The sequence below is a fragment of the Oncorhynchus mykiss genome, chromosome 10 (assembly GCF_013265735.2).
Source record: "Oncorhynchus mykiss isolate Arlee chromosome 10, USDA_OmykA_1.1, whole genome shotgun sequence".
In the NCBI taxonomy this organism is placed as follows: domain Eukaryota; kingdom Metazoa; phylum Chordata; class Actinopteri; order Salmoniformes; family Salmonidae; genus Oncorhynchus; species Oncorhynchus mykiss.
In genome coordinates this window covers 47167765-47456122 of record NC_048574.1, presented here as the reverse complement: position 1 = coordinate 47456122, position 288358 = coordinate 47167765, and the positions used below count along the sequence as shown (strand labels likewise).

The following is a 288358-nucleotide window of genomic DNA, read 5'->3' as shown; positions in this document are numbered from 1 at the left end:
CCCGGCCCGCCACAGGAGTCGCTGGTGCGCGATGAGACAAGGATATCCCTACCGACCAATCCCTCCCTAACCCGGACGACGCTAGGCCAATTGTGCTTCGCCCCACGGATCTCCCGGTCGTGGCCGGTTACTACAGAGCCTGGGCGCGAACCCAGGGACTCTGATGGCACAGCTGGTGCTGCAGTACAGCGCCCTTAACCACTGCGCCACCCGGGAGGCTGACCTCCTGGTTTTGACCCTTGCCTGTTTTCTGGACTCCGTACCCGCATGCCTGACCATTCTGCCTGCCTTGACCACGAGCCTGTCTGCCACTCTGTACCTCAAGGACTTTGATCTGGTTTTAACCTTCTTGCCTGTCCACAACCACTCTCTTTCCTACCCCTTTAGGCTGTATGAATAAATATCAAAGCCTCAAACCATCTGTCAGCATTTAGGTCTCGCCTTGTGCCCTTATTAGAAATGGCAATTGAAAAAAGGTCAAACGAAACAAAGTGCGGCTCGTTTGCAGTCTTTCCAGCTTTAGTTTGAAGTGGTTGTGTTAGCGGTGTTAGGTAGCTCCTCTGAACAACAGTGTCCTGACGAGAGAGCACATGTTCTATGCCAGGAGGAGTCACACCTCATTAGCTCATTGTTATGGACGTATCCAAATAAATGTCACTAGAAAAACAGCTTCACCGAAAATAAAATGTTTTTATTCTGGCTGCACTGTTTGACATGACTGTAAGTTAACCGCAGTTAGCTAGCTAGCGGGCAAGCAAGCAAGGGAAAAGAAAGTTGCCAGCCAGTATGGCTATGGAACATTTAGAACAAACGACTGGGTTGCGTCCATAGATACAGAACAAAAAGATTGAATGACAGGGTCGCGTCTCTGCCAACCGAATCGATAGAACGAATTTTGTGTCTCGTGGAAGGATTAAATAGTAGACGTAAATGAATCATAATGTTTTTTTAATGAAAATGTCAATCATTATTTCAATATGTTGGTAACCCGTGTATATAATTAAGTGATAATGCCCGAGAAGCCGGTGTTTGGATGATATATTGGCACGCTTTGCCAGCCTGAGACGGACACCCGTGCCAATATATCCTCCAAACACCGGCTTCTCGGGCATTATCACTTAATTATATACAGTGCCTTGCGAAAGTATTCGGCCCCCTTGAACTTTGCGACCTTTTGCCACATTTCAGGCTTCAAACATAAAGATATAAAACTGTATTTTTTTGTGAAGAATCAACAACAAGTGGGACACAATCATGAAGTGGAACGACATTTATTGGATATTTCAAACTTTTTTAACAAATCAAAAACTGAAAAATTGGGCGTGCAAAATTATTCAGCCCCCTTAAGTTAATACTTTGTAGCGCCACCTTTTGCTGTGATTACAGCTGTAAGTCGCTTGGGGTATGTCTCTATCAGTTTTGCACATCGAGAGCCTGACATTTTTTCCCATTCCTCCTTGCAAAACAGCTCGAGCTCAGTGAGGTTGGATGGAGAGCATTTGTGAACAGCAGTTTTCAGTTCTTTCCACAGATTCTCGATTGGATTCAGGACTGGACTTTGACTTGGCCATTCTAACACCTGGATATGTTTATTTTTGAACCATTCCATGGTAGAAAATTAACAGGCTCAAAGAGTCTCGCAAGCACAAGCCCACGTGCTAGTAATCTTTATATTCAAGTTTAGCAAAAATTATATATATGTATATATATATTTGCTAGCTAACAAGGTAGAACTGTTTAATTGTTATGAACACACTCTTCTGTCCATCTCCAACTGTTATAACAGCATGCTAGCCTGTCCACTTTGTTGAAATCAACTGGCCTTATTTCTCAGAATGAGAGTGAGTTGCCAATTCCTTATTTAATTGTGTATTATGCTCATTGCACATTTATAAAACACAGACTAGACAGCTAGTATAACAGTCTTTGCTAAATAGGGGGAGGGGCTTGGGGTGTGTGTATAAATTGGTGCACACAGCCTACAGCCATGGCACACAGCATAGAAGGCTCGAAGGAGACAAGACCAAAAAGACAATGTTGTTGTCTTTTTGCTGTGTGCCATGACTGCAGGCTGTGTGCACCCTTCTTCCTCTCGGACAAGCGGTTTCAACACGCCATTTGCATTTGAGGTTTGGTGCAACAGAATCGGTCATATGGACATCGAAACACATTTACACACGTCCCAAGTGACTTGGAAAGTATTCAGACCCCTTGATTTTTTTCAATTTACATTACAGCCTTATTCTAAAATGTATTACATTGTCTTTTCCCCCTCAATCTACACACAATACCCCAAAATGACAAAGCAAATACAGGTTCTCCCATATATCTCTCACTCTGTTAGAGTGACCATCGGGTTCTTGGTCACCTCCTAGGCCAAGGCCCTTCTCCCCCGATTGCTCAGTTTGGCTGGGCGGCCAGCTCTAGGAAGAGTCTTTGTGGTTCCAAAGTATTTCCATTTAAGAATCATGGAGGACACTGTTCTTGGGGACCTTCAAAGCTGCACAAATGTTTTGGTACCCTTCCCCAGATCTGTGCCTCGACACAATTCTGTCTCGGAGCTTTACGGACAATTCCTTCAACCTCATGGCTTGGTTTTTGCTCTGGCATGCACTGTCAACTGTGGGACCTTATATAGACAGGTGTGTGCCTTTCCAAATCATGTCCAATCAATTCAATTTACCACAGGTGAACTCCAAACAAGTTGTAGAAACATCTGAAGGATGATCAATGGAAACAGGAGGCTCCCGAGCTCAATTTGGATTCTCATAGCAAAGAGTCTGAATACTTATGTAAATAAGGTCTTTTTTTATACATTTTAGAATACGGCTGTAATGTAACAACATGTGGAAAAATTCAAGGGGTCTGAATACTTTCCGAATTCACTGTATATACACACTTGATTATTGTGATACAGGCATTTGGAATATCGCACAAAAACACACATTTTAATTAATCAAATTCATTCGCTATTTCACCCAGCCCTACCTCAGCGCGACAAACTGGCCAGCTGACAAGCCAAAGTCTTGGATATGAGGCCCAGGGCAAAATAATGCATTTAAACATTTTGTGTTATAGTTTGGGGCGTTTCCACATTAAAAAGCCCAATGAGCACTAACATAGTTCATAGGAGCAAATCAATTCATAGGAGTAAACCATAAACCAATTTGTTAAGTAATTCAAACGCGTCATTCTTTTACCAAATCAGTAACAGAATGACAACAAAAAAACTCCAACAGAATTACTGCATCTGAATTGGCGAGTGGGAAATCATAGTCACAAACCACCGTTGGGTCACCTGCTTACTGTCCCCCCTTCCACTGTCCTACTGTTATGTTCAGTTATTTATTTTCTTTATTTTTCTGTCGCTTGGTGGTGAAAACAGTCTGGACAACCCCTCTCCCCCTCTCTCCAGTTAAAGTCACCTCTCCCGTCTCTTACGACCCATGAGCCCCCTCTCTATCCATTTACTGTAACCAGCCCTCTCACCCACTGAACACCGACGGACACCGGACATAGAAAAGTAGTTGAACTTTGGTCAGTGTTGGAGCACAATTAGAGTACAGTATTATTTACTGTCTTGTACTGTACTTTACATTGCACTTCCGGTGCTGTACTGTGATGTCCAAACTTTTGATTGGCATCTTTGTAACGTCCAAAATCGGAGCCTCAGTGCCAGTCTGTTATCACCCATACACACGACGTATTCGCTCATCAGTCATCTCTAGATTAATACAGAAATGATCAATAGATGTTGTTAACCAAGATCTTGTTCACACAAGCCCATTTTTTATTTTTTTTTATCTGAAGAAGTGTCTGAGTGACAGTTAAAAAAATACTGAAAACCAACTTGACCCAATTTCAATTCATCTCATTAGCATAAAATAGGGATAAATCTAGTCCAACCGGAACAACTCTAACTGTGGGTATTACAGTTTTTCTCAATTGCTAAAACACTAAAAACCCATTGGCTGAGCAAAGTTCTCAGTTGCCTGGACTCATTTAGCTAATTATGCAGTCTGTTGTCAATACCTTAAACCATTTCACATGGTAAAACACTATTTGCAGATCTCACTTAGACTTTTCAGCAAAACTCTAAACACATTCTCAAAACACATTCTGCACTCTAATGCACATGTCATCCATACTGGTAAACAAAAGTGGCAACAATCAACTACAAATTGAGAAGACATGTCATTTGAACACAACCACTCAAAATGTATGTAACCTGTTTCAAATGATGCGACACAACCAATATAAGCCAGTTCAGAGAGCAAACAGGTTGTTGAAGGTGGGAAGGAGAAAGTCTGAGAATGGATACTGTAGTACAGTGCATTGTAGGCTGTATACTGTACAATGGGCAAATTGTATGGCCCTGAACATTGTGCTTCCCATTTATTAACAGTACTGACTGCTCAATCGATTTTGACTGGTTGCAGGTTCATATCAACAAAGAACAAGAATTACAGCATCACAGAGACAAAGGACACGTTTGTGAGATGTGTTTTCTATTTTTCGGTGTATTGTTTACTGACTGCTTGAGAGTGTATATCATTTTGATCACTTTGTTTATGATTTGAGAGCAGTGTTTGATTTTGAACACAGGTAAAACGGTTTTGAGGCGAATGTTTCATTTTGCAAGAGGAGTCAGAGGTTATGTAAATAGTCCTTGAAGATGAGGTTTTTGTGTTTAATGTTTTCAGGAAATGGAGCAAGGTTTCAGAAATTGTGTTTTAGCAATTGAGAAAAACTGTAATGACCACTGTCATCTGCTGTTCACATTCTAAACGGACACCACTATACGGCATCTGACAGTGAGAGAAGAGGAGAGAAGCAGAGGCCTGGGCAGAGACAGAGAGACAGAGAGAGAGATTGGCATCAGCTACAGTCCAGTCCATACATCAGCCAGCCTATTGCTTATTGGCAGGATGTGTCCTCTGTCATGGTGGGGGAGCCCCCAGGGTTGAACAGAGCAGTTCTTTCTCAATGGGAAAACAGTGTTGTACTAGAAACAATCATGTCTATGGTACGTTAGGACAAATGAATCAAGGATGTGTTGCACAGCCATGCATTTAAATGGAGACCGAAAGCTGGATTGCTGTAGGTTCTAACGACCTAAGTCACCTACTGTACAACTACATTCTTAGTCAATGAATGGTAAAACAGTGGCCATGCTTCATCCTTGCTTTGAGCGGACTTCATTTCATTGGTTCCCTTCAGTTCCGCTCCGAGATAAACCGTTGCAACACTTTTAAAGGCGCTGTATACAAATATGTTTGTTCATCAGCAGAAGACCCCATACAGCGTTGAGGCATGCAAAAAAAGACACGGTACATCTGGATCCACTGTGTACTGGTGACTCGAGCTAAGTGACCATGGAATACGTGCAGTACACCTCACTAGACAGTCCTACTGTAACTCAAATACATTTGCGTGTGCTCCAGATTCTGTTGGCTACAGTATGGGCTCTGGTTAAGCGTGAGCATTTACGTCAGTCCCAAGTCATTTCACAACATGCAGTATACCAGGGGTGAACTGTACAGTATACAGAATGACACCAGTCACTGTCACCCCCGTAAACTGTACAGTTCCCCCAAAAAAACTGTACAGCTCCCCCCCAAAAACGGTACACCCCCCCCCCCCCCCCGTAAACTGTTCTACTCCCCCCAGTAAACTGTTCAGCTCCCCCCTGTAAACTGTTCAGCTCCCAACCCCGTAAACTGTTCAGCTCATCCCTGTGTATTGTACATCTCCCCCCGTAAACTGTACAGCTCCCCCCCCGTAAACTGTTCAGCTCATCCCTGTGTATTGTACATCTCCCCCCGTAAACTGTACAGCTCCCCCCCGTAAACTGTTCAGCTCATCCCTGTGTATTGTACATCTCCCCCCGTAAACTGTACAGCTCCCCCCCCGTAAACTGTTCAGCTCATCCCTGTGTATTGTACATCTCCCCCCGTAAACTGTACAGCTCCCCCCCCGTAAACTGTTCAGCTCATCCCTGTGTATTGTACATCTCCCCCCGTAAACTGTTCAGCTCATCCCTGTGTATTGTACATCTCCCCCCGTAAACTGTACAGCTCCCCCCCCCCCGTAAACTGTTCAGCTCATCCCTGTGTATTGTACATCTTCCCCCGTAAACTGTACAGCTCATCCCTGTGTATTGTACATCTCCCCCCGTAAACTGTTCAGCTCCCCCCTGTAAACTGTTCAGCTCCCAACCCCGTAAACTGTTCAGCTCATCCCTGTGTATTGTACATCTCCCCCCGTAAACTGTACAGCTCCCCCACGTAAACTGTTCAGCTCATCCCTGTGTATTGTACATCTCCCCCCGTAAACTGTACAGCTCATCCCTGTGTATTGTACATCTCCCCCCGTAAACTGTACAGCTCATCCCTGTGTATTGTACATCTCCCCTCGTAAACTGTACAGCTCATCCCTGTGTATTGTACAGCTCCCCCCCGTAAACTGTTCAGCTCCCCCCCCCCGTAAACTGTTCAGCTCCCCCTCCGTAAACTGTACCACTCCCCCCCGTAAACTGTACAGCTCCCCCCCGTAAACTGTACAGCTCCCCCTCCGTAAACTGTACAGCTCCCCCCCGTAAACTGTACAGCTCCCCCTCCGTAAACTGTTCAGCTCCCCCCCGTAAACTGTTCAGCTCCCCCTCCGTAAACTGTTCAGCTCCCCCCCCCCCCCGTAAACTGTTCAGCTCCCCCTCCGTAAACTGTTCAGCTCCCCCCCGTAAACTGTTCAGCTCCCCCTCCGTAAACTGTTCAGCTCCCCCCCCCCCGTAAACTGTTCAGCTCCCCCTCCGTAAACTGTTCAGCTCACCCCCGTAAACTGTACAGCTCCCCCCTGTAAACTGTTCAGCTCCCCCCCATAAACTGTACAGCTCCCTCCTGTAAACTGTTCAGCTCCCCCCCGTAAACTGTACAGCTCCCCCCTGTAAACTGTTCAGCTCCCCCCCGTAAAACTGTTCAACTCCCCCCCCGTAAACTGTTCAGCTCCCCTCCGTAAACTGTTCAGCTTCCCCCCAAACTGTTCAGCTCATCCCTGTGTATTGTACAGCTCCCCCCTGTGTAGTTCACACTGTATAGGAATGACGAACATCTAATCCACCATCATAACTTTAAAAAAACAGACATGAAATCCAATTCCTCCATCACTAATGTTGATGAAGTGTCTAACCACACTGCAGCATACAGCAGTAGCCCATCCTCTTCAGTGAATGGAAGGACACCCCAGTGAGAGGCTGATGAGTCCATTATTCATGGTGTTCTGACTGGCCTTGCAGTAGCCCTAGATAACTGTGGCGAAGGGTTAGGAGTTCAATGGGACACTATTTCCTCTGGAGGAGTGTAAAGCCAATTTAAGGGACATTTCACGGTAAATGTATGCCAAACAAAAAAACATTGATTACAAAAGTTTAATTAGTCATACAACTATATGCACAATTTCCACAAACATTTTCCAAAAACAAGTGGAACAGTGCAACTTTGGTAATGGAATTATAAAAACGTGACCCATGGAATGTGTTGATATTAGGGGTCATTACTTCAACATTGTGTTCCGAAACATTTCCGATACTTGCTACGACCAGTAGATGTTTCCTAAGACACCTTTTGCCATTTGTTTACCCAGAAATCAACGTTTTTACTTACCTCATTTTGAAGATGGGGGGGGGGGGGGTGGAAAATGTTGGTGCTCGTGGGTCCTTTTTGATGGGAAATACCCCCTTCACTGAGTAGTCTTGTAATTGATCTGGAGTTGTATGTGTGTGTGTGAGAAGCCTGAAGTGTTCAGAGGGAGTTAAGTTAACTGGAGCGGTTTCAACAGATCGCTGATGCACTGCGGGGGGGGGGGGGGGGGGGGGGGGGGGGGGGGGGCACATTAGTAGGTCATGTTGTTACTGTAAGTCCTCTATACCACGCCACTGTGAGTTTGATTACAAAGACAATCCTTACTCCAAGTGATCTGTTTATCTTTCTAACAGGTGTCCCCTCATGGCAAACGCTTCTTCCATACTGCAGTGTGACATCAGGCAGAGTGAAGTACACTTCTGGAATGTGGCAACAACAAAAAAAATAACCCACTAATTCACATCCCACTGATTCCAAATCAAGTCCATTGTAAAAAAATACATAGTAGCTTCCTCTCTCTGCCTTCGTCGAGTCTCCGAATATGATTTAGCTTACCTTTCCCACTTGCCCTGTACAGTCCTTCATAACGATCACGTTGTCCATTCCACCCAGTGTCTGATAATAACCGTGTTGTGGTTGGGGAGGGTGAAGGGAATCATCAGCATGCGCTGTGGGAGGTTAGCTCCCATCCTGCTGGCTCATCTTGTCTGCCATATTGTGTTGGGGGCCCACAGGCAGCTCAGAGGGTTTGTGGGAACATGAACTCTCTGCCTTCCCCACTGAGACCAAATGGCTCTCTGCTGAGGGTGGCTCAGTGCCGCTGTGCATCACCACCCTCTGCAGCTCCACATGGGCCAGACACTCGTACTAGAACTAGAAGAGCTCCGTCTGCTTCCAAACGACAGACTCCACTGCTATGCTCTTTGATTCATGCACAGTGCATAGAATATTATGGTGTCTGATCTCCAGATGATGCTGCCCTCATTCAACATGGAAAAACATAATCAAAGATTCAAGCTGGGAATGGGTGTGGGCTAGACAAGGTTAACGCCAGTGGAGGCTGCCGAGGGAAGGTCGGCTCATAACACACGGCTGGAACTGAGCTAAGGCAATCAAAACACATGGAAATCATGCGTTTGATGCTGTTGATACCTTTCCAGAGGATTCCCCTCCCGTCATTACTCCTCCCCAATTAAGGTGCCACCAACCTCCTGTGGTTAACAGATCTGTGAGGCAAGTCATTACTGCCTTAAAACGTAATGTAGGCTAGGACTATCCATATGGTATGCCATTTTGGGTTTACTACCTTTTTATTTGTGCATTTTTATTGTTCAGAAATGTGGTGGGTACTCTCTTCGTTCGCCGGACTTTATCCTGCTAACTGTTCCAAATGTCCGAACTGAATTTGGTAAAAGGGCTTTTATGTCCTCTGCACCATCGTCTTGGAACGCCTTACAAGATACTTTTAAACTGGACGAACTTGTCCCGATTGGTGTTTTTAAATCACTGATGAAGGATTTTGAGACTGATTCCCTGACCTGTCAATGTTTTTAATTTGCCGTTTTTGATTTTGTTAAACTCTTGTGAATACTAATGGTTTTTACTAGATTACTTGTAGTTTTTCCATGTTGTTTGTCTGTCATTTTTGTCATGGCTCTTGAAAAAGAGATTTTAAATCTCAATGAGCCCTTCCTGGTTAAATAAAGGTTAAATAAAGGTCAAATAAAGGTTAAATAAAAGGTTAAATAAATAAAACGGGTGTCGTGTGGGCAGTTGTGGAACAGAGAAGAAGATTAGGCTTTGACTGATAACAAGCCTACTGCAGAGCCTGGCTGAAGGAAAGCTTTGGCTTTGCGTCTATTCAAGTTTTTAGCTTCGAATCAATAGCGGAGCGACAATACATGTCAAGTTACCAGCCTCTCGGCTAGAGACATTACTGTTCTCACAAAGGAAAATCACTCAGCCCTCTGACATGTATGTGCAACTGACACGTCCAGTGACAGCCACACACAATGCCTTTCACCGGGGACTGTGTTGCAATGTAGGACACAATAGCATAACACGAACAGTGCATCTTCACTTTGAAAACATGCAAACGTTAACCCGCCTTGGTGTTGGCCCCTGTGTTTAAAAGGATGTCGAGCGCCTTTAAGAAAAAGGAAAATAGCTCGCTGACCGTTGGAAAAAGTTGTAATGAAACAATCCATTTTTAAAATGACACCATACGGTAAATGATATGTTGAGGAATATTTTGAAAGTGATTATGGTAAATGATGGAAGGATCCGGGAGGAGAGATTGTCCCATCATTTCTCTCTACCCTGGAATGTCACCATCCATCAGCGGCAGAAAGTGATACTTCCTGGAAAAGCTCGACAGGCTATCCTTAGGCTGGCCATAGACCAGGGCCTTGATTTATGATCCTCACAACCCCATAAAACTCAAAGGCCCAAGGGAGAAAAAAAAAAAAAAAACCCATGTTGCCAATTATGGTTGCAAATGAATAAATCCCTGTATGGCCTTCACTTTCAATTGACACTCTTGTGTGGCCCTCATTGCTCATCTCCACACACAACCTTCTCACCTCGGGCTCTCCGACTTCTCTCCAACCTGCCAAGGGTGCCATCACACCCTGCCTACGCTTCTCCTGTTCATCATGTCCTCCAGATGGGCAGCTTTTCGTTTGTGGACAACGTCTCTGCTCTGCTACTCGATACCAATGAATTCCCGGGCAACCATTTCCAAAACACAAATACAGAGATGGGAGCCACAGAGCAGAATTGGCAGAATTGGTTAAAAAGAGGAGAACTAACACATCTATTGCCCATTTTCTCCTTCCATTTCCAATACAGTTTAATATGCACGGCACCGTATGTATGAATGAATGAATAACCACGCAGAACGGACACAGACTCAGTGAGAAGCTCTCGGTGGGTACACACAGTGGTGTGCTCATTCACTATGGGATTTTATGGTGCTTTGGGTGAGAGGACATTACCAGAGGAAGCGGAGTAGACAGAACTGTACTGTGTAAAGAGGAGAAGTGGGTGGTGTTGAGGACTCAGCCCTCCTCTCGCTGTCTGCTCAACCTTGGAATCGGCTAGCTGTTCTGGCATAATACTAGAAATAATGGCTTGTGATGTTGGAGTTGAATTGATACCAGCAATTCCTTTCAGTGTGAATAACAATCTGCACATTAAAACGTTAAGTATCGGTTTGAAATCTGCACGGCCCTAGGACCAAGCCGGGCCACTTTTAACAAAAACACCCGATGACAATCTTCTGACACCATATTCTGGAGGGGAACATCAGATAGTGTCTTTTGGCTGGAGTTGACATTATAGAAAGAGATGGCTTCTTTTGAAGGGGGAAAGTCAGGGCACCCAACAAACACTGAGGACAGTGAATAGGACTCGGAGGCCTACTTACCAGGTATTGGAGTCCTGGTTAAAGACAGTTCCTATAGACAAACCATTTGTCTACATGGCATATTTCTACAGACAATGTAGCTTTAATACCTCTTCACATATTTCGGACATTCCCCTCGAGAATATAGTTCCATGTTCTCTTTCCTTGTGGAGAAACAAGACATGCATACACTACCACCTGCAGAGGTGACAATGAATGTAATTCATCCATTGGATTCAAATTGCCAGTGAAGAATTCCATAGCCTCAATTGTGAAACGCCTCTGCGTGTTCATGCAAGCTTATCAAAGTAATGATCAATTCACGAGTAAGCCCACCGCCCACACGTTTTTACCTCACCCTGTCTTATATCAACCCCCCACTTAACATTGATACAGGCGGTAGCAAACGTAAAATCAAGTCTTAGACCATTTACAACCTTTCAAACAATAAATCACACACCCACAGAACACTCAAATCAACAGAATACTTCAAGATCAACTATCCAAACGGGGAAAAAAACATCTCAAAAGAAAATGTCTAAAAATCAGGGTAGCCGATAACTTTTTCTCCTATTCCTAACGAAATGCTTACTCATGTACTGCTGGCTTAGAGATAAATCCAGACCTTCCACCGCAATGGACTCACACTCCCTCCGTTTTTGCTCCCTCCCTGATGCGTCAACACTACAGCCTTGTATTTAACGGCAATACTTAAAAGTCATCTGGAACTATGGTGCACAGTCATCTGGAACTATGGTGCACAGGAACAGCACGGCCATACATGGGTAAGGAGAGACAAGAGGGTAGTGGTGATAAGAGATGATCTGTTCCTCTCTACTGCTGATGCTGCGAACTCTCTGCCATATGCGAGCCAGGAGAGATATGCATTGTTAAGGAGGTCTGCAGTCTGCTCTGCATGTGTTAAATGAGTGAACACTGGGCATGTCTGTTCAAAGCAATGGCCAGGACAAGACAGGAGATCCAGGTGCGAACAGCCAAAACAGCACTGGCCTTCTGAGTCGGTTAGCATCTCAATCACGTGACTCCAACTAATGCTCTCCAGCCTCTCCTGGCATTATCACACTCATACCATGACTGTTTTTTTTGCCTGCTACAATACAGCTCCTATTCAGTTTCCCAGGATACAATGTAACCTTCCTCTACTTCAATAAAGTCACTGTGTAAATACAGGATGTTCACAGTTCAGATCACAGTTACCACAAGCTACCAGATCATCTTCATACCTCTTGGGCTTGTAGGTGTAGGGCTGTTTACAAACTAGGGGTGACGTTTTGACAGAGAAAAAAAAACTGACCATAGCATTTCAAAATACTCATCACAGTACTTCATTCAAATGAGTTACACAGTAGGCCCTACTGCAAGCTTGTGATACCATTGCAGGTGTCGCAAGTTACACACACAAGAAGTGTTTTTGGTATCATTGACACATTTCTGAATTCTCAAAAATGAGGCCCTTGGTCCAACATGGTATCTGTGTAAACACGACAGGCACTGGGTGGTCTGACATAACGTGTCTCGGGAGAATATTGAAGTGTGAAGTTTAAATTTAGAAACTAGACTTGGCACTGCTTAACAAAAAAACACCAGATGCCAAATCTTAGAGGAGCCGGTAAACAGGTCCTGAAAACAGCCACATTGTTTACTTATGGTAAATGCATCTGTGAACGTCACGATTCAATTAAAACATCAAGAGAATTGGTTTGTTTTTCCACATGGGTACAATTTGTAAGGACGTTTAAAAAATGTTTTTAAAAAATGAAAAGGATTATGCTGCTATGAAATAATCTTTTTTTTCATCAAGTGCCACATAGATGTGCAATAAGATGTTTGTCGCTTAACTGTTTTGTGGCAGAAGATAAAGAAACCAGGGATTGCACATTAGTCTGTGTCCATGTCTAGTCATATTTAAAAAGTACACACACACACACACACACATTGTATGTGGACACCTCTTGAAATTAGTGGATTTGGCTATTTCAGCCACACCTGTGTAGAAAATTGAGCACACAGCAAATCTCCATTGAAAACATTGGCAGTAGAATTTTCACAAAATGTAATGTAATCCATAGAATGTGTAGGATAGCTGAGACTTGCCAAGGCTGCCTGCGTGTGACTTGTTATTCTAAATGTTTATACTGGTCAAACGGTGTGGTAGTCTTTTCAACATTTCACTGAGCAAAAGTATTAGGGAAATAAAAGCCTGTCTATAAAAAGCACCGGTTGTGTTCAGTGATTGAAGCAAATAAAACGCCTGGGCTATTAATTGTAGTTTTACGGTATACCATTTTTGATTTGGCTGATTTTTCAATCTAATATACTCTATGGGCTTATCAAAGTTCCAGAATGGGATCAAAATTCCGATCTGGTTCTTTGAATTTGATCTGTGAAAGCCTAACACTGTAAAGATCGTATTTCATAACTTTGCTAGTCCTGTTGGCAATAGATCAAGCTTTCAAATGATGCCCGCCTGACCCAGACTGCGATTTATAAAAATGGGCTGTATTTGGATTTTGTCAACGACAACAGTAATTGTGTGAAGGAGGGGATGCAGGGCTGTGTTCCACAGAAAACAACTACAAGAGTGATTTCTCTAGTACCTATACGGCACAGCTAGGAGAGCTCATATAATCCCATTGTGTGCACACTTTGGAGAGGTGTGGCGCCACCAGTTAGTGCGGAACTGGTGCGTTCATTCGCTCTTTAAAAGGATCCCTAAGTGTATTAAATATATGTGATAAATATGCCAACTTTGATCTATGCTTTTAGATACAAAATGGCAAATATGTCAACAATCCTACCCCCAAAAGACCATTCTAGTGATTACATTTTGAGAAAATCTCACTATTTTTTTTTTCCTGGTTTCATGAGGAATCACTCAGAATGTAATACAGGGAGAACCAAGATTACAATGACTCACCAAGTGGAATTAAACCACCGACAAACAAACCAGGCTAGGCATAACCAAGCCCAGTAGTTGGCCTTTTATGTGTAAGAAAGAAAACACTCTCATTCTACAGCTGTATTTGTCACCTCTACAATGGGCTGGCAGCTAGCCTAGCGGTTAAGAGCGTCGGGCCAGTAACCGAAAGGTCGCTGGTTCAAATCCCAAGGTGAAAAAAAAAAAATCTGCAGTTCTGCCCTTGAGCACGGCACTTAACCCCACAACAACATCTTCTCCCCGATTCTCAGTAACAATATCGTCAGTCTAGCCCTAAAACAAAATGGTCATTTTCAATGCAATGATATAGCCTTTTATTTTATTTCACCTTTATTTAACCAGGTAGGCTAGTTGAGAACAAGTTCTCATTTGCAACTGCGACCTGGCAAACCACCCTTAATGTGATTCATGTTCACACACACAGGCAAAGATAGGTCAAGCCCCTTTACAGAATAACTCAGAGAAACTTCAAATGTGTGAACAAACGTTTACAAAAAGAGTACTGTAGCACATCTTGCAGAATAACTCCGCTTTCTTACTCACACTGAAGCATAGTCATGAAGTAGTGCACATTGTGAGTGGTCGAGAAAATAATGACAATTACTGTCAAAACGCATATACTAATGCACAATCACCACACCAGAAAATAGCTATAATTTGCAGGTATCAGAGATCAATGCAGTAGTTCTCGCAGTGAAACTCAACCAAAATTGCACAGCTCTCAAAATGTCGACTTCAGCACCGAATTCAGGATATGCTAATTGCCCAACTACGTGAACAGGCATTCTGAAAAGGAATTGTTTGGAAATACATTCCGTGGTGTTTTTCACACAACAAGATTTTTTTTAATTTAATTGCAGAGATCTCCTTAGAAGCATCCTCCAACACGTCACACACAAAGAACATTATGAATGAGTGAAAAGTGTAATTTCATACTCTAAAACATGTAACAGAAAGCAGAACCGTGTCCAGCTCCTAGAAGCAGAATAAGTCAAATCAAAACAATGATTTTACTACTGTGTTTTTTTAATGACTCCGTCATTTTTTCATGCTCATTAAGTCACTATTGTGTTATACACTGAGCTCCAAAAGTATTGGGACAGTGAATTTTTGTTGATGTTGTCCATTTGCGACCAAGCTTGCACTTCCCGACTGATGTCTTGAGATTTCGCTTCAACATTACATTTTCCATCCTCATGATGCCATCTATTTTGTGAAGTCCACCAGTCCCTCCTACAGCAAATCACTCCCACAACATGATGCTGCCACCCATGTGCTTCACAATTGGGATGGTATTCTTCAGCTTGCAAGCCTCCCTCTTTTTCCTCCAAACATAACGATGGCCATTATGGCCAAACAGTTCTATTATTTTTGTTTCATCAGACCAGAGGACATTTCTCCAAAAAGTACGATCATTGTCCCCATGTGCAAACCGTAGTCTGGCTTTTTTTGGCGGTTTTGGAGCAGTGGCTTCTTCCATGCTGAGCAGCCTTTCAGTTTATGTCGATATAGGACTTGTTTTGCTGTGGATATAGATACTTTTGTACCGGTTTCTTCCAGAATTTTAACAAGGTCCTTTGCTGTTGTTCTGAGATTGATTTGCACTTTTTGCACCAAAGTACGTTCATCTCAAGGAGACAGAACGCGTCTCCTTCCTGAGCGGTATGATGGCTGCGTGGTCCCATGGTGTTTATACTTGTGCACTATTGTTTGTACAGATGAACGTGGTACCTTCAGGTGTTTGGAAATTGCTCCCAAGGATGAACCAGACTTGTGGAGGTTTACAATGTTTTCTGAGGTCTTGGCTGATTTCTTTTGATCTTCCCATGATGTCAAGCAGAGGCAATGAGTTTGAAGGTAGCCCTTGAAAAACATCCACAGGTACACCTCCAATTAACTCAAATGATGTCAATTAGCCTATCAGAAGCTTCTAAAGCCATTACATTGTTTTCTGGAATTTTACAAGCTGTTTAAAGGCACAGTCAACTTAGTGTATGTAAACTTCTGACCCACTGGAATTGTGATACAGTGAATTATAAGTGAAATAATATGTCTGTAAACAATTGTTGGAAAAATGACTTGTGTCATGCACAAAGTAGATGTCCTAACCGACTTGCCAAAACTATAGTTTGTTAACAAGAAATGTGTGGAGTGGTTGAAAAACGAGTTTTAATGACTCCAACATAAGTGTATGTAAACTTCCCACTTCAACTGTAAGTAAATTTAAACCAATACTTCTGGTCCCCTAAAATAGAGGGTGTAACGGGTGTCGTCTTCTGAAGAGGAGGAATCGGACCAAAGAGCAGACTTTTTATTAAACAGAACACTGAAAGAAAAATGACAAAGTGAATAAACGAAACCGAAACAGTACTGTTAGGTGCAAAACACTAAACAGAAAACAACTACCCACAAAAACCATGTGGGAAAAAGCCACCTGGTGGCACAAGTACATTTCCCAATCAGAGACAACGATAGACAGCTGTCCCTGATTGAGAACCATACCCGGCCAAAACAAAGAAATACAAAAACATAGAAAAAATAACATAGAATGCCCACCCAAATCACACCCTGACCAAACCAAAATAGAGACATAAAAAGCTCTAAGGTCAGGGCGTGACAGAGGGACTATGTACAAAAAGTGCTATCATTTCTAAACAGTTCACTCGATATGGATCAAAATAACCTCAAATTAAAGCTGACAGTCTGCACTTTGACCTCATAGTAATTGTATCATTTCAAATCCAGAGTGCTGGAGTACAGAGCCAAAACAACAACAAAACATGTGTCCCTGTCCCAATACTTTTGGAGCGCACTGTATTTTCACAAGCAAACATCTCTCCCTCACTATTCCTAATGAGAAGTTGGCCTGGGACAGTGTGGGATGTTATCAAGCCTCCAGACAAAGGGGGAGAGAACAGGCAGCAGGGGCAAATAACCCTCATCCCCTCACACATCCCCTCCTTAGAGCTCTGTACCAAAACAGCTGGGGTGAGCCTGGGGCTACGACATCTTAGCCAGGATCTGAGAGCCTTGCATGGGATCAATGAGCGTTGACATCGATGTGCTATGGAGGCTCTACATATAGGCAGGAAAACACTCGAGACAAGCTGCTATAGCAGAGGCAGCCTAAGGCGAGGGCACAAGCATTTTTTTGCAATGCGGCATAGGGATGGAATTCTCTGTGCGTATACTATACCAAATCAGCATGAGTCGCTCTCCCAGGAGGAAAGCCTGCAGAGACAGACAGTGTGAATTGAAATAAATGAGTGTGCTTCAGTGTTTACCAGCAAAAGCCCCGCTCACGAGTCAGTGGGTCATCCGAGTGTGACAGGTGTGGTGCCTGGGCCCAACACAGAGTGGTGTGATGGATGGACACCCAGACAGCTGCTAAACATCTCCAGATCTACACGTTGCCTGATGCGTCGCTCATTGACCGATTGCACCCACGTAAATCTCAGGTCGGGTCAATGTGACACGATAAGCAAGAGGCACTGGGAAAGAAACAGCAGATTGATCTTTTTTTTCCCTATCTTACCTTGTTTTTGTAATAGGTGAATCCTTTCTCTGCCTCCTTTTCCTTTAATCATGTCTTTCTCCTACAGACCCATTTTCCTCCTGCCTTCAGCCAGATAAGTAGGAGTCTTATTGAATAATGGCTGTGTTTGCCTTGGCTTTAATACATATGATCCCCAGTGTGACCGTCCCTAACAACAGAGTACTGATGGATACTTTAAATGTGCTTTACAGCAGTGGGCCAACATTGGTGCCTTTCTGTTAGGGTTGCCATTTGTTTCCATGGACTACCGGGTACCTGCATAATGTATTATCCTGACAGGCTGATATCCTGTTTTATATCTCTAAGGGCATGGACTACACTGGGCACATTTTGTTTAACAGCACAGTTGGAGTATTCTGCCCTCCTGTCGGTCACACAGTAACAGTGATGTATCAGCGGAAATACTGACAGTTGCAATGTAACTTTACACTTCCCAGTGTGGGAGCTTTGGGAGCTTCCCGAGATAGGACAGCTTTGCCCTCTAAGAACACACTGTAAGTTCACACAGTATCACTATTGTCTCGTCTTCCTCCGACTATTACGTTTCATTATCAGCCCATCACACAACTCACGGTGACGCACAATAACCATGTAATAAACAAACATGCGCGAGTTCACCACAACGCCTGGGCTAAATCCATGTACAAACTCACGCAGGAGTTTGCCATCTAAACTTCCTGGAAGAAGAAGCATCTTACAATGCTCACTGCATCGGCTTATGAATTTGTTACTGGTCGAGACAAACAGACTGACTCAATACAACAGGTGTTGTTTGTACCTAGCATATCTTTAATCTAATTTAAACATGGGCTACTCCCAGAGAGCCACACACTCTCATGTCCAATGTGTTGCCACATCCTGAGAAGCACTAGCTCTGACGACAATGAATCAGACCGGCCTCTCTCTATTCTCCAGCTCTCTCTTTCTCCCGCTCTCGCTATTCTCCCGCTGTCTCTATTCTCCCGCTCTCTCTATTCTCCAGCTCTCTTGCGCTCTCTATTCTCCAGCTCTCTCTATTCTCCAGCTCTCTCTATTCTCCAGCTCTCTCTATTCTCCAGCTCTCTCTATTCTCCAGCTCTCTCTATTCTCCAGCTCTCTTGCTCTCTCTATTCTCCAGCTCTCTCTATTCTCCAGCTCTCTCTATTCTCCAGCTCTCTCTATTCTCCAGCTCTCTTGCTCTCTCTATTCTCCAGCTCTCTCTATTCTCCAGCTCTCTTGCTCTCTCTATTCTCCAGCTCTCTCTATTCTCCAGCTCTCTCTATTCTCCAGCTCTCTCTATTCTCCAGCTCTCTCTATTCTCCAGCTCTCTTGCTCTCTCTATGCTCCAGCTCTCTCTATTCTCCAGCTATCTTGCTCTCTCTATTCTCCAGCTCTCTCTATTCTCCAGCTCTCTTGCTCTCTCTATTCTCCAGCTCTCTCTATTCTCCAACCTATGTTCCGCCTATGTGGCATCTTAGCAGCCCCTCAGGATTCGCAAGTACTGGCAGATATTTTGGGCTGTAATTTCCTGTTTCTAATAGGTACCAATCAGATACTCCGCATCGTTCACCTCCATTATAACGCAGCTTGTTTTGTTCAGTCATCTCCAATTTCCACTCCTGGATTGTAACATTATCCTTCTGGATACAAATACAATCGACCTTAAGTGGTTCCTCAAGAGAACAGCGCAGTGACCCACATGGGATTTTAACCAATAGTGTTTTGTTGGTGACAAGGCCCTCTGGACTCTACACTGCTCCCTTCAACATAACGCCTTGTATTTCCTTGTGCACTGGGGACAAAGGGGATTTAGCAACTCAGTCCAGTTAGTAAGCAAAGTTCAACAGAGACAAACTCCCAGAATGAAATAAATAAAGCAGGGGTCCCTGAAGGTGTAGAGAGAAACAAATATCTCAACAGTGACCTTTTTTCCTCTTCATCATCCAGGGAAGCGATCCCAGTTTGGCTGTATGTGCAGCTGGCTGAGTCACGCATCAGGCCTGATTAAAAGCAGCAGTGCTCTCCGGGCAAGCCCCATTTCTTTTGCAGGGCCAGGAGTGCAGCGGGCCAGGGCCACTATGCTCAGTCTGTGGACATGACCTTGGTGGGGCATGATGGCGCGAGAGACCCAAGCCAGGGCACCACAGTGTCTATAACCCCATCAACACACACAAACACAACACAAACCACACGCATGTCATCTCCAATTGGGCTCATTGTTATCTAGAGCCCTACACCTTGTCGCCCCCCCCTATTGCATATTGACTGGTAAGCTTTGAATGAAATAATTCTTGTCGAGAATCAAATCTACCTACAAACCAAATATTGCTGCATCACAGTTGATTTTCTAGAGCCGTCAGAAAATTCACATCAAGAATGTTGAAAACGGGTGTATATCGCATACCAGAGTAGTTTGAGAGATAACAATCATTTCTAAAACTCTCCTAAAATATTCCTTATACAAAAATCCCTCTATGGCAACAGTCCAACGCCCGGTTTTCCTTATTATACATACAGCAGAAACCATTACAGTCAGATGAAGGCTGGGATCAAATCAGCTCTACAGCATAACAGCTCTGGCATTATGAAGCATCCATGTTCCTTAAGACAACAGATGGTACAGTGTTCAATGAGGTAACACAGGTTGGTAAAGACATTTAGCAGCTTTCCACATACAACTGGTGCTTAAAGCTTTGTTCAAGAGCTGGGGCATTCATTCGCTGTCCACAAGTGCAGTGCTGAAATGAGATACCATAGCCACTGAGCAGAGCAGCCACCCCCCTTTCACAAGTGTTTAGATAGGGATGAATGTAAATAAGAAAGCAGAGTGTTTTGCTATTGCTTGGATTTGCTGTACGGCAACCGAATAAGAGACTAATGAAAATAAGCTTATTCTTTCCTCCTGCTCCTTAGACTAAACTCATTCCCATCAAGATGTGGATTGCCACTGGCCATCTAAGACAATTACAAGGTCATCTCTGTCACGTCTAGACTGTTCATTTGCACCCTTCTCCCGGCAATTAAAACACTTGCACTGGGCAAAAAGATATGTCATTAGTGGACTGTAAGGAAGAGAATGAACCTCGGGCAAAGAATCTGTCGTAAAATGTTCCTTCACAAATCCAACAGTTACACTGACCTCTACCAGAGCCACCTCCTCACATCGTCTATATGGCGTTTTATGATATGTCCAGATAATGGGATTGTTGTGTTGTTTGTAATACTCAAGCTGCCCTCCTGGCCAGGCCTCTCTCCTAAAAAGAGATACGATTATTTATAAATGGCTAAAGAAAGAATATCATTGTAGCGGGAATAAGAAGCTTCCTTTCTGTCCATCGGCATGAGTATCAGATAGTGAAAAAGAGGTAGCCTCTGTTTGAACTGGTCTGATGATCCGAGCTGCAGGCTACACTCGGCCACTAATCAGTTGGTCCATCAAGACGGATATCAAAAACACAAATCAAACAGAACATATCTGTAAGCTATTTAAACATAACATTTAAGGCCTCCCGAGTGGCGCATGGGTCTAAGGCTGTGCCACTAGAGATTCTGGGTTCGAGTCCAGGCTCTGTCGCAGCCGGACGCGACCGGGAGACCCACTGGGCGACGCACAATAGGCCCAGCGTCGTCCGGGTTAGGGGAGGGTTAATGGGCATTGTGTCAAGAACCAGTGCAGCTTGGTTGGGTTGTGTTTCGGAAGATGCACGGCTCTCGACCTTGGCCTCTCCCGAGTCCGTACAGGAGTTGCAGCAATGAGACAAGACTGACTACCAATTGGATACCACGAAATTGGGGGGAAAAAGGGCTAAAAAATAAATACATAACATTTAATCATTCTGCAAGTCTTATTGATCATCATAGAAGCTAGTCTGGCAGTGTCTGGAAGTTCCAAGTATTCAGAACCCTTGACTTTTTCCACATTTTGTTACATTACAGCCTTATCCTAAAATTGATTAAATACAAAATGTTCCTCATCAATCTACACACAATACCTAAAATTGACAAAGCAAAAACAGATTTTTAAAAAAGTTTGTTCATTAAATATCACATTTACACAAGTATTCAGACTATTTTCTCAGAACTTTGTTGAAGCACGTTTAGCAGCGATAACAGCCTCCAGTCTTCTTGGGTATGACGCTACAAGCTTGGCGCACCTGTATTTGGGGAGTTTCTCCCATTCTTCCATGCAGATCTTCTCAAGCTCGGTCAGGTTGGATGGAGAGTGTAGCTGCACAGCTATTTGCAGGTCTCTCCAGAGATGTTCGATCGGATTCAAGTCTGGGCCACTCAAGGACATTCAGAGACTTGTTCCGAAGCCACTCCTACGTTGTCTTGGCTGTATGCTTAGGGTCATTCTCCTGTTGGAAGGTCAACCTTCGCCCCAGTCTGAGGTCCTGAGAGCTCTGGAGCAGGTTTTCATTAAGGATCGCTCTATACTTTGCTCCGTTCATCGTTTCCTCAATCCTGAGTAGTTTACCAGTCCCTGCCGCTGAACAACATCCCAACAGCATGATTCTTCCACCACCATGCTTCACTGTTTCCTCCAGATGTGACACTTGGCATTCAGGCCAAAGACCTCAATCTTGGTTTCATCAGACCAGGGTATCTTGTTTCTCATGGTCTGTTGGTCTTTTGGTGCCTTTTGGCAAATTCCAATAGGCACTCATGTGCCTTTTACTGAGGAGTGGCTTCCGAGTGGCCACTCCACCATAAAACCCTGATTGGTGGAGTGCTGCAGAGATGGTTGTCCTTCTGGAAGGTTCTCTCATCCCCACAGAGGAACTCTGGAGCTCTGTTGGAGTGACCATTGGGTTCTTGGTCACCTCCTTGACCAAACCCCATCTCCTCCGATTGCTCCGTTTGGCTGGGCGGCCAGCTCTAGGAAGAGTCTTGGGGGTTCCAAACTTCTTCCATTTAAGAATGAAATGAAGACTAAGGAGATTATTGTGGACTACAGGAAAAGGAGGACCGAGCACACGCCATTCTCATTGACAGGGCTGTAGTGGAGCAGGTTGAGAGCTTCAAGTTCCTCGGTGTCCACATCAACAAACTAAAACGGTCCAAACACACCAAGACAGTCGTGAAGAGGGCACAACAAAGCCTATTCCCCCTCAGGAAACTAAAAAGATTTGGCATGGGTCCAGATATCCTTAAAAGGTTCTACAGCTGCAACATCGAGAGCATGGTTGCATCACTGCCTGGTATGGCAATTTTTTTATTTTCACCTTTATTTAACCAGGTAGGCAAGTTGATAACAAGTTCTCATTTACAATTGGGACCTGGCCAAGATAAAGCGAAGCAGTTCGACACATACAACGACAAAGAGTTACACATGGAGTAAAACAAACATACAGTCAATAATACAGTATAAACAAGTCTATATACGATGTGAGCAAATGAGGTGAGAGGTAAAGGCAAAAAAAGGCCATGGTGACAAAGTAAATACAATATAGCAAGTAAAACACTGGAATGGTAGATTTGCAGTGGAAGAATGTGCAAAGTAGAAATAAAAATAATGGGGTGCAAAGGAGCAAAATAAATAAATAAAATAAATAAATACAGTAGGGAAAGAGGTAGTTGTTTGGGCTAAATTATAGGTGGGCTATGTACAGGTGCAGTAATCTGTGAGCTGCTCTGACAGTTGGTGCTTAAAGGTAGTGAGGGAGATAAGTGTTTCCAGTTTCAGAGATTTTTGTAGTTCGTTCCAGTCATTGGCAGCAGAGAACTGGAAGGAGAGGCGGCCAAAGAAATAATTGGTTTTGGGGATGCCTAGAGAGATATACCTGCTGGAGCGTGTGCTACAGGTGGGAGATGCTATGGTGACCAGCGAGCTGAGATAAGGGGGGACTTCTACATCTACATCTTGTAGATGACATGGAGCCAGTGGGTTTGGCGACGAGTATGAAGCGAGGGACAGCCAACGAGAGCGTACAGGTCGCAATGGTGGGTAGTATATGGGGCTTTGGTGACAAAACGGATTGCACTGTGATAGACTGCATCTAATTTGTTGAGTAGGGTATTGGAGGCTATTTTGTAAATGACATTGCCGAAGTCGAGGATTGGTAGGATGGTCAATTTTACAAGGGTATGTTTGGCAGCATGAGTTAAGGATGCTTTGTTGCGAAATAGGAAGCCAATTCTAGATTTAACTTTGGATTGGAGATGTTTGATATGGGTCTGGAAGGAGAGTTTACAGTCTAACCTAATCTACCGTCTAATTGCTCGGCCTCTGACCGCAAGGCAGTACAAGGGTAGTGCGTATGGCCAAGTACATCACTGGGGCTAAGCTGCATGCCATCCAAGACCTCTACACCAGGCGGTGCGAGAGGAAGGCCCTAAAAATTATCAAAGACCCCAGCCACCCCAGTCATAGAATTTTCTCTCTACTACCACATGGCAAGCAGTACCGGAGTGCCAAGTCTAGGACAAAAAGGCTTCTTAACAGTTTTTACCCCCAAGCCATAAGACTCCTGAACAGGTAATCAAATGGCTACCCGGACTATTTGCATTGTGTGCCCCCCCAACCCCTCTTTTTACGCTGCTGCTACTCTCTGTTTATCATATATGTATAGTCATTTTAACTATACATTCATGTACATACTACCTCAATTGGCCCGACCAACCAGTGCTCCCGCACATTGGCTAACCGGGCTATCTGCATTGTGTCCCACCCACCACCCGCCAACCCCTCTTTTACATAAGTAGGTGCAACCTGTTTCCATGGATCATCCTTGAGATGTTTCTACAACCTGATTGGAGTCCACCTGTGGTAAATTCAATTGATTGGACATGATATGGAAAGGCACACACCTCTCTATACAGTTGACAGTGCATGTCAGAGCAAAAACCAAGCCATAAGGTCTAAGGAATTGTCCTTAGAGCTCCGAGACAGGATTGTGTCGAGGCACAGATCTGGGGAAGGGTACCCAAAAATGTCTGCAGCATTGAAGGTAATCAAATCAAAGTTTATTTGTCACGTGCGCTGAGTACAACAGGTGTAGTAGACCTTACAGTGAAATGCTTCCTAAATTGGCTCTAACCAATAGTGCAAAAAAAGGTATTAGGTGAACAATGGGTAGGCAAAGAAATAAAACAACAGTAAAAAGAGAGGCTATATACAGTAGCGAGGTTATAAAAGTAGCGAGGCTACATACAGACACCGGTTAGTCAGGCTGATTGAGGTAGTATGAACATGTAGATATGGTTAAAATGACTATGCATATATGATGAACAGAGAGTAGCAGTAGTGTAAATAAGGTATCTGTTTTTAGCTTTTAATACATGTGCAAAAATGTCTAAAAACCAGTTCTTGCTTTATATTATTTTATACTAATACAATTGCTCAGAGAAATTAATTTTGTTTAACAAGTATTAAATACATCAACAACAAAAAGTCAAAATGATTGGCACCCATTTAAAATATTCCAGCACTGATCTCTTGCAAGGATAATGGCATAGAGATGTTGTCTAAAATGTTTTTATGAGATTGTAGAACACATTGGGAGGGATCTTGGATTATTCCTCCATACAGAATCTTTCCAGATCCTTGTTCTCCTTCGTCTGCGCTTAGGGATTTCCCTCTTCAATTCAAAACATAGGTTTTCATTGGGGTTCAAGTCTGGAGACTGAGATGGCCATTGCAAAATGTTGATTTTGTGGTCAATTAAACATGTCTTTGTGGAATTTGATGTGTGCTTGGGGTTAATGTCTTGCTGGAAGATCCACTTGAAGCCAATGTTCAGCTTCCTGGCAGAGTCAACCAGGTTTTGGGCTAAAATGTCCTGGTACCCTCATACAGTTCATGACGCCGTTGACCTGAAAGTAACAGCAGTGAAAATCCACTTCTTTAAGCTGAAAGACGATGGCCAAAGCTCACCCATGATGTTGCACAACGATTTAAGTCAATAAGTCATCGTTTAAGTCAAAGTACGATATATTTGGCCTTGGAAGTGGGAAATCCGTGTCAATGCCATAAGTTTCCTCAAATGAGATGACTTGCAAATACTTTTCAGACTACGTTTCTTTTCAGGACTGGGTTTTATTTTAATGTTACCTCCCACCCACCAGCATGGCATTGCTTTTTGATCAAAAACACCCACAAAGATCTCCTTGATTCGCGACTGAGCTGAGCCAAACAGCCTTTCTACTTCAACTTGGGCGCCCAAGCCATGGAGCAAATTAAAATTGGATGTACAAAATTTTGCACGTGCACTTTTTTAACCAGACAATAATCATAATCCATTGGCTAATTTTCACTTTTTTTTTTTTTGCTGGTCTGTATTAAAAATATATAATGAACATTTTATAAATAATAATTTAATTATATGATTGCATTTCAACACTTCCTCCCCTGTCACGCCAAGATGAATGGTTTTGAACACTAAAGTTTTGCTTTGATTGGTGCGGCTAGAAAGCACTACTTCGCAACAAGTGTCTAGTCTATAATGAAAAGGCACCACAGAAAGAAAACGCAAGTTACTTGTTTATCTACTGCATTTTGTTGTGCCGTTGTTACATTTGTATTGGTGTTTCGTCCGCTCAGGGTGCTGTTGCATATCATTGAGCGGCATGCATCATGAGCTAAATCAATGTAGCCTTTCACTTCCTCTGTGGGAACCATGAGCATGGGCTGACTTGGCTTTGCTGTACCGCAGCCGAATAGCCTATCAGCAGCCTACCAAAGGTTACACCTTGTCCATTACAATGTAATATGTCTAACTCAGATCGTTCACTAATTATCCATATTCACTTTTTCTATGGCGGATTCGCAACCGCAATTTACGGTAGACGCCAAAACGTTGGAGATCACAACAGATGCCAAAGTTTAAAAAAATACCGGTTTCCCCTATCCATCTGTGGCACAGTTTTTTTTCAAAGTTAAAGAAACCATACAACTTTATGCACAAGGACTACTTTTAACAATTTCCAACACATTTACAGTGAAGACGCAGTTTGTGCTGTTGGCGCCATCATTCTTCAATTAAACGTGTCATTGGTTTTACAAGTCTCAGCGTCTCTGCCCTATGACAAATCCAGCTCCAGAAGCAGCCAGAACCAGCTGGCTAATCTTTTGAATACTGTGTAGTTAAAAAATTTGTTTTTTAAAGATAGCTAAATAAGGTTAGCAAGATAGCTAGCTAGATAAGGTTAGTATGCTAGTTAGCTACACTCACTCAAAGCTGTCAGTGCCCTATTCGTTGTTTCCCTCCACTCTGAGACCACAACTACGCTCACACTCCCAATTTGTGAATACGTTTCAAGAAGATGTATTAAGCCTGTGTCGAGCATTTTCGCTCTAGGACGGGAATCATGCCAAAATATGGGGTGTCAACTTCCTTCCTTCCTAACTTCCTGTGCCTTTAACAAGGGCCCCAGGACAAGTGGAAGCAAAATAGCCCCATAACATAAAAAAAAATCCACCACCATATCTTACAGTAGGTATGAGCTTATTTACTGTACGCATATGCATCCTTCTTTCAACACCAAACCCACCACTGGTGTGCATGGTCAAAGAGCCCTATTTTGGTGTCCTCTGACCACAGCACCGGTTCCAATTCAAGTGCCAAAGCCGTTTAGAAAACTCCAGGCGTTAACATTTATTGGTTGCTCTCAATAAAGGCTTTTTTTTCCTGGCAACCCTTCCAAAGAGGCTATTGGCATGGAGGTGGTGTTTAATTGTAGATTTGGCATCCAGACGATGTGACCAAGTTCTGTAATTCTTCAACTTTGGCCCTTTACATTTTTCTTTGCCTTCCGGAACCATCTTTCCTCACTGTGCGTAGGGACAACATACACTTGCGTCCAATACCAGGCAAGTTTACTCCTGTTCCAGTGGTTTTAAAACTGACTAAATGTTGCCGTAAGTGGTATGTTTTTGCAAAAAAAAATTTTACCCATTGCCGGATGAAGGTCAACAACATGTGTCTCTATTTGTGAGCTCTTTGCCTTTTCCCGTGGTGACGAATGACAAAGGGATTTTACATGCGTTACCTCATCTGTATACCCCAGTGAAACAGGAAGCCATGGAAATCCACAATACAAAAGTAAAAGCTTCATGCAGATTGAATATTTTGGATTGATTTATAAGAAGCTTTAAGGTGCCAATAATATGTGCACAATCTATTTATTTGAGTAATTGTATTAGTATAAAATAATATTTTTATTTTATTTTTTAGCATAAAATATAGCTCAGTATTTTATTTATGTTTTTTCTACCGTCATTTTCACTCGTCTTTATGAAGGGTGACAATAACTTCGGACCTGATTGTATGAGTGAGTGAGGCCCACTGTTGCTGTCAGTGTGTCTCTGCTGTGACCCACCCTGGATGAGTTTGTCCACTGGGGTGTGAGGTCCAGGTGTGATGATTCTACTTCATTAAAGTTGCAATGCAGCTGTTTTTATCTCAATATCAAATCATATCTCAGTAAACAATTAAGTACTTTACTGTGTTTGTTGCCTGCCCCGCCTCCCTCCCCTCCCTGAGTGCATGTTTTATTTTTTGCCCTAACACTACACAGCTGATTCAGATAATCAAAGCTTGATAATAAGTTGGTTAATTCAATCAGCTGTGTAGTGCTAGGGCAAAAACCAAAACGTGCACCCAGGGGAGGCTCCAGGCCCAAGTTTTGGAAAACCTGATCTAGGGCACCTCTACCGGCTGAAAGTAAGGTGTCGATGGTGTGTTACCCTCATCTGGCAAGGCGTTGGGATGGAGAGAAGATAAGATGCACCGCCAGAAGTCTGGAGTGACCTTGTTGTGTTTAAGTTCAGTTACCTTTCAGAGACCGGGAGATGCCCCCAGGTGGACTGCAACTATGGAGAGTGTGTGTAGCCAATGGCTGGATCAGTAGCTTATTTCATTCCAGAGGAAACAAACGTGACAAAATTACATAACTGTCATTAATGGAGGAGCTGTGCCTCATCTACAACACTGAGCACCACCTTGACAATAGTTACACTGAGCACCACCTTGACAATAGTTACACTGAGCACCACCTTGACAATAGTTACACTGAGCACCACCTTGACAATAGTTACACTGAGTACCACCTTGACAATAGTTGTCAAGTGTTAAACGACCCAATGCCTACGTCTACTTATAGGCTACGCTAGTAATAAAGTCTAATTCACACCATTTATCATTGCGTGATGTGAGCCAACAAACAAGCTATCCCTGCGGGAAATATTGCCAAGCCACTTGTACTACCCATGCAGTAATACGAATGTATCCTCTCCCCTATAGGATTTTGACTATCCTCTCCCCTCAATTGATGCTGCTGTAACCCAGACAATGCAGAAAGAAACCGAATGACTACGAGAAGCCCTCATTTATAGCATAAACATAACGCATTTCTTATTACTTGACGACAGTCGATGATTTTTGTCGATTGGAAAGCAGCAACATTATTATTGTAGGCTAGTGCAGACAATCACAGGTCTGATGATAGCGAGGTCCATAGCCTAGGCAACTGCAAAGCCATACCACGGGGGTCGGGGAGTCTAGGGGAACAACCTTTACTATAAACACCTGAACCAATATTTAAATGTTTCTTTATCGGAGGTCATTCCCCATGGAAATATTCAGTGGTCTTACCTGGCCATTATTCTGTACTCCAACACCCGATACACAGACAACGTGGTTTGTTAGAATTATCCCGGAGTTCGCGGCAGAATTCCAGAGGTTTTGAATATTTAAAATAGAGCATGTAGGTGAAACGCTGCAGACTTCTTCGTCTTCTGGAAAGACATGCAGTTATGAACCCCCGGAATCCCCGCATTAGACAATAGTTGTCTTCCTCCACCGCATTGAAGACAGCAGCAGAATCATCACTCCCCCCCGACTCAGCGGTGCTGATGGTTCGGTATTGGGTTGAGGGCGCGGTCAACGGCAGTTGACCAATCATGTGCACTCCCAATGAAATGTACATGTGCATTGCCATGGAGGACAATCACAAACGTATTGGGTTGAACCTGTAGGCCCATCTTTTCTCATTAACCCTGTCAAATACATAGCGACATAATTGAGACATTTTAGTGATGGTTTTCACCGAATTTGATTGATTGAATAGTCAATCCGAGGACAGGTGTAATGGTGGGAGGACCTTCTAAGCATTTCGGGTGTATAACTTAACAAGTGCTTTTAAAAAAAAAAATATGAGGCTATTATATACCCTATTTCACATACATAAATAGTCTGCTCTCATGTGTATAAACCCTGCACACATGATAACTGGCCTTGGACCTAATCCAAGCCCTTTATTTTCTCTCTCAGCTCCATAAAGCTGTTAATGCAGTGTGACAAGATCATACGGGTTTGGACATCTCCCTCAATAATAACCTTGCTTGCGTTATTAAAAAAAACGACCACAATATAAATAGGACTAGCCCTTGTGAGATGGCTTCAGTTTTCACAGGCCAGTAAATGCCTACAGGATGCCAGAGGTGGAGTTACTATGGTGACAAATCCTCAGCCTACCAAATTGGAAGTTGACAGGAGTGCCAGCAACACCTGAAGGTTACAAGTTTGCAAAATGAGTGGTTCAAATAAAAGACAGCACAAAAGTACTAAACATTATTTCTCAAACTGAATATCTACTAAAGTCCAACATAACAAAATGCTCTAAATTGGAATCTGTTTGAAAGACAAAATTATTGATAAGCTCTATCACAAAATATGAAGAAGAATGTTTTTAAGTCATGTTTGTTGCAATAGGAATAGATTTCAAAATTATAGGCGGTTCGAGCCCGGAATGCTGATTGGCTGACAGGTGTGGTATATTTAAGCAATGGTATATGGCCAATATACCACAGCTAAGGCCTGTTCTTACACACGACGTGACACAGAGTGCCCTGATACAGCCCTTAGCCATGGTATATTGGCAAGTGTAAAACAATGCCTACATCTGCTTATAGGCTACACTAGTAATTTATTTTACCTTTATTTAACTAGGCAAGTCAGTTAAGAACAAATTCTTATTTTTCAGTGGGTTAACTGCCTGTTCAGGGGCAGAACGACAGATTTGTACCTAGTCAGCTTGGGGATTTGAACTTACAACCTTCCGGTTACTAGTCCAACACTCTAACCACTAGACTACCCTGCCGCCCCGGTCTACCCGTGGTATACAGACCGATAAGCCATGGCTTTCAGCCAATCAGCATTCAGGACATGAACCACCCAGTTTATAAACAGACCATATACCATGGGTATGACAAAACATGTATTTTTACCGCTCTAATTACATTGGTAACCAGTTTATAATCTCAATAAGGCACCTCGGGGGTTTATGGTATATATCCAGGCACTCAGTGTTGCGCCTAAGAACAGCCCTTATCTGTGGTATATCGGCCATATACCACAACCCCTCGGACTTTAAGCAATAAGTATAAAATGTAGCCTAAATTTGTGCTGTTATCACATTTTACAGTGTGACGATCCCGGAGAGAATCGTCTCAGCTATGTATTGAAGTTCCTAGAAACCACTGCTCAGAGTAAATTAATTGCCTTCCCTCATGGGAGTATCACTTGGGAGTAACAGAGCGAGACAAATAACTCCTCAGCATATTGTATGTACACAGGTAGCAAAGTCCAAAGTAGTTGGGCATGATGCCATCTCTATTCTATGATATAAAACCATAGAAGATCTTTCTGCCTTTTAAAATTGTACCACAATACAATGTAATCAAACATGAACATGGTTGGCTAGCTGAGGAAAGAACCTCAATTTACCTTGTCATCAACAATCCACATTTTATACACAAACATAGGGCTACACTAAAACCAGGGAATGTGAAAGAACTACAAAATGCTAAATCCCAGTGGTAGCCTACGCTATGCAGTGTTGACACAAAACCTCCCCACCTAGAGGAGAAGCAACCTTCAGCAATCATGAGCCGTATACAAGCACATGCAGAGATATGCATCTACTGTACTCCAGGTTTACCTACTGTGAAAGCTCTGGGCAAATAATACTATAGCCAAGAGAATGAAGGATTAATTCATCAGAAAATAAATACACAAATCAGCACAACATGCAATGACTGAATCAAAGTATCATTAGCAAGTAAACATATAGTTAGTTACACAGTTACACAATCCTTCCTCAGGTTCAATAGCTCTAAAACGTGGGGAAAATGTGGACATTCAAGAAAGTCAGAGAATGTGCAATGTTCTTAGCGTGCATTGCGTATCCAAACAGGAGCAAAAACATTTCTATCACACAGATCGTCGGAGTGTCATTGCTGTCGGGTCCTCATTTAAGTTCAGCTTGGGCAGCATGGGAAACGTTTGTGATCTCGTCAATGTTGGTCTTCATTCTGATGTGAAAATTAACTAGTAAGTGGACCACAAAATTCATTCAGGAAATAGAGAACTGCAGTCTAAAAACAGGATGAGTTTAGATAGGAATTGTAGAGAGACTACTTCAAAACACTTGCAGATAGAGCATTTGATCAGGCACATTGCTCACACTAGGAGATGCTGACATACACAGTGTACAAAAACATTAGAGACAGGTCCTTTCCATGACAGACTGACTGGTGTAAGCTAAGGATCCCTTGATTGATGACACCTGTTAAATGCACTTCAAAAATCTGTGTAGATGAAGGGGAGGAGACGGGTTAAATAAGGATTTATCAGCCCCGAGACATGGAGTGTGTATGTGTGCCATTCAGAGGGTGAACGGGCAAGACAAAATATTCACGTGCCTTTGAACGAGATAAGGGAGTAGGTGCCCGGCGCACTGGTTTGAGTGGGTCAAGAACTGCAACGCTGCTGGGGTTTTTCCACACTCAAAAATGTTCCGTGTAGAATGGTCCGCTACCCAAACGACACGCAGCCACCTTGAAAAAAGTGTGGGAAGCATTGGAGACAAATGTCGGGCAGCATCCCTGTGGAGTACACACCCGACGAAGCGAGACTATACTGGGGGCAAAAGGGGTTACAACTCAATATTAGGAAGGTGTTCCTAATGTCTTCTACACTAGATTATTCCAACACATATACCCTGCATTATCCTAACCTTCTTACCTCAAAAAGGTGGACATCAAACACTTCATCCTCCAGAGAGTCGGGTGCTTCCTTTGCGAGAGAGAGATTTGTTGTGTTAAGCACACCAAAATCAGCCATATTGGAGAACCGCAGATATCAAAAGACTTTGCACGGAACAAAAATACATTTGTAAAAACTATGCAACTCAGCAAAAAAATAAAAGTCCCCTCACTGTCAACTGCATTTATTTTCAGCAAACTTAACATGTGTAAATATTTGTATGAAAACAAGATTCGACAACTGAGACAAAACTGAACAAATTCCACAGACATGTGACTAGCAGACATTGAATAATGTGTCCCTGAACAGGGGGGGGGGGGGGTCAAAAAGTAACAGTCATTATCTGGTGTGGCCACCAGCTGCATTAAGTACTGCAGTGCATCTCCTCATGGACTGCACCAGATTTGCCAGTTCTTGCTGTGAGATGTCGTCCCACTCTTCCACCAAGGCACCTGCAAGTTCCCAGACATTTCTGGGGGGGGGGGGGGGGATGGCCCTAGCCCTCACCCTCCGATCCAACAGGTCCCAGACGTGCTCAATGGGATTGAGATCCGGACTCCTCGCTGGCCATGGCAGAACACTGACATTCCTGTCTTGCAGGAAATCATGCACAGAACGAGCAGTATGGCTGGTGACATTGTCATGCTGAAGGGTCATGTCAGGATGAGCCTGCAGGAAGGGTACCACATGAAGGAGGAGGATGTCTTCCCTGTAACGCACAGCGTTGAGATTGCCTGCATTGACAACAAGCTCAGTCCGATGATGCTGTGACACACTGCCCCAGACCATGATGGAACCTCCACCTCGATCCCGCTCCAGAGTACAGGCCTCGGTGTAACACTCATTCCTTTGACGATAAACGCGAATCCGACCATCACCCCCGGTGAGACAAAACCGTGACTCGTCAGTGAAGAGCATTTTGCCAGTCCTGTCTGGTCCAGCGACGATGGGTTCATGCCCATAGGCGACGTGGTTGTCGGTGATGTCTGGTGAGGACCTGCTTTACAACAGGCCTACAAGCCCTCAAGTCCAGCCTCTCTCAGCCTATTGCGGACAGTCTGAGCACTGATGGAGGGATTGTGCTTTCCTGGTGTAACTCGGGCAGTTGTTGTTGCCATCCTGTAGCTGTCCCTCAGGTGTGATGTTCGGGTGTATTGATCCTGTGCAGGTGTTGTTACACGTGGTCTGCCACTGTGAGGACGCCTAAGACAGCGCTACAGGGAGACAGGACAGACGGCTGTCTGTCCTGTCTCCCTGTAGCGCTGTCTTAGGCGTCTCACAGTATGGACATTGCAATGTATTGCCCTGGCCACATCTGCAGTCCTCATGCCTCCTTGCAGCATGCCTAAGGCACGTTCACGCAGATGAGCAGGGACCCTGGGCATCTTTCTTTTGGTATTTTTCAGAGTCAGTAGAAAGGCCTCTTTAGTGTCCTAAGTTTCAATAACTGTGACCTTAAATGCCTACTGCCTGTAAGCTGTTAGTGTCTTAACGACCGTTCCACAGGTGCACGTTCATGAATGGTTTATGGTTCATTGAACAGGAATGGAAGCATTGTTTAAACCCTTTACAATGAAGATCTGTGAAGTTATTTGGATTTTTACAAATTATCTTTGAAGGACAGGGTCCTGAAAAAGGGACCTTTCTTTTTTTGCTGAGTTTATATACCGGTTTGTGAAAAGCCTCAAGTATTGCACTTTTAGCAGGACAACAAGAGGTCTACAGTAAAAAAATAAAAAAGGTAGAACTTTAGTCTTAATCGCCTAGTCACGTTTCAAATAGATTGGTCAGGAGCCAATATCTAATTTGTACCAGTTACGGATTTAAGATAATAGGATATGCACTAAATTGACAAAGTGCCATACCTAATTGCACTAAGCTGTAAAAAAGTATGGTCCATTTGCACCAAGACCAAGTTTGAGACATCCAGGTAAAGATTGAATGTAAAAGAAAAGAGGTGAATTGAGTGGTGTGCTTTTACCTCGGATGTAGAACGTGTCGGGGCTAAACCATATCAGGCACACTGAAGGATCGTGACCGGCACATTTGTTGGTTTGCAGCACTCAACAGCAAGGTGGCTGCAACAGTCTTTGTGACAGCTCACCCCACAGGGTAGAATGGAGAAGAGTGTGAGTGGTTACTGGGAGGTTAAATCTTTAGGATCATCTGAAAACAGATAGGATTGTTACTGGCATTGCTAATGTATTGCTCGATAGCTAGCATATCCTTGGCTTCTTATAGACAACCCCACCTCTTCACGGAGTATCTTAAATAAGACATCCATCTTATTTTAAGTACAAATAAATAAAACCTGCACTTCTTTTTGTTTGGGGAAAATGTTCTTACCACGACTGATGTGGTTGTCTCACCTCCCTATCTGAAGACGAATGCACTAACTAAGTTGCTTTAGATAATGACTAAACATGCCCCCCCAAAAAATATTGCTTTTGTGTTCAACTAAGCAATAGGTTTTGGAAATGTTTTGCTTGAGGTACAGTGCAAACACTGACTGTCTCACTGAGCAATAGTATCTGGTAAATAACCATCTCTGAAATATATACTGAACAAAAATATAAACGCAACATGTAAAGTGTCAGTCTCATGTTACATGAGCTGAATTATTTTTTTTAACCAGGTAAATGAACACATTCTCATTTACAGCAACGACCTGGGGAATAGTTACAGGGGAGAGGGGGATGAATGAGCCAATTGTAAGCTGGGGATGATTAAGTGACCGTGATGGTATGAGGGACAAATTGGGAATTTAGCCAGGACACCGGGGTTAACACCCATACTCTTACAATAAGTGCCATGGGATCTTTAATGACCTCAAAGAGTCAGGACACCCGTTTAACATCCCATCCGAAAGACAGCACCCTACACAGGGAAGTGTCCCCAATCACTGCCCTGGGGCATTGGGATATTTTTTTAGACCAGAGGAAAGAGTGCCTCCTACAGGCTGTCCAACACCACTTCCATCAGCATGTGGTCTCCCATCCAGGGACTGACCAGGACCAACCCTGCTTAGCTTCAGAAGCAAGCCAGCAATGGGATGCAGGGTGGTATGCTGCTGGCAAATAAAATAAAATACTTTTTTTTTTAAATGGCAGAAATGTTCCATATGCACAAAAAGCTTATTTTTGTGCACCCACATGTTTACATCCCTGTTAGTGTGCATTTCTCAATTGCCAAGATAATCCATCCACCTGACAGGTGTGGTATATGAAGCTGAATAAACAGCATGATCATTACACAGGTGCACCTTGTGCTGGGGACAATAAAAGGCCACTTAATTTTTGCAGTTGTGTCACAACACAATGCCACAGATTTCAAGTAGAGAGGTCTCTAATATAAGCCCTGCTCTTATTTTAGAAAATTTGGTAGCACGCCCAACCAGCCTCACAACTGCAGACCACGTCATCCCAGGACCTCCTTTCCAGCTTCTTCACCTACGGGATCATCAGGGGAGAGGGGTGCTGAGGAGTATTTCTGTCTGTAATAAAGCTATTTTGTGGGGAAAAACTCATTCTGACTGGCTGGGTCTGACTCCCCAGTGGATGGGCCTATGCCCTCCAAGGCCCACCCATGGCTGTGCCCCTGCCCAGTCATGTGAAAACCATAGTTAAAGGGTCTAATGAACTTATTTAAATTGACCTATTTCCTTATATGAACTGTAACACAGTAAACACTTTGAAACTGTTACATTTCCACTTTTGTTCAGTATAATAAACTATTACATACCATTGTGCGTGGGGCGCAGAATTCTGACAGATCCTTGTATTACTGTACCTTTACACATCTCTTGTAAAAACCCCCCTTCGGTCACTTTTAGCATTTAAAAGGACAGGGTTGGTGGTAACTTTCAAAATGATACCGATTGCTGAATGATAATTTTATCCAAATTGCAGGAAGCAATTCAAATCTATCATACAATCAACAGTGAGCAGTTAAGGAAAGTTACAAACCACGACTTTGTCAGCATTCTCAGGAGTCAAGTCATTTGCAGACAACTTGATTGATTCAAAAACAATTAGTACAGAACAGAGCTAAAGTTAGTGCATAGGCTATGAAGCAGAAGATGAAGTGTCCGCCGGAAGAGATAAAACGAGAGAGAGAAACACTTTTAAAATAGGAAACAGAACCGGTGTGTGGGTGTGTTTTGTTACATAATATTACCATCAGCACCCTTACTGTTCTACATCCTAAATGGTGCTCTCTGAATATCTTAATCCACAATCATAACAGCACTAGTCATAATTTGAGCATCCTCTGCTATGGGGGGATCAAGACATCATTTGTACACACAGGTCTTGGTACTAAATGTTTCCACCATGTTGATTCATATGTTATGTCCCTTATGATTAAAACCGCTTTTACATGGAGTCTTACATAGTTGAAGCGTAGGCATTCTTACAATGCCTTTACAGGGATGGCAAAGTGTAGGCTTCATGCAGGTCATCTCTAAAAACGTGTGGATGAACGCCCATCTTGATGTTCAGCAAAGAGCTGGCCTTGGTGATGTAGTCGATCGTCTCCTGACTGATTCTACCATCCCTGAGCGGGTGAGGGGTCAAATGTCAGTATTACAGGAACAAGATACTGTGTGTGACTAATGTGACTAAATTACTGTGTAAATTCAGCAAAAAATAAACGTCCTCTGACTGTCAACTGTGTTCATTTTCAGCAAACTTAACATGGGTAAATATTTGTATAAAACATAAGATTCAACAGTCAAACTGAACAAGTTACAGACATGTGACTAGCAGAACCGGAATAATGTCTCCCTGAACAAAAGGGGGGAGGGGGGGGGGGGGGGGGGGGGAAATCAAAATAAAAACATTCATTATCTGGTGTGGCCACCGGCTGCAATAAGTACTGCAGTGCATCTCCTCATGGACTACACAATATTTGCCAGTTCTTACTGTGAGATGTTACCACACTCTTCCACCAAGGCACCTGAAAGTTACCGGACACATGAGGGAGGAGCATGACTTCCCTGTAACGCACAGCGTTGAGATTGCCTGCAAATAACAAGCTCAATCCGATGATGCTGTGACACACCTCCCCAGACCATGACGGAACCTCCAGCACGATCCCTCGGTGTAACGCTCATTCGTTCGACGATAAACGCGAATCCGACCGTCACCCCTGGTGAGACAAAACCGTGACACGTCAGTGAAGAGCCCATAGGCGACATTGTTGCTGGTGATGTCTGGTGATGACCTGCCTTACAACAGGCCTACAAGCCCTCAGTCCAGCCTCTCTCAGCCTATTGCGGACAGTCTGAGCACTGATGGAGGGATTGTGCGATCCTGGTGTAACTCAGGCAGTTGTTGCCATCCTGTACCTGTCCCGCAGGTGTGATGTTCAGATGTCCGGATCCTGTGCAAGTGTTGTTACACGTGGTCTGCCACTGCGAGGACGATCAGCTGTCCGTCCTGTCTCCCGGTCTTAAGCAGCTCATAGGACGTACATTGCAATTTATTGCCCTGGCCACATCTGCAGTCCTCATGCCTCCTTGCAGCATGCCTAAGGCACGATCACGCAGATGAGCAGGGACCCTGGGCATCTTTCTTTTGGTGTTTTCCAGAGTCAGTAGAAAGGTCTCTTCAGTGTCCTAAGTTTCAATAACTGTGACCTTAAATTGCCTACCATCTGTAAGCGGTTAGTGTCTTAACAATCGTTCCACAGGTGCATGTTCATTAATTGTTTATGATCCATTGACCAAGCATGGGAAACCGTGTTTAAACCCTTTGCAATGAAGATTTTTACAAATGATCTTTGAAGGACAGGGTCCAGAGAAAGGTACCTTTCTGTTTTTGCTAAGTTTAGACAAGATGCTGGCCGTTATGACTAACACCGTAGCTTGAATTATACATTTACTACATCTGTCATGAATAGTTATGACCTGTGATACTCACTGACTCTTATCCAGGTCATCAAACTTGCAGAGGTATGGGAGTTTGGTCCTAATGATCTCAAATTCCTCCTGTAGAGATGTAGTCGTCTTCATCAGCGTCAGAATGCTTAAGCACTGACTGAAATATGACCAAATTAAAGGATCATTGTCGTGTTTCATAATCCCCGTCATAGTTCAAATCCCCGAGCTGACAAGGTACATCTGTCGTTCTGCCCCTGAACAGGCAGTTAACCCACTGTTCCTAGGCCGTCATTGAAAATAAGAATTTGTTCTTAACTGACTTGCCTGGTTAAATAAAGGTAAAATTAAAAATAAAATTTTAAAAAAGCCTACCGCAACCATCTTCTGTATGAGGTTGGCTTTGGGCTTCACTGAAGATGCCCATTCCTCTATCACAGGCAGACTCGTGGAAGGACAAACCAAAACAGAAATGTGGATTACCCACAATTTCACCTCACCTGGCAGTGCGTGGCTCCCTCTGCAGAGACAGCTGATAGATCTCTTCCTCCGAATGGTACTGGTCCAGAGATACAAGACAGGAACAATACACAAAAATAAAATGCTAAAGCTAACCGGTAAAACAAATCTATAAAGTCATTCAGTATCAGTCACCCGGGCCAAACCATGAGCAGGTTGAGCAGGTCCATGGTGGCATCAACACTGAGTGGTGCAGTCTGGGCCAGCGCTAGCTGCTGGAGGATTGCATTGCAGGGTCTTGGCCAGGTTGTCCTTGGTCTTCTCGCGGTCGCTCCAGTCGGACAGGGCCACGTGCACTGCTATGAGGTCCTTGAGATGCACTCCCAGGATGGGGAAGCGAAAGCCCGTGTTCTCTGTGATACGCAGGCGGTACTGCCTGTACTTCCCACAGGAGGTCATAAGCTCCACCAGGTTGTTTGAATGCCTGAGACAATGGGGATGTCACACAGTGATAGACATCACTTAAGTTCCCCAGCAAGAAAAACAAACATTTCACTCATACAGAAAGGTGAACTAACAAAGACTCACTGACCAACAACCAAAATTAAACAGGTGGTGGTGGACACTCATGGGGGTGTCCACTAAAACTTGACTAGAAACATCAACTGGAACCTAAAAGACACCTACCATGAGCACCCACTGAATCTGCCCAAAAAGAGGCAAACAAAAGAAAAACCCAGCCAAACTTAAAGACAGGAAGCATACCAAAAAGGTGGCACAAAACTAAATCAGACAAAGGAATGTTTTTCTAGAAATCAGATGGGGAGAGTCCCTCTACATCGCTCAAGAGGACTGGGCCAGCTACTCTTAAATAGCACCTGGGCAGGTGAAAAACCTTCCCACTAACGTGATGGCAACCAGCACAGGTGGAACACATACTGACTAACGAGGTGACACCAACCAGTGTGCCCTGTGCGTTAAAGTGCTATACGTGCTAAAGTCCAAAGCCTGTCGAGCAGAATACCGTGGATATATAAATAACTGGGCCACATTTTGACATTGACCTACATTCAAAAATGTAGACGTTTCGTTGTAACTGATAAATGTATGTTTTCACTCTTCTTAACTAAAATATTATCAAAAGTCCTTACCTTGCTCACATCGTTGCTAATGTGGGACTGTGTGTCTTTGAGGCGTGAGATGGAGTTACTGCTCAGACCCCCCACTACTGCCATCAGAGTGGTGAAGTTCTGCAGCTGTAACAACCTCTACAGAGAGACCAGAGAAAAAATATAACCCATCTGGGCACTAACATAGCCAACGAAAGCACAACAGGGAACAGAAGACAGACCAACGTCAAGAGGCAGTTTGGGAGTTGACTCTCTTTCTGACCTGGGGGTTGACTCTCTTTCTGACCTGGGGGTTGACTCTCTTTCTGACCTGGCGGTTGACTCACTTTCTGACCTGGGGGTTGACTCTCTTTCTGACCTGGGGGTTGACTCTCTTTCTGACCTGGGGGTTGACTCTCTTTCTGACATGGGGGTTGACTCTCTTTCTGACCTGACGGTTGACTCTCTTTCTGACCTGGGGGTTGACTCTCTTTCTGACCTGGGGGTTGACTCTCTTTCTGACCTGGGGGTTGACTCTCTTTCTGACATGGGGGTTGACTCTCTTTCTGACCTGGGGGTTGACTCTCTTTCTGACCTGGGGGTTGACTCTCTTTCTGACCTGGGGGTTGACTCTCTTTCTGACCTGCGGGTTGGCTCTCACAGACATGGGGGTTGGCTCTCACAGGCCTGGGGGTTGACTCTCATTGACCTGGAAGTTGATTGACTGACCTGTGCGACCCTGATGAAATGGGAGATGACTACAGCCCTCTGAGGGCGCGGGGGGGGGGGGGGGGGGGGGGGGGGTTGCTGAGCACCATCAGATGGATCCCCTGAGACACACTGTTGAAGTGGGTGATGAAGTCTACCGTGCAGTCATGCATCACAAAGCTGTGGTGATCCTGGAACTGGAGGGCAAGGAACCGTCGTAGACACACTGTCCAATATATACATATACACACAGTCAAACGTGCACACAAACACACGGTCTCTCTCACACAAGTACAAATACAACGTATACTGCATAATTCAGCCAAGAGCAAATAAGTCAACTGAGTGAGACACAGAGAGAAGCTGGCGAACAGAGCCACCTGCTGGCCAGCCACACACACCGCTATCTGACAGAAGGACATATGCTCCATGAAGGTGAGGTGCTCTGCTAGTTCAGATGAGTCCAGGTGATGAAAGAGGAGAGATGTCTTCCTCTTCTTGAAGTCAGACTGAGCCTGTCTTCTCCACTCATATGACGGCCTAGAGAGAATAAGAAACGAACATAAACTGTAGAAGTAGAAGTACTGTGAGAGTGGCTGGTTGTCGATGCCCTCATGCACTCTGAAATTCTTTATACTGTATCATTTAAATGGTATGCTAAGCTGTCACTGTGAGAAGACCATGGCTGCCTGGCTGCTTGCCTGCTTCTATGCTTGTATGATTTTCTGGCTGCAGACAGGCGGCACTTACACACTGTCAATGTTGATGAGTGTGTTCTGGTGCTCCCCTCCCTGCTAGGCCAGCTGCTCCTTCAGCCCTCTGATCTGCTCTGCCAGCTCTGGGTTCAGATCAACACTGCTGGGAACTCACTGATCCAGTACCTTATGGAGAGACAGGGTTAAAAGGACAGAAAGGCAGGAAGAAGTTAGTATTGTCATTTCTGGCGCAGGGCCAAAGAGTATGGAAATCAGATACCTACATGGATATAGTAATACATACATTAAGTATATAATATACTGTGCATTCATGGCAATAATGGCTATCATCCAAGAAAGTCGTGAAGAGGGCACGACAACAGCTTTACCCCCTCAGGAGACTGAAAAGATTTGGCATGGGTCCTCAGATCCTCAAAAAGTTCTACAGCTGCACCATCGAGACCATCCTGACCGGTTGCATCACAGCCTAGTACGGCAACTGATCGGCATCTGACCGTAAGGCGCGACAGAGGATAGTGCGTCCAGTCCAGTACATCACTGGGGCCAAGCTTTCTGCCACCCAGGACCCATATGCAAGGCGGTGTCAGGGGAAGGCCCAAAAATTGTCAACAACTCCAGACACCCAAGTCATAGATTGTTCTCTCTGCTACCGCACGGCAAACTGTACCCAAGTGAGCCCCAAGTTTAGGTCCAAAAGGCTCCCTTTTTTGTCCAAAAGTCTCCTTAAAACAGTTTCTACCCCCAAGACATAAGACTGCTGAACAATGAATCAAATTGCCACCCGGACTATTTACATTGAACCCCTCCCTTTGTTTGTACACTGCTGCTACTTGCTTTTTATTATCTATGCATAGTCATACAACAAGCAGTGGCTCGGATGTTTGTTGTCTTTGATGATCTTTTTATACTGTACCTACAGTTGAAGTCGGAAGTTTACATACACCTTAGCCAAATACGTTTAAACTCAGTTTTTCACAATTCCTGACTTTTAATCCGAGCAAAAATTCAATTTTAGGTCAGTTAGGATCACCATTTTATTTTAAGAATGTGAAATGTCACAATAATTGTAGAGATAATTATTTATTTCAGCTTTTTTTCTTTCATCACATTCCCAGTGGGTCAGAAGTTTACATACACTCAATTAGTATTTGGTAGCATTGCCTTTAAATTGTTTAACTTGGGTCAAACATTTCGGGTAGCCTTCCACAAGCTTCCCACAATAAGTTGGGTGAATTTTGGCCCATTCCTCCTGACAGAGCTGGTGTAACCGAATCAGGTTTGTAGGCCTCCTTGTTCGCACACACTTTTTGAGTTCTGCCCACACATGTTCTATGGGATTGATGTCAGGGCTTTGTGATGGCCACTCCAATACTTTGACTATGTTGTCCTTAAGCCATTTTTCCACAACTTTATAAGTATGCTTGGGGTCATTGTTCCATTTGGAAGACCCATTTGCGACCAAGCTTTAACTTCCTGACTGATGTCTTGAGATGTTGCTTCTGTATATCCACATCATTTTCCACTCTCATGATGCCATCTATTTTGTGAAGTACACCAGTCCCTCCTGCAGCAAAGCACCCCCACAACATGTGTTTCACAGTTGGGATGGTGTTCTTTGGCTTGCAAGCATCCCCATTTTTCCTCCAAACATAACAATGGTCATTATGGCCAAACAGTTCTATTTTTGTTTCATCAGACCAGAGAACATTTCTCCAAAAGTACAATCTTTGTCCCCATGTGCAGTTGCAAACCTTAGTCTGGCTTAGTTTTTATTGTAGGAACACAAAGAAAGTACAAATAAAGAAAAATAAAAGAACAACAACAAAAAATATCTGGCAGTTACACTTCATACCTTCATTTGTTTTACCTTTACCTTTATTTAACTAGGCAAATCAGTTAAGAACAAATTCTTATTTTCAATGACGGCCTGGGAACAGTGGGTTAACTGCCTGTTCAGGGGCAGAACGACAGATTTGTCAGCTCGGGGGTCAGCTCAGCTCTTGCAACCTTCCGGTTACTAGTCCAACGCTCTAACCACTAGGCTACCCTGCCGCCTCATCATCATATCATCATATTAGTTACATTGACATCTTTGAATTGGACCTTTTCCAAGTACGAAACCCATTTTTCTCAGTATTCTTGACCTCTCTCCTGTTGAGTTCTTAGAGCAAAGGTCATACACTCCACGTGGTCTATTTCTTCTACAATGTCTATCCATTGTGTCACTGTGGGAGGGTCTTTTTGTAACCATTTCCTAGTGATAGCCTTTTTACTGGCTGCCAGTAGGACCTTCAAGAGGTACTTTTCTCTATTGTGTAAGTTGCGGGACTTGCGGGGCAAGTCCAAAAGATACGAGAGTGGTCCGCCCTCAATAGACCGCATTCTCTCCCACAAGGGTGTGGTGAGCCAGTCTGTTTTGATTTCAGTTTAGGTGTTATGAAGAAACGTATAACATTCTTGAAACTGAATTCTCTCCATGACCTTGAGTTGGTGGAGCTATGTTGAGTCTCTAATATGTTCAACCATGTTTCATCAGTTATTTCAATGTTAAGTTCCTCCTCCCATTTATTTTTAATATAGTTTGTAGAATGTTTCTTTGAGGATTGAATACCCAAGTAGAGATTTGAAGTAGTTTTTTTGTTACTCCCCAAGTTGTATGCGTTAGTGAATACTTGGATTAATTTTGGAGGTGCTCGAGGGTCACTTTTATCCCCCTTAAGAAATAGTGTCGAACTTGTAGGTATCTGTAAAAATCTTGTTTATCCAAGCCATGTTTTTTACTTAGGTCCTGGAAGTTATCTAGGTTCCCATTCCTTATAATTGTACTGAATGATGTGATGCCTTTCTGCGTCCATTGTTTAAACCTGCTGTCCTGAGTTGCAGGGATGAAGCTGGAGTCGTATGCGGGCCAACTCAGCAGTTTGATCTCTCTGTCTAAATTATTTTTGCTTAACTACCCTAAACCATGTCTTCAGAGAGAAATTAATCCACTGATTTTGTCTATTGTATATTTCTTTTACCATGTCCTTATTTCCCAAAACTGACTGTATGGGTATCTCTGTCAAAGTAGTCTCGATGTCTTTCCATTTGGATTCGTATTCTGAATTGCACCAACCCACCAGAGGTCTCAATTGGGCTGACACATAATCATCTTTTAGGTTTGGTACCCCCACAGTTTTTTGGTAACTGTAATGTTGTATATCTAGTTCTTGGTCTCTTACTGTTCCAGATAAACCTTGATATCCGTTTATCCCATTCCCTAAACTGTTTAGGCGGGATTTATATGGGCAGTGATTGGAACAAATACAGTAACCTTGGCAGGACGTTCATTTTGATTGCTTCAATTCTACTACTAAGATCTAAGGGAAGTGAATTCCACCTGTCTGGGTCATCATATATTTTCTTGTTAATGTGATCGTAATTCGTGCAATAAAGTTTGAGTGTATCTTTTGGTAAATTTACTCCCAGATATTTAATGGATGAAGAGGTCCAGGTGAAGTTAAACTTACTCTTCAGCTCTTCCTGTGGGGTATAATTATATACTAGGGCTTGGGTCTTGTGTACGTTAAGCACATACCCTGACTATGTTCCAAATGTTTGTAAAACATCCATCAATCTGGGTACACTTGAGCCTGGGTCTTTAAGGAATAACAGAACGTCATCAGCATACATGCATGTCTTATGTTCACAGCCTCTTATGGTTATTCCCTCTAAGGTTGGGTCCTGTCTTATTGCCTGTGCTAATGGTTCTAGGTACAAGGAGAAGAGCGTGGGTGAAAGATTACAGCCTTGTCTTGCCCCTCGCTCTAATTTTGTCGTTCGTGTCAAATGTCCATTTATCTTTAATCTAGCGGTCGGACATGAATACAGTGTTTTGATGCACTGTATCACTTATTTGTTGAAACCAAATCTTTCCATAACTTGGAATAGGTAATCGCATCCCACAGAATCAAATGCTTTTTCTGCATCTAGGCGGATTAATATTGCACTTGTCTTACTCTGAGTAATGTGGTCCATGACATGTAGTGCTCTCCTTATATTGTCCTGTGTCTGCCTATTTTGTATGAAACCAGTTTGATCTCCGTCAATCAATTCTGGGATTATGTTCTCCATTCTTTTGGCTATCATTGATGCATATAGTTTATAATCTGTGTTAAGAATTGCGATAGGTCTATATGAACTGCATTCTTTCTTATCTTTACCCTCTTTTGGGATTACTGATATGATGACCTCTCTCCATGACGGTGGGAGACCACCCTCCCTCAGAGTCCAGTTAAAACAGGCCTTAAATAGAGGTGTTAATTTTCTCTGAAGGTCTTGAACCATTCTGAAGGGAAGCCATCAGTGCCTGGAGACTTGTTGACTTTTTGTTGAGATATTGCTTTATTAATTTCTTCGGTGGATATTTCTAAAGTTAATCTATCATTTTGCTCTGTCCCAATTGAGGAGCGATCAAGTGAGTTCAAAAAGTGCTCTATTGTCTGTGCATCTGCCTTCTCTGGTTGCTTGTACAGATTTGTGTAATATGATTCAAATGCATTCTGTATTTCATCTAATTTGCATGTGACCTTTTTTGTTTTGGGGTCTTTTATTTTGAAAATGGTATTCTGTGCTTGTTGTTTCCTGAGTGCCCATGCTAGTAATTTGGTTGCCTTTGAGCCTGCTTCATAATATCGTCGTTTCAGGAACCTAAGCTTTTTCTCTACTTCTTCTCTATAAATCCGGTCAATTTCCTGTTTTACCTTTTGAATCTCTCGTAATATAAGAGGGTCTTTGTATTGACTATGAGATCGTTCTACGTTTCTTAGGGTTTCCTGTAATTTCAGCAGTTTCTGTGCTTGAATCTTTTTCTTGAGAGATGATGTGGCTATGATCTTCCCTCTAATAACCGCCTCAGCTGCATCCCACAATATAGCAGGAGATACTTCCCCATTATCATTATTCTCCAGATAGATGTTCAATTCTGTCTTTATTGATTCCTTGAATGCTGGATCATTCAGCATGCTTGTATTTAGTCTCCATATAGTATTTCTTGGTTTGCTATCAAGGTGTAGAGTTAGGTAAACTCCATTATGATCTGATAAGTCGCTCTGCCCGATCCTACAATCCTTAAGCCCGTGTCTATCTGCACTGTACATAAAAAAATAGTCTAACCTGGAGTATTCAGTGTGGCGGGCTGAGTAAAAAGTATATTCCTTATCGGTCTTGTGGGTGTCACGCCATACATCGAGCAGTCCTAGATCCTGCAGTATCCCATTGATCTTCTTGGCAACTAGGCTCATTTTCCTATTTTGGTTTGTGCTGTCCAATTTTGAGTTTAGAATTGTGTTAAAGTCCCCTCCACAGATAATTAAATCAAACACCTTCCCGTAGAAGGCCATGTCACTCCCTGGGGGTGCGTATACATTAAATAATGTAACTTCCTTGTTATCCAGTTTACATTTAACAAGTATAAATCTACCCTCCTTGTCTTTTATTTCTGACATAAATTGGGGAGAAAATAGTAGGTATAAACTCAAAAATTAACTGAATTTGGGATCAAGATTGCAACTCCCCTTCTACCCATTTTGTAAGAAGAAAAAAAAGTGTTCCTGTATCCCATTCTCTTGAGTTTCTCGTGTTCAGGTGTGGATAAGTTTCACCTTACTTCTCTTGATGTCACTCCCCAGTCCGTTTACATTGAGACTTATGACCTTCTCTATTTATTTATTTTTACTCCTTTTTCTCCCCAATTTCGTGGTATCCAATTGTTGTAGTAGCTACTATCTTGTCTCATTGCTACAACTCCCATACGGGCTCGGGAGAGACGAAGGTTGAATGTCATGCGTCCTCCGTTACACAACCCAACCAGCCGTAATGCTTCTTAACACAGCGCGCATCCAACCCGGAAGCCAGCCGCACCAATGTGTCGGAGGAAACACCGTGCACCTGGCAACCTTGGCTAGCGCGCACTGCGCCCGGCCCGCCACAGGAGTCGCTGGTGCACGATGAGACAAGGAGATCCCTACCGACCAATCCCTCACGCTAGGCCAATTGTGCGTCGCCCCACGGACCTCCCGGTCGCGACCGGTTACGACAGAGCCTGGGCGCGAACCCAGGGACTCTGATGGCACAGCTGGCGCTGCAGTACAGCGCCCTTAACCACACGGGAGGCCGACCTTACTTCTCTTGATGGCACTCCCCAGTCTGTTTACATTGAGACTTATGACCTTAAATTCCCGATGATGCATCGATATAAATAAAAAACCCTGTATCTGCCTGCTTATCATACACCTAAAAATGAACGAAAAATCAAGAACGATAATAAAGTAAACCAAAGTGGGAAAATACTTAGGTATTTGGACTCCCATGTCAGAGGACTGACTCTTGCCTCTGGGGTTTGAGGGGATGAGCCTGTCTGCAGGATGGGCCCCTCGCTCAGATATGAAAATGCGTGAAGTAGTCACAAAAAAGACCTGGTGGAACCAAAAATAATAAGGGCGCCTATTTTGTCGCTTATACACATCGGTTAATTACAAGTGAAACTATATCGGTCATGCGTGCATATCATGAATCCTCCCCTTGATATGCCCTCTGTCGCCCCGTTTTCAATGTGTCATTAATCCTTGGCTAATATACATGTTATTAACGTGACGCTACTTAGTGTGTTCGTAAAGAACACATGCTTTTGGCTACTCACCCTTGTTCAGCATTGGGGGAAAATAGGGGATATACTTTACCTATTGTAATGTCAACCGTAACAACCCAAAGTCTTAACAGCTGCGAGCTGGTAACTATTAATTCTGTTAAATCTGATTCAGTGTCTTCCATCTTCCCGTTGGAAATGCCTGAGTCTCTCTCGGATGTGAACGTCCTCTCGCCGAGATGGTTTCCCTCTTTCGCCATGACCTTGCTTGTCAACAATGATCCATGGGAGAGCCTGCTCGAGTCTTTCCGCTGGTGATGTCACCTTTCTCCTGGCGGTATACTCCACTGGGAAGCCTCTTGACTTCAGGTCCTCAGCCGCCTCGTCTGCATGCTCGTATGTAACCGGGCCATTTTCCAGAAATACCCGCATTTTTTCCGGGTATGGTGCTTGGAAGCGAATACCCTTCTCTTTACGTGCTTTCTTAATGGGGGTGTATTATTTCCTTCTTTTCAGTATCTCTCCCGCGTAGTCATGATCAAAGAACACTCGTTGGCCTTGGAAGTTAACAGGCTTTTTCCAGGTTGCATGTAAGACTTTCTCTTTGACTGAAAATTTTAGGAACCCTACTACTATGGATCTTGGTGGGGCGCCGCCGGGGGGCTTTTGAGGCCAGAGCTCGGTGTGCTCTCTCGATTCCCAGGTGAGTGTCGTCTTCAGTTCAAGTATGCCCTTGAATAGACCCTCCACGAAGTTGGGCTTAGAGTCTTTTTCTGCGCCCTCTACTACATTATAAAGTCTAATGTTGTTTCGACATGAGAAACCTTCGAGTTCTGTCACTTTTGCCTGTAGTGCGTGTTGGCTTTTCAGTGACTGTTCAAGTATTTCCTTGACTGCTGAGTTCCATGTGTCCGTTTACAGTTATACATACAGTTATCTAAGCAAGCACCGTCTTCAACTAAATCAGACACTACACCAAAAGAGAGGCAATTAGTGAATCCTTACCAAATGCTTTGATGCAAGCATCCGTAAGATCATCCACTGTCGCTGACTGATCCAATTCGATGAACTTCATCCTCCTCTGGTTCTCTCTCCAATGCCCCTTTCTGTTGTCTCCTCCGTTCGAACACACAGTGAGATTGTGATGAGGTGTGGGATTCAGAAGAAAGGCTGTGTGTTTGCTATTCTGTTGGGCAAACCTTCCAACAGAGCCCTCTGATGAGTCTGTTAGTCCTCAGGCAGGCAGCTACCCTGCTCCAGTCAACAAGCCAAGCAACTCTTCCTCTTTCATGAGGATTTCAGTTTAAGTGTGCGTTCTGCCTCACCTTAATACATGAACGTCGGTATGGACATGAAAACAAAAAAAGAGTATGTATGTTTTACCCATCTGAGAGTAGGCCTAGCAAATTGGTATTCCTCTGTTCACTCACTGATGTTAATACCAAGTGGTCTATTTTTGTGACAAAAGAACCAGCAATATTGCAATATTTTGGTTTTAATAATTCATCCTTCCACATCAATGTTTGATCTGATTATAAATGATGAAAGGAAAAGATCATCTCAGCCAAATGATTACCCATCAGACAGAGATCAAAGTGTGTTGGTGGCTGTTCAATCTTTCCCACGTATTAAATAAATGTCAAACACAATTAGACATTGCTCTGTTTTGCATACATTTCCTGACCTATTAGATACAGTAGATGAGTCATTACAACACTATTCCCAGCACTTGACACCACAACCAGTCTAACAACCCAAATTATATTAGATCATAAAAAAATGTCTTACCCTCTTGAAATGACCCCAGCAGTGTTGTCGTGAGGTGTGTAAAAACTGGAAAAGTGTCTGTCATCAAGTGGATAGCAAACATCAAGATAACTTATTTGACCCTGTTAAGACCTCCTTAACTATCTCACTAAATGTAAATGTTAATGCTGTATATTAAAAGTCATTAGGATCCCATCAGAAGACTACGAGAGCTGTCGGAACCACTCCATCCCATAACGTATTCCAAGCAGTTTGTCTGACTGAGTGACAGATACTTTTGCTCTCAGTTTCCTTTTTTTGCTGAGCGATTTAAGTGCAGTCACATTCCCTCCTCTTGACCGCGCCCCAAAGTGTCAACCACCTTTCCTCTCAATAAAGTAAATGCGCTAACAAAGTACTGCTGTGGTCATGGAAACATGTTTGTCTCCCCCCTCTCTCTCTCTCTCTCTCTCTCTCTCTCTCTGTCTTCCTGTCAACACACATACGCACACACACATCCTGAGGGTGGGGGTGTAATCGTGGTTTTCCTTTCTAGTTATTCCATTTGTTTGAGTTTGTAAATCTGTGTTTCAAGTATATTTCAGATTTGAGATTCTTCAAAGTCGCCACGATTTGACTTGATGACAGCTTTGCACACTCTTGGGCACTCTCTCAAACAGCTTCACCTGGAATGATTTTCCAACAGTCTTGAAGGAGTTCCCACATATGCTCAGCACTTGGTTTTCCTTCACTCTGCGGTCCAACTCCTCCCAAACCATCTCAATTGGGTTGAGGTTGGGTGATTGTCTAGGCCAGGTCATCTGATGCAGCACTCCATCACTCTCCTTCTTGGTCAAATAGACCTTACACAGCCTGGAGGTGTGTTGGATCATTGTCCTGTTGAAAAACAATGATAGTCCCACTAAGTGCAAACCAGATGTGATGGTGCTGGTTGAGAGAATGCCAAGAGCGTGCAAACTGTCATCAAGGCAAAGAGATGCTACTTTGAAGAATCTCAAATCTCAAATATATTTGGATCAGTTTAACACTTTTTTTTGGTTACTACATGATTCCATATGTGTTATTTCATAGTTTTGATGTCTTCACTATTATTCTACAATGAATAATAGTTTTTAAAAAAGAAAGAAAAACTCTGCAATGAGTAGGTGTCCAAACTTGACCAGTACTGTATGTCTGTGTGTTTTCACCATATGCTTGCTCATCCAGATTCACAACTTGCCTTTCTGTAGGCCGTCGTTGTAAATAAGAATTTGTTCTTAACTGACTTGCCTAGTTAAATAAAGGTTAAATGCCAACATATGCATATGACAACAAGAGGACATGTTTGGAGAATATTTGTATTCTCACATATTTTAAATGCATCTGCAAGATTAGATGATCAAATAACACAAATTCCTTTTGAGCTGATGTAATCACAAACAGACAGTAACTGTGCCCAAGCTGTCAAGCTCTAGTTTCCTGCTCCCTCTGTCCAGGCCAAGGGGTCATTTCCCATGACCCTATTCTACTGATGTTTGCTAGGAAACAATGTGAGTACTACAGTGGTTATACTCACATTGTTTCCTACTACAGTGAGTACTACAGTTGTGGCGTAGGAGGAAGCTTGGAACGTTGTCAAACAAGAGATCATGAGTTCAGATCCCAAGTGAGGAAGTTACTTTGCACATTAACATGCACATTGTAATCATGTTTGTCAAATATGTAAGTTGAAAACATTTTATGTTAAAAGCACTATGTGTGTCATTAGTTCCATATCATTTTTTTAGGGAAAATGCCCAAATAATTCTAGTTGAATGAACATACGAGACAAGCAAACACATAATTTTAAGTTGACTGAATGTTTTCTCAAACATTATTTTTTTTGTTCAGCTAACACTTGGACCGAAAAGTTGAGTAAACAAAAAAAAACCTGTGGAACCAGTTACTTAATAATAATTAGTTGAAACAACAACTTTTTTTATTTTATTTTTTTATTTAATTTTTTTACAGTGAAGGAGGGTGTTGATTACTGGAAGTCATTGGAGTACATCATGTACTGTACACTTTCATGATATTAATAACAAAGACCGCAATTGAAATGTAATACAATCATGTTTTTTTTTTGCAAGTATTGTATATTATATTTAAAACAATATCATTTAATCTTACAAGAAACGCAATCGTTTTGTAAATTTAAAGTGGTGTTGTGTTGTTGGAAATGTGGAAGGTTTGGCTCATTCCCTGCCAGTACCTCTGCCGGGTGTAACCCTTCTGTTCTCTTCTTTGTAACATGTTTTTTTTGTGAAGTATTGCGTCTTGTTATTTTCTACCCTTTTCAGATATTGAATTGTTGAGGTCTTTCACAAATGGTTAACATATTTTAAGAGTTTAAAACTTCATTCACTTTTTCAGTATGAAACCTTCTACTGTTAGTAACCTCACTGAAGGGAGAAAACACAATAATGACTACACCATCCTAATGTAGAAAGGTCACAAATAAATATTGCCTTTCCCCTAAAGCTGTGGTCTTGCTCGGTTTGTGTCAGGCTACAAGTGTTGGCTACTGGCTCCTGACATTAACCACACATGCCTTTCAAATATCATGGCCTTTGGGACTGGGTCAGAGCTGCTATTAATGGACCAGGGCTCCATGATAGTACTGCAGTGACTCTTGAAAATGACTGAGGAGGAGCAAGGCACGCTGGGGGCTGTAGTGAAGAGATACAAATAGGATACAGTTCTTCATCCCAGTGTAATAGAGAGAAATAACTAGAGGTGTCTGGCCACAGACTAGTAGAACAAATAGGGACTGAGTAGTAATTGGCTCTCTATTTTGAGTACGCCCCGCCTTCTTCTCAATAGTAATGATCCCTCCTATAAATAGGGGAACATGACCCATCCATGTGGCTGCTTCTGTAGTAGTGTCTGAACTGGGTGGAAGTGTCATTTTATTGTAAGAAGGGAGCCGGGGTCAGAGCCGACGCAAGAGTAGCATTATGTCAAAACCGTTGTCAGATCACGACAGAAAGAAGCAGATCTCTGTGAGAGGTCTTGCCGGTGTGGAAAATGTGGCAGAACTGAAGCTTGCTTTCAACAGGCATCTCCATTTTACGCTGGTCAAGGACAGAAATGTGGCATCCAAACGGGATTACTACTTTGCTCTCGCCAACACCGTGCGCGACCACTTGGTGGGCAGGTGGATCAGAACCCAGCAGTACTATTATGAGAAAGATCCAAAAGTAAGTTAAACTATTGTAACGTTCGTATCACCTGTAGCCTACTACAACCCATAGAACAGAAAAAAAAGTATTAAATAGAATAGAATGTAATAGTCATTAGAAATGAAAATAACAAATGGAATAAAATGTAAAAATGTTCCATTTGGTTTCACAAAATAATGCAGAATTCAGTGGGTAATATACGGGGCATACTGTTAGCAAGTAAATAACATAATTCTACTGGTCCTGGGTATCCTATACAGGTACAAATAAATAAAAAAGCATACATTTGTACATATATTGCAAAATCTATTTCAAATGCATCAGAAAACACATTTAAAATGTATTAAATAGATATTTTATGTATTATTTTGCAAATGTTTTATATTTCACATGTATCCTGAAAATGCATACCCAAAACTATATCTTACGTTGTATTTCAATTAAATGTAACATAAAATAAAGTAACAAATGCTTTACTGCTTAATCTGTAAATATTTTCATTCAAACAATTCCGGAAGTGAAATGAGGTTGTTGATTGCCTCTAGTGGTTGAATCATTTGGATTTCTGGAGCATTTACACAATATTGTAGTCATGAATATATTATTGTGTACCTCTGACCTCAGGTAAGAAGCATACTGTACCAGTGGCCAGATGTATTGGCAGGATAACCATGCCAACTTAGGACAAATGTGTTTAAAACATCGTCTGATCTCCATGGCAATTTAATATGACACATATTAATACATAATGTATACTCTTTACTTAACACTGAGTGAAAATGACAGATTTGAAGCCAGATTTGAAGAAATGAAGATTTGAGGTTTTCCCTTGTCAACCCCAGCAAAGTCCACAGAAGGACCCTGTCCCTGGGTAAAATCTCTTTGCCAAATGTTGCATTGCTGCGTGAACACAGTATCACCTTCTAATGTCACTGTAATGTTACGCCATGACATTTCCAATCCCCTAGCACTCCTCGGCCATCGGGAGTTGTAATTCTAGACCTCTCTGTGACCTTCTGTCTCCTCCTCTCCTGTACACATACTATAGTGAATACAGGAGCCTATATACTGTAGCTACAGTTGTAGGAGTAGCAGAGATACCAATTGACCTCAACAAATGGAAAGTGACGGGGAACAACTTTTGTTTCCATGTCTTCATTGATTCCTTTTATCAGACGGAGCCTTCTATCTAGTTATGAATCAGCATCTTCCATGTCTATCTTATTTATGATAAATCCTTACAGACAGTGACACATAGTCAGTACAAGATCAAACGCCGTAAGAAATGTTGACACACAAAAAAAAGATGTGTATCACAAAAATCATATATAATATTCTCTTTGTATAATAGGTATTTGTGTGTGTTAATACCATGTTTATACCAACTAGGGTAATTACTCTACGTCAGAAAGATGCTGCCTGTATTGCACTTGCCCTCTGACCTTCTCTTTATCACCTCATCCAAGGTCAGCTGGTGGTTATGGTGTCCCTCTCTGAAAGGTCATGAGTTATTCCCTCAAAGAAAGGTCAAGATAGAAACCCATATGAGCAGGGAGGGCAAGAGGACACCTAATCTGAGAAAAAAACAGGAGGCTGGTTAGAGTCTAAATGTATGAGAACATAGAGAGCTCTTCTCCTTACATGCCAAAAATGACCATTTATATGCACATTCTAATGCATCCAGTACATCTGCATATGATGTGTTATTGGATGGGAAAACAGAGACATTAACCCACTGGGCAAAAATGTAGGTGCGGCGGCTCATTAGAATCTTTTGGGGCGTGGTTTTCGTCCAGTTTTTTTTTGTGCAACCGTGAGTGAGAGTGTCTTTCCAGTTTATGTAATCTGTTATACTGTCACATGTACTTTATGTCTATTGCCAGTGGCAGTGTCTTGTGAAAGACTCATGTATGGCCTTGTGTCTATTGTGAACTTTTGACAAAGTACTTCTCAATTCTCTCCTCAGGAACCCCAGCTGTTCCAGAGCTAGCACACCTGATTCTACTTTTTAATAGACAAAATAATAAAAACCTTTTGGAATTTCAACAATATAATATGGCTATTAAACCAGAATAAGTAAAATATGTATGTTTCTTCAAATAACCTTTAAGATTGAGAAAGTTTTTTTGTAGAACCTTTCTCTATAAAGATTGTATATAGAACCATAAAAAAGGGTTCTACAGTGCCTTGCGAAAGTATTCGGCCCCCTTGAACTTTGCGACCTTTTGCCACATTTCAGGCTTCAAACATAAAGATATAAAACTGTATTTTTTTGTGAAGAATCAACAACAAGTGGGACACAATCATGAAGTGGAACGACATTTATTGGATATTTCAAACTTTTTTAACAAATCAAAAACTGAAATATTGGGCGTGCAAAATTATTCAGCCCCCTTAAGTTAATACTTTGTAGCGCCACCTTTTGCTGCGATTACAGCTGTAAGTCGCTTGGGGTATGTCTCTATCAGTTTTGCACATCGAGAGACTGACATTTTTTCCCATTCCTCCTTGCAAAACAGCTCGAGCTCAGTGAGGTTGGATGGAGAGCATTTGTGAACAGCAGTTTTCAGTTCTTTCCACAGATTCTCGATTGGATTCAGGTCTGGACTTTGACTTGGCCATTCTAACACCTGGATATGTTTATTTTTGAACCATTCCATTGTAGATTTTGCTTTATGTTTTAGATCATTGTCTTGTTGGAAGACAAATCTCCGTCCCAGTCTCAGGTCTTTTGCAGACTCCATCAGGTTTTCTTCCAGAATGGTCCTGTATTTGGCTCCATCCATCTTCCCATCAATTTTAACCATCTTCCCTGTCCCTGCTGAAGAAAAGCAGGCCCAAACCATGATGCTGCCACCACCATGTTTGACAGTGGGGATGGTGCGTTCAGCTGTGTTGCTTTTACGCCAAACATAACGTTTTGCATTGTTGCCAAAAAGTTACATTTTGGTTTCATCTGACCAGAGCACCTTCTTCCACATGTTTGGTGTGTCTCCCAGGTGGCTTGTGGCAAACTTTAAACAACACTTTTTATGGATATCTTTAAGAAATGTCTTTCTTCTTGCCACTCTTCCATAAAGGCCAGATTTGTGCAATATACGACTGATTGTTGTCCTATGGACAGAGTCTCCCACCTCAGCTGTAGATCTCTGCAGTTCATCCAGAGTGATCATGGGCCTCTTGGCTGCATCTCTGATCAGTCTTCTCCTTGTATGAGCTGAAAGTTTAGAGGGACGGCCAGGTCTTGGTAGATTTGCAGTGGTCTGATACTCCTTCCATTTCAATATTATCGCTTGCACAGTGCTCCTTGGGATGTTTAAAGCTTGGGAAATATTTTTGTATCCAAATCCGGCTTTAAACTTCTTCACAACAGTATCTCGGACCTGCCTGATGTGTTCCTTGTTCTTCATGATGCTCTCTGCGCTTTTGACGGACCTCTGAGACTATCACAGTGCAGGTGCATTTATACGGAGACTTGATTACACACAGGTGGATTGTATTTATCATCATTAGTCATTTAGGTCAACATTGGATTATTCAGAGATCCTCACTGAACTTCTGGAGAGAGTTTGCTGCACTGAAAGTAAAGGGGCTGAATAATTTTGCACGCCCAATTTTTCAGTTTTTGATTTGTTAAAAAAGTTTAAAATATCCAATAAATGTCGTTCCACTTCATGATTGTGTCCCACTTGTTGTTGATTCTTCACAAAAAATACAGTTTTATATCTTCATGTTTGAAGCCTGATATGTGACAAAAGGTTGCAAAGTTCAAGGGGGCCGAATACTTTCGCAAGGCACTGTATATAGTCCTCAAAAGGTTGTAACCATATTGGAACCCTTTTTTGGTGACACTGGCATATATTTTTAATGGTTCTTTATAAAACCTTAGGAAAGGGTTCTTTACAACACCAAGCAGGTTCCATTTACAACCTTATGAGCATGGTTCTTTATAATGTCACCAAAAAGGCTTCCGCTATAAGTCAAAGAACCCTTATTTGGCACTATTGGTTTTTGGTGTGAAGGGTACATGCAAAGATTTTTCATACCTTGATGTAGGAGCTCGTCTCCGAAGTTTAATAAAAAATGTAAAAAACTATAACAAATGCACTTGGGCGGCCAGAGGCGCTATTTCTCGTAATGCGGATCCCAGCTTTAACCCAAATGTATCCAAATGATTACCAATTTTATGATAGATGGTCATATTTGTTTCGTACACATTTGCTCGATTTGCACACATTTATACAAGATGGTGCATTTTGTAATAAAAAATGTAGAGGGAAACAAGTGTTTCCAATGACTTCATCAACCAATCAGCGGGAAATGCCAACTCATAATTAGTTACAATCATGAGGTTCTGCCATTTTCACATATGTTGATGTTGGGGTGGTGCTGGAGATGATATATTTTTTAAATGTCCCTTTAAGTAATTTATTACATTTGGTAAATTAGCTCTCTACATATTTACACTACTGTATCAATTCCCTGATACAATTATGTTTTCAGATCTCTCTTTCACTATTCATGGGTATCACACTCAGACTAACCTTTACAACAACCCCAGCTGAAGCTATTTTTACCTATGCCAAAATGCCAGTGTTACGTAACACCAACAGCAATCTGTCTCCCGTAGTCCCCCCCCCCCTCCCCCTCCTCCCTGCCCTCTATCCCGTTCTCTCGCCTCTTGCACCTCTTCTTCCTCTGCTTGAGAGTGTCAGACCTCCCTGTAAAACACCAAGAGAGAAAACGTGACATTTCAAAGGCTAAACTAAGGCTCAGGTGTCAGATTTCCACATGCTCCTTTCTAATGGCAGAACATGAAAAGTCAAAAAAATATTCGAGGAATTTCCTTGACAGTTTGAATGGGTGCCCCTACAGTGAAATATTGCTATGTCCGACTCGTAAAACGAGTGTCAACATTTGGGTTCAGCAACATTTGGGTTCAGTGACTAATTGGGTATTACTTGTTATGGCTAGAGAGTGTTAGCTGTCCCATGGTATCCCTCTCATCTCTTTCTCCTCTTCCTCCCCTGTCCTCAGCGTGTGTACTACATCTCACTGGAGTTCTACATGGGCCGCACCCTGCAGAACACCATGGTGAACCTGGCGCTGGAAAATGCCTGTGATGAGGCCGTATACCAGGTGAGGGATGCTCACATCCCGTACATCATGTCATGGATTCTGGCCAACATAGCAAAATGCGATTTTCATTGCTGTAGCTAACCAAGGGGCAGTCAAACTGACTGCACCTTGTGTGACAAACAACTTCATTTTCAAATTTGACTCATGGTCTAGCTGAAAGGAATACACGGAAGAAGAGTTTGTCGTGTGCATGTGACTAAAGACCGGAAGTTGTGGGTGGATGTTAAAGGTCCAGTGCAGCCGTTTTTACCTCCATATCAAATCATTTCTGGGTAACAATTAATTACCTCACCGTGATTGTTTTCAATTCAAATAGTCAAAAAGAAACAAAAATTAGCTTCTGAGAAAAGAGCAATTTTTCAAGCAATAATTTTGCTAGGACTGTCTGGGAGTGGTTTGAGTGGGCAGGGGGAAAACTGAAAACGAGCAGTTATTGGCAGAGAGTTTTGGAACTCTCTTTCTTATTGGTTTATTCATGTGTTGACACCAGGCAGGCCAAAACTCCATCCAACCAAAACAGGCTGACATTTCAGGCGGCCTTTCCAAACAGCTCTTACACAAAGGTCTTTTCTCCACAACTACACAGTATTATTCCAATCTGATCGCGTGGAAAGATACCTAAAACACAGCAAAAAAATCACGTTTTTTTGACTGCACTTGGTCTTTAACCGCCAATTGTGCTCCAGTAAGAGAGTGACCAGGACAAGATTCCAAAGCACATTTAACCATATTATTGGCACCAATCCGGCTCTGTTTAAACTGAATGCCATTGCCACAGAGCTGTGGTTTGAACGTGGCTTGACCTGAGCCCCTCTGTTCCGTAGCTGGGTCTGGACATGGAGGAGCTGGAGGACATGGAGGAGGACGCAGGCCTGGGAAACGGTGGTCTTGGACGCCTTGCCGGTAAGCTGCCTCGCTACCTCCTCTCACGGAGAGCGTGACATTCTTGTGCCTTAGACAGTTTAGATCACCAGAAGGATCTAAAACAGGATACAAACGGTATAAACAGGATCAGAAACATAGCCTAACCTAAGCCTTTCCTCAGCATGCTTCCTGGACTCTATGGCTTCTCTGGGTCTGGCTGCGTATGGATACGGTATCCGCTATGAGTTTGGCATCTTTAACCAGAAGATCGTCAAAGGATGGCAGGTAACGTACGCTCATATGCTTCCGGGGTGCTTTTCCCCATCCTTTCCAGACCATAAGACAGAAGGAAGTACTGTGAAACAACTTGTTTTGCTGAAAGTGCCCGACAGACTGCTATATGACCAAATGATTGGCAGGTTGAGGAGGCTGATGACTGGCTGCGTTACGGCAACCCCTGGGAGAAGGCCCGACCCGAGTACATGCGCCCCGTCAAGTTCTACGGCAGAACCGAGCACACCCCAGATGGTGTGAAATGGGTTGACACTCAGGTGAATAAAGGACAGGGGTTGGGGGTGAGATTGAGGGTGCATATTAGGAAGGTGTGTGTGTGTGTGTGTGTGTGTGTGTGTGTGTGTGTGTGTGTTTGAGAAGGGAGATGAAAAACAAGTTGATATGGCACTGGATGCCAACAAGGAACCATCATTGAATTATCATTGAATCATCAATAAACCATCATTAAATCTTCAATGAACCATCATTGAATCAATCATCAATGAATATGGATTCCGTTGGCAGGTGTCTCTAATCTCACTCTCTTGTCATTGTGTTGACAGGTCGTGTTGGCTCTGCCATATGACACCCCTATCCCCGGGTACAGAAACAACATTGTCAACACCATGAGACTGTGGTCTGCAAAGGCCCCATGCGACTTCAACCTGAAAGACTGTAAGTGTCTTACAGAGGCCAAGGCACTATGTATGCGTTGCTTGAATACATGTTTTTCGCCTTGACTGGCTGCAATCCACCATTTCATGTGCTTAGTTTGCTAGATCCGCAAATTGCTAACATTACTCATGTAAGTCATGTTACATAATTGGCTACTGGGAACCGTTGCCCTGAGGGTGTATTTTTCCTTGCCTCCAACAGTCAACGTTGGTGGGTACATTCAGGCTGTGTTGGACAGAAACTTATGCGAGAACATTTCCCGCGTGCTGTACCCCAATGATAACGTAAGAATATGTCTGAATTTCTCTCTAAAAATCCAAGTGCAGTGTCGGTTTTGATGATATACAGTATATAGATATTATAGATACACTTTAGAATACATTGTGACAGGTCTGCTCTATACTCTGTATTTCTTCTCTTAAAAAAAGGACTGGCATTGACGGGAATTTGAAATCTTATGTATTGTGATCACAGGAGGTTGGTGGCACCTGAATTGGGGAGGACGTGGCTCGTGGTAATGACTGGAGCGGAGTCAGTAGAATGGTATCAAATAGTCGCCATTCCATAGACTCCATTCCCACCGTTATTATGAGCCGTCCTCCCCTCAGCAGCCTCCACTGATTGTGACACGCCCTCAAGATGGCGACAGACAGATATGACAGATCAGCTCACCTCTATGTGTCTTCCTCCCCAGTTCTTTGAGGGCAAGGAGCTGCGGCTGAAGCAGGAGTACTTTGTGGTGGCCGCCACCCTTCAGGACATCGTCCGTCGTTTCAAGGCCTCCAAGTTTGGCTCCAGAGAGATCGTCCGCACAGACTTCGCCCATCTGCCCAACAAAGTGAGAACTCCCGAGTGGTGATTCAAACGTACACTTAGATGTCTCCATTTCACTTTATGTCTTCATGTCACTGGCTTAGGCATCCTTTTTGTTGATGTCTTGTTCTGATGTGGCGGTGTTGCATTCGTACTTGTGCCCCTCTGTGTTTATATCGGTGGTAACTTCGAAAGTTATGCTGTGTCAGTATAGTTATGCTGTGATTTTAATGTCTGTCGCATCCAGGTTGCCATCCAGCTGAATGACACTCACCCTGCCATGGCCATTCCTGAGCTGATGAGGGTACTGGTTGATGAGGAGAAGCTGGATTGGGACAAGGTGAGTGGAGGAGAAGACGAGGTTCTGACTAGGGAAGACTGAATTACTTTCATAGAGCTCGCCAGCTTGTGGTCCTAAATGAAAAAAGGAAATGAGTTCACTCTGGTTCTTTAAGTCATCCCTGTGGGGCAAATGAATGGGGGAAGAATACGGTTTTGGGATAAACGCAGAAAATAAGGTTTAAAGTTAACACAAACTTATGAGAACTTATACTGTATGTTCTATGAGATATCAGTCAGTTAGACAGACTTTGATGAATTATGAAGTCTGTGATTTTTTAAAAATGTATTACATAAATGCTTTGAAATTCATAAAAAGCGACGTTAGCTGATGAAGACGATGTCATGGAACAAAACGTATCAGATCTCCTAAGCCTGTGTTTACCACAGACCTTATTTTCAGCGTTTATCCAAACACCTCAAACTCAATTTATTTCCTGATAGGCTTTGGCCAAGAGCCATGGCAGAGTTAGTGTCTACAAAAAGACACCATTACTATTGCGCTCTATTACCCTGAACAGTAGTACATCCGGTATTACTGCCCACGCCATTTCATATGGAGTTGTACTTCTGTAATGATACCAGGAGGGGGCAACAAAGACCAGCATAGTAGAATGTGTTGGCTTGGGCCATCGAGATACATAGAGAACTAGGGCCCAAAAAGCCTGTTTTAGCATGGGCAGCACCATTGAGGACTTTCACCACTTTGAGATATTCAACTTGGTGGGACTTCCTATGGGTTAAAGAAGGATCACATAATTCCATCCTGGTCATCAGGAGGGATCAGCCAATGAATGATGCTCTTGAGCAAACATTCCATAACTGCAGGTGGCATTAAGTCGCCAACCTTGGCTTTATACCTGTTCAAACAACACACTCCAGGTGGCAGTATGCACCCTTTCAGTTTGTTTACCAACTCAGAAGTAGTAGAAGAAGATGCCATAATGGGACAGATACAAAAGAGTAGTCCTCCATCCTTCTCTACTGCCTTGGCAGTATCAAGAGAGGGTCACGAACCACCAGGTAAATACATCCTATTATCTTACCTCTGTGCTTCTGTGTTTCCAGGCCTGGGACGTGTGTGTCCGTACCTGTGCCTACACAAACCACACTGTGCTGCCTGAGGCCCTGGAGCGCTGGCCCATTGACCTGTTCCAACACCTGCTGCCCCGTCACCTGGAGATCATCTTCGAGATCAATCGTCGCTTCCTGCAGGTACGTACGTGCGGGCAGGTGGCAGCAAGACTAATGGTGCCATATAGGAAGTGTTATTACAGATCAGTGCCCCTTGCGCTTTGTCTAACTCGGAGCTAATGTACCACAACATGTTATTAGAGGCTAACTTTATTGAAATCCGCCCTCCAGTACGTTGCCTCTAAGTTCCCTGGCGACAACGACCGTCTGCGCCGCATGTCCCTGATTGAGGAGGGCGGATGCAAGAAAGTCAACATGGCTCATCTGTGTATCGTTGGATCCCATGCTGTCAACGGCGTAGCCCGCATCCACTCGGAGATCCTCATCGCCACTCTGTACGTGTCCTACACAAACCGCATACACATCACATTTAGGCTACATTACATGTTACACATTTAGCAGACGCTCTTATCCAGAGCGACTTACAGTTAGTGCCTTCAGCTTAAGGTAGTTAAGAGAGACAACCACCTATCACGGTCCTAAGCCGTCCCCCCCCCCCCCCCCTCAATAAGTAGCTAATTACACATTTAAAATCATAATATTTCAAAGTAACACAGACGCATCAGGTGTCAATCGATGGATTAGTCATTTGATGCGTGCACATTTTCAAAGGGTTAGTTTGAAGAGTTGAAGCAAACTAATTGGATATATTTTGGGCTACTGCGTGTTCTGTGTGCAGGTTCAAGGACTTTTATGAGTTGGACCCACACAAGTTCCAGAACAAGACCAATGGCATCACCCCCCGTCGCTGGCTGGTTATGTGCAACCCTGGCTTGGCTGAGGTCATCGCAGAGGTAGGGGAACTGTTGCAAAAACACTTCGAAAGTAGGACGACTTTTGCATTGGAAGTAGCCATATACATTTGGAATCATTTTGACCATATGTTTATAATATCAGTGTTGCAAAATAGATGTTTCTGTTCACGATGAGAGCGCCAGTAACCTGATACTTGCACGCTAACCTTTCTAATGTCATCTCTTTTGTCAGAGAATTGGAGAGGAGTTTGTCCGTGACCTCGACCAGCTGAAGAAACTGTTGAAGTTCATTAATGATGATGCTTTCATCCGTGACATCGCCAAAATCAAGCAGGTGAGTCCAAGATACTGTAGTACGTCACAGAAGGCTGGTGAGGGGAGGACGGCTCATAATAATGGCTGGAATGGAGTGAATGGAACGGTATCCAACACATAGAAACTATGTATTTGATGTGTTTGCTATCATTCCATTCATTCCGTTCCAGCCATTACTATGGGTCCGTCCTTCCCAGTTAAAGTGCCATCAGCCACCTGTGGGTAGTACTGTAAGTCATTTGACAAGTTCTGTGCCTACTTCACGCCCCCATCATATCCTCCCTAATGTAGGAGAACAAGCTGAAGTTCGCTGTGCACCTGGAGGAGCACTACAAGGTCAAGATCAACCCCCAGTCCATGTTTGACTTTCAAGTCAAAAGAATCCACGAGTACAAGAGACAGCTGCTCAACTGTCTGCACATGATCACCTACTACAACCGTTAGTACTTCCCTGGCGCTCTCTCTCTCTCTCTCCCTCTCTCTCTCTGTGCTTCTACCTCTCTCTACTCCTACTATACACCCATCTGTCTATTTCTCAGGTATCAAGAAGGAGCCAAACAAGCACTGGACCCCAAGAACCATCATGGTTGGAGGAAAGGTATGTTTGGCGGCCCTCAGCCTTCACAGTAACAGCGTGTAGTTACCGGAAGTAAATATAGAACAATAGCTGACATCCACAACTCATTATGCAACACCCTCTCCCCCATCTCCCAGGCTGCCCCAGGATACCACACAGCCAAGATGATCATCCGTCTCATCACAGCTATCGGTGAGGTTGTCAACCACGACCCCGTGATCGGCGACCGCCTCAAAGTCATCTTCTTGGAGAACTACAGAGTCACCCTGGCTGAGAAAGGTGACCGACTAACCCATAACCCCATGGTTCTCTGGTATAATGTGTAGTTTACCCTCGTCTACAACGCTCTCCTCTTGTACTGTATCCCTCCATCCATCTTTCCTTTTCTCTCTTCCCTCTCTCTCCGTTTTTTCCCACGCTTATCATTTCCCTCACACTCCTTGTCCCCTCCCAGCCATCCCCTCTGCTGACCTGTCTGAGCAGATCTCTACAGCTGGCACAGAGGCCTCTGGCACTGGCAACATGAAGTTCATGCTGAACGGCGCTCTGACCATCGGCACCATGGACGGAGCCAACGTGGAGATGGCCGAGGAGGCCGGAGAGAAGAACCTCTTCATCTTCGGCATGAGGGTGGAGGATGTGGACGCAATGGACGCCGGCAAAGGGTGAGCAGGAAGACGTGGACATGGGGACAGGGAGGGAGAAGAGACAGTGGGTTAGAGTAGGGACAGGGAGGCAAAGAGAAACTGATCCACGGGAATGGGAGTGCTGTGGAGGAGGGGGACACAGAGAGGGGACAGGCTCTGCCAGAGTCCGATACTGATAAGAGAATTATGTTCTCAAGGTACATAACTCAATTTCATTATATTACTCTGTCTGCAAACCAGAATTTGTAAGATCCTGGTCGAATGAAACAGACGGAGGCCCAGCTAAAATAGTCAAAAAGGTTTATTCGCGGGCGTGTTTATTCGTTCTGGCGTGCACCGTACAAAGACCTTCATTTTATAGTGAGACACATACTTCCACACAAAACATTAGTTATCCTACGCCCACACTGTCCTGCTACCCAGCCGACATAGGGAGAGACCCTGGGAAGTTCTCAGTGCCGAAACCCTGGGAAGTTCTCAGTGGCCCAGCCAAGGTCGGCCCTGAATCTTGCTCAGACAGTCCGTTATCAAGATACTAGATATATTGTCACCAAAACATTAATTCTGACTACGAACTACACTCTCAGATATAATTCTACTGACTAAATCACACACAGCATTAAAATAGTCTAATGATTTCATACAATCATGTGGTTTCAGAGTTATGGTTTCAGAGGGTATTATTCTAATAATTCTAATCATATAATTCTATTAACAGATACACAAGTGGCAAGGTGTAGATACTGTTTGACCAGGTCTCCCTTGTATAAGAAATATCAATCTCAACATACTGTATGTTTTTCTGTTTAAGATAATTGAGACAAAAACAACCTGGGGAGCGCGTCAATCAGAACAGCGTGCTTTAAATACTGGCCTTTGTCTTGCACAGATACCACGCCTCTGAGTACTACAACCGTATTCCCGAGCTGAAACAGGCCATGGACCAGATCGCTGGTGGCTTCTTCAGCCATAAGCAGCCAGACCTCTTCAAGGAACTTGTGGACCTGCTGATGCACCACGACAGGTTATCACACAGACACACACACGCACACACACACACACACGCACGCACGCACAAGCATTTTCTTCAACGTATTCTTATCTAATGTTTTATGCACAGGTTCAAGGTGTTTGCTGACTACGAAGCCTACATCAAGTGTCAGGACAAGGTCAACGAACTGTACAAGGTCAGTGTTATGGCTAAACAACATAGGTTGCCTGGTTCAGGTATCCATCCATACCGTATCAAATATTGATCTCCTCGTTATCTTTCCTTCCGTCCTGTCTGTCCCTCTCTCTAAAAACAGAATCCCAAGGAATGGACCAAGATGGTGATCCATAACATTGCAGGCTGTGGTAAATTCTCCAGCGACCGCACCATTTCCCAGTACGCCCGGGAGATCTGGGGCGTGGAGCCCAGCCTGGAGAAGATCCCTGCCCCCGACGAGCAACTCAAATAAGCTGTGCGTCCACTCCGCACAGTTCCCTTCTTCACCACTGACCCCACCACCCCACAATAAGCACCATTAGATATGCCTGAGGGAAACGGACAATCATTTCTTAAAGCACTTCCCACTGGGCGCACATTGGTAGAACCAATGTCGATTCCACGCCCTTTTCAATGTTGTTTCCACGCCATTTCAACCAAATGACGCGGCACCAACGCGGAATAGACGTTGAATGGACGTCTGTGCCCAGTGGGTTTAATGACTTCATTGATGAATGTCTGTTTTACTAGTCTGTAGCATATACATAGAGTTCTGGCTGTTCACATGGCTCACACCATCACTCTTCAAACCCCTTATCATGACATGCATTGAGCCCACAATAGCAGTAGATGAGAAAGGAGGCAATGCCTTCTGTTTAGTGACAACAGAGACATGAATTGACCGATATTCACTGTTCTGTCACTGATCAGACCATGCATGTGTTACGGTCTAAACTGCTGTTGTTCTGGAGAGGCCATAAGAGCTGTGTGGTGGCTTTTGCGTTTGGTTATGTGGACTTGGATGCGTTGCTGAAAGAGTTTGTGTTTTTTCTGTAGTTTGAGCTATATGCATTTATCTTGGCTTGAATGCCGTCAATATTGTACATGCATTCTCATAGCATAGGCTCTAGTCAATGATGAGAACCATCCTTCTTAGGGAACTGCCATGATTGTGACATGCTTGCTCCTCCTACATCCGCCCACCCCATCAATCTAATATGTATGGTGGCTAAAGGACAACCTCCGTGCAAACTCTCTTCGGGGACATAGGCCTGCATTAATATATTGATGTGTATCTAGTCTTTTTACTCAATCAGATAGAAAACCAATGTTAAACAGCTGTATATTTGTCAACCTGTGTATATGTTTTGTTTTGACCTAAAGAAATTGACGTATGCGTGTAGTCCATTTGAAGACCTCTGAGGGTCAGCCTGGGAACCAGAGAAGAAGAGCCGTGGATAACACAGCTGCTCCACAGACGGAGGAAGTGTCAGTGATTTGTTGTTGAGAAACCCACACAATGGCCTTCCCAGACGTATTTTTGTTTCACCTTACGGTAATCAACAATGGCCAAGAAACAACTGTGGCCAAGAAAGCCACACCTCCCCGTCTTTTCAGGATGCTCTTCATACTAAGACAATAAAAAATAGTAGACCTTTGGCTTTTGTTCATCACACACAAAGATTCCACTGTCAGCATGTGTACTCGATATATGTTTGTGTCTTAGAATTGAAGTGCATAAGCTCAAACGCTGAAACAGGTATAGTGGCCACCTACTTTGAAAGGGACTCTGCTTGGTCATACTGACATGGTTAGTCTGTGTGTTGATAAGTAACCACATAAACAGAGGTGCAACACATTACAAATGGAAACCATCTGCCTTGCAAATGATTTGCTGCCCTTAATGTATTTATAAAGGCAAGCTTTTTATAAACATGCACATATAGAGTACCAGTCAAAAGTTTGGACACACCAACTCATTCAAGGGTTATTCTTTATTTTTTACTATTTTCTACATTGTAGAATAATATTGAAGGCATCAAAACTATGAAATAACACATGGAATCATGTAGTAACCAAAAAAGTGTTAAACAAATCTAAATATATTTGAGATTCTTCAAAGTAGCCACCCTTTGCCTTGATGACAGCTTTGCACGCTCGTGGCATTCTCTCAACCAGCTTCATCTGGAATGCTTTTCCAACAGTCTTGAATGAGTTCCCACATATGCTGAGCACTTGTTGGCTGCTTTTCCTTCACTTTGCGGTCCAACTCATCCCAAACCATCTCAATTGGGTTGAGTTCAGGTGATTGTGGAGAGGCTGGAAAGCGGGCTGCCTTCGGAGAATTCGAAGGCAATCAAATAAACCCCTCAATTCTGCAAGCAAACGTGCAATCTCTGGACAATAAAATTGTTGCGTTACGGGAAAGATTAAACTACCAACGGGACATTAAAAGCGGTAACATCTTATGTATCACGGAGTCGTGGCTGAACGACGACAATATCAACATACTGGCTGGTTATACAATGTACCGCCAGGATAGAACAGCGGCGTCTGGTAAGACGAGGGGCGGCAGACTATGTATTTTTGTGAATAACAGCTGGTGCACGATATCTAAGGAAGTCTCGAGCCATTGCTCGCCTGCGGTTGAGTATATAATGATAAGCACAACCTAGAGAGAGCTCTCATCTGTATTCTTCGTAGCTGTTTTACATACCACCTCAGCCAGAGGTTGGCACTAAAATAGCATTGAATGAGCTATATTCCGCCATAAGAAAACATGCACCCAGAGGCGGCGCTCCTAGTAGCCGGGGACTTTAATGCAGGGGAACTTAAATCAGTTTTACCAAATTTCTATCAGCATGTTGAATGTGTACCCAGAGGAAAATAACTCTGGACCACCTATATACTCCACACACAGAGACGCATACAAAGCTCTCCCTCGCCCTCCATTTGGCAAATATGACCATAATTCCATCCTCCTGATTCAAGCAAAAATGTAAGCAGGAAGCACTAGGGATTAGATCAATAAAAAAAGTGGTCAGACGAAGCAGATATTAGATACAGGACTGTTTTGCTAGAACAGACTGGAATATGTTCTGGGATTCCTCCAATGGCATTGAGGAGTACACCACATCTGTCATTGGCTTCATCAATAAGTGCATCGATGACGTCGTCCCCACAGTGACTGTACGTACATACCCCAACCAGAAGCCATGGATTACAGGCAGCATCCGCACTGCGCTAAAGGCTAGAGCTGCCGCTTTCAAGAAGCGGATTACCAGGACGTGTACTGCGAGCATGCGCTGACCAACTAGCAAGTGTCTTCACTGACATTTTCAACCTCTCCCTGTCCAAGTCTGTAATACCAACATGTATTGCCACTTTATTGTTAAACCAATGGGTTTTTGGTTTTAGTTTTGTCTTGCCTTCACCTACTCAACATGGCATCTCATTGGCTGGTTTGCGTAGCTTGCTTAGAAGGGAGGATGTTTCATTAGAATCGTCCCAGTGAACAAGCACCAAACCAGCGGTAAGTTGTTGGTTGCAAAGCACTGCACGTCAAAAGTGATGATTTAACTGTACAATTTATATCAATTTGTTTGTAAATGTTATTCGAACATCACACATTAGATGCAGCGTTTTGTGGTGCATATTTGTTATGCATTTTGTTGTAGAGAATTCCAGCTAATACTAGCTAGCAACTTACTGTGTCTGGTGGGGGGGGGGGGGGGGTTCGTATATTTTGTACATTGCGTCACGTGCAGAGTTGGATGGTGAGCTGTGCATTGCATGACGTGCAATTTTGTGCTGTTTCTATCAGGTACATCGTTCAAAATATGATATTGTATATTGTAATTGCTATATTATTTTGTTAACTACATTGCCCAGTGAACAAGCACCAAACCAGCGTGCGTCACGTGCAGAGCTGGGTGGTGAGCTGTGCATTGCATGACGTGCAATTTTGTGCTGTTTCTATCAGAATAAAGCTCCATGACTGGTGCTACAAATTGGAGCTTGTGTCGATGATTGATTGTACACAATGCAAGAAGAGTACTGTTACACCTGTGCCCAAGGACACTAAGGTAACCTGCCTAAATGACTACCGACCCGTAGCACTCACGTCTGTAGACATGAAGTGATCTGAAAGGCTGGTCATGGCTCACATCAACACCATCATCCCAGAAACCCTAGACCCACTCCAATTTGCATAACGCCCCAACAAATCCATAGATGATGCAGTCTCTATTGTACTCCACACTGCCCTTTCCAGCCTGGACAGATGGAACAGATTTGGCATAGGTCCTCAGATCCTCAAAAGGTTTTTACAGCTGCACCATCGAGAGCATCCTGACTGTTTGCATCACTGCCTTGTATGGCAACTACTCAGCTTCTGACCGCAAGGCACTATAAACGGTAGTGCGACCGGCCCAGTACATCACTGGGGCCAAGCTTCCTGCCATCCAGAACCGCTATACCAGGCGATGTCAGAGGAAGGCCAAAAAAATGTCAAGGACTCCAGCCACCCTAGCCATAGACTGTTCTCTCTGCTTACGCACGGCAAGCGGTACCGGAGCGCCAAGTCTAGGTCCAAGTGGCTTCTAAACAGCTATTACCCCCAAGCCATAAGACTCCTGAACATCTAGTCAAATGGCTACCCAGACTATTTGCACCCACCCCCCTCCACACCACTGCCACTCCCTGTTGTAATTTATGCATAGTCACTTTAATAACTCTTCCTACATGTACATAGTACCTCAACTAACTGGTGCCCCCGCACATTGACTCTGTACCGGCACCCCCCTATATAAATATTTTGAACAACCGTGAACATGGTGTACTTGGAGAAAAGGTTTATAGAGCTGTGGGTGGTGAAGAGCAAGATGTGGCCGATGGATGGAGAGCCATACATGTTTTCCTTAAGGGTCTGACCAATGCAACCACCAATTGGGGAGAGATAACCAAATGTGTTCAAAAACCGAAATAATCGTTTGTTGAATTTGAAGAAAGGTTTAGAGCAGAAATGGTCAGACACAGTGGGTTGATCTAGAAGAAAAAGAAACGCACACCTATTAAGACGAGGTGCTGGCTAGCGGAGTAGAAACTTGAAAATAAAAGAGAGCCGCACACTCTAGGAGCTCAGATGCAAAAATGTAATACCAACGTTTCAACAGCCAAGCTGTCTTCATCAGGGTATAATCACAAACACTGCGGGATGACTCGTTTATATAGTGTCAAAAGACACAGGTGTCTGTAATCATGGCCAGGAGTGGCCTAATATCATTGGTTAATAATCAAATATTAAAATGTCATACAAAGAACAGCATACAAACAAATGGATAGCATACGATCATAGATTAATTTGACTATACAAGTTTTACAAACAATTACAATGGCAAAGTCACAATAATGTTCGATGCCAATATAACGCAGAGACGAAATCGAGTGGCCTGCCTCCACATGTCACCCTCCGTAGGAGGGGGTGACCTTGATAATGTATTGTTAAATTTAATTTAATGGTCTCAACGTAGACTTTGATCTAAAGCCATTCTTGTGATTATTGTGACTTTGCCATTGTAATTGTTTGTAACCTTTACAGTAACCTCCCCCTGATTTGGGATCCGTGTTATTGAAGAGTAACATCAACTGCTAACCGTGGGGAACTAACGACAAAGGTTAGGTGAACTAAAACGACAAAAGGTTAGGTGAAATCATGTAGCAGGTTAGGTGAATTTGGTTAAATGTAGAATAAGGGTTAGCTAAAATTCTACAGTTATCCTTAACTTGACCTGAACATGCAACCTTTGGATTGCTAGACTGTCACGGATTGTGCCTCCCATCCTCCCTGACCAATTTCCCTACAGATTTTAAGGTAAGAATGTCACTGTACTGTTTTACAGCTGTTGTATCATGTGCACGTGGTGAATAAACGTACAATTTAACCTTTTGTTTGTCTCAAGTAACTACTAAGTAGACCAGGGTTCCCCAAACTCAGTCCTGTCCGATGAGAAAATTAGCAGAATCTGCCAAAATCCTTCTCGCTCAATCTTCTTCCGCAGCCCGCCATTGGCACTGTGCTTCTTCACATCACCATATCTTGGTAATGAGTGGAAACGCCAACCGGAAGCTTCACGTTTACACATCCGGTGAAATATCTGGCTCATTCTTCTATCCGAGACATGGCGATGCGCACGCGTTAGTCCTTTTGTGTGACAACTACAACTCCCACATTGCCGTTATTGCCGACTGGCGGATCCCCTCCTCCGTAACCAACTTCCCCAGTATTCAATCAAGAACCTCTACTCAAACAGCAGGCATGTCTGGGCTCATCAGAACTATTTCAACCCGCACTGCTCCAGCTCTGCGCGGACCTATGATTACCCAGAGGGCCAGTGTCTTCACCAGACCGGCTAAAGACCCTCTCGGCCCTGCTGTAAGTAATTGTATCTGTATTTTTCATACAGACAAGAAAATCATTAGTAGCTAGCTCGTCGTAGTAGCTGGTGTGGCATACATCCGTATGATGTTGGGCCTGTTAGCCAGCTAACTAACTAAATCTAGATGCATTTTTATCAATTAATTATTGTCATAATTCCACTTTGGTGGGGTAACATCGCAACGAGTCACGAGTGTTGCATAGATGTCTTATTTTTGCAAAAAAAAAACATTGGACATTTTAGTTGAACTGGAAGGTCACGTTAACGTTAGCAAGCTAGGTCAGTTTGTGACAGGCAAGGATGCACTACATTGCCAACGCCGGCTGACACTGACAGATCGCGGTTGTGTTTTGTGGCTATATACCCTTTTGATAGGAAACTATAGGTATTCATAATGTAAAAGTGTATTCTATTATTGCTGTTGTGATCATTTGCTAACGCTTTATTGCGTTAATCTCCAAGGTCGTGTTAGCTATGTAGCTACTTTAGCAAGTTAGGTAACATTGCTAGTCACCGATGATTCAGCACATGACATTGAGCCTCAATTTGAGGCAATCTGTTCTATACATTTGATCATTCTGTAACGTTACACAACACTCTCAACATGGCACCTTGCCTGGAATAATGTAACCATGTTTGCGCTCTCTCCCTTTCTGTAGGAGACAGTCATCGGACTGGGGATGTTCGCAGTGGCTATCCTGGGACCTTCCGGTTGGGTTCTCGCCAACATTGAGAACTACAAGAAGAAAGAATAACTTAACATGGACTCTGTCTTAACTGGGACGTCCCGTACATTCTCTACTTACTCAAGACCCTCCTGGGACCATCACTTCAAGAAACTCCTCTTAAAAACATGGAACAAATCCCCAACCTCCATGAACTACCTCTTCACTCCAGTCTGAGTGTCTGCCAATAGAATGGCTGCACAACATCAAGATTTGTGAATTTTAATTGGCTTCTTCAAACAAGGAGTATGTTACAATAATGATAATAAACATATTTAAACTTTAAAATGGTCTAGTATCAAATGTGCATGTTAAGTGATTCTCATTAATGCCAACACCACCCATTTAAATAGAATAGAGAGAAATAGTATGTAAGAACTGTATGTTTAATACCAGTGGCCACCAACAGTATATCAGGTTCTTTCTGCTTTACTATGTGTATAAACCAAGATATTAATAATTTCACATACCTGCAACAATGTAATTTTTGGGTTATGATTTAAGTACTGTAGCACTGATACTCTTGAAAGGGTCAAGATTTAATCCAGCCCCTATCAATAGCACCATCTGTTGGCCAGTAGCTGCTGTTACAATATAATACGCTGCTATAGACATTTATATAATATGGTGGTGCATTGGTTTTTATTGTGCATCTTTGTGCTATGTCAGTTATTGAGACAAGGAGTTTGCTTTTATTTGGCTCAGTTTAATTTGTTAGTGTAGATTTGGATTTAAAATCTAAGTCTGTGCATTTGAAAGTTAGAAAATATCTACAGAGTTGTGCTCCTATGGACCCCTAAAGTACTTATTGAATATGCCCGTCTCGTATTTAACGCTAATGCCATCTGGTTAAAACATAAAAAGGAGTCAAGATGTTTGTTTACTTCATGAACTAAAATTAATCTATTGTAATTACTTAAATGATCATAGTGGAAAATGATCTGATGCATCACGATGAACTGTAATGAGGGCATCAAAGAAACGTTTTAGTGCGTGACGCTGTTCAACTCTGCTTTGTCACAGAAAGGAGGGTTGAAAATGTCAGGTTCCTCCAGTCCGAGCAACATGTCATAGAAAGTCATACTGAGGATCAAAAAGACAGGTGGTCACAAAAGGCTCTTTCGCAATTAATTTCTCTCTATTCCTCACATCCCTTTTCCTCACCTTCTCAAACCACATTGACCCAAGGATCTTCCCCTGAGCCAGGGCTCCTGTAGCACCAAACCCTTCGAAGGTAAGTGGTACACAGTCTCCATTTTAGGATGTTTTGTCTGATTTAACACCCATTAAACATGAACCTTGTTTGAGCCTTCCTCATTAGTTATTGCAGTTGTAAAGCATAAAGCAGGTGTAGTATGCAATAACAAAATAAAGCCATTGCTTAAAGAAAATAATAAGCAAACATGTTTGGTGTTTGCCAAAAGGCATGTGGGAGACTCCCCAAACCTATGGAAGAAGGTACTCTGGTCAGATAAGACAAATTGAGCATTTTGGCCATCAAGGAAAACGCTATGTATGGCGCAAACCCAAAACCTCCCATCAACCCGAGAATACCATCCCCACAGTGAAGCATGGTGGTGGCAGCATCATGCTGTGGGGATGTTTTTCATCGGCAGGGGCTGGCAAACTGGTCAGAATTGAAGGAATGATAGATGGCTCTAAATACAGGGAAATTCTTGAGGGAAACCTGTTTCAGTCTTCCAGAGATTTTAGACTGGGGTGGAGGTTCACCTTCCAGCAGGACAATGACCCTAAGCATACTGCTAATGCAACACTCAAGTGGTTTAAGGGGAAACATTTAAATGTCTTGGAATGGCCTAGTCAAAGCCCAGACCTCAATCGTATTGAGAATCTGTGCTATGACTTAAAGATTGCTGTACACCAGCAGAACCCATCCAACTTGAAGGAGCAGTTTTGCCTTGAAGAATGGGCAGGAATCCTGGTGGGTAGATGTGCCAAGCTTATAGAGACATACCCCAAGAGACTTGCAGTTGTAAATGCTGCAAAAGGTGGCTCTACAAAGTATTGACTTTGGGGGGGATTGAATAGTTATGCACGCTCAAGTTTTCAGTTTTTTTGTCTTATTTCTTGTTTGTATCACAATAAAAAATATTTTGCATCTTCAAAGTGTGTACATTTTTTTTTAGGTGGGGGGGGGGGGGGGGTTGTAAGGCAACAAAATAGGAAAAATTCGGGGTGAATACTTTTGCCAGCCCCTGTATTGCCTAAACATAAACCCTTCAATAAAGAATATAGATGAAAAGATCTATAAGATCGACATACGGGGCAGGATCCTTTAGTCAAGCCACAATGACTTTATCAAGCCCCTGACGTCTCATGCTTAAGTCTCTTCGAAAAATAAACGTTATACAACTGTGTACCATTATTCCTGTATTGGTTTATCACATTAGCAGCTATAATTGTAAAGACCATTACCTCTAGGATGACGTCATGATATTCTGTGTTACCCATTAAAGCGTATTGTCTTCCATTGTGTTTTGCATTTTCCAACAGACTCCCTTTTTTGCTAATCAAATCTAATTGTATTGGTCACGTACACGTGGTTAGCAGATGTTAATTAATGCGAGTGTAGCAATGCTTGCGCTTCTAGTTTCCGACCATGCAGTAATATCTAACAAGTAATCTAACCATTTCACAACTACCTTATACACACACACACACACACAAGTGTAAAGGAATGACTAAGAATATGTACATATAGCGATGGCTGAACAGCATAGGCAAGATGCAGTAGATGGTATAGAGCACAGTATATACATATGAGATGAGTAATGTAGGGTATGTAAACATAATATAGTGTGGCATTGTTTAATGTGGCTAGTGATACATTTATTACATCCAATTATTAAAGTGGCTAGAGATTGAGTCTGTATGCTGGCAGCAGCCACTCAATGTTAGTGATGGCTGTTTAACAGTCTGAGATAGAAGCTGTTTTTCAGTCTCTCGGTCCCTGCTTTGATGACCTGTACTGACCTCGCCTTCTGGATGATAGCAGAGTGAACAGGCAGTGGCTCGGGTGGTTGTTGTCCTTCATTATCTTTTTGGCCTTCCTGTGACATCGGGTGGTGTAGGTGTCCTGGAGGGCAGGTAGTTTGCCCCCGGTGATGCGTTGTGCAGACCTCACTACCCTCTGGAGAGCCTTACGGTTGTGGGCGGAGCAGTTGCCGTACCAGGTGGTGATACACTCCGACAGGATGCTCTCGATTGTGCATCTGTAAAAGTTTGAGTGTTTTTGGTGACAAGCCACATTTCTTCAGCCTCCTGAGGTTGAAGAGGCTCTGTTGCACCTTCTTCACCACACTGTCTGTGTGGGTGGACCATTTCAGTTTGTCTGTGACGTGTACGCCGAGGAACTTAAAACTTTCCACCTTCACTACTGTCCCGTCGATGTGGATAGGGGGGTGCTCTCTCTGCTGTTTCCTGAAGTCCACAATCATCTCCTTTGTTTTGTTAACGTTGAGTGCGAGGTTATTTTCCTGACACCACACTCCGAGGGCCCTCACCTCCTCCCTGTAGGCCGTCTACTCTGGGGTTTTGCAATAAATAAATAAAAAACTGGGCTGGATAAACATGCTCGCTTGATTTGTATACATTAGATTGTTTTGTATTAATATTAACATATGATCATGCACGCACACTGAAGAAGGCTGACACCTAAATTACTGTGTTAACCCCCCCCCCGTCCCCCGTCCCCCTGCTGTAAAACAAGAAAAAATTACGTTTTTATAAGCGGAAAAGGGATTTCTGTAATTTTGTGTTTCATGCGTGAACCATCCTTAATCTCTCGTTTTGTCATCAATTTGACCTAGCATCATTTACTGAGTGGTATGTGTTATGACGGCTATAAGCGTAACGACCAAAATAAAGACAGACTAATGGCATAGAGTGAGTCATCACTGAGGACGAGAAGTAGAATGTCAGAGAGGACTGGATCATGGAACCTTTTACTGTATGTAAACTAGAGGGTCGGAGTTATTCGGTGATTCAGGGCTTTGTACTGACACTATGGTGCATTGGTGGAGGAGTTGAAGACACATGGTCCAGTACGGAGTATTTTTCTATTGCATTGAAGCACACACACAATGGACAACTGGAACTGAATGGAGGTTATGGAACAGGGAGGTTGTCAGAAATAGATCCCATGCCTTTGAACAACCTTTATGTTGCCTGGGAATTGTTTGAGTAGTTTATCTGTTATAAAATAGAGGAAGTGAACCTTGGGGCCTGGTGGCTGATGGTATAGTGCTAGTAGCTTTGTAAGGGGAGGCTGGGGAGAGGATTATGTCTGCTGCAGCTCCATACAGTGGGCATGCTTTGTGCTGTGTAGTATGCTGATCTTTATGGTTGTCCAGCCAGCAGTGGATGGTGTTCTGATTGTGGGTGAATAGCCGTATTTGGCTTGAATACCATCGTGGAGATTATATATTTGAAATTTTCACAATAACATCCCATGTTTTAATGAAAGATTATTTATTTTTGTAGGTATCAGATTCAAACATACATACAGTAATAGACCTATGGATAGTTTATAGTTTATTATTAACTGGGTGGTTCGAGCCCTGAATGCTGTTTGGCTGAAAGCCGTGGTACATCAGAGCGTATACCACAGGTATGACAAAACCTTTTTTTTTACTGCTCTAATTACATTGGTAACCAGTTTATAATAGCAATAATGCACCTTGGGGGTTTGTGGTATATGGCCAATATACCACTACTACGGGCTGTATCCAGGCAGTCCGCGTTGCGTTGTGATTAAGAACAGCCCCAGGCCGTGGTATATTGGCCATATACCACACCCCCTCGAACCTTATTGCCAATGCCGTCCATCAATGGTGGTGAGACTGTAAAAAAAAAAAAAAAAACATGAATTTCAAGTATATAGTTACACCAAGAGCTAGAAAACTATTTCTCAAATAGAAATGCAACCTCGTACCCCCCCCCTTTATTTAATCTGGTGACATTGAATTAATGAATTATTTTACCATCTAGTTTAATTTACAAAGAATAAACATTCTCTGACTTACTGCATGGAGGAGGTATATGGGCCAAGCTCCCAGCAGCCAGACACAAGCTGATGGTAAATAGAAGGTACTGTAGACTTGCACTGTGTGGCCATAATGTTGGTCGACTGGAAACGGCTTGGGCGCACTCAGTAGCAGTCTTGGTAGAAGTTCTCTGACACACCTTTGTTTTTAAGGTGTACTTATATACACCTCTCACTAAGGCCAATCCTACACTTAAAGGTTGACCCTCAGAGAGCGAGGAGACAGAAAGAGAGCAAAAAAAGAGAAATTGAGAGCGAAAGAGACAGAAAGAGAGAAATAGAGCGAAGCATGAGGGCAAGCAGTAGCAACCTTAACTCAACACCTAACAACCTCTGAGAGATTTGTAAAAATGTACATTTGAAAATGTAACCACTATCAATTTCAAAGATGGAGCTATAGGTGTAAGGACTGACAAGACAATGAATTGTCAACCCAGATCAGAACACAGATTTTCTGGCAAAGGTCAAAAGGCAGAAGCGGTAGTACAATAAATAAATAGTGCTACTTTGCAAGCACAGTGTAGTGGGGGTTCTCTTGCCTTGAACTGTATTGTTTCTTTCTCCAATGCACCTGAAAGGGTTGATGTACGTTAACCCTTGAAATGTGCTTTCCCTTTCTCGCGTGTGACTGAATTCAAGTCCGCTTCCAGGGGTGTTTAACATCTGTGTGTTTTGTTGGGAGTTGTGTGGAAGGTCAAAGTGTCATACCTTCACAAGATTATGATTATTTTTTCTCCAAAAATGTTATCCATACCCTGTTGTGATGCGGCAATGTACAAGTACAGAAGCAAGTCATGTGACTGGATTGTCGATGACCTTGTTGGCTTTTGTAGTAACCAGCACACTGCATGTATTGTGATCGGTGTTATATCTTGGTAAAACACTGCAATACTGGTTTATATACACTTTCCCGGGTTTAGCGTGTCATAGGTCTTTTTATTTTTGCTTTGGTTGATCGCTTACGGTACCGGACATGAAAGACTCTTCTGATCTCTGAAGTGTTCTGGCCGTTGTGCTTGATTTACCCCCACGATCGCACGGAACTTCCATCTCGTATTGCTCAAGTGAACAGCAAACCTGCTTTCAAAAAGGAAACGGATAAAGCAACACCTCACGACACAACGCCTCTCCCCTATTCGACCCAGGTCGTTTGTGTCTATGCATTGATATGTACTGTAGGCTACGTGGGCCTTTAAAACATTTTTTTGATGTCGTTCTGTCCTTGAGCCATTGTCATCTAATGTTCCGTATGGTCATGTTTCACATTTTGTGTGGACCCCCCCCCCCCCCCCCAGGAAGAGTAGCTGCTGCTTTGACAACAGCTATTGGGGGATCCTAATGAAAACACCAAAAAGTTCACCGGTTAATGATTGCATTCAAATGCAATCCCAATTAAAACAAAAACATTTAGCAATATTTGAAAACACCTATTACCATCTAGTCTTCAATGCAAGGAACAGTGGCCTTCATTGCAGACGATAAGTATTTTTAGTGTATGAGATATCTTGCCTGATCCACACTAGGAAGGAAAATAGGATTTATTCTTGACCTTGGTTTTGTTTTTGCTGGAATACAAGACCTGAATACACATTTCGAGAGGAAATGTAAAACCAGACTCTAGACTGGGACCTGTAACAGGTCAGACTATGCGCAACTCCATTGCGAGACAGAGGGGAGACCGACTGAATGACTATGTTATCCTTACATGTTATACTCATTCAGTTGTTACAAGGTGAATCCATGCGGAGCTGACCTGCAATTACAGAGCAATCAGTGGAGGGTTAGGTTCCACGGCCACACCCGGCTCTAACAGTGCTGGAGAAGGAAGGCCCTCCCTCACAAGGCCTGCTTTGACAAAGCATGCACTTGGAAGGGTTCCACACCAAACTATTAGCCAAGGAAATACCATCAGAGGTTTACAAGCATCAAATAATGATAGGAAGCAGTCAAGGTTTATTACTGTGTGTGTGTTTTATAAGCAAACATGTGCGTCAATGGACATGCACTGTCTGGTCCATTTTATCGGATAACAAAAATAAATAATAATGAACATGGATAATCATGAAAGAGAATTAGTGAAAGAGGCTTCTTGACCCAAGTTGATGGGAACAGGATGAGGTAATGCAGCGGTGCGATTTATTTTCCCAGAGATCCACCCTTCACCTGCCAATGGACTAACAAATAATAATCCCTACCAAGAGAGGGCTTCTTTTCCCCATAAACACTGCGAGTGAGTCATGTCTGTAAGGCAAGGCATACTGGAAATACAAGATAGATGGTGTTCTAATCCGTGACTGACGAGACAGACGTTCGTTCAGTCCCATATTCTTCAGATAAAAAGAGGCTGAGTTCTCCCCGACGTGACAATTGATGCGCATGGACAAAGAGTCTACCGCTGGCCTTGAATATTTACAGTAATGCTGTTTTCACAGGGCTTTTGACCTTGCAAAGACGTGCGAAGCAGATGTACTGGAACAGAGAAGCACAGAGATGCCAAATTGATCTGAACAGTTGAATGAAGCATGGAGAAATATCGCACAATATTCCCTAGGAAGCAATCACTTCTCTAGCATTTGATAGCCACAATTCAGATTGATTTCCAAGGATGCGAAAAGTCAGCAGGTACATTTCTCGCAAAATATAAAGAAAAGTGGTGAAAATTGGTTACTCTTTGATTGAACCCGCCATTAGCCTTCATAAGGCTGTTGTAAAGTGGACATGACAGATATGTTTAAGCGTTTGTGAGAAAACAAAATGCTGTTTCTCAAGCATGCGCTCTCCCTGCAAAGGCTGGCAGTCTGGGACACTGACTTGCAAGTGTCGCTTTGAAAAAGGTGCCATGAATGCAAGATTTGTGTGTGAGCGAGTTCAACATGTTGCAATGCGTGTTGATCTTTTAAATGAGTGGGAAACAGTCGGCAATAATAGCAGTACTTGGAATAGGATCAAATACTACTGCGGTATATTCCAAGAAGTCCTCTCACAGTATCGAGGTGAAATCCCCAAATCACTCACTGACTTGTTTTAAAATTGGTTTGACAGAAGTGAAATAACATGACACACGTGTTCCAAATTTTAGCATGTCAGGATTTACCGGTGAGAACTAGCGCCACATAACTGCTAGTTGATCAGGGTCATCGAAGGGAAATAAATGTGTTCGCGATGATGAAAGCCAGATGAAGGTCTTGGAAATGTCTTGCGAGAAGTCAGAAAGAATTGTTTTGACATTGAACCACATTGTGAGCAGCTGGGGTACTACAGTGTCAAAAGTGTCATGTTTCCAGTGTGTACATTAGACACATTTTGACACTCAAACTCGTGTATGCCTGTTTCTTGTACAGTACCAGCAGTCGACCTAAACTATACACGGTGTCCTTAGCAGACACACAGTCTAGTACACTATTCATTAGTTTGTGTGTACAAAGGGAGCATTTTTCCTAACTCTTACCTTGTGCGTAACAGAGAACGAACAATGTTTCCCCTGGTTTCTGTGGTCCCATATCTCAAGATATTGGAGAAATGGCACGCTTGGACAGGGTTACTGTCCAAGAGACGTATCACAGCACACACACTTCAGATACTGGAAACAAACAGTATGTCACAAGCAGGAAGTTCCCCAAAACCAGTCATACCTCAACCCAACGGCTAAGGAGATCTCAAAACACACCAAAGCCCTGCACAGAGGATGACCGCTTATGTTGAAATGATATGAATAAAGATTTATTTTATCATATGAACAGGTGGATCATTTTTTCATTTTATTTAACAATCTATGACAATCTCACATTTTGTTTCTAGCATATTCCAAGAATGGACATGGGGTGGGGGGGCTTTTTTTTATTGCTGAATGTGAAATGAAATACACTTTCACTGACCAAAAAAAAAAAAGTCTGCTGCTTCTTCACCATGCACGCATCTAACCTTGACCACAAGCACATGCAGAGGAGAGGTGTTCAAACATTTCAAGAGGGGAGGGAAGAAAAAAGGAAAAACAGGATGAATCTGGCAGCACTTCTATCAGGTGAGGAGAGGGTCAAGATGGGGGTGGGGGTATCACATTTAAAACTAACTAAAGAAGCACGGTCTACTTTTGCATTTTTTTTTTCAAACATACAAAATTAGACCCAGACTGTGAAGGACCCGGAAGGAGAGAAAATCCATAGGAGAGATGAGACAGAAAACCAGTGTCTATGTGTCTGTGTCACTCTGCCTTCCATCCTACAACAGTTACACGTTCTGTTTCCAATCCTACTTGTCAGTTTGGTTGTCATCTAGATTAACCGGATGATTTGTCCCGGTACAGTCATTTGAGTTGTTTTTGGTTGCGTTTCAAAATGTATATGACCAGTTCTGCAAGATTATCAACTGTTTTCTGTCACTACAATTCAAATGGATTGCCAAAACAAGCTCCTGCAATATTTTTGGGGGGGAGTGGAGGACAGAGAAGTTTGAACAAACAGTTTTGTTAACTTTTCGTGACATACTTCATAACAGGCAACAAATCACTATCCTTATCCACAAGACTGAGCAGCGCTCGACGTTAGTGTATGAGACCCTTTAAAGTGGTTAGTCATTCCTGTAGACTTGCGTGTTGTCTGCTTGGTCTCGACATAGTGAGATAAGAATTCATGAACACCCCCCCCCCCCCCCCCAAAAAAAAAATCTATGAACATGAATCTGTGAATGAGGAAAAATGACAATTTGAGCAATGGCTACATAACTGCATGAAATTTTAATAATGATGTAAATATGTATTCCTATCATGGTGCTTCTTCTTCTTCTACACTACAGGCATTACATAGGTTTCACACAACACACTACAGTCACCTCTTAGAAAATGATGTCAAACAGAGCAAAATGGAAAGTTTGCATATTTTGGCATTTTATGACCCTCCAAAGTTTCACAGCTATTTATCTTGTATTGGTGTAGTGTGTTCTGTTCTGTTCAACACTCTGCTTTACTTTTCTCTAGATGGGAGGAATAGCAAGTTGGGTGTGACCTTAATGTCCTTGTGGGGACCTTAAGTCCTAGGTAGGTCTGATGGTGGAGGGGGGAGAGGGGGGGGGGGGGTTGAAGTCCTGAGACGCTGTGCGGCCCTTTACTCTGGCCACGGGGACAAAATGGACAGGTGAGGAAGAGGCGGCATGGGGGTCATGGGAGAAAGTCTCTTTGTATTGAGCCACTATCACTGATGGCAGACTAACTGCTACTGTACACTGACAAGTGGCATTTCTTCTTCAGAATCACAGATAAGCCAGGACGTTGGGGGCTTACCCTGTTGGGACAAGGAGGGGGCCATTAGATAAGCCTTACCTTTTTGGGTCAAGGAGGGGGCCATTAGACAAGTCTTACCCTGTTGGGACAAAGTGGGGGCCATTAGACAAGCCTTACCCTGTTGGGACAAAGTGGGGGTCATTAGACAAGCCTTACCCTGTTGGGACAAGGAGGGGTCATGAAGTAAAACCTTACCCTGTTGGGACAAGGATGGCCGGGGTGGGGTGGTTGAGGTTAGGTGAGGCAGCTGTAAACACAAATCAAGCAACAACATGCAGAACTCTCTACCCAACAGAACTCTCTACCCAACAGCAGCACAACCCTGGAACCCAGGTTGGGCCTCACTGTGCATCAGCAGCTTTCCTCTACTGATTCCGCTTGCTTTGGTGCCCAATAGAGCAATGAGTTGGTACAACACACACACACATGCCCACACACACTCCTTCACTCAGAGAGCAAAAAGGACCTGTGTTGCATTTATCAGATTTTCTATTGGATGCCAAAAATGATAAACCCTATAGGCAAATTATATTAATGTAAACATACACCTTATGATTAAGTGGTTTATATTGCATGATGTGGAAGGGGAGGAGTAATGTTCAAATGGGGCTAGAAAAAACTCCCAGAAAAAAAAAAAAAGCCAAAAGAGGAAATGTGTATAAAAAAAATGATGTCCATATAAGAAAAGGCTACAAAAACCTCCACTGGCCCTCTGGCATCGGCATACAGCAACAATTCTCCACTGGCCCTCTGGCATCGGCACACAGCAACAATTCTCCACTGGCCCTCTGGCATCCAGCATAAACCTCCACTGGCCCTCTGGCATCGGCACACAGCAAAAATCTCCACTGGCCCTCTGGCATCGGCACACAGCAAAAATCTCCACTGGCCCTCTGGCATCGGCACACAGCAAAAATCTCCACTGGCCCTCTGGCATCGGCACACAGCAAAAATCTCCACTGGCCCTCTGGCATCGGCACACAGCAAAAATCTCCACTGGCCCTCTGGCATCGGCACACAGCAAAAGGCACCACAATATTACTCTATTTTTTAAGTAGTGAAAAAATTGGCACGTGTTTTTATGCTGTAAATCAAAATGTACATATAAATAGAGTTTTCCCTATAAAAAAAGTCTTTGCTGTTAACTAGTAGACAACTTTTGCTAAAATGAAAATAAATATTTCATTTGTTTAGAATATCTGTCAGTTATATAAAATAAAAATATTTCTTATAGGTGCAGGTTTATAGTATATAGATTTTTAGTTGGTAGGTCGACTTCGTTCTTTAGTGGGGTGCATTGTCCGGTTTGGACCGCGAGTGCGTCTGTCTGGTCTGTACGTTCCCGCGTGCACCGTGCCGCCCCGTAGAGTGCGACTGAGAAGTCCGACTGTCGGCTGGCCTGTAGATGGTGGAGGGCTCCGCGTTCATATTCTGCATACTGAGGAAGGGCGTGCTCTCGCCCTCTTCCTCCTCCGAATCGCTGTCCGTCAGACAGCTGCGAGAGCCATAGTCCCGTGATGCCTCGTATCCTCGCGGCGCTACGTGGCCGTTCAGCCTGGACCTCCGCAAGCGCCGACCCCCTCCACCACCAGGCCCACTTCTCTTTGGTTGCTCTCGGGAGGACAGGTACTCCTGCGTGGTCTCGTAGTCTTCTTCCTCAGCCAGCCGGTAGGGGCTGGAGGGCAGGCTGCCCGTGCTGTCGTTCAGGTAGGTGCGGCGCTGCTGCCGGTAGGGCTCCTGGCGCTGGACGTCGTGCAGGGGCACCTGGTAGCGCCGCAGCAGAGGCTGGTCATCTTCCAGAGGGTAGCGGGTGTGGGCGGCTGGCGGCAGGGACATGGCCTGGCTGGTGTTGGGGGAGGTGATCTGGAAGATAGGCACCTGCGGGGGCAGTGAGTAATGGAAGTCCACTGGAGAGAGGCGGGCCGGCGTCGTCAAGGCCGACACATACCTGTGGTGAGGGTGAAGATGGGAGTGGGGAGGAGAAGGGTGGGGAGAGGAGAGAGAGGACCAGGCCAAACAGCAGCAGCTGAGTTAGATGTCATGTCTAACAGAGTGACGTGGGACAGGGACCCACCATCCACAAACAGCAGTGAGAGACGTTGAGTTATTGAGCAGAGGTTTGTCAGTTGTGTGTGGATGGTGTTTGTGACATCCTTGTTTGTCTGTTCATTCAGTCAGTTTGCTATATCTTTGTTATGTTAATAAATGTGTTCATCTTATCGGTTAATGTGCCATTTAACCAGTGTTGGGGAAGGTACTCTGAAAATCTAGTTAACCGAGCTACCAATTACTTCACACTAGAAGAAGTTATGACACACTACAGCTACCCTTAAGAAACATATCGTTAACTTAACTAAATCAAATCAAATGTTGCCGAATAAGCGGAATACAACAGGTGTAGTAGACCTTACGGTGGAATGCTTACTTACTTACTTACAAGCCCTTAACCAACAATGCCGTTCAAGAAATAGAGTTAAGAAAATATTTAGTAAATATACTAAAGTTGAAAAAAAATAATTTAAAAAATCGGTTCAATCAAAAAGTAACGCAAGAAATAATGAGGCTTTATACAGGGGGTCAATGTGTGTCTGTGTGGGGGGGGGGGGGTACAGATTAGTCTACGTCATTTGTAAAGGGACTACGCATAGATAACAATACTTCGAGTTACTTTGAAAAAGTAGTTCACTACATCCAAACTACTTTGTGAAAAATGATCGGACGTCAATCTAAAATGTTATATACTACAAATTGCAAGACAGACTAGCCTACATGTAGTTCAACCCTGCCTTTAGCCTGAGGGAGGGTTATACCTAGGAAAAACATCAGTGTGTGTGTGTGTGTTGCACTGGGTTTTGAGGTGCTTTAATATTTAGATTGTACAATGTGTTGAACTAGTGTCCCTCTCCCCCAGTACAGTCCCTCTTCCTTCATATGTTCTATGGCACTGGGGGAAAAACACAGTACACACTTTAGGAAAAAGCATCTGAAAGACCCAATGGCAAATCTAAAATAAAGTGAATCACTGTTCCACTGTAATCCTGTTGGAAAGATTAGCATTGTTCAAGTCAAACGTTAATGTTAGCCTACTGTAGCTATTGGATGAGCGCACTCTCACCAACTTAAAAACACTCGAAAACTAACATCTTAACATCGTAATTGAAACAAAATGAGTGGTCATTCGTTTCCAGCTGAAATGAGTAAATAGAAACCAAAGTTCTGTAAACTTCTCTAAGCCTCTGGAAACGATGAAGGCGGAGGTCACGGTAGAGTTGACAACCACAGCCACACCAGAGACCTGCTAAGCTAGAGCTCCACCCCAGAGATCAGATCTGTTGTTCTGTCCTCCGTGTCTTAATGAAGTCCTTACGGTATTCAGCCTCCTGTTTTGCTGCCATACAGAGTTAGGGGAGTACAGTACAGAACAGTGGGCTTAACACAGCAGATTCTTCACAAGAAAGCTGCCTGTGGGATATCTCTCCTTTCGACCGGCTTTGACACGCAAAACACTTCACACCTTAATACAGGAAAATACAACTGGATATAACTTAATTTTTGTATACCTACAATATCCTTTATCAGAACAAGACACAAGAACAGTAGCAATGTTGTGACCCGTCTGTCCTACAGAAGGCCTATCTCATCATGTCTGCCTGCCTATGATATAGTATTTGCCATTGACACTTTCAAAGTGCCCTCGCTGGCCTCTAGGGGCTGATAGAGAGCCAGCTGTAAAACGAGGCCTCCTATGGTGGGCACTAGAAAATGCCCCGGTGCCATAACCACAGAGATGGGCCGTGTTCCCTTCCCACCTGTCGCTGTGTGGAGAGTCCCCCAGCGAGTCGAACGAGTCTCCGTACTGCAATCCCGGCCGGTGGGGCACAGTAAAGCCACAGTGTGCGGCACGCCTGGCCCGGGCCTCCATGCACGCAGGACTGTTGCATTTACTGGTCCCCACGGAGGACGACATCATGCCCGGCGAGTCCGAGAGGACACTGTCAGTCCGCTCCAGGCTCCACGTCCGCTCCTCGTGTCTGAAACGTTAGAAGACCAAAACATAGGGCTGAACCGGAGTATAGTCCAGTGTGCGCCTGTGTGAGTCATTTTCCTGTGTGCGCGAATGTGCATGTCAAAACATTTAGCTTGTGGATGTTGAGTGACGGGTTACCTGTGAGTGGAGGAGCGTGCATGGGTATAGGAGTTGTGAGATCTGGAAGACGCGTGGCTGCCGGGGAAAGAAGCCACTGTTCCGTGCCGTATGACACGCTCCGTTGCAGGAACATTCTTTGAGATGTACTAAAAACACACAGAGGGGAAAGGGTTTGGAGAGATGGCATGAAATTGTGTAACTTTACGCACACAAAGACTGTCTTGACAGATGCGAAGCTCTGTTGATTGACCACGTGGGTATGCTCTGGAAGGGGAGGCTTAGTTACTGAAGGCAGTTAACTTGTGATATCCCTACCCTTCAAGAGAGTACACATGGTCCACTATAGGAAAGTACCATTTCGGATCCCATGGTACAAAAACTCCACAAACAAACATTTAAATCAAAAATCAACTTACCCATCCATCAAAACCAGTAACCGGTCAGTCAGTAAAATAATCAATGAATGTGTGACTCACATCTACCATGGGTATCTCCTCAGGGCCAGGTCCTGGGTGATTGGGTCCATTCGCTAGGTTCCGGTTGGGGTGATCTGCACACATGTTCTGCCGCAGGTGATTGTGCATCTTCTTCCTCTGTTTCCTGTGGAAGAGAATACCCCCAGTCATTCACATAGACTCTGGCATAGACTTATCTCCGCACCAGGGCTATCTAACACAACTAAACCCATTGTATACTGCTCTGGGTTGACTTACTTGGTTTTGCAGTAGGCCACTACACACACGATTCCCACCACCAACAGAGCCACGCAGATACCCGTGATTGTCAGGACTCTTTTCTGATAGAGCTCCTCCGCCTCTGTGGACACAGGCACAGGCACGCAGGCACGCAAAGTACGAGGGGGGGGGGGAGAACAAAACAACATCAGCCCCTTGAAGTGGAAGGTGTTAACCCCATTTGTATCCCATCACACCAGATCCTGATCCCACACCCCCTGCTCCTGTCTCCACAGGTTCTACACTCCCACACTAACCGATACCGCAGATGCTGATCTCCCTCTGCACATGTATCAAAGCGGCAGACTTACTGTACCGACTGTTGTGAACGTTCGGAAACATGAGCTCGCTGACAGTCCAACTCCAGCCCCTTATTATAAATGGCTAATGCACAAAAGCCAGTTAAAAGCTAGTAAATATGAATTGTTATTACAGGAATTAATTGTGGTTTCAACATCCTTTACCAAACAAGAAGCCTGGGGTGTTTGGTAGAAATGTAGTCGAAGTGTTTGACATTTAGACGGCTGACATTAACTGGGGGAATTTGTACGCCGTTCTCTAGAGATGTGGATGATCGACATTCAATTTACATGAAATGTATTTTAATTGCTGTAGCATATCCGTGCTGCGCAAATGCAGTGAGAATTGTTGGGCTGGGTTTACTGTCACTCATGTCACTGTTCTAGAGGCATCGCTCTAATGGAGGTCTGCTCAAAACAGGTTGAAAACAGAAAAGCTGTCCCAAATCTGCCACTCTGATTGTAAGAGTGCCTCATTCATCCAAGACATCCCGTCTGACTGGAAGCCCATCAGATCAACACAGCTAGACAGAGGCCGCTCAAACTCTCACTGCCCGCTCTGCAAGACCATTTTACACAGAGGCACTCAAACAAGCAGAATCGCAGGTAAGGGGACCCTGCAGGCTTTGAACATGCTCTACATTCAATGCTATAAATATAACATAAATGAACTATAAAAAAAATATATACTATTTTTGAAACTATTATTACATGTCGTTTGACGTGTCGTTTTTTTATGATCAACTAAAAATAAACTAAAAACACATTTTCAACCGCTTTCCTTTCCCGTAGAAGTGCTCCTGTGAGGAGAGGAGAATGTGGCTTAACCAGGGGAGAGTGGAGGGGAAGAAGGAGCAGGCCAGGGGGAAATACTGATGGTAGTAGTGGGCCTATGATGAATAATGTCATAAAAATGAATTGTATTTGTACAGCTCCCACCCATCGGAGGTTGCCTCTCTCTCACCCACTCCCTTCATTCACCGGGCAGCATGGGCAATTTTACATCAGCCTGTCGCTGCAACTCTGTTTTCTGCCACTATAAATAAATCACCAAGGCTAGTATTTATTTATAGTGGAGAAGAGCAATAGGTCAACCATATTGGTTGTTATCTAGTGATAAAGAATTTTCAAAAGTGAGAAGAAACATTCTCGGAGCCTCACACAAATGTACCTGATTGTAGTTTCAAAATTGTATTTTTTATATTTTTTTACAGTGAGGTCTCATAAGAAAATATAAAACTCCAGCATCACGGGCAATTCCTCGGGAAAGGAGGTACTGAAAGAACAGACTATTTCTGTACGCTCTAAACAAGGTATGACATGCTCATACCACAGTAACTTCACTCGAAAGAGTCCAGTCACACAAAGCATTCTACTGGTGCAGACAATTCTCCGCCATAGTAAAGAAATGGATGGGTGCAGGTAGGACAGAGCAGGTCGACTTGCAAAAACTCTATAGTGAGGTTTCAAATGAGAGGAGGTTAGAGGTTAGAGGTGAAGTGTTGAGGGGAGGAGGAGAATGACACAGTTAAGATGGGCAGCGTGGATGTTGGGGGAGGGAGGGAGGGAGGGAGGGAGGGAGGGAGGGAGGGAGGGAGGGAGTCAACTGTAAACCTGGCATAGCATGCTAACGGGGGGGGGGGGGGGGGGGGGGGGGGGGGCGGGGGCAGAGCAGAGGTAGAGGGAAGAACATGAAAGCAAATCCTGAAGGCCTTTGGTTGAGAGAGGAGAACAGGGGTGTCCTATTTGCAGCACTCATTCCTGAGCTTCTGTCTGTGTCTCAGGGATGTGGCGAGGGACTCTGGTGTCGGCTAATACAAGTTGGAACATGGTACAGTTCCTGCTTTATGATGGGTGGATCATTAAAACATGTACCATCACTATCAATTAAAAGTACAGTACGGGAAGTACTGAACAGTGTGTGTGCGTCTGTAAGAGAGAATGAAAGAGAGCGAGAGAGATGGAGGGAGAGTGGGAAAGAGAGAGAGAGAGAGAGAGAGAGAGGGAGGTGTATTAGTTTGTGTGTGTGTGTGTGTGTGTGTGTGTGTGTTTCTGTGCCTAAGGAGGGCTGAGGGGTTATACAACTCTTCCAGAGTAATGCAATTCAATTCACACTAGTGTTAACACTAGCCAGGGTGTGTGCCAACAGAATCACACGAAACTACGCACTCGCACTGTTTATTCTGTCGTAAACAGCGGGCGTGCGGACGGCCACGGAGGCTTACGCGGATAAGTCTGAAGTCATCAACCCTGGAGAGAAGATTCCAGAGGGAGTCAAGACTCTAGTAGGACACTACTTCTCCCTGAGTGGAGGATGGATGGAGGGGGAATCTAGTCTACTCCATAAAGGGAGGATCCATGAATCAAGCAGGCTTCCATATTGATTTCTACCTGCTCTACAGGTCTATAGTCCCTTAAAACCAGTTCATCAAGAAGAACTGCTGCATGCTCTCCTGTCAGATTGTTTACATGGTCGAATGTACTGTGCATGTGGTGATGAGGGCTGCAGATTAGGACACCCCGTGGTAATGTTAGAGGGAGATTCGGCTCCATGGGGCAGCCCAGTGAGTTACGGTTATGGTTGATTGACAGATTGATTAACCAATCAATGGGACCATTTACTTTATAGAGTCCAGAGGGAATGGAAGCAATGTCAAACAGAACGGAAGGAGATCAAATACACAGCTCTAGTCAAGCTGGGAATTCAAATGAAGGATTGTTCCATACCCATAAATTCAATCCCAAGATGCTCTGCCATTGCAGAAAGTTGACAGTTGGGGAAACGACAACGACAACAACAAAAAAAGAAGGGGAAAAAAAAGAAAGAAAGAAGAAGAGACCAGTTTAGGAGAGACGCCTTCCAACATAGATAAACAACAGATATATCCAGTATGTGCACTGAGCAACAGGACTGACGGGACAGTCGGAGACATGGATGGTGAGTCAACAGTTACAGTGGCGGGATGGAGCTGGACAACCATCAAGATAAGACGACCAAAACATCCAAACAAACGGCACACACACACACACAGACACAAGACAACAACAAGCAGTTAGTCAATCTAGACTATGGCATGCAAAACCAGACATCCGCTGCCAGAACGGCTGCATGGGATCTCTGGGCCAAACCGTTAAGGGTAGATTAAGACACAGCGCACTACTTAGCTAATGAAACATTATATTACCGCTACAAATGGGTCTCTGGTACAAGAACATAGTTTTAAAAGTATAGATTAGACGTCCAGTTAGTGGATTAGAATGTATCGTCCTGACTACAAGGGATGTTAGACGTTACACAGTCCAATGTTACGGTTCCGTTTAGCACAGGCAACTCCATTCAGGGATGATTTGATAGGACGTGACATGTTAACAGAACAACCTTACCTGTTTGCAATTGGAATACAACATCAGATCAATTCACTCCGTAGTCCTGCATTAGAACTGCGTGGTGGTGAGGGAGGGGCTGACCGCTAGACAATAAGGGCATGTACTGTAGGACACGTGGAACCTGCGACTGCACTCAGAAGGATACATGTCAATTTGAAGACAGAGTCCGTCTCAGCAATCCGTCACTCAACCTCATCTAAGGACCAGCACCTTGATACTATTGACTAAGTGAAGATGATGCTTCACCTCATCCGCACAAAATTAAGTAACCCAGTCAGATTGAGGAGGGAGGGGGGGGGGGGGGGGGGGTTATATTGCATGGGAAATCAAGGCCATGGGGCGAAGTGGAGAAGGGCTGCCTGCACCATTCAAGCTTCTGAGCCCATACAGTACATCTGAAAGCTCACTCGCTCTACACAGGTCGCGGCAAATCCCTGCTGTTGTCATGACAACGTGCTCTTGGGTAAGCCCCGGCCCTGCTGAGTGGCTGAGGCGGTCCAGCTTTCTGTACAGGAGTCAACGAGATCTCTGGGGTAGGGGAGACACCCTGATAGGAGAAGGGAAGGGAACTCATACGTGGGATGGATGAGGTTTGGGAAGTGAGTGTGGAGGGGTGGAGAGGATTCTGTCTGCTTCTATATAGTTCTGTTTCGGTAAACAAAAATAACTTCACAGCATGATAAGGATTACATTGCTAGCCCAGAAATGCTGAAGAGGCTGATTGTATATGACTGTGGCTCTACAGTCTCCTCCATTATTCTACACTGTTTAGGGTAATCGCACGACTATCGATACAATCATTCGAAATGGGAGAATCCTGTTCTAGTAGGTCAAGTTAACTGTTTGGAAAATGTAGCCAACAAGCAAATTCTTAGGTTACGAGATGCATTTCTTCTCTGGCTGACTAGTAAAGTACATTTCGGATGTACAACGGTTTTGATACAGTGCTGTCACTGGAGTAGTCCTGACCTCGATTGTCTGTGTGCACACTTGGAGCACGTTCAGAGGAAATTGGTGCCCAGAAATGACCTCTCCAGTGTGCTTTCTGAATCCAATGACGTGTCAGATCTCGCACTGGGAGAGGTGAAGAAAGGGTTTGAGCGCCACCCCTTCCAACCTGCCTTTGCACTCATTCACTTTATTATTAAGTGGAGCCTTAAGCTTGTTTCCAATGCTACTCTTGTGTACACGCAAAGTCCTCTCTGAAAAGGGATCACGCATGGCTGGGAACCTTTTGGGGGAAATTTCGACAGATCCGACTAAGATAAATGGTTTATGTACTAATGAATTAATTTACATCCCTGGTTGGTGCCCGACGTCAATGAAACATTTGGTCTGATGCCTTTACAGTATTTTAAAATTGTGGATATCTTAAATGGAAGAGGTTTGAAAGCGTCACCCACACGTCCTTTCTTGGGTCATCTCAGCATGTTATTCGAGGGGACAAAAAGGCTTTGCTCGGGTTGTCTAGAGTTGTCAATGAATACACTTCTTGAAAAGAGAGGCAACTGTGTTCATCTCAGTTCCGGTAAGGTTAAACATAACATTACAGTAAGATAGATGTAGCTGTAGAGTGAGAGAGCTCCCGCACACTGCCTTCTGCTCTGGGCTAGCACTTCAGTACAGTTGAATACAGTACCAGGCTGTAATGCATGGACTCCGGTAAAGGTCTGAAGGCACTGACATGACATATGGTATACGTTTTGCAACTGAACAGTGTACATGAGTAGACTGTCTCTTTAGCTAACGTTCCACTCCTTTTCACTGCCAAAGAGACTGGCCTTTCGGGCAATCTCAACGTTCAATAGATGGATTAGCTGACAACTTCCCGAAAACAATGCGCACGCTTCAAAATGGGTGAGTTGTCGTGATTCAGGATGGCCAGATTGCTAGCAACACTGACAAGAATCTGCCATGTTGGGAATCGTAAGCGACTTGTTTCAGCTCGTTTCATCTTGTTCTTGATACCAGGTCTTGTTTTGAGGTGTTTTGACGGATTTGATGTCTATGCTAATATGGCTAAAATTCACTCACTAGCTCACCAACAGCTGTAACGATGTATTTGAGAGACAACAAGTGCTCATTGTGCAGACTAAATATAGTTTACACGTTGTCAACATTCTAATTCGACCCACCCAGTTTTCCCCCATAGTTGCGCACGCGTCGATTTTGTTGCTAAACTACCAACCCATCTAAATGCACTTGAATTTACGGCAGAGTTGCTCATTGGTTGTTGGAAAAACCACCATTCATTTTATAAACACTTGATGAGGGCTGTGTTTCGTGTAGGCTTACTCTGGCGGGAGATTTTGATAACCGTGTAAATCTCTCTAGGACAAGGTGACTTTTATCAATATATTCACCTGTATTTACCCCCCAAATAGGAAATGCTAATTAGCTTCTAATGTGGCTATCATAAAGAACTACAAATGCCATGATGATCTGGACAAGACTGCCTAATGGAGACAAAAGGTAAGAATTTCTGGATTAACTGTTTAATGCTAGCTAAATTTAGTAATGACTAAATTGGCTACATTTCTTTAAATTGACAACTCTGTGAACTGTCCTGTACAAGTTTAAAATGGGACACTATCTTTTAGCAAAGGTGTCAGCTAGAGATGACGTGCAGAAGCTGGCAGGGATTTGTAGTCTTGCATTATGTCTACATTGATGCTAACTAGCATTTTCAAAATCGGAGTAAATAGAGCCGACTATATTGATAAAAGTCAACATTGTCTGAGTAGATTTACACGGTTATCAAAACGCCACGCCAGGGTGAGCCTCCATAAAACACAGACCTTTTCTTGAAGCGTTTCTAAAATTCCCTATGGGGGAAAAATGGGGGAAAAACGACTGGAACCATTTCCCTGTTTGACCGCTAGGTTTTATGGGAATTATGACACCTCCACTGTGGGGCTCTGTGATGCTTACAGATATGCACAGCAGACAACTACAATATTGCAATAGTATAAATCATTTTCCATGACATGACATTGGAGACAGGCCCAATGTTTAATCGTATACTAATCATATACTGTGTACTTTTGTAATTGCATATCGTAAAATTTCCCCCTTTGTTCATGCGAAACTAGAAGAACCCTACGTGACATTTGAGGAGCTACAAGGAGGCAGACACAGATTTATGTTTTGTTCATGTAAATCTCTTTTGGATACATAAACTGCCCTTTAAAACAAGTACTCGCGGATAAATACTAGTTAACCACATTAGGAGTCATGTTGACGTGCAAACACTGGGGAACATAGCAAAATTGAGTTGGGGCAGAAAGGCATGATGTATGTACACGTAGTGTGTGGACATACATCAGAGCCAATGGCTTCGAGACATGACCTGCCGAGCTCAAGTTCTCCACATGCCTCTCTCTAATCTGGGTGTAATTGGGAGGTTGATGGACATGCTTGCGGGGGTTGCCAACGTGGAGTGCCGGTACAGGGTTTGACTCTGAAGCCCCGGGCCACTAGTTCTATTCTATACCGCACTGTAATTACAGAGCAGGAACTCAGAGCTGAGGAGGACCTCTGTGAGAGCAGGCAGCCAGGGTCTGTTGTTTTACTGTGTGGATGGCATTCTGCTGCTGCTAAACCTTGGGACTTGTTCATACAATAACAGTGACGAGTATTGCAGGGAAAGCTAAGGGAGTGTGTGTGTGTGGGTGTGGACACACACACACACACACACACACACACACACACACACACACACACACACACACAACTGAGAATGGCATTCTCCATACATGACCTGATCCATGATGTGACTAGTAAAAGGCAGGTGTCGTCATTGTAAACTGCGTGTGCATTTTATCCCTACCAGCACGTTCCGTATAAAGTGATGCAATGCCCACATGCTTACTTTGCTTATTCTATTCCCATGGGATTTAGAGATGGTACATGGACGGATAGCCTTAACAATAAAAAATTGGCAAAGGATACAAAGACATTTGAATAATGACCAGTTAACGTCGTCAGGCAATTTGCATTACAATTAGCAATGTCCGTAGGCTAGACCAGGTGTCCTAAGTCTAATGCTTAACAGCCATGTCACCCTGACATTCATGTTGGACAACAAACGCAATAGAAATCGGGCTCTTTCTGTCCCGCGGAGCAGCACTAACATTATCACAAACGGCTGTTTGATTCGATATCATACAAGCGCCATTGTCACGTTGTTAGGGAGGGTTTTGATGTTGCATCGTGTGTTGTGTCATTAGACTGCGCTGGCATGCAGTCGACTCGTAGCAGGGTTTTCAAATAGCTGGGGGTACACTCTGCAATCCAACTCCGCTCGGGCTCATTCCAGCGGAGCACATGCCAATTACTGTACATATCAACGTCAAGGACATTCAGTACCAAGTCACACGCAGACGTCCAGTGTGTGCGTCGCTATGCTAATTCTCTCCAATGCAGCAATTTGTTCTAAAATTAGAACAGCAACAACTTAACGGTGTTGGTCTGAGGGGAGCGTCGCCACGGGACAAGGTAGTTGAATTGGATGAGTCAACAGACACAGATGGTAGAATAACGACTATGAAGGGCAACACAACACGGCGCCCCATGCCACATGTCAACGTGCAGGACAGACAGGACAGGACAGACAAGACAAGACAGGACAGAAGAGGAAATGGACATACGGTAGAAACTGGCCATAACGTAGTTTTGACAGCGGTCGCCAGTAAAGTCATTCGGACACCTGATGGAAGGAAACAAAACCACAAAAAGAGAGGGAGGAGGAAGGGAGGAGGGAGTGAAAGAGAGAGAGAGTATGGGTGGGGGTGGGGGGGGGTATCGAGAGGAGAGGATATGCACAAGAGACGGGGAGGAGATGAAGGGCGAACGAGAGAGAGCGAGAGAGAGAGACAAAGAAAGAGAGAAGCAGAAAAACACAGTTAGAACCGCAGCAACACCAGGGACAGAAGAAGCAGAGCGATCCCACTGGTGACACCACTGTGCCGCACACCACCCACGGCTTTGGTTGACCTGAGAGGGAGGAGGAGGAGGAGGAGGAGGGAAGGAAGGAAGGGAGGGGACTATAGAGGTAACCCGGTGACAACCGTGGCTCTGTTCTCAGCTGTGGGTGTCATGTGAACATACTTCTGTAAGGATTGGGCATGCGCAATCGTAACGGCTCAGTCTGCAAGCACCGCGGGCCGAAGTATCCATCCGGACATCTGGGGAAGGGAGGAGGAGAGGTACAACGTAATATGGAAAACACAGCAGTGAACTCAGCAGTGAACTGTATACACGTTACTGGTGAAGACCCGATAGAGGTTATATTACAATATGCAATATTATGGTGGGGCAGAAACGTTCTTCTACCTGCGTCCGACTGCTTCAGTGTGCTAGACATTACAAAAACATTGCTAGGTTTTTGGTTTACTTGCTTAGTAAATTAATTGGGTTAGCAATCACTGTCGCTCGGCAAGGGTGGAATGTCTCTTGCTGAACAGAAGACGGTTGACCAGGAGGGCATCTTTTCCCCAACGGTTCACTCTACCATCCTAGTTTTAGCTGTATCCTTTAACAAGCAACAGTGCCGTGAGTTCAAACACATTAACACTTGCGGGAACATTTCCACTCACGAAGGCAACATTTCCACCCCACGCCAGCTCTTATGCAAACAGACTGCAGCAGTAGTACCCAACGGCATCTGTTGGTTAATAATCAGGAACTTGGACGCATCGAAAAATGAAAAATTGGGATCGAGGCATATAGCTGGATCGAACAACAGACCCTGTGGCACATGGACTCAATCTCAACATTAAGCAACTCTTGAAGCGCTGAAAACATCCAGATTATTCTGTAATAACAAAACTGTGCCTCTGCATTGGATGGCACTTTATAAAACAGCCAGAGTAAAACATGGCTAGGCAGTGAGTAGGAGGGTACACTGTTCAAAAGACAGAAGCATCCCAGTCTCTCTTCCACGCCCTCTCTCTGAATAGATCAACTTTTGCGGATATTATGGCACTAGCCCCCCCCCCCCCCCACCCCCGTGCTACAGACAGGCTTTAACTGACAGGTCAGAGGTCATGGAAACAATGTTGCCCTGATGGAGAGTGCCAGAGGGGTGGGCCTACATGATTTGATAGATGTTATTATAGGGTCATGGTTTTCAGGTTGCCCAGCTCACCTGGACTTATAAGACACTATTTGCTGTAGCAAAATAAAATAATAATCACTATAAATACATACACACACACACACACACACACACACACATAAAATAAACATACATGTATATGGCAGTGAAAAACAATTGTGGAAACAAACCAAAAAAACATCAAGTTTACAACGTACATGTGAGCTCAAGTGCCCCATGGGGATGTGGTGGTGGGGGGGGTCAACCCACAGGGACGAAAACAACCCCCACTAATCTCTCTTTCTACCCTCTTGACCTCTTCCTTCTTCACATGGGGTTGCAAAGAGCCCTCCATCCTTTTTTACATTTTTTTCATTTTTTTACCCCTTTTTCTCCCCAATTTCGTGGTATCCAATCTTGTCTCATTGCTACAACTCCTGTACGGGCTCGGGAGAGACGAAGGCCCTCCGATACACAACCCAACCAGCCGTAATGCTTCTTAACACAGCGCGCATCCAACCCGGAAGCCAGCCGCACCAATGTGTCGGAGGAAACACCGTGCACCTGGCTACCTTGGCTAGCGCGCACTGCGCCCGGCCCGCCACAGGAGTCGCAGGTGCGCGATGAGACAAGGAGATCCCTACCGACCAATCCCTCCCTAACCCGGACGACGCTATGCCAATTGTGCGTCGCCCCACGGACCTCCCGGTCGCGGCCGGTTACGACAGAGCCTGGGCGCGAACCCAGGGACTCTGATGGCACAGCTGGCGCTGCAGTACAGCGCCCTTAGCCACTGCGCCACCCAGGAGGCAGCCCTCCATCTTTTGACTTGGGTCACGTGTAGAAGAGCAATCAGTCTGTTACATATTTTGAACTTTACTAAGAAAAACATTTTTTTTTAAAAGCAGGAGGCTCCACCGGCCTCCGCACTCCTCCTTACAGCAACCGCATATATTGGCCATGACATTCCTTCCAATTTCTACCCGCCTGGTTCGGGGGAGTGCATTTAATTGGGTTAAGACAGTTGACTCACAGAGTTACAGTGTCACGTCTCATGTTGGAAAGATCTGTTGAGTTTGCTCTCGACTCACCACAATCATATTTCTGGGGACACCTGTCCACTTAATCAAAACGCCGCAGCGGCCCCTCTCGCGATCATTCTATTCTTCTCCGTTTGTCTCCTCTGCCTCCCTCATCAAATCAGGATGTGCAGTTCATTGAGCAGTGCCAGCATTTCACACTCTCTCCCCACCAACAGAGCCGCCAATCCAATAGAGGCAATTCCTCATGATTTAGGAGATTTATAAAATGCCTCCCAGGAGTATTATGCTATTCCATGCCAAATTACCCATGCTGAGTGATATGTTAACCTGGGGAACACACAACAAAGGCTTCTGGAGAAATGACAAAGAACAATGCTCTGTCACGGTAAAATCAACAAATGTTAAAATTTGTCCTCATAAAAGAACACACTGATAGAGCACATATTGTAACAAATCAATATCGGTTTGAGTGTTTAAAAAGGATTAAATATCTTCTGTCAACATAAACCAAGCAAGCCCATACACATAGCCGACTAGCATTTAGGCAAAACAAACCCCTTAGACTAAAAGACACAGTATTGAACCCAGAGGCAGTTAGCAGTCAGCTATCTGAAGAGTGTTCTCCTTAGCGAGTCCCGTATCCTTCATGAAGAATTATGGCCTGTTGAGTCTTCCATGTGCAGTACCTCCAACCTATAGTGCAGAGCTCAACAGAGCTTGTGTACTCTATCCTGATTCATGCCATTCACTGTTCATGTCTGCGTTTTTTTGTCCCCGAACTTGCAGGAATCCTTAAATCGAGCAGACATTGCTGATGTGGCCGATATTGTGTATTATGAAACCCGGCGCTACAGGTCAGGGAAATAATTACCCTCAAGGTCATTCGTTAAACTTTTCCTTCCCGCTAAAGAACTTTATACTTCAAAGTGAAGGGCATAAAAACAGGGCCAGCTGTCAGCTGGACTTGTTCAGATGGTGAGTAATACCCGCTGAAGCCTGGCCTATATTGAAGGAGATGGCTTTGGGGGCAACAATTCCCCGCGGGCCTCCCCTGCATTATTCAACTTTTCTGGACCCGTGCCTCGACCGGGAGTCAGTTAGCTGCAGCAATTGAATTATTGCTCCCTCCAATTTGTACACAGCTTATTGAATGGCTGTTGCAGCCACGCAGCACTGCTTGCCGAACAGTGTTCCTGAGGCCAGCTGAACACACACACAGTGGCTGGCCAGTGGACCTCCGCGCCACTCTCCACCGTAGACCCAACGTGGAAGCATATGTGATATTTACATAAATGGACCAACGCTCACTATAATAGGATGTGATAACGTAATTATAGAGATGTAGAACACAACAGCCCCCCCCCCCCCCCCCCCCACACACACACACACTCTTTCCCTGGCACAAGCTGTGATATTGACGCAAACTGTTACTACGCAGGATGACCGCGCCGTAAACATTCACCTGTTCTGAGACTGCCGCGAAGACGACGCCCAGTGTGCAAAAGGCATGTACTCCGTGTACATTCTTGCATACAGCTGCTGCACACCTACACATGTCAAAGGCAAATCAACATGCTCACACTAGCATATAGCTAGTACATCCGGTACACACGCAAATCAGAATCTGATCCCGAGAAAAAGGTCAATCAGCTCCCCGTGGCCACTTCCACAATCAAGAGAAAAACATTTATCTTCCAAAAACAAAAAATGTCCTTAGCGCACTTGATTTAAAACCAGTGTTGTACATCTGACCCTCTTTTCAAAAGGTCTTGTGATGTAAGCAACGATCCTATTTAGCTCGCTAGAGGCCTCCGACTGGCGTAAATATTTGTTCCTTACACTACTAGTGAATCATGACATTTATAAAAAAGGCCTTTTCATGTGCGAGGCTCCTGCACGCCAAACGTGGGCTGAGAACGACGAGCAGACCACAATCTAGCCTCCTTATCAGCAACCAAAGTATACATGAAAGAGGCACAAACCCTTACAATAGACATCTGCACATACTGGCAATGCCTTCCTGTAATCCTCAGCTATGCCGGGCCTCCTGTAAGAGAGAGGGGGCTGGAAGGTGGATGGGGAGGGGGGGGGGGATAAAGGGAGATTACAACCATACGAAGGGGATAGAGAAAAGGCCTCTGCTAAGAGAGGGTTAGAAAATCACTTGACATGACCGGAGTCTTCATCCTGCAATCGATCTGTCATTACAAGAGCATAAGGAGACAGCGGCTGAAAAACAGAAAAGACAACTGTCCAAGTAGAATTAAAAATGTTGCCATGGGACGAGTTCAGAAATAGCGGCGAGGACTCACTTGCAGGAGAGCTGATTGATACCATGTATAAAGTAACAGTCGCCGCCGTTCACGCAGTAATCCTTCTCGGTGTCGTTGCATCTTCTGGCGTGGCCCGAGCCTGGCGATAGTGTGGTGGTTACTGTCCAGGAAGAAAGAGCGACATGTTAGCAACACAGACATGAGAGTACTATAGGCAGTTAGAGCTCTGTTACTGGAGTAGAGTACAATGTATATTCTGTCATCTAAATAATACTTGAAACTAAGACGGCTCCATTCGGGGGACTTAGGTAGAAGAGTAGAAACACAGTGCGGAACATGCTACAATATACACTAGCAGTCAAAGGTTTTTTCCAAGGGTTTTTTTCTGTATTTGGACTATTTTCTACATTGTAGAATAATATTGAAGACATAAACTATGAAATAACACACATGGATTCATGAGGTAACAAAAAACAAAACAAAAAAAGTGTTAAACAAATCAAATAAATACATTTTTGATTCTTCAAAATAGCCACCCTTTGCCTTCATGACAGCTTCGCACACTCTTGTCATTCTCTCAACCAGCTTCATGAGGAATACTTTTCCAACAGACTTGAAAGAGTTCCCACATATGCTGAGCACTTGTTGGCTGCTTTCTCTTCACTCTGGGGCCCAACTCATCCCAAACCATCTCAATTGGGTTGAGGTTGGGTGATTGTGGAGGCCAGGTCATCTGATGCAGCACTCCATCACTCTCCTTCTTGGTCAAATAGCCATTACACAGCCTGGAGGTCTGTTTTGGGTCATTGTCCTGTTGAAAAACAAATGATAGTCCCACTCAGAGCAAACCAGATGGGATGGCATATTGCTGCAGAATGCGGTTGTAGCCATGCTGGTTAAGTGTGCAATGAATTATAAATAAATCACAGTGTCACCAGCAAAGCACCCCCACACAGTCACACCTCCTCCTCCATGCTTCACTGTGGGAACCACAGATGCAGAGATCATATGTTCACATACACAGAGTATCACAAAAACACAGTGGTTAGAACCAAACATTTCAAATTTGGATTCACAAATTTCCACCAGTCTAATGTCCATTGTGTTTTTTGGCCCAAGCAAGTCTCTTCTTATTATTGGTGTCCTTTAGTAGTGGTTTCTTTTCAGCAATTCGACCATGAAGGCCTGATTTACGCAGTCTCCTCTGAACAGTTGATGTCGAGATGTGTCTGTTACTTGAACTCTGTGAAGAATTTATTTGGGCTCTAATCTGAAGTGTAGTTAACTCTAATGAACTTGTCCTCTGCAGCAGAGGTAACTCTGGGTCTTCCTTTCCTAGGGCGGTCCTCATGAGAGCCAGTTTCATCATAGCGCTTGATGGTTTTTACAACTGCACTTGAAGAAACTTTCAAAGTTCTTGACATTTTCCAGATTGACTGACCTTCATGTCTTAAAGTAATGATGGACTGTTGTTTCTCTTTGCTTATTTGAGCTGTTCTTGCCATAATATGGACTTGGTCTTTTACCAAATAGTGCTATCTTCTGTATACCATCCCTACCTTGTCACAACACAATTGATTGGCTCAAACACATTAGGAAGAAAAGAAATCCCCAAAATGTACTTTTATCAAGGCACACCTGTTAGAATCTAAATGCATTCCAGGTGACTACCTCATGAACCTGGTAGAGAGAATGCCAAGAATGCGTAAAGCCGTCATCAAAGCAAAGGGTGGATACTTTGAAGAATCTCAAATATAAAATACATGTATTTGTTTAACACTTTTTTGGTTACTACACAATTCTATGGGTTGTTTCATAGTTTTGATGTCTTCACTATTATTCTACAATGTAGAAAATAGTTTTTAAAAAATCTAATAAAGAAATACCCTTGAATGAGTAAGTGTGTCCAAACTTTTGACTGGTACTGTATATCCTTGTACTGTATGCAATGAAGGCAGCGCATAGAGACAGGTGCAGGAACTCTCCACTCCAGATGGCGTGGTCAACCAGTTGCTCTTTTGTGATTTTATACACAATACAAGACATAAAACACTCACTTCTCATTCAATCACTCATCCTCCACATAAAACGGTCACATATTTCCTTCCAAGAATTACATTGTGTCTCTCAGTAGTGTTGACACGGACTCAAGACGCTCTCTGTGCAAAGATAAATATTTCCCCCTGAAGAGCGTAGGAGTCCCTGTTTATCCCTTGATTCAGATCTCTGGAATGAAATGGCCTAAATGTCATGCCGACTAATCCTCCACTGTTATGTAAATAGTGCTAAGAGGTTTTGGGATGAGGCCTGAGGAGTGGCAGGACTGGGCAAGGAGAAGAGGGAGAAGAGGGAGGACTCCTCTGTCAAACGTTGGGATGTAGCCTCTGTACACTGAATAGATTTCAACCCGCACCTTGCTGGGGTGTGACAACATGTTTGTGTTTGCCAAATTGGAGGTTGATTGACAAATACATACTTGTGAATGTGTAGCCTACTTCCGTACATACAGTATTGTTATGATATGGGGGGCACGGTTAGTGTTCAGACCTAGACAAACACACCATCCAGGTAACACGTCCACACTCCATTCCCACAGGGGACAGCAGCAACTTTGTCCGGGTGCTGAGCCTGGTTGATAAGCACATCAGGTGATCGTCAGTCAGCGTCCCAGCTGGCAAGTCATGAGGCTGCTGGTTTTGTTTAGTTTGTTTTTGAGTTGTTAGTTTGGCCATGCCTTTGTCATTTTTCCTTTTTTTGTACATATTTATGTTTCATCACCATCTGAACAAATAATAATCCACTTGGACTGGCCGACCAAGAGGTTTAAGCTCGGTAAGCCCTTTAACTCGGTAAGTTGCTGTCTCCTGGGCATATGTGCATCCAACCCCTGTACAAAGCGAGTGCAACAATATCCGTAGGCTAGAAACGGGTTTTTGTAAAACAGTACATTGGTATACTTGCAATACTAACTCAATTCACTTATCAAAAGACCTACCCAAATTAAATTCCTGCTTGCAGTAACTTGATACGTAGTAAATTCAGTTGGTGCTGTGGTGGCCATGGTGAAAACAATATTACACAACACAGGCACCAGGCACGCATGCATGCATGCACGAACGAACACACACACACACACACACACACACACGCGCAAAACACTGCTGCCTCACCTTTCGTCACAGTGTTGTCCACACGTTGACCTCATTCATTCCAGCTATTGATTTCAATTATCACTATTGGCATACATAGAGGGATACATAGGTAGAGGATGAGAAAGAAAGAGACGGAGAGAAAGACATTGCTGCCAACTTGACCTGTGATTGGTGTGATCAGTGTGTGATGAACAAGGCCGTTGCACATCTGTGGTCAACTAAACATCCATTTGAACTTAGCCCTGAATACGTTGCACATGTTCTGTTGGATAGCACATGTAACCTATTCTAAAGCAAAAAGACACATATTTGCAGGAACTGTTTTCAATAAATGGGGGGGGGGGGATCTGCCAACTCAACAGGAATGCTTTTTCTCCGAAAGTGCACAAAGCTTTGCAAATACGTTCTCAGAAAGTGCACAAAGCATTGCAGAAACCTGTTGCAGCAAATCATACAGTAACAGATTCTGCAAAGGACAAATTGTACCTGTAGCCAGATTTCCCCCCCCCCCCCCCCCCCCCCCCCCCTCAACTCTCCAGTTAACTCACTCACTATCCATTGCATGACATGGCAGGGAATCGGAAGAAAACATCCTAGAACAAAAGCTCTGTACACTTTGCTAATAATAGTGTTCTCACAGCTCGCTCAATTCATACATGGAGAGGCGCCCGTTGGCCCAGGTCCAGCTGTAGCAGAGCGTGTATAGTGCTGTCTGTCAGAGGAGCGAAGGTGCTCCCACCGTGCCAGGAAGGAGAGAGTTTACAGTACCCAGGCTCTACTACTTGTTTATCTGTGAGGGGAACTAATGACGTGGGTTAACCACTGCATATTAAACTTAACTGTCGCAAGTGGGCGAAAGCACTTGTCTCTTAAAAGACAGCTTTGTTTTTTTAAATCACTCTCTCACACGCTCCCTCGTCTGTTTTATCAAATGATTCTCTTATTTCCTTGTCGACTTAAAGGCCCAGTGCAGTCAAAAGCTTCATTTGTCCTGTGTTTTATACATTAATTTCCACACTATGAGTTTGGAATAATACTGTGAGATTGTGAAAATTATGTTAATGCCCGTTTAGTGTAAGAGCTGTTGGAAAAGACTGCCAGAAATTTCAGCTTGTTTGGCTACGTGGGTTTTTTTAGAGTTAAAAAATACCAATGACAAAGAGTTTCCCCTCCTTTCTGATAGTTGTCAGGTTACACATCCCTCCAATTAGGAGCCTCTCTCAGAGTACTCCCAGACAGTCCTAGCAAAATTGAGAAATTGCATTTAGCTAAGAAGCTTTTTATTATTTTACCATTTTAATTGAAAACAATCAATCACAGTAAGGTACTTCAACTGTTTTCCAGAAATGAATTGATATGGACATAAAGATGGCTGAATTACACCTTAGACTCTTCTGAGAGAGGATCTGAAATGTGTAATCGCGATTTACGAGAAAACGTTTATTCGGACAAATAACTTACTGTTTTGTATGGTTGTGCTGTTCGGGGAAGTGACTATAATGAATCAGACAGCGTGTGCATTTTGCACCGTACTGTGTCTGTGGAATAAATTCAGCGTCTGACTGAATTAGTGTAGAACACCAAATATGTCCTTGCCTACCTGTGATGATCAATGTAGACAGTTGAGTAATACTTCCTCACTTTAATACTTAACACTTTACTCTAATACTGTTAACGTCATCCAGGAGCGCTCCATTCTTCATTACAAACCCTTCTACAGACGACTAAACACCAATGGGATGTTTTATTAGTCGCAATGTTGGGTTATTGGATTGTAGGCGATTTAAGTGCCTTTGATAATCAGTGAAGGAAGAGAGCTCATTTCGCAAAAGCATGGAGAAAAAAAAGTAGACCTTTTCAGGTCTTGAAAATCTATGTCAAGTAGATTTAAGTCAAAACTGGAACTTGGGGGGCCTCCCGGGTGGCGCAGTGGTTAAGAGCCACCAGAGACTCTGGGTTCGTGCCCAGGCTCTGTCGTAACCGGTCGCGACCGGGAGGTCCGTGGGGCGACGCACAATTGGCCTAGCGTCGTCCGGGTTGGGGAGGGTTTGGCCGGTAGGGATATCCTTGTCTCATCGCTCACCAACGACTCCTGTGGCGGGCTGGGCGCAGTGGGCGCTAACCAAGGATGCCAGGTGCACGGTGTTTCCTCCGACACATTGGTGCGGCTGGCTTCCGGGTTGGATGCGCGCTGTGTTAAGAAGCAGTACGGCTTGGTTGGGTTGTGTATCGGAGGACGCATGACTTTCGACCTTCGTCTCTCCCGAGCCCGTACGGGAGTTGTAGCGATGAGACAAGATAGTAGCTACTAACAATTGGATACCACGAAATTGGGGAGAAAAAGTAAATTTAAAAAACTAACTTGGCCACTCAGGAATATTCAATGTCGTCTTGGTAAGCAACTTCAGTTGAGATTTATCCTTGTGTTTTAGGTTGTTGTCCTGCTGAAATGCATCTCCCAGTGTCTGGTGGAAAGCAGACTGAACAAGGTTTTTGAACGATTTTGCCTGTGCTTAGCTTTATTCCGTTTATTTTTATCCTACAAATCTCCCTAGTCCTTGCCGAAGACAAGCATACCCATAACTTGAAAATATGAAGTGGTGCTAAGTGATGTGTTGTGTTTGCCTTAAACATAACGCTTTATATTCTTTGCAATTTTTAATTTGCAGTTTTACTTTAGTGCTTTGTTGCAAACAGGATGCATGTTTTTTGAATATTCTTTATTCTGTACAGGCGTCCTTTTCACTTTGTCATTTAAGTTAGTATTGTGGAGCGACTACAATGTTGTTGATCCATCCTCAGAGTTTAATAGCTGTGATGGGAGAAAACTAAGTGTTTTAAAGCCACTATTGGCCCCGTGGTGAAATCCCTAAGCGGTTTCCTTCCTGTACGGCAACTGAGTTATGCATCTTTGTAGTGACTGGGTGGATTGATACACCATTCATGCTCAAAGGGATATTCAATGTCGATTATTTGTTGTGTACCCATCTACCAATAGGTGCCCTTCCTTGTGAAGCATTGGACAACCTCCCAGGTTTTTGTGGTTGAAAATGTGTTTGAAATTCACTACTCTATTGAGGGACCTTACAGATAATTGTATGTGTGGGGTACAGAGATGAGGTAGTCCATCAATCATATTTAACATTATTATTGCACACAGAGAGAGTCCATGCAACTTATTATGTGACTTGTTAAACACATTTTTACAAGGGGTGTGGATACTTTCTGAAGGCACTGTATTGTTTATAGAGTATATCAACATGTCTGACAATATCATCATTTTGGGGATTTTAAATCCATTGATCTTGCAATTCAGCTATTCAATTCAACCATTCAGTACCTTCAGGGAAAAGGAACCGGAATCAATACTAAATCTAGGTGTTATTTTAGAAAAATGCTCAAGGTGCCTTCAGGTCTCTGAAACGTCTGATGGTTATACCTCAGTAACAGTATGGTGAGGCTGAGGCCAGGTCTGTTCTGTTCTGACCGCTACAGACAACCTGCCAGTGGTGCAGGGTTGAATATTGTACCAACCCACTATCCATACAACCAGAATTCTGACACGTTTTCCTGAGCTTGTCGACTGTACTGTGAATACCTGCTGAGGCAGCATGGTATTCACAGCGGCCTGTCTGAGGGAATGTTGAGCTCAGACAGCTCAGTGCACAGAGAAAACCAACTGCTTCTCACACATCTAAATAAAGTAGCATTCTCTTCAATGCCAACTGATGATCAAGACAGGGAGAAAGTGGACCACACTATTTTCCAACAAAACACAAGGAAAGGGGGGGGGAGTGGGGGGGAACAATTCTCATTACCTAAGAAAGTTTGGATTGTAAGATATTCTCCCCTCTCTCTCTTTGCCTCTTGCGTGCTGTCGTCTTTATAGCAGAAGACACTGACAGTGCTTTTATGTGCATTTATCCCCAGGAGGCAGTCCAGGAATGGGGCTGCTATAAATGGGTGACAAATGAGACGCTTCATCCTGATCACAGCGTCTAGTGCAGGCGCATTCGACTCTTACCCTACGAGGTCCGGAGTCCGCTGTTTTCTGTTTCTACCTGATCATTAATTAAACGCACCTGATGTCCCAGGTCTAAATCAGTCCCTGATTAGAGGGGAATCACCCACCTGATGTCCCAGGTCTAAATCAGTCCCTGATTAGAGGGGAATCACCCACCTGATGTCCCAGGTCTAAATCAGTCCCTGATTAGAGGGGAACAATGAACACATGCAGTGGAACTGGCTTCCAGGTCCAGAGTTGAGTTTGAGGGGTCTAGGAGATAGAAATAGGGAGCGTTCCCTCTCTGTACAGCATGCGCATATTGTTGGGTCAGTATCTCCTGTCTCACAGAACCATGGCTGGGTCAGAATGGTGTCCACTGGCCTTGGAGCCCGTGGCGGTTTACCAAGTCAGGGAGCAACTCCATTCTCATGTGCCTGGTTTCTCATGTTTCATAGCCATGTGGCTGAGTAAGTCAACCCCATGACCCCGTTAGTTCTCCCTTCAGCAGAGGAGCATCCTGGTCCTGATCCTCCAACTCCATGTAAAGGTCAGTCCCCCCGTCTAAGACTGGGTTCGATGATGTGCTCTCATTCCCGTAGGGTTATAGGTCAGTTTACCTGGTCTATTAACCTCAGGTTTCTTCTTCCCCAGTCGTGTGCCGACTGGATTTTCTACAGTGTTAGCTCGAGCCCAGTGGTTTGGCCAACAGGCTTCACCACGGAGTTTGATGAATCCTTCATGGCCAGAGAACTGAAGAAGAAAAAAAAGACTGGGGGTGCAAGAGGGGCCATCTGGAAACCTTCATAAACACGTCTGTCTTTCCGCGCTCTCCATAGGGTTCTAAAGAAAGGCCGTAAAAATGAAAGGAGAGGTCCCTGTTCCGCTGCGTTTTGTTCTTCTCTTCTTCTCTCTTCCCGGAGGCTAGCCCTGTTCTGCACCTCTCAACACTCAACCATTGGGAGTAATTACAGTATATTCAAGTACATCAACAGGGTCCTCATCACTAGGGCCACACAGAGTCAGTGGAGGAATCTGAATTTTACCAACCCAGAAATTGTCTTGTGTAAAAAATAAAAAATGAATACTGTATGGAAATGATTCCCAAATGCAAATACTGCTGTAAAGCAAGAATCAATACTAAGATGCAGACAATAACTGTAATTAAATATTTTCAGCAGCAGATTCCATAAGGCTCTGGTCATTACTCTTCTCCGTGAAAAGCATGAAGTAATTCAGTTATGTTTCGGGGAAGAGAGCTATTAAAGACGGAATAAGCAGCTAAGGACAAACCATGTTTCTACCTCTGAACGCAGCATAGCGAGACAACCAAAATCCTTAAAACACTAGGAAAGACTTGAGATGTCTAGTTTAGGTGGGACCCAGGTCAGATTATAGAAGTCACCAGTAGTCATCATAGCCTGCATCTTAACTGGAATGAACCAAGTCCAGGTCGTGGGAAAGAACATGGTTGGTAAGAGAAAAAGGTCCAAAAGTGCAAGCCCCAAGCGTCAACTGACAAATGTATCTCCAAAAACCCTGACATATTTTACAGCTAGTCAAGTCTATATACCAGCAGCAGTGTAGAACGCCCTACATAAACCCCCTCCTCAGTCCTGGCTGGGAATTTCAGACATGTCTCTTGTTACAGCTGGGACTGGGATCTCTTATCACTTTGCTAGGGGTCAATTTATACTGCATGCATTCTTCCTGCATCGGTGTGGTTTCCATTATGTGTAACATCCAGGTTTTCTTTCCCCAGAGGGATATGAGCAGTCTCTCCATTTCAGTCCTCACTGTGCATGGGTACATTTATTACGGGAAGATAAACGAATACATAATATGGTAGCTGTTGATAAAAAAAATAAAAAATAAAAAAAAGAGTAGTTCACAAGATCATTTTGGTAGCAATAGTTCTCTTGTGAAACCGGGGTGCCCTGTGGTGCATCTCAATGATAATATGACTGGTTGCCAGTTTTGGTGCTCGTCTGACGTGTGTTGAGAGCGCGTGTGTTTGGGTGCGTGGGTAAGGTTGAGGGACAGGAGATGAGCTGCATCTTCTTTGTCTCAAAGTCAGCGGTTCTAAAACTGTTGTACTTTTGTTGTACTTTTGTTGGAATATCAGAGCTGCGAAGCTCAGCAAGACCATAACGCTCCAACAAACAGCGGCACTGACAGATCAAAAATCCCTTACGCAAACACTGCAAACACAAAATAGCGCGCTAACCAGCCACCGCACCGCGCTAACCCCCCCCCCCCACCCACCTCCCACACACAAACAGGGCTCGTAATCTATCGTGTGGGTCTTCGTACATTTCACAAGTTGAACCGAGTTCAATGAGACTGCTCCACCATCAACAGCCTGAGGGGTACTCGATCACTGTTTAGGCAAAGGGCCAGAACAGAACATTATCTCTACCAAGAATTTGAGAGACACATAAACAGAACATTACTAATGATAATTCACTAAAAGCCTGTTTCAAGAGGAAAGTGACCATCATTATTTCAAGGGCCATCCAGCTGGATAGAGAGAGACGGAGTGCTTGAAATATACAAAATGGAGTCTGTTCTGAACTTTATCCTAATCTCCCCTCTCATCATGTTTTCATTTATATTCTTGCCTCTTATTGCCCTTTCTCAACAGCATAGCTGATATGCCTGGTCTTGCCTGCCACAGTCATCTCTGCATTAAGGGGAAATCAAAGAGCGCCACAGCATGCGATTGCACAACAGCCAGTCATGTAAACAAGCAAAGTGAACATACTGAGGAGGAGGAGGGGCTGGGTGCTGGCACTGTCAGGCAGCAGGGCAGGTTGGGTGTGCAGCAGAATGAGTATAGTCAGGCCAGGTGTTGGCTGGAGCAAAGGGCCTGCAGCGGAGAGGGATGGTCCCCAGAGTGTCCTACTTTCAGGAGGACCCAGGGGCCCCGTTTGCGGTCCCCCCTGCCGTCCCTGCTCTGTTTGGTGTAGCTGTAGTGTATGACAGTGGATAACTCTCCTATTCCTCACCCTCCTCAGATCCAGGCCACCGGGAGTTTTGGAGCATGTGGATGTGGAACCCTGAGCTAGCACCCGGTGCAGCAGCAGGAGACAGGCACCCAGGCCCAGGATGAGAAGGAGGAGGGTGGGAAGAAGCAAGAGGATGAACCTTCCGGCCCCAGAGCCCAACCGGGTGCCCAGCCGGGGATTACCACGCAACGCAGGGCAACCCAACCTGGTTCCACCCTCAGCCCCCTCTTCACCAACAGACAGCAGCACAGGGATTGGATACACACAGAAATCCATCCCATTGACTGTTCAATGCACTGTCCCTTCCCACAGCAGCTTGCCCTGGTAACAGTGGTAGTAGAGCAGCAGGCTTTGCAATCCTGAACCAGATTCAAAATACTCCCATCTCTTTGTTGGATCCGCTGGAGTCCCCATGAGAAAGTATCCCCTTCGTGCTTCCTGCGCAAGGAAACGTGTCCGCTCTGGATCACACCTCGCCCATGCCTCAGGCCTCCGTCCCTCCCAAATACATGCACTGCCCACGCACTCTGGCGGCCATGAAATTGGACATCAGAGCACTGCTGCGTGGTAGCAGATGGTGCTGGTCAACTCTATGGCCAGAGGACAAACTAACAGTGGAGGGAGTCACTGAGCACAGAGAGGCCAAAGCAACCTGACCCAGCCCAGGAGCACCGTAACAACTCCAGCTCCTACTCCAGCCCCAACCAGATCCCAGCAGACCAAACACCAGGGGCCTCAGTTATCAACTATGAGTACATTTTGTACTAAATTCTGGCGTACGTGGAGATTATAGGATTTGCAACATATACGTTTTCATTGATAAATCCGACATATTATATTTGTGCGGTCTTGAAAGAGCTACAACCCTGGATGGAAAACGCCCATCACCTTTTATGGTAACAAAAACACCCGCCATCTCCTTTTATGGTAACAAAAAAACATATCCTTTTATTTTTTTATTTTCACCTTTATTTAACCAGGTAGGCAAGTTGAGAACAAGTTCTCATTTACAATTGCAACCTGGCCAAGATAAAGCAAAGCAGTTCGACACATACAACGACACAGAGTTACACATGGAGTAAAGCAAACATACAGTCAATAATACAGTATACACAAGTCTATATATGATGTGAGCAAATGAGGTGAGATAAGGGAGGTAAAGGCAAAAAAAGGCCTGGAATGGTAGATTTGCAGTGGAAGAATGTGCAAAGTAGAAATAAAAATTATGGGGTGCAAAGGAGCAAAATAAATAAATAAAATAAATACAGTAGGGAGAGAGGTAGTTGTTTGGGCTAAATTATAGGTGGGCTATGTACAGGTGCAGTAATCTGTGAGCTGCTCTGACAGTTGGTGCTTAAAGCTAGTGAGGGAGATGTGTTTCCAGTTTCAGAGATTTTTGTAGTTCGTTCCAGTCATTGGCAGCAGAGAACTGGAAGGAGAGGCGGCCAAAGAAAGAATTGGTTTTGGGGGTGACCAGAGAGATATACCTGCTGGAGCGTGTGCTACAGGTGGGTGATGCTATGGTGACCAGCGAGCTGAGATAAGGGGGGACTTTACCTAGCAGGGTCTTGTAGATGACATGGAGCCAGTGGGTTTGGCGACGAGTATGAAGCGAGGGCCAGCCAACGAGAGCGTACAGGTCGCAATGGTGGGTAGTATATGGGGCTTTGGTGACAAAACGGATTGCACTGTGATAGACTGCATCCAATTTGTTGAGTAGGGTATTGGAGGCTATTTTGTAAATGACATCGCCAAAGTCGAGGATTGGTAGGATGGTCAGTTTTACAAGGGTATGTTTGGCAGCATGAGTGAAGGATGCTTTGTTGCGAAATAGGAAGCCAATTCTAGATTTAACTTTGGATTGGAGATGTTTGATATGGGTCTGGAAGGAGAGTTTACAGTCTAACCAGACACCTAAGTATTTGTAGTTGTCCACGTATTCTAAGTCAGAGCCGTCCAGAGTAGTGATGTTGGACAGGCGGGTAGGTGCAGGTAGCGATCGGTTGAAGAGCATGCATTTAGTTTTACTTGTATTTAAGAGCAATTGGAGGCCACGGAAGGAGAGTTGTATGGCATTGAAGCTTGCCTGGAGGGTTGTTAACACAGTGTCCAAAGAAGGGCCGGAAGTATACAGAATGGTGTCGTCTGCGTAGAGGTGGATCAGAGACTCACCAGCAGCAAGAGCGACCTCATTGATGTATACAGAGAAGAGAGTCGGTCCAAGAATTGAACCCTGTGGCACCCCCATAGAGACTGCCAGAGGTCCGGACAACAGACCCTCCGATTTGACACACTGAACTCTATCAGAGAAGTAGTTGGTGAACCAGGCGAGGCAATCATTTGAGAAACCAAGGCTGTTGAGTCTGGGAGATGAGGATGTGGTGATTGACAGAGTCGAAAGCCTTGGCCAGATCAATGAATACGGCTGCACAGTAATGTTTCTTATCGATGGCGGTTAAGATATCGTTTAGGACCTTGAGCGTGGCTGAGGTGCACCCATGACCAGCTCTGAAACCAGATTGCATAGCAGAGAAGGTATGGTGAGATTCGAAATGGTCGGTAATCTGTTTGTTGACTTGGCTTTCGAAGACCTTAGAAAGGCATGGTAGGATAGATATAGGTCTGTAGCAGTTTGGGTCAAGAGTGTCCCCCCCTTTGAAGAGGGGGATGACCGCAGCTGCTTTCCAATCTTTGGGAATCTCAGACGACACGAAAGAGAGGTTGAACAGGCTAGTAATAGGGGTGGCAACAATTTCGGCAGATAATTTTAGAAAGAAAGGGTCCAGATTGTCTAGCCCGGCTGATTTGTAGGGGTCCAGATTTTGCAGCTCTTTCAGAACATCAGCTGACTGGATTTGGGAGAAGGAGAAATAGGAAAGGTTTGGGCTAGTTGCTGTGGGGGCTGCAGTGCTGTTGATCGGGGTAGGAGTAGCCAGGTGGAAAGCATGGCCAGCCGTAGAAAAATGCTTATTGAAATTCTCAAGTATAGTGGATTTATCAGTGGTGACAGTATTTCTTATTCTCCGTGGACTTTACAGTGTCCCAGAACTTTTTTGAGTTAGTGTTGCAGGAAGCAAATTTCTGCTTGAAAAAGCTAGCCTTGGCTTTTCTAACTGCCTGTGTATAATGGTTTCTAGCTTCCCTGAACAGCTGCATATCACGGGGGCTGTTCAATGCTAATGCAGGACGCCATAGGATGTTTTTGTGTTGGTTAAGGACAGTCAGGTCTGGGGAGAAACAAGGGCTATATCTGTTCCTGGTTCTAAATGTCTTGAATGGGGCATGCTTATTTAAGATGGTTAGGAAGGCATTTAAAAATGTAAAAAAATAACCAGGCATCCTCTACTGACGGGATGAGATCAATATCCTTCCAGGATACCCCGGCCAGGTCGATTAGAAAGGCCTGCTCGCTGAAGTGTTTCAGGGAGCGTTTGACAGTGATGGGTGGAGGTCGTTTGACCGCTGACCCATTACGGATGCAGGCAATGAGGCAGTGATCACTGAGATCTTGGTTGAAGACAGCAGAGGTGTATTTAGAGGGCAAGTTGGTTAGGATGATATCTATGAGGGTGCCCGTGTTTAAGGCTTTGGGGAGGTACCTGGTAGGTTTATTGATAATTTGTGTGAGATTGAGGGCATCAAGCTTATATTGTAGGATGGCTGGGGTATTAAGCATGTTCCAGTTTAGGTCGCCTAGCAGCACGAGCTCTGAATATAGATGGGGGCAATCAGTTCACATATGGTGTCCAGAGCACAGCTGGGGGCAGAGGGTGGTCTATAGCAGGCGACAACGGTGAGAGACTTGTTTTTAAGAGGTGGATTTTTAAAAGTAGAAGTTCAAATTGTTTGGGTACAGACCTGGATAGTAGGACAGAACTCTGCAGGCTATCTTTGCAGTAGATTGCAACACCGCCCCCTTTGGCAGTTCTATCTTGTCTGAAAATGTTGTAGTTTGGGATGAAAATGTCTGAATTTTTGGTTGTCTTCCTAAGCCAGGATTCAGACATGGCTAGAACATCCGGGTTGGCAGAGTGTGCTAAAGCAGTGAATAAAACAAACTTAGAGAGGAGGCTTCTAATGTTAACATGCATGAAACCAAGGCTATTATGGTTACAGAAGTCATCAAAAGAGAGCGCCTGGGGAATAGGAGTGGAGCTAGGCACTGCAGGGCCTGGGGGCGATAAAATGGCTTCAAGGTATAATGTACAGACAAAGGTATGGTAGGATGTGAATACAGTGGAGGTAAACCTAGGTATTGAGTGATGAGGAGAGAGATATTGTCTCTAGAAACATCATTGAAACCAGGAGATGTCATCGCATGTGTGGGTGGTGGAACTAATAGGTTGGATAAGGTATAGTGAGCAGGACTAGAGGCTCTACAGTGAAATAAGCCAATAAACATTAACCAGAACAGCAATGGACAAGGCATATTGACATTAAGGAGAGGCATGCTTAGTCGAGTGACCAAAAGGGTCCAGTGAGTAGTGAGGTTGGTTGGGGTCACGGCGATTCAGACAGCTAGCCGGGCCATCGGTAGCAAGCTAGCATAGGATGGAGGTCTGTTTTTAGCCACCTCGTGCGTTTCCGTCGGTAGGATTAGTGGGGTTCCGTGTGGTAGAGGAGATCAATCCAATTCGCAAAAAAGAGGCCCAAGAAAAAATTTAAATAAATAAAAAGAAGTTGTCCGATAAGTCTATTCAGATAGCAGCCGATAAGACAGCTAACGATTAGCGGACCGCAGATGGGCGTTCAGGTAACGTCCCGACGGAGGAGCCAGCCGGATAACTCCCTCGGGTAGATAACGTCGGTAGTCCAGTTGTGAAGGCCCGGTGGGGCTCCGCGTTGGCAGTAAAACGGGTCCGGATAGGTGATTGTAGCCCAGGAGTGACTGATGGAACTCTTCAGCTGGCTAGCTCCGGAATAATTTATGTTTGCTCCGGAATCGACTTAAGCCGATAGTCACACGGATAGCAGCTAGCTAGCTGCGAGATCCAGGTATAAATGTCCAGAGTTAGCGGTTGAAATCCGGGGACGTGGAGAGAAAAATAGGTCCGGTATGTTCCGGTCCGAGCCGCGCCGTACAAAACTGCCGATAGATTTTCGAGCTAAAGGATAGCTGATGACCACAAACCGTGGTCAGCTGAATACTAACGATTAGCCAGTAAAAGAAGCTAACTAGCTTCTGATTAACTTCTGGTTAGCTTCTGGATTAGCTTCTGGTTAGCTTCTATGGAGCATTACAGATTTGAGGTAAATAATACTTTCTTTAAAAAAATATATAAATTGGTGAGGCGGGTTGCAGGAGAGTGTTTTGAAGATGAGTTTATGGAAAATAAAAAAAAATATATAAAAATGTATGCGAAGAAAGTTGTATATATATATATATATATATATATATATATATATATATATATATATATATATATATATATATATATATGGGACACGACAAGACGAGGACAAAAGACGTCTGAACTGCTATGCCATCTTGGAATAAGGATGGTAACCATACATTTGTTGTATGGTTTTAACTGGGCCATGATAGTTCCTAAAAGAAAGCGCAATGGCAAATTTGATCACATTTCTGTAGCGATGTGGGCAGAACGCTACAGTGACTTTTCCAAACTAAAAATGCAAGCCACCTAGCTAGTGCCAAACACAGGCCGAGCACTCTCCAAGATTCATTGTCCTTTTGAACAATTTAAAAGTAAATGCTACTGCCCACACTTTTTGAACTGTAGCTCAATAGTTTGTTTATCAATACATGACTGTGTTTTTTTGTGTGTGTATTTTACCCCTCTTTTCTCCCCAATTTCGATCTTGTCTCATCGCTGCAACTGCCCGACGGGCTCGGGAGAGGCGAAGGTGGAGTAATGCGTCCTCCGAAACATGACCCGCCTAGCCGCTCTCCTTAACACCCGCCAGCTTAACCCGGGAGCCAGCCGCACCAGTGTCGGAGGAAACACTGTTCAACCATCTAACTTTCGAGCATGCTTGGCTATTGAACGAGTGATTGATAAATGGTAGCCACCTCGTTGATGAGTAAACTAAACATATTAGATGACATGCTGCTATGGCAAATCCATCGGTTTTATCATTAGGCCTATGTTTTTATTAGCCGTTATTATAGGTCCTGTCCATTAAACACATCCCATTTCCCCCAAACAAACAATAAGCCTATTTGCGTGCAACAAAGTTGATCAACCTTCTAGAAGTTATGCACATGCCTGGTTTGAGCCCTCCTAACCCGGGCGCCAAGCCCTCCTAACCCGGGCGCCAAGCCCTCCTAACCCGGGCGCCAAGCCCTCCTAACCCAGGCGCCAAGCCCTCCTAACCCGGGCGCCAAGCCCTCCTAACCCGGGCACCAAGCCCTCCTAACCCGGGCTCTAGACCAAGCAACAGTCCTCCTAACCTGTGCTCCTCAGCCCCGGTCCTAACCTCAGCCCCAGTCCTAACCTCAGCCCCAGTCCTAACATGGGCTCCAGCCCTAACCCGCGCTCCAGTCCCAGCTCTAGTCCTAACCCCAGCTCCAGTCCTCCTAACCTTGGCTCCAGCCCTGGCTCTTGTCCTAACCTCAGCTCCAGCACCAGCCCCAGTCACACTCAAGGGGCCACGGTCACACAGCCCTGCAACTCAACCGATTGGTGTCCACTGAGCAGCAGCATAACATAGGAGCTACACTATCAGGACTTCCCTCTCTCTGCAGATATAGAAAACAAGACCCGGGAAAGAATCATCCACCCCGCCCCAGCAGACTTAATGAAGTGATGAATACTTTCACCAGCAGCAAGAGACAGAGGCATGAGGAAACAAAGGTGGGGGTAGGGGGACAGCTGTGGCAGGCAAACTACAAAGGGCAACAGTCCTGAGCGTTCGGCAGTGAAATAGTAAATATCTGTTCCTTGTGACCAGAGACAGCTTTACCCACCATAGTGCAACACAACTTGAACAGACACACTGGGCCTGATCAGAGTAGCAAGAGGTCACAGGCCTCTCAATGGTCAACTCTCTGGGAATGTCGCCACACACACACACACACACACACATACGGAAATCTATAAAAACCACTAAACCAGTGATTGAAACAACAAAGCAGTCAACTTTTTGTTAGGTTCTGTTTAAGTGAAGTGGATCCATTTGTGGTGATTGAGGGCCCCTGTCAGGGTGTTCTCCAGTGGACTGTAAATACAGAGGGCTTGGCATGAATCTCCCTGAGTGAGGGCCTGCTCTACTCTGACATGGCCACCGCCGCTCGCCCACACCAATCAATGCCTATCGATTGGCTTACAGGTACTTCACATTCAGCCACGGTTGCAACGAACATCCCAAAACGATTTGGAGCGTCATTTGAGCCCAGTTAATCTGGTCGTTTGGGATGTCATGGGGAGTGAGGTGTCTGTTTTTTACAACCCAGAAAAAAAGGAGGGAGAGAAAGGGGCGGTTTATCTAGTTTAAACATTCTATGTTTCCTGTAGCCTATATTAGAATGACATGTCAGGACATTTAATACAGAGAAAGAAAGAGAATGATAAAATACGAAAGAGAGAGAAAAGGCTAAAAAAAGGAAAACAGGTTTTGTAAGAGCACAGGTGTAGGCTATATGTGTTAAAAAAAATAGTACTAACTAGATGTCGCTAGAGAAGTCATGGCGAAACACCATCAGCGGACAGTTTACCCCATTCACGAAACTGGTTTGCTCCTACAGACAGTGAGTCACGTGGCAGTGGCTTGATATATAAAGCAGGCAGACCGGCATTGAAGCATTCAGTTACAATTCGATTGAATGTAAGAATGGGCAAAACAAGTGACCTAAGCAACTTTGAGCATGGTATGATCGGTGCCAGGCGCACCGGTTCCAGCATCTCAGAAACGGACGGTCTCCTGGGCTTTTCATGTACAACAGTGTCTAGGGTTTACCGACAATGGTGGGTCAAACAGAAAACATCCAGTCAAAGGCAGTCCTGTGGCTGCAAACAGCTTTTTGATGAGAGAGGTCAAAGGAGAATGGCAAGCTAACAGGTGGGCCACAAACAAATAACGGCACAGTACAATAGTTGTCTCGGGAACGCACAACTCGTCAATCCTTGTCACGGATGCGCTATTACAGCACACCAGGTTACGACCACACCAGGTTCCACTCCTATCAGCTAAAAACAAGAAGAAGCCACGCCAGTGGGCATGCGATCACCAACATTGGACAATTGAGGAGTGGAAAAACATTGCCTAGTCTAACGAATCACAGTTGTCTTTGCGTCATGCTGATGGCAGAGTCAGGATTTGATGAGTCCATGGCCCCATCCTGCCTGGGGTCAAAGGTACTGTACAGGCTGGTGGCCGTGGTGTAACGGTGTGGGGAATGTTTTCCTGGCAAACATGAATTCCCTTAATAAAAATGTAGCAATCCGGTACTCTATAGATGGGTGTACCTAATAAACTGAATCTATATGGTTTTGAGGGGAAGATGTGTTTGACTAAAACATTTACATGGGTAGGGGGAGAGTGTGTGTGTGTGTGTGTGTGTGTGTGTGTGTGTGTGTGTGTGTGTGTGTGTGTGTGTGTGTGTGTGTAAACTGCTGTTGGTAGACCCCAGCATGACTGAGGAGGTTGGAACAACAACAAAAAATCAGCCGCCCAGCTGCGTTTTCCATCAACACATTCCTGGCAGCTCACATGCTCTCCCTTTCTCTCTGTGGGGCTGTGTAGAACGACCCCTAGGGAAGCGATCCTTAGCCCGCGGACGCACGAGCACCTTCGCAAATGCTCATCACAACAGGGCAGCCTGCAGGAGATGCACAGGGGGCTTCTCTCCCTCTCTATGAGTTTCCCTTGCCGCGTGGGGCACTGCAACCAGAAGCGTCTACCACCACTGTCACATACACCGGTCCTGTACCAGGAGTCACATACACCGGTCCTGTACCAGGAGTCACATACACCGGTCCTGTACCAGGAGTCACATACACCGGTCCTGTACCAGGAGTCACATACACCGGTCCTGTACCAGGAGTCACATACACCGGTCCTGTACCAGGAGTCACATACACCGGTCCTGTACCAGGAGTCACATACACCGGTCCTGTACCAGGAGTCACATACACCGGTCCTGTACCAGGAGTCACATACACCGGTCCTGTACCAGGAGTCACATACACCGGTCCTGTACCAGGAGTCACATACACCGGTCCTGTACCAGGAGTCACATACACCGGTCCTGTACCAGGAGTCACATACACCGGTCCTGTACCAGGAGTCACATACACCAGTCCTGTAGTGGTCTATGACACGTTTAAAGCATGAACATAAACCTCACCTGAAGGCCAGTAAAGTATTCAGATAAGGCCTTATCAATGACATTAAACAGAAGGGAAACGCGTACTGTATATGGACATCCCACTGTATAACTGCACAGACGCAGACTGCAGAAGAAAAAAGGCAAGTCCTGCTTAAACTGCACACCGGTACACCAGAATAGTGATGGACTAACTAAATCATTAAAACCAGCCACCCACTCTGCCATCTGTGCAGTAGAACTATAATTGCCACTTTGTCCAGGTACAACGTGTTTTGTTTTTTTTACTGGTGAAACACAGCGACGTTGGTCAAAATCTCCATAGAAGAGCAGCTAGTGCCACCGCACATCACCTTCACCCTCTTTTTAAATATGCACGAGAAGAGCAAGTTCACCGGCGGTGTAGTTGTAGCAGATAAACACAGCAGTTGTTGGGTTTTTTTTCTCCCTCCAACCCCAGATTTTGTGAAACATGTCATGCGGCTCTTCCTATTGGATGAATGGCACTAGCATGGCGTTGCATGGTCACATTGAAAATGCTGCTTTGTAACAGCACTGACGAAGGCATCCGGCTGAAACATATGCTCCTTTGTGTTTGACTTGTAGCGCCCCTGTGACCGTTCGTATTCTCCCTAGCACGGATTCAATAGGTAGATTCTTTTTGCATCTCTGCCTCATTTGGGTTACTCCTTTTCATGGTTCGAGTACCTTCTGAGCTCTATACATTTATTCTCCGACACACTGACCACCTTTCTTTTACGCCTGAGCGCAAACCCTCATTTGTTTTTAAATGCAAATGTTTATTTCACCTTTTATATAAAGCAGGTAGGCCAGTCGAGAACAAGTTCTCATTTACAACTGCGACCTGGCCAAGATAAAGCAAAGCAGTGTGATAAACAGAGTTACACATGGGATAAACAAATGTTCAGTCACAATAGAAAATATGTATGCAGTGTGTGCGATAAATAGGCCATAGTGGCAAAGTAATTACAATTTAGCAATTGACACTGAAGTGATAGATGTGCAGATGAGGATTTGCAAGTATAAATACTAGTGTGCAAAATAGCAGAAAAATAACTAATATGGGGATGAGGTAGGTAGTTGGTTGGATGGGCTATTTACAGATGGGCTGTGTACAGCTGCAGCGATCGGTAAGCTGTGGGTGTTGCTATGGTGACCAGTGAGCTAAGATAAGGCAAAGCTTTACCTAGCAGAGACTTATAGATAAACTGGAGCCACTGGGTTTGGCAACAAATATGTAGCGAGGACCAGCCAACGAGCGCATACAGGTCGTAATGGTGGGTAGTATATGGGGCTTTGGTGACAAAATGGATGGCACTGTGATAGACTGCATCCAATTTTCTGAGTAGAGTATTGGAGGATATTTTGTAAATGACATCGCCGAAGTCAAGCATCGGTAGGATAGTCAGTTTTACGAGGGTATGTTTGGCAGCATGAGCGAAGGAGGCTTAGTTTCGAAATAGGAAGCTGATTCTAGATTTAATTTTGGATTGGAGATGCTTAATATGAGTCTGGAAGGAGAGTTTACAGTCTAGCCAGACACCTAGGTATTTATAGTTGTCCACATATTCAGAACAGTCAGAACCGTCCAAATGTAGTGATGCTAGGCGGGCAGGCGGGTGCGGGCAGCGATCGGTTGAAGAGCATGCATTTAGTTTTACTAGCGTTTAAGAGCAGGAGTGTTGTATGGCATTGAAGCTCGTTTGGAGGTTTGTTAAGAGTGTCCAAAGAAGGGCCAGATGTATACAGAATGGTGTCGTCTGCGTAGAGGTGGATCAAAGAATCACCTGCAGCAAGAGCGACATCCTTGATATATACAGAGAAAAGAGTCGGCCCGAGAATTGAACCCTGTGGCAGCCCCATAGAGACTGCCAGAGATCCGGACAACAGGCCCTCCGATTTGACACCCTGAACTCTATCTGAGAAGTAGTTAGTGAACCAGGCGAGGCAGTCATTAGAGAAACCAAGGCTGTTGAGCCTGCCTATAAGCATATGATGATTGACAGAGTCGAAAGCCTTGGCCAGGTCGGTGAAGACGGCTGCACAGTACTGTTTTTTTTAAATCGATGGTGGTTTATCATCGATACTGGCTTTCTACATTGGTAATATCAAACAGCTGGTGTTTTAGTATAAATAAAAACAATTTATTGTTTCGGGCATATATTTAAGCAATAAGGTCTGAGGGTGTGTGGTATATGGGCAATATACCACGGCGAAGGGCTGTTCTTACATACGACGCAATGCAGAGTGCCTGGATAAGCCCTTAGCCGTGGGATATTGGCAATACACCACAAATCCCTGAGGTGCATTATTGCTATTATAAAAGTGTTTACCAATGTAATTAGAGCAGTAAAAATAAAATGGTTTTATCATACCCGCGGTATACGGTCTGATATACCATGGCCTTCAGCCAATCAGCATTCAGGGCTCGATCCACCCAGTTTATAAAAAGGAATAGGTCTATTACTGCTTTACTTTATAAAACATTGCTCCACAAGAACTACAGGGCTCTACAATATTACGCCTGTAAATCTCACTAACTCTATTCCCCATTCCCCATCTCTCATGTCTTGTTAAGTCATGAATCCAGATTGCTCAAGTGGTTAGTGATGTTTAGTGCGCTCCAGTTTTTTCCCTTGTAAAAAGTGAAACTCAATTTAGCTGGTTTGCTTCACTGAAGTGGCTGCTCCACAATATTTCAGGCTACTCCCCAGGCTGCCCTTTCCTTGACTTGTGACCTTACAGCCTTGGACCACATGCACACGCACAGACTTCAGACGGACCACCATGCTCAGGGCCCTCCCCAGCGGCTGACCCCAGACAGGGAGGGAAGCCATTGGCTGGCACAGGGGAGCAGTCCGGGGCTGGATGGTGGAGGAGGGAGGGCAGAGTGTGTTGTGTTGGGGCTGATTTTCTCCAACAGAGCAGACTGTTCAGAGGCAGCCATGTGCTCTATTGGATCCCTCTGGGGGAGAGGAATGATGGCTCTCTAGAGCTAGGTGCTGTTTGTCTTCATTACCCATAATCCTTACATCTCAGGGTCTCACACACTCGCCCGAGGGGATCCAATGGCGAGCACAAACACACACACACCTCCCGTCCCCCTCTGTGTTTACCCTAGCCTTGTTCAACCTCTATGGGACAGCAAAACCGGAGTGACGGCCAACATTACTAATGATCTCAATTACCACAGGCAATTATCTGCAAAAGCTGGTGTGCATGACGTGTGTGAGTAGTTGGACTGGAGTGAGGTGATACAAGGCAGGGGAGGGTTCAGCAAGACATGAGATTGGGTGTCACTATCCCAGCGCCTAACTAGCTGTGTGCAGTGGAAACAGCATGTTATTGGCTGCCTCTGTGGACAAAGCCGGCAAACTCGGACTGCATTCTAAAATGGGTGTGAAACAGTCTCCTCTGCAAAGCAGCTGGGGTCTCTCTCTCTCATATATATATATATATATATATATATATATATATATATATATATATATATATATATATATATATATATATATATATATATATATATATATATATATATATATACAGGCACACATACACAGATAATACCACGGCTACATGCTGCTAGAGCAACACCACTGCAGCCATTTCTCTTATGACCTTAGGATGAAACGCAACCGAGGCAGTGACCCCGATGAATCCTACATCCCCTGTTCACATGAACAAGAAAGCATGTTGCACCCGATAAAGGTTTCCTTTGAAACATTCCTTCCACTTGTCAAAAGACAAGCCAAGGAGCACAACACTGCAGTAGGTCTAGATCTTATCACACACATTCATGTACAAGGCCTTCTTCATTCATTCATTCATATAGACATTCAAGTTTTTTGCCACCTTTGTTCGTATCAAGCTTCCTGCCACATTGTTGGCCAAACACAGCAAGATAGGTTTACCTCCGTATTCACCATATTTACTGCCATTTGTTTATTGATGCCGTCTGGGTGAGCCCCTCCCCCCAGCCTGTGGACACATCACCCTGATGACCCTGTCTTGCCTCCCGTCTTGCCTCCCCCCTAGAGCACGGCGGAACGAGGCATTCAGTTGGAACAGAATGAGACTTGTCTGCGAGACAGCTAGTATTTATACAGTGCGAGAGACACACAGCCTTCCTCTTAGCAGCCAATCACTCGTCATGGCACAACACAAGGAAGACAGCGATGGCACTGTTGGGGAGAACTAGGAGAAGAGATTCAAGGAAGTTCAACCGCTGATAGACAGACGGCCACACACACAGAGAGACAAGAGAATACGCAAACACCAACACACAAAGCGATTGTTATGTCACACTTAAAGGGAACCAACATTCTTATGCGGGAACATAGACCCCTGAAGCTTTGCCAGAATGTGAGAACTCAGCTACACGACAAATCACGAACAACAGAAATCACATCTCGCCACATCTCGACAAAATCCAACACGCTAATCTATGTTCCAGCCAACCACTCAGCAACATGCCAGTATTCCCCCTACTCTGACAGACAGTTAGGCTATGGCTCAGTACTCACTGCTTTGGACATGAACAGTGCTGGTGGAGTTGGAGTTCCCCAGAAGGTTCTCTGCCACACACGTGTAATTCCCAGAATCCTCCAGCTTGGCTCTGCTGATCTGGACCCTGGAGTTCTTCCTGTGGCAGAGGGGAACACAAACAGCATAGTCGGGGGAACCAAAATGACATGGAAACATAACCCGTGGCTGGGGACAGGGATATAGAAAGACAACACAACAGGGCTAGAGGCGCCTAGCCTAGCAACAGGAATGGGGCGTCGCCGTACAAGCCAGATTTGAATGGGATAGAAGCCAGTGAGATGCAGTTACTTTCAGCAGGGTAGAATCGGACAGTTATCAGTGTGTTATAAAAGGGATCCTTGGTTTTACGATACCTGCTCCCTGTACCAGAAATAAGCACTCACACACCCTCAAAGTGAAGTGATTGTTAAAATACATAGCTGAGAGAAGCTATGGACACAGGAGTAATGGAGGCTATAGGAACGTAAAGATTTGCGATATGGAACACGGTGTGTGGAATCTAGGGCCCCGGGCTATTCATCAACCCAGTAACCAACTTTGATTTTAAAAAGCACCCCCTAGTCTTGAAAACACTTCTATGCCGCAAAGTATACTTTCTGTTATTTCACCAATTAAGGCATTTGCTCATAACCCCCTGGCATAGCACATTATGATCTCATAAATAATGTTGAAGTCTCTAACGTTGATGTTTCACTTTCTAAAATGCATTTCATCCTTTGGGTCAGCTGGTAAAAGCATTAGGAGAAAACTACTGAAGGAGGAATCACTGCCACTTGTGAGATTTGTCTGTTTTGTTGATAGTACCACATGCTAAATGTGTTAGGAGCTTCAAGGGATTGTAGATGTACTCACTGGCTGGACTTTATTTTGACCTCTCTGCTTTTCTTGAGCTCACTGCCATCTTTGAACCATTTGTAGGTAGGGCTGGGGTTCCCTGTAGCCTCACATTTGACCGTGAGCCTGCTTCCCTCATCCACCATCAGTGGGTTCCTCATTCGCTTTAACTTTGGGGCAATAGCTAGAAAAGAGACAGAGAAAAATTTGTTAAAATTGACACATTTTGCTACTGATTTGGTGTTCCCTATTGAAATGGGTTTAAGGAGAGAGAGAGAGAGAGAGAGAGACAAAAAAAAGGCACAAAGACAAACATGTCAGGTCACCAAGTGCTCAGCCGTTCACCAACACTCTCGTATGGCCAGATGAGGTCACCAGAGCCACTGCCAGCTAAGCCTCTCTCATGCCTAGACAAAGTCAGTATCGCTGTCAAACAGGGTACATTTTACACCATCTTCAATCACAGAGGAGCTAGTTTCAAGTATTCACAGCAGAACCAAAACACCAACAACAACAAAAAGCTATTCGGAATGATATGCTCCAACGAACACAACAATAAATAACAGGACAGAGATTAACCGTTCCCAGCAGGCTCTCAGAATTTCACAATTGCTCTCAGAAAAAGAAATGCAAGAACCAGTAACCGCTGCTAAGGCCGCTACGACCATTAAACCATGATCTATTTCTTTCTCTCTACCTCTCATCTATATTGTGACATTTTTGTCGGCCATAGATTGACAGAAATAGTATTACCAACGACGTAGCTAGATGTGCACTCATGGAGGAGATGCCACCAAAGTTCTTAAATGAACTAGTATACACAACGGGGATAAAGTATAAAACTGTCACACACACGTTTGTTAACTACCTTTTTATCAGGACGGAATGACCATTTTACTTATCTTATGTCCATCTCAGCTTAGACAGAAGTTGTTCTGTTAGCTACCTTCTATCACTGGGATGACCTCTGTTCTCCACTGCGCTACAGTAACCAACGTTGATTTAAAAGGCTAGGGGGCGAACGAAGCCGAGATAGCTGATGAATGCACAACACATGTCCAGGGTTAAACCATAGATCACATTGTCACGGCCTGTCATTTAGTGACCAGAGACGATTGCACGTGTGCAGCAAGACCGATGCTTGGAGGGTAAGTTAGCTAGCGGCATTTGCATCTTAAAAAAAAAAAGGACCAGTTCAAATAGGGTGTCAAATGAAAGCAAAGAGTTGATATTTACAACAAAAAAAGGCATATATACATTTGAAGCATTTTCCATCATAACATTTTTAAATAAGCAAAGGCTTTGGTATCTGGTCAAACAGATGGAAAAGGGGTCGTAGACAACATCTACCAGAAAAAGTCTTTAAAAAATAAAAAAGACCCCTGCGAACTTATATCAACACATATTCATTTTGGGAGTAATGTGTTTCCCTTCTATAAGTTTTAGAAACATTGTCTTGTGCCTTCAAATTCCGTTACCATGAACCCACATATCTTTAAAGATATTTTCTTATTTATTTTCCTCATGAGGACATTGAACGTTCACAGAAGGAACAAGTAAAGGTAAACCTATCAATTAGTTAGTGTTTTTGCTGATATCAAGTTTGTTTATGAATTATTAAGTAATTAAAACTCGTAATTCTGTTACCAAATCTGCAATGGAATTAGACATAGTAGTTACAAACCACAGTTGGGCCAACTACAGTCTTCCCTTCCACTGGCATACTGTTATATGCTCATAACCGTTTTATTTCTGAAAACAGTCTGGACAAACCCTCACTCTCCCTCTCTCGGTCTTCTCTCTCTACAGTTAATGTCACCTCTCCTGGCTCTTTCTGACACCTACAACCCACCCTCTTTCCATTTACCCTAACAAGCAGCCTTACCCACTGAATACCGACATTACATATCCATTGAAAAAGTAGTTGAAATTTGGTTCAAAAGTAGTTGAAATTTGGTCATTCCGCCCTGGCCGGGACCAAATCTTAACCAATCATAGAGGTCTGTGTTTCACAAGTTGAGACAGTACAGTAGAGAACAGTACATAGAGCACATGTCCAAACTTCTTAAACATAAGACTTCTATGGAATGGTTCCGATTTGTTGTGGTGCGGACCAAACAAAATGTGGTCTTGTTTGGGGGCGGAGCTCATTACAATAATAGCCCGTGTGTAGAATAATACCCAAATATGCAAAAGAAGGATATTGTGTACCTATTCAGGATACAACACCACAAAGAGAATGATATTAATTTCTATAATTATGCATTTCTATATAGGACAGATCAGGGACCCATGATGTAATTCCGTTACCGGACATAAATCCCACTGTAGTTCAATAAGCAAAATCTTTTTTTTCTTTTTTTCCCAAACTCAAGGTGTCATGTCATAGCTGACACCTCCATTCTTTCTGTAGACATCTTTGAATCTTAAGCAGATATTTAACTTTGGAGTTCTGGGAAAATGTGGACGCGAAATAACTGAGGGAGATTTTACAGTAATTCTGTTGCCAAATTTTGCACCTGCACTGTTCTTCCAGTAAATGTGTTTTTGTGTAAAATGTTCAGTGTAAATTGTTCAAAGTAGTCCTTGTGCATAGGGTTGTATGGTTTGTTAAACTTTGAAGTCAACGGTTTTTGATTGGCATGCATTTTAAAGTCAAAAATCTGAGTCAAAGCGTAATTCCGTTACCATGGAATTACCACAAGCTAGACAACAGGGTCAGCCCAGCTCTGGGAGGATGGATGGATGGATGGGTAGAGGGAGGGAGGATGGGCTGTACAGTTGGCGGTCTTCTCCCTCCCTATGGTCTCTGGCCTGCTCTGCTGTCACAGCTGACAGCTGCACTCATGTTCGTTGAGGACTGGGATTCCCCCAGGGTACAGAAGAGAGAGGTGAACAGGGGTGAAGGGGACGGGCTTCTCAAGGTGAGGTTGCGGTCTTTCTCATTCCCTCTCGCTCATTCTCCCGCCTTCTCTTTCAGACACATTATCACAGTAAGTCATCATGAAGTGCCTCAATCTCTGACTCTTGTGAAGATATGCTGTTTATGCAGGAGGGAAATTGGAACACAATTGGAGGTGTATTTAGAGCCAGTTGTAGCTACAGCATGTTTAGCAGGACATCCATCATTGTACAGCTAGGTATATAACTGACAGGCATTGATTCTGGTGGTATTGGTAGGCATGGATAAGTATCTGGAAATGTTGTCTAGAATCGTGGTAAGTATCTCAAATACAACCCATCATGGTAATTGGTGAATTGAGTCTAGCTAGCTATAATTCCAATGGTTTGGCTGGTAATAGGAAAAGAAGAGCAATTTTTACATGGCTAATTTATTGTTAAAAAGCAAACTCATTCAATATTTTCTGACAAAGTGGCCAGGGAAAAAGAGCAGTGGTGTAAAGTACTTAAGTAAAAAATACTTTAAAGTACTACTTAAGTAGTGTTTTGGGGTATCTGTACTTTTACTTCACTACATTTCTAAAGAAAACAATGTACTTTTTACTCAATATATTTCCCTGACACACAAAATAACTCTTTACATTTTGAATGCTTAGCAAGACAACATCAATGGTCAACCCTACTGCTTCTGATCTGACTCACTAAACACAAATTACTTGTTTGTAATTTTTTGTTTGTTTGTTTGTTTGTAATGTGTTGAGTGTGCCCTTGGCTATCCCTAAATTTGAAAAGAAAAACTAGGAAAATCGTACCGTCTGGTTTGCTTAATATAAGGAATTTGAAATGATGTATACTTGAGCAATTACATTTACTTTTGATACTTAAGTATATTTAAAACCAAATACTTACACTTTTACACAAGTTACTTTCACTTTTACTTGAGTCATTTTCTATTAAGGTATCTACTTTGACTCAAGTATGACGAGAGATTACGAATATTATGGACAAGTTGGAATTGACCTACATGGAAAACGAAAGGCATAGAAAACGTAAATGACGTGGTAATAAGTAATACATGAATGTCCATGACAGAATTTTAAATGAATTTTAGACTGACCAATGTAGATATTTTCAAATACATGCAACTTAAAATGTTCATATCAAGACCATTTCTATTTGAAATCTTTTGGACAGCAGACCAATCTCCAGGGAACACTTTTTGAGTCTGAAAAGGATGTTCATATGATAGGCAAGATGCACTACATGGCCAAAAGTATGTGGATACCTCTTCAAATTAGTGGATTTGGCTATACATAAAATCAAGCACCCAGCCATGCAGTCTCCATTGACAAACATTGGCAGTGCTAAAGAGCTCAGTGACTTTCAACGTGGCACCGTCATAGGGTCAAGCGCCATGCCCCGACAGATCTCCCGCCAAGTCAAAACGGGGACCCGAACCAACAACCTATCGGCCACTGGCCCAAGCTTCCATTCTCCAAGTCACCAAACCTCCAAGACCCCCCCCCCCCCCTCCCCCCCCACAGTTCCCCCGTGTGCTGCCCCTCAACCATCCGAGATCCCCCCCAACCCCCCAAAAAACCTCTCCATCCATTATTTTTTTTAATAAATTCCGCATTACATGTCACCAGTAGTACATTTACTGTTAATTCCTGTCATTTAGTTACATTAATTTCTGTTTATGAGTGGATCAATTAGGCCTACACAGTCAATTACCATTCTCGGTGTGGAAACATTGTTTACAGAGTTCACAACCTGCTACACAAACAAGTTCTGATTTATTTACGACCATCATTTAAACGTTTCCATTGTATTTTGCTTGGAGCGCTCCACGCAATGAGCATGTGTCTGCTTTCTGTACTCGATGGAGTGCGTGCCTGAGCACGCATAGAAGTAGACTAACTGCGCACAAATGTAGGAAAGTGCCCATTTGGGGATGTCTGATTTCTGATCTTCTTAATTAACTTGTTTTTCTGCCATTTTTTCTTCACCTCACACAGAAAGTCAATGAAGTCAGTATTTATTTTAAAATCCATTGCGACTGACATTAGTTCCTCACAGTATTTGAAAAATAGCTCCAAAACTCTCCCTCGATAATCACTAGGCCTCGGTGTGAAAGAGTAAAATATCATGCTCTGAGGATCCCATACATCCAGTGGAAACGTCATAAAATACCTGAACACATTTCCCTTCGCGCAAAAACAGCTGTGTCTGTCCTGAGCTCACTGGCGTGGGAAACTCTGAGGGCCCGGAATAGGCTAGTTGATACAATGTTGCAAGTTCGTCAGCGAAAGCTTCGGGCCTGACCTTCCTATATACAGTCATTGGGCCGGGCCCAGTTGATTTGAATGATTTGATACAATGTTGCGCTTCACTAGCGATAGCTCAAGTCAAGACAGATAGAAGGAGAGGCAGACAGGCACAGTAGAGAGATGAATGCGATTGAAATAACCTGAAATGGAAATGATAGGCCTACTGCTACATTGGCCTAAGCCATCTCTTAGTTCCAAGTGCTCATTCCTTTAGCCGCCAATGGCCTACTGTGAATCAGTGCGTCCATATATCAGAGGCTGATGCTCTCGCTTTAGAGGAATCTAAAGTTTTATATTATAAAATTTTTCCATTCCGATTTATATTATTAAAAACATGTGACATTGATTTTGAGAAAAAATATATATATATATTGAAATGAAACTGTCCCACGAAAACGTGCATATGAATATCATAACTGGCATGCAGATCAGTAGAAATGGTACTGTAGGATAAATTGTTTCCCCAAACGCTTCCAAGGAATAGAACGTTGTGAACAGAGCACACATTTCTTTGTACTGCATAATTACAATGTGTGTGTGTGTGTGTGTGTGTGTGTGTGAGAGAAAGAGAGATAACGAGAGGGGTGTTGTAACTAAGATTGTGCCTATTAAAACTGAGCACAAAGAGACAGCTATGCATTACAGCACCAGTAATTGTAAAGCACCACTCACTGGGCTGCGCCCAGCACCGTGTTGCTTGCTAGACTAGTGGGCTAGCACACCTACACCTAATTTTAGAATTGTAAACTAATAGAAAATAGAATTAGGAAACTATTTCGAGCACTTCTCCAGATCATTTGATATCCACCACATGGGGGAGAGAAGAGGGAGAGAGAGAGAGAGAGACCCGACTCAACTCCAACTAAACGGTCTGTCGTACAGCAGAGAGCGTGTCCAACTCCGAACCCACACAACTGAATAGATAAGAGCATATCATGAGCACACATCATCTGGCACCTGTATCATCCCACGGCTACGTACTGGTGAACCAGCGTTTGAGTTGTGCGGTTGCAATATCAACAGTCCCTTATCTCTGGTATATCTTGGCGTGCATAATTTAAGAAAATTGTGTGCAGTGCAGTGGACAGATAATATGCACAATGTCTCAGGAAATACTTTCGGGGATGTCCATACTCAGTATAGAACACGGCCCCAACCGAGGCCCACAGGCCACAGTGAAAACATTTGCACACAAAAATGCAAGACGATGCAGTCGCATACTGTAACTGCTATAGCCCTCTAGGTAGAAAAAAAGAGAGAGAGACAAGCACAGACAAATCAACTTTTTTCTAAGAGAAAGAAAGAGAAAAAAAAGACTGACACAGGAGAGAAGAAGTGCAGCAAGCAATACTTCAGGAGAATTGATTGAAGCTATTTTACGTGTAATTTGTAATGAAACATTTATAAACTCAGCAAAAAATAAATAAAAGTCCCCACTGTCAACTGCGTTTATTTTCAGGAAACTTTACATGTGTAAATATTTGTATGAACATAACCAGATTCAACAACTGAGACATAAACTGAACAAATTCCACAAACATGTGACTAACAGAAATGGAATAATGTGTCCCTGAACAAAAGGGGAGGGGTCAAAATCAAAACTAACAGTCAGTATCTGGTGTGGCCACCAGCTGCATTAAGTACTGCAGTGCATCTCCTCATGGACTGCACCAGATTTTCCCGTTCTTGCTGTGAGACATTACCCCACTCTTCCACCAAGGCACCTGCAAGTTCCCGGACATATATAGGGGGAATGGCCCGATCCAACAGGTCCCAGACGTGCTCAATGGGACTGAGATCAGGGCTCTTTGCTGGCCATGGTAGAACACTGACATTCCTGTCTTGCAGGAAATCACGCACAGAATGAGCATTGTCATGCTGGAGGGTCATGTCAGGATGAGCCTGCAGAAATGGTACCACATAAGGGAGGAGGATGTCTTCCCTGTAGCACACAGCGTTGAGATTGCCTGCAATGACAACAAGCTCAGTCTGATGATGCTGTGACATACCGCCCCAGACCATGACAGACCCTCCACCTCCAAATCGATCCCGCTCCAGAGTACAGGCCTCGGTGTAACGCTCATTCCTTTGACGATAAACACGAATCTGACCATCACCCCTGGTGAGAAAAAAAACGTGACTCGTCAGAGAAGAGCAACAGGCCTACAAGCCCTCAGTCCAGCCTCTCTCAGCCTATTGCGGACAGTCTGAGCACTGATGGAGGGAGTGTGCTTTCCTGGTGTAACTCGGGCAGTTGTTGTTGCTGTAGCTGTCCCTCAGGTGTGATGTTCGGGTGTATTGATCCTGTGCAAGTGTTGTTACACGTGGTCTGCCACTGCGAGGACAGTCAGCTGTCCATCCTGTCTCCCTGTAGAGCTGTCCTACGTGTTATTTCATAGTTTGGACGTCTTCACTAGTATTCTACAATGTAGAAAATTGTACAAATAAAGAAAAATCCTGGAATGAGTAGGTCTGTCCAAACTTTTGACTGGTACTGTATATGTGTGTGTATATAATCATTTTACTACATGCACTCTATTTTATATGCGAGCGGAAATAGTTGTAAGTAGCATTACTGTTGTCCATTAGTTTATTTCAAATCAGGGGAGAGTGGTAAGGGTTGGTATTTTTGTATTTTTTAAAAATACAATTACGGTATCCAATACAATAAATAATAGGTAATTACTTCAATTAAAACTGAACATGTAGGTGCACCAAAATAAATCACCGGATGTCCTCATCTGGGAGGGATTGCCCCACTTCCCCGACCTAGTAAAGAAGACAGGCTGTCTGTCCTAAAAACCTATATGGAAGAGTGACTAATATTTCTTCAATATCCCTCTGTGGAAATTGCTAAGTGATATTGAGCTCTTCAGAATGTTGTGGGGTTTGATGGAATGTGTATTGCAGTAAGGCGAGTTCCCTTTTAAGGACTGCAGATAAGGATGGTCCACTACAACACAACACAGAGTACTAGTGTTCAGTCTGCAGTGTGCTCGGACAGTCCACTTGTAATGTGCAGTAAGGAACGATTTGGTCTACGTTCAGACAGTCTACGCTTGATGTTCACTCAGTGTTCACTGAGTCAGCCTTTGAATTTGGAACTAGCCTTGATAATTCTGCAAATATATTTTATACTCGTGGTATGCTCTCTAACCCCATACCTTTGTCAGATTGACTATGTACATAGAAAGGAGCAGAAGCCTTTCTGAAGGACTACAGATACAGTACAAGCTTGATTCTCTCTAGTACAGTATGGAGTAACAGCAGAATAGCTTGGCCCTGCATCCTACAGGGAAGAGAGGGGAGCTGCTCTGTCCTATGTAGGCTACATGTCCTATGACAGTCAGACCCTACACCCTGCCTGGCTCTGAGATCTCTATGCGGAGCCATCCTGCACAGCCCAGACATGATGCACAAGGAGTCGGTGAGCCAAGTAAAGCCCCCCCAGTCAAACCCTCCACTAACCCGGACAACGCTGAGCCAATTATGCGCCGCCATATGGGACTACCGGTTGGTTTTGACACAGCCTGGGATTGAACCCCAGGCTTTAGTGAAACCGCAACATTGCGATGCAGTGCCTTATACCGCTGCAATGCAGTGCCTTAGACCACTGCGCCACTCGGGAGGCCCTGATCAGCAGTATTTCAAACTCCAAATGATACTGATCGTTCTGGCATCATCTTTGCATTATTGCTGTCAAAATGTCACCCTTGTTTTGTTTTTTTACAGGTTTCCTTATAATGCTTGGATCAAGTGGTTGTTTCCAATTCCTTACTGAATGCAGTTCTTGTAAGTTGTTCTGAATATGGTAGATGATATTAGAGAATGAGAAAGCAAGGTTACCTAAGGAATAGTGTGTAGAAATACAACATGATGGAATGTTATTGTTCGGATCCCAGGGTAGAACCTGTTCTTGTGGGTTCTACCCCCCCCCCCCCCCCCCCCCCCCCACCCACCCCCCCTCGTTAGTCCAGTCTAACGTGACAGAACTGCTCTCATAAGGATGCCTGTCTGACCTGGACCACTTCCCTAAACAACCCAAATGTGTTATACTTTGAACAAAGATGCACTTTCTGGGGTTCCATCTATAATTGTAAAATCAATTATTTTCAGTGTTTAAAGGGATACTGCGAGATTCCATAAATTGAGAAGGTTTTTTTTCTACTTACCCAGAGTCCGACGAACTCATGGATACCATTTTTATGTCTCTGATGGCAGTATGAAGGAAGTTACAAATAGTTTTGCGAGCCAATTTTAACTGCCGTTAGCGCAATGACTGAAAGTCTACAGGTACGCTAGCGTAATCGAAACTACCTTAATTGCCAGAATGTCACAGTGTCTCTTTAGTAAGAGGAGGCCAAGAAGCTGTTAGTTTAAAGGAACAGTTACATAAATCAAAAGAGTATCAGGAAACATCTATACTTGACCAGCAATTATACTGGTGAATTTAACCCATCAGTAGCTCATCTTTTTTTCTGTCCATTGGAAATCCGTGACAAGATGATGTGACAATAACGGAGTTACCATGCTTCTATCATGTACAACATTCACATTGATGAAACATCCATTGACAGCTCTATAAATCTGGATGAACTAACAGCTAATCAAAAGGTCCAGGTTGCACCATCTCACTAATCTGATTTCACTGAAAAAAATGGAATATATCACTTTAAGCAGATACCATAATGCTTTTGGCGTCAATCTTTAGGAACACTAGTTGCAGTGCATTCAGAAAGTATTCAGACCCCTTGACCTTTTACACATTTTGTTACGTTGCTGCCTTATTCTGAAATCTACACACAATACCCCCATAATAATAAAGCGAAAACTGGTTTTTAGAAATGTTTGCAAATGTATTCAAAATATAAACAGAAATACCTTATTTTCACAAGTATTAAGACCCTTTGTTATGAGACTCGAAATTGAGCTCAGGTGCATCCTGTTTCCATTGATCGTCCTTGAGATGTTTCTACAACTTGGAGTCCACATGTCATGTCTAATCAATTGAATTTAGCACATGTCTATATATGGTCCCACAGTTGGCAGTGTATGTCAGAGAAAAAAAAACAAGCCATGAGGTCGAAGGAATTGTCCGTAGAGCGCCGATTGTGTTGAGGCACAGATCTGGGGGAAGGGTACCAAAAAAATGTCTTTAGCATTGAAGGTCGCCTAGAACACAGTGGCCTCTATCATTCTTAAAATGGAAGAAGTTTAGAACTTCCTCGAACTGGCCGCCCGGCCAAAATTAGCAATCGGGGGAGAAGGGCCTTACTCAGGGTGGTGACCAAGAACCTGATGGTCATTCTGACAGAGCTCCAGAGTTCCTCTGTGGAGATGGGAGAACCTTCCAGAAGGAAAACAATCTCTGCAGCACTCCACGCCTTTATTGTAGAGTGGACAGACGGAAACCACTCAGTAAAAGGCACATGACAGCCCGTTCAAAGTTTACCAAAAAGCACCAAAAGGCCTCTGACCATTAGATACAAGATTCAAGGATCAGATGAAACCAAGATTGAACTCTTAGGCCTGAATGCCAAGCATCACGTCCGGAGGAAACCAGGCACCATCCCTATGGTGAAGCATGGTGGTGGCAGCATCATGCTGTGGGGACGTTTTTCAGAGGCAGGGACTGGGAGACAAGTCAGGATCGAGGGAAAGATGAACGGAGCAAAGTACAGAGAGATCCTTGATGAAAACCTGCTCCAGAGCACTCAGGACCTCAGACTGGGGCGAAGGTTCACCTTCCAACAGGACAGCGACCCGAAGCACACAGCCAAGACAATGCAGGAGTGGCTTCGGGACAAGTCTTTGAATGTCCTTGAGTGGCACAGCCAGAGCCCAGACTTGAACCCGATCGAACATCTCTGGAGAGACTGGAAAATAGCTGTGCAGCATCCAACCTGACAGAGCTAGAGAGGATCTGGGAGAAACTCCCCAAATACAGGTGCGCCAAGCTTGTAGAGTCATACCCAGAAGACTCCAGGCTGTAATCGCTGCCAAAGGCGCTTCAACAAAGTACTGAGTAAAGGGCCTGAATGCTTATGTAAATGTGATTTTACATTTATTTTATTTGTATAACTTTGCAAATATTTAAAAAAAAACAGTTTTTTTTGTCATTGTGGGGTATTGTCTGTAGATTGATGAGAAGAAAAAAATCAATTTTAGAATAAGGCTGTAATGTAACATTTGGAAAAAGTCAAGTGGTCTGAATACTTTACGTATGCACTTTATATACAAATCTATACAAGGGGCCATCAATACAATTTGCCCAATTTTGTAAGCACCATTCTACCCTGACATTCTCAGAAGTTCTCCTAATCCATTGCTGATTGGAGCACCTGTGTACATACCAAGTTTTGCAGGGAGTGGCTAAGGGTTTAGTACGTCGAACTGAAATTATTTTTATCTCTAAATTATCTGAGCCATTTCAAGATGAGCTGTCAGTGCCATCTGCACTTGCTGGAATCAAACAAGGGAATGTCTAAATCAGAACAAAGACCATGCATCATAGATCAATAGGACACATGTTATTTTTAGTCCAACTCCAGCTGTACACATCTCTCACAAGCCTTGTTAGAAAACACTTAGAGGAGACAGAGCCTCAGAACTGTCAACAACTTCCTGTTAGGTTAAAAAAGGAGGGCTAATGATCATTCTCACTGCAGGGGGTAAACTCACACACACACACACACACACACACAGAGAGTGAGCTATCGCAGCCAGCCAGATGAGGCAGAGGGAGATAGGAGCTCATCCTCGGGTTTTAACCTCAAGGTTCTTTGTTTCTGCAATGGCGACAGAGTCGGCGGAAAGCTATGGGGATCTCCAGCCAACTTTGTTAGTTATGTAATGTCCTCAGACTAATCCTTGACTGAAAGCATCTCAGTCTCTTACTGCTGTAGGCTCCATGTATCCTTGTGATTCCCGATAACAAGATAAACCAACCACAATACAAAATAAACAACCCCAGCCAACAAACAGTAAGGAATCTTCACCTATGACAAGATTACCAACAGCGTACTCCTTGTACCCTGCTCTTCTCATTAGGTCTGGTTCAGCACATAGTTTTGTAAAGGATGAGCATTGAGGAAAGGAATGTTAAAATCGAGACTTGTATAGAAAACAGTCTAGAGGAGAATACTGTGCTTGATTTACATATATCCGCTTCTACTACCCAATTCAGAGGAGCACATAGCCTGAGGAAAGCCTAATAACCAATATTCCCAGGCTCTGGGTGTCAGTCAGTACGACAGAATGTCCCGGTACCGATACAGAGGTCTGCCCTTGCTACCAGCTAACAACAAACGTTCCCATAACTTTAGAGTCTCATTAGGTCATTTTACCTAACGTTTTCAGAGAAATGTTCCAGTGATGCGCAAGGACTGTTTCCAAGTGACCCTTTCATTAATGTCAAATGAAACACGGTTGCCATGTTCTCAAAATGTAAGATATTAATGTTCTAGAAACATTCCATGGGAACGTTGCAAGAACATTCCTGTGCATCTGTCGTCATGACGTCGCCTGATGGTCCCAAAGAAACGTTTTCCACCCCCCAAAAATATATTGTTTCATTACACATCACTCCTTGTTACTGTGGCAGAGCCCATCAAGGCTGTGATTGGTGAACCACTGAGCCATTCACAGCTCTTTGTTGGCAAGGTTAGGGACACACAGAATGCTTTTAACAGTGTTTTCAATTTACATATTTGACACACATGACTACAATGCACATGTTAATTTATATACAGTAATTATTAGTCAACTGTAATTATGATTTGAACTCACAACCTCTTGGTTCACAGCATTCCTATTTTTCTGCTACACCATCATGTCTGTGTCAGTTTCTGACTATTCTCTCATCATTGATTTGATTGACTTATTTCTGCAATTTTAGGGCTTTTTGTATAGTTGTCTAATGTTGGTGGGGGCATATCATTTTGAGTTAATGTTACTTCTGAATAAATAAATAAATTCTTGAGTACTTTTACCAGAGCTGAGAAAGTGCATTCCCCCTACTGCTTACACCTATCCAGTTATTTCAGATCTACACAAGTGCACGGGAAGAAGGGCTTAGGGTTTGTGTCTGGACAGGGCCTATACTGGCCTAATAAGCACATGTCTTAGGGATAACCCTTATTGGGACAGTGGTTAGGGCATTAGTCATCGGTGCTGGTGGCCTGGGTTTGAGACCTCCTCGGGGAGTCATACTTTATTTTGCTAAGAATGCGAGAGCAGTATGTTAATGTCATTATTTGGCAATCTTTACAACACCCCTAACTTACCTAATTAAAATAAGTCCCTTGTCGAAAGATGAGAATGAGTAGGATTACCCTTTCAGCACAAACGATGACCACATTTCCACTACCGCTCATAAATGATCCGTTTTCATTAATTCTACATAGCTGAGCATCTGTCCATCCGTCTTCTTGAAATGCACCTTGAAGTAAATCTCGGCTGTGTTAAAAGTACACACTCATGATCAGTGATCATAGTGCTTCAGGAGTGACATTAAAACTGGGTAAAATGATCCACCAACATTGGACAGAAAGACTTTAAATGGCTGAAAAAGTACATACATTCCGTGTGTGGCATCCTGTTCTCTTTCATGTCAACATAAAGCAGATAAAACTGCCTGAACATTTTCAGGAGAAAAAAAAGAGGAAAAAAAAGTGAGTCAAACACCCCAAAGCCATACAGCATGAAGCAGGAAGACTTGGATAAACTACAGCCGTGTGTAGAAGAAATGTAGAGTCACAGGCAGTACAGTACAACAGATACGAAAAGTGAGGTGGCACAAACTGAAGAAACAGTGTGCTACTTGGAAGCTTAACATAATCGTTTTCCCTCCCCTAAGAGTCTTCAAATGCAGGCTCTCTTTGAGGTGCTGTTTTAATGTTTTTTCCCCCTCCAGACAAAGCACTGCAGATTATCATCAGGTTCACTATAACACCACGCTCCTCTCTGAGTCAATAGCCACATTGTCTGACTGGTGACCAGAGAGATAAGACAGGAACACCACACGCACACAGATAAATGGGCTGTAATAATAATAATTGTTATTATGCAGTAAAACAACAGGCTGACTGACCCATCAAACGGAGAGAAAAAAAAACCCAGCAGTTTCATAATGGACCTGTGAAATGAGGAACTGTGTTTACCTAAGGGCAATTTTAAATTAGCAGAAGAAACCAAATCAAATGTTACTTGTCACATGCGTCGTAAACAACAGGCTAACAGTGAAATGCTTATGGCAGGGCCGTACGAAAGTAACACGGGGTGAAAGTAAGATGGCCATTTTCTCAGATAACACAGAAGCTAGAACGACGTAGTAAAGTCAGCACTTTCCTACGGTGGAGGACGAGCTCCCTGCAAAGAAACAGCCCAGTCTGACCATGTTTCGCAAAATTTGGTTTTGAGCGATGGACGTAAAAATAAAATAAAAAATGACCCGGAAGTGTTCTTCAGTTGTAAAGTTGCATTTAGTCGTTCAAGGTTCCAAACGTATGCATTTTCTTATCCTATCTAGTGACTAAATGACAGCATAGGTTTAAAGTATCATGCTAGCTAGTCTTAGGTGTTAGCCTGGGAGAAGTTACAGGAGAGACAAAAGTAAGACCATGTAAACTGATGCCCTGGAATAAAATAAGGTAAATGTTTAAGCACTGGGCACTGTATCTAGTTCATATTGCTTTTATGTTAGTGTAACGAATGTGAAACGGCTAGCTTAGTTAGCGGTGGTACGCGCTAAATTGCGTTTCAATCGGTGACATCACTTGCTCTGAGACCTTGAAGTAGTGGTTCCCCTTGCTCTGCAAGGGCCGCGGCTTTTGTGGAGCGTTGGGTAACGATGCTTCGTGGGTGACTGTTGTTGATGTGTGCAGAGGGTCCCTGGTTCGCGCCCGGGTCTAAAGTTATATACTGTTACATTCGCAAATATCAACAAAGGACCGAATGTTACAAAATTAAACATGACCTCATTAAAATGATGTCTTAATCAATCGACTTGGTGGATCAGATTCTCACAAGCTTTTATCGACAGGTTAGTGGTTAAAAATATTTTTTTGATTTGATTCAATTACGTTATGTCAAGCCATGGAAATGTGGTAAGCAAGATGAGTTTGCCGTTGGGAAGAGAATAAAGACGTTTATTCTATCAAGATTGGTAGGGCTAAGCATGAATAGTCATTACAAATGGTGGAAAACGTCCCCATTTAAAGTGAGATGAGACAATTGTTTAATATAGTGTGATCCATTTTAGTTTGATTAATGTTGTAAGGCAAAATATTGTGGTTGAGCAACATTGCGATGTTGACGCATGGTTCATTTTCATACATTTCAAACCTATAGCACTAATTATTCAAATAGACAGAAACATTCAATTATGGCTGATAGTACATGACTTGCCTAGTTAAATAAAAGTTGACAAAAAATTACATTTGTTTTAAGCAAAGAGACCTAGAAACATGAAGTTAAGGCCGCCCTAACGCAGGTACAAAGGTAAGGTTGCGGTCGTTCTGTTCTCTGGTCTATCACCATGGAATTGAAATGACATTTACTAATAACAGAGGAGTTGTTTGTCATAGAATATGGTGTCTCAAGCTCTATCGATCTCGAGAGTAATTAGGAAAAAAACTAAAAAACTCTTACTTTTGTCCTGGTTCTCCCCTACTCATTCCTAACGATGCAGAGAGAAAATCCGAGAATGAATAAGACGAGGAATGAATAGAGAATCAGTAGTGATAACTTGGCGTTATACAGTACACGGGTCAATCAGCCATAGTTAGTTAAATCTACTGTCTTTGAAAAAAAAAGGATAGTGTCATGGAGTCCACATAACACCAGGTGAGGATGACAGATTAAAGGAAAGCTGCCTGCAGGTAAGGGAGAGGACGTGCCTGGTGCCCAAATTGATGACGTATGTCGCGCAATGAAAGTCGGGTGTGGAGACGAATGGTCAATCATCCTGATGAGCCCTTCCCAGCTAGCTAGTTTATATGCTGGGCTGGCTAGCTGGCAACAACAACAGCATGGCCCTGGTTAAAACTTGGAAAAGAAAGTTGTGTTCATTTTGAAGGGCGAGGGAGAAGTAACTTGTAGTATTGGTTACCATCTGGATGTCACCGTGACATGCCAATTAGCTGAAGTAACAAGCCGGTGTTAATGACCAGTGCAACGGTGTTGGGGGGTGCTTTGCTGACGTGAGTTGCATCCCACCGGGCAATTACATGTCGCAGGCCGTATCTAACGTGGCCAATTTGTTCATTTTATTTAGAGTAGGATAGCAGCCTGCATGGGAAATATCGTGTAATATTGGTAGTAACCATCTGGATGTCACCGTGATACAGTCTACACTGCTCAATGGGGAGAGTTTGCGCTGCAAGCTGGGAACACAACACAGGGCACGGTGTCCTTCACTCCCGCTTGCCGCAGCAAGGAGAGGAAAGTAGCTAGGATAGTGTCGCCAATATCAGGCCAGAGAGACAGCTAAAGCACATTTATTGTAGGCTAGTGATTTGTACAACTAAGTCATTAACGTCTACATTTCCGTAAAATATAATAATTACTCTGATAGAAACGGAATGATTCTGAACCCTCCAAAGAAATTCAAAAAAATGTCCAACAGAAGTTTCTAGCTACAATGACACACTGGCTAGCTGGGAAGGGCTCATCAGGACGACTGACTGAACCAAATCCGTTCGTCTCCCCTCGACTATCGCTGCGCGACATATGTCATCAATTTGATATGTCATCAATTTGGGCACCAGGCGTGTCAGCTAAATTCTGGACCTGATTGTGCCACCCCTCTCTCTCATAACTAACTACAAACAAAAGTATGGCCCTTCTCTTAATTGTGTTTAACAGCTTTCAGGCAAATTTCATGTCAATAAGATTTAGTATTCTATGAGACTTTGGTTAATAACCAAGATCTGAGAAACAGATTAGGAAACAATGGAATAATCAGCACATTAAAAGAGTAGAGGAATGGAAGCTCCAGCGCCCAGTTTTACAGGGGACAAGGCTGTGAGCGCTCAGCCATGGTGGTGTGACTGCTGCCAGGGGAATCCAGAGGGAGAAACCTAAGTACGGGCCTGGGTGGGTGAGTGACTGGGTGGGTGGGGGTAGTGAAAGACAATACAATACAGTGCCTTGTCTGTGTGACCTGATATTTCTGCGATTTCAAAGGTCTCTGATTGAGTGTCTCTCTGGGGGCCTGGCATTTCAGACACCCTAGTGAAGGCAGACTGAGGGACGCAGGCCCTCTTTCATAGCCCCTGGAGAGGGTTCACAGGCTGGGTTACTCACACAGTCACAGACGCTTTAACTTTGGCTGAAAACGTCCCACTATGATACAGAGGTATAAAAAAAAAATGCTCCCAGTCCAGTATTTAATTCATGGTTAAACCTGCCACGTGAGACTGTGTGTGGACCCAAATATCCAAGACCTGACAGGTCTGGGTCCAAATTGTCTCAAACCCAGGTCCTGTTTGATGGAAATCGGGTCTTGGGTCTATGTAACTACAGTTGATAGACCCGAATGGCCCTGACCACAGATCTGCATAGCCTATAGCATATTTATTTTACGCTAATAAGGTGAATTTATTGAGTTATAGAAGGCCTAGCCAACAGATAAATACCTATTTGTAAACCAGAAGAGCAACTTGGCTGATTAACATTATTGAACATTATTTCACTCTTGTCCAATCGGGTCTGGTCTAAACCCGGACCTGTTAGGGTCGGGTCTAAGTCTGGTTGTCATCGGTTACAGGTCTGATTGTTCTCGGGTCCATTCGTGTCAGGTCCCACTTTAAAAAAAATAAAGTTCTGGTCTTTTCGGTTCTGGATCTGATTGTCCTCTGGTCTGTTTAGGTCCGGATCCAACTTCTTGGACCGGAGAAGACCTCTAATGTGGTTTCTAAAGAGAATGTTGAATCATTCCTTTAGTGTGGGACATAGTTTAAGTGGAGTGGGACTGAGATTGGGGCAGGCATTACCTGCTAACCGTGTGTCAAACTGCAGGGGCGTGTTGCAGCTTGCAGCAGCAACCAGTGAGAGAGCACATTGCTGCGTTTGTGACTCAGAGGACAGCAGCTGCAGTGCAATTCAAATGGCAGAGGGTTTTCCTGCGAGACACGAGAGAACCACTTGACAAGGGAAACACTGCCGCTAGGAACTAAAGCTGAGAGACGGTGGACGGCCCTGGGCGTGTTCTGTTGGTCCACTGTGAGGAATAGGGTTACTGTGTAATACTGTACCTCACTATACACCGTGTGAGCCAAATGTTTTGCTTCGGAAACCGTGTTTTCCCACTCCCTTGAGGACATGGGAAAACTAAACGAAGCAATAGTTTCAGGCTGCTGTATGAGACACGTTTGCGAAAGTGAAATGTGAAGAAAACAATTGTTACGCGCTGCGGCCGCTGTCAAGATGTTCCCAAACCAGCTGTGTGTTGCAGTGGTGTTACCGTGGTATGCACAGTGAGGTCCCCAGCTCATTGAGGGCTTTGATTTGGGCTCTCACGCCAAAGGCACATTCGACCACACCAACAGATGTGCCCCTGCATGTATGCTGCCCACATTAGGAAACACTTCAATGTGGCAAGCTATGACAAGACAAGGTGATACATTATTTCACAGGCCCTGCAGTCTCCCACCATTCCACCACACACACACACACACACACACACACCTCCAAATGTCCTCTCCATCGAGTCATTTTTACCTGTTGTTGGATCCAATTCGATCTCCTCTTTCTCTTTGCGCTCTCTCTCCTCTTTCCGTGCCCTTTTCCCCCCACTCTTTTTCCCTTTCCTCTCCTTCTTCCTGCCCTCCGACATGCTGTCAGTTGAAAGTGTAAATCCTCTCAGGGAAAAAAAAAATCACTGACAAAAACAGGTAGTCCTGTGAGGAGCGTGTTACACTAGACTCTAAGCTTGTCAGAGCGTCTCCCCTCCTATATAGACTTGCACCAATCACCCACAGTAGGGAAACACCTACTCACAGCAAAGCAAAGAGAGAGAGAGAGAGAGAGAGAATGAAAGAGACGACCGAAGAGGGGGAGAGAAAAGTAAGGAGACCGCGCTAAGGAGAGAAAGGGGAGGGTAGTGATAGAGACCTAAGGGGTGAGCAGGGAGGCATTTCTCATTGCTGTATAGGCAATTAACTGTTCCCTGCCTAGAACTATCCGATAAACACAGCCTCTTCTAGGCCCTCATGCTGGAGCGGAGACCTGAGAGGTCCAATCCCAAATCAACCCCTTCCACTCTCGCCCCTCTGCCCTACACTTGCGTGTTCACACGCGTAGGGGCAAACTAGACCCTACGTTAGCCACTTCGACCCTGCCAGCAACGCTGTCGGCTTCAGAGCGAAGTGGAATCACATAAGGCACCACATTATTGAGTTTGCGCAACAACAACAAAAAAATATGCAGAGGCGTGCCTAATGATATGCCACGTGCATTTGTTTATCTCTGATTTCGTCATTTGACACGTGTATAAGATGGCATGGGATTTGTTTATTTGAATGTCATGCTTGTTTTATTATTTAAAAGCGGAACATGAATTGCATCATTCAAATCACCGGTGTGTCCCGAACTTGATGGTTTTATTGATCCTCTCGCCACTGTCAGGAAGTCACCCTCGAGTTTCGTCAGGAACAAGTGACAACAGAGGGCCCTCGGAGGGAGTTGATAGGGGTCTGGGGGTGGTTTGGGATTCACAGAGACCACAGAGCAGAGGTGATGGCCCATATAGCAGGCCACCTGTAGCCTCCCAGATACCTCTAGCCTGGAGCATATCTGGTCTTTATGACTGACCCTTGCACCCCTGGAGAGGGGCCAGTTAACCCCTCCCCCATGCTGACCACCCATTGGGTCTGCCCCCCGTGCATGTTGGTGAGGGGGTCTCTACATGCTCCCCAAACTCACACAATGTGGTACTGATTTAGGTAATAAACACTGAAACCTAACAAGAGGATATGCATTGAAAGCAATGAAAACTAGAAACGTCACAATGCATGACATGTGCATATGCTCAAACACAATCATCCATTTCCTCTCCACACCTCTCCCTCTCCCCTTTTTCCTCCTCTCTCTCTCTCTCTCTCTCTCGCATTCTCTGGCCCCTTTCTGCCTCTCCTTTTCTCCTCCCTGTGTCCTCCTACCCCTGCCGTGCTAGCAAGCCCCAGCATGTCTGTGGTTGCGTCTCTCTGCCGGCGCATCGTCATCACCAACCTGAGGAGCGAGCTCTGTCTCTCTCTCTCACAATCACACACACATGCAGTCTGTCTTACACATCCAGCAACACTGCACAGCAATCATACAGTGTAAATTACTGCTGATATATTGATGTAATTAAATCCAATAGCCTGACAAACGTTTTCTGATCTCAGAAGCTTGAAGAACCACTCACACATGTCTGTCAGAGACAGACAGGTCGAGTGACAAATGAGGTGAGCCCCTCCCCTCATTAAAAAGAGCCAATCGCCCGTCCTCGGTTCATTCTCGAGCAGGCCGAACTTCCGCACACTTTTGCGAGTGAGATATCTCACTCATGAGGAGAACAGGGATTAAAAAGACAGGGATTAAATTCTCTTTCAATTATTCATTTCGATATCTCACATGAAGTACAGAGCCAACTACCGTATCGCAGCGTGCAGGCACGAATGGTGAACTGACAGTGCATGTAGCTCATTCATTCGTTTTGTAGTAAAGCGGTTTAAAAGGAGAGATATTTCATCTTCATGATTTCCAGTGGCTGAAAAGGCTCCTGTGAAATATGGGACTATAGGCTTCGGAAGTGGACGTTCAGAATATATTACAGTCCAAGATGGTGATTAGATGGACCTTAAAGAGATTCTCCGGTACCTCTGTATACTTTTTAGTCAGTAGATCTGTTATCTCACTCACGAGCCAAAAGTGGTCCTTAAATTGCATAGTACGTCACATACAGTATATGCAGATATGTGCACGGTGCCATTGCTCTCTCTCCCTCTGCTGTGTCCATTGAGCCTTTGGGCCCTCCTTGCAACCTCATAGGATAATGCTGGGTAGGCCTCTCGCCAGCTGTCACTCAATTGCGAGAGGCTGAAGCTCATTGGCTAGAACTCGAATTGCTAGGGGACTGTAATTCTTCTCATAGATTATGTATGTCTGAACTACACATGGAAACATCCAGCCCAAAGCGGGAGGCTCATAAAAATGCTTTCTTAGTCGCCAGAGAACCGAAGCATGTCTTTAAAAGTGGGAAAACCTTCCCTCAGTCAATAAGGTCCTGTAGAAAACCTCTGATAAAGAACATTGGAATGATCTGTTTTTGGTCACACCACTTCTCAAAGACACACCACTTGTTTCCATATAGTGAATGTGTAGAAGAATGTGTGCTCAGTCTCAATGACTCAGAGCGGTAGGCCTGTCACATCCAGATTTAACTTCTCATGGGCCAGGCCCACGGGGCCATGGTTCCTGGGTGAGGGTGGAAAATCTCTCTGGTCGCTTGGGTCACAGGAGATGCCAGGGCTCGTCATACAGCAGGAAAAAATTATCTCTGCTATCCGGAGCTTGCCTGGTCATCGAGGGGTTATCAAGATGAGGGATGAGCCTTCTTCCCTCACTCTGGCTAAAGTGGGGAGTAAAGCTAGCGCAAAGAACAATGGGTAGTGCGCATTTTCTTGTGATGAAAGAGATCTACGGATGCTTGGCTGTTCTTCCAGATCTGTTTCACCACTTGGGGATGGAGTCTCCATTCCTTTTAAAGGGGATTCTCCCTGGATAATAAGTCTGCTCCTACGTTTAGTACTCCCAGGACATGCGTTGCGAGTAGGGACAGTATGTGTGCCCTGCTCCACTGAATAATCCTGATGGATAGTCTGTAAGCACAGGGACCAAGTGCCACCCTGGTGGTTGATGTAAGCCACCACAGTCGTATTGTCTGTTCTGGTCAAGTCATGACAATTCCAAAGGGAGGGTAGAAAGTGTTTCAGTGAAAGAAGCACTGCCAGACATTTGAGGTCATTTTATGTGAGCAATGCAGCGTTTATTGCATTCCCCTCGTCAACGGCACTCCAGCCCGTGAGTGGCATGTCTGTTATCACCACCTTCCTCTTGCCACTACCCCTAGGGGTGCCAGAAACAAAGATTGAGGGGCTCGTTCAGTGACGGAGAGCCAAGAGACATGCAGAGGATACCTTTATCTGACAATTGTGGTGATGCCGTGTAGACATACGTTGGGCAGACACCCAGTACTGGAATTTTGGGGCAAGAGGTACTACTGAAATGGTGACCGAGCGCCCCCTGTGGAAAGGGAGAGGCACTGTCGAAACGACCCAATGAGTTAATATAAGAGTGTCGAATGGCGAGAGAGAATCCAGCATAATGCCTATATATTCTCTTTTTCCCCCCCCCCTGATTGATCTTGAACCCCAGCTTGGAGAGGGGGGGTTACAAGGGAAGCAATGTCTCTTACTGCTTGCTCCCAGGATGGGGAGCTAAGCAGGTAACTGTCTATGTAGGTGGAGACTCTCTCAGTGCCTTGATTCTCAGGGTTGTGAGGGCACAGTGTTACCCGAAGAAAGCCGTAGGGGTAGCATCCTTTCTCAGTCTAGGGGTCTCTTTTGACCGTAGCAAGGTGAGGCATAACCGGTTAGTTTAGCCAACGAAACGAGTGAACGTTAAATGTATTACACAAGAGAGTAGGCTGGCAATTCCATCGTAGACGGGAGAGCCAGTAGCAGCCGGCATCCCAGCATCGTTGGGTGCCAGAAACAAGAGTGAGGGGGTTTGAGTACCTGCCTCAGTGGCCATAGTACATTGAAATCAGGGAGTCAAGGTTGGGCCGTGGTCAAGCCACTGTTACCCTTTCTACGTCCCTAATTAGTGGAATAAGTCCTGCTAACCTAGTAGCGCCTGCTGCGAATTCGCCTTGACAGGCATGAGCTAGCTTATTTGGTGCCTCATGGCCAGTGTTGGTGTCACACCCTGGTCAAAGTATTTTGTGTTTATCTTTATTTATTTGGTCAGGCCAGGGTGTGGCATGGGTTTTTGTATGTGGTGTGTATGTATGGGGATTGTAGCTAGTGGGGTGTTCTAGCTAAGTCTATGGCTGTCTGAAGTGGTTCTCAATCAGAGGCAGGTGTTTATCGTTGTCTCTGATTGGGAACCATATTTAGGCAGCCATATTCTTTGAGTTTGTCGTGGGTGATTGTCCTTAGTGTCCTGATGTCATTGTTCTGTGTTAGGTTACACAAGTATAGGCTGTTTCGGTTTTCGTTAAGTTTATTGTTTTGGTAGTGTTTGTGTTTAGTGTGTTACTTCGTTAAACATGGATTGCAATAGACACGCCGCATTTTGGTCCGACTCTCCTTCTCATCAAGAAAACCGTTACAGTTGGGGGTAATGCGCTTTGCAGAAACAAGTAAAAAACAGTTTGTGTTACTCCAATTGGAACAGTATTACAGTTACTGATCAAAGAAATTAGTTGTTACGTTTGCTATCATTCCCTCCCTATTACGGTTATAGATCAAAATTAATATCTGTGATGATTATTCCCTCTGTTGAAGCAATGTAAAAAAAATATATATATTTATATATTTTTAAATCCCCGCCCCAGATTCTAATTGTTTCCGTCTGTCACGTTCTGACCTTAGTTCCTTTGTTTTGTCTTTGTTTTAGTTGGTCAGGGTGTGAGTTAGGTGGGCAGTCTGTGTGTTTTTCTATGTTGGGGTTTTGAGTTTGGCTTAGTATGGTTCTCAATCAATCGTTGATCCTGATTGAGAATCATACTTAGGTAGCCTGGGTTTCACTTTTTGGTTGTGGGTGTTTGTTTCCGTGTGAGTGTTTGTTGCGACACGATACTGTTTCGGTTTCGTTCGTTTCACGTTTATTGCAGTGTTCAGTTTATGTCTTTAAAATAAACGTTACGGACACTTACCACGCTGCGCATTGGTCTTCCGATTCTTCTCGCTACTCCTCCTCAGAAGAGGAGGAAGAATGCCGTTACACCGTCCTCTCACCAAGTTCCTGTTTACACACGCACACACTACAACTAACTGCTTTAGTGAGGGAGATGAAACATGTGCTTTTTCAGTGTGCAAGTACTCCCAATACTTTGATTTGGTAGGACCAGTGTTGGGAAAAGCTACTCTGAAAATATAGTTTACCAAGATACCATTTATTTTACAATGGAAGAAGTTCAGCTACACTAAAGCGTCCTTTTAAAAACTATAGTTCACTGAACTAAAGTTACTTTGAAAAAATTGTTCACTGCATCCAAACTAATTAGTGAAAAATAACCGTATGGCGGTCTGAACTGTCATATACTTCAAATTGCACAAACAGATCACTTTGGGGTCAAATGTTAACAGAATGTGTATTTTAGCCTATTCAACACAACAGCTAGGTTTCAAGTGAGAATTATAGACACGTTTGAAGCCAAAAAAGAAAGGAAATTAGTGCACCCATATTTTATTAGATTTTTGCAAAACAAAGTAGTGTGTAGTTCCAGTAGTTAGATGGACTGCAACATGGCAAAAAGTCATGAACTACTGAAAACCTTACTTAAATATGAATCTAGTTCAACTACTACCAAGCTACTGCAGAATGTACTTAAATTACTAGTTGAATTACATGTAGTTCATTACTCCACAACACTGGGTAATAGCCTAGCTAGTAAGCACAATGTTAGCCGGAGGAAGCTAGCACTTTGTTAGTTTTGCAATAAGCAGTGAAGCTAGGGCAGTTGGTCTAGTCAATGTGTTATGGCGGGGCGTGGGCTGAGTTAACGAGAGAGAGCGCTAATAATTCTACCCTTTCCGGTGGTGAGCTACCCAGGTTCCCTAAGCCATGCCGCTAAGCTAGCCAAGTTTCAGTATCAAGCCGTGTGACGCTAGCTACCACAGGAGACAAAGGGAAGAAAAAACAGGAAAAAAACTAACTTACCCGAAGCAAAAACTATCCTTTCGATAGTCACCCATCACAGAAGATGAGAGCTGAAAAACCTGCGAATAACCGAACAGGAAAACAGATCAAGTCGTGCTGAGGAGAGCTTAGGTTATTTATAATAATAACCCTCCCTGAACACTTGAAAAACAACTAGTGACCCTCTATATCCAAAACCATAATTAAAACAAGTGGATAGCAGAGAACATGTCTACCATTTACCCTTACTTCTTGGATAGACCAGAGCCTTAGATATGCAGTTTTAGAAACTGTTCTTCGTCCTGTCATTACATACCAAAACGGGAGTTTTTTTTATATAGCACACAGAGCTGCAGGCCAGAAGGTTGTGGGTTCACAGACCACAATGGACAAGGGTAGGGTTGGAAAGATCTCCTTCATAGTAAAAGCATGAATCTAGCATGGTATTTGCAGGTCCGATGAAAAAATATCCTGTTATAAACATTTCATGCAATTCTATGTAATTTGACATATTTTGTGGAATCTTTTTTTAATACCACACAAATGACCAGAATTACATGCTAAGCATGGACAGAGAGATAGGCCTATGTGTTCATCTTATCATATTTATACAATACCAAATCAGTGTGTCTTGTTTGCAATGAAACTGCCCCTGTTTGCAAATAACAAAATCTGAGGCGTCATTAGGAATCTGAACATGGTACTTTCAAAAGTTAGGCCTACTTTTCCACCCCAGACAGTGAGCGTTTAAGCAACAACAACAAAATCTTCTAATGTACAGAAAGTTAATAGCTTAAATCAATTGGTAGTGACAGAATTAGATTACGTCCCTAGCAAAGTCAGCCTTTGAATGTCACAGAAACAAAACAATGGTATCCCATTATGCGTCGGAGCCACGTCTTTCCTGGGTATTTTACAGCTTGTTTCTAGCATAAAGCATCGTGGACCAAAGCGCTGTTATAGATCGATTTATATTATGGGATCCATTATATTTATCTCCAACATCTTAAGCTAACAAGGGGTAGGCCTGTGCTTTTTTGACATTTTCTTTAAGAAGAGGTAGGTCTATGGCAGACCCTCTCATAACCCCTCAATTGGAGTCTTGGTTTTTAACTTAACCGACCTTCATTGGCCTGGAGGAAGGTTATTTTAAAAGAGTTAATGGCGGATTGTTGAATTTTACAGACAAATTTGCCTACTTTCAGCACCATGAGCTGTTCATTTCCGATTGATTTCAAGTTTCAGCACCACAATGTAAATGACTCAAATCTGGCTTATTGTGAGGTCGCTAACTCTGATAAATACATAATGGGCATGGAAACATATTGTTTTGAATAAAAATCTATGATAGTAGTAGCAAGCTGTCAAAGCAGAGCAGACCGGGCTCAGGGTTGGAATATCGATTGTGGTGTGTAATGCAGCCTAGTTGTATTTACACCATCCCAGCTATCTTAGAAACATAACTTTGCTCTGGGCTTTTCCGAGCATACACTTCATAGCCTATAGCGTGTAGATCATTTGATTGACACCACACTAAATAGCCTATAGGTGCAATTGATATTGCGTGCCCAGCGGAGAATCAGAGGTGACGGGCGGCATCGTGGACACATCGACATATAGCCTGATAAGCAACTCATTTTAAAAAACGATTGAAATGTCATCAATTACAAATTACGTGACCCTCCCCTGGACTAGATAAAAAAAAATACTAAACTCTCCCCTTGACTGAAATTTAAAAAGCATGACCCTCCCCCATTTTCCTCCAGGTAACCATTCTGTAAATTTCGATCTGTCCCTTAGAGTAGTACTTTTTGTGAAGAACATAGGTGAGAATGATCCGATGGTGGGTGAGTGGCTCCTTATAATGAGGGGAGGGGATCACCTCATTCGCCACTGGTCCTGTCTGTCTCCGATAGACGTGTGATTGGTTCTTCAAGCTTCTAACTAACGCAAGCTATCGAAACAAATAATCGAAAGAGAACCACCCATTACTAAGCAAGGTTTTACATTGATGAGATTAGAAGGAGATTCTCGAGAGACATCGAAAAAAATTCAGAGAATAGTATAATGAAAACTCGCAAACTTGTCATGTCTTGAACGCTACCTCTGGAGGTTGCTCAAGACACTCGCCCAGCAGTTGCCCCCGTTCCAATTGCAGTAAAATCCGCTTACTTTGAAATTGATGCTGTAGCTTTATGGGAATCTCAGAAGACAAGCAATCACCTGGCCATTGAATTAGAAACTTTTTCAGTCGCATTTAGCTTTTTGTCATGTAATGATTTGCCTGATATTGCACATGCTTGTGAATTGTTGCATTAATCAAGAGTGTTATATGGTAGATGCATAGTTCGCATGCTTGGCCTACTAGGCTACTGGGCTACTGGGCTTCTGGCTACTGGGCTACCGTGACATTTACGGTACATTTGAGCTGGGAAACCACCTTTATCTTCATACCGTCCCTGGGAGGGGTGCGTGACTTGAAGGGGTGCGTCACCTGAGTGGGTTGAGTCACTGATGTGATCTTCCTGTCTGGGTTGCCCCCCCCCCCCCCCCTGGGTTGTGCCGTGGCGGAGATCTTTGTGGGCTATACTCCGGGGGTGTCCTCGGATGTGGCCACAGTGTCTCCTGACCCCTCCTGTCTCAGCCTCCAGTATTTATGGTGCAGTAGTTTATGTGTCGGGGGGCTAGGGTCAGTTTGTTATATCTGGAGTACTTATCCTGTCCTATTCGGTGTCCTGTGTGAATTTAAGTGTGCTCTCTCTAATTCTCTCTTTTTTCTCTCTCTCGGAGGACCTGAGCCCTAGGACCATGTCTCAGGACTACCTGACATGATGACTCCTTGCTGTCCCCAGTCCACCTGGCCGTGCTGCTGCTCCAGTTTCAACTGTTCTGCCTTATTATTATTGGACCATGCTGGTCATTTATGAACATTTGAACATCTTGGCCATGTTCTGTTATAATCTCCACCCGGCACAGCCAGAAGAGGACTGGCCACCCCACATAGCCTGGTTCCTCTCTAGGTTTCTTCCTAGGTTTTGGCCTTTCTAGGGAGTTTTTCCTAGCCACCGTGCTTCTACACCTGCATTGCTTGCTGTTTGGGGTTTTAGGCTGGGTTTCTGTACAGCACTTTGAGATATCAGCTGATGTACGAAGGGCTATATAAATAAATGGGATTTGATTTGATTTGATCTGACTTTACAATCAATAAATGACTCTGGTCTGTGGAAGTATTGTACATTGACAACGTTAGGGCTACTTTGTAACCAACAGACTAGAACATCCAATGAAACTGGCCTAAGTTAAACTCAGCATGACTCATCTTTTGGTTTGGCATCAGGCCCCTCACGGGGGGGGGGGGGGGGGGGGGGGGGGCGTTCGTCATGTCCCAACAAGTCAGCCCGCTCACCGCAAATCTCAACTCAGAGGGAACTTCAAACGCCAAATAGAGCCCAGGTGCCCAATGCCAACTTGGTCCAGTCCCTCTCTCTCTCTCTCTTTACCCCATACTTAACATCGCTCCCTTTGTTTACATCTCCCTCTTCTCCTCCTCTCTTACAGTTTCTACATGGTGATCTAATCTGTCAGCGGGGATGACAGAGCAAGCAGGACTTGAAGGGCTTCGGTGTGTCACGAATCAACCCCTTCCCTCTTCCTCCTCACCCCCCCCCCCCCCCCCCTCATCCCCCCTCCCCCTTCCTCCCCCTCTGTTGAGCAAGATGAGACTCGTTACCGTGCCTCTGCTGTCCTCTCTGGCACTAGTGTCTGTGTGTATGTGTATCTGTGTGTGTGCGTCACAGAGTGTCAGTGTATAATGTAACAATACTAATGTAACAGTAATGCAGGTACATTAGAAGGAAGTACCTGATAGTAAAATGACTCAGGCAAGAGGGTGGGTTTAATTAAACCATCTCAGTGTTGTAAGTGCAGTGTGTTCTTTGAGAAGGACATGTCTCAGCCATCTTTACAAAAATAGAAGGAAAACAAATATGCTACGGGACTAAAAATGTCACTGTTTTCCTCCCCACTGTGTTTCTGCCATGACATGAAAATCCTGTGTTGTGAAATTGAAGGAGAGGAAGAATAACATGTGTGTACATTGATGAGCTCTCTGCACATGGCCCCCAACCTTTTCCTCTCTGCTCCCCATGAACTCTTGTTTTCAGGCAGGGCCACCACCAAGCAAATGGATGGAAGATTAAATAAGGGATAAGAGCAGTCCATCCTGCCTAAAATGGCTGCACTTATCCATGTGTGTGGGCATGTGCCTGGGAGTGTGTACTAGCCTGGGGATGTTGTGGGTGTACCAACCTCACTTTGAGGGCGCCTACTCTTCATCCTGTTTACAAACAAGAAAACGCGGCTATCTTTGACAGTGGAGGCTGGTGGGAGGAGCTATAGGAGGACGGCTCATTGTAATGGCTGGAATGGCACAAAAGGGAACGGAGTCAAAGATGTGGTTTCCATATGTTTGATGTGTTTAATACAGTTCCATTGATTCCATTCCAGCCAATACCATGAACCCATCCTGCTATAGCTCCTCCCACATGCCACCACTGATGTATGATCACATTCACACGCGCACACACACAGCTGCAGACTACTATGGAGAGACCTGCAGTATTAAATCTTTATCTGAGACTCTACAGACACAGATACAAACACAGGAGGCAGATGGTCCAAGATGTTTAATAACAATCCAAAAAGGAGTAGGCAAGAGAATGGTCGTGGACAGGCAAAAGGTCAAAACCAGATCAGAGTTCCAGAGGTACCGAATGGAAGGCAGGCTCGAGGTCAGGGCAGGCAGAATGGTCAGGCAGGCGGGAATGGAGTCCAGAAAAACTTCAAAATCGGGAGGACTAGTAAAGGAGAATAGAAAAGCAAGCGCATGGGACACCATGCTGGTTGACTTGAACATACAAAGACAAACTGGCACAGAGAGACAGGAAAAATACACTAGAGAAAATAAGCGACACCTGGAGGGGGTGGATACAATCACAAGGACAGGTGAAACAGATCAGGGCGGGACAAATCAGTTAATGTCAGTCCAGCTCACAAAGACAGAGACCCAGTCACTGACTGATCCTGGCTCTACTAAGTAGAAAGTAAAGAAAGACAGATACTATACGCAGCTAAATTTCTCTGTCTTGCACACACACACTAGCCTTTTGGGAACCTAAGTGAGATTTTGATCCATTAAGTCTGGCTTGCAGTCGGCCTTCCAATTCATCCCAAAAGTGTTTGATGGGGTTGAGGTCAGGGCTCTGTGCAGGCCAGTCAACTTCTTCCACACCGATCTCAGCAAACCATTTCTGTATGGATCACGCTTTGTGCACGGGGGCATTGTCATGATGAAACAGGAAAGGGCCTTCCCAAAACTGTTGCCACAATGTTGGAAGCACAGAATCCTCTATAATGTCATTATATGCTGTAGCGTTGATTTCTCTTCACTGGGGCTTAGCCTGAACCGTGAAAAACAACCCCAGACCATTATTCCTCCTCCACCAAACTTTACAGTTGGCACTATGCATTCGGGCAGGTAGCGTTCTCCTGGCATCCGCCAAACTCAGATTTGTCCGTCAGACTGCCAGATGGTGAAGCGTGATTCATCACTCCAGAGAACACGTTTCCACTGCTCCAGAGTCTAATGGCGGCAAGCTTTACACTACTCCAGCCGACGCTTGGCATTGCGCTTGGTGATCTTAGGCTTGTGTGCCGCTGCTCTGTCATGGAAACCATTTCATGAAGCTCTCGACGAACAGTTCTTGTGCTGACGTTGCTTCCAGAGGCAGTTTAGAACTGGGGAGTGAGTGTTGCAACCAAAGACAGACGATTATTACGCACTATACGATTCAGCACTCGGCGGTCACGTTCTGTGTGGCTTACCACTACTTGGTTTGGGTCCCCGTTTTGACTTGGTGGGAGATCTGTCGACGTGCCCTTGGGCACCCTGGTTGCTCCTGTGGGTTGCTCTGGATGGGAGTCTGTTAGATTGTAATGTAATTTAAATGTTGAGCCGTTGTTTCTCCTGGACGTTTCCACTTCACAATAACAGCATTTACAGTTGACCAGAGCAGCTCATGACTTAAGTTCAGAGCAGGGTACTGGGTGGAGGCTGGGTAGTAATGCCTATTTAACAGTCTGATGACCATGAGATAGAAGCTGTTTTTCAGTCTCTCGATCCCAGCTTTGATGCACCTGTTTTGACCTTTCCTTCTGGATGATGGCTCGGGTGGCTGAGGTCCTTGATGATCTTCTTGGCCTTCCTGTGACACCAGGCACTGTAGATGTCCTGGAGGGCAGGCAGTGTGCCTCCGTTGATGCGTTGTGCAGTTGCCGTACCAGCCCGACAGGATGCTCTCACAAACTTTTACAGATGCACAATTGAGAGTCTTGGGGGCCAAGCCAAATTTCTTCAGCCTCCTGAGGTTGAAGAGGCGCTGTTATGCCTGTGTGGGTGGACCATTTCAGATTGTCAGTGATGTGTATGCTGAATAACTTTAAGCTATTCAATTTCTCCACTTCGGCCGTGTCGATGTGAATGGGGGCATGCTCCCTCTGCTGTCTTCTGAAGTCCACGATCAGCTCCTTTATTTTGTTGACGTTGAGGGAGAGGTTATTTTCCTGGCACCACTCTGCCAGGGCCCTCACCTCTCTGTAGGCTGTCTCGTCATTGTTGGTAATCAGGCCTACCACTTTTATGTCGTCTGAAAAGTTGATGATCGAGTTGGAGGCTGTACTCCCTGTCCATGCAGTCATAGGTGAACAGGGAGTACAGGAGGGAGCTTAGCACGTACCCTTGTTGGGCCCCTGTTTTGAGGACAAGTGTAGTGGAGGTGTTGTTGCCTACCGTTTAACACCTGGTGGCAGCCTGTCAGGAAGTCCAGGACCCAGTTGCACAGGGCGGGGCTCAGACCCAGGGCCCCAAGCTTCATGATGAGCTTGGAGGGTACCATGGTGTTGAAGGCTGAGCTGTAGTCAATGAACAGCATTCTTACATAGGTATTCCTCTTGTCCAGTGCGATGGCGATTGGATCATCCGTGGATATATTGGGGCTATATGCAAATTGCAGTGGGTCTAGGGTATCAGGTAAGGTGAAGGTGATATGATCCTTAACTAGCCTCTCCAATTACTTCATGATGACAGAAGTTATTGATACGGGGTAATAGTCATTTAGTTAATTTACCTTTGCTTTCTTGGGTACAGGAACAAGGGTGGACATGCAGACTGGGATAGGGAGAGATTGAATGTCCATAACATTCTGATTGGTCAGACCAGCATTAGCACGAGTACTCCCTGTTTGAGTTTCTGCCTATAGGAAGGGAGGAGCAGAATGGAGTCGTGATCTGATTTGCCAAAGTGAGTAACAATGGTCAAGGGTTTTTGAAGTGCCACTACTACAGCCAATGTGTTGACAGAACTTCGGTAGTGTTTTTTCCCCCTTTTTTCAAGTCCCCAGCTACAATAAATGCAGCCTCAGTTTCCAGTTTGCACAAAGCCCAGTGTAGTTCCTTGAGAGACGTCATGGTATCGGCTTGAGGGGGACTATACACGGTTGTGACTGACCAAAGAGAATTCTCTCGGGATGTAATGCGGTCGATATTTGATTGTGAAGTATTCTAGGTCGGGTGAACAAAATAACTTGAGTTCCTGTACGTTACCGCAATGAGTCGTTAATCATGTAAACTGAGGCTGCATTTATACCTCCGCCTTTCTTCTTCCCGCAGGGTTCTTTATTCCTATCTGCGCGATGTACTGAGAACCAAGCTGCGTGTATGGACGGGGACAGTATATCTGTAGAGAGATATGATTCCGTGTAACAGAATGTTACAGTCCCTGATGTTTCTCTGGAAGGAGATCCTCGCCCTGAGCTTGTCTACTTTATTGTCCAGGGACTGAACATAAGTGAGTAATATACTCGGAAGCGGTAGATGGTGTGCACGCATGCCTCCCGAGTCAGACAAAAAGTCAACTCCAAATAGCTCTCCTCTCCTGGTGACGTCTTAGATAAGTTCAATCACCTTGGTGGGGTACGAACAAAAGATCCAATTCAGGAAAGTTGTATTTCTTGTCGAAATGCTGGTGAGTTACCGCCGCCGTGAAATCTGAAAGTTATTTCTGGCTGTATGTAATGATGCAAAAAACATTCTGAGCTGATAACGTGAGAAATAACACACACACATACACACACAAAAATACGGCAAAGTTGCTTAGGAGCCAGAAACAGAGTGGCCGTGTATATAGGCGTCATCTTACTAATCTAAAGATTGTTAGCTGACATGGCTAATTGAGTGACTGTCAGTGACTGACATAAGAGAAACATTGCCGATGCACAACCAAGTTTGGGGGCCAGCTAGAGCTCTAAGTGACCTCTTATGTGGTTTATGCCTGGAACCGGCCCTGCAGCAGGGACACACACAGGCACTATAATAATTATGATAAGTGTACCATATAACGCATTTGATCGCTAAAAAAAAATACAACTTTTACATTACTGTGTAGTTTACCAATAATGGTCTGATGGTGAAGTGGACATACTTGGTATTCATATCCAGAAAGAAGGAAAAGATCTCACCAAAATAAAAAAATTGCAAAAATAGATAAGATCTTGCTTCCATGGAAAGGTAAATCCATGTCTATTTCTGTAACAAACACCCTAATTAATTGCCTACACCGAACTTGTTTTTTAAAAGTATATAAGCAAAAGATATTCACTTTATTTGGAATAGAAAGCCAGACAAAATTAAACGGGCCTATTTATATAACGAATATGAATTCGGAGGGCTGAAATTAATAAATATTAAAGCATTGAACCTCTCAATAAAGTCTTCAGTCATACAGAATGTGTATTTAAATCCAAACGGGTTTATACAGCAGGTTAGTAATGGCTCACCCCATGTTCAAAAATGGCCTTTTTCCCTTTATTCAGATTAAAACTTCTCACTTTCGGTTATTTGAAAATTTAAAAATCTCCGGAATATCGCTATTTTTAAAATAAACTATGGAAAGCTGGTAGCAATTTCAGTTTAATCACCAGAAAACACAAATATTACAACACATATTATCGTTCAAATGTAATTTAAAACATAAAAAAATATTTTTAAAAATGTCACATTTGTTAATAATATCATAAATACGACTGGTGGAGTTAGGTCACACACGCAGTTTACAAAAATACAGTGCATTCAGAAAGTTTTCAGACCCCTTTACTTTTTCCACATTTTGTTACGTTACAGCTTATTCTAAAGTTGATTAAATATTTTTCAATATAAACACAATACCCCATAATGACAAATCAAAATCAGGTTTTTAGAAATGTGTGCAAATGTATAAAAATTGTAAACTGAAATATCACATTGACTTAAGTATTCAGACCCTATACTCAGTACTTTTTTGAAGCACCTTTGGCAGCGATTACAGCCTGGAGTCTTCTTGGGTATGACACTACAAGCTTGGAACACCTGTATTTGGGGAGTTTCTCCATTTCTTCTCTGCAGATCCTCTCAAGCTCTGTCAGGTTGGATGGGGAGCGTCGCTGCACTGCTATTTTCTCTCCAGAGATGTTCGATCGGGTTCAAGTTATGAGTCCGGCTGGGACACTCAAGGACATTCAGAGACTTGTCCCGAAGCCACTCCTGCGTTGTCTTGGCTGTGTGCTTGGGGTCGTTGTCCTGTTGGAAGGTTAACCTTCGCCCCAGTATGAGGTCCTGAGCGCCCTGGAGCAGGTTTTAATCAAGGATCTTTCTGTACACTGTTCCGTTCATCTTTCCCTCGATCCTGACTAGTCTCCCAGTCCCTGCCGCTGAAAAACGTCCCCACAGCATGATGCTGCCACCACCATGCTTCACCATAGGGATGGTGCCAGGTTTCCTCCAGACGTGACGCTTGGCATTCAGGCCAAAGAGTTCAATCTTGTTTTCATCAGATCAGAGAATCTCGTTTCTCATAGTCTGAGAGTCTTTAGGTGCCTTCTGGCAAACTCCAAGCGGGCTGTCATGTGCCTTTTACTGAGGAGTGGTTTCCGTCTGGCCACTCTACCATAATGGCCTGATTGGTGGAGTGCTGCAGAGATAGTTCTCCCATCTCCACAGAGGAACTCTGGAGATCTGTCAGAGTGACCATCCGATTCGTGGTCACCTACCTGACCAAGGCCCTTCTCCCCTGATTGATCAGTTTGGCCGGGCAGTCAGATCTAGGAAGAGTCTTTTTCCATTTAAGAATGATGGAGGCCACTGTGTTTTTGGGGACCTTCAAGGCTGGAGAAATGTTTTTGTACCCTTTCCCAGATACGTGCCTCGACACAATCCTGTCTCGGAGCTCTACGGACAATTCCTTCGACCTCATTGCTTGGTTTTTGTTCTGACATGCACTGTCAACTGTAAGACCTGATATAGACAGGTGCGTGCCTTTCCAAATCATGTCCAATCAATTGAATTTACCACAGGTGGACTCCAAGTTGTAGAAACATCTCAAGGATGACAGGTGGACTCCAAGTTGTAGAAACATCTCAAGGATGATCAATGGAAACAGGATGCACCTGAGCTCAATTTTCGAGTCTCCTAGTAAAGGGTCTGAATACTTATGTAAATAAGACATTTGTGTTTTTTTATTTTTTATACATTTGCAAAAATGTCATTTTGGTGTATTGTGTGTAGATTGATGAGGGTGATTTTTTTTCTCCATCAATTTTAGAATAAGGCTGTAATGCGTTAAGGGTCTGAATACTTTCCGAATGCACTCCATATGGAAATGTCTGCTCTATTCAAAATTGCAACCAACTGATTGCAGTATTACAGCAAATTTGGAAGAGGCAAGTGGAAGGGGAGGAAGGTAAGGAACTTGTCTGTCGGCCCTACATTGATGACCAAAATTGGTTCAAGAAAACTGTGATAAATAAAAAAGTATGTCAGGACCCAAAAAATTGACAGCTGCGCCATACAGGTTGCAAAATAGTTGAGAAGAGATTTTCGATGTGCTAATTCCATGGCACACGGTTTATGAATTGATACACAAAACAACGCTGGATTCAAAACTTACAGTTTTCACAATTGAAATAATTATACGAAATTATTGCAACCAATAGACTGTCATGTATACGTGGGATACAACTACAAATGTGGGATACATATTTTGCTGCAAAGAGACAGAACCATTAGATGTGTTGTTTTGGTACTGCCCATTATGTAGGTTGTTTTTGGCCGCAGGTTCAGAAATGGCTGAAGAATTGTAACATTTACCTGGAGCTAACTCTGCAAACAGCACTGCTGGGTAACTTGAAAAGACATAGTCCATTGATCAATAATATAATAATACTTTTTGTAAAAATATTCATCTTTCATTTACAATCTGTAGAAACTATGAGAATAGAAAGGTTCAGAACCTGGTTTTCAAATGAAGATGGGAAGGGCTGAGGGTAGCTGAAGGTTGGGCCTAAAAACAAATAAAACAAATAACTCATGTAAATATACAGTGTCCGTAAAATGTATATAGTATGTATAAGCTGGAAGTAGAAGCCTAAATATTGTTGTCAATTATTTTACCCCAATTAGGGGAGGGGTGGTAGGATTAGGGTACATTAATAAAGAAGGAAAAATATATATTTGAAATATATATATGGGTGATTTGAAATAATGCAGACAATTATATTAATAGAACCCACAATCTATCTGCAATATTAAAAATGATCCACCCCCTAAACATGAAAAAAAAAACACAGGCACACACAGAATACTCTGACCCTCTTTTCTACTCCATTAGGAAGCATCTGTTGTTTCTCAACCGTCAAGCCTCGGGGCAGTCCTGGGATCAGGCTCTGGTGGTGGGGCCGAGAGAGAGGCCTGTGTGGGCCTGGGGGGGTTGCTTGATATTAAGAGTAAATAGAAATAATCTGGCTCGAACCCCAAAAAGTTCTGGCTCGGATTCCCTGGATGTCCTGCTCATAAACCCTGCACAGACCCCATCTCTGACGGCATCCTGGGCCAACATCCAGCCCCAACACCCATCCCCACAGCCCCTCCTGCAGCCTGCTCTCAGATCAGACCAGATAGCTGTCTTGTATGATGAAGCTGCGGAGCGCCCCTCCATTCAGAGCCCCTCTTTCCTATACCTGCACATCGTCACACAGACAGCACGCCGCTCATCAGCACCTTGTACCCTTTCACAAGCACATGGGTTTACCTTTCAAGACGTAATGGTTTAAAAACACCCATCACATTGTTTACATCTGTCTGCTTTTCTGCAAGCAAAGAGTGTGGGGGTTGTGGGGGGTGCAGAATGGGGACAAGTCCCTGCTTTTTAACACTTGTCTGTTGACTTGACTTTGAGAGGGGAAGCAAAGGGCAGCAGTGAGGGGAGAACACCGCAAAAAGAGGTAGGGGGTGGGAAGAATGTAAAAAGATAGAGCGGGAGTATGTCAAGGATCAAGTAAAGCAGTGTAAGACACAGGCTTGACAAGCAAACAGTCTCGTTATCAGACAAAACAGTCTTAGCTGCTGCTTAGCCACCTTGGAACATTATATTTATCTGCTTGCTGAGATGAGCACACACTGAGACATGGTCTTGTTGAACCACCGAACTACACAGGCAGGTAAGTATGTAATTACCATTCTACAATCTGGATCAGCGTTTTGAAATTCAGGCCTTAGACTGACACGGGACATACATCTCTATGTCCCTGACAGTCTGGGGAATACGGATGGTGTCCCTGTATCTGTGCAGCTGTGACTGACACAGTGAGGTTGAATGAGGTGGGGAGAGGTAGCCTGGTCTCATAGGCTAGACATAACATAGTAAATGTAAATCCGGGACACTCAAATTAGTATGATACAGTGCCTTGCGAAAGTATTCGGCCCCCTTGAACTTTGCGACCTTTTTCCACATTTCAGGCTTCAAACATAAAGATATAAAACTGTATTTTTTTGTGAAGAATCAACAACAAGTGGGACACAATCATGAAGTGGAACGACATTTATTGGATATTTCAAACTTTTTTAACAAATCAAAAACTGAAAAATTGGGCGTGCAAAATTATTCAGCCCCTTTACTTTCAGTGCAGCAAACTCTCTCCAGAAGTTCAGTGAGGATCTCTGAATGATCCAATGTTGACCTAAATGACTAATGATGATAAATACAATCCACCTGTGTGTAATCAAGTCTCCGTATAAATGCACCTGCACTGTGATAGTCTCAGAGGTCCGTTAAAAGCGCAGAGAGCATCATGAAGAACAAGGAACACACCAGGCAGGTCCGAGATACTGTTGTGAAGAAGTTTAAAGCCGGATTTGGATACAAAAAGATTTCCCAAGCTTTAAACATCCCAAGGAGCACTGTGCAAGCGATAATATTGAAATGGAAGGAGTATCAGACCACTGCAAATCTACCAAGACCTGGCCGTCCCTCTAAACTTTCAGCTCATACAAGGAGAAGACTGATCAGAGATGCAGCCAAGAGGCCCATGATCACTCTGGATGAACTGCAGAGATCTACAGCTGAGGTGGGAGACTCTGTCCATAGGACAACAATCAGTCGTATATTGCACAAATCTGGCCTTTATGGAAGAGTGGCAAGAAGAAAGCCATTTCTTAAAGATATCCATAAAAAGTGTTGTTTAAAGTTTGCCACAAGCCACCTGGGAGACACACCAAACATGTGGAAGAAGGTGCTCTGGTCAGATGAAACCAAAATTGAACTTTTTGGCAACAATGCAAAACGTTATGTTTGGCGTAAAAGCAACACAGCTGAACACACCATCCCCACTGTCAAACATGGTGGTGGCAGCATCATGGTTTGGGCCTGCTTTTCTTCAGCAGGGACAGGGAAGATGGTTAAAATTGATGGGAAGATGGATGGAGCCAAATACAGGACCATTCTGGAAGAAAACCTGATGGAGTCTGCAAAAGACCTGAGACTGGGACGGAGATTTGTCTTCCAACAAGACAATGATCCAAAACATAAAGCAAAATCTACAATGGAATGGTTCAAAAATAAACATATCCAGGTGTTAGAATGGCCAAGTCAAAGTCCAGACCTGAATCCAATCGAGAATCTGTGGAAAGAACTGAAAACTGCTGTTCACAAATGCTCTCCATCCAACCTCACTGAGCTCGAGCTGTTTTGCAAGGAGGAATGGGAAAAAATTTCAGTCTCTCGATGTGCAAAACTGATAGAGACATACCCCAAGCGACTTACAGCTGTAATCGCAGCAAAAGGTGGCGCTACAAATATTAACTTAAGGGGGCTGAATAATTTTGCACTCCCAATTTTTCAGTTTTTGATTTGTTAAAAAAGTTTGAAATATCCAATAAATGTCGTTCCACTTCATGATTGTGTCCCACTTGTTGTTGATTCTTCACAAAAAAATATTTTATATCTATATATATATATATATATATATGTTTTATATCTTTATGTTTGAAGCCTGAAATGTGGCAAAAGGTCGCAAAGTTCAAGGGGGCCGAATACTTTCGCAAGGCACTGTATGTTATGTTTGGTATGGTTACATAAGACACATGGTTACTTTAAACGTTTACTGCAGTGGGCTAAATCAGGGTCACACAGAGTGATTGTTGGTTGTCTTAAACAAATCTAATAGGAAACAAAAGTATACACCTCACACAAGGTTATGGGCTTTAAAAAAAAGAAGACTTAAAATGTGTTCTATTTTGAGTTTGCATCCCAATATTACACTTTTTGTACATCACAGAAGACTGAAATATAATCGTTTGACAGAAATTTCGGATGGGTCCGTTTTTTTAAATAATCTTTATTAATTATGAAATTATGAAAAATATGAATAACATTCCACCCATGAGGCCAAAGAGGGCGCTTTTGGTCATTGACTGCCAAAAAGGGCTATGGCAAAAACTAAAGTTAGGTAGTTTGTCTGGTTGGATGGGTTAGTGTATAACACAAACGTTCGGCAACCCAAAGGTTGCGAGTTTGAATCTCATCGAGGACAACTTTAGCTAATTATCAACTTTTCAACTACTTACTCCTTTTTAGCTGCTTTTTAACTACTTAGCATGTTAGCTAACCCTAACCTTAACCCTTTTAGCTAACCCTTCCCCTAAACGTAACCCTTTAACCTACACTATATATACAATACCAGTCAAAAGTTTGGATAACGCTACTCATTCCAGGGTTTTAACCTTATTTTTTACATTGTAGAATAATAGTGAAGACATCAAAATTATGAAATAACACACTTGGAATCATGTAGTAACCAAAAAAAGTGTTAAACAAATCAAGATACATTTTATATTTGAGATTCTTCAAATTAGCCACCCTTTGCCTTGATGACAGCTTTGCACACTCTGGGCATTCTCTCAACCAGCTTCATGAAGTAGTCACCTGGAATGCATTTCAATTAACAGGTGTGCCTTGTTAAAAGTACATTTGTGGAATTTCTTTCCTTCTTAATGCTTTTGAGCCAATCAGTTGTGTTGTGACAAGGTAGGGGTGGTATACAGAAGATAGCCCTATTTGGTAGAAGACCAAGTCCATATTATGGCAAGAACAGCTCAAATAAGCAAAGAGAATTGACAGTCCATTATTACATTAAGACATGGTCGGTCAATTCGGGATAATTTGAAGCAATATTCAAAGTTTCTTCAAGTGCCGTCGCAAAAACCATCAAGCACTATGATGAAACTGGCTCTCATGAGGATCGCCACAGAAAAGGAAGACCCAGAGTTAGCTCTGCTGCAGAGGATGAGTTCATTAGAGTTTCCAGTCTCAGAAATTGCAGCCCAAATAAATGTTTCACAGAGTTCAAGTAACATCTTAACATCAACTGTCCAGAGGAGACTGTGTGAATCAGGCCTTCATGGTGTAATTTCTGCAAAGAAACCACTACAAAGGACACCAATAATAATAAGAGACTTGATTTGGCCAAGAAACATGAGCAATGGACATTAAACTGATGGAAATCTGTCCTTTTTCCAAATGTTTGATTTTTGGTTCCAACTGTCATGTCTTTGTGAGACACAGAGTAGGTGAACGGATAATCTCCGCATTTGTGGTTCCGAATGTGAAGCATGGAAGAGGATGGGTGATGGTGTGGGGGTGTTTTGCTGCTGACACTGTCTGTGATTTATTTAGAATTCAAGGAACACTTAACCAACATGGCTACCCCAGCATTCTGCAGCAATATGCCACCCCATCTGGTTTGTGCTATCATTTATTTTTCAACAGGACAGTGACCCAACACACCTCCAGGCTGTGTAAGGGCTATTTGACCAAGAAGGAGAGTGATGGAGTGCTGCATCAGATGACCTGGCCTCCACAATCACCCGACCTCAACCCAATAGAGATGGTTTGGGATGAGTTGGACCGCAGGGTGAAGAAAAAGCAGCCAACAAGTGCTCAGCATACGTGGGAACTCCTTCAAGACTGTTGGAAAAGCATTCCAGGTGAAGCTGGTTGAGAGAATGCCAAAAGTCTGCAAAGCTGTCGTCAAGGTAAAGGGTGGCTACTTTGAAGAATCTAAAATCTAAAATATATTTTGATTTGTTTTACACTTTTTTTGGTTACTACATGATTCCATATGTGTTACTTAGAGGTCGACCGATTATGATTTTTCCACACAGATACTGATTATTGGAGGACCAAAAAAAGCAGATACCGATTAATCGGCCGATGTAGTAACCAAAATAGAAGTGTTCATTCAGTATTATTGAAATTGTCATTATTTCAAATATATACATAATGACAATTTCAATAATACTGAATGAACACTTTTATTTTAACTTAATATAATACATAAATAAATAATGAAACATGTTCAATTTGGTTTAATAAATAATGTGTTGAAGAAAGTAAAAGTGCAATAACGTTTAAGTTCCTTGCTCAGAACATGAGAACATTTGAAAGTTGGTGGTTCCTTTTAACATGAGTCTTAAATATTCCCAGTTAAAAAGTTTTACGTTGTAGTTAATATAGTATTTATAGGACCATTTTTCTCTCTACCATTTGTATTTCATATACCTTTGACTATTGGATGTTCTTATAGGCACTATAGTATTTCTAGCTTAATCTCGGGAGTTGATAGGCTTGAAGTCAAACAGTGCTGTGCTTCAAGCATTGCGAAGAGCTGCTGGCAAATGCAGTAAAGTGCTGTTTGAATGAATGCTTACGTGCCTGATGCTGCCAAGACCAAAGAGCTGTCAAAGGACACCAGAAACAAAATTGTAGACCTGCACCAGGCTGGGAAGACTGAATCTGCAATAGGTAAGCAGCTTGGTTTAAAGAAATCAACTGTGGGAGCAATTATCAGGAAATGGAAGACATACAAGACCACTGATAATCTTCCTCGATCTGGGGCTCCACGCAAGATCTCACCCCGTGGGTTCAAAATGATCACAAGAACAGTGAGCAAAAATCCCAAATAAGGGGAAAAAAGTATTTAGTCAGCCACCAATTGTGCAAGTTCTCCCACTTAAAAAGATGAGAGGCCTGTAATTTTCATCACAGGTACAACTAGGTTCAACTATGACAGACAAAATGAGGAAAAAAAATCCAGAAAATCACATTGTAGGATTTTTAATGAATTTATTTGCAAATTATGGTGGAAAATAAGTATTTGGTCAATAACAAAAGTTTATCTCAATACTTTGTTATATACCCTTTGGTGGCAATGACAGAGGTCAAACGTTTTCTGTAAGTCTTCACAAGGTTTTGTTGCTGGTATTTTGGCCCATTCCTCCATGCAGATCTCCTCCAGAGCAGTGATGTTTTGGGGCTGTTGCTGGGCAACACGGCTTTCAACTCCCTCCAAAGATTTTCTATGGGGTTGAGATCTGGAGACTGGCTAGGCCACTCCAGGACCTTGAAATGCTTTTTACGAAGCCACTCCTTCGTTGCCCGGGCGGTGTGTTTGGGATCATTGTCATGCTGAAAGACAAAGCCACGTTTCATCTTCAATGCCCTTGCTGATGGAAGGAGGTTTCACTCAAAATCTCACGATACATGGCCCAATTCATTCTTTCCTTTACACGGATCAGTCGTCCTGGTCCCTTTGCAGAAAAACAGCCCCAAAGCATGATGTTTTCACCCCCATGCTTCACAGTAGGTATGGTGTTCTTTGGATGCAACTCAGCATTCTTTGTCCTCTAAACACGACGAGTTGAGTTTTTACCAAAAAGTTATATTTTGGTTTCATCTGACCATATGACATTCTCCCAATCTTCTTCTGGATAATGGGGCGGCAGGATAGCCTAGTGGTTAGAGTGTTGGACTAGTAACCGGAAGTTTGCAAGTTCAAACCCCCGAGCTGACAAGGTATTTCTGTCGTTCTGCCCCTGCAGTTAACCCACTGTTTCTAGGCCGTCATTGAAAATAAGAATTTGTTCTTAACTGACTTGCCTAGTTAAATTAAATAAAAATCATCCAAATGCTCTCTAGCAAACTTCAGACGGGCCTGGACATGTACTGGCTTAAGCAGGGGGACTGTAGGATTTGAGTCCCTGGCTTTGTTACTTTGGTCCCAGCTCTCTGCAGGTTTAGGCCGACAAATACACCAGCTCTGTCAGGCACCCAACTTATTGTGGAAGGCTACCCAAAGTTGACCCAAGTTTAATTTGACCCAATTTACTACCAATGCTGGGAATGTGATGAAAGAAAAAAAAACTGAAATAAATCATTCACTCTACTTTTATTCTGACCTTTCACATTCTTAAAATAAAGTGGTGATCCTAACTGACCTAAGACAGGGAATTTTTACTCAGATTAAATGCCAGGAATTGTGATAAACTGAGTTGAAATGTATTTGGCTAAGGTGTATGTAAACTTCTGACTTCAACTGTGTTCGTGAGAGTCTCACCTTTGCACAGAGGGGTCATATTAATGTGTAGCACAAACTCTTCGGACGCTCCAGACAGAAGTTGGCAGATCCGCGGTACCGACTTCAGATGAGTCCCAAGATGCTTGTGGGGGTCGTAGAGCAAAATGGAACACCATCATGAGAGTCTCATCTTTCCATAGAGGGGTCATAATAGTTTTTATGGCCAAACCATTCGGATTTTACCGACGATTTTGTGAGAAGTCGGATTTTCGGGATGTCTCATGGTCTGACAAACTTTTCACCGCAGATGCGGAAGGGCGACATGGGCGGATGTGGTGGATTGAGATGCATCCAGTGCACAAAAAAAAAACAGATCTCTCTAGTTTAAATTGACAGATATTTATACGAAACGTAACATATCATGCTAAATTGTTGCAGATTTACATCCAGAATAATACGAAATGCTCTGAGACCAGGTTGGAAAAGAAGAGCTGCTGTCTGTCAGAATGCTGGCACAGCAGCACTGCAGGGGACACACACACACACAACACAAATCAATGTGACTGACATCTGGAGGCCTCAGGAAAGGAAAGGGCTATTTCTCCCAAGGTCAGTTTCACCAAGGTCACCTCGGATTCTGAGCTGCTGAGCAACAGCTGACATGAGAGAGACGAAAAGACAACCCAGACCAAATTGACTCCTTCATTTATTATGCTGCAAACTGGTGAATGGATTCCAATCTAGCATGGCCATTTAGTGAGTGGAGCAAAAAGTGTGCTTTAGGAGAGAGGTAAAGAGTGAGTGAGAGAGTGGGAGTGCAAGAGAGACAGAAAGAGAGAGCGAGAGAGATGAGCAAAAGAGGGAGCGAGAAAGAGAGAAGGAGTGTGAGAGACAAAGAGCAAGCGAGCTAGAGAAGGAGAGAGTATTTAAGTGTTTAATTAGGAAACGTTCCTGGGTGAATTCGGCTCTTTGACGTTTCCGCAGCACACAGCTGTCACCATGGAAACCACACTCAGAGAGGCTAGAGAGAAGGAAGGGAGCGAGTGTGGGAGAAACCAGCAGAATGGAGAGCGGAGAGAGAATGTGTATGAGAGAGATACAGGGACAGGGAAGGAGAGAGGAAGGGAAAGAGAGAGAGAACTATAGGGCGGTTGTAGTCTGACAACTGCACCACTTCATAACACAGCTGTTCATGAAGGAGAGGACGGAGAGGGGGAGCCTTGGCTGGGCTGTGCTGTGCTGTGCTGAGCCTGCTGGGAAACACTGCAGCAGCACCATCTCTGAGTGGGGGAGAGGAAAGAACACCAGCACTGGGCATGCTCCACTTTCAAGGCCAGCAAGAAAATGAGATTTCAGCTCTTTAGTCTCTTGGCTCACTCGGCTCTCTGCCTCCATCTCATCTTCCATCTGTCAGTTCAGTCTTTATAACTACATCATACCACTAGCCCTCTCCATCTCCTGGAAATGGCTCTATAATAAATGAAAATGGACTGATGTATCTATTAATTGATTGATCTAATGGTGGATTGATTGATGAAGACATGTCTCCCTCTTATGGCCCAGCGGCTGACTCGTCTAGTGACAGAGACTGGGCTGTAAGAGAAGAGATGGGCATAGCAACACAGCAGCCAATAGGGCGTGCTACTGCAATAACAGGGCAACAGAGCATCCACACACAAACACACACAGAGACACAGATTATTTCGCAGCTAACCTTGTTCGGACATACAATTCATCCCATTCAAAATCCTATTTTCCTTAACAACTAACCCGTACCCTTACCCTAACCCTAACCTTAACCTAAAAGCCTAACCCTATCTCCTAACCCTAAAACTAACCCTAGCTCCTAACCCTTAAACTAACCCGACCCCAAAATCTAATTCTAACCCTAACAGTAATTCTAACCTTAACCCTAAACCCCCTAGAAATAGCATTTGACCTTGTGGGGACTAACAAAATGTCCCCAGTTGGTCAAATGTTTGTTTGTTTACTATTTTCTTGGTGACAGGGTGCTACACCTTACTGTAACTAGTGATAAGACACAGATGACATCACTGACGAGAGGTTTACGCCCCAGCCTCGCCTACCCATCTGCCTCTGGGGGTTTGATGGTCCGCCGGCCCAAGCCACACCTACCCTGTTAGGAAGGCACCCTCACCTCTTTCTGACAAATCACTGGACATTCCCTGACCCCTCTATCAGTGCTCTGTCAGAACCACAGTGTGTGTGTGTGTGTGTGTGTGTGTGTGTGTGTGTGTGTGTGTGTGTGTGTGTGTGTGTGTGTGTGTGTGTGTGTGTGTGTGTGTGTGCGTGTGTGCGCGTGTGTCTGTCTGCGCGTTCTGGTGCATGCGTGAGTGCTTAAAAGTTGTGTGTGTGGGTATGAGCGTTTACTCAGTGAACCTTTTTTTTTTGTACGGTTACGCTTTGACCACAGAATACAGATATTCAAGAGGAGGATGTCAATTGCCAGTTAACATTTTGTTTTTGAATGATCATTTTCTGCTTGTTGAGGATGCTGACAATAAACAGTTTGAACCAGCAGTGCACTACTGTATGTGTGGGCAACTGCGGGTCTGCTTGACCAGACCGTCGTCTCAGGGGGTTAACCATTAATCCTTAGGAGTCTATTGATGCACCCATGCGTCAATCTAAGTAACATAATGAAACAAATCCCCAACGAATTGAGGTATGGAGGTCGTTTTGTGCCCCCCCCAAAAAAGGGCATAAATATGTGTCCAAAAAAAAAACAAAATATTTTGTGAGCTTTTTTATATCTTATAGGACAGACACTACAACACCTTACTAATTTAATCATTTTTACTGTCTTTTTGCCATTTATAAATATGTTATTCAAAGCATTTCCATTGGCAATAGTGATAAAGGCTTGGACTTTTAGAGGTTCATAAACAGTGACTCTCTGTGTGTCAAGGACGGACAACGCCCCTGAAGTCATCATTGCAATACATTTGCATTGTCAAGCAGCCCTGCCAACCGAACCGACATAGGACAATAATAGCCCGCTGCCACCGTGGCATTAAAATAAGTCTTAATCAAAGAGGCTCTATTATGAGAATGTCTGTGATCTCCCTATCAGCAAGAGTCACATCTATCTTTAGTTTGACAGTTGATGCCCCCCCCACCACCACACACACACACACACACACACACAAGCACACACACACACACACACACACTCCTCTTTCTCTCCCCTACCATCTCAGATAAACTCCAGTCTAAGAGAGATACAGAGGCCTGGCTACCTGTGTGTGTGTGTGTGTGGGGGGGGGGGGGGGGGGGGGGGGGGGGGGGGGGGGGGGGGGGGGGGGGGGGGGGCTGATTGCTGTTGTGATAGAAGCAGAAGGAGATCTACTCCTTTTTCTGCTCTCTCGCTCACTCACCAAGATAAACAGACAAACACTCTCCCACATACTCTCGCAGTTTAACAAACACACTCCCACATAGGCCAAGGCCTTCACACAAACACATATGGGGGCTCTCACCAGAGAGCAACACATACTCTATCCAAGTACCCTCAGACCCGCATGGCTGTACACGTCCTCTTACAGCCAAACGCAAAGACAGTAACACTCACACATACATAGATGCATAGGAGGTCCGTCCATGTACACATAATTAAACCTGTATGTACACACAGCCACAAATTCCTTGGACAAACTGGACATTTTTGATTTACAGTAAAAGTGCAGCTGTAGTCCAGAATGTATTCTATTTCTCTGGCCGGAGAGTTCCCATTAGTCATGTCAATAGCATGAAATTTGGACTGAATTTATTTACAGCTATAAAACTGGGAGTTATTTGAACTGACAACAGTGTCAAGTTGAGAATCATGGGAACAGGTCTAGTTCTTATCAACCCCCCCCCCCCCCCCCCCCCCCCCCACACACACACACACACACTCACACACAGCTCCGAAACCACACACAGACGTCCGCTCTCCGCTTCGCATTCTTCACATCAAATCAAATTCCTCACGCGCTCTCAGCTCATCCTTAATCTCCAGAATGTGCTCGGAGAACAGCACAAACATGTCACAGTGAAGAAGCTGCAGAAAGCCTCTCTCTCGCTCTCTCCCTCTCTCTCCACTCCTCTCCACCGAGAGGGAGAGCTCCTCACTCAAAATATTTGCATTTCTGCTTTTGCCTCTCTGAGCCCAGCGTTGCCTTATCGAGGGGTCTCTCGCTTATCTCTTTGTTTATTTTTCACCGATGCAGACCTTTCCTGTGTGGGCCAGGAGTATGGTCTGGAGACGTAGGCTTAGCGCGAAGGGGCCTTAGATACAGCGAACCGGGGGGGGGGGGGGGGGGGGGGGGGTAATAAGAGACCGGGGGTAGGAGTGTGGACGCTGACGAGGGTGCCAGGACACCCCGGCCCCCCTCTGCTCTGGGATCTGACAGACAAGGCTGACAGGAAGCTGGGGCTGCGACTGGGCCGTCTCACAGCGACAGGCAGACAGCTCCGACACACAACACTCTCCCCTTGTAGGCGCTCCAACAACAGCCCAGCACCATGCCCATATCAGCTACACCGAGGGACCAATCCACAAAGCCATGGACATGCCATCCAAACCAGCAGCACGGAGGCAAAGCAGCACGGAGATGGCACACTACTTTTCCCTCCGTTCATTCATAGCTGTATTGCCCATGTAGGCAGAATCTCTGGCCCTGCCAACAAGCGAGTGAGTCAGCATTGGGTTAGTTATGGGGAGCCTTAGAACCATACTGTTACTGTATCTAAAACAACGTACCCACCTGTTCCCTAGCCAGCTATATTTCAGCTCGGTTCAGTATAGAAGTGGAGAAAAGGTACATTTTCTCACAATATGCCAGCAGGAAAATAACCAGAAACAGTGTTAAATGCGACAACAGTCACCAGGTACACATCGGAACGTAATCAGGGGCTGAATAATTTTGCACGCCCAATTTTTCAGTTTTTGATTTGTTAAAAAAGTTTGAAATATCCAATAAATGTCGTTCCACTTCATGGTTGTGTCCCACTTGTTGTTGATTCTTCACAAAAAAATACAGTTCTATATCTTTATGTTTGAAGCCTGAAATGTGGCAAAAGGTCGCAAAGTTCAAGGGGGCCGAATACTTTCGCAAGGCACTGTAAGGTACCACAGTTGACAGTGCATGTCAGAGCTAAAACCAAGCCATGAGGTCGAAGGAATTGTTTGTAGAGCGCGGTGGCAGCATTATGCTGTGGGGACGTTTTTCAGCGCCAGGGACTGGGAGACTAGTCAGGATCGAGGGAAAGTACAGAGAGATCCTTGATGAAAACCTGCTCCAGAGCGCTCAGGACCTCAGCCTGGGGCGAAGGTTCACCTTCCAACAGGACAAAGACATTAACCACACAGCCAAGACAATGCAGGAGTGGCTCCGGGACAAGTCTCTGAATGTCCTTGAGTGGCCCAGCCAGAGCCTTGAATTGAACCAGATCAAACATCTCTGGAGAGACATGAAAATAGCTGACAGAGCTTGAGAGGATCTGTGGAGAAGAATGGGAGAAACTCCCCAAATACAGGTGTGCCAAGCTTGTAGCGTCATACCTAAGAAGACCCAAGGCTGTAATCGCTACCAAAGGTGCTTCAACAAAGTACTGAGTTAAGGGTCTGAATACTTATGTAAAAGTGATATATCCGTTTTTTTTACATTTACAAAAATGATCCAAAAACAGTTTTTGCTTTTGTCATTATGGGGTATTGTATGTAGATCGATGACGAAAGAAAACAATTGAATCCATTTTAGAATAAGGCCGTAAACGTAACAAACGGTGGAAAAAGTCAACAGGTCTGAATACTTCCCGAATGCACTGTACGTGATACGAGGCCCGTTTACTGTCAGTGGGGGCCGTTGAGGTGGTGAGAAGAAACATGCCTAGACAATGAGCAGCAAAAGGACACATCCCATGTGTGGCAAATACAGAGGCAATCAAGAGGAAAGGGAAACAGACAGGGTTCACTCTGTGGATCCCCTGTACAAACTAACTCTGACTAGGTTACCATAGGTCTCTATAAGGGGATATCACCCTGCCATTAAAAGCAATACAACCACACAGCCTCCTATAGGACGGAGTGTTATTGATCTGTAGGCTCTGCTACGCTGATAGGTGACAGGGTCAGTGTGTCAGTCTGGGGATCGGCTAGAACGCAGACACACAGACACACAGACACACACACACACACACACACACACACACACACACAGCAGCTCTGCTCTCTATCTTTCAACAACAAGCCGAGCAGGGACCAGATGGAAAGAGGACCTGTTTGTGGAGGAAGATAAACACGGTGGTGCAGCCAGTCCAGTCCACTCCAGATTACAGCAGCTAAATAATGAGGTGGAGCCACGGGTGGAGGGAGAGAATGAAGAGAAGTGAAATGATACAGTAACCTCCTGCTCCCTGAAAAAAAACAAAAAAAACACTCACTCTTACTTGCTCATTTTACCTTTCAAATAATATCTCTCATTGCATGTATACGAATTTCCCACTCAATTCAAAGGAATGTTCTGGCACAGTAGCTACAGACAGTGAGTGTGTGTGAGAGCAACTGAACCCCAGGACTGAGAGGGAGGGAGAGAAAAGGAAAGAAAAGGACAGGTTGAGGCTAGATAGAGAGGGCAAAGCATAGTCGGCATTGAGGTGTCAGAGAGAAAAGAAAGAGAGAGAGAGAGAGAGCAGAGTTTCCAATTATGTCATTGTGGATTGAAAAGCGCTATCTCTTTCTGGAAGACATAAACATCCAGGAATGCTTGCCCTGAATAGGAATTGTTCTGGGGTCCTGATTACGAAAACTCAAGGCTAGCTGTTGATATGCGCATACAAGTCTGTCTCTGTCTGCATGCCATTGTTTTGGCAGATATCTACGGAGAGATATGATGATGCAAAACAGGCAAAGTGCTGTCAAGTCACGGATGTTGACAATTACTGCCAATAAACGCAACAATAAAGATATGAGCAATTAGCACCTACTCCTTGAGCCATGACAGGTTCAGATCCATTCAATAGCATCAATATGGTGGATATCACAAGACCAAGTTAGCAATTCCCCTATTCTGCGTAGAATATATGTTTCATTTGTTTGCTTTCGCCTCCACAAAGAACAAGAGCTGCACCTCCAACTGGAAAGTGTTCCTTTCACTGCTGCAAAGGGGAAACAGAGTTTCATCTCGGTCCACCTCCTGCCACTTCTAACAACAGTCATTCATTCATTTTCAAGCCTTTTCATGTCAATGCACACCTACAAACATACCTGAGGAAACAAGCCCTCTCTCAGGCTATGTGGCGTGTGTGGGGTGAACATGGCCGGACACGTTCCTTAAACACACCGGGAAGCGCCCAACGGGAGTGCCGGCAGCCTCTCTCCTCCGCACGCTGCACACAAACACTGTTGCCCTTCCCATGGTCCTTTGTTCCTGTCGTTTTGTTGGAGTCGAGTTCCTTGTCATTGACACTGTCTGCTTCCTCTGAACATCTATCATTACAAGTCAGGAGGACACACAAACACACACACACACAGATGCATACGCACTCTTGCTTTCATGTCTGCACGGTTATACTAATGCATAAACAACCATTCAAATGTGAATGAACAACTTCAAGTAAGCACCTTGACACAGACGCATATTAACAAGCATACGCATACCCACAGGAAATGAAACTGTATTATTCAAATGATTAGCACATACTGTATACATGTGTGCATGCACACGCATCATGTGGATGAATGACCCTAAGGTGTTTTTCTTCCTATTAGATTGATTAGGTCATTACACAATATTGAGTGGGAGGGGGGGGGGGTGTTACTTGCAGAGGTTTACTACATATAGAAATCTAGGTTTCATAACTGGTTTCAGTGAATTGCAACATCGGATTCCATGTCTGTCCGCAATTGAACCGTCACACGGAAGTCTGCTGTTTTTGTTGTTGTTTTTTTTTGCATTGCCTTTTGTCAAGACTGATATTCCCAATTAGTAGGCTATATGATTAGCATGAGACGCCAAGACGTCTGACACACATATTTAACTCACCTTACAGGACATTCAGGCTATGATTACAACTTCCTTGATGCATTTCTCCTCGAATTGAGAGACAATATAGCTGCATTATCACTTCTGGAAACCAAAGCCGACTCAAAATGAAAAAATGCATCATTAAAGGAAACATTTAATCTGTTTGGCAAAAACAATTTTCTGTGATTGCAGCTTGAGTGAAAGAGCTCAAATATGTAAAATATCATGGTTCTAGTTTTGATAAGCCATTATGAGAAAAAGAGTGATGAACTGCCTTGAAGCCGTTTGACCAGGAGAATACAGTAGAAAGCAGAAAGCCACACAGGCAGCAGAAATAACATTAGAGGCTGGAAGATAGAGGAGAGAGAGGAGAGAGAGGAGAGAGAGAGGAGAAAGGAGAGAGAGAGAGAGAAAGTAGAGAGGGGGAGAGAGAGGAGAGAGAGAGGGGAGAAAGGGGGGAGAGAGAGAGAGAGAGAGAGAGAGGGAGAGGGAGAGAGACAGAGAGAGAGGGAAGAGGAGAGAGAGAGAGAAAGGAGAGAGGGGGAGAGAGGGGAGAGAGAGAGAGAGAGAGAGAGAGAGAGAGAGAGAGAGAGGGAAGAGGAGAGAGAGAGAGAGAGAGAAGAGGAGAGAGAGAGAGAGAGAGAGAGAGAGAGAGAGAGAGAGAGAGAGAGAGAGAGGGAGAGGGGGGAAAGCAGTGAGTGAGTCAGTTATGAAAGGTCACCTACTGTGCTGTCCTTTAGCTGCATGATGCTCCCTGTGAATCTGCCTGACACCTGACTGGCATCTATGGGGATGAGGTCTACTGCAGTGGGGAGGCAGGCGGGCAGGCGGGTGGCTGGGCACACAGAGTAACTGATGAATAGTTGATGAGCGGCTTCCGGGCAGAAAGCGCTGGCTGGGGTAAATCAATTCTCTCAGCTACTCAAACCTCCGGCCCCCAACAAATACACACACATGCAACATGCATGCATGCGCACGAACGTACACGCACACAGCGGCAATAAATCACAGAAACATGCTCTCTCTCATCCACTTACCTTAATCAATAACACTAGCTTAAATAGACTATAGATAAATGAATCAATATTCTGAAATGGCTACACTAAGTCACGATCACATAAAGTGACTACCGCGTCAGCTACTTTTAACAGGCACTAGAGCTGTACATACAGTACGATTAAATACAGAGTCACCTCTGACTCTAAAGGAACATATTGTGAGACATTCCACGCTGTGCTCACTTAGGTTGATTTAGATATTTGATTCAATATTTCCCTGGCTAGTTTGTGAAGGGAGGGACTGCAGCACAAGATAGCGGAGAATCACTGAATAATTCAAGAGGGAGGGTAAACTTCAGTTGCCTTCGGAAAGCAGCGGGAGACTGGCCAATTAGTCCCAGCAGCCTGGCCAATAAGCATCACACAACCATAGGACACTGACCAATCAGCTTCAAGCTACTGTTGGACATTGTCCAATCATTTCAGGCTGCTGGATGCAGCGAAAACAAAATGAAGGGAAACTAACAGGTAAACATATCCTGGCTACTGTGATAGAACTTCAAGGCTGTTGAGGGATCAACATGATTGACAGCTATTCTAATGCACAACTGGAGTTGGTTGACTGAAGGTTTAGCCAAAAACACACACGTACACAGGCCTAACAAATGGCACATTCTCACACAAACACAACCCTTGGTAAAATCCTCTCTCTGTGTTGCCTTCCATGAACAATATACAGTATACCCCCCCCCCCCCCCCCCCCCCCCCCCCCACAAAAAAAAGAGTAAATGTAATATTATTTTTCTAAAAGAAATATATGTGTGATTGTGTAAGAGTACAAGCAGCCAACAGGCAGTGAGGTAAGTCCTGTGGCTACAGCTGGATTGTACATGAACTTCAGGTTGGCTCTAGGGCGCAGTTTTGCTGTTGTGTAGACTAGTATTCAAATATGTGGGGCAGGGAAGAAAACAGCTTCACTGACATTCCAGCATGACTCAAATCACTTTTTGGTCTGTTTCCCCCTGGCTGCCAAGAATCCTGATCATATACTGCCTCTATGTGGTGAACGCAAGGCTTTCTTCATTGTCTGTTGAGAATGACTGAGTCGTGAAGATGAAAAGCATAGGTGAAACATGTCAGCTGTCATCAACAACCATAAGGTAATTTCCTGTTTGTTAAACTGCTAAATATTGACCATATGGACCTGTTATTCTCGACTGCCATTAGCATGCTCTACATGGACATACAGTGCCTATAGAAAGTCTACATCCCCTTGAACTTTGTTTACATTTCGCTGCCTTAAAATGACTTGCAGATGTAAATCATTTTCATGACCATTTTATTAACTCTTAGGACAACATAGAGTGCTTTTGGAAAAGTACCTTTGCCAAATCTGGACCTTTTCCACATTTTGTTACGTGACAGCCTTATTCTAAAATTGAATAAATTATTTTTTCCGAATCATCAATCGGAATCTACACACAATACCCCATTCTGACAAAGCAAAAACTGTTTTTTACAAATTTTGCGAAATTATAGAAAATTTAAATATAACATTTACATACAGTCGATGTCGGAAGCTTACATACACCTTAGCCAAATACATTTCAACTCAGTTTTTCACAATTCCTGACATTTAATCCTAGTAAAAAGTCCATGTCTTAGGTCAGTTAGGATCACCACTTTATTTTAAGAATGTGAAATGTCAGAATAACAGTTGAGAGAATGATTTATTTCAGCTTTTATTTCTTTCATCACATTCCCAGTGGGTCAGAAATGTACATACACCCAATTAGTATTTGGTTACATTGACTTTAAATTGTTTAACTTGGGTCAAAGGTTTTGGAAAGCCTTTCACAAGCTTCCCACAATAAGTTGGGTGAATTTTGGCCCATTCCTCCTGACATAGCTGGTGTAACTGAGTCAGGTTTGTATGCTTCCTTGCTCGCAAACACTTTTTCAGTTCTGCCCACAAATGTTTTTTAGGATTGAGGTCAGGGCTTTGTGATGGCCACTCCAATACCTTGACTTGTTGTGCTTAAGCCATTTTGCCACAACTTTGGAAGTATGCTTGGGGTCATTGTCCATTTGGAAGACCTATTTTTGACTAAGCTTTAACTTCCTGACTGATGTCTTGAGATGTTGCTTCAATATATCCAGATAATTTTCATCCCTCATAATGCCATCTATTTTGTGAAGTGCACCAGTCCCTCCTGCAGCAAAGCACCCACACAACATGATGCTGCCTCCCCCGTGCTTCACGGTTGGGATGGTGTTATTCGGCTTGCAAGCCTCCCCCTTTATCCTCCAAACATTATGGCCAAACAGTTATATTTTTGTTTCAACAGACCAGAGGACATTTCTCCAAAAAGTACAATCTTTGTCCCCATGTGCAGTTGCAAACCGTAGTCTGGCATTTTTTATGGCGGTTTTGGAGCAGTGGCTTCTTCCTTGCTGAGCAGCCTTTCAAGTTATGTTGATATAGGACTCGTTTTACTGTGGAAATATATATTTTTGTACCTGTTTCCTCCAGCATCTTCACAAGGTCCTTTGCTGTTGTTCTGGGATTGATTTGCACTTTTCGTACCAAAGTACGTTTATCTCTAGGAGACAGAACGCGTCTCCTTCCTGAGCGGTATGACAGCTGAGTGGTCCCATGGTGTTTATACTTGTGCACTATAGCTTGTACAGATGAATGTGGTACCTTCAGGCGTTTGGAAATTGCTCCCAAGGATGAACCAGACTTGTGGAGGTCTACAATTTTTTTTCTGAGGTCTTGGCTGATATCTTTTGATTTATCCATGATGTCAAGCAAAGAGACACTGAGTTTGAAGGTAGGCCTTGAAATACAGTGCCTTGCGAAAGTATTCGGCCCCCTTGAACTTTGCGACCTTTTGCCACATTTCAGGCTTCAAACATAAAGACATAAAACTGTATTTTTTTTGTGAAGAATCAACAACAAGTGGGACACAATCATGAAGTGGAACAACATTTATTGGATATTTCAAACTTTTTTAACAAATCAAAAACTGAAAAATTGGGCGTGCAAAATTATTCAGCCCCCTTAAGTTAATACTTTGTAGCACCACCTTTTGCTGCGATTACAGCTGTAATTCGCTTGTTGTATGTCTCTATCAGTTTTGCACATCGAGAGACTGAAATTTTTTCCCATTCCTCCTTGCAAAACAGCTCGAGCGCTGTGAGGTTGGATGGAGAGCATTTGTGAACAGCAGTTTTCAGTTATTTCCACAGATTCTCGATTGGATTCAGGTCTGGACTTTGACTTGGCCATTCTAACACCTTGATATGTTTATTTTTGAACCATTCCATTGTAGATTTTGCTTTATCTTTTGGATCATTGTCTTGTTGGAAGACAAATCTCCGTCCCAGTCTCAGGTCTTTTGCAGACTCCATCAGGTTTTCTTCCAGAATGGTCCTGTATTTGGCTCCATCCATCTTCCCATCAATTTTAACCATCTTCCCTGTCCCTGCTGAAGAAAAGCAGGCCCAAACCATGATGCTGCCACCACCATGTTTGACAGTGGGGATGGTGTGTTCAGCTGTGTTGCTTTTACGCCAAACATAACGTTTTGCATTGTTGCCAAAAAGTTCCATTTTGGTTTCATCTGACCAGAGCACCTTCTTCCACATGTTTGGTGTGTCTCCCAGGTGGCTTGTGGCAAACTTTAAACGACACTTTTTATGGATATCTTTAAGAAATGGCTTTCTTCTTGCCACTCTTCCATAAAGGCCAGATTTGTGCAATATACGACTGATTGTTGTCCTATGGACAGAGTCTCCCACCTCAGCTGTAGATCTCTGCAGTTCATCCAGAGTGATCATGGGCCTCTTGGCTGCATCTCTGATCAGTCTTCTCCTTGTATGAGCTGAAAGTTTAGAGGGACGGCCAGGCCTTTGTAGATTTGCAGTGGTCTGATACTCCTTCCATTCAATATTATCGCTTGCACAGTGCTCCTTGGGATGTTTAAAGCTTGGGAAATCTTTTTGTATCCAAATCCGGCTTTAAACTTCTTCACAACAGTATCTCGGACCTGCCTGGTGTGTTCCTTGTTCTTCATGATGCTCTCTGCGCTTTTAACGGACCTCTGAGACTATCACAGTGCAGGTGCATTTATACGGAGACTTGATTACACACAGGTGGATTGTATTTATCATCATTAGTAATTTAGGTCAACATTGGATCATTCAGAGATCCTCACTGAACTTCTGGAGAGAGTTTGCTGCACTGAAAGTAAAGGGGCTGAATAATTTTGCACGCCCAATTTTTCAGTTTTTGATTTGTTAAAAAAGTTTGAAATATCCAATAAATGTTGTTCCACTTCATGATTGTGTCCCACTTGTTGTTGATTCATCACAAAAAAATACAGTTTTATTACTTTATGTTTGAAGCCTGAAATGTGGCAAAAGGTCGCAAAGTTCAAGGGGGCCGAATACTTTCGCAAGGTACTGTACATCCACAGGTACATCTCCAATTGACTCGAATGATGTCAATTAGCCTATCAGAAGCTTCTAAAGCCATTACATTATTTTCGGAAAATTTTCCAAGCTGTTTAAAGGCACAGTCAACTTAGTGTATGTGAACTTCTGACCCACAGGAATTGTGATACAGTGAGTTATAAGTGAAATAATCTGTCTGTAAACAATTGTTGGAAAAATTACTTGTGTCATGCACAAAGTAGATGTCCTAACCGACATTCCAAAACTATAGTTTGTTAACATGGAATTTAGAGTGGTTGGAGTGGTTGAAAAATGTGTTTTAATGACTCCAACCTAAGTATATGTAAACGTTCGACTTCAACTGTAAGTATTCAGACCCTATACTCAGTACTTTTTTGAAGCACCTTTGGCAGTGATTACAGCCTTGAATCTTCTTAGGTATGATGCTACAAGCTTGGCACACCTGTATTTGGGGAGTTTCTCCAATTCTTCTCTGCAGATCCTCTCAAGCTCTGTATTTTTAGGTCTTTCCAGAGATGTTCGATCTGGTTCAAGTCCGGGCTCTGGCTGGGCCACTCAAGGACATTCAGACTTGTCCAGAAGCCACTCCTGCATTGTCTTGGCTGTGTGCTTAGGGTCTTTGTCGTGTTGGAAGGTGAACCTTCGGCCCAGTCTGAGGTCCTGAGCGCCCTGGATCAAGTTTTCATCAAGGATCTCTCTGTACTTTGCTCTGTTCATCTTTCTCTCAATCCTGACTAGTCTCCCAGTCTCTGCCACTGAAAAATATCCCCACAGCATGATGCTACCACCACCACCAAGCTTCCGTCTGGCCACTCTACCATAATGGCCTGATTGGTGGAGTGCTGCATAGATAGTTGTCCTTCTGGAAGTGTTCTCCCATCTCCACAGAGGAACTATAGAGCTCTGTCAGAGTGACTATCAGGTTCTTGGTCACCCCAATGACCAAGGCCCTTCTCTCCTGATTGCTCAGTTTGGCCGGGCGGCCAACTCTAGGAAGAGTCTTCCATTTAAGAATGGTGGAGGCCACTGTGTTCTTGGGGACCTTCAGTGCTGCAGGCATTTTTTGGTACCCTTCCCCAGATCCATGCCTCAACACAATTCTGTCTCGGAGCTCTACGGACAATTCCTCGAACACATGGCTTGGTTTTTGCTCTGACATGCACTGTCAACTGTGGGACCTTACATAGACAGGTGTGTTCCTTTCCAAATCATGTCCAATCAATTGAATTTACCACAGGTGGACTCCAGTCAAGTTGTAGAAGCATCTCAAGGATGATCAATGGAAACAGGATGCACCTGAGCTCAATACTGAGTCTCATAGCAAAGGGTCTCAATACTTATGTAAATAAGGTATTTCTGTTTTTATGTTTAATACATTTGTTTTCGCTTTGTCATTATGGGGTATTGTGTGTAGATTGCGGGGGGATTTTGTTTAATCCATTTTAGAATAAGGCTGTAAATGTAACAAAATGTGGAAAAAGTCAATGGGTCTGAATACTTTCCGAAGGCATGTATGTACCTATGTTTTGTCAACATTTCTCAGGCTCAGTAAATTTGGTTTGGGATCATTGATGAATTTAAACCTTGTCTCTGATTTTCTTTGCAGACTTAAGTCAGGACTGAGACTAGACCACTCAAGAACACTCAACTAGTCTTGGAAAGTCCTTCTGTTTTGTCTTTTGCATAAACCTTTGTGTAATTGTCCCGCAAAATAATTAAGACTGTTTTCCTTTAACTTTTTACCTGGGCTTTGCTCTTTTCATATTTCATTTGATCCTAACAAACTCCCCAGTCCCTGCCGGTGACAAGCATACCCAAAACATGATGATACCACCTTAATACGTAAAAATACAAAGGGATCAACAACATTGCATTCACTCCATATTACTGGCCTGCATGACAAAGTGAAAAGAAAGTAGCCCGTGTTTAAAATCCACTCCAAATCATCCATTGTGTTTGCAACAAGGCTCTTAAGTAATACTGCAAGACAACACAGCAAATAAAAACACTTTTTGGCCTAAATTAAAAACGACAGGGTTGGGTGAAATCCAATACAACAACAAAGAGTGAAACCCTCTCTATTTTCAAGTATTGCTGTGGTAGCATCATGTTATGGGCATGATTGTCATCGGCAGGGACTGGGGAGTTTGTCCGGATCAAAAGAACAAGGAAATGAGCAAAGGAGCATTCAACATAACAACTGTGATACATAAGAAGCTTACAATAATAAATCCAATACAGTCAAAGTGATAGTGAAGTGCTACGAGAGGCTGGTCACGGCCCACATCAAGGCCAGCAAGCCAGACACATTGGACCCACTCCAATTCGCCTACCACTGCAAAAGATCCACAGAAGACGCCATTTCCATCACTATTCAGACCGTTCTAACACATCTGGACAAGAGGAGCTCCTATGTGAGAATTTGGTTTGTTGACTACAGTTCAGCAATCAACACAATTGTTCCATCCCAGCTCGACACCAAGCTCAGAGCCCTGAGTCTAGACACCACACCCTGCAGTTGGATCCTGTTCTTCCTGATGGGCAGACCCCAGGCTGTTAGGATTGGCAAAAACACCTCCTCCACACTGACTCTTAACTTCACTAGGGTAGGGGGCAACATTCGGAATTTTGGATGAAAAGTGTTCCCAAATTAAACTGCCTGCTACTCAGGCCCAGAAGATAGGATATGCATATAATTAGTATATTGGATAGAAAACACTCTAAAATAAGGCCTGTGAGTATAACAGAACTGATATGGCAGGCGAAAACCTGACACTCTCCTTGGAGAGGAAAATTGGCTGGTCATTGGCTGGAAAATGACTGTATGGGTTTCTGTGGCTAGGTGCAGACCTAACATAATCGCAAAGTGTGCTTTCTCCGTAAAGCCTTTTTGAAATCTGACACAGCGGTTGCACTAAGGAGAAGTTTATCTTTATTTGTATGTTTAACACTTGTATCTGCTATCAATGTTTATTATGAGTATTTCTGTAATTTGATGTGGCTTTCTGCACTTTCACCGGATGTTTGTTTGAGACAATGAATTTCTGACCATAACGCGCCAATGTAAACTGAGATTTTTGGATATAAATATGAACAAAACATACATGTCATATGGTCAGATGAAACCAAAATATAACTTTTTGGTAAAAACTCAACTCGTCGTGTTTGGAGGACAAAGAATGCTGAGTTGCATCCAAAGAACACCATACCTACTGTGACGCATGGGGGTGGAAACATCATGCTTTGGGGCTGTTTTTCTGCATAGGGACCAGGACGACTGATCCGTGTAAAGGAAAGAATGAATGGGGACATGTATCGTGAGATTTTGAGTGAAAACCTCCTTCCATCAGCAAGAGCATTGAAGATGAAACGTGGCTGTGTCTTTCAGCATGACAATGATCCCAAACACACCGCCCGGGCAACGAAGGAGTGGCTTCGTAAAAAGCATTTCAAGATCCTGGAGATCTGCATGGAGGAATGGGCCAAAATACCAGCAACAGTGTGTGAAAATCTTAGAAGACTTACAGAAAACGTTTGACCTCTGTCATTGCCAACAAAGGGTATATAACAAAGTATTGAGTATTGTTATTGACCAAATACTTATTTTCCACCATAATTTGCAAATAAATTTGACATATGACATTCTCCCAATCTTCTTCTGGATCATCCAAATGCTCTCTAGCAAACTTCAGACGGGCCTGGACATGTACTGGCTTAAGCAGGGGGACACGTCTGGCACTGCAGGATTTGAGTCCCTGGCGGCGTAGTGTGTTACTGATGGTAGGCTTTGTTACTTTGGTCCCAGCTCTCTGCAGGTCATTCACTAGGTCCCCCCGTGTGGTTCTGGGATTTTTGCTCACCGTTCTTGTGATCATTTTGACCCCACTGGGTGAGATCTTGCGTGGAACCCCAGATCGAGGGAGATTATCAGTGGTCTTGTATGTCTTCCATTTCCTAATAATTGCTCCCACAGTTGATTTCTTCAAACCAAGCTGCTTACCTATTGCAGATTCAGTCTTCCCAGCCTGGTGCAGGTCTACAATTTTGTTTCTGGTGTCCTTTGACAGCTCTTTGGTCTTGGCCATAGTGGAGTATGGAGTGTGACTGTTGTGGACAGGTGTCTTTTATACTGATAACAAGTTCAAACAGGTGCCATTAATACAGGTAACGAGTGGAGGACAGAGAAGCCTCTTAAAGAAGAAGTTACAGGTCTGTGAGAGCCAGAAATCTTGCTTGTTTGTAGGTGACCAAATACTTATTTTCCACCATAATTTGCAAATAAATTAATTAAAAATCCAACAATGTGATTTTCTGGATTTTTTTCTCTCATTTTGTCTGTCATAGTTGAAGTGTACCTATGATGAAAATTACAGGCCTCTCTCATCTTTTTAAGTGGGAGAACTTGCACAATTGGTGGCTGACTAAATACTTTTTTGCCCCACTGTATATTGTGTAACATGAAGTCCTATGAGTGCCATCTGATGAAGATCATCAAAGGTTAGTGATTAATTTTATCTCTATTTCTGCTTTTTGTGACTGTCACGTTCTGATCTTAGTTCCTTTTTTATGTCTTTGTGTTAGGTTGGTCAGGGTCGTGAGTTGGGGTGGGTAGTCTATGTTCTTTTTTCTATGTTATATTTCTATGTGTTTGGCCTAGTATGGTTCTCAATCAGAGGCAGGTGTCGTTCATTGTCTCTGATTGAGAATCATACTTAGGTAGCCTATTTTGCTTGTGGGTGTTTGCTTTCTGTTTTTGTGTTTGCACCAGACAGAACTGTTTCGGATGTTCTCTTTGTTATTTTTGTTATTCCCGTGTTCATTTAATAAAAGTATGAAGACGTACCACGCTGCACCTTGGTCCTCACCTTCTTCCACCCACGACAGCCGTTACAGTGACTCCTCTCTTTGGCTGGAAAAATGGCTGTATGGTTTTCTGTGACTTGGTGCTGACCTAACATAATCCCATGGTGTGCTTTCGCAGTAAAGCTTTTTTGAAGTAGGACACTGTGGTTGGATTTACAAGAAGTTTATCTTTAAAATGGTGGATAATACTTTTATGTTTGAGGAATTTGAATTATGGGATTTCTGTTGTTTTGAATTTGGATCCCTGCAATTTCACTGGCTGTTGCCGAGGTTCGACGCCAGCGTCCCTGTTCACCCACGACTGGGTGGCTTTCCACAACACCGACTCCATCATCAGGTTTGCTGGGTTCTAGGCCTAGGCCTGATAACCAAAAACGACGAGTCAGCCTATAGGGAGGAGGTAAGTGAACTGGCATTGTGATGTCATGACGACAACGGCAGCAAAAACAAAGGAGCTGATTGTTGACTTCAGGAAGCAAGAGAGGGAACATGCCCGATCCGCATCAACCGGACTGCAGTGGAGAGAGTCAGCCGTTTTAAGTTCCTCGTAGTCCACATCACCGAGGACTTGACATGGACTAACAACACCCCCACTCTTGTCAAGAGGGAGCAACAGTGTTTCCACTTCCTAAGGCCGTGGAAGAAATTTGACATGCTGCCATGGGTCCTCTCCAAATACTACCGCTGCACCATCGAGAGCATCGAGACCGGTTGCATCACAGCCTGGTACATGAATCGCTCCACCCATGACCACAAGGCCCTTCAGCGGGTGGTGAAGACAGCCCTGTACATTACTGGGACCATGCTCTCACCCATCCAGGACATCTACTCAAAACGGTGCCTTAGGAAGGCCTCAAGGAAGGCCTCAAGGATCCCACACACCCCAGACACGAGCTGTTCTCTTCCTTATCGTCAGGCAGAGGGTATCGGAGCATGAGGTCTAATACCAACAGGCTCAGAGACAGTTTCTATCTACAAGCCATCAGACTGCTGAACACTTGAACTGGACTGACCACCTGCTCTTATTTTCTGCACCTTAGCACACATACACTCACGCACACACACACCCACACAGAAATACACACATCCACACACACACTACACACACATCACAACTGTTGCTACCAGACTTGCTATTATGATTAATACTGCACAATTTAAAAACTTGTCCCCCATCCCCCTTCCCCAAAACAAGTGTAAATATTGGACTATAAATTGTGCCTTCCTGTATTATACTTATATTTAAATGTTTATTCTATTCTACTGAGCCATTTACTTTACGTTCGTATTCTAATCTTTTATTATTTCTTATTGTTGTTGCATTGTCGAGAAGAAACCTGCAAGGAAGCACTTCGCTGAACGGTGACAGCGTTGAACTTGATATGGAATTACTACAACGACTTGTTGCGGCCTGGCAGCGGAAGCAACCAGTTAGAAATGACATAGCTCTGCCAATGGATTCATCTAAATATCTCATATCAGAATTCACTCAGCCACAGCATTGGCCTTTTGCGGGCTGTCTGAAGCATTGTGGCGATGAATTTTACAACTCGTCAATGACAAGGTATTATGGAAGCTTGGCCTAGCATCACTCTTTATCCCTCATAACCCCAGAAGCTCTCTGATCCCACTGGGCCTGGACACACACTCCGTCTCGCCATGGACTCACAGAACTGCTCTGGTGATGGGAAATCGCTGTATATTTCACTAGGGATCATTACAGATATCATCTTTAGCCTTCACCACTGGTAGAAAACACGTCAGTGGCATCATCTAAAAACAACCACTATCCATAAACAACCCTGTGTCTTCATATGAACCCTGTCCGTCGGAGCTCTTACTGTGCCTTTGAACCTTTAAATACTCCATACCTTTAATCAAAGGTCAAAGCACTCCTTTGATGGTCTGGTTGGTACTCACTGACTATGGTTTCTTTTTGACTAATTCCATTACTAGTAATAGCTTGTGTGGCTCCACGTCTATCAGTCAATGTGAGTAAGTGTAATTGCATGAGCGATCCAGGAAGAGGAGAGAGAGAGAGACCATTGAAAATAGCCCTGCCCTCTTTTCCCGTAGCTTGTGGTCTAGCAGTCGTACATCTGGCTGGTGACAGAGCCCTAGAGAGTAGAGGAAAGAGGCAGCAAGGCTCAGTGTATAAATACATCACCCAGGGAACACACACACCACCCTACACAAACATTGATCATCATGTGTGACCTGAATCAATAACAACTACTTTCTGAGGATCCCACTGCTAAGTCAGCCCCCAGTCCATCACACAGTGGCCTTTCTGACATCCGCAAACCCCTGTTGCCTTACAACTACAAACTTCAAAAAGTCTAAACTCTATTACTATGCAATTCATCTGCAAATAACGCAAATCCTTAAATGCTATCGAATAATAACATGTCACAACAAGTTAATACATTGCTGTTACTAGTATACATTGTTACTGTACAAGTACAAGAGCAACACAACAGCACTTTGTGACATCTGCTGATGTAAAAAGGGCTTTAAATAAATATATTTGATTTGATTTTGATTTGATTTGAATGTCCGCTACAGGTAAGTGATTTATAAGATCCTCCTGTATTGCTTGTGGTATTATACAAAAACAGCCCAGATGTGAGCACAGGCACTCTGTGTATGATCTGAAGCGATGGAACAACATCCCATCTATCCAGCAGTTAGGGAATTGGACAAAGAGATGCACCTGATGAAGCTGCTGCCTGCAGGCCTCCCAAACGGCAGCCAGGTACCAGTCTCTACCAACAGAGGGCCTCATCCCAACCTATCAAAATGTATTGATATTCTATTAACCCTAGTGGTCTTCACACTACAGTACCAGTAAAAAGTTTAGACACACCTACTCATTCAAGGGTTTTTCTTTATTTTGACTATTTTCTACATTGTAGAAACTATGAAATAACACATGTGTAATCATGTAGCAACCAAAAAAGTGTTAATTAAACAAAAGAACAAGATTCTTCAAAGTAGCCACCATTTGCCTTGATGACAGCTTTGCACACTCTTGGCATTCTCTCAAACAGATTCATGGGGTAGTCACCTGGAATGCATTTCAATTAACAGGTGTGCCTTGTTAAAAGTTAATATGTGGATTTCTTTCCTTAATACATTTTAGCCAATCAGTTGTGTTGTGACAAGGTAAGGGTGGTATACAGAAGATAGCCCTATTTGGCGAAAGACCAAGTCCATATTAAATAAGCAAAGAGAAACAACAGTCCATCATTACTTAAGACATGAAAGTCAGTCAATCCGGAAAATGTCAAGAACTTTGAAAGTATCTTCAAGTGCAGTCGCAAAAAACATCGAGCGCTATGATAAAACTGGCTCTCATGAGGATCGCCACAGGAAAGGAAGACCCAGAGTTACCTCTGCTGCAGAGGAGAAGTTCATTAGACTCAACAGCCTCATAAATTGCAGCCCAAATAAATGCTTCACAGAGTTCAAGTAACAGACACATCTCAACATCAACTGTTCAGAGGAGACTGCGTGCATCAGGCCTTTATGGGTGAATTGCTGCAAAGAAACCATTGATAAAGGACACCAATAAGAAGAAGAGACGTGCTTGGGCCAAGAAAAACGAGCAATGGACATTATACAGGTGGACATCTGTCCTTTGGTCTGACGAGTCCAAATATTTGATTTTTGATTCCAACCACCGTGTCTTTGTGAGATGCAGAGTAGGCGAACGGATGATCTCCGCATGTGTGGTTTCCAATATGAAGCATGGAGGAGGAAGTGTGATGGTGTGGGGGTGCTTTGCTGGTGGGACTATCATTTGTTTCTCTACAGGACAGTGACCCAACACACATTCAGGATGTGTAAGAGCTAATTGACCAGGAAGGAGAGTGATGGAGTGCAGCATCAGATGACCTGGCCTCCACAATCACCCGATCACCACCCAATTGAGATGGTTTGGGATGAGTTGAACCGCAGGAAAAGCATCCAACAAGTGCTCAGCATATATGGGAACTCCTTCAAGACTGTTGGAAACCATTCCAGGTGAAGCTGGTTGAGAGAATGCCAAAAGTCTGCAAAGCTGTCGTCAAGGTAAAGGGTGGCTACTTTGAAGAATCTAAAATCTAAAATATATTTGGATTTGTTTAACACTTTTTTGGTGACTACATGATTCCATTTGTGTAATTTAATAGTTGTGATGTCTTCACTCCTATTCTACAATGTAGAAAATAGTAAAAAAAATAAAGAAAAACCCTTGAATGAGTAGGTGTGTCCAAACCTTTGACTGTATACTGTATATCCTGACAACACTAACAATCTACCTCTAACCTCAGATTCCCATTGCAGTCATACCAATCCATAAAGCCTACCTGTTTGGATACCAGATCATATCTGTTCCTGATGTTATTTGTGTGTTGTGCCATGTAGCTGTGCTCTGTGCCAGAGTGCTCTCTCAGTTCACTGCTGTACAGAGCCATGGGCAAATCCATGCCTCCCACCTCACTGCAGCTGTGACCTGTCAGCAGTGGGAGTAGATACTTCCCTCCAGTGCCATACCAACACTATTTTGCAATTGTGTTCTTCTTCCTATCATATGTGCTGGTACTTATTTATGCAATGTTTGTCTGGATATGAAATGCATGCTATGCAGAAAGACAGCAAACATTCACACACGGAGTTACAGCCAAGGATAAGCACAGAGCAAAATCCCAAATAGAGACACACACACACACACACGACTCATACACAGACAAATACATAGGCTAGAGGGTGCTAATATGTAGGTCTCCTCCATGGGGTCTATGAGTAGACAAAAAGCTAGGGCCCCCCGCCACACTACGTGCAACTACAGTCTTTCAATCTAGGCTGAGCCATAAGGGACTGGCAAAAAATACTATTCTTATCCCAAAATGTGAGCTAAAAAGGCAGACGTGACATATTTTAAATCCCAGTCAGTCAGTGTGCCCGTGCTATACTTCTGTCTGACTGCCTGCCTGCCTAACCAGAGAGGAACAAAGTCAACCACTGCTACAACAGCCACTCCAACTGGAGCCTCCTATCAGATCTCAGAATGGTTCTAAGACAATCACATCAAATAAGAGCACAATAGTCTTATTAATACTATCTGAGCTACAGTTTGGTGCTGTACAAACTCCCTCGTCTTATTTAAAACCAAACTGCCAGCTCAAGGGGAAATGTATGTGAGAAATGTTCAGAAATAGCAACCCTCGGTCACTTTGGTAGAAACTGCAGTCCCTCCTTGTTAGTAGCATAATCCACCCATCAACCAATCAAGTGAGGAACAAGGTGTGCCTCATTCGAGCTGGAACAGAGAGATGCTGCTAAATGCTGAACCTGGCGTGTCACAACTTTAACTCAAGACGGTCAACTTAAAATGTCCTCCTCCACAATGCAGCACCCACCCCCCGCTATAGTTTTAATGGCATGGCAATACATAATCTACATCAACATAAAGCTCTATATTCAGAAATCTTCATACGATTCCCATTTTCTCCAGTCTTAAGCTTAAACTGGATCTTAAACGTGCATGTTGCTAATATCCAGGAGCTGTAAGCTAGTGAATTGCATTTAGAACTGAAACCACCCTGCAAGTCACATGAGTAAGAATATAAAACTACGGACCATTAAATTGACAGGTGTAGCTCCATTCCCGGTGGTATTATGAAGCAGTGGAGGCTGCTGAGGGGAGGACAGCTCCTAACAATGGCTGGAAAGGAGCAAATGGAATGGCATCAAACTCATGGAAACCATGTGTTTGATGTATTTTATACCATTCCACTTATTCCGCTCCAGCCATTACCATGAGCCTGTCCTCCCCATTTCAGGGGCCACCAACCTCCTGTGATATGAAGATCCTTCGTGATTTGAGTCATCACAGTGAAAGGTTGTCAGGCTCATCCCATTTAGGTCTTCGGCAACTCTGCTGGGGCCAAATAATCAGCAAGAGACAGCAATTCTGGTCAGTTGCTGGCGCCAAAGAATCAGCACCATGGACAGGGGTATTTTGCCAGTCAGTGTCACAATTCGTTCTTGTAGCTGATACATTCGATGAGAGCATGACTCAGAAGAGCACCAGTCAGACTGACCACACATAGAAATGAGATAACTTCAATGAGGGGAAATTCAGCCATTTCCTCGAGGTCAAGGAAGTCGGGAGAGTCTGGTCTTAATTTGATTCTGGCTGCACGTTGCTGTCTTACACATAGAGCATATGCAACAATACGTATGCTGCTCAAAACGTGGTAAGAAAGATCGAGCATTGTACATCCAATTGACCTATTTCTCTCGATGGCTGAGCCTACTATCCTACTACCGCTTCTTTACTTTCGGGAACTGAACATAGAAGGTGAGAGCCATGGCCCATAAAAATGACAGCCCCTGCTTGTGCGAAAATCAATTTCACCCCCTGACCATAGCAGTTTGCTTCCTTAATACGCAGAGAGCAGCATAGTATGACGTTGATAGGGAAGTTGGCTACAGGTTCGATGCATCCTAACTTGTGTTGCGAGGGATCCACTCCCGGCACGGTTGCTCTGAAGGCCCAGAACACAAGCGCAAAGCAACCAGGGTGCCTCACCATAGATTTTAATGGAAATATGAAACATATTGAATTGACATGTAGCCTACTACTGCCACTTTAAGAAACGTGACCGTACGTACGCATTTGCAAATAATATTATAATTATTTTTTTGGCATGAAGGACAGGTTTCCACGAGAATCAATATACACGTGTGTGCGTGCATGTGTATATGCGTGTTTATGTGTGTGCTCAGAGGCCTACTGCATCGAAACTCGCATTGATGCAACGCCTGCTGCACCGTGGGTAATTTTAATTCATTTATCAACCAAATGATCCACGCCTTGCGTTTCTGAAATAAAAAAAAATGTAAAGTGTGTGTGTGTGTGTGTGTGTGTGTGTGTGTGTGTGTGTGTGTGTGTCAATGGCATCATGAAGCCTATTCATACCTCTAGCCTAAATGTTTCTATATTCGAATATTGCAGCAGAGATGCCCCATGGGCACCATTAACCATCTGTTACTCACTCTCAAACATTAAATCACTATTCCACATGTAGCTCGACATATTGACAGGGGAAGAACGTATGGCCAGTTGCAGCTACAGTCATAATCATTATATATTCTTTGCCAGGTTCGACTTCACTGGCAAGATTAAAGAATAAACTTACCGCAGTTTTCACACAATATCTTCCCAACATCTTTTTTTAGGTTCTTCCCACTAGTATCTAGGGGAGCATACGATGCCTTGAAAACCAAGGGATCCTCGGTTGGGTCCATGAAAAAAATGTACTTGTGATTCTTTATCACTGTGGTGCACGGAGCCTCCGATCCGAATTCCCCCACCGTGACGAGCTGCTCCCGTCCTAGACCCCCGCTGTTCCGCGGCCACACGTCCAGCACTTTGACACTCACACCGTACGGCTCCGCTGAGACGTTCAGAGGCGCGGACTGCACCTTGCCCTCGATCACCACAGCGGATTTGTAAGCCTGGTCCTGCAGGGAATTCAAACTCGGGGAGTAGCAGGCGAAGGAGACCCCGATGACCAGCATGGATAAATGTACTGAATCAAGCCTCATGCCGCCTGCTTTGGCTCGGTGGTGGCTGATCGCGTTGCGGCAGGGCTCTCTGGGCTGCGGGGCGATGGCGGTGGAGCTGGGTGGAAGGAAGAGACAGCAAATAGGCTCCAGTAGCACGGCGGCGCGGCAGACCTTGCGTAAGTGTCCATGCCATCGGGATCCGCTGTTTTTTCCAATAATTTTGCAATGTGGAAATACCAGCTAGGAACCGGAAACCGCGTAATGAGGCTGGGTTTAAAATCCCATCACTGCATTCTGCTAAAAACACATTCTAAAATGCAAGGGATTCATGGATTCTCCCCATCAGAAGATGCTCCTATGCTGCCATAGTAGCCTATCCGCAAGACGACGCCAGTCTATCTTTGCCCAAAAATTGCAGTGGTCGGGTGGGCGCCGTGCTCAGCACTGATGGTTTTCTTTATCATTCGCCGCAGAGAAAATACGCCAAATGCTGCAGTGAACAATTCGTTTTATAGTCCACATGCAAAAAAATGCATACGATTCATGCCCCTAACGAAACAGTGTTTTGTTCCACGGGTAATAAACCGCCTTTTCCCACTGCCCTGTCTCTCTCCGCCTCCCCCACTTACCAGAGACGGAGAGAAATATGTCGATTGCTAAGGGCTCCACCACAAAAAGGATATTTAAGATTGGAGCGCTATGATATAGCCTACCCCGACACCAAAGCTCGGTCACCACACTCCCCCAAACGCCGACAAAATGACAATCACTTCATGCTCTTCCCCATCACCAAACGGTTTCACGTTCAAATTTAATAATGAAATAAAACAGAAAAATGCATCACGCGTCCCGTTTTCAAATTGCGTATTACAGTGGGCATAGGCCTATCCCTCAGAAGAAAAAAAGATATAAAAGATCGCTTGAAAAAGCAGCTGCAGTCAGTTCAGCAGATAGAAAGAGGTTTCGTCTGCGATGACTAACGCAGTGAAAGCGCGATTCAAAGCCTCAGATTCTTAAACATACTGTTTTGAATGAGTTTTGCGTCTCATTCCATTATGAAGTCATGCCCTTGTCTTCGGGCCACATTCGTCGTTCTGCCTCTGAAAAGAAAACAGATGCTGAGGCGCTGCATCAAAGCCATACAACTAAAAACAGCTGCGAACTGGCTTTAAAGACGGGAGAACACACAGCTATCTGCCATGCATGGACAGACTCTGGGTGCATATTCAAATATTGTTGTGTGGGTTGTCAATGAGACATGTGTAATGGCATGGAGAGAAAATATGAAATGGGAATTGATTATATATAGCCTACACATTCAGATGAGACATAATGTTCGTCTCGTTTGAAGTGAATATGTCAACTAAGATAAAGGTCAATATTATGTTGGGCTTCATTTGAATGCGGAGAAAACCACTGGACATGAAGCTGAATGCTTTCACGAAGGGCGACATCTGTTGACCAACAAACGTTCCCCAGAGCAGGTGAGGAACGTGAGGTCATATTCTGAAATGCTCGCCTCGAATGTGACCATTGTTTTAGCATCAGACTCAATAAAGACAGAGAACAAAAACAGACAGACGGATATTAGCAACACACCTTAAAACATGCAGGAGGTTGACTAAAAACATCGAAGGAAAACGTCTCCCCAGCCTCCCCACTTGGCACACACTGGTTGAATCAAAGTTGTTTCCATGTAATTTCAATGAAATTACGTTGAACCAATGTGGAATAGACGTTGAAATTAAGTCTGTGCCCAAGTGGGCAAGTCTGTCTTTCATATCGCCCCATTCATCCTTCAGAAACTCTCATACACACCATTGACAAAGTTTGACACAGGTTCTACAACAAATAGGCCAACGAACGAAAGGGTGAGCTAGATGAGCATGAGCATCAGAAATGGCCCATGAGTATTACATGGAATGCACGAGATAGGAGAGCAGGGTGGCGCTGTCCATGGTGCTGAAACCGCACCCCGTCCAACTGGAGATGCAATTTACCTGCACTTTCACGAGGCTCTTAGAAGTGGTCTCTTCAGTTGTTGTCTTATATATTTAATATACCAATTAAAATACATTTCCCTTGCCATTTAAATGTAACCACCACCCAGAATAGACTTACATTAAACCGCCCGTGTAGGCTAATTAACTTTGTCATATGACACATCTAGGAAAATAATATAAGGAGTATGTCTCTGACTTTCAGGATAAACAAGTAGGTTTTATCTTACGATCAACTAAAGAGAACCTACAACCTCACCCCCAACTTACATTGTTAGGCCTACGTGATTGGGATATGCGCAGGGAAACGATACCATCCTTTATTTTACCCCAGAAGAGCAAATTACACATCTAGGCCTACAAGGTTTTCAATTCATACAAATGTGTTCAATTAATTAAAAAGGTGTGTTCAATGATTTACGATGTGTATTGTTTCCGATTAAACTGACCTAAGGACTAAATGCCTTTTGAAGTGGAGGGATCGATTTGGTATAAGAAGCAACACCAGCTTGTGGTTCTCTTCAGACATGTGTCGAGAAAGTATTAGCGGGTTTTAGAAATCTTAAACTGCAATTTCTAAAGAAAAACAGTGCGAGGCGCACGCCTCTTGCAGTTCACCCAGTAACTGAGCGTGCTGACATCATAGGACAAGCGTGCGGCGTTAAACTTGTAGGCTACGTGCGTCCCTCTCCATGCCACGACTCGCTGTTTCTTTCCATCTTGTGAAGCGGCGAATCAGTGAGGCAGCACCACTGTATAGTGTTGACAGTAGGACTACAAGGAGTTATTCACCTTTTAATTGTTCGTGTCTGTCTGCTACGAGACTACGCCGAAGCTGTTCAGGCGCTCTGCCTGCAGACTAAGCGGGGTAAGATATGCCTGTCCTTGTTGCACGTTAATAGGTCTGTGACGATGGGAAGAGGACGACGGGTTTATTTACATGTCATTGGGTTCATTACTGCAATCCTCTCACTTAATCGGTGCCCTCGGTTTGCAAGCGATTTCCCTCAGCAGTGGACATTCGGCAGCCTTAACATGATGGACGAGGTTTCCGATAATATCGAAAGTGTTGCCAATCAAGCCATGTTGACTACCGGCACTGCAGTGAATCGACAGCATCGTATAAGACATGTCTGCAGAAGCCTGTGGAGACTGACAACTTACATAGCGCACCTCGGGTTTGAGTCATACATTCTTAGAAGAGAAGGTGATATCTCGCACCTAAAATGGTTATTCGGCTGTACCCAAAGGAGAACCCTTTGTGGTAAATTCTTTTGAATTTAATCACTTTTTGACAGCACCCCTTTTGGTTTGAACAAACCCTTCCATACACTGTAGAAGGGCTCAGAAAGTTACCTGAATGCCAAAACATTCAAGAGATAAAGGGGCTCAAAGTTGACCTGTTTTGCATAGCCCACCATACCATCCCATCCCAATGGGCACAGACGTCAATTCAACGTAATTTCATTGAAATGACGTGTAAACAACGTTGAGTGTGCCCAGTGGGAAGAGGCATCCATGTCTTCATCACTGGACAATATAAATAGTTGAGATGTATATCATTTAAAGGCTTACATATAGGGTTGTCAAACTTTATTATTTCGAGGAAAAAAGTTTAATAGAAAATGTGAATTTTTTAAAAATTTTACATTTCACGTCAATTTGACCCATCTAAGAACTCGTAAATATTCGATTATGTTGTAGCTTAGAGCCTATTTTACACAATTCTGAGGTTTTGTGTTGTGCCCGCCACCGTTTAAGGGTGGGTGTCATGTTTTGGCTGATAAATGAATTAAAATTTGAATAACATTGAACTGTCAACTTTCAAATGGTACCACACATCAGAGAATGTTGACCTGAATGGGAATATCTGTTTTAAATTATACAGTCAGTCCTCCATGGGAAACCTATTCAAATAATATAAATATAGATAATAAATGGTAATGTCTATTCTATGTTGACATTCAACGTGGGTGGACCAGCGGCCAATATTTATGGTAGTAATTAGAAGTAAACATTTCAACACAATTTACATCTTAATAGTGTAACTTACATGCTAAATTCAGTGGTCTGAAGAGAGAGAATTCATAGAATGGACCTATTTGGACCTATTTATTTATATTTATACCTATGTATTCAAGAGCATGTTGAGTCCCAACAGATGGCGGGAACACAAAATCCTCAGAGGATGTAAAGTAGGCTCTAAGCTAAAACGTATGTGAATATGAAAAAGATCTGCCTTTACACGTTTTTAGATCATTTACTTTTTAGATAATGTACGAATAAAAAATACATCTAGAAATTATTACATATTTTGACAGCACTGTTTGTAAGCTTTTAAATGATATCAAAACTCAACTGTTTATCTTTTCCAGTGAGGAAGATATGGATGTCTCATGGTATGGTGCATGAGATATGCAAAATGGGTCAACTTTGAGCACCTTTATTTCCTGAATGTCATGACCGTAAGGTCTACAAAGTCACATTCAAACCACTTCTTCGATGGGCAAACATGTATGGAGAGTTGTGTTTAAATCAAAAAGGATGGTGACAAAAAAGTGCTTCAATTCAAATGGATTTGCCCTTCGAAGAACCATTTATGGTTCCAAGTAGAACCCTTTTGGTTCCATGTAGGACCCTTTCCACAGAGGGCTCTACATGGAACCCAAAATGGCTCTACATGGAACCAAAAAAGGTTATCATATGGGCCGAATAACCGTTTTGGAACCCTTTCTTTTAAGAGTTTAGCTTAGGTTACCTCTACAACAAACAGGCTATTTTACCTCCAGAAATGACAATGTTGTCACATGGATTCACAGCCCTGTAGCCTAGTCAGTGTTTTCTGCATCATCCTTTGGCAATCCTTTTACTGACATGACACCTTTTTGAAGTGTTTTATGAGATCGCTGGACATGTTCTAGAGCCCTCAAACTCAACTCTGGACCTTGAAGCCAGTTCAACTGCTTTTCCCCCATTGTTCACCTCCTAATCAGGGACTGGTTAAGACCTGGTTCACCATCTGGGTGCAATTCACTATCAGGTAGAACAGAAAACCAGCAGGCTCCGGACCTCGTAGGGTCAGAGTTGAGTACCGCTTGTTCTAGAGTATTCAAACTTTGCTTTTGATCGTGTGTTTTGGAATAAGCATCCTGGGCCAAATGAGCCAAAAGATCAAAGAATGTGTATGAACTGATCATTACCTTCTCTAATATCGACAAATGATCCAAAATGAACACACAAAATAAAACGTACATATGCCAGCATATGAAAATGCAAATGTGAATCCAGGAAAGGTGGGACAAACTTTTCAAACTGCATTTAGAGATGTTTTACTTCATGAAACATGCATGTATATCGCCTTCAGACTTAATTAGTATAATATTTGCTACTGAGTGAGAAAAGGCAGAACATTCCTCTATTTTCAGAGGTGGATCTGTTTTCTGTGTTTTTCTGCTTCTTTCACCCTTGTGCCCATGAAGATAAGTCATCCTGTTGTGGGGAGGGTCAAAAGCATGAATCCAAATAATAACATATCAAGGGACCATTGAACCAATGTTCTTGTCCAATACAGTTCAACATCTTTGGACTCATGAAGAAGACAAGTTAAGAAAAATAATTTCGCCCATGAGAGCATTCTTATGACAAGTGGAAGTAGAACACCAACCTAATACTTCAAGAAGAGAGTGTGTGTGTGTGTGTGTGAGAGAGAGAGAGAGAGAGAGAGAGAGAGAGAGGAAAAAGCTGCCATGCCAAAGGAGGATGCACAAAATACAAACTTAGGGGAAAATAAATAAAACCTGAATGTTCTTAAACTCTTGTTGGCTCAGTACAAAAATCAGCTACACATTTTCATCTTACCTTAGCACAACATAGTCTGATGTGTGAATCCCAAACGAGGCAGTGGGATAACTTAGTCGAAGGATAGAATCACATACAATAAATAAAAAATGCTGTGACCAAATTCTCATCAGGCCTCTGCACTGATGGACCAGGGAGAGAGAAGCTAGACACGATCATATATCCATGGAATTATATTGTTGTTATATAACTTGCCTATAGATAGGAGCAGTTCTCTACGAACGTTTTCTGGGTCCTATTAAGTTGCAAATGAGAATGAAGCAATACAACAGTGTTTTTCAGCAACATCATGACCGTTTCCTTTTAGATATGTTTCCCTTCGGTCCACTTCTTAAAACATTGAACGTATACAATATCACCTTTCACTTAGACCTTTGAGTCTTGTTGACACATTTGTAAACAATTTGTAGGCTAAACTTGGTGTTTCAGATAGGCCTATCAATTTTGTTTCCAACAAATGTCCCGTAATATACTCGTACCTTTCTCGAGCAACAGTGACAGTTTTCATTTAATAGGGCTATTTTCCACTTTCACAAATAAATGAATAGTTACACAAAATCTGTCCAGCAATGTGGAAAAAAATAACCAATGTATTTGGGCTGTATGAAGCCAAATGAAAAACACTTTAAAGCAAAATCTATTCAGGAATAATACTATTTTCACTGTGATGACACAAGACCAGCGAAGCAACTGCAATCATTTTTGTTAACTAAACCATTACAAATAGGCTACATTAAGGTGCATCTACCGCTCGTGTCAACGTCACTTTTAAAATGAAAATATTTGTCTCGTTGACAATAGGCCTACAGTGCTCAGACACCCAGGTTTCAGTTTTCAAATGAATTGTGTCAGAGTAGGCTACAGGCCTATAGTTCCTACTGGCATTCAGGTATGTATTGCCAAAATGATAATTTCCGGAACGATCAATGTATATCATTCGATGGCCTGCATGTGGGCTAGACTAGAAAATGGAAGTATTGAATCTGTTTATTTCTTGATAGATTTTCGGTAGTTCCATAGGCCTGAAAGAGGGAATAAAGCCAGCGCATGAGACACCATATTTGCAATTTCCTCCTTCCTCGGGTGAACATCAACATCCTGCATATCAAACGAAGATACGCGTGGTCATATATTAACGTATTAAATTACATCTGAATAAGAAGGAACTTAACTATCAAATTAGCATCTTATATATCAATCAATTTAATTCCTTCCAATTGTTTTTGTCCCATAATAGTTACACTTACTTGTATGCGTGTTCTTCTATGCACGTTTATTTTATTGCAACGATAATCGCTATTACTTTAGCATTTTCGGGGGGGGGGGGGGGGGGGGACAAATACACAGTTTAACACTTCCCTTACACGTTGGAAATGGCAATAGCTATTTTTCACCAATGATGCATCCATTAAAAAGGAACGTACATTTAAAGTTGAAATACAATAGAAAATAACATTATTCATCAAACATAATTATGTAGGATTAAACATTTTTATTCGATTACACTTTACATATTGTTACTTTTGTTTAAAAAAAAACATGCTATTTTACATAGGCTAACGATGGACTAGATATAATTGCACATTTTTTAATTCCCAAAAGTTAGAAGACAATTAGCCTGTAAATAGATGCGTTATTTGGATAACATCCGAAAAACACAATTCTGAAGGCTGTTCATTTGGACGGATGGATTTAATTTTACGACGAGGATAATAATAAGCTAATTAATAGGCTATAGGCCTACATATCTAGTTTTTGTCTACCAGTTTAAGTACTTCCATTCAAAAAAAACATTATGTTGTGATGTCAATTATCATATATAAATATGTAAATGTGACATGTTAAGTTGAATTAAAATATAAACAAAATGAACGAAGTGATTTGTGCAGTTTGGAGCCCGTGAGATTAGACCTACTATTTTCGTATTCAATCAAGAGAATTGGCTTTAATTTATCCCCAAAAAAATCATCAGATCAATGTAGACCTAGGCCTAAGGATCTGAGAATCGAGTATGTATCGCAAAAGTGCACAATCATGACATGTAGCCCATATTCTAGTAGGCCTAACAAATACTCTATTTGGTAGACCTGCTCTCTATTTGGTAGGCCTAACGAAAACGAATGGTAACGGTCCTCTAAGTAGACTACATAGACAGGAGTATGAAAGAAAGACTCACCCTATCACCATGACTGCGTGTCTGTCTAGGCTTAAATTGAATCATATCATCCCAAGGTCGAAACAGGAAAGGTTGGTAAGGACAACTGTACATACAAAGGAAAATAAATAAGCCAAACCGAGACACTTAAATCAACAGACCGTTTTATTAAACCTAGCAGCGGTAGGATTCGTGGTCTTTCTTTTAGGCCATTAGCGACCTGTGCCTGTGCAGACAATGTTCTTGTATTTAGTTTCCAAATGGGGGTTTCTCTCACAATACTTGAAATAGAGAAGCGGCACAGGTTTCAGAATCGAGGCTTTCGGATGGTAACAGTGAAGGTCAATTAGTAGGCCTACATTGGATAGACTAACAAGACGTGAAATATAATTGGTGTGAAACCCAATAGCTAAGTATAATAGATGGTGCGGGGTATTTGCACGCCGCACGTGCAACCCTAACGCATGTAGCCTAATGTAAAATGTTGCCTCGAATGTGAGCCTCTGGATTGAAGCCACCATAAGCTGTCAGCATTCTATGTATGGCTTGTGGGAAACAGAGTTCTTAGTTTTTATTTCACCCCTTTTTCCCACTGCTTTGACACCATCTTTTCCCATTTCATCATAAAAACATAGCCAGGCATACACACAACACATTCGCAAACATAACAGACAATACCAAACAGTGCCGTAACCTAGTAATAACCCCTTATTGAGGAATAATAGAGCTAAATGTTTTTCCATTGGCAAAGGTAAGCCATTTTTACGCGGTAATGTTTTACGCAGACGATTCAAGTAAAGTACGAAGTATTACTGCACTTCTGGATTGCACTTCATCCAATTTTATAGTAAAAAATAATAACTTCGATTTCAGTTTTGAAGTGGTAAGCTTGCATTACACAGAATAGCCAGAGCATTTAAACGGTGATGAAAATAGGCTATTCCTGTATTAATGCGCCACGATTGTATTTAGGCCTAAAGGATAATATAGAATTTCCACTTTGAGGCCGTCTAGGTAGATATTCTTCTTGTATTTCCCTCTGTGTAGATCTCGCGAGAGTGGTGGCGTGGCTGGCTGACTGTGGGGTTGCAGTAGACAGAGGGAGAAGGCAGGCAGGCAGCATCATGGCGGACAGAGACAGTGGAAGTGAGCAGGGAGGAGCAGCCACGGGCCCGGGCGTCGGTTCCATGCACCCAGTGACAGGAGGGGCGGGCTCGGCTTCCGGGCTGCAGCACGAGACGCAAGAGCTGGCGTCGAAACGGGTTGACATTCAAAACAAACGTTTCTACCTGGACGTGAAGCAGAACGCAAAAGGCCGCTTCTTGAAGATAGCCGAAGTCGGGGCCGGGGGAAACAAGAGCCGCCTCACTCTCTCCATGTCAGTGGCAGTAGAGTTCCGTGACTACTTAGGGGACTTCATCGAACATTATGCCCAATTAGGTCCTAGCAATCCGGACATCGCACAGGATGAGCCGAGGCGAGCACTTAAAAGCGAATTCTTGGTTCGGGAGAATCGGAAGTACTACATGGATCTGAAAGAGAACCAGAGAGGCCGGTTTCTGAGGATTCGACAGACCGTGAACCGGGGGCCCGGTTTGGGATCCACGCAAGGCCAGACGATTGCTCTTCCTGCCCAGGGACTTATTGAGTTTCGTGACGCTTTGGCTAAACTCATTGACGACTACGGAGTAGATGACGAACCTGCGGAGTTGCCCGAAGGGACCTCCTTGACAGTGGACAACAAACGCTTTTTCTTCGACGTGGGCTCCAATAAGTACGGAGTGTTCATGAGGGTAAGTGAGGTGAAGCCAACATACCGCAACTCTATCACGGTGCCCTACAAAGTGTGGTCCAAGTTTGGGAATACGTTCTGTAAATACGCGGAGGAGATGAAGAAGATCCAAGAGAAACAGCGGGAGAAAAGGGCATGTGAGATGCAACAGCAAGAGGAGACGCATGCTGATGATGCGGACGAGGATTGATATAGCGCAAAAACATGCACACAAAAAAAGTCATCAAAATAACAAAAAGAGAAATTATAATAAACTTTACTGTAAAAAGAAAGAGATCTAAAGATTTAACTGTAATTGTTTAACTCCAAGGGAGCACCACCCACAAAAAAGAAACCTACACAAACTGACAGTTATGACATGTTGTCACCCATCGCTGGATGTTACCCACTTACCCACCATTAATACAGTAAGCGGCTGCTAAACAAAGTAATAACATTATATATGAACCGTGTTTCCTACTTGATGACAGATGATAAAGAACTGAGTGTTTATTTCCCTTATTAACCAATAACTTTTGTACACGTTAAAGCTATTATAAAAAGTGTTTGCAATTTTCAAATGGAATTATTGCCGAGTTATAGAAAGTCCTTTTCATGTGAGCTAATGACTTCAGCACAAATCAGATATTTTAGTTGTTTTTATTTTTTAACCAAAATGTAAAACCCTTTTTTTAAAAACCTTTTTAAAGGGTTGTCATTGTGTACTTGCCACCCTATTTACCTTTACCTGTGAGTAGAGATGTGTTTACACAAATCATACATGTATGAGGGCTAGGCCTGCATAGGAATTTTTGTTTCGATGTCATGCAGTCTGAAAAAGGTACAGAGGCAATGTCATGCAAGGGAAAAGTGGTCACTCTTTTGTGCAATGCATTGCATCAAACTCGGAACACATTGAACTGGTCAATGGAACTCGACATGAATACCTTCAAAAGGATTATTACTGTTGTAACTTCTAATTGAAATTGTCGTCATGCGGATTGGTACACTATAGACTACCTTTGTGTCTCGTTGTCATGCGGTGTGTTTAAAAAAATATATATATTTAAAAAATTTTTTAAAAAAGGTACTTGTCTTAGATTAAGTGCAGTTACAACATGCAGCAAATGACATGACAAGTGCTCGAGAACAGCACATGTGTAATATAGAGCACTCAACCCTGCTAGCACCGCCGAATTGGCTTCATGGTCTATTGAGTGCTAAGACGAAAAAGTAAAGCATGGTTTTGTGAATCTGAAATGTACGTCAGTGTCAGCACTTATGGAACAGAGGTTTTCTGTTTGGGGAATTTGACTCACAAAAGGAACAGAAAATATCAGTCAACCAATAGGATGCCAAGGTGCCAATGAGTGTTATTGCTGCATGTTTACCTGTACAACGCCGAATGTTGGTTTTCCAACATAGTGGCTCAAGGACCTCTCTCCAAGCTGGTTTTCATCCCTGCCAATGCTCAACTCTTTAGCTTGAATGCTGGTATGACTCTGGATATCTCATAGAGTTTTATAAGCCGTGTTAGTTGTTTCCAAAGAAACGGACAATAATCAGACCATGACAAATTGACCTTAGTATTCCGTGAAAAGATCACTTGGCAGATTGAATTGAGTGAAAAGCAGCAGGCCTAACTGTCCTTGAGCCCCCCTGGTTGGAGCTACTGGTATTACTGATACCCAAATGGGTGCGTCCTCTTCAACATATAAACAACCCGGTGCCTTACACACCCCGCATGCTTACATGCTGGCCTGGTGCTTTGGATCATGACTTGGTTTCTTTTGTCCCCCCATATATTGCCCCCCCCATGCCACAGCATAACTCGTGGTGCTAAAGGGTTCGCTAAGAACCCTAAAGTAAAGGGGCAGATTACTAAGCGTTTTCTGCGACCTTCCTCCCCCAACCTCTCCCGTCCCCAAGCCGCACAGGTATCGGCCTACATGTAAGCATGGAAGGGGGTGGTCACCTAGAAGACGATGCGGAGGAACCTGCTCTTCACAGGCCCAAGCCCGGTGAGGTGGTCGCGGAGAGCAGTGGCTGATTGGAAACATCACTGTGGACTGGATTCAGAACGCTTGTTGGAGCTCCCCTTTGTGATATTTTCTGTGTGTAGTTCTACGACTTGGGCAGTAATGTGTCATTTGTAAGTTGCTAAAGACCTCAATTACAGGGGAGTAGTAAGCATGTCTTATTTTGTTTTAGTTTTTAGTTTGAACTTTTCAATGTTATTCCACATTATTTGTAATTTTGAATGTTTTTTCTGCTCACAGAGGATATTTTATTTTTTATTTTCAGTGCAACATTTCATTACTGTGTGCAATATCCTATGTGCCAATGGTGGCAATATATGTATATCAATTAAATATATGATTAATATTTGAAAGCATGTGGCTGAATTCCATGTTTATTTCTCTTCAAGGTTTTACATGCCTTTATTTGCACTTAAAGGTCTGGGAGGAGAAATCAATCTTAGCAAAGCAAAGCTTAACTCTGCCCGATGAGGGGCACAACCAACGCCATAACATTCACACTAACTAACATGCTAAGGATGAGGAATAGTGTTGTCTGTCTCATGGGCCTCTATCATCTCTCCCTCTGGCTTGGGAAGAGTGAAGTGATGGCCTGAGCTGGTTGTAGGGGCTGAGAATATATGTTGAGTTTGGGTGAAAAGGAGAAGTAGCATGCAGCCATGTTTCCTGATTTGCTTTAAAATGGTGCTTTGGTACCAGTACGATACTTATGAAGGTGTGTGGTTATCTCCTGTCTTCAGCGGTTGTTTGTAGCACATTGCTTTCCTAACTGGATGGAATGTCTGACCAATAATTTGGTAGAAATGATATTTTTCTTCTCTCTTACGTTGCTTCCCTTTTTCAAAGAGGATTATGGGTTTAACTCATTCGGTGGTGATGCATGGAATATCATTTTATGTACATTTTTACCCATTTGAATACAGTTTTTAATACATTTTTAATCCACCCACATCGGACAAATGTATCTTGAAGATGTATGTGCTTTTTCCTCAGGAGGTTCTCTCCTGTAAGATAGCAATGTAGGACTGCCAAATTGGGCAGTTTTTTTTTTTTTTTTTACTCGCTGTCTATTTGGGTTATGGATATTGGTAACTTCCAGAAACACTACAGCTCTTCCATCAGATAGTACTGTATCATGTTGCCTATTTCATGTTTGTGATTTATTGACTTACTATGTCCAAATTGGTTATATGGTCGGCAGTGCTTTTTTGATATGCACTTTTGTGTTTGATCCTAGAAGGATTCTGTCTTTTTTTAGTTTTGCCAAACAAGGGCTTAGACACTAACACTCACAGCTCAACGTTCTACCACCTTGTGTAGCAGCTCGTTGGGTTTTATGTTTCCCATGTCATGAGCTGACAGCTTCACACTGTAACCACCTGATTTGACTGCAAATACTGTGTGTCAAAGCCCTAACAGTCTGCATACAACTCAAATGTGCGTGCGGACCTCCCATTGACATCAATGTGCGATTTGAAGTCCAAAGGGTGCATCAATCTATAGATGTTTGTCACTGCTGGACTACTAGAGCAACCACCACCTGCACTGCCAGTGGGGAGACTAAAAGATGCTACTGATTTCATATTTTTAGAGTTATGAGAAGCTTCAGGACTAGCAATGATTATGTATTATAAAACACCACTTCAAAAGAAAGGGCATCACAAGGTTATGATTACTCTTTTACAATCCCCAGTGTTTAAGACGGTTTGTTCAAGATCTTCACTACTTGTGTAGGTTCGCATTTGACGCAGGCTACCCATGGACATCCGAGCTCGAAGGTCAAGCACATTCCTTTCTGGCTGGTGTTAGAACAGAAGGAGACCTGCTATTTAAAGATGCAAAGGCAATGTGAACGTTGAAATATAATGCAAAGCAAGGTACAGGTCACAGGAGGTTGGTGGCACCTTAATTGGGGAGGATGGGCTTGTGGTAATGGCTGGAGTGAAATTAATGGAATGGTATGAAATACACCAACACACAGTTTCCACGTGTTTGAGGCCATTCGCTCCGTTCCAGCCATTATTATGAGTTGTCCTGCCTTCAGCAGCCTCCACTGGTACAGGTATGCATTTACATTGCCTGCCCAGTGTGTTTAGTCAAATTCATTATTCATAGACCCAAAATGGCCATGTGGCCTACTTTTAGGACGGCTAACTCAGCACTGCTACAGTGGCAATATATATGATTCTTACGATGACAAATTCATTCAAGTCTACTGCAGTATACTACAGAGTAATACATGTTGTATGTTGTGCTGGCACTAGTCAGATTTTGGCCAGCATGTGTCTCTATCTAACCAATCCACAATCTTCATATCTCGTGTCTGGTGACTCACTCTTTTGAACCAATTGGTATCAGAAGTGCAAGGAGGCCATTGAAGTGTCCCATCGGGACAGCACGATGGACTTGTGGAGACATGCTCAGTACAGCAGTGACCTCGAAAAGACAAGAGGCCAGAGCCTCTATGTTTAATGTTTAAGCTGTCGGACTCACAGCCACATGGACCTGCCCGGGTGCAACTCCCAATCTGGCTACCTCCACATTTCCTACAATATCATAAGGACAAATGGAAATTGTAGATGAATTGCAAAGCCTTGCCCTTATCAACTCAAATTCAACTGCATCAAAAATAGTCATTCCACGTCCCTTTTTGCTGGGTGAGGGAAATGAACCAATGCTGCCCAAACGCTCAGTCTTAACGCAAATATGCCTCGCTTGCGATACGGTTTTGGAAACAATTGGAATTTAACTTTCATATGAGCGGAAATAATGGTGAATGAAATGGTCCAATCGAAATGCAATCGCAAGGTGAGAGGATGTGTCGTAACAAATTATATGTATTAACCCTAGATGCCTGACAGGGGGTGCTGTTTTCAAGCCAACATGCAGCGCAGCCATTTTGGTAGCTATAGAATAGTGTTAATTTTGGCACTGTTTTTTAGATTTTGTCTTAGTCATTTTGACTAAAATATAATTCATTCTTAGTCACATTTGTCATTTGAATAATAATTTAGTCATTTGCATCAACTAAATGCCCTTTCATTTTATTCACATTACATTTGTATTCCCTCATTAACCTATAGTAAACATAAATCACTGACTTCCATGTGCACAAACAAACTTTACCTTGTCTTACCAACATATTAACTATAATTCCTATAATAATATATCCTATTCTCTTCCCAACAGCAGAAATATGACAAACAGTAGCTATGTTTCCATCCAATTGGCAACAGATTTTCATGCAAATATTCTAAAATATCAGCATTTTCCTACCAGAGATGTGTTTCCATCAAATTGACTTGTTGAGGATAAGTCTGTGCGTGATGACGTAGGGCACATAAAAATAACTTTTGCAGTTGAATTCCCATGTGTTGAATACAAAATAGAAGTTAAATGGGTTTCCATCGGATTCTCAACTCTACTGATGGTTTTGTCAACAACAAAAAATTGCGTTATATAGCAAATGGGTCCACTCTGGTATTGGCACGTGCGCTTTAGCCAAAAACTCCAGATACAATCGAGGTAATAGTTTACATGACGAGATTAATATGGACAAAACAGCTAGATTAATTGAATTTGTTAAACGGCAGCCAAGCATCAATAATCATGTCACCAGAATAATACCTTCGATATTTATTGGAAAGGTGCATCAAGCTTATCAAGTTGCTTGCACTTTCACCACCCTGTTATTCAATTCATAATTTGGTTCATCTGCCTAAACCGCATGCTTTCCCGAGTCGTAGCGGGAGGACCACACAACATGTCATCGCGTGACTCCAAGTTAACTTCGATATGATGGTTATTATATCGATATTTGTGCATAAGTGCCACCTCCATTTGTCGCATAATTAGTTTTACCATCACAAAAAAAGATCCCACCGTTTTGTTTTGTCGACATTTGGAAAGTTTAATGACAAATTTGCTGTTTTCCATCAGGCCTGAAGTGAATAAAAAAATATATATATATATGTACTTTACTCACATAAAAATGTTGGATTGAAACATGGCCAGGATTATCTGGCCATGTATATTATATACATCACTTGCTTTGGTAATGTTAACACATGTTTCCCATGCCAATAAAGCCCCTTGAATTGAGAGAGCGAGAGAGAGAGAGAGAGCGCGAGCGAGAGAGACATGACATGTAAAAAACAATTATTGACAGCTGTGATGGAAACAGGAAGTCTCGGTACAATTTTATAAATGCCAACAGATCATTTGTACATTCGACATGGCTGAATCTTGTGTTAGTAAAATTAATTATGCGAGAAATGGCGGTGGAAACGCATTTATGCGCAAATATTGATATAATAACCATCATATGGAAGTAAACTTGGAGTCAAACATGATATGGTCCTCACACTGTTACTCGGGAAACCATGCAGTTTATTAGGCTACAGATGACAAGTTATGATGGACTTCACAGGGTGGTGAAAGTGCAAAGAGAGAAGCTCGATGTTCCTTTTCAAATAAATATCGAATGTCTTATTCTGGTGACATGATGATTGATGCTTGACTGCTGTTTGACAAATGCAAATATTATCATGTAGACTATCCTACCCTCACAGCCTACCCGCACTGTATATGGTGTTGGCTAGAGCGCAGGTGCCAAAACCAGAATGGGCACATTTGCTATTTAACACAACAGTTTTTGTGACAAAACTATCAGTAGAGTTGAAAATGGGATGGAAACAGACTTTAGATTTGCATTTGGTACATGAAAACTTAAACGGAAAAGTACATTTCGTGTGTATCACGTCATCACGCACTGCCTTTGATCTGTAACAAGTCCGTTTGGTGGAAACACCTATGGTGGGAAAATGCATATCTTTTCTTTATGCTGATTTTAGAATATTCACATGAAAACGTCAATGACTGTTTCGCCCAGTGATGTAGTCGAATGTCTGTACCTCGAGTCCGAATCGAGTCCCAAGTCCCCTGTGCTCGAGTCAGAGTCCAAGTCCAATGTTCGAATAACGAGTCCCTCTGGCTGAAGTCCGAGCCCCAGTGCTCGAGTCCTGTGTGAGTCACATTAACTCAAAATAATGTTATTTACCCAGTCAGATATGGTGTTGTAGCACGAGGGATTTAATCAATAAATAGTTTGTTTTCCTTTTTATGCCACCAAATGTTTGCATATAGGCTACTGTTAATGTTGGCGTAGCCACGTTCAGTTGCAAAACGTTCTCGAACGTTGCAGATAGAAAGCCATGAATAGAGCCAACATTATTCCTTATTTAAAATGGCAGAGGTATGTTTGTTCTACACAGCACATTTATATCTGGACGTTCCACAACGTTGCTTCCTGCTGAACGCGCCCCAGATTATTAACTATTGCTAGCTAATGAGGTAACATGACTGAACAAGGTGTAGCCTTAACAAACTGACCGCAAATTAGCCTAGTCTTAGAATGGCCAGCGATATACTTTTTGTATGTAAAATGTGGCCCACTAATGCACGGTAGAAAGAAAAAAACGTATAGCGCCGGTATTGTGGGTCATATCTTTTGAACAGTAATGGCTAACCACTGGGCACAGACATCAGTTCAACATCTAGTTTTGATTTACATTTGGTTGAGTTGTCAACTAACGTGAATTCAACGAGAAATCAACAAAAATGTCACCATGTCATTGAATATAGTTTAAAAGTTGGGTGAAAAAATGACACAATTCCCTTAAATGGATGACTTTTGCTAATCCAATCAGTACTCCACGTTGATTCAACACTAACACGTGTATTTTGGGGGTTGAAATGATGTGGAAACAAAGCTGATTCAACCAGTTTTTGCCCAATAGTTGTCTCGGAGGAAAAGAGGGAGAATACTACTTTGGCTACAGAACCTGGCTATGAAAAGTGTATCTAACCAACCTGGTCTCAACCTGCACATAAATCCAATACACTCCATTTACTATGATATGTTACGTTTCGTATGGTATGTATTAATTTGTGGATATTCATCACCCATTTCGTCTGACATGTTACGAATTACAATTTGTATAATATATTGAACAAAAACATGCATCAATTTCATTGATTTTACTGAGTAACAATTCATGAGGAAATCAGTCAATTGAAATAAATAAATTAGGCCCTAACCTATGGATTTCACATGACTGGGAATACAGATATGCAAAATGCAAAATAGGCCTCACAATGGGCCTCAGGATCTCATCACGGTGTATTTGTGCATTCAAATTGCCATAGATAAAATGCAATTGTGTTCGTTGTCCATAGTTTATGCCTGCCCATACCATAACCCGACCGCCACCAAGGGGCATTCTGTTCACAACATTGACATCAGCAAACTGCTCGCCTACACAACGCCATACACATGGTCTGAGGTTGTGAGGCCAGTTGGATGTACTGCCAAATTCTCTAAAACAACTTTGGAGGAGGCTTCTGGTAGAGAAGTGAACAATCAATTTTCTGGCAATGGCTCTGGAGGACATTCCTGCAGCATGCTCCCTCTAAACTTGAGACATCTGTGGCATTGTGTTGTTTGACAAAACTGCACATTTTAGAGTGGCCTTTTATTGTCCCCAGTACAAGGTGCACCTGTGTAATGATCATGCTGCTTAATCAGCTTCTTGATATACCACATCTGTCAGGTGGATGGATTATCTTGGCAAAGGAGAAATGTAAAGGGATGTAAACAAATTTGTGCATAACATTTTAAAGAGATTTTCGTGCATATGGAACATTTCTGGGATCTTTTATTTGAGCTCATCAAACATGGGACCAACACTTTATATGTTGCATTAATATTTTCTTCAGTATAATTGTGCTTATCATTGAAAAGTTCTCATTCTCTCCAAAAACTCTTGTCCAGAATCTCTTCTCATTTTAGCCAACTGAAATGAAAAAAAAAAAATGTTTTTCAGTTAGTTAGTTTTTTCTGGGTCTCCTTTGTCAGTAATAGTCTTGCCAATTGCCACTTTTTCAATAGCTTTTTGACAAACATTTTAACGTGGCTGTTTGTGTGTTCACACGTGGCAAGAATTTTGTACATCCACTCTGCCAAAAGAGTGCAGAGTTACAGTCACTACCCTTCTAGATCACTTAAAATCAGTCTAATCAGATATTGTGTCTCTAAGTCTCCTAGGCTAGCTAGTGCTAACCAACCTCTTTTGCCAATTAGCTTCAGCCTGCTGGTGTGCGACTGTGGCAAAATTGGTTTGACGTTGGATAGCATATCCCTGGGGCAATATATAATGTAAATGGGACAGTATTTTCAGTTATTTGTCTAATTAAACGGTTATTAATATTTGTATATGGATTTCTATAGTTTATAGTGGGTTTGAGGTTAAGTCATACAAATTTGGAGCTATTAACCATTTAAAATATTGTCCCATGTACAGTGCATTCGGAAAGTATTCAGACCCCTTAACTTTTTCCACATTGTATTAGAGCCTTATTTTAAAAACTAATTGAATTGTTTTTTCCCCCTCATCAATCTACACACATTTCCCCCTAACGACAAAGCAAAAACAGGTTTAGAAATGTTTGCAAAATCATTCAATATAAAAAACTGAAAAATCACATTTACATAAGTCTTCAGACCCTTTACTCAGTACTTTGTTGAAGCATCTTTGGCAGCGATTACAGCCTCAAGTCTTCTTGGGTATGCTACAAGCTTGGCACACATGTATTTGGGGAGATTTTCCCATTCTTCTCTGCAAATCCTCTCAAGCTCTGTCAGGTTGGATGAGGAGCGTTGCTGCACAGCTATTTCCTGGTCTCTCCAGAGATATCAGATCGGGTTCAAGTCCGGGCTCTGGCTGGGCCACTCAAGGACATTGAGACTTGTCCCAAAGCCACTTCTGCGTTGTTTTGGCTGTGCGCTTATGTTCGTTGTCCTATTGGAAGGTGAAACTTCACACCAGTCTGAGGTCCTGAGAGCTCTGGAGCAGGTTTTCATCAAAGATCTCTCTGTACTTTGCTCCGTTCATCTGCCACTCGATCCTGACTAGTCCCTCAGTCCCTGCCGCTGAAAAACATTCCCACAGCATGATGCTGCCACCACCATGCATCACCATAGGGATGGTGCTAGGCTTCCTCCAGACTTGGCATTCAGGCCCAAGATTTCAATCTTGGTTTCAACAGACCAGAGAATCTTGTTTCTCATAGTCCGAGAGTCCTTTAGGTGTCTTTTGGCAAACTTCAAGCGGCCTGTCATGTGCCTTTTACTGAAGAGTGGCTTCTGTCTGGCCACTATCATAAAGGCCTGATTGGTGGAGTGCTGCAGAGATGGTTGTCCTTCTGGAAGGTTCTCCCATCTCCAGATAGGAACACTAGAGCTCTGTCAGAGTGACCATCAGGTTCTTGGTAACCTCCCTGAACACGGCCCTTTTCCCCTGATCGCTCAGGTTGGCCGGGCAGCCAGCTCTTGGAAGAGTCTTGGTGGTTCCAAACTTCTTCTATTTAAAAATGATGGAGGCCACTGTGTTCTTGAGGACCTTCAATGCTGCAGAAATGTTTTGGTACCCTTCCCCAGATCTGTGCATCGACACAATCCTGTCTCGGAGCTCTACGGACAATTCCTTCAACCTCATGGCTTGGTTTTTGCTCTGACTTGCACTGTCAACTGTGGGACCTTACATAGACAGGTGTGTGCCTTTCCAAATCATGTCCAATCAATTGAATTTACCACAGGTGGACTCCAATGAAGTTGAAGAAACATCTCAAGGATGATCAATGGAAAAAAGATGCACCTGAGCTCAGTTTCGAGTCTCACAGCAAAGGTTCTGAAAACGTACGTAAATAAGGTATTTCTGTTTTTTTGCTCTGTAATTATGAGGTATTGTGTGTAGATTGATGAGGGAAAAATGTGCTTAATCAATTTTAGAATAAGGCTGTAATGTAACAAAATGTGGAAAAACTCAAGGGGTCTGAATAGTTTCTGAATGCACTGTACATTGTGTAATTTACTGATGATCCCAACTATACCCCATAGGGCTATCTTATAGAAGGCCACACACAGTATGACTCATAAAACTCATAGAACCTAGCGGTCAAACAAGGAAATGGTTCCAAACATTTTTCCACCATGCGTTTTTCCTATAGGGGATTTTTTTTAAACACTTAAAAATAAGCGCTGTGTTTCGTGTAGGCTTACACTGGCGTGACGTTTTGATAGCCACGCACATCTCTGTAAATAGACAGAACTCTGGTGAAATCAACAGTTTTGTCGTCATTATCCTTGGCACTGGCACCATAATGTAAAAATACGTATAGTAAAATTAATCAGAGAAGGTGATGGTTGATAGACGAAATGGCTTCAGGTCAGTCGGTGTTGAGCGACTGGGAAAAGGCTACAGAGACAAGTGGGAACGACAGGAACTTCTGTTATGAGTGTGGGGACGCACTGCCTCTACCTAAGCTGGAGGACACAGCCTTCTGTTTCGAACGCGTGGAATGGAATAGGAAAAATAAAAAGGTGTCGAAGAGAGTGAGGAAAGAAGAGTTCGAAAATGAGGACAATTGAGATATAAAGGGAGATGGGGTGTCGAAGAAAACTGTAGAAAAGAGTAAGAAGTACGCTAGACCGACTTCTGGAAGGGAAATGGAAGTGAACGAGGACGATTTTAATGGAAGTGGAAGGTGTGGCGAAGAGCACGGAGTCCGAGCCTTTTATTGATGGACATGATAAAGAGGAGTAGGAGGAGTGACGTTTTGGGAGAAAATTAATCCTTGAATCAGTGAAGGTAACTCGTAGTGGCCTTGTGATATTTGTTTGTGTTTCCTCTGACCAGAGGGATCGGGCGCTCTGTGTCACGCGACTTGGCTCAAGATCTGTTTCTTGCTTTGCTCTTCGGAACAGGGCGACATTGAAAGGAGTGATCTCTTTGGTAGCATGAAGTGTGCAGATAGGTGTTACAGGTGCCATGTATCACAATTCCAGTGTTTACATGCACCAAGTTGACTGTGCCTCTAAACAGCTTGGAATATCCCTGAAAATGATGTCATGGCTTTAGAAGCTTCTGATAGGCTAATTGACATCATTCGAGTCAATTGGAGGTGTACATGTGGATGTATTTCAAGGCCTACCTTCAAACTCAGTGCCTCTTTGCTTGACATCATTGGAAAATCAAAAGAAATCAGCCAAGACCTCAGAAACAAAATTGTAGACCTCCACAATTCTGGTTATTCCTTTGGAGCAATTTCCAAATGTCTGAAGGTGCCAAGTTCATCTGTACAAACAATTGTACGCAAGTATAAACACCATGGGACCACGCAGCTGTCATACCGCTCAGGAAGGAGACGCGTTCTGTCTCCTAGATATGAACGTTCTTTGGTGCGAAAAGTCCAAATCTATCCCAGAACAACAGCAAACGACCTTGTGAAGATGCTGTAGGATACAGGTACAAAAGTATCTATATCCACAATAAAACGAGTCCTATATCGACATAACCTTAAAGGCCGCTCAGCAAGGAAGAAGCCATTGCTCCAAAACCGCCATAAAAAAGCCAGAATACGTTTTTCAACTGCACATGGGGACAAAATATGATGATGAAACAAAATAGAACTGTTTGGCCATAATGACCATCGTTATGTTTGTGGGAAAAAGGGGGAGGCTTGCAAGCTGAAGAACACCATCCCAACCGTGAAGCACGGAGGTGACAGAATCATGTTGTGGGGGTGATTTGCTGCAGGAGGGACTGGTGCACTTCACAAAATAGATGGCATAATAAGGGAGGAAAATTATGTGGATATATTGAAGCAACATCTCAAGACATCAGTCAGGAAGTTAAAGCTTGGTCACAAATAGGTCTTCCAAATGGACAATGACCCCAAGCATACTTCCAAAGCTGTGGCAAAATGGTTTAAAAACAACAAAGTCAAGGTATTGGAGTGGCCATCACAAAGCCCTGTGCTAAATCCTATAGAAAATTTGTGGGCAGAACTGAAAAAGCGTGTGCGAGCAAGGAGGCCTACAAACCTGACTCAGTTACACCAGCTCTGTCAGGAGGAATGGGCCACAATTCACCCAATTTATTGTGGGAAGCTTGTGGAAAGCTACCCGAAACATTTGACCCAAGTTAAACAATTGAAAGGCAATGCTACTAAATACTAAATGAGTGTATGTATACTTCTGACCCACTGGGAATGTGATGAAAGAAATAAAAGCTGAAATAAATGGTTCTCTCTAATATTATTCTGACATTTCACATTCTTAAAATAAAGTGGTGGTCCTAACTCACCTAAAACAGGGGATTTTTACTAGGATTAAATGTCTCAAATTTTGAGGAGCTGAAGAACAAACCTCACAGACAACCAGTACAGTAAGTTTAAATGTAATTTTATTCGACATTCTGGCATATAAGGAACATTACACGATTTTGCATGTATTCATTTCAGGCTGTATATCCAATTAATTGTGCATTACAGCCTGATTAATCAGACTCACTCCAAACGTGGTCGGCTGAGTTTTGAAATTTGGCGCGCCATAGTCAATTAGATAACCACAAACCACAACCGCGAGGTCAAATCGTGACGTCAGTGATATTCAAGGTCGGAGAAGTCAGAGCTCTACTGCCGCATTCACGTCATGTCGGGAAATCCTAAATACGACCGTTCTCTTGGTAAAAATGCACTTGAACGCCCCTCAATTTGAATTCCAACTATGAAACTTGGTTATAATCTCTGGTCCCACTGATGTGGCGCGGTTTATCTGTACTCCCGCAAAATCCCTCTAAAATCTAATCCGTTAGCCACTCACAGGGTATTGGCTACTGATCCCTGTCCATGGTTCTGAAATTGCAATTTTACACGGCTGCCTATCGATGGACAATCAGATTATGTTGTGCTAGTGCATGTAGTAGCCTACATCTTTGCTTCAATGGATACATATTCCTTTTTTGTTTGCTCGTCATTTTCTCATAACATTTATGTTTCAAGAAGCTATAGGCCTACGGTTTCGCAAAGCTGCTATTTAGAATGCTGTCTGGCGGTAATAATGTATTCACTTGTTCAGTAATTAAAGTGGGACATTTAAAATTGCACATTGTAAAATGATTTTTCCATGCAACAGCATACTAATCAGTAACTAATATATATATATATATAGCCTAAAGCCTACATTGGCGGTCCTCGCGCTCTATCGCAGCTTGGATAGAAAGTATGTGTGGTCTAAAACCAGCCTTGATGCCAAATAATATAATCAGTCCACAATCAACACAACTGATTGTTTCATTTTACAGACAATGCAGTCTAGCCTATCTATAGCTATATCCAGTATTTAGCTGGTAGCCTATTTATATGACACATTTGAACTTGGACTCCACGCTGTCGGCTATCCGTCTCATCACTCGTAGACTTACCAGTGTTCACAGAAGGGGAGTCGATCACTGTCACTATTCTCGAGGGGAGGAAGAGGAGCAAAGCCACTGTCATTGCGGGGCCCGGGCAGTGAGGTCTCTGTCGGGACTGGGAGGCTGCTAGTACTAGTTTCTACATAAGTAGGCCTACTCGTTTCCACCTGCCATGGTGTTTCGTTAGTCGAAGGAGGTGGTAGCTTTGCTGATGTGATTTGGCACAAGATTGATCCGATTCTTTCGGCATTTATTGTGCACCACTTGGTTTAGCCTTTTGTTTATCCATCTTGAACAACACACTCACTCTCCATCCCAGTCCGACCTGATTCACCTAACTTTTTTGAACGTGATAGCCAATTAGGTGAGGAAGCTAAAGAGGGCTGCCGCCGGCCCCTCTGAGAAATATTGTCTGTCTGACTCATCTACTACCATGTAGATTGGACAACAAACACTTCGCTTGCTACACGTGGAAATGAAAAAGGAAGGTTACTGTCAACATTAAAAATGTTTTTGACGTAGGCTAGGTGTGAGATGACAGGCGCCTGCATTATGGCCGTGGTGGAAAAAAGTACCCAAATGTCATACTTGAGTAAAACTAAAACTAACGATACCTTAATAGAAAATGACTCAAGTAAAAGCAAAAGTCACCCAGTAAAATCCAACTTGAGTAAAAGTCCAGTACTTGGTTTTAAATATACTTACGTATCAAAAGTAAATGTAATTTCTAAAATATACTTAAATATCAAAAGTAAAAGTATAAATAATTTCAAATTCCAAACTCATAGCCAGGGGCACGCTCCAACTCTCAGACATAATTTATAAACGAAGCATGTGTTTAGTGAGTCCGCCAGATCAGAGGCAGTAGGGATGACCTGGGATGTTCTCTCGATAAGTGTGTGAATTAGACCATTTTTGTCTTGCAAAACATTCAAAATGTACTTTTGGGTGTCAGGGAAAATGTTTGGCGTAAAAAGTTTTCTTTAGGAATGTAGTAAAGTAAAAGTTTTCAAAATATAAATGTTAAATTAAAGTATAGATACACCAAAAAACCACCTTAAGTAGTACTTTCAAGTTTTCTTTACTTAAGTACTTTACACCACTGCATTTAGGGGACTGCAGGGTTTTTTTGCTACACCAGTGTCAAGACTCCAATCTTTCCCACACGCTGAACTCTGACGTCACACACACCAATGAAAATGGCCGCGGATTCGTCTGTCAATAGTGAGAATGGTTCTTGCGTTCCTTCCAAGCACATGACCGCTCCAAGTCGTTCCTCTTAAGTAAACAAGTATTTCCTCCGATCACAATGACAAGATGTGAACGTGACACAGGTTGATCCCCTAGTTTCCGACTTGGAATTCCGAGTTGGATGACCATTCAAAACTTGTTGCCCCTCACTCAGTGCTTCTTTTTACTAGAGTTCCCAGTTGTCGTTAACACATTGAAATCAAATGTCGGAGATTTCCAAGTTCTCAGTTGTCATGAACAATGCAGAAATTACTTTGATGAGGAGGATGCTACACCTGAAAACCTTTGGGGGTGAGAGAAGATGGCGGCATTAAACCGGCTCCTGAAAACATGTCATTTTAAACAATTCCTTAATCTGATTGATGAAGTGCTAGTTTGGGGCGGCAGGTAGCGCAGTGGTTAGAGCGTCGGGCCAGTAAACCGGAAGGTTGCCCGGTCGAATCCCCGAGTTTACAAGATACCTTGTTCTGCCCCTGAACAAGGCAGCTAACCAACCCCGGTAGGTCGTCATTATAAGTAACAATTTATTCTTAACTGACTAGTTAAAAAAAACTGAAAACCATCATCCTTGTAGTCTTTTCAAATAGGCTACAACCAGCAGATGGCGCAATTGGTTAAAGCAATATGTTGTGCTGTGATGGACTGAGGAGTGATGCATCCAGAAAGACACTGGGCACGTTCCTTGCTGATGTCTGCCAGATTTCATTACGCATGATAGGTATTTTACGTATCAGCTAACCACACATTATAGGAATCTGTCGGTCGATAGCCAAGTCTCCAACAACCAGATGGTCCGGTTTTCGGGGCAAATATTGAGTGCCTGTGACATACTTTTGCTTTTGGACTTTTACAAGGCGACATTCCATCTTAACTACACATGTACTCATTTTTTCCCCTTCTCGTCAAGACCAGTATGTAGTGAATCTAGTTTCAGTCGATGACGCGGCACGCAACCATTGGTTGATGCATGCAACGTCTGAGCAGGGTAACGCGAACAATGACTTCAGTTAATGGGAAACAGCAGCTCTTTACATCAACGCAGGTACAGGAGTGGTTTACAGTAGACTGGCTGTAAAGCCTACTGGACAATTGCCCGTTGTTTGTATTTAAATGGTATCATCATTGTTTTCGAAATCGATTTTTTTTTTTGGCTTAAACCTATCCATATAATTTTACTGATCTGATGAGACTAAATGAGACAAATTGCAGTTATGGATAAAGACATTTTTGAGAGAAAAAAAAAACCTTCATTTACAGGCCAAAGTGTTTGACCACCAGAGAGTGCTATTCACTTGAATTTTAAACTTGGAAGTGGGGCAATTGTGTAAGCTAGATATTGGCATCTCTGAAGAAAACTGTCGATTTATCTTTTTCTATATGTTAGTGTTTCGTTGGTTAGTTTGGTGTTTGAGAAAGCGATAGAGGGATTATATGGGATTAAGGGGACAAATATGGTCTGAAGAGGACTAGACTTTTATGGGGGGAGGAGCTATTTATTCAGGGGAGGTGGAGTGGTAGAGCTTTTGAAAAATAAGAAAAGAGGAGATAGTTTGCGGAGGAGAAATGTGACAAGTAAAAGCAAAATGTGTAATTGGATTGTTGTAAAAAATAAATAAAACATATTTTTGAATAGCAATCAAATTGTACAATCCAGGCAATAGAAACATGGTTTCCTAACAGCAGCTGGTTTTGATCTCTCTATTTCTGTTCAACAGGATGCTGTTACTTCTTTTCCAGCTAGCTTGGCTGAGCTCTGTTTCCTGACTCCCCCCCCTACCACCACCACCAAGATAATTATTGTGTGTGTCTTACAGAGCGGGAGATAGAGTGAGAGACAGTTCATGGAATGCTGTGATGTCATCAGCTCAGTCCTACACAAAGGCAAGGAGGAGGACACACAAGCACACTCACTCTCCCGAGTAGTTACTCTGCCGTGGAGCGTCTGCACCCCACTGTGAGTACATCCTCCTTAAACAACATCCTTTCTCGCACACGTTCTGCTGAATTCTCTATCACTGACTCACTCACTTCTCTTCTTTTTGTCATTTTTTCCCCCCACCACCAAATGTTGCGTTTAAACCAATCTGTTTCCCAGCAGTGACAGTTCTCAGTCTACCTTTGTCTCCCTCCAAATGTTGATTGTGCTGTTTCCATTGTTTAATATGACCACCATGCCTAGTGAAGTCCTTTCAGCCCCTCTGCTAGAGTAGCGTTCTACTCACGCTGTCTTGGGATGTGGCCCTGCATTTTGGTTACAGCCCAACAACGACCGTGTTAAAATGGAGCAGCCATCTCATGGGAGTTTGGAAGAAGAAGACAAAAAAGAAGGGCGGTTGGAAAGGGGGGTGGGGGGGTTACTGACGGCAGAAAAAATGCCCCATTCCTTTGGAATCTCCTCCCATCCAGGGCCAGACAGTCGCTCTCAGAGCCCTGCCCATGGCTTGGGTGAGGAAGCCAGGGTTTGAACTCTATCATTCGTCTGAAGAAGGGAAAGGAGATCGCTGTGATTTACTATGCATTGAAAAAGAAGGCAATGAGCAGTTGCATCTTAAGAGGAGAAGAGACAAAGGGGAAAAAGTAAGAAAATAAATCAAAAGACAAGGAAGGACAAGTGGCTAGGAGCACTTAACAGCAGCATGATTAGCATACAGCAGGGAGTGCCAGTCATCTACAGTGCTGACAGAGGTTGTGATGTGTAATTTTCCCTGATGCAGATTCACCCAGCCATGGCTGCCTGATGAGGACTGAGGACGACTGACGTGTGTGTGTGGAGGGAGGAGGGAGTGTCAGTGCAGAGGACGTCAGAGGAAGCTGTCTACAGCTTGTGTATGTGACAGAGGAGGCTCGATCTTCTCCTTCTCCTCATGAAGCTTGTTTAGAAGCCAACACGTCTTCAGGAAACTGTCGACCCAAGGAGTCCGGACAGTACCCATCCACACCCTGCTAGACTGGGCAGCCCTTACCACCTTACCCCTCCACCTCCAGCCCGCCGCCACCATGCTGCAGCAGATACTAAAGGACATGTACATCGATCCTGATGTGCTGGAGGCCCTGAGCGAGGACCAGAAGAAGACCTTGTTCCTGAAGATGAGACAGGAGCAGGTGCGGCGTTGGAAGGAACGCGAGGAGAAAGAAGACCATAGACCAAAGCCGAGTACAGGTACTCATTTCATTCCTCCCTACCTCTTCTGCTTGCCTCTCCTGCTACATCTTCACATACAGGGTCTGTGTGACTGGAGGCTGTGTAACTTTTTTTTGTTGCAAAATAAAAGTATCGTTATCTGCTTATGAAATAAGTCTGCAAACACGTTTCTTTGAAACCTACCCATTTGGTCTTTCTAAAGGCGGACACATCGGGCAAGTCTCAGATATGTTGGTGTGTTTTTGTTGTTGCTGTGAATGAACTAATAGGGAGCTGCCTTGTGAAGTTGAGCTGCAAGCATGTGGCTTACCTCTGAGAAACATCCTGTGGTGTGCTTTAGGCTACTGCCAATGTATTCAGTATCAGTCATTTTTTTTCTGTTGTTGGCAGGCCCTCTGTATGTGGGTCTGTGTCCGCCTGCGAGTAGGTTACGCACTTTGTTTCAATGAGATGGCATTACCTGTTTATGTTATGAGTGTCAGCAGGGCTAAGAGAGTAGGTAATGGCTGGAAAGACTACTTGTCTTTTGTTAGATCACTACCTGCAGTTTCTCACCAGTGGTACCATTTAGCATCACAATAGGAACACTGGAGGGTATGTGGAAGTGGCTCGGCCTCATGTAGCATCACCGGGGTGAGAGAAATAGGTCTTCAACTCAGGTTTCTAGTATTTGTATTTGTTATGGATTGCCATTAACTGCTGCCAACGCAGCAGCTACTCTTCCTGGGGTCTAGCAAAATGAAGGCAGTTATACATTGCAATACATCCATAACAGATTTCACAACATATTAAGTGTGTGCCCCCAGGCCTCAACTCTAGTACCACTTATCTATAAAACAAAATCCATGTGTACATGTTTGTGTATAGTGCGTATGTTATCGTGTGTTTGTATGCATGTGTCCATGTTTGTGATGCTTCACAGTCCCCGCTCTTCCATACAGTGTATTTTTATCTGTTTTTTAAATCAAATTTTACTGCTGGCATGAGTTACTTGATGTGTGATAGTTCCATGTAGTCATGGCTCAATGTGGTACTGTGTGGTACTCACATTGTCTGTTCTGGACTTGGGGACTGTGAAGAGACCTCTGGTGTATGTCTTGTGGGGTATGCATGGGTGTCTGAGCTGTGTGCCAGTAGTTTAAACAGACAGCTCGGTGCATTTAACATGTCAATACCTCTCATAAATACAAGTAGTGATGAAGTCAATCTCTCCTCTACTTTGAGCCAGGAGAGATTGACATGCATATCATTAATGTTAGCTCTCTGTGTATATCCAAGGGCCAGCCATGCTGCCCTGTTCTGAGACAATTTCAATTTTCCTAAGTCCCTTTTTGTGGCACCTGACCACACGACTGAACAGTAGTCCAGGTGCGACAAAACTAGGGCCTGTAGGACCTGCCCTGTTGATAGTGCTGTTACTAATGCAGTGCTTGGGGGCCTCCCGGGTGCCACCAGAGACTCTGGGTTCGCGCCCAGGCTCTGTCGTAACCGGCCGCGACCGGGAGGTCCGTGGGGCGACGCACAATTGGCATAGAGTTGTCCGGGTTAGGGAGGGATTGGCCGGTAGAGATATCCTTATCTCATCGCGCACCAGCGACTCCTGTGGTGTGCCGGACGCAGTGCACGCTAACCAAGGTTGCCAGGTGCACGGTGTTTCCTCCGACACATTGGTGCGGCTGGCTTTCGGGTTGGATGCGCGCTGTGTTAAGAAGCAGTGCGGCTTGGTTGGGTTGTGTATCGGAGGACGCATGACTTTCAACCTTCGTCTCCCCTGAGCCCATACGGGAGTTGTAGCGATGAGACAAGATAGTAGCTACTAACAATTGGATACCACGAAATTGGGGAGAAAAAAGGGGGTAAAATGAAAAAAATATTTTAAAAATAATGCAGCGCTTAATTACAGACAGACTTCTCCCCATCCTAGCTACTATTGTATCAATATGTTTGGACCATTTTACAATCCAGGGTTACTCCAAGCAGTTTAGTTCCCTCAACTTGCTTAATTTCCACATTCTTCATTACAAGATTTAGTTAAGGTTCAGGGTTTAGTGAATGATTTGTCCCAAATACAATGCTTTTAGTTGTTCAAATATTTAGGACTAACTTATTCCTTGCCACCCATTCTGACGCTAACTGCAGCTCTTTGTTAAGTGTTGCTGTGGTAGCTGACGTGTATAGTGTTGAGTCATCCGCATACATGAACACACTGGCTTTACTCAAAGCCAGAGGCATGTCGTTAGTAAAGATTGAAAAAAGTAAGGGGCCTAGACAGCTGCCTTGGGGAATTCCTGATTCTACCTGGATTTTGTTGGAGAGGCTTCCATTAAAGAATCCCGTTTGTGTTCTGTTAGACAGGTAACTCTATCCACAATATAGCAGGGAGTGTAAAGCCATAACACAGAAATTTTTCCAGTAACAGACTATGATCTATAATGTCAAAAGCTGCACTGAAGTCTAGCAAAACAGCCCCCACAATCTTTTTATCATTAATTTCTCTCAGGTAATTAATTATAAGTCATTTGTGTAAGTGCTGTGCTTGTTGAATGTCCTTCCATATAAGCATAATGAAAGTCTGTTGTCAATTTGTTTACTGAAAAATAGCATTGTATCTGGTCAAACACAATTTTTTCCAAAAGTTTACTAAGGGTTGATAACAGGCTGATTGGTCGAGCCAGTTAAGGTCGTTTTACTGTTCTTAGGTAGGGGAATAACTTTTGCTTCCCTCCAGGCCTGAGGGCACACACTTTTTAGTAGGCTTAAATTGAAGATATGGCAAATAGGAGTGGCAATATCATACGCTATTAGCCTCAGTAATATTCCATCCAGGTTGTCAGTCCCCGGTGTCTTGTCATTGTTGATAGACAATAGTTTTTTCATCTCTTCCATACTTACTTTACGGAAATAAAAATTACAATGCTTGTCTTTCATAATTTGGTCAGATATACTTGGATGTGTAGTGTCAGCGTTTGTTGCTGGCATGTCATGCCTAAGTTTGGTAATCTTGCAAATTAAAACATCATTCAAGTGGTTGGCAATATCAGTGGGTTTTGTGATGAATGAGCCATCGGATTCAATAAATGATGGAGCGGTATTCATCTTTTCCCAAAATGTCATTTAAGTTGCTCCAAAGATTTTTACTATTATTCTTTGTCGTTTATCTTTGTTTCATAGTGTAGTAGTTTCTTCTTTTTAAATTCAATTTAGTCACATGATTTCTCAATTAGCCAGACCTATTTGACATCTCTTTTGCCTCATCCATCCAACCATAACATTTTACAATTCCTCATAAATCCATGGGGATTTAAAATTTTTTACAGTCATTTTCTTAATGGCTGCGTTCTTATTAGTAACTGCGATAAGCAATTTCATAAATTTGTGAAGTGCAGCGTCTGATTGCTTGTCATTACACACCACGGACCAACAAATATTCTTCACATCACGACAACACTTTTAATCAATACAATCACTGCAACACTTTTATCCACAATGTTAGGCTCAGCCTTTGGAACTTTGGTTTTCCTAGCTGTGGCTACTATATTGTGATCACTACATTGGATGGATCTGGATACTGCTTTCAAACAAATTTCTGCAGCATTATTCAATATATGATCAATACATGTTGATGATTTCATTACTGTACTGTTTGTAACTACCCTGGTAGATTGATAACCGAAACCAGGTTGCAGGCACTTGTTACAGTTTGAAGCTTTCTCTTGAGTGGGCAGCCTGATGAAAGCAAGTCAATATTTAAATCTCCCAGAAAGTGTGCCTCTATTGATATCACATATATTATCAAGCATTTCACACACCTTATCCAGATACTGACTGTTAGCACTTGATGGTCTATAGCAGGTTCCCACAAGGCTTTAGGTGAGGCAGATGAACCTGTAGTCATATTACTTCAACAGTATTTAACATGAGATCCTATCTAAGCTTTACAGGAATGTGGTTCTGAATATAAACAGCCACACCTCCACCTTTGGCATTTCTGTCTTAATTGTAGATCTTATTGCTACCACTGTATTATCTAAGTGAGTTTCAGAGATTGTCAGAATATGAATGTCATCTGTTACTAGCAAATTATTGATTTTGTGAACCTTGTTTCTTAAGCTACATACAGTGGGGCAAAAAAGTATTTAGTCAGCCAACAATTGTGCAAGTTCTCCCACTTAAAAAGATGTGAGAGGCCTGTATTTTTCATCATAGGTACACTTCAACTATGACAGACAAAATTAGAAAAAAAATCCAGAAAATCACATTGTAGGATTTTTTATGAATTTATTTGCAAATTATGATGGAAAATAAGTATTTGGTCAATAACAAAAGTTTATCAATACTTTGTTATATACCCTTTGTTGGCAATGACAGAGGTCAAACGTTTTCTGTAAGTCTTCACAAGGTTTTCATACACTGTTGCTGGTATTTTGGCCCATTCCTCCATGCAGATCTCCTCTAGAGCAGTGATGTTTTGGGGCTGTTGCTGGGCAACATGGACTTTCAACTCCCTCCAAAGATTTTCTATGGGGTTGAGATCTGGAGACTGGCTAGGCCACTCCAGGACCTTGAAATGCTTCTTACGAAGCCACTCCTTCGTTGCCCGGGCGGTGTGTTTGGGATCATTGTCATGCTGAAAGACCCAGCCACGTTTCATCTTCAATGCCCTTGCTGATGGAAGCAGGTTTTCACTCAAAAGCTCACGATACATGGCCCAATTCATTCTTTCCTTTACACGGATCAGTCGTCCTGGTCCCTTTGCAGAAAAACAGCCCCAAAGCATGATGTTTCCACCCCATGCTTCACAGTAGGTATGGTGTTCTTTGGCTGCAACTCAGCATTTTTTGTCCTCCAAACACGACAAGTTGAGTTTTTACCAAAAAGTTATATTTTGGTTTCATCTGACCATATGACATTCTCCCAATTTTCTTCTGGATCATCCAAATGCTCTCTAGCAAACTTCAGACTGGCCTGGACATGTACTGGCTTAAGCAGGTTGACACGTCTGGCACTGCATGATTTGAGTCCCTGGTGGCGTAGTGTGTTACTGATGGTAGGCTTTGTTACTTTGGTCCCAGCTCACTGCAGGTCATTCACTAGGTCCCCCCGTGTGGTTCTGGGATTTTTGCTCACCGTTCTTGTGATCATTTTGACCCCACTGGGTGAGATCTTGCGTGGAGCCCCAGATCGAGGGAGATTATCAGTGGTCTTGTATGTCTTCCATTTCCTAATAATTGCTCCCACAGTTGATTTCTTCAAACCAAGCTGCTTACCTATTGCAGATTCAGTCTTCCCAGCCTGGTGCAGGTCTACAATTTTGTTTCTGGTGTGCTTTGACAGCTCTTTGGTCTTGGCCATAGTGGAGTATGGAGTGTGACTGTTTGAGGTTGTGGACAGGTGTCTTTTATACTGATAACAAGTTCAAACAGGTGCCATTAATACAGGTAACGAGTGGAGGACAGAGGAGCCTCTTAAAGAAGTTATTACAGGTCTGTGAGAACCAGAAATCTTGCTTGTTTGTAGGTGACCAAATACTTATTTTCCACCATAATTTGCAAATAAATTCATTAAACATCGTACATTAACGCGGGCTATTTTTTACATTTTTCTGGGATCCTTGATTGTTTTCATTGCTTTACTGTGAAGCTTAGCAGAGGTAGCAATGCTCAGGTTATTTATTAGTGCAGGGTGAGCTGCACACAGGGGACTTCCTACTAGAGCACACCACCGCAGTGCTAACAGTATAACTCTGGTTCATAGGCATATGATTACTGCATACAATAGCTGTAGGATCAGCAGAGGCATTCAGGGCAGTAAGATGGACATATATTAGGTTACTTACATTGTCTTCCAACTCCCCTAGGATAATGTACATTTTTCTGAAGCAGGATGATATCTCAGTGACACAATGGCAGGGATTAAATGAGCTAAACTTGGGTAATTTATAAGTCATTATCTCAACACGGCCTTATAATGCTGTGAAAGTGGATCCCAAAATGGTCAATAAATGTTACATCCACAGAGCTGCAATAGTCTCGTAGCCAGTTATGGAGGGCTAACAGTCTGCTGAAATGTTCAATGCCACGATTTAGAGAGGGTAGGGTGTTTGTTGGTGTCAAGTAGAGACCCAATCAGTTCTGTTCTGAGCTGCCCTTAATAATGTCATTTGACCCCACATGAACCATGACAGCATCAACCCCTGTTGACTGACACACAGCCTCGGGAAGCAACCTGGTGAAATCCTGAACTTTGACCTCGCATGAACCGTGACAGTATCAGCCCCCGGTGACTTACTCACAGCCTTGGGAATCAACCTGGTGATATCCCGAACTTTGACCCCACATAAACCATGACAGTATCAGTCCCCGGTGACTTACTCACAGCCTTGGGAAGCAACATGGGGATATCCTGAACTTTGACCCCAGGAAAACACAAAGTCTTTGCCCCAGGTACAGATATATGCATCACCATTGAACTCCCTATCACAATAGCCGGAATGATGCGGCCTCTGCCACGTCTCGAGGCAGATTGCGAGTCCAGAGCCACAGAACTCACCTGAGACGAGGGCTGCTGAGACGGCGTCTGCGTGCAGGCCACAACAGCCCAGGCGGTTGATTGACTAGGACAGGGAGAAGTAGCTGGAGGGCCATGGAGGGAACCCCCCCCTCCCCCCTCAAGCCCCCGGCAGAAGACAGCTGGTATAGGGGCTCAAAGCGATGAGTCTTAAGTTCGGAGGTGGGGGGCAAAAGGCAGGCGCCCCGAGAACGATTCCTCTCCTCCTTTCTGGTTCTGACACACATCCATTTACGCTCACCTGGAGTCGAACGATGAGCAGCCATTTCCTGGTTCTAGCTAGTAGAGGGGTGCAGTGGCGGAAATGTATCATAGTTCGGGAAGGTCCCATTAGGATCCTGTTGGATGTTTTGATAGGAAGCATTTAAAGATACCAGTAGTCTCATGGAATCCTTATTCAGGTCAAGGCGCCCGGTCAACTGTTTAATTTCTTCATGAAGAGTAGTCATCCTTTTTTTTTAGCTGCATCAAGTTCAATACATTTTTCACAAATGAAGGTACCCATCCAACCTTTCCAGTCACTTCCAATAGCAACTATGTCTGAAAGAGTAGGCCTACTGCCAGATCAGGATGTGACGGTGCTATCTCATTTGAGGAAATGACATACTTACAGCTGATTCACACCCTTAATTGATTGAATGGTTGGTTCACTAATCAATCGTTTTTTTAAATAGGCATTATCAGTGAACCCATCTGAGCGTAAGCTGTCCACCCAAACAGGCGTAATGCTGAATCTGATGCACTCAAGCAGAATAGGTCTGGCTGCTTTTCCTCGTGTGTGTGTACAATGCCCTGATTATAGATCATCTTGTTCCCAGTGAAGCACTAGTGTGTGCGAGGGAGAGGCAGGCTGATGTCTGGAATGTGTGTGCGTGTGTCGGAAAAACAGATAACAGATTAAAATAGGAACACGCGATAGTGGCAGTTTCACAGAGTATATTTTGTACCCCTATGTTAGAGAGGGAATCACGTTTTCTTGTATTGTGCAGATGGCTCATTACATGCATAGCTACAAATAGAAAGAGGCAGGCCCCTAATTCAATCCTGAAACTGGTTTGGTGTACTGCAGAATCTTGCCCGTCTGCATTTTATTTCTGTAGGTAGCCAGTCCCTGTGTGAGAAATCTGTGTCGTAATGACTCGGTTCACAATGTACTTTCCCTTGGCATTCCACCGAGAGAATCTGAGATCACAAGACAACAACCCCAGAGCTTCTACTTGGGAAGTTTGGTCAGAGCGATTTGTAACAGTGGATGAAAACGAGTCTCTGTGAGGGCTGGCTGTAGGTCACTGTAGCACATGTCAGGTTGTGCATTGATTCTGGAACTCTTTTCTTGGCTGCAGTTGACCACAATGTACTCATTATCAACCGACTGAATGTCAGACAGGGAGGGCGGGTGAACATAGAGAGGCCTATCTGCTAACGACCAGGGCAGCTGTTCCTACAAGTCAATGCCCCCCCCCCGATGCACACTGCAGTGTTACACACACTCCCCGATAGGCACTGCGGCGTTACACACACACCCCGATACACTGCGGTGTTACACACACACACTCCCCGATACACGCCGCGGTGTTACAGACACACACACTCCCCGATACACGCCGCAGTGTTACCCACACACACACCCCCCCCCCGATACACGCTGCGGTGTTACACACACACATTTCCCGATACACACTGCGGTGTTACACACACACTCACACACACTCCCCGATACACGCTGCGGTGTTACACACACACTCCCCGATACACGCTGCGGTGTTACACAGACACACACACTCCCGATACACGCCGCAGTGTTACACAGACACACACACTCCCCGATACACGCTGCGGGGTTACCCACACACACACACTCTCCCCGATACACGCTGCGGTGTTACCCACACACACACTCTCCACGATACACGCTGCAGTGTTACACACACACATACACACACACACACTCCCCGATACACGCTGCGGTGTTACACACACACACACCCCGATACACACTGCGGTGTTACACACACACACCCCGATACACACTGCGGTGTTACACACACACTCCCCGATACACACTGCGGTGTTACACACACACACACACTCCCCGATACACACTGCGGTGTTACACACACACACACTCCCCGATACACACTGCGGTGTTACACACACACCCACACACACTCCCCGATACACGCTGCGGTGTTACACACACACCCACACACACTCCCTGATACACGCTGCGGTGTTACACATACATTCCCAAATACACGCTGCGGTGTTTCACACACACACACACTCCCCGATACACGCTGCGGTGTTACCCACACACACACTCCCCGATACACGCTGCGGTGTTACCCACACACACACTCCCCGATACACGCTGCGGTGTTGCACACACACACTCCCTGATACACGCTGCGTGTTACACACACACACACTGATACACACTGTGGTGTTACACTCCCCGATACACGATGCGGTGTTACACACACACACACACACACACACACACTCCCCGATACACGCTGCGGTGTTACACACACACACTCTCCGATACACACTGCGGTGTTACACACACACACACACTCCCCGATACACGCTGCGGTGTTACACACACACACTCCCCGATACACACTGCGGTGTTACACATACATTCCCAAATACACGCTGCAGTGTTTCACACACACACACACTCCCGATACACGCTGCGGTGTTACACACACACACACACATACTCCCCGATACACGCTGCGGTGTTACACACACACACTCCCCGATACACGCTGCGGTGTTACACACACACACTCCCTGATACACGCTGCGTGTTACACACACACACACTGATACACACTGTGGTGTTACACTCCCCGATACACGCTGCGGTGTTACACACACACACTCCCCGATACACGCTGCGTGTTACACACACACACACTGGACTATAGAGTTAGAGATCCTTTCATCATCTCGTAGTCACAGTTCACGTTGCAACACAAAGTGTTTGGAGACTGTAGCATACCTAGTTTTGTGTTTCTTAGTGTGAAGCAGAGGAAATGGTGGTCTGTTACAAGCACAGGACCCAGGTGTCTGTGCAAAGCAGGAAGTGACTCCAGGCCCACTGGCCCCTTCCTTCCAAATATTAGCTGCGAACACAGCAGGAAGCATGCAGGACAAGCATTGTGGAGAACAAAAAGACAACATATGGCTGGATACATTTGTTTTTGTGTTTTTCATCTGTTCAGTTATATTTACCATTTAGTTTCGCGTGTAATATACTGTAGTTAATGTGTTGTTGAATGTTTGTGTAACTATATATATGTAGCATGTATGTGTACATATGTATAATGTGTAGCATGTAGGCTACATGACTCGTGCTGTTATGACCGTTTTTCCGTACATCGTATGTGGTCCTATGTGTGGTTAGGTCCGTTTTTGGTTTGTGTCTGAGCTTTGAGTACAGAACGTGGCAGACTGGTGACGTTTGCTAGTGGCAGATGATAGACTGCAGTGCAGGGCGGGGCGTCTTATTGCCACAGTAACTAGGCCCGCGGTGATCCCTGAACGCGCCACAGATATGCAGATCTCAGGGATATAGTACGTGCTAAATCAGAAATGCCACTGTACAAGGAACATGACTTAGGCCCCGGGTTTATGAGGGTCTCAGAACAGAGAGGGTGTGATGTGAGTCAAGGCGCGAAGGAGTATTGGGTTCCACGAGTCCAGAGCACAAGTTTGACAAGTGTTTTGTTGTCTGTAGTTAGTGTCTTGTGTTTTGAGAGAATTGTCTGTTTGCCTAGCTAGTATGTCTTGACTTGCCTGGGCTGAGTTCAGGGCATGTCATCGTGGTTTGCCCCAGTGGAATTCCCTGCATTTGCCACAGGACAGGCTGGCAGAACCAGTTCACTGGTAATCTGCTCTGGAGGGGTGCCTCCCCTTCTTTTCAACCAAAACCCTCACGATTACGAAAGGCTCATTGAGGACATTCAAGTTTTTTTTTTCTCGTTTTGTTGCAATCACAATACATACAGAAAACAACATCAGAATAGCAAAGGATATTTACAAGGCAAGTAGGCTGGATAGCTGCCTCTACTGATCGTGTGTGTTTTGTGTGTGTGTGTGTGTGTGTGTGTGTGTGTGTGTGTGTGTGTGTGTGTGCTGCTTTCTTTCCACGAAGAAACATTTCTCAGCCTTAACCCAATGTAACCACATCGTAGTATTCAATGATTTGGTGGCTTTTCTCTGGTCCCCCCCCCCCCCCCCCCCCACAATCTGCTCTACTGCTGTCCATATATGGAACCCATCCATGTCTATTTACCACAGAAACATAAATATGACAAATCTTGGTTTTCCTCATCCTCAGTGTGTTTTGTGTCCCCTGTAGCCAACCGTAAGAATGTGAGCTGGTTGCTGGGCAGGGACGGTGATGTGGCGGTCATGGTGATTGGAGAGGTGGACGAGCTGAAGACCTCTAAACTCATCTGTTCTGGGCCCGTGGAGAGGAAAGCACCACCAAGCCTGCACAATAGCACACGGTACGGACACGTCAGCAATACCAGCAGTGTTAAAAACATTTTTTTTACCTGCAGTTCTGTGGAGTTGTAATAGTGCATATCAAATTGAGTAGGAGGTTGGTTTTGGGGGTTTGCCATTTTCTATCATCCCTGTTTTGATTATCCTGTCTGGTCCGTCTGTAGCCACCAGACAACCCCCCCGAAGAGCAACCTGGTAAACAGACCCGTCTCAGAATCTGTCAGAACTGGGAGAGAGAGCCTGCTTCCCAAAACACAGCCAGGGATACAGCTCAATTTAAAGGTGAGTGTGTGTGTGTGTGTGTGTGCGTGTGTGTGTGAGAGAGACCTTCCTGTTGCTGTCATTAATCTCGGACACAGCTGAGGGCCAGTGAGACGAGGGAGAGTCATTGCTCAGCAGCCAAATAAATCACCCCTTCTATCTCTCCCTCTCCTGACTGTTCCCTTACTCCATCCCTCCCTCTTCTACTCCCCATTGTTACCTCCAACACTCCGCAGAACTCCTCTCTCCCTTGCTCTTCTCTTTCCAGCTCAACCACATCCTATCCATCCCTCTCTTCCCTCCCTTCCCTCCCTACATCTTGTCTTCCACTTTGTTTTGTACAGTTCCTGTCAACCCTCTCCTCCCTATTGCATTTGTGTTTCCCGCTGGCTGGGAGTTAGTGGAGGCTGGTGAGGGGAGGACGGCTCATAATAACGGCTGGAACGGGGCAAATGGAATGGCATCACACACCTGGAAACCATGTGTTTGATGTATTTAATACTATTGCGCTCCAGCCATTACCACGAGCCCGTCCTCCCCAATTCAGGTGCCACCAACCTCCTGTGCTGTCCCTAGTGTGTGCATGTGCCACCCCTGTGTGTTTGTGTAAATCTATATGTAAATTAAGTATTTTAATTGTGTAGGAGGGAAGTGATTGGGGGGGGGGGGGGGGGGGTTATTATGTGTTATAGTAAACCCTGCATATTTGGTTTGATCCTAGATATTTGAACCGAACCATGAAATTGAGAAGCGTGCCTGTGTCACATGTATATTGTGTGTGTGTATGTGTGGTAGGGGAGGTTACCTCCGTTTTCACGCCATCTTAAAAAGAGGGAGAAGATTTTCAGCGTTGTCATGGCAACCTGTTTGCACATAGCGAGCGCAGGCCCGGGCGGACACTCCATCTTGGCTGTAGAGCATACCAGTGCCCATCCCAGGCACCCACGGGCTGGTACCGCAAACAGAACGTTGGAAATGTTTGGAGAATGGTCCCGGATAAGCACAAAGAAATGAATCTAAATGTATAGGCCTTGTGCAGGCCTACAGTGTGCTTACACTATATACATCTGTTGCACGCCCATAGCAGGTCCCCGTCCGAGAAAGTCAAGTGCGTTTTAAATCGGTCATACCAACTGACCTGTTTCCTGCTTTTTCAACAGGAGAACACTGAGGAAGTGAGGACATTGCCCCCTCTACAGGTATTGTTATGTACTGCACATATCACTGCTTTGTTCGTCAGCTCAGAAGCTATGAGCTGCCCAGTAGTAAGGCCTGTGTTTGTGTGTTCAACCCACAGGTGTCAGTGGGTGAGCAGCAGCCCCCTGCAGCACTGGACAAAGTAAGCATCACATAAACACGTTTGTGAGTTTGGCTTCCGTAAATCAGAGTTGGTCCATTATGCACATTGAGGACATTTTGTTTATGCTTTGATAAAGGTAGGTATGCAGCGACGTTAAAGATAAACCAGTGTGTTAATAGTAGTTTGATTCAGTAGTTTGACGCCGTATTAATATTATTTTTGAATCAAACGACTACTATTAATACACCTGTTCTGTTGGTAGTAATTTTTTAAATGCTACGTTCATTTACCACAGAGTTTAGGTGTGTATAACGCTGTGCACGGTTGTAGAGTAAGAGGTTGGGTTATTCCCTGGGTTGTGGAGGGCGAGCCATTTGATCGTCACTTCCCTGAACAGCGACGATGATGATGTCATCAGTGTCATGTAAACAAAGAGGGGAAAGCACGGCCTTAATCTCCTAGTATTCCTGGCTGGGTATGGGGTTGAGAACACATGTGTCATTGTCTCAGCGGTGCTAGTAGTGGCAGGTTTCAGCACGAATAGCCATGACACAGACATGGATGGTTCGAATTTCAAAACACTTGCTCAAATATCCTGGCTAAGTGTGGTTTGCATTTCACTAATCCACCCTTCGGCTCTCCTTAAATATGGCTTGAACACGTCTGACTCTTCTGGACACCCACACCCCTTCTCTCTCACTCTCACTCTCACTCACTCACTCACTCACTCACTCACTCACTCACTCACTCACTCACTCACTCTTTCCCTCGTTCCAGGGTGTGGAGGTTAGGCCAGCTGTCCCTTCACTCTCAGCCTCTCTCCAGATCCTCTTTCTCCCAGCTCTCTCTGTCTCTCTCTCTGTTCCAGCTGCTCCTGGTCTGGCCGCCTCACCCCTCATACGTCTCTCTCTGTCTCTCTGGGGGAGCAGCTGAACTGTAGCAGCCCTCCAGGATGTATGTCATTGCTCTCTACCACATGCTGCAATGGGACTGGGTTGGGGTGGGGTGGAATGAAGGGTGTTTCTGAGTGATTGTTTCGTTTTGTGTTCTTTTTGTTTGTGTGTGCGTGTGTGTGCGCACATGCAGGCTGTATCACAACCGGCCGTGATTGGGAGTCCCATAGGGCGGCGCACAATTGGCCCAGCGCCGTCCGGGTTTGGCCGGTGTCGGCCGTCGTTGTAAATCAGAATTTGTTCTTAAATTACTTGCCTAGTTAAATAAAGGTAAAATAAATGTGTGTGTGTACGAGGAGCGAAAATCGCTGGAGCTTGGTTTCTGGTCTCCTCTGCAGCAGATGGTTGATCAGGGTATTAAAACGCCAGAGACAGGGGAGGGTTTCAGTCACAGATGGATGGGATTGTCTCCTGAGGTTTGCGCAGGGGAGATCTCTTTCCATCTCGTCTCCTACTGCACGCAGCCAAGCCGAACCGCAGGAGAAAACTCTATCACTCCGTTCATGCATCCTTACACAAGACTCCTCCCAAACACACCGCTGCACGTGTCTGCCAACCCATGTCAAAGTCCTAATGCACAGCCCCACCCTATTGTTAAATATGAGAGGTATGAGAGTTAAAACATAGATTTAGTTGTTATGTAGAATTAAGGTTGTTAAATGGAACTGTACTACCATCCAAATGGCTATGATCTCCGGCAATGGTATTTGGAGCTGATAGTTGTTTGTGGGGGGGGGGGACTGATTTGGTGTCACACTTCTTCTCCATCCCTAGCAAACACACCTGATTTTTAAACTAATTGCATTCTAAACTGAAGATCATGATTATTTGATTTATTAGAGTCAGGTGTGTTAGCCGGGACTGGGGCAAAACTGTGACACCAATCAGGACCTCGAGGACTGTCGTTGCCCAGGCCTGCTTAGCTCATGGTGTCTGCACCCCATGTTTCATTTTATTTTGGGGGATACTTACTGTGTATGGAAGCATGCCATCAAACCTCTCAGTAACCTGAAGGCATTGGATTCAGGTAGAACGGTTGCCGAATATGCAAATAAAATGGTATGAATGAATCGGACACTGACTGTTCTTTCCTGTTTCCCCAGCAAGCTGAGTTGAAGCAGGATTTAGAGGTCGATGCTCCAGAGGAGAAGCCAGTCCTCTCTTCCTGCAGACCTCACTCAAGAGCTGGCACTGCCAACCCGAGGCTAGATACCGCGCTGTCCCCTGTCCCCAAGAACTTCACCATCACACCATCCCCTGTCCTCAGCTCCACACCATCCCCTGTCCCTACCGTCACACCGTCCCCTCTCCCCAGCACCGTAACAGTGTCTCCGGTCCCCGGCATTGTCACACCGTCTCCTGTCCCCCGCAGAAATGCCATCCGAGACGCTCTAGAGAAGAGCACTGCCAAAGCGCGCGCTTCAGAGAAGACCATCACGCCCTCTCAAGTCCCTAGCTCTGTCAAAACGTCCCCTGTTCCCAGTGTGACACCGTCCCCTGTCCCCAGCTCCACTCCGTCCCCTGTCCCCAGTGTCTCACCGTCCCCTGTCCCAAGCTCCACTCCGTCCCCTGTCCCTAGCATCTATTCACCGTCCCCTTTCCACAGGACCATCGCTCCGTCCCCTGTGGCTAGCAGCACGGCCATAAGAGACGCTCTAGAGAAGAGCACCACCAAACCACACGGTCCGGAGAAGACGACCGTCGTCCCGCTGTCCGTCACAACCAGACTCCACCCCGAGGAGCCGGCTGAGCCCCACCCCCAGGAGACCCCCATCAGCCGAGGTAAGAGAGTAGAGCAGCATGAGAGATTGGGTTCCCTCCATAGAGATGTATAGTTTTAGCATGGACATTGCCATTAAGGGATTCTACCATTTTAAAGTAGTCAAATGGGTGGGGATTTCTATGGGTTGAGAGCAATCAGCCATTGACCAGAGCATTGTCTTCTTCAAATTGGGTTATACGGTTTGTAAATGGCTTTAAGCTATATTATAGTGGCCACAATAAATGAATGACACACAATATTTTGGTTCAGGACTCCAGCAGTGCAGGTGGCGGTAAATTACCAATATTAGCTTTATACATTTTTCAAACACCGAAGAAGAAGAACATTTTATACAGCACCAATGGCACAGATACAGCATTCTAACACTGAGCTAGGGTCAAAGTTGAATGTATTGAGATTGTTGTGAATGGTGGGAGTAACAGATTCGGGCCTGGAAGCATGTAGACACCAGGACACATTTTTATTGAACTCTTTTGGTAATGAAGTTGTATCCCCCTCCCCTCCCACCCTCCAAAAAAAAGACAGCACCCACGTGGCAGGGAAGAGAATTGCCTATGTGTATGTGACAAATATGGTCTGACATCGAAACCCTTTTACCTGGTGTGTGTTCATAATGGGCAGTTACACCATGGTTCTGCAGTAGGCCCCTACAGTGTTGGTTAGGCTTGATGATGGGGATTTATTTGCCCAGCGTCCTAGCCAAATGCTGCCTCAGCCCACTGGAATCTGTATAAACTGGCAGACTAAAAGCAGGCCAGTGCCTCCGCCTTTTGGGAGGGGGGGGGGGGGGGGGGGTAGCAGTGTCATGGTCCCACACCTCCTCTGCCTCTCTATTGGCTACTCGCTCTCTTACTATGTGTGTTTGTCTAATGTTTTCCACAGTCCCTCTTAACGAACATTACTTTTATCAGTGTATGAAGATGGATGTCTCTTGTATCTCTGAGCCTCACATATAGTGAGTTATTGGCTTTGCCCTTGTAGTTGATTGCTTTATGGCAGCGTCTCTGTGTCTTGTTGCAATTTTTATTTTGTATTTTTTTTGGTCTCCCCTATTCCGTAGAATTCCTCAGTATCTTAGCTTGTCTAGCTTTCCCTGACTGTGTAATATTAGGAGTGAGTTTACTATCAGCCTAATTAGCAATGTTTGGACAGCGTTCCTCTGGGTGATCAGGATAGGCTGTTGGTTTTGATCAGCGGCCCACATCCCAGCTCGACAGACAAGTGACCCAGTTCACAAACCAGACACCGGCTGAGAGGGAGCTAGACCAGCACCACCCAGTGGACCACTGATCACACTGCAGCCAGTCCTCTAACAGAGTCAGCCGGAACAAAACTGTCTGCCGTCTACCGTCTCCCCCTGCTGGATGTGTGCTAACCTTACAATGAGGTGAAGAACTGTGTTTCTTTGTCCTGGCTGTGGAACCTGTAATTCAACCAGAACATATTCATGGGTTGCATGTTTCTTCACAATATTGAGACATTTCAAGTGAAGATGGCGAAGTCGTATGTCATTTGAATGGGTTACTTATTTTCAGATGTTTAAAAAAAATCTATACATATTTTTTGTATACATGTCCGATCTATCTATCTCTGTCTGTGTGTGTGTGTGTGTGTGTGTGTGTGTGTGTGTGTGTGTGTGTGTGTGTGTGGGGGTCAAATCACATTTTATTGGTCACATGGATAGCAGATGTTATTGGGAGTGTAACGAAATGCTTATGCTTCTCGATCCGACAGTGTAGCAGTATCGAACAGGTTATATCTAACAATTCCCCGACAAAAACCTAATACACACAATCTAGTGAAGGAATGGGATGAGAATATATAAAATATATGGATGAGCAGTGACAGAGCGGCTAAGATGCAATAGATCGTGAAGGAAACAGTATACAGTTTATACATGTGAGATATGTAAACATTATTAAAGTGACTAGTGTTCCATTTATTAAAGTGGCCAATGATATCAAGTCTGTAGGTAGGCAGCCGCCTCTCTGTGCTAGTGATGGCTGTTTAACAATCTGATGGCCTTGAGATAGAAGCGTTTTTTCAGTCTCTCTGTCCCAGCTTTGATGCACCTGTTGTACTGACCTCGCCTTCTGGATGATAGCGGGGTGAACAGGCAGTGGCTTGGGTAGTTATTGTCCTTGACGATCTTTTTTGCCTTCCTGTGACTTTTTTTTTTTTTTAACCAGGCAAGTCAGTTAAGAACAAATTCTTATTTTCAATGACGGCCTAGGAACAGTGGGTTAACTGCCTGTTCAGGGGCAGAACGACAGATTTGTACCTTGTCAGCTCGGGGATTTGAACTTGCAACCTTCCGGTTACTAGCCCAATGCTCTAACCACTAGGCTACCCTGCCGCCCCGACTTTGAGTGTTGTAGGTGTCCTGGAGGGCAAGTAGTTTGCCCCCGGTGATGCGCTGTGCAGAACCCACCACCCTTTGGGGAGCCCTGCGGTCGAGGACGGTGCAGTTGCCGTACCAGACAGTGATACAGCCCCACAGGATGCTCTCAATTGTGCACCTGTAAAAGTTAGTGAGGGTTTTCAGTGTTGAAGAGGTGCTGTTGCTCCTTTTTCACCACACTGTCTGTGCGCGTGGACGACTTCAGTTTGTCGGTGAAATATACACTGAGGAACTTAAAACTTTCCACCTTCTCCACTGCTGTCCCGTCGATGTGGATAGGGGGGTGCGCCCGATCATCTCTTTTGTTTTGCTGACATTGAGAGTGAGAGGTTATTTTCCTGACACCACACTCCGAAGGCCCTCACCTATTCCCTGTAGGCTGTCTCGTCGTTGTTGGTAATCAAGCCTACCACTGTAGTGTCATCTGCAAACTTGATGATTGAGTTGGAGGCGTGCATGGCCACGCAATCGTGGGTGAACAGGGAGTACAGGTGAGGGCTGAGAACGCACCCCTGTGGGGCCCCAGTGTTGAGGATCAGCGGGGTGGAAATGTGTTTTCCTACCTTCACAACCTGGGGGCGGCCCGTCAGGAAGTCCAGGACCCAGTTACACAGGGCGGGGGCTCAAGCTTAATGACGAGTTTGGAGGGTACAAGGGTGTTTAATGCTGAAATTATAGGGCAGTGTGCAGTGTGATGGTCATTGCGTCGTCTGTGGACCTATTGGGGCTGTAAGCAAATTGCAGTGGGTCTTGGGTGTCAGGTAGGGTGGAGGTGATATGATCCTTGACTTGTCTCTCAAAGCACTTCATGATGACAGAAGTGAGTGCTACAGGGTGATAGTCATTTAGTTCAGTTACCTTAGCTTTCTTGGGAACAGGAACAATGGTGGCCATCTTGAAGCATGTGGGGACAGCAGACTGGTAAAGGGATTGATTATGTCCGTAAAACACAGCAACCAGCCCGTCTGCGCATGCTCCGAGGACACAGCTAGGGATGCCGTCTGGGCCGGCAGCCTTGCGAGGGTTAACACGTTTAAATGTTTTACTCACGTCGGCCACGGAGAAGGAGAGCCCACAGTCTTTGGTAGCGGACTGTGTTGGTGGCACTGTATTGTCCTCAAAGCATGCTTGTTTGATTGCCTAACGGACTAAATAACTACACTGTTTGTATTCGGCCATGTTTCCAGTCGCCTTGCCGTGGATTAAATGCGATGGTACATGCTTTCAGTTTTGCTTGAATGCTGCCATCAATCCATGGTTTCTGGTTAGGGAAGGTTTTAATAGTCACAGTTGGTACAACATCTCCTATACACTTCCTTATAAACTCGCTCACTGAGTCAGCGTATACGTCAATGTTATTGTCTGAAGCTATCCCAGACCACGTGATCGAAGCAATCTTGAAGCGTGGAATCCGATTGGTCAGACCAGAGTTGGATAGACCTAAGAACGGGCGCTTCCTGTTTTAGTTCCTGCCTATAGGAGGGGAGCAACAAAATGGAGCCATGGTCAGATTTGCCAAAAGGAGGGCGGGGGAGGGCCTTGTATGCATTCCGGAAGTTAGAGTAGCAATGGTCGAGCATTACTCGCTCGTGTACTGCAATCGATATGCTGATAGAATTTAGCTAGCCTTGTTCTCAGATTAGCTTTGTTACAATCCCCAGCTACAATAAATGCTGCCTCAGGATATATGGTTTCCGATTTATGTAAAGTCCAGTGAAGTTCCTTGATGGCTGTCTTGGTAGCCACTTGCGGGGGGATATACACGGCTGCGACGATAACCAAGGAGAGTTCTCCTGGGAGATAATACGGTCGGCATTTGATTGTGAGGAATTCTAGGTCAGGTGAATAAAACAATTTGAGTTCTTGTATGTTGTTACAATTACACAATGGGTCGTTAATCTTGAAACGTACACCCCTGCCCTTCTTCTTACCAAAGAGATGTTTGTTCCTGTCAGTGCGATGTACTGAATCCCGTTGGCTGTACGGACTCCGACGGGATGTGTCCAGCTAGCTATGTCTCTGTGAAACAGAGTATGCTACAATCCCGGATATCTCTTTGGAAAGCAAATCTTACCTTAATTTCGTTGACTTTGTTAACTAGGGACCGGACATTAGCGAGGTAATATACTTGGAAGCGGCGGGTGTTGTGCACGCATCCGAAGCCTCACTAGAAGACCGCTCCAGCACCCTCTCCTCCGACGGTGTTGTTTTGGGTCAGCCTCTGGAATCAGTTCAAATGCCCTGGGAGGTGCAGACAAAGGATCCGCTTTGGGAAAGTCGTATTCCTGGTCGTAGTGCTGGTTGTGCTGGTAAGTTGACGTCTCTCTGATATCCAATAGTTCTTCCCGGCTGTATGTAATAACACTTAAGGCTTTCTGGGCTAACAATGTAAGAAATAATATTTTAAAAAACAAAATACTGCACAGTTTCCTAAGGACTAGAAGCGAAGCTGCCATCTCGATCGGCGCCATCTTTTTAGTGTGTGTATGGGTACCGTTCAAAAGTTTGGGGTCCCTTAGAAATGCCCTTGTTTTTGAAAGAAAAGCACATTTGTTGTCATATATATATATATATAGTGCCTTGCAAAAGTATTCGGCCCCCTTGAACTTTGCGACCTTTTGCCACATTTCAGGCTTCAAACATAAAGATATAAAACTGTATTTTTTTGTGAAGAATCAACAACAAGTGGGACACAATCATGAAGTGTAACGACATTTATTGGATATTTCAAACTTTTTTAACAAATCAAAAACTGAAAAATTGGGCGTGCAAAATTATTCAGCCCCTTTACTTTCAGTGCAGCAAACTCTCTCCAGAAGTTCAGTGAGGATCTCTGAATGATCCAATGTTGACCTAAATTACTAATGATGATAAATATAATCCACCCGTGTGTAATCAAGTCTCCGTATAAATGCACCTGCACTGTGATAGTCTCAGAGGTCCGTTAAAAGCGCAGAGAGCATCATGAAGAACAAGGAACACACCAGGCAGGTCCGAGATACTGTTGTGAAGAAGTTTAAAGCCGGATTTGGATACAAAAAGATTTCCCAAGCTTTAAACATCCCAAGGAGCACTGTGCAAGCGATAATATTGAAATGGAAGGAGTATCAGACCACTGCAAATCTACCAAGACCTGGCCGTCCCTCTAAACTTTCAGCTCATACAAGGAGAAGACTGATCAGAGATGCAGCCAAGAGGCCCATGATCACTCTGGATGAACTGCAGAGATCTACAGCTGAGGTGGGAGACTCTGTCCATAGGACAACAATCAGTCGTATATTGCACAAATCTGGCCTTTATGGAAGAGTGGCAAGAAGAAAGCCATTTCTTAAAGATATCCATAAAAAGTGTTGTTTAAAGTTTGCCACAAGCCACCTGGGAGACACACCAAACATGTGGAAGAAGGTGCTCTGGTCAGATGAAACCAAAATTGAACTTTTTGGCAACAATGCAAGACGTAATGTTTGGCATAAAAGCAACACAGCTCATCACCCTGAACACACCATCCCCACTGTCAAACATGGTGGTGGCAGCATCATGGTTTGGGCCTGCTTTTCTTCAGCAGGGACAGGGAAGATGGTTAAAATTGATGGGAAGATGGATGGAGCCAAATACAGGACCATTCTGGAAGAAAACCTGATGGAGTCTGCAAAAGACCTGAGACTGGGACGGAGATTTGTCTTCCAACAAGACAATGATCCAAAACATAAAGCAAAATCTACAATGGAATGGTTCAAAAATAAACATATCCAATAGTGAAGACATCGAAACTATGAAATAACACACATGGAATCATGTAGTAACCAAAACAGTGTTAAGAGACCGCCATGCTTGAGTGTGAACGTGTTGTTTTTGTAGGTACCCATATTTTATGTATGGGAAAGTCTATTGGTGTTTACACACAGTTTGAGGGAGTTTGTTCATGTTTATGACTACCTCTGACAGGTTTTATTTGGGGGTTTAATATGTTTGTGTGAGTATATAAGATATGAGTGTGTTAATGTGTATATTGACCTATGTCCATGAATGTTGGTGTGCGTGCACCCCAAGGGTGGTGGGGTTGGGGTAGAGAGTAGGTGATAGTGTGCGTGTGAGTATGTGTGCATGCGAGTGTATCAGTCTCCTGCAGCTGCTGGCTCGCTCTGTGTGTGTGTGTGTGTGTGTGTGTGTGCCTCGCTCTCTCCCTCGGCTTGCCTTTCCTCTCCTCACCTTCAGAGAGAAGGACACACATTCCAGCGCTGCTTCCCGACTCTGGCCCGGGGCGACGCTCGGCCGGAGCTGATAAGTGACAGGGCCCCCAGCCTCCACACAGCGCCGTGCCGGCCCCCCGCCCCCTCCTCCTCCCCCTCCCAACCCTGACCCTCCCGCGGCCTGGCTCACTGCACAGACGTGCCTCTCCGGAATTCTGCCCTCTGCCCCACTTCTGCCCCCCCTTCCTCCCCCTCCTCCCTCTGTGCCAGAGAGGAGGGGGTAATTTAAAGAGCTAGACTTGCTTTTATTTTGGTGCTGGTGGGTGACACTCTCCCCCACTGCATGTATGGACTGGGACTGGGACTGGGATTGGGGCTGGGACTGGGGCTGGGACTGGGACTGGGCCGAGGTGTGAAGAGCGGGAGCCGCCTCAAAGGTCCGTCTGAAGACACAGACAGACAGCCAGTGTATCATATTGACCAGTGACTTGGAGCAGAAGGAAATTCATGTAACTGTGATCAGGTGTTGCCAAGGTTTCCTACAAACGGCTGCACAGTTAGGTAACCCGCGGAGCAGACTGCTTTTTTTCTCCCCCGCTCCATTTGTGTTGACAGAGCTGCGAGTCTATCGGCTTGATGTTTGGCTTTTTGGTTTCTGGTGGAACGTTCTGCGTGGGTTTGGGCCGTTCTTTGCCAAGACAGGTTAGGTTGGCGTCTAGTTTCTAGAGGTATCATCTTCCTCACATGGATGTTTTCTCAGAGGGATAAAAAAATATATATATACATTTTAAGAAAAAGCAACAATTCTTCTTACTATTCCCTCACCGTACCCACGTGTAATGGTTAGGAATACGTTGCACGCTTGCGTTCTCATACGCATGCACGTGCAGGCACACACATACTCCTTGTGTTTAGCATTCCTATCAGAACCAACACCGAAACCCAAGCACCGAAAAGCCTCCGACCGCGCGTGCTTGTGCCTGTGTGACTCTGTGCGACTCTGTGCTTGTGTGTATGCGTGCCTGCATGCGTGTCCAACCTCGATCGCTGGAGCCTATCCAGGGTTTCCGTGGTGACCACACAACACAGCGAGACAATCAGAGGCAGGCCCACGCAGTGCGGGCGAGAGGACATTAACACAGGAACCGCGGGTCAGGCGGCAGAGGAAGGGAGGGGGGAGAGGAAGGTGGCGGGAGGGGGACAGAGGCAGGGAGGGGAAAAAGGGAGAGGATGGTGGAGGCAGGGGGGCCGAGCTACAGGGAAAGGGGGGAGGGAGAGAGGGAGAAAAACAACAAAAGAAAAGTAAAACCTTTAAAGATAGTTTGGGCCTGTCTCTTTCATGCCTCACCGCTATCAAGGGTTTGCTTTAAAGCTTCTTTGGCCACAGAACTGACTGCCTCTCCTGGGCTGCACACACACCCGCTACGCACACCCTCTATACTAAACACAGGACCTCGGTGTCTGAATCGAATGTGATGCGGTTAGTCAGAGATGGGTGCATGCGTGACTGAGTCTGTGAGCAGGAGGGTGTGTGTATTTGTGCGTGTGTGTGTGAGTATAGTTGGTATCAGAAGTGTTCACTCCCCTTGGATTTTTTCTCTCTCACATTTTGCTGCGTTACAAAGTGGGATTGAAATGGTTTGCATTTTTATCACTGATCTACACAAAATACTCCATAATGGGAAGAATGATACACGTTTTCCAAATGAATAAAAAATGAAATAAGTCAAATATGGTCATTGCATACAGTAAGTATTCACCCCTTTTGTTTAGGCAAGCCTAAATCAGTTCAGGAGTTAAATTTGACTTATCAAATCACATGAGTTATATGAACTCACTGTGTGTGAAATAATAGGGGTTGACATAATTTCTTTGACTACCTCTTCCTCTGTCCCCCATACATACAACATATGTAAGGTCCCTCAGTCAAGTATTGACGTTTAAGCACAGATTTAACTAGAAGGACCAGGGTGCTTTTTAAAAGCCTTGTAAAAGAAGGGCTGTTATTGGTAGCAATACCAAATCAGATTTTGAATATATCTTTTAGCATGGTTAATAACGATGCTGTGGATGATGTACAGTTGTGGCCAAAGGTTTTGAGAATGACACGGATATTCATTTCCACAAAGTTTGCTGCTTCAGTGTCTTTAGATATTTTTGTCAGATGTTACTATGGAATACTGAAGTATAATTACAAGCATTTCATAAGTGTCTAAGGCTTTTGTTGACAATTACATGAAGTTGATGCAAAGAGTCAATATTTGCAGTGTTGACCCTTCTTTTTCAAGACCATTGCAATCCGCCCTGACATGCTGTCAATTAACTTCTGGGCCACATCCTGACTGATGGCAGCTCATTCTTGCATAATCAATGCTTGGAGTTTGTCAGAATTTGTTGGGTTTTGTTTGTCCACCCGCCTCTTGAGGATTTGACCACAAGTTCTCAATGGGATTAAGGTCTGGGGAGTTTCCTGGCCATGGACCCAAAATATCGATGTTTTGTTCCACGAGCCACTTAGTTATCACTTTTGCCTTATGGCAAGGCGCTCCATCATGCTGGAAAAGGCATTGTTCATCACCAAACTGTTCCTGGATGGTTGGGAGAAGTTGCTCTCGGAGGATGTGTTGGTACCATTCTTTATTCATGGCTGTGTTCTTATGCAAAATTGTGAGTGAGCCCACTCCCTTGAATGAGAAACAACCCCACACATGAATGGCCTCAGGATGCTTTACTGTTGGCATGACACAGGACGGATGGTAGCTCTCCCATTGTCTTCTCCGGACAAACTTTTTTCCGAATGCCCCAAACAATCGGAAAGGGGATTCATCAGAGAAAATGACTTTACCCCAGTCCTCAGCATTCCAATCCCTGTCTGAACTGTGCATATTCTTTTGCATATTACATATTCTTTTGCAGAATATCAGTCTGTCCCTGATGTTTTTCCTGGAGAGAAGTGACTTCTTTGCTGCCCTTCTTGACACCAGGCCATCCTCCAAAATTCTTCACCTCACTGTGCGTGCAGATGCACTCACACCTGCCTTCTGCCATTTCTGAGCAAGCTCTTTACTGGTGGTGCCCCGATCCTGCAGCTGAATCAACTTTAGGAGACGGTTCTGGCGCTTGCTGGACTTTCTTGGGCGCCCTGAAGCCTTCTTCACAACAGTTAAACCACTCTCCTTGAAGTTCTTTATGATCCGATAAATGGTTGATTTAGGTGCAATCTTACTGGCAGCAATATCCTTGCCTGTGAAGCCCTTTTTGTGCAAAGCAATGATGACTGCATGTTTCTCCTTGCAGGTAACCATGGTTGACAGGGGAAGAACAAGGATTCCAAGCACCACCCTCCTCCTTTTTGAAGCTTCCAGTCTGTTATTTGAACTCGATCAGCATGACAGAGTGATCTCCAGCCTTGTCCTCGTCAACACTCACACCTGTGTTAACGAGAGAATCACTGACATGATGTCAGCTGGTCGTTTTGTGGCAGGGCTGAAATGCAGTGGAAATGTTTTGGGGGCGATTCAGTTCATTTGCATGGCAAAGAGGGACTTTGCAATTAATTGCAATTCATCTGATCACTCTTCATAACATTCTGGAGTACATGCAAATTGCCATCATACAAACTGAGGCAGCAGACTTTGTGAAAATTAATATTTGTGTCATTCTCAAAACTTTTTGCCACGACTGTGTTAAACCACCCAGACACAACAAAGATAAAGTTGTCCTTCTGAACTGAGCTGCAGGACAGGAAGGAAACCGCTCAAGAATGTCACCATGAGGCCATTAGTTGGCTGTAATAAGAGAACTGAAGATGCATCAACATTGTAGTGACCCACAATAATTACCTAAATGACAGAGTGAAAAGAATAATAACAAATATACAGAATACAAATATTCCAAACATGCATCCTGTATGCAAAAAGGCACTAAAGTAATTCAGTAAAAAAGAAAGACAGTAGAATACACTTTTTGGCCTAAGTGCAAAGCCTTATGTTTGGGGCAAATCCAACAACAACACATGACTGAATGAATGCCTCCTTATTTTCAAGCATGGTGGTGGCTGCATCATGTTATAAGTATGCTTGACTGCGGCAAAGACGGGAGTATTTCAGGATAAAAAAGAAACGGGTTGGAGCTAAGCACAGGCATAATCCTAGCGGAAAACCTGGTTCAGTCTGCTTTCCATCAGACACTGGGAGATTAATTCACCTTTCAGCAGGACAATAGCCTACAACACAAGGCCAATTTGCTTACCATTTAAGATAGTGAAAGTTCCTGAGTGGCCAAGTGACCGTTTTGACTTAATTGTCCTTGAAAATCTATGGCAGGACTTGAAAATTGCTGTCTTGCCATGATCCTCAACACCTTGAAAGAACTTGGCGTGCAAAGCTCTTAAACTAACCCAAGAAGACTCACAGCTGTAATCACTGCCAAAGGTGTTTCCGACATGTATCGACTCGGGGTACTTATCTAATCAAACTATATTAGTGTTTAATTAATCATGAATAAAAAAAAATCTTCCACTTTCTTATTACAGAGTATTTTGTGTAGGTCGTTGAGAGAAAATGACCATTAAATCAATTTTAATCCCACTTTAAGATGATAAGTTAAGATCCAAGGTTATGTGTGTTTTTTAAGTGTGTGTGTGTGTGTGTGTGCTCACACATCTGTGTCCCCCCCCCTGGGGACCGCGCTTAAAAATACTCGGCTCCTCAAGCCTTCTGGTGTCTGAACAGCGTCTGTCTGCTCTCCGCCTCTGTCCCCGTGGCCCTCCTCCGCTCCCGTCCCTCAATTATACCCCCTCCCAAACGTCGTGCCTCTCTGTCTCACACGCACACCAACTACACCCAGCTGTGTCCCTGCTCCTCTTCATATGAAGATGACCTCCAGTCTGGCCTACTACAGCCCAGGACGGAAGAGTCCGGGAGGGTAGAGGAAGAAGGCTAGGGCGAGCAGGAGAAAGGGGGGAAAAATCAGGGAGAAAAATCAGGATCAGGGAGAATGTTCCGTGATGCCGGTAGGCTCACAGACCTCTTTTTTAAATTATTTTTAATTAGCATTCCCAGTTACGGGGACGTGCGACAACCGACCAAGACATCGTAACCAATGTGAGCTTCAACTCCGTTCGCTGATGCAAGGCACCTCTAACCATTCATCTAATGTCTGCCTCTGTCTCTCTCCCAGATATCCGCGTGATGGCAGCCTATCGCAGGGCCATGTCTGAGGATGTGATGTCAGAGGGGGTCGGAGACACCTGTTCACGGAGTGGTCGGGTGGCTCAGCTGATGAAGAACTTCTGTGTGAAGAGCCCCACGCCCCCTGCACAGATCCCTCCTCCCCGCGGGAGCAAACCCCCCATCCCCACCAAACCCAACCACCTGCACCTGGTTGCCAGCCCCTCACTCAGGTAATCCACAGGGCCACCCGCTGTCCCCCACCACACCCCACCCAGGCCCCACTGAACACTGCTGGGCACCCAGCCTGGGTGTCTCAGCAACTGGGGACAAGGACGCAAGGCGGCAGGCCCCAAGGCTCTCAGGAACACAGCCAAACCTTTTGATTCCATTGCTCTTACTCTAAAAGCAAAGCAATGAGAATAGAGCTTTTGCCATTTTTACCTGTGCCATGTTTTAATAGTTAGTTTTATTTAGTATTTTAAATTGTACAGTACTGTAAATTCTCTCTGTGGGGAAAGGTGAACCAAAAGTGTTGATTGTAGAACAGCGTCTTCCTTTGTTTCCTGCTTTTGCCTTTTTTAATATTCAATGTATTATTGACCGTATCATACCATGTATTCTTCACCTGTCGATATACTTTTTAAAATTTTATTTTAAAAAATCTTGTCATGTACAAATACCACTCTATTGTTACATTTGGCGCACAGTACGGTCACAAAGCTTTGTGCAATGTTATCAAGGTCATAAACCGGTTCTTGCGATTGCAACAAATCACGGCAAATGTCAACTTGAATGACGCAGTACATTTGCTTTCGTGGTTGAGAGCTGTTCCGTGTGCTGACAAATGACAGAGCCACATTGATCATACCCGCCTGTCATGACCAAGGAGATGGGTAAGAGTACAGTATGGCTGGACGGATGAAGCCGGATGAGTGAGGGGAGGGGGTTCCTCCTTCGTCTACGGCGCTCCTCACCGGGAGTAGCACAGTCGGCTTGTATACTGTCACATCTCCCCCGACTGCCACCTGGCCCGAACAAGCACCTTGCGCTATCTACCTGAGATTGACCAATGACAGTGCCAAACGCCTCTGCTCTGTGTCCCAGTGGACCGAACACTGGCAAGCCACACGGTCGCTGCCAAATAATACTTGTTAGCTGTGGTTAACCCGTCTGTTATTTTTCTCAATCTCATTTTTGATTGGTTGCACTTTGGTTTTTTTGTTTTTTGAAAAACTTTTTTACTATGTTAATTCGGAGAGCGAGAGTGATGATCTCTGTGTCTGTGTGTATCGATTGTGTGTTGTCCCACACAAGGTGTGTGTTGATCTATGTGTGTGATGTCAGGCCTGTGTGGCGCAACCACAGTGGAACAATAAAATCGTTTGACCCCTCCAAGCGCTAGTGATGTGAATTTTCCAAGAGGCAAGGCGGGGTGTGCGTGTGTGTGTGTGTGCGCGTGCCTTCTGCATGATTCTCTCTCTTTATCCACTTTATATACAGGATTTATTTTGCGGCACAGAAATGTACACCCGGTAAACTTTGGTTCCTTTTAGATTCCATGAGTGAAATTCAGAGTGAAAGTGGTGGGGGGGGGGGGGGACTCCCTATAGGATTCCCCTCCCAGATCCCTATTTGGGTAGTTAATATAAAACATCAATTCCCTCATTTAACCTCTCTTGGCTGCCCCCTGCTTGCCAGTCAAAGCAAAGCATTATACCTCTGAGGAGATGCAGTGCCAGCCCGCGTGGAAAAGAGGGAGTGTGTGCGAGAGACGGAGAACGACGGAGAGTTATTTCACTTTTTTTTTGTTTATCCATTTCACTTGCTTTGGCAATGTAAACATATGATTCCCATGCCAATAAAGCCCATTGAATTGAGTGAGTGAAGCAGTTCCTAATACACAGTCTGACAGGCTATGGATACATTTCAGATGACACGACAGAAGCCATTTAGCACCCTGTTGATCATCACTTTCAAGTCAGTTTCCCGAAACCACAATCCTATTTATTTAACATTGTATTCAACAAAGTCACATTCGTGCATGAGTTTAAAAAAAAAAATAGTTGACCACAATTTTACAGGAAACGTAAACAAACAATGGCGTGTAACCTCGGGGTAGTAAACATGCCCTCTTCTGATCCACATGTGTTTGATTAAAGTCATACAGACAGAGTGGAGGTAGTTCTATTGTTTGGGAGGACGAGGAGGAGTGGTGTTGATTTTGACGAGGTGGCAGCGGGAGGGCCCTGTGATGTCACGGAGGGTTTTATTGCAACGCAGTCGGGGGGGGGGGGGTGAGACGCTTTGGAAGTCGACACATCAGCATTGTGGAGGATTTTCACATATCCCACCACACACGCACAGACACACGCTCGCACACCAAAACACACTCGTGCTTACACGGACACTCGCACTGAAACGCACACGAGCACTCGTACTGACACACAGCTGTGTGTGCAGACACACACACACACACACACACACACACACACAGAGAAACACAGTGATACACGAGACTGTGAGACAGCGCCTCGCTAGAGCTCTCTCCCTGTGAGCCCAACAATGGCTACGACTGTTCTCTGACGCACAGAGACGTCGCTGAGCAGTTTCCAGGCGAGTGCTGGAGGCCCTTGGTAACCCCCGCCCCACACACACAAACTACTCCCCTTCCAAAGAGCCTGGCCACCGGCACCATTGGGGCCCTCTGATGAGAGATAAAAAGGGGCCGTTGTTGTTGCGGAGCAGGGGAGATGGACGCCTCTGTTTTTCTCCTTCTCTCTGCCTCTATCTCCCGACGCCCACGGAAGGGGAAGTAAGGAAATAAAGCCAAGCAGAGCCGAGGAAGAAAAGCACTGCGTTATGAGGCGTTCCACTGGCCCCCCACCACTTCTCTCTCCCTCCACCAGCCCCATCCCCAGCCCCCCAGCCTGGAGGAGTGGAGCAGAGAGAGAGAGAGAGAGAGGAGAGGGAGGGAGGGGAGGGGGGGGGCCAAGGCCATGTGATACGGAGAGCATGCGGGCACGGCTTCACCCCCAGGCAGAGCGAGCGGGGGCCTGCTGTGTCTCTCCTGCATGATTAATCTGGCTGAGGGGCAGGAGGACTGCCACAGCCCTGCCTGTGTGGTTAACTCCCTGCTCACCACGTCCTCACCATGTCCTCACATGCTCACGCTAGCACACACTCCGAGATGTACACCTAAACACACAAACACACTGGCTTGCACACACCTCTGTGGAGGACTGTAAAATACGGTCGATGGGAGACAGTGGATTCACCTGCATAGAGAGCTCAGATTCAGCCGTCTCCGAGGTCCTACCATACTGTAGCTGTACTTTGCTTTAGCCAGCCTCCCAAAGTCACAAACAGAGCAATATACTGTACATCCACTGTTCTTTCTACCTACGGACGGTTCCAGGCATGGCTACAGACATGAATAAAGAAGCTTTGAATTATTTATTTTTTAAGCCAACCTGTGGGAATGTCCACTGGACATGCGATGGTTTCATGACATGATGAGGGACCATGTGATTAGCCCCCAGGTCTGTGACCGTCGTCTCATGTGACCGTCATCTCATGTGATCACCCTTAGTCATGTGACCATCATCTCCTTTGTGTTTAAAATATATATATATATATATTTTTATAAGCGTCTACTTCACCCGAGGCAGACAGATAGATTTGTCATACTCCTCCTTGTCTCAGACAAGGGGCACCAGTTATGTCGTGGTCAAATCACAAATCACCATGACGGATACTCAGCACCTTCGACGTCGCCACGTTACTCAGATATTCGCACCAACTTGACGTGACACACAGACGCAATACAAAAATTAACGTATCCTTACAAACGGTGTCTTATATTTGGCCACTGGTCCGTTCTGGCGCTGTCCGGGCCTTGTGGTTAGGTGTTTTCAGGTTGGTGTAGAGGCCTAGCACAGCACGAGGCCAGTGACCAGGCAGCCATGCAGCCAGGCAGGCATAGGGTTAACCTCCTGCAGTACGCTCCGCATTGACTGGAAAGGAATGAAGTGTCAAGCGTGTTCTCACCGCAGCGAGACGGTCGAAACCCTGCCCCCCCCCCCCCCCCCTCCAGCCGTCCCTCCACCCTCCTCCTCACCCCCCGCCCGCCTGCCCCCAGCAACCTCCCACAGCCGTGACCAAATTATTTTCTAGCCTCCCGAGATTCGCCTCGCCAGACAAAAATCTGCAGCGCAGCCCTGATTCAGTGCACAAACACGCAACCTCCCCTCGTCTCTCAACGCCTCTCTGCCGCCACTTTGAAGAAAATAGGCCTCTTTTTTTTTTTTTTTTTACAGGGCCTCCACTAGGATGGCTCTGTCTGTTTACACTCGACAGATTTAAATGCTCCCAAAAACAGCACCCACAAAATAACTCTGCCTCCTCTCTCGCTAGGGTCCACTCTCTCTCCCCTCTCTCTCACTCCATGTTTTTGTGGCTGTTTTAGGGTACCATGATTTTAGAATGCCGTGTCCAAAAAGTTGTTAATGACACAGTTAGTGACTCGATCTAAAAAGTGCCAGAGTGTAAAGGGCGAATGAGAGTACGAGAGCGAGAAAGGGAAACCAAGACAGAGTGAGGATGGACACCCGGTGATTGAGGGGAGAAGAGAGCAGGGGGGGGGGGGTATACAGAGAGAGGTGGAGAAAGAAAATAAGCCTCTCCAGTGAGTAGGACACACAGCCCTGCCAAACTGCTTTCAAAAAAAAAAAAAAAGCCCTCTGTTTTATTTATAGTGCGGTGTATCCATGGCAACCGGAGAGGTCAGGCAAGCTGGGTCTGCGCTTCACCCTGCTCTGGGGATTAGGATTTCACAGAGGTTCTCAGATGTGCGGAAGGTGGGCAAGAGCGGCTCGCTGCTCGCCGACGCAGGCAGCCCCGCTGCCTAGTGGGAAAGCTGGGCCCTCCGAGGGAAGAGAGGGGGAACAGCCAAGAGCCCAGGGAATTCTCTGGGAATAGCGATTTGGTGGTGTGTGTGTGTGGAGGGGGTAGACTCATTCGCATGGAGAGAGGTGTGGAGCCAGATTTAATGAGCTAGGCCCTGTTCCACAGAGTCCACTGGAGTTTGTTATGTATTAGGCTTTGTTTTTCACTCTCGTTTTCACCCAAATACAAGGACAACAAAAGGTCACACAAGGTCAGAGAAAGCCTTGTATCCGTCAAACTCGCCTTATGAATTATTTACACACACCTTCATTTACCCCTGGAAAGGTATCAGTCTTGGCTCTCTACACAAAACATAGATACACATACAGCAGCAGTTTTATTTTATTTTTATTTTATTTTACCTTTATTTAACCAGGCAAGTCAGTTAAGAACAAATTCTTATTTTCAATGACGGCCTGGGAACAGTGGGTTAACTGCCTGTTCAGGGGCAGAACGACAGATTTGTACCTTGTCAGCTCGGGGGTTTGAACTCGCAACCTTCCGGTTACTAGTCCAACGCTCTAACCACTAGGCTACCCTGCCGCCCCAGCAGTTAAAGGGGAGATGAAACAGTTCTGAAACAGGGTGGGAAAGTATTCAAACTCATTGTGACCCAATATAAGATTGAACAATGAAAGACCAAAGTGAAATTGTGATTCTCAGCAGAGTCATCCTGGGAGGGTCATTATCCACCCTGAGAGACCAACTGTGTTGGAGAGATGGTGCGCTGTCGTCACTGCACGTCCAACTGGAAGAAGGAGAGCTCTGTGAGGCAGGGAGGGACATTTTTGTGGCCTTGTTATTTTCATCCCGAGGACTGCGTGAGAGCGCCCTTCCAAATCCTGGCGTGGGAGCCAGTTGGAGGAGACCAGCGTGAGGGAGAGGGGAAGAGAGAGAGAGAGGGAACGAGAGAGACACGGGGAGTGGGGCGGGGGTTGGTTTGCCCTCCAAGAACTGCACCATGTGAGTATTAGTGTACAGACCAACAGATTCCTCTCTGGGGCATGGGACGCAGTCAGCGTTGCTAGGAGACAGGCATTGGGGCTAGTGATGCCGTGCGTGGAGGTTGATGGTCTAATATGGAACTGGGATGGAACTCACTCTACCACTAAACCCTGTCTAGGAGTCAATGTGACAGGAAAACAAGCAGCACAAGAGATGGGTGGCATCCCAATGCTGGAGTGTGTAATGTCTCGCCCTATCTCTAGGGGTCACCATCAACACCTGCGTCACATGGCTGGTTCAGCCAACATGGCCTCTGTGAGCTGTGACCACTCCAATAACTGTGGTTGCCAGGAAACCGTTGATGTTGCAATCACATGATGGCTGTTGTTGCCTGGGAGGGGGGTCGGTATGGCATTCTGGGAGAAGGCCACAGTTCACGGGGGAAGGAGGGGGGGGGGGGTGTCCATGTTTCTAGGAAATGAGCTCTGCCGGTGATGGCTGCGTGTTAGGTTGTTAGAGTGAGTGAGAGCGAGTGAAGCTAGCCAATCAAGTTCATTGAGCATGCCGGTCCAGAGCATGGAGATCAGGTCAGGGTTGTGCTCATTTTAATCCTCACCGACACTAGCTCAGATGACAGTGAGATTGAGGGGAAGACAGAGGGAAGTGAAGTATGTGAGGAACTCGGGAAGACCAAGGTCTGTGCAGCTCTGGCCTTTTCCCCAGACGAGGGAGGGAGCAGGTCGCGCCAGTGCAGACCATTCCAGCCTCTTTATGGAAGGGGACACAGCAGGAACACATTAAACTGTGCCCTGGGAACAAAGACCACACGTAGCCAGACCACTCACACACACACACACACACATACACCACACACCACACACACACACAGTCCATTAGCCATTCAGAATTCACACTGAGTAACACTGATACATACACAAACTCAGAGATTCTCCTAAATTAGTCTTTCAGTTTACACATATGATAATGAGAAGTAACTGTCAAATTTCAGTTACCCAATTTAGAAAAGACGGGTTGTGATAATCCCAGGTAGAAAAATTGCAATACGGTTATTACCCAGCAGCTCTGAGTTGTATCTGGTGTTTGCTGTAGGATGGAAAGTTAGGCAATTATCAACTGTTTTGTTATGATGACCAATCTGGCAATTTGGAAATGTTAGGTGTCTGAAGGTATTGAGTGTGTTTGATAATGCAGAGTTATCTGTCTGGGAGTGTTGGGGTGTCTGTCTGGTAGTGTTGGGGTGTCTGTCTGGTAGTGTTGGGGTGTCTGTCTGGTAGTGTTGGGGTGTCTGTGTGGTAGTGTTGGGGTGTCTGTGTGGTAGTGTTGGGACGTCTGTGTGGTAGTGTTGGGGTGTCTGTCTTGTAGTGTTGGGTTGTCTGTCTTGTAGTGTTGGGGTGTCTGTGTGGTAGTGTTGGGGTGTCTGTGTGGTAGTGTTGGGACGTCTGTGTGGTAGTGTTGGGGTGTCTGTCTTGTAGTGTTGGGGTGTCTGTCTTGTAGTGTTGGGGTGTCTGTGTGGTAGTGTTGGGGTGTCTGTGTGGTAGTGTTGGGATGTCTGTCTGGGAGTAGTGGGGTGTCTGTCTGGGCGTGTTGGGGTGTCTCTGGGAGTGTTGGGGTGTCTGTCTGGGAGTGTTGGGGTGTCTGTGTGGTAGTGTTGGGACGTCTGTCTGGGAGTAGTGGGGTGTCTGTCTGGTAGTGTTGGGGTGTCTGTGTGGGAGTGTTGGGGTGTCTGTGTGGGAGTGTTGGGGTGTCTGTCTGGGAGTGTTGGGGTGTCTGTCTGGGCGTGTTGGGGTGTCTGTCTGGGAGTGTTGGGGTGTCTGTCTGGGAGTGTTGGGGTGTCTGTCTGGGCGTGTTGGCGTGTCTGTCTGGGCGTGTTGGGGTGTCTGTCTGGGAGTGTTGGGGTGTCTGTCTGGGAGTGTTGGGGTGTCTGTCTGGGCGTGTTGGCGTGTCTGTCTGGGCGTGTTGGCGTGTCTGTCTGGGAGTGTTGGGGTGTCTGTCTGGGAGTGTTGGGGTGTCTGTCTGGGCGTGTTGGCGTGTCTGTCTGGGCGTCTGGGCGTGTTGGCGTGTCTGTCTGGGAGTGTTGGGGTGTCTGTCTGGGAGTGTTGGGGTGTCTGTCTGGGCGTGTTGGGGTGTCTGTCTGGGCGTGTTGGGGTGTCTGTCTGGGAGTGTTGGGGTGTCTGTCTGGGCATGTTGGGGTGTCTGTCTGGGAGTGTTGGGGTGTCTGTCTGGGAGTGTTGGGGTGTCTGTCTGAATGTGTTGGGGTGTCTGTCTGGGAGTGTTGGGGTGTCTGTCTGGGAGTGTTGGGGTGTCTGTCTTTGCAAGTTGGGGTGTCTGTCTGGGAGTGTTGGAGTGTCTGTCTGGGAGTGTTGGAGTGTCTGTCTGGGAGTGTTGGGGTGTCTGTCTGGGAGTGTTGGGGTGTCTGTCTGGGAGTGTTGGGGTGTCTGTCTGGGAGTGTTGGGGTGTCTGTCAGGTAGTGTTGGGGTGTCTGTCAGGTAGTGTTGGGGTGTCTGTCTGGGAGTGTTGGGTGTCTTTTGAGTGTTCAGTTATTTGTCTTTTGGGTTGTTGATCTAGTAATGTAGGGGTATATGTTGGGTTTGGGGTATATATCGGTTGGTGGGGTATCAGTCTGGTATAGTGAGTTGTTTGTCTGGTACAGAATTGAGTTAAGTGTCTGGTTTAGTGTTGAGTTTTGTGTCTGATATAGTATTGAGTTGTGTGTCTGGTATAGTATTGAGTTGTGGGTCTGGTACAGTGTTGAGTTGTGGGTCTGGTACAGTGTTGAGTTGTGGGTCTGGTACAGTGTTGAGTTGTGTGTCTGGTATAGTATTTGGTTGTGTGTCTGGTATAGTATTTGGTTGTGTGTCTGGTGTCGTATTTGGTTGTGTGTCTGGTATAGTATTGAGTTGTGTGTCTGGTATAGTATTTGGTTGTGTGTCTGGTATAGTATTTGGTTGTGTGTCTGGTATAGTATTGAGTTGTGTGTCTGGTATAGTGTTGAGTTGTGTGTCTGGTATAGTATTTGGTTGTGTGTCTGGTATAGTATTTGGTTGTGTGTCTGGTGTCGTATTTGGTTGTGTGTCTGGTATAGTATTGAGTTGTGTGTCTGGTATAGTATTTGGTTGTGTGTCTGGTATAGTATTTGGTTGTGTGTCTGGTATAGTATTTGGTTGTGTGTCTGGTGTAGTATTTGGTTCTGTGTCTTGTGTAGTATTGAGTTTTGTGCCTGGTATAGTGTTGAGTCCTGTGTCTGGTATAGTGTTAGGCTACTACGTGATACTCTAATTTTCCCTGTAACCATCATGAGGTTGCTAAAGTCTAGCCTATGAATGAAAGTTTACAACGTCGGTGCACACAGGTTGAGAGAATAATTTGAGGTGACAGACAGTAACACACATTCAATACCGCCTTGCACACTGTTTCCTTAATCTAGGTTTTCTGTGGTGTAATCATTTGTCCAAAAGTTGCAAAAGATAGTTTCTATTAGACAAATTCAGGTATGTTTATCCCAGTTTCGTTCCGTTTGCTTCTATTTACGAAACGTTTTTCAACCGAATCGGCGGAATGAATACACCCCTGGTCACGCGTAAACAAAGTTAACTTTCATAGCAGCCACGTGGTATTCCTTCTCGCCTCTATAAGTTCTCCCCCTCTCACCTTTTCTTCTCGTTTGTGGAGTTCAGTGCACATCACATCAGCTGTATGTGACCAGGCGAAAGAACCTTTCCAAGGTAACATAGCATCCCTCTGTTTGATCAGGGTGTTTGAGTAGGCTAAACTAGCTAACAGCATTCGCTAATTAAGTGAAACTGAAAGTGATTTTTTTTCTTGAAAGCTCTCTCTCTCTCTCTCTCTCTCTCTCTCTATATATATATATATATATATAGATATACAGTGCCTTGCGAAAGTATTCGGCCCCCTTGAACTTTGCGACCTTTTGCCACATTTCAGGCTTCAAACACAAAGATATAAAACTGTATTTTTTTGTGAAGAATCAACAACAAGTGGAACACAATCATGAAGTTAGGTTGAAAAACGTTTCGTAAATAGAAGCAAACATACATACAGTGCTTTTGGGAAGTATTCAGACCCCTTGACGTTTTCCAAATATTGTTAATTAAGTTAAGTCTAAAATGGATTGTTGTTTTTTTCTCCCCTCATCAATCTACACACAATACCCTATAATGACAAAACATAAACAGGTTTTCAGATATTTTTGAAAATGGATTAAAAATAAAAAACTGATATCACATTTACATAACTATTAAGACCCTTTACTCAGTACTTTGTTAAACCACCTTTGGCAGCAATTACAGTCTTGAGTCTTGGGTATGACGCTACAAGCTTGGCATACCTGTATTTGGGGAGTTTCTCCCATTCTTCTCTGCAAATCCAATCAAGCTTTGTCACGTTGGATGCGGTGAGTCGCTGCACAGCTATTTTCAGGACTCTCCAGATCGGGTTCAAGTCAGGGCTCTGGCTGGGCCACTCAAGGACGTTCAGAGACTTGTCCCAAAGCCACTCCTGCGTGGTCTTGGCTGTGTGCTTAGGGTCGTTGTCCTGTTAGAAGGTGCACCTGAGCGCTCAGGAGCAGGTTTTCATCAAGGATCTCTCTGTACTTTGCTCCGTTTAGCTTTCCCTTGATCCTGACGAGTCTCCCAGTCCCTGCCGCTGAAAAACATTCCCACAGCATGATGATGCTGCCACCACCATGCTTCACCGCAGAGATGGTGCCAGGTTTCCTCCAGACTTGACGCTTGGCATTCAGGCCAAAGAGTTCATTCTTGGTTTCATCAGACCAGAGAATCTTGTTTCTCATTGTCTGAGAGTCCTTTAGGTGCCTTTTGGCAAACTCCAAGTGGGCTGTCATGTGCCTTTTACTGAGGAGTGGCTTCAATCTGGCCACAACTACTCACCACATTTCATGCACTGCAGTGCTAGCTAGCTGTAGCTTCTGCTTTCAGTACTAGATTAATTCTCTGATCCTTTGATTAGGTGGGCAACATGTCAGTTCATGCTGCAAGAGCTCTGATAGGTTGGAGGACGTCCTCCGGAAGTTGTCATAATTACTGTGTAAGTCTATGGAAGGGAGTGAGAACCATGAGCCTCCTAGGTTTTGTATTGAAGTCAATGTACTCAGAGGATGACGGAACTTAACTGTCCTCCTGCTACACCATGGTGCTACCCTACAGAGTGCTGTTGAAGCTACTGTAGACCTTCATTCAAAAACAGTGTGTTTAAATAAATTATTTGGTCACATTAATATATTTAGTATAGTTTTATCTTAAAATGAAAACTTTAAAATATATATATATATATTTTAAATCAAATTCACTGAGGAGTATGAATTTCTTAAACATTTAAATTGTAAAATATGTAACATTTTATTTTTATAAAATTTACTGAGGTGGATGGTCTACCCCTTCCTCCTCCGAGGAGCCTCCACTGGTATAGTGTTAAGCTGTGTCCAGTCTAAAAAGACGGAGCAGATAGGAGGTTTGGGGCTCCGGTTATCAGGAGTGACAGACACAAACGCCTCAGTGTGTTCCTCGGTAATTGGATCTGCACCATCCTGGTGCCCCCAAGACCCTAACCCTCCTGCTCTTGCTCCTTCTCCTCCTCCTGCTCTTCCTCCCACTCCTGCTCCTCCTTCTCCTGTTCCTCCTGCTCCTTCTTCTGCTCCTTCTTCTGCTCCTCCTCCTGCTCCTCCTTCTCCTGCTCTTTCTCCTCCTGCTCCTCCTCCTGCTCCTCCTCCTTCTCCTCCTGCTCCTTCTTCTGCTTCTGCTCCTTCTCCTCGTCCTCCTTTTCCCCCTCCTCCCTACACACAGCCCCTTCACCCCACCACACCACGCCAATCCCACACACATTAGATTTGATTGTTTTCGCATTAGACGTTCCGTATTCCCACCCTCTAGCTAATGCAATGCATCAGAGTTGTCCTTAATTATTTTCATCCACATCATCACGACAAGTTGGACATTTATTTGTGTTGGCTTTACGAGTTCTTTATTAGGTTACACTTTACCAGAGTCTCTTTAGTTCAGAAAGTATATTCATAGTTAGGTCCTCATTATTCTACTAACCCTAACCCAGATTACAACAAACTGGCTCAATTGCCAACCTAGTGACTCCCCAATGTTTTCTTTTGTAGTTTTCATTTTCTTGAAACAAAAACAAAACTTCTAGCCAGAATCGAGTGTTAAAACACAACCCGGAGGTTATCAACCAAACAGTTGGGAAACACTAACCAGTGGTGTAAATTAAAAATACTTTAAAGTACTACTTAATTAAGTGGTTTTTTGGTGTATCTGTACTTTACTATTAACATTTTTGACAGTTTTTTACTTTTACTTCCACTACATTCCTAAAGAAAATGATGTACTTTTTACTCCTTACATTTTCCCTGACACCCAGAAGTACTCGTTTTGAATGCTTAGCAGGACAGGGAAATGGTCTAATTCCCACATTTATCGAGAGAACATCCCAGGTCATCCCTACTGCCTCTGATCTAAACCACATGCTTTGTTTGTAAATTATGTCCGAGAGTGGGAGCATGCTACTGGCTAATTTATTTTTTTTTACTTGAAAATGTGGCCGTCCGCTTTGCCTAATATAAGGAATTTGAAAGGATTTGTGCTTTTACTTATGATACTTAAGTACATTTGAGCAATCACATTTACTTTTGATACTTAAGTATATTTAAAACCAAATACTTTTAGACTTTTACTTCAGTAGTTTTTTAACTCAGTGACATTCACTTTCACTTGAGTCATTTCTATTAAGGTATCTTTACTTTTACTCAAGTATGTCAATTGGGTACCATTTCCACCACTGACACTAACCACAACTTTCAACCAAAATCCTTATCATCTCCCACAGTGGTGTGTTACAGTAAAACAGGGACTAATGCATACTGGACCAATGCTGCCTCCAGGATACAGTATGTCTGTCTAATGCACCCCAATGCAGCACCAGAGCAATTTGGGCATAATTTGGGTAAGTCACAGAAGAAAGGTGTCTTTTGTTAACCGTAATAAGATGGGACACCTTTATTACATAAACTCCTACTGTTACCCTGTTCTGATACATTCATTCCTTACCTGTTCCCTCTACCTGTATTCATAATACTGTTCAGCATGCACTCTATGGGGATCAGACATTTTGCTTGGATGTTTCTCTAATTTGGTTTAGACAAGTGTCGTAATTCCGATTTTGGAAGACATATCTTGTGTGCGGCTACAAATGATTACAAATGAAAGTCAAATGATTTTGTGTTTGGTCTTAATTTTACTGTGTGACACTGTATCCAGCTGCTTCACTTGTAAACTCGAGGCAGAGGGATTAGTCCTCTCAAAATGGCTGACATTTTCCGCGAGAGCGTGGCTTGAGAACGCAGTGTCCCATTTCTCTGCCGCAGCTTGGGTCCTGCTCCTCTCAGTTTTCTCTCTCTACATCTCTCTCTTGTTCATATTGTCCAACGAATCTGTTTGACGTCGTTTCTCTTTTCCCCACCCAACACAATGAGCAGAGCTCACACCAGAGTCCAAAAGTCCAGAAGAAGCGCAGGGTGAGTGGGCGCCAGGCAGGCAGCTCTGCTCTGTGGGTCCAGAGAGACAGGCTCCAGCCAGCACTGTGAGAGAGAGGCTGAACTTGGTTCTGCTCCGGTTCTGGTGCTGGCTCACCGGCAGGCCCCCGCGGCTCGGGCCCCGCTCCAGGACGGGCGGCAGCAGAGCGGACAAAGGAGCTCAGTCTCTACAGGGGGTGTTGGGAGGGTGGGGGCGTTTTGAGGTGGTGGTGGTGGGGGGGGTGGTCTTATCCTCTCGGCTCAAACACACGCCACCAGCTGCTGCCCCCTTCCTGTGCTTTCATTAAAACAGACTCCCTCCTGCTCCACTGCGTAATCCAGACGGTTTACAGAATGTGGATGAGGTAAATATCTCTCTTTCTCTCTGTGTCCCCCATCTATTTCCTCATTCTTCTCTCCCGCTATAAATCTCACTTTGTACCTGGGTCTATCACTGGCTCTCCTCCCTCACTCTGTTTTAATGTTTCTTTCCTCTTCCAGTCCACTCCCCCAAATTCCTCTCTTTCTCCTTCTCTCTCTCAGTACAGGGGCCAGAGCAGAGAGAGGTGGGAGTAGCCAGCTGTACATGCTTCTTCCTCTGCATCATTACCGTACAATGAAATATCTGTGTGTGTGTGTGTGTGTGTGTGTGTGTGTGTGTTTTGCTGTGGCTGTGCTGCGGTGGTGAGAACGGCAGTCCGTTCTGTTCCATTGTGTGTGTCCATGGATCCTGTCAGAGCCTCAGTGTTTCCAGTGCTCAGCCCAAAGCCAAGCTGAAGCCAGGCACTGGCAGAGGGAGCTCCTGCAATGTAGGGCGCCCGGCAAGCTGGACGCAGGCAGAATATCAACGCTGCCTGCATGGCAGCCACTCCTCCTCCCAGCAGCCCACCTGCCGACTTGCGCGCTCCAAGAGGAGGGGGGAGGATAGGGTGGGGGACAGGCTGAAGGAAATTGGCAGGTAGTTTCCAGACCCACTTCCCCGCGTCGCGCCCAATTAATCAGAGCTGCATCCATGCTGGATGGACCCCTACCTCCAGGAGGGGGGTGGGGCGGGAGCCTGGGGTGAAGGGGTGTAAGAGAAAGAGAGTGCGGAGTGGAGAGTATGTTTGAGAGAGAGAGAGAGAGAGTTGTCAGTGCTGGGTTGATTCCAGACTCACAGTCAGAACTACAATCATGTGCGCCCTTCTCTGGCCCGCTGCTCTCGTCCTCTTCCAGAGTGCCCTCTGTGTTCCAGGATGGATCAGCCTGGCTCTCTTTCTCTCTCTGCTGGGCTTCTCTTTCCAGGCACAGGATCAGTTTTCAGCACCACCTGCGTAGCTGAGCGCCTCTATGTTTACTCCCCGTAGCTCCTAGCACACCTGGACTCAGGCTACCCCACCCCCTTTGATCTCTCCTCTCTGCTTTTACTTCCCTCCTGTTGTCCCCTGAGTGGCTGGATGTTGCTTCTCCTGTTTCACCAAGTTCTCGTTCTTCATTTTCATTTTCCTGACCAATAACGTGTCACCTGTGAGTGTATTTGAGTTGATGGTTGGGGTAGGGGGGCAATACATTCAAATGTGTGTGTTTGTGTGTTGCAGGTGTGTTTCGGGTGTGTGTGGCATCCATGTGTGTGTGGATCTGGCATGCATGTGTGTATGAGCACAGTATGTATATGTGAGCAGTGTGTGTGGCACACAGTGCTGCGTGGAGGCCGGTTGAGTCACGGCGTGGTGCGGTGCAGAGCGAAGAGGGGAGACAGCTGCCCTGACAGATGCCGGGAGGCAGAACCCCACTGGGGAGCAGGGGGAGGGAGCTGGCACTCTCTCACCCCAACGGAAACACCACAGGCTGCAGAGGAAGTGGGCAGGGGGACAAACCAGGGGACCCAGAGAGAGAGAGAGAGAGAGCATGTATGTTGAGGAGATCTGCTTGTGTGCTTGTTCATTTGAAAGAGTAAATCCATATCACTGGTATATTAATTATGAACTCCATTATTAATGGTAAAGCTAGTATGTGACATAATTACTCATATCTTTTGCAGAAGTACAAAGCATAGTAGCAGTGGTACTAATACAGTATTCATAGCGGTAGAGGTAGTGGTAGAGGTTGTGGTATAGGTAATGGTAGAGGTACTGGTAGAAATATAAGTAGTCGTAGAGTTACAGTAGTGGTAGAGGTTGTGGTAGAGGTGGTGGTAGTGATAAAGGTAGTGGTAGAGGTAATGGTAGAAATAGAAGTAGTGGTAGTGGTAGAGGTTGTGGTAGAGGTAGAGGTAGTGTTAGAGGTACAGTAGTGTTAGAGGTACAGTAGTGTTAGAGGTACAGTAGTGGTAGTGGTAGAGGTGTAGGTACAGGTAGTGGTAGTGGTACAGGTAGAGGTAGAGGTAGTGATAGTGGTAGAGGTGGAGGTAGAGGTAGTGGTAGAGGTATAGGTGTCGGTAGAGGTACAGGTCATGGTAGAGGTACGGTAGTGGTAGTGGTATAGGTGTAGGTAGAGGTACAGGTAGAGGTAGTGTTAGAAGTAGTGGTAGAGGTAGTGGTGGAGGTAGTGATAGTATTAGAAGTAAAGGTAGTGGTAGTGGTAGAGGAAGGGATAGTGTTAGAAGAGGTACAGTAGTGGTAGAGGTAGTGAAATAGGTAGTGACAATGATAGAGGTACTGGTAATGATAGAGGTAGTGATAGAGATAGTGGTAGAAATAGTGGTAGAGGTACAGTAGTGGTAGAGGTAGTGGTAGTGGTAGAGGTACAGTAGTGGTAGAGGTACAGGTAGAAATAGAAGTAGTGGTAGAGGTAGACATAGTGGTAGACATTGTGGTAGAGGTAGTGAAATAGGTAGTGACAATGATAGAGGTAGTGGTAATGATAGAGGTAGAAGTAGTGGAAGAGGTAGTGATAGATATAGTGGTAGAAATAGTGGTAGAGGTACAGTAGTGGTAGAGGTAGACATAGTGGTAGAGATAGTGGTAGAGATAGTGGTAGAGGTACAGTAGTGGTAGAGGTTGTGGTAGAGGTACAGGTAGAAATAGAAGTAGTGGTAGAGGTAGACATAGTGGTAGAGGTAGACATAGTGGTAGAGGTAGACATAGTGGTAGAGGTAGACATAGTGGTAGAGGTAGACATAGTGGTAGAGGTAGACATAGTGGTAGAGGTAGACATGGTGGTAGAGGTAGACATGGTGGTAGAGGTAGACATGGTGGTAGAGGTAGACATGGTGGTAGAGGTAGACATAGTGGTAGACATAGTGATAGAGGTAGTGGTAGAGGTAGTAGTAGAGGTAGTGGTAGAGCTCCAGGCAGAAATAGAAGTAGTGGTAGAGGTACAGTAGAGGTAGAGGTGTAGGTATAGGTAGTGGTAGAGGTAGTGATAGTGTTAGAGGTAGTGATATAGGTAGTGGCAGAGGTAGATGTATTGATAAATGTAGAGGTAGTGATAGAGATAGTGTTAGAAGTAGTGGTAGAGGTAAAGGTAGTGGTAGTGGTAGAGGAAGGGATAGTGTTAGAAGTAGTGGTAGAGGTACAGTAGTGGTAAAGGTAGTGGTAGTGGTAAAGGTAGTGATCGAGGTAGAGGTAGTGGTAGAGGTAGTGGTAGAGGTAGAGGTAGTAATAGAGGTAGTGATAGATGCAGTGGTAGTGTTAGAGGTAGCGGTAGTGGTAGAGGTACAGTAGTGGTAGAGGTACAGTAATGGTAGAGGTACAGTAGAGGTACAGTAATGGTAGAGGTACAGTAGAGGTACAGTAGTGATAGAGGTAGATGTACAGTAGTGATAGAGGTAGAGGTACAGTAGTGATAGAGGTAGAGGTACAGTAGTGGTAGAGGTACAGTAGTGGTAGAGGTACAGTAGTGATAGAGGTAGTGGTGGTGGTAGTGGTAGAGGTAGTGATCGAGGTAGAGTAGTGATAGTGGTAGAGGTAGTGAGAGGTAGTGATAGTGGTAGAGGCACAGTAGTGGTAGTGATAAAGGTAGAGGTACAGTAGTGGTATAGGTACAGTAGTGATAGAGGTAGAGGTACAGTAGTGATAGAGGTAGATGTACAGTAGTGATAGAGGTAGAGGTACAGTAGTGATAGAGGTAGAGGTACAGTAGTGATAGAGGTAGAGGTACAGTAGTGATAGAGGTAGAGGTACAGTAGTGATAGAGGTAGAGGTACAGTAGTGATAGAGGTAGAGGTTGTGGTAGAGGTTGTGGTAGTGATCGAGGTAGAGGTTGTGGTAGTGATCGGGGTAGAGGTTGTGGTAGTGATCGAGGTAGTGTTAGAGGTAGGGGTAGAGGTAGTGATAGTGATAAAGGTAGAGGTAGTGGTAGTGATAGAGGTCGAGGTAGTGGTAGAGGTATTGATAGAGGTAGAGGTACAGTAGTGATAGAGGTAGAGGTACAGTAGTGATAGAGGTAGAGGTACAGTAGTGATAGAGGTAGAGGTACAGTAGTGTTAGAGGTAGAGGTTGTGGTAGAGGTTGTGGTAGTGATCGAGGTAGAGGTTGTGGTAGTGATCGAGGTAGAGGTTGTGGTAGTGATCGAGGTAGAGGTTGTGGTAGTGATCGAGGTAGAGGTAGTGTTAGAGGTAGTGGTAGAGGTAGTGATAAAGGTCGAGGTAGTGGTAGTGATAGAGGTCGAGGTAGTGGTAGAGGTATTGATAGAGGTAGTGGTACGGTAGTGGTAGAGGTAGTGTGTGGTGATAGAGGTATAGGTGACGGTAGAGGTATAGTAGTGGTGGAAGTAGTAATAGAGGTAGTGATAGTGTTCAAAGTGGTGGTAGAGGTACAGCAGTGGTTGAGGTTGGGATAGTGGTAGAGGTAGTGGTACTGTAGTGGTACAGTAGAGGTAGTGATAGAGGTAGAGGTTTTGATAGTGATAGAGGTAGAAGTAGTGGTGGTGATAGAGGTAGTGGTAGAGGTAGTGAACATAGTCTTAAAAGAGTCGTCCACCCCCAAATCTAATTTTGTCAGCCGTCTATACACTGAGTGCACGAAACATTAGGAATACCTTCGTAATCTTGATTTACACCCCCTTTAACCCTCAGAACAGCCTCAATTCGTTGGGGCATGGACGCTACAAGGTGTCCAAAGCATTCCAAAGGGATGCTGGCCCATGTTGACTCCAATGCTTTCCACACTTGTGTCAAGTTGACTGGATGTCCTTTGGGTGGTGGGTCATTCTTGATACATACAGGAAACAGTTGAGCGTGAAAACCCCAGCAATGTTGCAGTTCTTGATACACTCAAACTGGTGTGCCTGGCACCTACTACCATACCCTGTTCAAAGGCACTTAAATATTTTATCTTGCCCATTCACACTCTGAATGGCACACATACACAATCCATGTCTCAAGGCTTAGAAATCTTTCTTCAACCTGTCTCCTCCCCTTCATCTACACTGATTGAAGTGGATTTAACAAGTGACATCAATAAGGGATCATAGCTTTCACCTGGATTCACCGGGTCAATCTATGTCGTGGAAATAGCAGTTGTTCCTAACATTTTGTACACTCAAAAAGTGGCGTAGTCATTTTCCACGCCATCTGTTGTGTCGATCCTGTTACATGCAATAGAAGACAGATCCCGTTACATGCAACAGAATCACTCTTTGGGTTTCAATCGCAAACGATTGGGAAAGATTGGGCACCATGAAATTCCAGCCCCGAGTCTCCTAAGTCGACATCCATCTCAAAGTTACACGTGACTGGTTCGTCCCTTTCATTGATGCGACTTCATGATTTGACCTCTGCATTAGAAGCCCGAAAGTACTGATAGAGGTGAACAACACATCATCGTGTTCATGGAAGTGCAAGTGATTTTTACCTGAAGAAAACCCGTATACAGCGGGATCAACGGGACAGCTGCTGGGGAACGTGGACTGAGTCGACTTCGCACTTTAAAGATATGGAGATGTCAATAGTATGTATTTTTTATATATATATATATATATATATATATACATGAATGGTTTAAGCGTGTGTACGTTACGATCCTTTGTTTACATTGTGTATACTAATATCTGTAGATGTAATATACACCCCAGGGAGACAGGGGGAAAAAAACACGACAAAACGTTATATTAGTAATGCAGATTTGATCTTTATTGAAGGAGCCAGGTTGAAATGTGATGATGGCGACCAGAAAGGTTTAAAGGAAAGGCTTGACTGATGGGCAATGATTTAGAAAACAACATGCTAAGAATCTTTCTTTTGTAATTCTTTCCACGGAGCATGTTCACCAACGGACACGATGAGAGTACAACTCATCATGGTAACGTCAAGCTAACGTCTGTATGTACGAGTGTAGTGGGAGTTTACAAGGTGTGTCCCTGTTGCTTGCGTGTGAGCTCTGCCGCACAGACCAAAATGTGCAGTTAGTTCCTGGATTCTGTGAATTGAGTGTCTGTTTTTGGATGTAGGGTACAATATCGTTCCCTGGGGTACAAAAATATTAAAATACACATAATAATACCTTCAGAGGTACACACAATGATCTCACGTGGTACTGTTCAGTAACTTTTAGGGTACATGTTTGGATAAAGAGTATAATGGTACATTTTTTTTTGTACACAATATTTTCAATGTAAAAAGGTACAACAATCACACTCTCACTCTCAGAAAAATGGGTACAGTGTGAAGGTACATTTCTGTTTCCCAGGGTAAAAAATGTAGCCTCAACACCTACATATAATGTATAATTTTTGTCACTTAAAAGGAACTACTGGCTTTGTCTCTTGGGTGGTTCCCTATAAAGGTAAAATTGTACCATAATAATTATCATTATAATAGTTCCCACCATGCTCTACTGCAGGTAGATAAAAATAAATGTTTTTTTGCATGTACAGTGATTGATTGATTGATGTTATGATGAAAGATGATTAACAATCAATCAGTGTTTTCTAACCCTGGCAATCATTATGAATGCAATATAACGGTGACAAACAGTGCCTCCAAAACTATTACGTAAAGCTGTCCCAACAGCAGAGCTTTCTTTCCAGCACAATGGAGTGAATCCTTACCACCGCTACACCTGGCTATCAGCAGAGCCTTGTCTGGCAGCCAAACAGTTCATTCAGCCTCATGTACTGCCTTTTTTTTTAAAACAGAGCTGATATGGCTGACTTGCTTAAATAAATGTGGTTACCACTGACTGCTTTTTTTTGTGTAAGTCGATAAGAACCACATTCTCCTTCAATAATACCCAACGCCAAAATGAGGTTTGAACCATACACAAACATTATTGCATTTATGTTCAGTAAATTCACAATGTTTATACTTATATCATTAACACTTAGCTCTATAAGTATAAGCAAGTGCAAGCAAACGAGCTACGACCAGGTCGGCCTATTCAATGTTGAGGCCTTGAGAGAGAGAGAGATTTGTCTGGATGACAACTGGGAACGCTGAAATCATCAAGTTTGTAGGTCGGAGCTCTAGAAGGATGCCCAAGTTCTGTTCAAAACGTATTTTCCCAGTCGGAGCTCGTTTTATTCTTAGTTCCCAGTTGTCTTGAACTCACTGAAGTCTGAGATTTGCCAGTTCTGAGTCTCCAGTTGTTTTGAACGAGGCAGAAGTCATGCTGGATTGACAGCATGGTCATTGTATTCAACCTTTTCTGGCCCATGGTGTTGTGTGTGAATGTTTGTCCTTTTAAGCTTGGAAAAGAGACCCTTTCAGACAGATTTTTTAAATCCTCAAACCCAGACTTGGACCAAACCCCCTCCCCACCGAATAGCAGGCAGGGGAACCAAAAAACTGCAACGCTTGCAGTTAGCCACTGACTCCTTCCAAACCACTCATTCTTGAATTTGTGATTTCTGACTTGTTGTGTAATGTTTATGTCCAGTGGCCGATGACCACCGGTACGTTTTATCTATAATTTCTCTTCATATGACAAGGATTGAAAAGGATATGCCAGTAGATTGACGTGATTCATGATGATGACTGCTTGTCTAGCTTGTTAGCTGAGATTTTGAAAGTATGATGTTGACAGGATCAGTCCAATCAAAGCTACAGTAGCTATAACATGATTTGACTTTATATGTGGCCAATGACCTTAAGCCTTCTTGGATGGGCACTTCTAATGTAAATGTATGGCAGCACCCAAGGGGGCTTGAACTGCCTAGCTCTCCCAGTAGATTCTGACGTAGTGTCCCCATGAGTGACAGAACACTGAGCCAATCACAGCGCTACAGAGAAGATTACCAACTCCTGCGCTCTGTATTTTCTGCTGGCTTGCCCCTCCACCACAGAAAGCACTGAGCTAGGAGGAAACACCTGCATTTTGAAGCTACCTTACTTAAGAAAGCAAGAAAGAGACCATGTTTGTATGTGGCTTTATACACTCAATAAATTCGTTTTGAAATTGTTTGCGACGCAAATTAATGCCAAAATAACATGCAAAAAATTAAAATGTATTTAAAAAGAATAGAAATGTAAAAAGTATAGAAATGTATTTAAAGAGGATGGGTCACCACTGTATTTAATGTATTGTTATCATAACATATGCCTAGGAACTCACTTGGTGACGGCCACAGGACTAAAAATTAATGAATTCAACAGCCACGTCTCTCTGTCACTAACAAATACAGTCATAGGTGGCAACGCTACAATACAATTCACTAGGAGATTATAGTGGGGGTGTGGCTTCCAGTTAGTTATTTTTGACCACCCGTGAGTGGAAGTGTTGTACCAGTTTGTGGTCTATGGTAGAGGTACATTTTTTGTCACCTACATATGGCTTTGTCACTGTGATGGCTCCCTATAAAGGCAAATCCTACCTTTTCTAAAAGTACACTTTTGTACCTGTGGACTACAAACGATGACCTTACAGAGTACCACCCCTGTGACAAGCAGTTGTATCCCTTTCCGAACAACTCTGTATTTCTTAGTGTGTGTGTTTGTGTGTGTGTGTGTGTGTGTGTGTGTGTGTAAGGCTACAGCCCTGGTTTACATGCAGTGCGCAGGCGGCTGATACAGCTGCAGGGCCTGCACAGTGGGAAGTGTTGCCATGGTGAGGCAGGCTGTCAGGGCCAGAGAGACTGTCCTCCCTGGTCCACTGTATGGTCACTGCAGCTGTCCCTGCAACGTGTGTCATCAATGTGTGATTGTCACTAAGTGCACCCGGCCTCTGTGTTTTTTTGTAAACATAAATACATTCAATAGTCTCTCTCTACCTGATGTCATGTGCATCCACTCTTCTGACTGGCTCTTAGATTACCAAATGATCTGTCCTTTAACACTTATAAAGGGTAAAGTGTTTACTGTTTGTTTCTGGACTGTTAGTCATTCCTTAACCTATCGTTATGAATCAGTAATAAATGATGACTGTCGCTGTGCTTGAAGTATGCAGCCATGGCAACTGAGGTTGTATCATGGTTAGGTTGCATCATGGTTATCCTTAACCCTAACCCTAGCTTCTTGTCCATACCCCAGAATGTCCACCCTTGATATGAAGATCAAAACACTACAAACCATGTGATCCAATGAATGCTGAATAATCTAAAGATGACGAGATCTCTCTCACCTTGTTCACTGTGGTTTCCTCCCCATAGTAGACCATCAAATGTCATGCCCTCTATGCCCATCAGCCCTGTGGTTCTAGTCCAGCTGTCCTGAGGGGTCTGCCACTGGTCTTCAACCCTCCATATTACCAGTCGAGCTCCTGTGACCAGCGGCTTCAGGGGACTGTAGGTGGACCTTGACCCTGCTGCCCCAGGCTTCCTGTCCCAGCGGCGGGAGGGGAGCTGGGCCTCTCTGCTCTCAGCAGGGACAGATGAGTGGGGGTGTTTCTGATGTCCTTTACTTTGCCTGTCACAAAAGGCCCCTGGCCGTCCAATCACAGAGGGAGGATATCTGGCGGAGAGCAAGCAGCGTGTGTTTGGGGAAGCTCCTGCCTCATCCCACTGAGAAAGAAGCATTGACGTCCACGGACAACATGTCCACGGAGACCGTGTCCGTGGAGACAACGCCCATAGCGGCTGTGTCCAAGTACAAAGTCTCTATTATGGTTATCTATGTGTGACAGGTTGTGGATGGAAGGAGCTTATGGGATATGTGTGTGTTTACTGGAGGAGGGGGGGGGGGGGGGCACACCATTGTCACGACTTCCGCCGAAGTTGGCTCCCCTGCCTGTCGGGCGGTGCTCGGCGGTCGTCGTCGCCGTCCTACTAGCCGCTACCGATCCCTTTTTCGTTTGTCTGTTGGTTTTGTCTTATTAGTTTCACCTGTGTGTATTTTTGGTTTAATTAGCTTCCCTATATGTAGTAGTTTGACCCGCCCTTGTTTTGTGCGGGATTGTCTTAATGTTACGTGTGTGCATGTTAGGTAGTGGTGGATTGTCTTAATGTTACGTGTGTGCATGTTAGGTAGTGGTGGATTGTCTTAATGTTACGTGTGTGCATGTTAGGTAGTGGTGTATTGTCTTAATGTTACGTGTGTGCATGTTAGGTAGTGGTGGATTGTCTTAATGTTACGTGTGTGCATGTTAGGTAGTGGTGGATTGTCTTAATGTTACGTGTGTGCATGTTAGGTCGTGGTGGATTGTCTTAATGTTACGTGTGTGCATGTTAGGTAGTGGTGGATTGTCTTAATGTTACGTATGTGCATGTTAGGTAGTGGTGGATTGTCTTAATGTTACGTGTGTGCATGTTAGGTAGTGGTGGATTGTCTTAATGTTACGTGTGTGCATGTTAGGTAGTGGTGGATTGTCTTTATGTTACGTGTGTGCATGTTAGGTCGTGGTGTATTGTCTTAATGTTACGTGTGTGCATGTTAGGTAGTGGTGTATTGTCTTAATGTTACGTGTGTGCATGTTAGGTAGTGGTGTATTGTCTTAATGTTACGTGCGTGCATGTTAGGTAGTGGTGGATTGTCTTAATGTTACGTGTGTGCATGTTAGGTAGTGGTGGATTGTCTTAATGTTACGTGTGTGCATGTTAGGTAGTGGTGTATTGTCTTAATGTTACGTGTGTGCATGTTAGGTAGTGGTGTATTGTCTTAATGTTACGTGTGTGCATGTTAGGTAGTGGTGTATTGTCTTAATGTTACATGTGTGCATGTTAGGTAGTGGTGGATTGTCTTAATGTTACGTGTGTGCATGTTAGGTAGTGGTGTATTGTCTTAATGTTACGTGTGTGCATGTTAGGTCGTGGTGGATTGTCTTTTCTTTACTTGACACCCTGTGGTTTTTGGGTTGTCTTGTATTGTGTTGGGCTTATTATTTTGGTGTGCAAGAGTAAAGCACTTTACTCAGTTACTCTCTCTCTCTGCATCTGATTCCTTCACCCACCTAGTCCCACGTGACAACCATAGACTACGTCGGCTATGACATCATCAGGAAGCATGTCATAATCTATGTAATGACAAATATGACATCATCACGGAGCACATCATATTTGTCATTACATAGACTATGACATCTTCACGGAGCACATCACATTTGTCATTACATACACTATGACATCATCAGGGAACACATCATATTTGTCATTACATAGACTATGACATCATCCGGGAGCACATCATATTTGTCATTACATAGACTATGACATCATCAGGGGCGCACATCATATTTGTCATTACATAGACTATGACATCATCAGGGAGCACCATATTTGTCATTTCATAGACTATGACATCATCAGGGAGCACATCATATTTCTAAGTGAGGACAACCCTACATTCCAGTGACAACGATCTTCACCTATTCAGTCCTCTGCTACCTAACATCAATTGCAACACAACCTCCATTCAGAAAGCCATGGCTTTGATGAATTCATTGTTTCACACTTATTTGTTGCAGACACCCTCAAGATATGGAGTATACTTTCTTTGTTTATATTGTGTTGGTGTGTTGAAACTCTTGGATTGTGCTTTGAGCTGCAGAAAGGCCCGTTTCCTGCACTAATGAACTGATCCACACCTGAGAAACAGCACCTGAAACTCACTCTGACTGGCGCTGCCTCCCTTCTCTCTCTCTCCCTCTCTGTTCGCTCATTGCCTTTGGACTCTCAGCCTACCTCCATCCTGTATTTTTCTCTTCCTACTTCCTCTCACTCCCCCCTCGCTCGATCTCACTTTCCCCCAGTCCTCACTCTCTCCACCTCTACCTCTCTCTCTGTCCCTCACTGTGTCCTCCCTCGCTCTCCCTCCAGTCCCCCTCTATGGGCCTTATGCCTGACACTTTTGTCACCCTCCCCCCCCCGACATGCTCCACTTCATTTTACGAGCAGCACACGGCACCTCACCGTGAAAAAAAATAAGAAGAACTCCACAAAATAGAGGCAGGCTAGGAGGGGGTGCGTGTGTGTGTGTGTGTGTGTGTGTGTGTGTGTGTGTGTGTGTGTGTGTGTGTGCTTGCGTGTAGGGGAGAGAAGGAAAAAAGTGAGTGTTTTCCAGGGAGAGGGAGAGGAGGTAAATTAGAGGGAGAGAGTGAGGAAGAGAGGGAAGAGGAGAGAGAATGAACAAGAGGGAGAGACTTTACGCATTTAGTCTGAGTTTGTTAATAATTCATATGTCACAGGTTTGCAAGATTGCCTGCCGCTTTCTCCCTCCCTCTCTCCCTCCCTCCCTCCCACTGTCTTTATCTCCCCTCCCTCTCTCCCTCCCTCCCTCCCTCTCTCCCTTCCTCCCTCCCACTGTCTATCTCCCCTCCCTCCTTCTCTCCATCTTTCTCTCCTTCCCTCTACAGAATATATAGCCAGCCTAACTCCCAGGTGTATATGAGAGGCGAGCAGAAGCACGGAGGTAAAACACACTGGGGAGAGACCAGAGGGACAACAAGCTCTACCTTTTCTCACATCCAAGATGGCCGCCCTGACTCTACAGCCCATACTAGACGAAGACGAACAGAGAGTGGGCAGTTTATAGACAGCCTCAATAGTACATGGCCCATAGGACTCTACCAAAACAATGAAAGGGGAATGTGAAACACACGCAGATTTCATTACACAGGACAAAGGAACAGGGACTATCCATACACGCTGGATTGACTGTTTTGTCCAACAAACTAAAAAAAAACATGCCTCACATGATTAGAGTGAGAAATTAATTGAACAGTTGGTTGAATGTTATGGTCATGTGTCCCACACTTGACCAACTCCAACCCTGCTCTCGTCTGTGACCTGTCATCTCTCTGTTGCATATTAACATCACTGAAATACAAATGTTTATGTACACGCACAGACGGTAGTCTCGGAATATTTAATCACATTTTGCAACTAAGTTTCCCTATATGTGTGATAACTGACACGTTTGCAGTATAATTGTGTTATACCTTTCTCTCTCTCTCTCCATCTCTCTCTTTCTCTCTCTCTTTCTGTCTCTCTCTCTCCTCTCTCTCTCTCTCTCTCCATCTCTCTCTGTCTCTCTCTCTCCATCTCTCTCTTTCTGTCTCTCGCCGCAGTGCCCGTCACTATGCCAGCAGACTGGCGCTTCAGGGCGCTGGACTGCACGGGCGGCAGGTGACACGGATTTCAATAAAAGGGATTATAGATGTGGGGACTGCGGAGAGGAACACACACACACACACACACACACACACAGGCTTCCTCGGTAATGTACACACACGGATACATGTGTATACTGTAGATACATGCTCATATGAATGATCACACCATTTGTCATTTATGCATACTGTGCATTCACATACCGCACAAACGATGGCGTTCTAGGGAGAGAAACTCTGAAGAATCCTTGGAGACAATTAGATATTGTGCCCATAATGACGCTTCATCAAAACACAGGAGGTTGGTGGCACCTTAATTGGGGAGGACGGGCTCGTGGTAATGGCTGGGGCGGCAAATGTGGAATGGTATCAAATACGTCAAAGACACGTGTTTGATGCTATTCCATTTCACTCCATTCCAGCCATTATTATGAGCCGTCCTCCCCTCACCAGCCTCCGCTGCATCAAAAATATCAGCAACTGCATCCCATTGCCACTAAATCAAACTTCAACTAAGAATCCTTCTCACCATGTTCCGCTCTTGGACCTCTGATCATGAGGCCGGTAGTCTACCTTGACGAAAAAGCCTCACCTGATCGAGTATGTTGGCAAAGTTCACAATAGAATCTGCCGTCCATGGGAGTATTAACAGTGTGCAGGTAACGTCTGTTCATTTATGTAATGGTACAGACAGTCATTCCCCTTCACTCTGTCCTAAGGGCAGTGTGTCTGGGCAGAGTGGTCAGGGTAGCAGGGTCTCAGTGGGTGGACGACGGGAGAGAGCCGGACGGAGGGGCATGGCGTGACCTGCCACAGCCTCCGAGGACAGCCAGCCCTTCGCTGACATAATGAGGCCGGTAAACAAGCATCTGTCATCCCCACCTACAAGGAGAGGAGAGGAAGAGAACACTCACCCAGACACAGCTCCCTATACCGCTCTTTATTACCCACTGTTGTCTTCTTCCTCTCCTTCTCCCTCTCTCTCTCTCTCTGTCTAAATTCCCTTCTTTCTCCATCTCTCCAACCCTTTCTGTCAACTGAGCCATTGCCATGGTCCACCGCCCACTGATATCAAATCAACACGTCGGCAACTGGTCAAACTGGGAGATATTATTGGAGACACGTCCTCTGGAAACAATGACAGCATCTGACACAGGACTGAGTTGAGTGAGTGGCATGTCACATAGAGCTCTTTTGATCGTTTTCAAAAGAAATCTATGAAGCAAAAAGCTCCAAACGTATTCTTTGTCCTTTACCTCTCTGTCCAGAATGACTGTGGAGGAATAGAAAAACAGAGAGGGGTTAGAGGAGGGGACTGAGTGGGAGAGGGAGAGAGTGAAAGCTGGGGGGAGAAAAGCTTGGGGCAATCTCAAGGGACTCGTGTCTTCTGCAGAAGGAAGGCGTGTTGACGAAACACAGCAGCGCCCAGCTTGAGGTCACCTCCCTGTGGCATCTCTGTCAGAGCCAATCCCCCCCAGCCCCCCACTGCCTTTACACATGCACACACACTGGGCAATACACACACCGCACACACACACCACGCAATACACACACCACACACACACACACACAGGGCAAAGACAGACAGGGGCTACCTCATTCCATAATCCCCATTCCACTGCCATTCCACTTGCCTTGGTGTAGTGGACCTGGATACAGAGAGAGTATAAGGGAGACCCAGGGACTAAAAACCTAATTTGCAAAGAGGCTGATTGATTCTCACATATCAGTACAGTCATTTCCATGTCATTTGGGGGAGAAAAAAAGGCTGAACCTCAGATCTTAAAAAAAAAAAAAAAACCTGGCAGAAGATTTTTTTTGTACCGCTACTGAGCAGGTAAGGAAAATAACACAAGGCAGAGACTGATCACGTCTTCTAAACACTGAGGACGAATTCCCAGCACAGCATACACTGCACGCTGCAGAGGACAGCTAGAAGTCAAGCCCATTCCTGTTTATGTCCCTCCTGATGCTAGAACACTGTCCCCAAAGTGACTAAAGGCCATCCTAGCAAGGGGACAAGTGAGGCAGAGAGAGGAGAGAGGGTCAGTGAGGGGGAGAACAGAGAGAGAGAGAGCGAGAGAGAGAGAGAAAGAGGGAGACATGCTGCAGAGAGAGGGGGGAGGGAGACATGCTGTAGAGAGGGAGAGTGGGGAGGCACATTGGCAGCCAACCAGAACAGCCATGGGGCACCAGCGTTAGGCCGCAGTTGCAGCCACCACCGCAAAGATCAGCCCACGTAAGGGGCTTTTTTCCCCTTCTCCACCACGGCTGTGTGAGTCGCACAGAAACCAGGGATTGGCAGAGATGAGATCAGGTTTTCCCGTTGGACAGTAGCCCGGGAGAGTGAGGCAGGCCGAGTGAGAGAAGGACAGAAAAAAAGAGAGAGAGGCAGAGAAAGCAGGGGAGGGATTGAAACTGTGAGAGAGAGAGAGAGAGAGAGAGAGAGAGAGAGAGAGAAAGAGAAAGAGAAAGAGAGCAAGCGAGGGGGAGAATTGCGTCTCGGCAGGGCATAATTGGCAGTCTTTGTCGAAAGGGGCCCTTGATTTAATAGGCCCGGCTGGTGACTGAACCACTGGAGTGCGGAAATGTGCTGGTGCCTGGAGCCCTCCGGCCGGCCACCCCTCCCCCTCGGTCTCCGAGGACAACTGACTCACAGCCTGACTGCCTGACTGCCTGCCCCGAGCCACACCGCATACCTCACACCGTACAGCCCAGCACACTATACTGCACGCTCTCACACAGAGAGCACACTAAACTGCACACACACACGTATATCCACACACACTCTCACATAGCGAACTGTGCTACACATCACACACACTGCACATCACCCTGCAGAGTGTGAATTATACCTCTATTGAGTGAAAGGTTTTTATGGGCCTACAAATGAATACGTCATTTAAAGGTAAAAATGTATTACATTTTAATGTGGCATGAACACAGTCAGTCACGATGTCTTCATCTGATTGTCAAACGAATCACTTCCAAGTGTGGCTACCTGCGCACATTTGTCCACTCCAAAAAGAACTCCAGCATCCAAACAGCCATTGGATGAATCTGTTTCAAACACCTTCAAGGTGTAATGACATTAGGCCTATACAGTGGTGTGTGTTCACAGATGCCAAAGGAAGCCATGCTTCCCCAAACATTTTAGTCATAAAAACAGAAGCAAAACAATGACATCCTTTTTCTTTCTTTTGTCTCTCCATGTTTCATCATTTTCCTTCAATCCTCAAGTAGCTGAATCTATCTTACCGGAGAAAGCATTTGAGGGAGCTACACATTGTCTGCACACACTGAGATTTGCACTGTTTCGCTCGCTCGGATGCTTTCGGCAGTGACGTTGATGCGTCTTGCGTGTGCATCTAGGTCAAATTATCGATATTTAGAGACCCCCCCTCCAAAGTTGTATTTTTGTTGCCTTTAGGAGAGCTTATGTCTCTTATGTCTCTCCCCCCCCCCCCCCCCCACGGCCCTCCAGTAATTCATGCTCTACCGCCTGGGACACACAACACAGCACATTATACTGCACTTAACACAGAGAGCACACTTACACACCCTCACACACAGTCACACCCCATACCTCACACTGCCTCACAAAGTACACTACTGTGTTACACACAAAAACCTCCAAGACATCTTAACACACAGACATACAACACTCTTGTATCCCAATCAACACTGTAATACAAACAGCACTACAGCACTATATGTCTGGGCATAGCATGTCCAGTGTGTTTCACACACTGCTATATCTGGTGTGTTTCCGTATAGAGCTTTAGTAATGAGGGCTGTGGTGGTCCTCAGACCTGGGTAAAACAAAATATATGCAGCCGTTTTTTAAAAATCTTAATATCAAATCATTTCTGGAATACAATTAAGTACCTTACTGTGATTGTTTTCAATTTAAATGGTCAAAATGGAAGAAAAAAAAAGCTTCTTAGAAAATAGCAATTTCACAAGCAAGAATTTTGCTAGGACTGTCTAGTACTGGTCTGAGCGGGAGGGGATAACTAGCTGTTTCAGGGGGTCTTTTCAAACAACTCTAACACTTAAAGGGCATTATCATTTTCACAATTTCAACGTATTATTCCAACCTCATAGTGTGGAAATATATTTCAAATATAAGAAATCATGTTTTTGAGTGCACTGGGCCTTTACTACACTGCCCAGACAAAACTCTGAGCCAGGAGTAAAATCAACTCATTCACGTTTATCTCAGCTGGTAATCACGATGTTTGACGTACCACAGAGCAAAGACAGTGATGACGCTCATTGACATTGTTGCAAACGATGGGGAATAACCCATCGCAATGAGGCATCGCCAGCTGTGAACTCTATAGCACGCTTCAGACAAACACATGAATGTAACTGTACATCAAATGTTGCAATGGTAAAACGTTTGATATAACTTTCGCCTGACACGGTCACTTTGCCTATTCTTAATTATTGCCTAATATGTTGGCATGCACAATCTTTAAAAAAAAAAAATTTTTAATTCTGAAGGTTGTTAAAAACGGAACTTTGACAATATTACCTATATCAACACACTTGGTAACTCGTTTAACACCTAAATCGCTTTGGCACAGTAGGCATCAAGTCACTTGCCGATAATGTTGCATACATGGTTCGAAAGATCTATAATTTTCATTGAACACAATCAAAGTTAGCATAATTCAATCCTTCAATTGTCCAATTTATAGGTAAACCCAACGTAGGCATCTTTTTAAATAATCTGATGTTGTGCTCCAACAGGTAATTTGAAATAAATGTATTAGCCTAGACGTTCTAAGTATTTCAGCATGTAACGTGAAATAGGCCTCGTGACAATAATTGTCAAAAGCGCATGAGATAGCCGACTGGGCACAGATGTTAGTTCAACGTCTAGTTTTGATTTACATTTGGTTGAATTGTCAACTGACATGAATTCAACGTGAAATCAACCATAAAAATCACCACGCCATTGGATTTAGGTTAAAAGCTGGTTGAAAAAAACATGAAATTCCCTTACATTGATTTCGTTTTGCAAATCCAATCAGTTTTCTAAATTAATTCAATTTCATCACATTGATTTATTTAGTTGAAATTGACGTGGAAACAAGCCTACTGTTACACGTAGGACTATGTTATTTATGGATTGATTAAATCAAAACAGAAATATTAAGACATTCTTTTAACCACTCCAAAACAATTGCATGTGGCCCAGGAGGAACCACTGACACACTGCATTGTTCTATTATCAAGACACCTGCTGGTAACTCTTAACTGGTTAGGAGAGCTCACGAGGTCTCCTAAATATCTGTCAACTAGGAGGGAGTCTTATGACTAAAGAGGCTTCATGTATAGCTTTTTATTTTTACCCATTAGAGTAGGAGTAAAATGTCTACCCTAAGCTACGACCAATTTCCCACTCTGAGACTCTTTGTGGATATGGGCCCAGGTCTGTTTGGTATTTGAAGAAATGTATTTTGAAATAAGGATTGGCTATAGGAGTAGTTCATCCGGGCCATATTATTTGAAAATACACAGATAATAAGTAATTAAATAACAAATAATCAAATACACATGTATTTGAACCCAGGTCTGGTGGTCTTACTCAGGTACAGGGGGGGAATGGTGAGTCAGAGGAGTTGTGTGTGTGAGGGAGAGAGAGGGAATGGTGAGTCAGAGGAGTTGTGTGTGTGAGGGTGAGAGAGGGAATGGTGAGTCAGAGGAGTTGTGTGTGTGAGGGAGAGAGAGAGAGGGAATGGTGAGTCAGAGGAGTTGTGTGTGTGAGGGAGAGAGAGGGAATGGTGAGTCAGAGGAGTTGTGTGTGTGAGGGAGAGAGAGGGAATGGTGAGTCAGAGGAGTTGTGTGTGTGAGGGAGAGAGAGGGAATGGTGAGTCAGAGGAGTTGTGTGTGTGAGGGAGAGAGAGAGAGGGAATGGTGAGTCAGAGGAGTTGTGTGTGTGAGAGAGGGAATGGTGAGTCAGAGGAGTTGTGTGTGAGGAAGAGAGAGTGAATGGTGAGTCCGAGGAGTTGTGTGTGTGAGGGAGAGGGAGGGAATGGTGAGTCAGAGGAGTTGTGTGTGTGAGGGAGAGAGAGAGAGAATGGTGAGTCAGAGGAGTTGTGTGTGTGAGGGAGAGAGAGGGAATGGTGAGTCAGAGGAGTTGTGTGTGTGAGGGAGAGAGAGGGAATGGTGAGTCAGAGGAGTTGTGTGTGTGAGGGAGAGAGAGAGAGGGAATGGTGAGTCAGAGGAGTTGTGTGTGTGAGGGTGAGAGAGGGAATGGTGAGTCAGAGGAGTTGTGTGTGAGGAAGAGAGAGGGAATGGTGAGTCCGAGGAGTTGTGTGTGTGAGGGAGAGGGAGGGAATGGTGAGTCAGAGGAGTTGTGTGTGTGAGGGAGAGAGAGAGAGAATGGTGAGTCAGAGGAGTTGTGTGTGTGAGGGAGAGAGAGGGAATGCGGTGCCGGGTACTGATGGGAGGGTAGTGGTGTAGAGTGGGGGTGGTGGGGGGCGGGGTGATGGGTTGGTGGCGGCCGTGATTAGTGCGGGCTGAGCTGCGCTCTTATTGATTGGCATAGCGGAGACACTGGGCTGCCTTCCACCACACTCTAATGAGAAGCCCTGACCTCCTCCAGTCAGCAAGGTCGCCAAAGCCTACTGTAATTGCGCTCGCTCTAATGGCGTCAGTCACGCACGCACTCCAGCCCCGGTAATGACAATTACCATAATGTCACTGGGCTCCACGGGGGCCTTTCAATCACACGACACTTTGGGAGAGGGGACGTTTGTCAGATGCCGCGCGGGAGATGAGGAACGACGTCGCGTCATTTTGGTCTGTTTATGTCTCTGGGACTGGGACTCGAGCTGTCACTGGCTAGCCGACGGTACAGGACAGGACAGGACAGGTATGGTTATATACAGTGCATTCGGAAAGTATTCAGACCCCTTGACTTTTTCCACATTTTGTTATGTTACAGCCTTATTCTAAAATTGAATAAATACATGTATTTCCTCATCAATCTAAACACAATATCCCATAATAACAAAGCAAAAACAGGTCTTTAGAAACTGTTGCTAAATTATAATTAAAAAACAAAACAGAACTACCTTATTTACATAACTATTCTGACCCTTTGCTTGAGACTCAAAATGGAGCTCAGGTGCATCCTGTTTCCATCAATGTTTCTACAACTTGATTGGAGTCCACCTGTGGTGAATTCAATTGATTGGACATGATTTGGAAAGGCACACACCTGTCTATATAAGGCTCCACAGTTGACAGGGCTTGTCAGAGCAAAAATCAACTCATGAGGTCGAAGGAATTGTCCGTAGACCTCCGAGACTAGGATTGTGGCGAAGCACAGATTTGGGGAAGGGTACCAAAACATTTCTGTAGCACTGAAGGTCCCCAAGAACACAGTGGCCTCCATCATTCTTAAAAATGGTAGAAGTTTGGAATCACCAAGACTCTACCTAGAGCTGGTCGCCCTGCCAAACTGAGCAATCGCGGGAGAAGGGCCTTGGTCAGGGAGTTTACCAAGAACCTGATGGTCTCTCTGACAGAGCTCCAGAGTTCCTCTGTGGAGATGGGAGAACCTTCCAGAAGAACAACCATCTCTGCAGCACTCCACCAATCAGGCCTTTATGGTAGAGTGGCCAGACGGAAGCCACTCCTCATTAAAAGGCACATGACAGTCCATTTGGAGTTTGCCAAAAGGCACCTAAGGCACTCTCAGACCATGAGAAACAAGATTCTCTGGTCTGATGAATCCAAGATTGAACTCTTTGGCCTGAATGCCAAGCGTCACGTCTGGAGGACACCTGGCACCATCCCTGCGGTGAAGCATGGTGATGTCAGTGTCATGCTGTTGGGATGTATTACAGTGGCAGGGGCTGGGACACTAGTCAGGATTGAGGGAAAGATGAACGGAGCAAACTACAGAGAGATCCTTGATGAAAACCTGCTCCAGAGCTCTCAGGTTTACCTTCCAACCTAGACAATGACTCTAAACACACAGGAGTGGCTTTGAGACTAGTCTCTGAATGTCCTTGAGTGGCCCAGCCAGAGCCCAGACTTGAACCCGATCGAACATCTCTGGAGAGACCTGGAAATAGCTGTGCAGCGACACTCCCCATCCAACCTGAAAGAGTTTGAGAGGATCTGGAGAGAAGAATGGGAGAAACTCCCTAAATACAGGTGTGCCAAGCTTGTAGCGTCATACCGAAGAAGACTCAAGGCTGTAATCCCTGCCAAAGGTGCTTCAACAAGGTATTCAGTAAAGGGTCTGAATATTTATGTAAATGTGATATTTAAGTTTTTCATTTTTAATACATTTGCAAACCTTTCTTAAACTCAGTTTTTGCTTTGTCATTATGGGATATTGTATGTATATTGATGAGGCTGATGAGGCTGTAACATAACAAAATGTGGAAAAAGGGAAGGGGTTTGAATACTTTCCGAATGCACTGTAAAATTAACCCATGCCTGCTCAACTCACCAAGTGGCTCTCCGTAATTGCAGCCCATCCCTCTGCAATCAAAAGCTTTTGGAGGGGCACACTTGCGAACATTATCCATTCGAAATGCCGATCAGCCAATTAAAATCGTTGATTTACTTGCAAATGATATGAACACTACATTGTAGATGGTCCCATCAGATAACCTGGCACAGGTTAGTCCTATGTTAACCTCGCCAGATGACAGTCATTATTTCCTGTAACAAAATTCCGTAACAGCCTATTAAAGACTTTATATCCACCAACCAATGGGGTTTCTTCAAATGAGTCAACTTGGCCACCAGAGGGTGTATTTTAAAACCTCCAAATTCCAGCTTGACTTTTGTTCCACACGCGGACTGGAACATCCGTTTCACACATCCATGTGCCTTTACGAAGAAATATAAAGGAGGTCCTTAAATGACGTCCTTAAATGGTATATGGCCAATATACCACGGCTAAGGGCCTGTCCTTACGCACGACGCGTTCATGAAAAAGTGTTCGGTCATGTCCACCTATAGAAACCTTTGGAATGATCTGATGCAGAACTTGATAACAGATATAATCACTGCCACTTGATAGGACTAATGTGTCCCAGCCTATCTGAAGGGACCAGCCATATTGTAACTATCACAGGCAAATTCTTGGACCGACTCTCTTCTCTGTATACATCAGTGAGGTCGCTCTTGCTGCTGGTGAGTCTCTGATCCACCTCTACGCAGACGACACCATTCTGTATACTTCTTGCCCTTCTTTGGTCACTGTGTTAACAACCCTCCAGACAAGCTTCAATGCCATACAACTCTCCTTCCGTGGCCTCCAATTGCTCTTAAATACAAATAAAACTAAATGCATGCTCTTCAACCGATCGCTACCTGCACCTGCCCGCCTGTCCAACATCACTACTCTGGACGGCTCTGACTTAGAATACGTGGACAACTACAAATACTTAGGTGTCTGGTTAGACTGTAAACTCTCCTTCCAGACCCATATCAAACATCTCCAATCCAAAGTTAAATCTAGAATTGGCTTCCTATTTCGCAACAAAGCATCCTTCACTCATGCTGCCAAACATACCCTTGTAAAACTGACCATCCTACCAATCCTCGACTTTGGCGATGTCATTTACAAAATAGCCTCCAATACCCTACTCAACAAATTGGATGCAGTCTATCACAGTGCAATCCGTTTTGTCACCAAAGCCCCATATTCTACCCACCATTGCGACCTGTACGCTCTCGTTGGCTGGCCCTCGCTTCATACTCGTCGCCAAACCCACTGGCTCCATGTCATCTACAAGACCCTGCTAGGTAAAGTCCCCCCTTATCTCAGCTCGCTGGTCACCATAGCATCTCCCACCTGTAGCACACGCTCCAGCAGGTATATCTCTCTAGTCACCCCCAAAACCAATTCTTTCTTTGGCCGCCTCTCCTTCCAGTTCTCTGCTGCCAATGACTGGAACGAACTACAAAAATCTCTGAAACTGGAAACACTAATCTCCCTCACTAGCTTTAAGCACCAACTGTCAGA

General features: G+C 44.1%; 6 protein-coding genes, 1 long non-coding RNA gene and 1 pseudogene across 16 annotated transcripts in view; 4 read left to right on the top strand and 4 right to left on the bottom strand.

Moving 5' to 3' along the window:
• Nucleotides 1–29505, bottom strand: part of LOC110533130 (neurexin-2-like) — a 422662-nt gene extending 393157 nt beyond the window's left edge. For all 3 annotated transcript variants that reach the window (XM_036933223.1, XM_036933225.1, XM_036933224.1), the window contains exon 1: nt 29132–29505. The gene's annotated coding sequence lies outside the window, so the exon portion shown is untranslated. The remainder of the gene's footprint in view (nt 1–29131) is intronic.
• A 136-nt stretch (nt 29506–29641) lies between these two features.
• On the bottom strand, nt 29642–35296 carry LOC118936698. 2 transcript variants are annotated; one of them, XR_005034164.1, is made up of 3 exons: nt 34566–35296; nt 32564–32614; nt 29642–32458 (listed from the first exon to the last, which is right to left on the bottom strand). It is a non-coding gene; the product is annotated as an uncharacterized LOC118936698 (long non-coding RNA). The 2 variants fall into 2 exon arrangements; XR_005034163.1 differs by having other exon boundaries at nt 29642–32376.
• An 821-nt stretch (nt 35297–36117) lies between these two features.
• LOC110533129 lies at nt 36118–46736 on the bottom strand (annotated as a pseudogene).
• A 5975-nt stretch (nt 46737–52711) lies between these two features.
• On the top strand, nt 52712–67284 carry LOC110534123 (glycogen phosphorylase, muscle form). 2 transcript variants are annotated; one of them, XM_021618803.2, is made up of 21 exons: nt 52712–53064; nt 58084–58185; nt 59010–59088; nt 59231–59334; nt 59469–59600; nt 59886–59997; nt 60199–60281; nt 60692–60835; nt 61058–61150; nt 62218–62364; nt 62515–62678; nt 63023–63137; nt 63331–63432; nt 63705–63852; nt 63953–64011; nt 64128–64269; nt 64445–64655; nt 65527–65661; nt 65758–65824; nt 65945–66100; nt 67009–67284. In XM_021618803.2, the coding sequence occupies exons 1-20, from the start codon at nt 52822–52824 to the stop codon at nt 66095–66097; spliced, it is 2535 nt and encodes an 844-aa protein (XP_021474478.1). In that variant the 5' UTR covers nt 52712–52821; the 3' UTR covers nt 66098–66100; nt 67009–67284. The 2 variants fall into 2 exon arrangements, with proteins under 2 accessions (XP_021474478.1, XP_021474477.1); XM_021618802.2 differs by having other exon boundaries at nt 65945–67284.
• Nucleotides 67285–71727: 4443 nt separating this feature from the next.
• LOC110534122 lies at nt 71728–73075 on the top strand. Its single transcript, XM_021618801.2, has 2 exons — nt 71728–72058; nt 72722–73075. The coding sequence occupies exons 1-2, from the start codon at nt 71729–71731 to the stop codon at nt 72815–72817; spliced, it is 426 nt and encodes a 141-aa protein (XP_021474476.1). The 5' UTR covers nt 71728; the 3' UTR covers nt 72818–73075.
• Nucleotides 73076–81550: 8475 nt separating this feature from the next.
• On the bottom strand, nt 81551–196882 carry LOC110534120 (pro-neuregulin-2, membrane-bound isoform). Of its 3 annotated transcripts, none has more exons than XM_021618798.2 (11): nt 195438–196882; nt 125978–126143; nt 125104–125222; nt 101147–101267; nt 96344–96402; nt 91035–91058; nt 87988–88090; nt 87751–87874; nt 87293–87420; nt 86937–87158; nt 81551–85075 (listed from the first exon to the last, which is right to left on the bottom strand). In XM_021618798.2, exons 1-11 carry the CDS (start codon nt 195844–195846, stop codon nt 84412–84414), a joined length of 2139 nt encoding a protein of 712 aa, XP_021474473.2. In that variant the 5' UTR covers nt 195847–196882; the 3' UTR covers nt 81551–84411. The 3 variants fall into 3 exon arrangements, with proteins under 3 accessions (XP_021474473.2, XP_021474475.2, XP_021474474.2); XM_021618800.2 differs by lacking the exon at nt 195438–196882 and adding an exon at nt 144913–145215; XM_021618799.2 differs by lacking the exons at nt 91035–91058; nt 96344–96402 and adding an exon at nt 96804–96880 and having other exon boundaries at nt 195438–196881.
• A 1623-nt stretch (nt 196883–198505) lies between these two features.
• Nucleotides 198506–207986, top strand: LOC110534119 (transcriptional activator protein Pur-alpha). Its single transcript, XM_021618797.2, has 2 exons — nt 198506–198675; nt 204868–207986. Exon 2 carries the CDS (start codon nt 204945–204947, stop codon nt 205800–205802), a length of 858 nt encoding a protein of 285 aa, XP_021474472.1. The 5' UTR covers nt 198506–198675; nt 204868–204944; the 3' UTR covers nt 205803–207986.
• A 13528-nt stretch (nt 207987–221514) lies between these two features.
• On the top strand, nt 221515–252882 carry LOC110534118 (nascent polypeptide-associated complex subunit alpha, muscle-specific form). Of its 4 annotated transcripts, none has more exons than XM_036990524.1 (9): nt 221515–221694; nt 223010–223149; nt 223910–224355; nt 235277–235427; nt 235590–235707; nt 236847–236885; nt 236984–237025; nt 239043–239721; nt 251495–252882. In XM_036990524.1, exons 3-9 carry the CDS (start codon nt 224193–224195, stop codon nt 251719–251721), a joined length of 1419 nt encoding a protein of 472 aa, XP_036846419.1. In that variant the 5' UTR covers nt 221515–221694; nt 223010–223149; nt 223910–224192; the 3' UTR covers nt 251722–252882. The 4 variants fall into 4 exon arrangements, with proteins under 4 accessions (XP_036846419.1, XP_036846421.1, XP_036846420.1 ...); XM_036990526.1 differs by lacking the exon at nt 221515–221694 and adding an exon at nt 221974–222237; XM_036990525.1 differs by lacking the exon at nt 221515–221694 and adding an exon at nt 222633–222767.
• The last annotated feature ends 35476 nt before the right edge of the window (nt 252883–288358 follow it).

Coding starts and splice junctions, on each gene's coding strand:
- LOC110534123 (XM_021618803.2), top strand. CDS start 52,822: ATGTCAAAACCGTTGTCAGATCACGACAGAAAGAAGCAGATCTCTGTG. Junction 61,151..62,217: donor AGAAGCTGGATTGGGACAAG/GTGAGTGGAGGA, acceptor CTGTGTTTCCAG/GCCTGGGACGTGTGTGTCCG. Junction 63,433..63,704: donor ACATCGCCAAAATCAAGCAG/GTGAGTCCAAGA, acceptor TCCCTAATGTAG/GAGAACAAGCTGAAGTTCGC.
- LOC110534122 (XM_021618801.2), top strand. CDS start 71,729: ATGAGTGGAAACGCCAACCGGAAGCTTCACGTTTACACATCCGGTGAA. Junction 72,059..72,721: donor AAGACCCTCTCGGCCCTGCT/GTAAGTAATTGT, acceptor CCCTTTCTGTAG/GAGACAGTCATCGGACTGGG.
- LOC110534119 (XM_021618797.2), top strand. CDS start 204,945: ATGGCGGACAGAGACAGTGGAAGTGAGCAGGGAGGAGCAGCCACGGGC.
- LOC110534118 (XM_036990524.1), top strand. CDS start 224,193: ATGCTGCAGCAGATACTAAAGGACATGTACATCGATCCTGATGTGCTG. Junction 235,428..235,589: donor AGCCTGCACAATAGCACACG/GTACGGACACGT, acceptor GTCCGTCTGTAG/CCACCAGACAACCCCCCCGA. Junction 236,886..236,983: donor GGACATTGCCCCCTCTACAG/GTATTGTTATGT, acceptor TTCAACCCACAG/GTGTCAGTGGGTGAGCAGCA.
- LOC110534120 (XM_021618798.2), bottom strand. CDS start 195,846: ATGAGGCTTGATTCAGTACATTTATCCATGCTGGTCATCGGGGTCTCC. Junction 88,091..91,034: donor TCTTGGGATTGAATTTATGG/GTATGGAACAAT, acceptor CTGTGTCCACAG/AGGCGGAGGAGCTCTATCAG. Junction 87,875..87,987: donor GTGGCCTACTGCAAAACCAA/GTAAGTCAACCC, acceptor TCTCTTCCACAG/GAAACAGAGGAAGAAGATGC.